Source organism: Sorex fumeus, unplaced genomic scaffold, assembly GCF_029834395.1.
Source record: "Sorex fumeus unplaced genomic scaffold, SorFum_2.1 ptg000044l, whole genome shotgun sequence".
Classification (NCBI taxonomy): domain Eukaryota; kingdom Metazoa; phylum Chordata; class Mammalia; order Eulipotyphla; family Soricidae; genus Sorex; species Sorex fumeus.
Genome location: NW_026606101.1, coordinates 10,129,050 through 10,366,345, shown reverse-complemented (window position 1 = coordinate 10,366,345; position 237,296 = coordinate 10,129,050). Strand labels below are relative to the sequence as shown.

General features: G+C 46.5%; 3 protein-coding genes across 6 annotated transcripts; 2 read left to right on the top strand and 1 right to left on the bottom strand.

Moving 5' to 3' along the window:
* The first annotated feature begins 25,684 nt into the window (after window positions 1-25,684).
* Window positions 25,685-134,326, top strand: PHF20 (PHD finger protein 20). Of its 4 annotated transcripts, XM_056121151.1 has the most exons (18): window positions 25,685-25,816; window positions 49,736-49,850; window positions 72,119-72,290; window positions 74,235-74,319; window positions 87,644-87,723; window positions 92,237-92,624; window positions 95,135-95,248; window positions 96,066-96,254; window positions 96,774-96,953; window positions 105,974-106,258; window positions 111,003-111,101; window positions 111,824-111,988; window positions 113,500-113,678; window positions 119,704-119,803; window positions 124,041-124,236; window positions 126,257-126,665; window positions 130,699-130,882; window positions 131,866-134,326. In XM_056121151.1, exons 2-18 carry the CDS (start codon window positions 49,768-49,770, stop codon window positions 132,006-132,008), a joined length of 3,051 nt encoding a protein of 1,016 aa, XP_055977126.1. In that variant the 5' UTR covers window positions 25,685-25,816; window positions 49,736-49,767; the 3' UTR covers window positions 132,009-134,326. The 4 variants fall into 4 exon arrangements, with proteins under 4 accessions (XP_055977126.1, XP_055977127.1, XP_055977129.1 ...); XM_056121152.1 differs by lacking the exon at window positions 95,135-95,248; XM_056121154.1 differs by lacking the exons at window positions 87,644-87,723; window positions 92,237-92,624.
* Window positions 134,327-136,981: 2,655 nt separating this feature from the next.
* Window positions 136,982-137,882, bottom strand: SCAND1 (SCAN domain containing 1). The gene has a single exon (XM_056121155.1). The coding sequence runs from the start codon at window positions 137,691-137,693 to the stop codon at window positions 137,199-137,201; it is 495 nt and encodes a 164-aa protein (XP_055977130.1). The 5' UTR covers window positions 137,694-137,882; the 3' UTR covers window positions 136,982-137,198.
* CNBD2 (cyclic nucleotide binding domain containing 2) lies at window positions 137,692-199,766 on the top strand. Its single transcript, XM_056121530.1, has 13 exons — window positions 137,692-138,228; window positions 144,985-145,137; window positions 159,632-159,769; window positions 160,035-160,088; window positions 160,424-160,587; window positions 165,094-165,250; window positions 166,587-166,738; window positions 167,620-167,758; window positions 176,441-176,555; window positions 183,533-183,707; window positions 186,081-186,201; window positions 190,598-190,764; window positions 199,451-199,766. Exons 1-13 carry the CDS (start codon window positions 137,692-137,694, stop codon window positions 199,764-199,766), a joined length of 2,388 nt encoding a protein of 795 aa, XP_055977505.1.
* The last annotated feature ends 37,530 nt before the right edge of the window (window positions 199,767-237,296 follow it).

Sequence of the window (237,296 nt, the reverse complement as noted above, 5' to 3'; positions counted from 1 at the left end):
TGGTGATAGCCGACGCCTCGTGGCGCTTCCTCGCAGCGAACTGGTTTTCCCCACAGAACGTACAGCCCCTTCCCCCCACCCCCACTTCTCCTCCCCCACCCTCCGGCCTTCCCCCCGCCCTCCATGTCTGTCAAGGTCGCCATTCGGCAACTGAGTGTGTTTGGCGATAAAATAAGACGTAAAGGGTCAGATACAGATTTTTTTTTCCGCCGTTGGTGAAGACGAAGTGAGAAAGCACGTAAGAGAAAGCGAGAAGAGTTGCTCCAGGGGGTGCGGGCCTGGGGTGCAGAATGAAAGTGAGATTTTTTTTTTTTCTGAGCGCTTTTAGAGCCACGGGGTTAGGCGCTGCCTCGTGGAATTTCAAAACCACCTTGGAAGTGGTGGAGGAAGGCGCAGAGAAGGTGGGAAAACAACGTATTTTCGCTTGGCAGAGGATCAGCTTTGTTTCCTTCCCGTCCCCTTCCCCTCCCCCCCCCCCAGCTCCTGTTCTGTGATCCGCCCTGGTGTCGCGCGGCCGGGCTGCTGTTGTTCCTCAAAAAGGCCCTCATTGCCCTGGCAGCTAATTTCCCCGTCCTTGATGACTCGCAGCCCCCTTTGAGTATGAATGCACTAGTTTTGCTTTTATTTATTTATTTTTTTCGGTCCGTACTGTGGGGAAAAAAAAAAAAGGAAGCAGAGGTCATGGACGAAACGTCTCTCCAAAATAGGAATGTTTGAAATCAGTGATACACATGACTATGGGGGTCCAGAGCAATAGTATAGCCTGTAGGGCGGTTGCCTTGCACGCAGTCAACCCTGATTCCCTCTCCGGCATATCCACGGGCCTCGGACCCACCAAGACTAATCTTTTAATACCGAGTCACCAATGGGTGTGCCCCCGCAACCCCCCACCCCGGGTGTGGGAGGTGGAGAGAAACACGGTTTAGAAGCAAAAATTGTATAGGGGTCTGGAGTGGATAGCACAGGCCTGGCATTTGTTAGGCTCTGGGTTCCACTCTTCGCTCACCTCCCTCCCCCAAATTATCCACATGTTACAAGTTTACCCTTGTAGACACAATTGAAATGACTGAGTACAGCTGCCTGGATGCTGCGACTGGGCAGAGCTAGAGTCCATTTCCTCCCTATGCAGCGGGTACTGCAATTCCCAAGCTAAAGTGCTCTGAAAAGACTAAACCCTTGTTTAGTCTTCCATATTTAGGAGATGCGCAGACAGTTGGATGCTTGAGTAAACAAGTGAAGGCCCCCGTATAGTGATGATGAAATGAGATTAACAAACTAACCTTTGCCTTCTCTTTTCCTTCTTTAAATTCCATTGTTGGCCTGGAATGTTGTTCAGCAGGCCAGCATCTGCCTTGCATGTGTGAGGCCAGAGTTGATCCTCGTACAGCAAAAGTAAAATAACAATGTAATAAATAAATTCCAGTGGTGTTACTTGTTAATTATATAATTAGCAAAGCATAGGTGTGGTCCTTATGTTTTCTCCTTTGTGCAGAATTTTCTTATTTGGGAATAGGCTTTAAGCTCCAAGTCACTTTTTAATTTTTTTTTGTATTATTATTACATTTAAACAATCAAAACTTGGTTTGGGGGACCCGGGAGCTAAATTGTGGGTCAGAGGGTCCAAGTAGTGCCTTTCCCAGCACTGCATACCCTCTCTCCAGAGCTTCTGGTCCAGCACTGAACCCTCCTGGGGTCCACCCTCTCAGGAAGTGGTCCTGAGACTCCTGAACACTACTTGGGAGACCCTCTTTTCCCTCCCCTCCAACAAGTTTATTTCTTTTGTTTTTCTGACTCTGCTCTTCCCTTTAACATACTCCCTATCATGTTCAGCTCAATCAGGACCACATGCTTGATAGTATACACCAATCATGGACCAATCATGTGTTTTGGCTTTAGACAACTTCCTTTTATTTATTTATTTTTATTTATTTATTTATTTTTGCTTTTTGGGTCACACCTGGCAATGCACAGGGGTTAGTCCTGGCTCATGCACTCAGGAATTACCCAGGTGGTGCCCAGGGGATCATATGGGATGCTGGGAATTGAACCCAGGTCGGCCGCATGCAAGGCAAACGCCCTACCCGCTGTGCTATCACTCCAGCCCCACAACTTCCTTTTATTTGTACCGGGGGTTTTTTGATCAGCTTTGTGCTTTGTGCCAGTAATTAAACCCTCAGGAGTTCTACGTACATTTCACATACTCCAGACTTAAGCTGCTATCTCCCTGACCACCGTTTTTAAAATGTATTTATTGAGGGAGCATTGCACTATAATTTATATTTCAGATGTGGTAAACAGGGGATCACACGTGCAACCCCTTTAGTCCTGATTTTAAAACTTCATGATTTTAAATCACCTTCACTGGCTGGAGAGATAGTACTACGGTTAAGTTGCTTTTTTTACTTGCCCACATACTCCACAGAGCATTGTTTGGTATCATCCCACCTCAAAAATCATCTTTATGGCCGGAGTGATAGTACAGTGGGTAGGGTGTTTGCCTTACACCCAGCCGACCTGAATTCGATTCCCCAGCATTCCATATGGTCCCCCGAGTACCGCCAGGACTAATTCCTGAGTGCAGAGCCAGGAGTAACTCCTGTGCATCACTGGGTGTGACCCAAAAAGCAAAAAACAAACAAAAAATCTATAAAGTTCTAAAGTTCAGTTAAATACAAGTGTTTTGGTGTTTTGTTTTATCTTTGGTAAGGGGTGGCGGTGTTTGCAATGGGTCATGCTTGTGATACTTGGGCCATGCAGTGCAAGGGATTGGAAGTTGGAAAACGCCTCCAACATGCAAAGTATGCTCTCAATAGCTTCCCAACCTTTTAAATCAAATTGAAAGATTAAAATTCTCACTCACTTACACAAATTAGTCCTAGAGCTGATAGATTGTACAGAGCTACATTAATGCACTTGGCTTGCTTGTGGATGACCAGGTTTGATTCCTGACTCTGCATATGGTCCCCTTATGTTGCTTTTATCTCAAAAACCCTAAGCCTCATAGGTCCCTAAGAATCACTCCTGGATGGGAATTTAGTTTAGTAGTAGAATACTCACTTGCTCTGTGTTTGAGTTCAGTCCCTCGCACCACACAGATACACACACACATCATCTTTCTCACATACAACAGATAGGGCATTTGCTTTGGACACGGCCAAGCAGGGATTAATCTCATCCTACATGGTCCCTCAAGCCTGCCTGGAATGATCCCTGAGTGCAAAACCTGGAGTAATCCCTGAGCACAGGCAGATATAGTGTCTCCCTCCCATACACATCCCATCCACTGCTTAAAAAAAAAAGTTTTGTAGCCCATGAGAGAGTGACTGGCAAATTCAAAACTAGGAAATTTTATTTATTTTTATTTATTTATTTTGCTTTTTGGGTCACACCCGGCAATGCACAGGGGTTACTCCTGGCTCTTCACTCAGGAATTACTCCTGGAGGTGCTCAGGGGAGCATATGGGATGCTGGGAATTGAACCTGGGTTGGCTGCGTGCAAGGCAAACGCCCTACCTGCTGTGCTATCACTCCAGCCCCAAAACCAGGAAATTTTATCACCCATTTTTTCCTAAGCTCAAATAGAATGAGCTTGATGTCTCCCCTCACTGCCCTGCTCCTCCTGGCATCAAGTGACTCATTGACATTATTTATATCAGCCATCATGAGAAAGAGCCATTATCTGCCTACAAATGATAATTTTTTTTTAAATTGAATCTTTGTGAGTTAGAGTTAAAAAGCTGTTCATGGCTGGGTTTCAATCCAGATGACACTTTTTTAAACTAGAATCTATCAAGTTCTCTCTTTTTTTTCATAATTTTTTAATTTTATAAAGTGTGTCAAATTCTCTTAAACAATACCATTTAAATACAATTAGAGGGCCAGAAGGAAAGTACAGAAGGTAAGGTGCTAAGGTGCTTCCCTGGTTCTATGCCCAGTTTTCTGCATACAGTCCCTTGCCTCCCACCAGGTATTACCCAAAAGCAAAAAATATACATAGGAAGTATTTTTTTCTTTTTCTTTTTTTTTTGAAAATATTCTTAACCTTAATATGAAAGTTTAGAGATTTCATCTGTATACTAAATCTGAGACTCCATGGATAAAAATATACATCTAAGAGACCGGTTTTATTATCTCAAAAAGAAAACAAGATTAACATCCCAGAAGAAAATTCTGATACTATCTCAGAGGACCACAGTTCCTTGCAAGCCCAGATATTTCTACCTGACCCAAAGACTCTTATGTAGTTTGGTTTCTCAACCTTTTCCTGACCATGGCCTCCATCCGCCCTTGTTTCCTTCCTGTCCACCTCCTGCTAGACCCCCATGTCTCTTTTTGTCTTGTGTCATTGTCCCCCATACATAATTTTCACTTCTATCACACTTGACATACCCTGAGGCCTAGAGGGGGGCACATGGTTCTCAGTTGAGAATTGTTGTCATCTAACTGATCGATTCAATTAATTTTCAAGCTACTGATGGGCACAGTGAGCCCTGTTCTTTCCCCAAGTCGTCATAAGTCTATTTCCTACAGATGGAACTAATTTTGCCACCCATAAGACTTTGGCTGATTTGGGTAGATGAGCTCATTCTCCAATTTAATCCAATTTAATACTTGATTATTGAATCAATCTACCTTTTTTTTAAAATTTTTTTTACTGAATCACTGTGAGGTACAGTTAGAGACATAAATTTTAATCCTTATGTTTCAGTCATACAATGATTTAGTATCCATCCCTCCACCAGTGCCCATTCTCCACCACCAATTTTCCCAGTATCCCAACACCCCAACATGTTTTGTATTTTGGGAGGGCCACATTTGGCTCAAAATGTGCACAGTCCCTGAGCTCATCTGGGAGTGACCCCCAGCACTGACCCAGAAGTGATTCTTGAACATACTCAGCTATGAATGGCTCCTGAGTGCCTCCAGATATGGCCCCAAACAAAAATACTTTGCAAATAAAATGTTAATATTGTATCATTTAAAATATAACAATAGGTCTAGGGAGATAGCTCAAGTGGATGCAAGACCCTGATTCAATTTCTCACACCATGTAGCTCCTTAGCATCAAGAAGGTGGTTGTGATCACCTCAAACTCATTTGGGTGTAGCCCCTATTTCCAAAGCATTATAGATAGATAGATAGATAGATAGATCTATAAATATATAACCCCCTTTTAGAGACTTAACAATGAAATATTCTATTTGCTGATTAATTTTTTTAATCTAAAAAATTGAGATATTTTAATATTGAACAGAACAACTTGGTTTTGATTTTGGCATTTGGGGTCATAACCAGTGATGCTCAGGGGTTACACCTGGTTCTGCATTCAGCAGTTACTCCTGGCAGTGCTCAGGGACCATATGGGATGCTGGTGATTGAGCCCGGGTCAACTGAGTGCAAGGCAAATTTCCTATCCACTCTACTATCACTCTGGCACCTGAACAGAACAGTTTGTGACTACAAAGTAAATCAAGGCTGGGGAGATGTCTTAAAGGCATGCAGGATCCATGCACAACATGGTTCCCCAATAAGTGTGACCCAAAGCCCGCCCTCCAAAATCTTCAAAGATGAATCTATCTGTCTCTGTCTGTCTGTCTGTCTGTCTGTCTGTCTGTCTCTGTCTCTCTCTCTCTCTTTATCGCTCTCTCTCCTGGTGGTTGAAGGCTTTCTCCTTGCTCCTCCAATGTAGATACCCGATTGTGCTCTGGGGGCCTTATGCAATTAGGGGATTAGGGATTCTTGCATGTCTTCAGGCAAGGCAAATGCTATAACCCATGTATATCTCTCTGTTCTAAAGAGTTTCTAATTAGAATGTACCTAAAAGAACAAAAGCCATGTTTAAAATTCTGGGGTTTTTGTTGTTGTTGGTGGTTTTTTTTTTCTTTTTGGGTCACACCTGGCGTTGCACAGGGGTTACTCCTGCCTCTGCACTTAGGAATTACCCCTGGCGGTGCTCAGGGGACCATATGGGATGCTGAGAATCGAACCTAGGTTGGCCGAGGTGCAAGGCAAACACCCTACCCACTGTGCTATTGCTCCAGCCCTAAAATTGTGTTTTAAGGTTTTACATGCGTTCAATGCCTTGAGCATCATAGTATCAATAAGAGCATACTTACATTGCACTTACAGTTTATAGTCACTTTCTATCCATTATCCTGTTTATTCCTTATAAATCTATTTGCTTGAATTAAATAAATTGATGTTATCACTCTGAAGGAAGTGATTACATAATTTTCTACTGTAGGCAGTTGACTGGTATAGGAAATCAGAGAAGTTAAGAATTTTTGGGGGGGTGTTGGAGTGATAGCACAGCGGGTAGGGTGTTTGCCTTGTATGCGGCCCGACCCGGGTTCAATTCCCAACATCCCATATGGTCCCCGGAGCACGGCCAGGAGTAATTCCTGAGTGCGTGAACCAGGAGTAATCCCTGTGCATCGCTGAGTGTGACCCAAAAAGCAAAAAAAAATAATTTAACATTTTCTTTAAAAAATTGTCAGTGTTGGGATAATATGCCCTCTACCTATTTTACATTTAAACATTATGCAGAATTTCTATCCATATACCTATCCCATCCATCCATGTAGCTTAATTTCATATGCTTTCCAAAGTAATTTACAGACTTCAGTATATTTCATCCTTAAATACTCTGATTAGCTGGAGAGATAATGCAGGAAGTTAGGTGTTTGTCTCGCATAAAACTGATCCAGTTTGATCCCTGGCACCACATATAGTCCCTCAAGAATAGCCAGAGGTGATCTCTGAGCACAGCCTGTAACAAGCCCTGAGCACTGCCAGGCAAGCCTGCCATTTATTGGGGAAAAAAGGGGAGGAAGGTAAGTGCCAGAGTGATAGTACAGAGGGTAGGGTTTTTATCTGCTTGCCTTGCCCAGTAATTTCTATGGTCCCCTGAGTACTGCCTTGAGTACAGAACCAGGAATAACCCTGAGTATCACTGGTTATAACCCAAAATCCCCCCAAAAAAAGGAAAAAAAGGAGGGCCTGGATAGATAGTACAGTGGGTAAAGTGCTTGCCTTGCGCACAGTTGACTTGGGTTCAAGCCCCAGCATCCCGTATAGTTCCCCAAGCTTTGCCAGGAGTAAATCCTAAGTGCAGATCCAGGACTAAGCCCTGAGTGTGGGTGTGCCCCTCCCAAAAGAAAAACTTAGGGGTGGCAGGTAGGACACTGGGAACAATGTTGGTGGAAAATGTGCGCTGGTGGAGGGATGGGTTCTTGAGCATTATGTGACTGAAACGTAATCATGCAAGTTTGTAACTGTATCTCAAGGTGATCCAATAAAACTTCTTTGAAAAAATTGTAAATAAATAGAAAGAAAGTAAAGAAAGAAAGGAAGGGAGGGAGGGAGGAGAAAGAGGAAATTCAATACCTGCTCTGCATTCTTCCTTTGCAATTGGTGGCCAGAATGTAGGTGCTCCCTAAGAGGAGAAAGTATGTTTGTCATGGAATTTGAACCAGAGTAGTAACTGCAGCCACTCGCTAGGCAAGTGGCTTAACCTTTATACTACTTTGCCACTAATGAAACTTCATAATTGTGTCACATAATTTACACATATTTTGGTGGTAATCACTGTAATCACTGTCCTCCCGTTGTTCATTGATTTGCTCGAGCGGGCCCAGTAACGTCTCCATTGGAGACTTTGTTGTTACTGTGTCTGGCATATCGAATATGTCACGGGGAGCTTGCCAGGCTCTGCCGTGCGGGCGAGATACTCTCGGCAGCTTGCCGGACTCTCCGAGAGGGGCGGAGGAATCGAACTCGGGTCGGCCATGTTGGCTGCGTGCAAGGCAAATGCCCTACCGCTGTGCTATCGCTCCAGCCCCCATGATATATGCATGTTTTATTTAAGATATTTTTATACATTGGGTTATCTGGGGAAGAGGGGCACGGACACACCTAGCAGTGCTTGGAGCTTACTTCTGACTGTGACCAAAGACTCACTTCAGGTGGTGCTTTTGGGGAAGGAATTGAACCAGCTGTGTGCAAATGAAACACCTTTACCCCTGTGGTATCCCTCCAGTTCTGATAGTGCATACACATAGGTATAACAGGTGTATGTGGTAGTGCGGATATATATTTCTGTAGATCTGTTATATACATAACTATATGGAGGTATACTTTTCTCCCAATCCTTTTTTTGGACTGCACCTGGTGGTGGTTGGGACAGCTTATAGCCCAGTGCTGGGACTGTGGCATTACTGTATATGTGTGTGTAGGGAGACCCATGTGGAATTAGGAATGAGTCTGGGTCTCTAGTATTATAAAGCATATGCACTAACTGTGTGAGCTATCTTTTCTGCCCTCATTTTGTCTTATTATTTATTTTTTATTTGGTGTCACTCCTAAAGTGCCCAAGCATTACTCACAACTTGGTGCTTGGGTGTTGCTCCTGACAGTTCTCAAAGGACCATGTGGTGCCAAGAATTGAACGAGGGGGCCAGAGCAATAGTACAGTGGGTAGGGCGTTTTCCTTGCACTCAGCAGACCTGGGTCCAATCCCCGGCATCCTATATGGTTCCCCCAAGCACTGCCAGGAGTAACCCCTGAGCATCACTGGGTGTGACCCCCCCAAAAAAAAGAATTGAATGAGGGTCTCCTACATACAAAGCATGAATTGTTTTACCTTATTAAAATAACTATCTTATTTATTTATTTTTATATTTATATTTTTAAAAAATATCTTATTGTTTTGGGGGGCAAACCAGGTGTGCACAGGGCTTACTCCTGGCTTTGCACTCAAAGATTACTCCTGGTAAGGCTAGGGGGATCATATACCAGGGATGGAAGCCAGGTCAGTGGCATATAAAGCAAGCACTCTATCTTCTGTACTATCTCCCAGACCCCAATTATTGTTTAATCATTGATTAACAGTACTACAGGTTATAACTTTATACCTTCAGGTATGTGTAAGATCTGTTCTACCCACCACCATAGCTATGTCATCACCCAGCCTCTCAGGTTTGCTCCCTTTTTCAGGGTTTGTGCTGATTGAAACAGGTCTATCAAGTTCTGTGGCATTCTTGCATCTATCAACAGAATGATTTGTTGATAACCAACAGGTATAAAAATTTTGCAAACATTTCTCAAGTTGTTGACTTACTTGGTGTTTGTAATCTTTTCATTTATTTTGATGACTTGTACACAGGTGATTTTTCTCTAGTGATATACAGTAGAGTTTTCCATTGATGGTTTGTGAAGCCCAGAAGATTTGAGAAAGCCTTATCTATGTTTTGCCATTTAACTTTTGTTTGTTTTTGTTTGGAGGCCTATAGTTAAGGGGACTGTGGGATACCAGGAATCAAACCCCAGATGCAAAGCATGCACTCCAGCTCACTGAGCCACCTCAGTAGGCCTCTATCTTATGCTACTTTAGAATTCTGTTCAAGAAATCTCAAAATGGGGGGTATGGTGCCGCCAGCAGGTCAATCTGTGCCTGTGAGGCAAGTGCATCAGCAGCCTGATGGCGCCTTCAGACTTCCAGATACTCCAAAATTGCTGCTGTGCCTTTGGCCAGACTCCAAAAACTTGAGGCAAAGTTTACCAACAAAGTAAATGGCCAAAAGTTAGGTATGTGGGAGACATACCCACAAACCACTTCCGGCTCAGCTATATAATTGGAGGCAAGGCCTCTCTAGTTCCTGATTGAAATGCTTAACGGCCATGATCCCAGAGACTCAGAGACTCTTGGGGGCTGGAGCAATAGCACAGCGGGTAGGGCATTTGCCTTGCATGCGGCCGACCTGGGTTCAATTCCCAGCATCCCTTATGGTCCCCTGAGCTCCGCCAGGGATAATTCCTGAACGCAGAGCCAGGAGTAACCCCTGTGCATGGTTGAGTGTGACGCCCCCCGCCCCAAAAAAAAGACAGATCTTGGAACCCAGCGGCTTTTGGCAGAGATGCGTCCGGTCCCCGCAATGGGATACCAGCGCCGGACTGCCCCAAGGGGGAAAAGGTGTTTCCCCTCTGCCTGCTCCCCCTTGGCGGCTCAGTGGCCACCATCTTCCAGAGGCCACTGGACAGTCAGGTTTTAACCCGCAGTGACAAGACATGCAGGGCCTCAGGGGATTGGGGTGAAGCCAACCCTTTCCTTACCACCCCAACGAGACCCCGAGTTGCCACCCATGAATGGCCTCTCTGGCTCCTGATTAAGCTGCTTAATGGCCATGATCCCAGAGATTCAGAAAAAAATCTCAGATCCCAGCAAGTTTTGGCAGAAATCCTTCCAGATTTAAATGTTAAAATTTCGGAATTCCGGGGCTGGAGCGATAGCACAGCGGGTAGGGTGTTTGCCTTGCACGCAGCCAACCAGGGTTTGATTCCCAGCATCCCATATGGTTCCCTGAGCACCGCCAGGAGTAATTCCTGAGTGCATGAGCCAGGAGTAACCCCTGTGCATCACCGGGTATGACCCAAAAAGCAAAAAAAAAAAAAAAAAAAAATTTGGAATTCCAAAATCATATGTTAATTATAATCAGCAATAGAAAACTGTCTACTGTTGTCTTTTTGGCATATCTGAGTGTTGGGGTAAAATCCCAAATAATAATGGTGGGTCTGGTGTCAAAATATTGAATGTAATCAAAGTAGAGAGAGAGTAATGTGGAAATCATCTGTCCCACAGTTAGGGGGAGGGGGTATAATGGGGGATATACTGGAGTTTTTGGTGGTGGAAAATGGGCACTGGTGAAGGGATGAGTGTTTCATTGTATGAACGAGACTTAAACCAGAAAGTTTCGTAACTGCTCTCACAGTGATTCAATAAATAAAATTTTAAAAACAGGAAAAAAATCTCAAAATGGCTCGGAAATGCATAATTTGTTTTACTTCCTCTCTAGAAAGTTAATCTTGGTGTTCCCCACCCTATTAAAGACTCCATAAAGCCCTCATAATTGCTCTTGTTAAAGAGGACTTTGTTGTTTTGTTTTGGGGTCACACCCAGCGATGCTCAGGGGCTACTCCTGGTTTCTGCATTAAGAAATCACTCCTAGCAGAGTTTGGGGTACCATATAGGATGCCGGGATCAAATCCACGTGGGTTGCATGCAAGGCAAGTGCCCTACCCACTCTACCATCACTCCATCCCCCTATTCAACTTCATTTCTTAGACATTTGCCTTCATGGCAAGAGTATCAGTGACTCTGAAGACAGTGACTATTCTCCTTTATCTTTATCCCCAGTCCCTCGAATCCTGCTTGGAATGTGTTGTTTGTTTAACAACTATTTGTTAAATTGTTTGGTGCTGTTTCAGAAACTATCACTAGAAAGCCCAATGAGGAAGAATGAAGGATTTTCTCAGAGAACATTTTGCAGTGACAATAAGGCATAGAGTGTGTTGTCACAAAGATAGGAATTCTGTATCATTTGAAAGCGGGCTGTGTGTGTTGAAGAGTCAAGAGATTCCATAGGAAAGATAGTGAAAAATCTACTCTGTGAAAAATCCTCTGTGCTTCACTAAGAACAGTAGCTCTGACATGCTAAAGTAGGCTCAGATCTGTGTAGAAGCCAATTGTTAAATATACAAGAATATTTTTCTGTTAAAAATACAGAATTCTTTATTAATTGCATGTTATATGTAGGCAAGGGGGCACACTAATCTTGTATTGTTCCAGGTGTAGTATATGTGCTGCAAGAATGGGCACAATACCCAGGACTTTTGTGAATGAATAGGTCTCCTCTTGGCAGTCTGCATCATGCATATGTCTACAATGCAACAGATCAGTTTTTCTTTGTTCGAAGGTAACCAGGTATTTGCAGGGTATTGAATTTTTGTTTTTGTTTTTGACCACATCCATTGATGCTCAGGGATTATTCCTGGCTCTGAACTCAGGAATCACTCCTGGTGGTGCTCAGGGGACCATATGGAATTCTGGGAATTGAACTCTGGGTCTGCCACATACAAGGCAATCACCTTACCAGCTGTACTATTGCTCTGGGCCCCAGTTTTTTTTTTGCGGGGGAGGGACATTATAGCAAAAAAACTTAAGGGTTAGCTCAGAGGGCTGGAGCGCATGCGTGGCATTTGGAGGCCCCAGGCTCAGTTTCCTTGTGGTCCCCAGCACTGCTAAACCAAGCAGCATTGGGTCTAGTATGGCTAGGAATAGCCTTTAGGTCTCTTAAGCACATCTTGGGGATACCTTTACAATTCTCTTATAAAGATTAAATGAGGGGCTTGAGAGAGTACAATGAATAGGGTGCTCTCTTGCAAATGACTCATAGGGTTCAATCTCCAGCGTTCCATATGGTCCCCTGAACCACGCCAGGATTGATTCCTGAGTGCTGAGCCCTTCACACTGCCAGATTTGGCCCACCAAAACAAAAATCCCTAAAATGTATGACCACTACAGTCAAGTATGTGTACGGCATCTGGTCATCCACCATCAACAATGAAAGAAAGGAATAAGAGTAAATAAATAGGGGCTAGAGCCATAGTATAGCAGGTAGGGCATTTGCCTTGCATGCGGTCAACCTGGGTTCGATCCCTGGCGTCCCATATGGGTTCCCTGAGCACCACCAGGAGTAATTTCTGAGTGCAGAGCTAGGAGTAACCCCAGAGCATCGCCGGATGTGACCCAAAAGCTAATAATATAATAATTTAAGAAATTAATAAAACTTTAAAAAAGATGGTGCTTGGTGCTGGAGAGAGAGGACAAGGTTTAAAGCTTACTTTCGGACTGGAGCAATAGCACAACGGGTAGGGCGTTTGTCTTGCATGCGGCCGACCCGGGTTCGATTCCCAGCATCCCACATGGTCTCCTGAGCACCGCCAGGAGTAACCCCTGAGCACCACCAGGTGTGACCCAAAAAGCAAATAAATAAAGTGTTTACTTTGTATGCAGACAATCCTACTTCAGTGTCCAGCACTGCCAGGAGTGATCCCTGGTCAGCAACACTGGGGGCCACCCAGGCTATATCCAGTGATACTAAGCATAGTGGTGTTGGCAGTGAACTCAGGACCCTGTGCCTAGAAGGGATGTGCTCTAGCCCTTTGAGCTATCTCTCTTGCTCTTGAAGTGTTTTGGAAGGAACACTTGTTGTTACTGTTGAAATGACAGTTCAAAGAAAACATTACAGAGAACTTTAAAAAAAAATCTTGAGTGTAGAGCGATCTATCTGAATAAGCTGAGTGTGTGGATGGTCCCCAGGCATCTCTGGGAGTGACCCTTAAGCACAGAGCAAGGAGTAGCTTCTAGCACTATGGAGTATGGCTCAAAGTAAAACAACAATGCTGGGGGGCCACCAGGACTAGACCTGATGATTCTAGAAACACCAGACAGTGCAAGGTCCCGATGAGGTCCTGGGCCTGCCAAGCATGCCCACCAGCCCTTTGGACGGTTTTCTCCCAGTCCTAGATTAGACTTTGAGGGCAGAGAGGTCAGCGTGTTAGTATAGTGGATAGGGCATTTGCCTTGCATGTGGCTGACCTGGGTTCAATCCCTGGTATCTCTTATGGTCCCCTGAGCCCTGCCAGGAGCAATCCCTGAGTGCAGTGCAGAGCCAAGAGAAAGCCCCAAGCACCACTGCAGAGAGACAGAAAAAAAAAACAAACCAAAATAAAAAGATCTAGAGTTGGAGAGCAGAGAAACTTGGGGAGTCTCCCCCAGAAATTTTTGTCTATTTTAGGATTAGCAACTATGAAGTCTAGTGTTAAATTCTGTATTTATTCTTAGTAATGTCACATTAGGGAAGCAGTTTATCTGGGACCTCTATTTGTGGGTGGGGGCGGGTCCCACACCACGGGCTTAGGGGCTTGCTCCTGGCTTTGTACTCAGGGAATACTTCTGGTGGGCTCAGGGGACCATATGGGGTGCTAGGGATCAAACCTGAGTCAGTTTCATGGAAGGCAACCGATTTAGCCACCGTTCTTTCTCTCTGGCCCAGGGGTCTCTATTTTTTTCTTGTTGCTATTTGTATTTTCGCTTTGGGCTGCACCCCACAGTGCTCAGGGCTTACTTACTCCCCATTCTATGCTCAGGGATCATTCCTGGTGGAAATCTGGGAACCAAAAGGGTGCCAGGGATCAAACTCCTGGTGGTTCAGCCTTATCCACTGTACTTTCTCTCTGGCCCATGGGCCTCTATTTCCTCTTGAAGAACTTTTCTTTCTTTTTTTTTTTTTTTTTTTGAAACAAATAGATTTTATTTGGAGGATTTTTGGTGTGGAGGGGGAGAGAGAGAGAGAGAGTAACATTAGACATGAAAGCATGAAAGTACACATCTCAAGAGGGGAGATGTGGGCGACACATGTGCTCGGGCACCACATGTGCTCGGCCACTTGGGCGCAAGCAGCACATGGGCTCGGGCAGCATATGCGCTTCCTCTTGAACTTTTCAAGGGTTATTATGACAAAGCATTTTATATAAACTTAGTATAGTGCCTAGTAAGCAGTAAATGTTCAATAAATATTGTAAGCATTATTATTTTTACCAAAATGATAAAGATTTGAAGTAGAATAGATGGAAAAGGAGTGAAGATGCAGCTAACCATTAGAACATGTTTTTTCTGCATGAGGACTTAGTTTTTATTCCTAGCCATCCTCCCCACCAAAAATTCCAAAACACAAAAACCAGTAGGAAGAGAGGTAAAGTTAAGATTTGGAAGGGTGTGTCTAAAAAAATTAATAAAATCTTTTTTGTTGTTATTCTTTTGGGGTGGACTGGAGTGATAGCACTGCGGGTAGGGCGTTTGCCTTGCACCCGAGTTCGATTCCTCTGCCTTCAATTCCTCTGCCCCTCTCGGAGAGCCCAGCAAGCTACCGAGAGTATCTCGCCCACACGGCAGAGCCTGTCAAGCTACCCCTGATGTATTCAATATGCCAAACACAAGTCTCACAATGTTACTGGGCCCGCTCGAGCAAATCAATAAACAACGGGAGGACAGTGACAGTGACAGTGATTCTTCTTGGGTCCCACCCAGTGTTGCTAAGGGTTTACTCCTGGCTCCATGCTCAGGATCACTCCTGGTGGAGCTTGGAGGACTATATATGGTACTGGAGATTGAACCATATATTGGGTCAGCCACATGCAAGGCAAGCACCCTATTTGCTGTACTATTGTTCCATCTCCAATTATTAAAATCTTTAGGAAATATAAGTATAACATTTGTTTAAGTCATACCCAGTGTTGCTCCAAATGCTATGTTGTCCCTCCCTGCCCCAGTTGTTCTGTGCCTGTGTTCCACACCTGTGGGAGTTGGTAACTGTTTCAGGTTCTGTGCCTGGAGGTTCTGTTCTTGCTCCTAACATAGCTCCTGGCATCATCCAGCACCAGAGATTGAATCTGAGCAATCACACATGCAAAGTATGCACTCAATTCATTGAATTGTATCTGGACTCTCACTTACAAAGCATGTGCTCTCACCCTTTGAGTGTCTTCCTTGGCACCACCCATCCCTACATAAAACTTTTTATGTTAAGAGCCACTGCTCTTATCCTAAGTTACTATAGGAGTTTAGAAGTTCTTTGGGACAAGAAGAATTCACACCAGGCAGATCCAGTTCTTCAGTATATTCAAAGATAACATCATTTGTTTTTCCCTTTGTCTTCCCATTGTTGCTATTTTTGTCATCAGAGGTCACACATTCTTGCTTTTGATGCTTACACACTTGGCTTCAGCACATCACACTTGGCTTCAGCACATCACTTACTCAGCTGTGGTGCTCATCAGGAGTCACACATTTTATTTATTTATTTATTTATTGTTTTGTGCCACACCCAGTGATGCTTAGGGCACTACTGACTTTCCAATCAGGAATCACTCCTGGCAGGTTTGAGGGACCATATGAGATACAGGGGATCAAACCCAGGTCAGCTGCATGTGAGGCAAGTGACCTACCTGCTATGTCATCATTCTGGCACCTTGGGTTGCACATTTTAGATAAGATGCTTATTCATGCTCGAGCAGGCCCAGTAACGTCTCCATTGGAGACTTTGTTGTTACTGTGTTTGGCATATCGAATACTCTCGGTAGCTTGCCGGGCTCTCCGAGAGGGGCGGAAGAATCGAACTCGGGTCGGCCATGTTGGCCGCTTGTAAGGCGAACGCCCTACCCGCTGTACTATCGCTCCAGCTTATTCATGGCTTACTCCTGGCTTTGTGCTCAGGGATTACTTCTGAAAGTGCTCATGGAACCATATGTACTGGGAATTTAAGTCATGTCAGCTGCATGCAAAACAAACACCTTACCCTCTATATTATCTCTCTGGCCCCTGCTTATTTTTTTTTTCAGAATTTGCTTTTGTTTTATTTACTTTTTAAAATATAGCACCCTGTTTTCATGTTTTTTTTTGGGGGGAGCTCACACCCAAGGATGCTCAGGGATTGCTCCTGGCTCTGCACTCAGGAATCACTACTGGCAGTGCTCGGGGCACCATATGGAATGCTGAGGATTTGAACTGGGTCAGCTGCATGCAAGGCAAATGCCCTACCTGCTGTACTATTGCTCTGGCCCATACCCTGTGTTTTTGTTGTTGTTATTTTCCTAAAGAAGGGCCAGTCCATTAACGAGGAAAACTGAAAAATGGGAATGCCCACATTTATATCTCCATCCCCTATCCTCATTCACCATGCTGTCTTTGCTTTGTATCTGCAGATCCTGATCTTTCAAAATCATTATCAGAGATTGTTGACTGAGTTTAGATAGTAGGGTAGACTTCTCCCAACACCCTTGGGTTTAAATTCAAATTCTAGGGCCAGAGCAACAATACAGTGGATAGTAGAATGGGTATGCCTTGCATATGGCCTACCTGGGTTTGATCCCTGATACTCCATAGAGTCCCCTAAGCACCACCAAGAGTGCAGAACCAGGAGTAATCCTTGAGCACTTAAGAGTGTAGTTCAAAAACACAAAACAAATAAATAAAACTTTAAATTCCAACTCAAAAAGGCAGCCAAAATAATTAATGTCTAGTTTAACCTCCTGGGAATTAGGTTCTCCCCATATGAAGTGAAAATAGAGAATAAATAGTGTTGTCATCTTTGATCAAAAGTCCTATTTTCAGGCCAGAGAGATAGTACAGCAGATAGGGCGTTTGCCTTGCACAGGCCAACCAGGTGTGATCCCTGGCATCCCATATGGTCTCCAGAGCACTGGCAGAAGTAATTCCTGAATGCAGAACCAGGAATAAGCTCTGAGCATTGCCAAAAAAGCCAAACATGCAAACAAACAAACAACAACAACAAAAAAAACCCAGAATGATTGGAATAAAATATAAAGGAACCTGTTTCTTCTTAGTTGTCAATCAAAGCCATTCTTTAATGTTGCTGTTTAGAGCCTGGATCAGGAGTCCAGATTGGACGTCAGATACTCTTCGAATCCTGAGGGAACTGTGGGCTGTCTTGGGTAAGATGAAGTCAAAGAGGTGACATTTGAAATGCAAGGAAGTGGGTAAGGGGGCTGGAGCTATAGCACAGAGGGTCAGGCGTTTGCCTTGCACGCAGTCGATCTGTGTTCGATTCCCAGCATCCCATATGGTCCCCTGAGCACTGCTAGGAGTAATTCCTGAGTGCATGAACCAGGAATAACCCCTGTGCATCGCTGGGTGTGACCCCTCCCCAAAAAAAAAAAGATAAAAGAAAAAAAGAATGTGGGCAAGGGAGAAAAAGGAGCACCTTTAGGTCTGTGAGCCAGCAGGGAGAAGTTCAGAGAAATGTAAGCTGTTGAGGCTGCAATTATCACATTCTTCATCATTTTCAAGCCCCCACCTCTTTTACTAACCTTAAAAGAACATAATTATGCTGATATACTCAATCATAGCTACATTTTGTCACATAGCTTGCTTTAACAGAAGTACGGGTTCCCTCCCCCATGGAATTCACAACCTGACACATGTGTTCTGCATCTCAGGCTGCCTCCTTTTTTTGAGTTTACTATTTACTGTTTATTCAATCACAGTTTATAACAATTAGAAACATTGTTAATTATTATCAGTTTGTGGGTTACTTATTACAACATTCTTTATATACATTAGAAACAAAATAAATGCTTGTTTTTGTCAACAGGGAACCAGGTCTGCCTTATGCAAGGCAAACACCTTAAGTTAGTCTTTGTTTCCATGTCCCTTTTCATTTCCATATACCCCATATAAAGGATATATCTATATCTATATAGATACATCATGGATGTATCTATACATCATGGATGGAGTATCTTTTTTTCTGTTTGTTTGTTTGTGTTTTGGGGGTCACACCCGGCAATGCACAGAGTTACTCCTGGCTCTGCACTCAGGAATTACCCATGGCAGTGCTCAGGGAACATATGGGATGCTGGGAATCAAACCCGGGTCGGCCGCATGCAAGGCACACGCCCTACCCGCTGTGCTATTGCTCCAGCCCCAGTATCATTTTTTATGTTGTTGAATTTACATTTTATGTAATGACGTACTTTTCACATATTAAGGTTATTTCTCCCTACACTAAAATCAGGATTGTAGGATAATGTTGGTTTGTCCTTTCTCCCTTGCCACAGGGAGCTTAGGTTTATTGGGTTAAACCCATCACAATGCTCTAGTCGCTCCCAATTCCTCTGTTTATCTATAAACTCTTCTCTGTGCTCTCCTCCCCAGCCAGTTAATCACCTTTTCCCTAATCAGATTCTGTAAGATCAGATCCTTTTAGGACATTGAACTTGAATTGTAAGTTAAATATTGCTTTTCTATGTCTTTTATAGAGTTTATCTTAAAGCAATGTCCTTTCTGTATGGACACAGGAAGACAGTTAATATTATGCTTTGTAACTTGGTAGTTGATTGACTTTGAATAATATTTACTCCTGGGCATCTTCCTTCTTGACTCAGTTGCCCTTAGTTCTTAGCACCCCAAAAGCAGGGTCCCGAAGAGGGACTGAATGGACCCAGGGCAAGTTGTGAGCTACCCTTGCATCAAAATGGGCCAGGCCAAAGCACCACGATACTCAACTATAAATTGAGGGCATGATCATGGACAAATGCTGTCATGATCCAAAAGTAAAGATGAGACTAGGACCCTGTTGGGGTTAGGAAGACTAACCTGGCCTGAGGACTGAGGAATATATAGTGAGATGTTCTCAGGAAGAACCAAACTTTAAGTTTATATCTCTTACTGTCCTCATACAGAATGATGTTGCTAGAAATATTAGAAGTAGATTTACTTCAACTGAGGAAAGAACACACCGTCGTTGGGATCCCACCATCTCCTAGTTATCTGGAGTAATCTCCTTAGATGAGATTTTATCCTTGAGTTAATCTGGAGTAGTGGTTTTACCCTTTTGTTAATTTGTTAATGTTCAACCCACCTTTGTGTCACCACCCTATGTGATTGCTGTATAAACTAAGACTAAGAGCGGAGGGGCAGAGTCAGATCCAGAGGCTGAAGGAGAATGCAGAGTGTGGGGCAAGGGGAAGCAAGAAGGAGACTGAAGGGGGCTCGGGCTCGAGAGAGAGAAGCAAAAGGGGAGTGGAGATTGGAATAAACTACAATTGATACCAACCAGCCTGGCCCTCGTTCCCTCCTTCACCTGCCCATCACCATCGACCTCCCTGGGGTGGGGGAAGCGGCCCGAGACTACTGAACGCAGGCAGCAAGAGAGATAGAGAGCTGCTGGCCTTTAGAAAACACATACAGGATCATTTTGGCAACAGAGGGATAGCATAGTTGTAAGTCACTTGCTTTGTATGAGGCCAAACTGGGTTCGATCCCTAGCACCCCATCTGTTCCCCTGAACATTGCCAGGAAGGAGTGCGGAGCCAAGAGTAACCCCTGAGCATTGCCAGGTGTTGCCTATAAAAACCAAACAAGATAAAATGAGGATCATTTTAATATAATCATTTAAATATATCTTTCTTTTTGGGTGACATCTGGCAGTGGTCAGGGGTTACTCCTAGCTCTGCACTGAGAAATTATTCCTGGCCGTACTTAGGGGACCATATGGGATGCCAGGAATCGAACTTGGATCAGCCTCATGCAGGGTCAGCCTCATACCCTACCCGCTGTACTATCACTCTGGCCCCTTAATATATCTTTTTGGAAAAAAAAATAGGGAGGGTCTTTCGGGCTGTGGGATAGAGATTGTCCTACCCTGAGGCTCTGGTCCTGACACCTGGGAGAGAAGTTGGGGGTTGGACTGGCTTCCTCCCTTTTCAATGAAGCTCCTGATGCTGGGGGAACAAAAACAGGGTGGGGGACCTGGATAATACAAACGTAGGGTGATTTCCTTGCATGCAGCCAACACAACTTTAATCTGCAGTGCTCCATAGGGTCCCTGAGCCCTATCAGGGATGATTGCTGAATGCAGAACCAGGATTAAGCTCTGAGCACCACCTGGCATAGTTTCACTAAAAATGAATAAATGAAACCAAGTTGGGGGTGAGGGAGTTAGACAGTAGGTTGGTGGTGAGTGTATATGCAGGAGACCCAGGTTGGATTCCTGGGGCCACATAGTTCCCTGAGCTATTACCAGGAGAGACTCCAGAGCATTGAGCCAGGAGTAGCTGTTGAGAACCGCAGGGTATGGCTCAAAAAACCCCAAAAGAGGGGCTGGAGCAATAGCACAGCGGGTAGGACATTTGCCTTGCATGCGGCCAACCCGGGTTCGATTCCCAGCATCCCATATGGTCCCCTGAGCACTGCCAGAGGTGATTCCTGAGTGCAGAGCCAGGAGTAACCCCTGTGCATCGCTAGGTGTGACCCAAAAAGAAAAACAAAACAAAACAAAAAACCGCAAAAGAAATAACATCCCAAATCCAAGACACAGGGTAAGGGTGAGGGAGATAGTTGAAAGAACTGAAGCACGGGGGACTGGCGCAATAGCACAGCGGGTAGAGTGTTTGCCTTGCATGCGGCAGACCCGGGTTCGATTCCCAGCATCCCATATGGTCCTCTGAGCACCGCCAGGAGTAATTTCTGAGTGCATAAGCCAGGAGTAACCCTGTGCATCGCTGGGTGTGACCCAAAAAAGAAAAAAAAAAAGAAAACAAAAAGAACTGAAGCACATGCGTTGCAAGCAGGAACCCCAGATTAAGAGCCAACACGGCAGGGCAGAGTGCTAGTGCAGTGGGTAGAGTGCTTGCTTTGCATTCAGCAGACCCAGGTTCGATATCCCCATATGATCCCCTTAGCTCCCTAGGAGTGACCTCTAAGTGCAGAAAGTGTCTTAACTCCTGCACTATATCTTTAGTCCCTAGAGACAGTTTAATAGTCCTCTTTATAACTTTCATTCTTAGTCCTCCAGGCTAACTCCACCCCTTTTTCTTTATCTCTGGGCTGGAGTGAGTTTCAATGCACACACACACACACACACACACACACACACACACACACTGAATTAGATTTGCTTAAATTATAGGAAATAGTGCTAGTACTGGGACTCCCAAGGGACAAATGAAAAACAAAACATAGTCTCTGCCCTTGAAGTGATTCATGTGGATTTTATTCATCTTTTTAGTGGCTTGAAACAGACACTGTTCATTTCTCCACTTTCTTTTGCTCTCAAAGTCTTGCAAAATGCCGGAAACACATTTGAACTCCTACTTAACTCTCCTCCCCCTCTTGGAGAACCCAGGCCCAGACTCCAGAGACTCAGCCCTGGCCAAGATTCTGCCTGCCCCGCTCTGGGCCTCTGGTGTCTGCCTTGTGGCGCTGCTTGGAGCTCTCAGATACTGCCCGAATGTGGTTTCTGGCTTCCTGAGTTCTCACATTCAGCCTTGTGCTGCAGATCAGACCTAGTTCCTGCTTTGGACTCTCACAGACTCACGTTTGCTTATATTCTGAGTACTCTGGAGTCTTTGGGTTTGAGTCACTGCTAGGGATTTGCTTTTCTGTGTTTTCTTTTCTCACTTGACAGAAGAAAGAAACGTCTTATTGCAAATGCCTTGGGGCTGTGTAAGGAGAGGCTATCACGGTTTTAAGGATAAGGATTGAGAAAGATCAGTTTCCTAATTGAATGTCTTGTCTCTCTTAGTTCTGCTTTTTATCCAAGGGAAATTTTCCTGTTCTGCGATCATGAGGGGTTGTACCTACTGCAAGCTTGCTGTGGTGTTTGCATCATTTAGCTCTGATGCACAGTGGGGGCTCACACATCAAGTGGTAGTCCTTGCATACTTTTGACCATGATGCTTGCCAAGGTCTACTCGACTTTTATTTTCATACATGCTTGCTGGGGGCTCACAGTCTTAGTTGAGGCACATGGTTATGGTTACAGTGTAGCTGAGTGCCCACAACACATCTCACTTGGTGCTGGAGAAATAGTACAGTGGGTAGGGCACTTGCCTTACCCACTTGGCTGACCCAAGTTTGTTCCCCAACACCCCATATGGTTCCCTGAACACCTGAGTGTGGATTAATTTCTGAGTACAGAGCTAGAAGTAACCCCTGATCATTGCGGGGTGTGGCCTAAATAAACAAACGAGAAAAAGAGATTAATTTGGAGAATGGGAAATTGTATAACTGTTATGTATGGTTAGCATGCACCTGATCTGGGTTTGATCCCCTGCACCACATGGTTCCCTGAGCATAGCCAGGTGCAGCCCTGGAGGTAGGTTCCTGAGCACCACTGGGGTGGCCCAGGTAATCTTGGCACCATGGGACCCTAAAAGCATCAGCTTCTCAGGCCCCTTCATTCAACTGGCCCGGTTGGTTGAGAATTACTGGTGCTCCAAATATATTTTATGGGGACTACTCAGAGGCCACCAGGGCTACACCTACTAATGTTATATGGGACACGTAGTGTTAGAGATCAAACTTGGGATCTTGTACATGATAGCAATATACTCAAGTATAGGATCTCTCTCTGGGGCCTTAACAAGTATTTTTTCAGCAGCCATTCGTTATGTATCAGTGTAAAAACCTGGGCTTTAGAGCTTTGCAAAACTTGACAAACTTTGCAAAACTCAAGTTCTGTCACTGGCAGAGGGTGTGCCCAATTCAGAATGTGGCAAGCCACATTTCTGTAAGTTTTTTAAAAGAAAGTATTTAACTCTATTCAGAGCTGTATCTCGTCCAGTTTTTCTGGCCAGCATCAGTCCTCTGCTCTTTTCCCATTTGTGGCATAAGTTTAGGGGCCGGCTGCTCTTTTTCTTCTCTGGACAACTGAACTAATCCGTGTGACTTGAGGTTGACCAATCAACAACAGCTCCTACCCAACACTGTCTCATGAGTGAGTGACTCAAAGCCAAAAGAATATGTGGATTGAATCCCAGCTGTGGTGTGTATTACTGCTGGCAGCAGCTGCGGCTTCCTTCTTGGTAAAATGACTTTTGTGCCCACTTGTTTTCCAGTCATATGCACCTGTCCCCTGAGGATGCTGTGAGCCCCCAATGTACTTGTACTGATTTTCTGCTTTGCTTGTCCTTGCAACAGTGTCAGTGCTTGTACTTGCAACTAAAAAGAATATCACCTGATAAATTATGGCAATTTCTTTAGCAGTCTGTGATCTTCTTGAGAGCAGGCCCTAAATTTTTGTTTTTTTTGGGCCACACCTGGCAGTACTCATTTCAGGTGGAGCTGAGGGGATCATATGGGATGCCACGGATTGATCCTGGGTTAGCTATGTACAAGGCAAGTGCCTTACCCACTGTACTATCTCTCCAGCCCTTAATCTTCTTTGGTAGATTTTCATTTATGTGTTACCAAAGAAAGCACAATTAATGCTTTTGTCTCTGGCTTCCCAGAAGCTCTTCTGAAGCACTGCCTTTACCTGACTCTGCTGAAGAAACACCCTCTTTAGTCTTCAACCCTGATTTGAAAAGCATGTCTTCTATGGACTTCGATCACTAGAGAATAATCTACAATTTTTTTAAATTCCTTTCTGATGGTGACAGCTCCCAAGCAGGATGACTTTATGCATAGTTTAGGGGACAATATAGTGCTGGGAATTGAATCCTGAGCCTCCACGTGCAAGGCATATACTCCAGCCCTTTGAGCTATCATCATTTTTTGGTTTGTTTTTGGGCCACAGGCAGTGACAGTGTTCAGGGCATGTTCCTGGCTCTGTGCTCATGGAGAGCTTGAGCAACCAGATAGGATGCTGGGGATGGAACCCAGGCAACTGCCCAACTCGCTGTACTATCGCTCTGGCTTGTAAGCTGTTAATAATTTTTTTCACTCCAAATATTCTCTTTTATTTTTCTTCTTTCAGCAGACACACATTGAGCTTCTATATTTGGCAAGTTTTATTTATTTTTATTTTTTATATTTGGCAAGTTTTAATTCAATAGATACAAACTATTCCCTAACTTTAATTTGAGAAACAAATGCAACCAAGAGAATGAGTGAAATAATTTGGCTCCATGCTGGTCTGTTGAAAATGAAGAACTGATAAGGTAAAGGTATGTCAGTATGTAGTGAAAAGGGGTCTCTGGGGGTCAGAACAGTGGTACCACTGTAATGTGCTTGCCTTGCACACAGACAACCTGAGTTCCATCCCTGGCACTCCATATGGTTTCCAGACTACTGTCAAGAGTCGGTCCTGAACATAGAGCCAGGAGTAACCCCTGAGCACCACCAGATGTAGACCCAAAATAAACAATGGGGAAAAAAAAAGGAAAAGAAAAAAAAAGGATCTTACTGAGTATATTAAAAATTGAAACCGACAGAATAACAGAGTCAGGTTTGCAAACAAGCAACAGCCTGATGGATGGATCTGCAGCTGGAAAGAGCTAGTAAAGAATCATATAAGCTGCTGAACTCTAAGAGAGCCTGGATGAAGAGAGAGATTTTTTGTTTCTTGTTTTTGAGCCACACCTGGTGCTCAGTACTTCTGGCTCTGCAAGTAGGAATTACTCCAGGTAATCCTGGGGGAGCATCTGGGATTCCAGAGATGGAACCAGGGTGTGCAAGGCAGGCACCCTAACCGTTGCATGCACTATAGCTCTAGCCCCCTGAAGAGAAAGATTTTAAATGGGGCTATGATAATTAGATTTACACTTTAAGAAGTGCAATATCTAGTTGTCCTTTCTCTCCAATGTAGAGTCGTTATTATTATCCTCTTAAGTGTTTAGCTCTTCTCCCCGACACTGACAAGGTCCCAGCTTGAGAAACGTTTCAGACCCTTCTGGGGTGGCTCCCATCTTCGACCTTGGTCCCCAGATGCACAGAATAGCTCCTCAGCAACTAGAATTCTTTCCTAGGAGTTAAGGAGGCAAAGTGGAGGAGCGAGTGAGTGCAAAGGCCCTGAGGCGGTTAGAAACCCGCCCGGTTGCAGGACTCAAAGCGACGGCGAAGGCGGGTGTGTGAGAAGGGGAGAGAGGCAGGTTAGGTCCTGGTTCTGAATAGCCGGGTAGAGAGGTTACAGTGCAGATCTCGATCTTAACCCGGAGAACCGTGGGGGAACGGCGACCCTCGAAGAGCTCCCACTGCCTCTGCGGGACGAATGGATGGGAGGCGGCGAGGAGAAGGGGGAGGGGGGCCGCCGTCGGGAGGTGAGAGACGCGACGGGGGCCCGTGACGCGAGGGTCGGCAGTGGCCCGGCGAGCCGCGAGCGCCTCCGCGGGGCACGGAGGAGGCGGAACGAGCAGGCCCGGGCGGCGGGCGGCGGGCGGCGGGCGGCCTCGGGGTGCGCGGCGGCCCCGCGCTCCGGGACCCCGGCGCCCGCTGGGTTCCCGCGCGTCAGCGCAGTGGGCGTGGCCCGCCCGCGTGGTCGCCAGGGTGACCGGGAGGGGCGGGCCCCGGGGGCGGGGCCGTTGGGGCGCTGCGTCACTCGGTGGTGGCGAGGGTGCGTGTGTGTGGGGAGGGCGCGGGGGAGACGCTGGGCGCGTCCCCGGGGTCACGTGGTGCGCAGCACGCAGAGTCCTTCTGTCGGTTGGTCCTGGAGCGGCGCCGCCGGAGCGGGGCTGTGAGGTGAGCTCGCGGCGAGGCGCCGCCGGCCGGCCGGGGCGCGGTGGGGTCGGCCCGCGCCACGCGCGCGCGCGCGCCGTGCGGGCGGGCGGGCGGGGACGGGGCCGGACGGCGCGGCCGCTCGGTGCCCCGCTCGGCCGCGCTCCCCGCCTGGCCCCGCTCGCCCGGCCGGGAGGGAGGCCCGGGGACCGCTGCCGAGAGCGTGGCGGGCGTGCGAGCGGGGCCCAATCCCCAGGGCCGCCCGCGGGAGTGGCGGCGGCGGCGGCCAATGGGCGCCGCCCGAGGGGCTGGGCCGCAGGGTGCGGGCCCGGGGCGCGGGGCTGGCCGGGTGGGGGGTGGGGGGGAGGCTCGGGCCGGAGCTGCGTGGTCGCGGGGAGCGCCCCCGCCCCCGCCCGCGCCCGCCGCGTCCTTTCCTCCCGGAATGCGTTTTCTTTTATTGACGCTTTTATTCTATTCCGAGGCGCACACCCCTTTCCTGGGCCCCCGACTGTGGGAGTGTCCTCTTTCTCTGTAGTTTTGAAAAATGTGGGAGGTGCCCCCGTTTGTTCGGTTCCAGCCCTGGGGTTGTGCCTCAGTTTCCAAGCCTCCCCCCGCCCCCCCAGACCTCCCGGAGTTGAGGTCCGTATCCCTTTTCGCCTCGCCTCCCAAGCTGGGCGGACACTCCCTTTTCGCACCTCCAATCTGAGCGCTCCCTTTCTGATTTGGGGGTTCACCTCAAGAACGTGTGCCTGAAATCTCAAACGAAAGTTCGGGGTTGCTTACGTCCATGGAAGAATCCTGCTTTCCAGACCCCAAATCTGACACCATGCTTTCTTGTTTTTTGTTTTGTTTTGTTGTTTTTTAATTCGTAGACCATTCCCTTTTTGTTGTCATTGATTTTTCTGTGTCCACCATCATAAAGTAGGGGTACAATTTCAGTTTCATTGACAAGAGAATTCACTCCCTTTTCCAATCACTGCGCTTGGGGTGCACCCTTTTCACGAGTGCCCCGGTTGAACTACTCTATTACTTGTGGCAGACCCATTTTTTATAACAGACTGTTTCTCTTTTGGGTGCATCGTTCTTGGGGTGCAGCTACTTTTTCTTTTGGGGTAAATTCCTGGCCCTACACTCAGGGATTATTCCTCGTGGGCTTGGGGGACCGTCCCTGGGATCAGGTGTGTGTATCCGTCGGTATGCCCACCGGTGTCCGTGTGTCTGTGTCTCGGGCTAGAACTCAGGGCCTCATTCACAGGAGGCACATGATGTCCCATTCAGATACTCCTTAAATTGAGCCTAGGTTGGCCTTTCAGAGCCGCCTTCTCCTTGAGGCGTGTACTGGAGTGATTCGTCTTTTGAGCCTCTCTGCTGCCCTCTTTGACATTTTCTTTCCTCCTGGTCGCACAGATCCCCTTAGGTGTTCCCTCTGTTCAATGGGCCATTTCCTCTTCTTTCCTCTGGTGAATGCTTATCTTCCTTTGACCCAGCACTTTCTCTGTTAGTCGTTTTCTTAGGGCACTTCCCGAGGGGGGCTTTTTAAAGCCTACCCTTTTGTTGGGTGTGGGGTGCATGTCAGGGAATCGAACCCCGCCCCTCATAGATGATCCTGTGCTCTGCCACTGAAGCAACTCTCTCTCAGCCTCTGCTTTTTATCTTCGTTATAGCTCAGTCTCCACTTTTATCTTTTGTCTTTCTGCTTTTTTTTTTCCTAACAGGAACTCTTGGCTTGTCTTATCCTGAGGCTCTTTTTTTCTTTTCGGGTTCTGACTCTCTTCTGATGATACTGCTTTGCTTGCTGAGTGGTGTAGAGATTTTTCCATTTCTTCCTTTGGCTGCTGGTGTGTTGGAAGTAGCCTCAAATTCACGCCTGCTTGACTATCTCCTCTGCCCTCCCCCCCCCCCCCAGCTGCCTACATTAGATTATTTATTTTGGTTTTGGGGTCACACCCAGTGTTTCAGGGCTTGCTTGGCTCTGTGCAGTGGGATCACTCCTGGCTATTCTTGGGGGACTGTGTGGGGTGCCAGGGATTGAGTTAGAAACTGAGAGAAAGATTGAATTAACTGCATGTAAGGCAAGCACCTTTAAACCTGTGTCCCTCCTGCTGTGCTGCTTACTGTAAGATTATTTAAAAAAATAATTGATTTTGGGCTTTTCTTTTGGGGGGGTTGTCACACCCACTGTTGCTCAGAGCTTATTCTTGGCTCTGTGTTCATTGATTACTCCTGGCAGGGCTTTACCGCCATACTGTCTCTCCAGCCCCACTATAAGATTCTGTTTGGATAGGTACTGTTTTTTTCCTGCTTTATTTCTATAATGGGAGAAAAAGAGGAATTCTTCTGGTCTTGTTTCTCTTCCTAAGTGCCCTCTCTATTCTTGCTTTCTTTCTTTTTTCTTTTTGGGTCACACCTGGCATGCACAGGGGTTAGTTACTCCTGGCTTTGCACTCAGGAATCACTCCTGGCGGTGCTCAGGGGTGTGGGATGCTGAGAATCGAACCCGGGTTGGCTGCGTGCAAGGCTAACACCCTACCCGCTGTGCTGCTGTGCTATCGATCCAGCCCCTCTTGCTTTCTTACCAAGGAAAAAAAAGGTCTTTTGGAGGAATCCCTTGGTCACTCTTTGTTTTTGCCCCTGCAGTGGAGGGCGTGTATAGGCGTAGAATGGAGATTTATCTCGCCCCTTTTTCTTCTCTCCTTGCTCAATTGATTCCACCTTAAAATCTCTCTGTATTTCCAGATCTGCCCAACTCTGACCAGATTAATTTCTCCACAGCTGGAATCCCTAGTGCTTATGGGATAACAGCCTCTCTGACCTGTCTTTCTCAGAGCAGTGCCTGAGTGTGCTGCAGCTGTGAGGCCTCAGTGAGGGAGTTTGGGTCTGAGAAAATGTACTGACAGGACAAGGAGAAAAATAACTGCATTTTCAGGCCCACATCCTCTGAATCTCATTTGGAGATTGGAGATTTGCCAAGCACCTGCTTCTTGGGATCCTGGGGGATTTAATGATGCTCCCAGGAACCTGTAGGAATTAATGAGGCTTCTGGAGAAGTGCTCTGAATTCAGTGTTAGAAATGGAATAAAATCTAAGCATTATGGTGTTTTCAAAAAAACGAAGCTGTTTTCTATTTCATGTGCTTGAAAGTCCTAGAGCTTTGTTGTGTTATTTCAGGAAGTGGCATAGATCCCGCATTTAGATTATGCTGTCTTTTTTTTTCCCTCTTACTTTCTATTTCCCCCCACCGTGGTGCTGGGGATTATACCCATAACTATACATGCAGTGTAGAAACTCTGTCACTGAGCTATAGTCTCAGCCCCCCGTGGTTGTTAGTAAATATTAAATTCACTGTATCACTGTCATTCCATTGTTCATCGATTCACTCGAGCGGGCGCCAGTAAGGTCTCCATTCGTCCCAGCTCTGAGACTTTAGCAGCCTCTCCTTACTCATCTTTTCCTACGTTGCCATTCTGGAGGCTCTTTCAGGATCAGGGGACTGAGATCCGTTATTTTATTAATTTAGTTAAGAAAATTTTTTTTTTTCTGAGATAGGGTCTGGGAGGAGATAGTTTAAATGGTAGAGTACATGCTATGCATGTGCAAAGTCCTGGGTTTGGCCTTTGGTACATGCTCCCAGTGCTGCTACTGAGTCTGGCCCTCTTGGTTCCCAGGTACTCTATAATGCTACGATAGTGAAAATACTTTGGAGGTTTGTTTGAGTAGTATGTAATATGGTATACAGATGGGGGCCAGAGTGAGAGTACAGCAGATAAGGTGCTTGCCTTGCATGCGGCTGACCCATGTTTGGTCCCCGGTATCCCGTATGATCCCCTGAGCACCCCCAGGAACAGTTCTTGAGTGCAGAGCTGGAAGTAACCCCAGTGCATTGCCAGGTGCGGCCCCAAAACAAAACAAACAACACCCCCTAAAAATATGATATACAGGAAGTGATAGATACTTAGCGTCTTTATTTTCCTATCCGTGTACTACAGTACAGTAACCCTCTTCGCCATTGGGCACTACACCAGGGCTTCTCAAACTTGAATGTATATGAAAATTATAAAAGAGAAGGAGGAGTGTGTGACTAAAGAGGTACTTGGTGTGATTCCCTCTGTCTCATGGAGGGGCCTGACTGGAAAGCTACATTTTTGGTTGCATTGTGATGCTGATGTTGTTCACCTACATATTGCTTAGTAAAGTTCTATAATCAAAGGCAAAGATTTCTCCTTGAAACATGGAAGGTGGTGGTTAGCCTTTTAGGCTAAGATATTCTCTATTTTCTCTTTATTCAGACACACGTCCCTTCAAATTTGCACATTGTCCTCCTCAGGACTATTCCTTAGACTTAATTGTGGTCATTATTTAGCTTTCAAAATCATGACTAAACTTCTGAGGTTTGATTTTTTTTTTTAAAATACCTATTTTGTACTGTGTTTCTGTGTATTTAAACATTCATGCTTTATTTATTTATTTAAAATTTTTATTAGTGAAACACCATGAGGTACAGTTGTAGACTTACAGATTTTTGTGCTTGGGTTTCAGTTATACAGTGATCAAGTACCCATCCCTCCACCAGTGCCCATTTTCCACCACCACAGGTTCCAGTATCCCTCCCACCCCCATCCCCCCATCCCACCCTGCCTCTGTGGCAGGGCATTCCCTTTTGTTCTCTCTCTCCTTTTGGGTGCTGTGGTTTGCAAAAGAGGCATTGAGTGGCAATCATGTTCGGTCTATAGTCTACTTTCAGCATGCTTCTCCCATCCTGGGAGGATCCTCCCAGCACCCTTTATTTGGTACTCCCTTCTCTATCTGAGCTCCCTTTTCCCCTTCATGCTTTATTTATACTTTAATATTTCATACTTTAATGTGAACTAAATTTTTAACATAGATTCATTCTCATAAATACTGCACAATTGATACAGTAATCAGTCTGCTTGTCTCCCTGATTTCTTCATCTGTCATCCTATCATAGGTATGAAGTCTGAGGTACCCATAGTCAGTATGCTCACAGGTCTTAGAGGGTTTTTCTGGCAGCTGGGAGCACCCATTGGTGCTCAAGGAGTATTCCAGGCTCCCTGCTTACGGTCAGTCCCAGTTATGCTTGGGAGACTAAGTGTTGGGGATCAAACCCTTGCCTTCTGCATGCAAAGCATGTGCTCCACCAATTGGACTGTCTCTCTGCCATGCAAATAGGTGTTTCTAAGACATTCTCCTTGGCTTTGTAAGTTCTGGAAATAGGACTGGAAAGTCAGATAAAGGATCTTTCATGGAAGTTCCTGATTTGTCTTTCTGGGAACTTCACAAAGTCAAATGCTGGTGGGAAGGTGATGACATTCTTTTTTCTTCCATAAACCGAGTTGTTCTGAGAAGCCACTTCTAGTTGTGCTCTGGGACCACACCAAACCCAGGGCTCCTGCTTGCAGAGCTTGTACACATTTGAATGTCTCTCTTCTTGCCCAGTAGATGACATTGTTTGTTTTTGCCTATGTGTCTGCAGTGCTCAGGGTTTATTTTGGCTCTGCACTCAGGGATCACTCTGGGCCCTCTCAGGGGGCATGTGGTACAGAGATTGCAGCCATGTCGCCATATACAAGGCAAGCATCCTGCCCGCTGTACTCCCTCTCCGACATTTTTAAAACATGGATTATGGCTTATGATGCTCTCCTTTTATACCCATGTGTCTATTTCCAAATCTCAGAAGGGTTTTTCCTTCCTATTTAGATGATCCTTAAGCCATCTGTACTTAATTTCCTGGCTGTTACCACCTATCGTGGCCTTTTTAAAGCATGATCCTACACGGGGCCTAATTCAAGACAAACCTGAATGACAAGACTATTTTGTGTTTCCATCCTCCCCCTACCCGTCCATCCGTCACATGAATGTCAGATCCTGTTCAGTAACGGATTTGCTCTGGATCTGGCACTGGTCCCAGCTCTTCCACTAACTATAAGACCCCATGCAAGTCACCGAATGCTACTGCGCTGCACTCTCTTCATTTGTACAGCTAGAGACTGATTCTTTCCAAGATCTGCCCTGCTCTGTCTTTTTTTCATTACCTTGTTTAGAAACTTAGTGTCTGTGGGAGTTGTAACAGATCTGATTTCCTTCACGTGCTCCAGTGGGCAGGCTGCCAATCATTCTCTTGTCCAAGTCACTTCTGCCATTGCCTCATTTCTAGCCAGGGCAATTAGCTAGCTTGTCCTCACACCCAACTCCAGCGTTCTTCTGCCTCCATGCCCTACCTAATCCAGTTTCATACTTTGTTTCATTCAAGTCTGTCTAAAATTTTCCAAGAAGTTTTCCATGAGTTCTCCATAGGTTTTTTTTTTTTCTCCTGCACGGCTAGAAGGGAAACTAGCTATCTCCATCTTTTTTTTTTTTCTTTTTGGGTCACACCGGGCAATGCAGAGGGGTTACTCCTGACTCTGCACTCAGGAATTACTCCTGGTGGTGCTCGGGGGACCACATGGGATGCTGGGAATAGAACGCGGGTTGGCCACATGCAAGATACAGCAGTGCTATCGCTCCAGCCCCCTGTTATCTTTGTTTCTTATCTGATCTCTATTTTAGAGGCCAGAGAGTAAATAAACAGACTTGTAGCACATGCTTTATATGTAGAAGGCTCAGGCTCAATCCCTTGCATTGCATATGGTCCTCCAAGAACTGCCAGGAATGGCCCTTGAACACCAAACTTGGGAGTGGCACATGAGCACTGTGCCAGGAGTAGCCCCTGAGCACTGCCAGTAGTGGCTCCAGAACAAAAACAACAATATTTTCCCAACTTTGGATCAGGGTAAACTCAAGTGGTAGAGCATATGCCTTGCAACCGTGAGATTCTGGGTTTGATCCCTAGCACCAAAGAAGAAAAATAAAAAACAAAACCAACTTTTCATGGTTTCTTTCTTTTTTTTTTTTTAATTTGGGGTAGCAAGGTAGAAAACATTAAATTTAAAGAAAACATTAATTTTGGGGCTGGAGCAATAGCACAGCGGGTAGGGCATTTGCCTTGCATGTGGCTGACCCGGGTTCGATTCCCAGCATCCCATATGGTCCCCTGGGCACTGCCATGGGTAATTCCTGAGTGCAGAACCAGGAGTAACCTCTGTGAATCGCCAGGTGGACCCAAAAAGCAAAAAAAAAAAAATAAAGAAAACATTAATTTTAAAACATTAAAATTAAAGGTGGAACTAGTTAGTTTGTCTTTGGAGATTGGGGAAAGTGAGATGTATTATTTTTCGGCCTCTTCCCTCAAGGTCTCTCAGATCTGTGATAATGAACTACCTGGGTGCTTGTTCTAACATTTGTTTACTTTTTAAAATAGTTTTTTGGGTGGTACTTGAAGGTTACTTCTGGGTTTGTGCTCAGCAGTCTCTCGATGCTGTTCTGGGGATCACGAGTGCTAGGGATCAAAACCTGAGCCTCCTACTTGCAAAGGGTATCCTCTCATCTATTGAACTATCTGGCTCTTGTTCTTGCATTTAAAGATTGTTTTAGAGGAGCCAGAGTGATAGTACAGCGGGTAGAGCAATTGCCATCCATTCACGGGCCGACCAGGGTTCAATCCCAGGCATCTCATATGGTTCCCCTGAGTACCACCAGGAGTAATTTCTGAATTCAGAGCTAGAACTAATCCCTGAGCACCATTAGATGTGACCTTCCCCCCCTCACATCCTCAAAAAAAGCCAAAAAAATTGTTCTAGAGCCTTTGTGGGCTCTAAATTGTTCATAAGCATGATTGGGTTTTCATTCATGTGACAAATGCCTCTCAAATATTGTTATAACATAGGCGCATTTTTAAAAAGGGTGGAGGAGTGGTAATACAGCAGGTGGTGCGTTTGCCTTGCATGCTTTCAATCTGGGTTCAATCCCAGGCATCTCATATGATCCTCCAAACTGCTAGGAAGGAGCCCTGAGTGCAGTGAGTGAGCCCTGAGCCCCAAAGTCCTATCTGAAATTTGAAAGTACCATTTAAAAATTACTTCCATGGGGAGAGGGGTTAAAAAAAATTAAAATACAGATGATGGATTTAAGAGATAGTAGAGTAGGTACAGTATTTGCATTTCATGTGGCCATCCTGGGGTTGTCTCCTGAACTCTGCTAAGAGTGATCGAGTGATCCCTCAGCTCAGGAGTAAGCCCTGAACGCAACTGGGTGTGGCTCCAAAACCAAATCACTTTCAACTCCCTTTCTCTTAGGAATCTAATCAGTTCCAACCCCCTAGAAAAGAAATTGTTTACCATGCCAGAGAGAACATACAGGAATTCAAGTGCCTGGAATTAAGGTGCTTGCCTTTGTACGTACACAGCTGAGCCCAGTTGGAGCCCCTAGTACTGCAAGAGTGGTCCCTGAGTACAGAGCCAGGAGTAAGCTCCGAGCTAGCCTGGTGTTACTCTTAGAACAAAAAACAAAAACACAAACACAGAGGAAATAGAGAAGAAGAAAAGGCAATTGGATCTTTCCAGGCCTGTCACCTAGAAACTTGGGAGCCTTGTGAAGCATGTTTCAGATGCCGTGTGGGAACAGTCATCATACAAACTTGGAATAGGTGTTTACTGGTGGCAAAGCAACAAAACAGAACAATTGCTTAGGACAGTAAGAATTCTCCATTTCAGAATGCCTGATTATCCTCAAAGGTGGTGAGGCTGTCTGGAAATCAGGATTGAGGTGAAAAAAGCCTCCTGGCTCCCCCTCATCTTTTCAGGAAGGGCAGGGGGAGGTTTACTTATTTAGTTTTTGGTGCTGGTGATTCAATTCATGGCCTCATCTTATGTGAGCCTTCTGCTTTACCACTGACTGAGCTACCCCATGGGACTATATTTTCTTTATTGTGGGAAGAGGGGGCACACCTGACTGTGCTCATAGCTGACTCCTGGCCCTTTGCTCAGGGATCACTCCTGGTGGGCTCAGGGGACCGTAGGGGGTGCAAGGGATCAAATCTTGCAAGGCAAATGCCCTACCTGCTGTAAATGTCTCCAGCCCTTCAGGCCCTATTTTTTTTGATAAAGCATTCTTCAAACCAAAATATACTTTGCCCATATCCCATGTTGCTGACTAATCTTACAATAACCTGTAGGAAGCTTGAAATTTCTATTTCTTGTTAAAAAAGGGTTTCATTTATTCATTTTTGGTCATGCTTGTGGTCAGGAACTGCTGGGTCAGGGTTCCCCCCTAATGGGGTGCTTGGGATCATATGTAGTGCTGGGGATAGAACCAGATCAGCCACGTGCAGGGCAAGTGCCTCACTCACTGTACTCTCTCTACAGTCTAGCCACCTCAGTTTATAATAATGGTTTGACAGCTTTGTTAGATGTTGGTTGGTCTAGGTCTCACAACTGAAATGCTTGCTTTGGGCCAAATAATCTAAGGAATGAGCTTGCAGAAATCCCATAACATTATAGAAGCAGTGTGAGTCATCAAGCATAAATAGGGCAGTGGTGATGAAAGAGAGGTAAAGTCTGAATCAGTAGTAGACTTTGGGGAAGGAGATTTAAAATTACAGTTTATCCCAGGACATAGGATCCTAGAATATAATTCTAGGATCTGTTTTTCTTTGGGGGCCCTACCTGGCAATGTTCAGGGTCATTTCTGGCAGTGCAGTGCTGGGAATTCAGCCCAAGGTCTAACACATGCAAGGCAGTTGCCATAGCACTGAGCTGCATCTCCTGCCTTGTAATTCTATGATTTTAGAGGGTTCCCATTTTAATTTTACTTATTAGGATATGTGGGGGGAGGGCACGGAGGGGTAGTGCCCTGCAGTGTTCAGGAGCTGCTCTTGGGTCTACACTTGTGGGTTGCTTGGGAGACTGCAGTGCTAGGGATCAAATCTGGACCTCCCACATGGGAAGTATTTGTATAGCCCCTGGAGCTATCTATCTCTCTGACTCAGTAGAAACCTAAATTTGTTTTGCTTTGTTTTTGCCACACCTGCTGGTGTGCTCAGAGCTTACTCCTGGCTCAGTGCTCAGATCATTTCTGATGGGCTTGGAGGAACCGTTTGGGTTGCTGAGGGTTGATCTCCGGTCTGCAAGTGCCTTGTCCACTGTGCTATTGCTGTACTATCGCTTCTGCCCCTGACCCTTAATTTAAAAAAAGTTTTTTTTTTTTTTAAAGCAAGACAGTTTTTATTGAATGAAACTTAGAATGATGTGAGAGGAGAGAAAGAGGGGGGATCTGTTCAAGAGAGAACACAGGCTGTTCCAGAATGGGAATAATCCGACAATCAGATGAGATAGGTGATCAAGGCAGAAGAGGGCTTGGAAAGCAAGTCTGGCCCTGATTTTTTTTTTTTTAATTAAATCACTGTGAGATACTTAGTTGCAAAGTTGTTCATGGTTGGCTTTCAGTCATACAATGTTCCAGCATCCTTCACTTCACCAGTGTACATTTCCTACCACCAATGTCCCCAGTTTCCCTCCTTACCCTTCTCTCTGCCCCCCGCCCTACCCCAGCACTTTTCTTCTCTCCCTTAATTTTTATTTTATTTATTTATTTATTTTATAATAAGGTAGGAGTACTGCTATTTATTCAGCCATTGATTAAGCTGATTGAATTGGGCATGAACTCCACTCCCTTAATTTTTATTTATTATTTATTTATTTATTTATTTTTTGCTTTTTGGGTCACACCCAGCGATGCTCAGCGGTTACTCCTGGCTCATGCACTCAGGAATTACTCCTGGCGGTGTTCGGGGACCATATGGGATGCTGGGAATCGAACCTGGATCGGCCATGTTGGCTGCGTGTAAGGCAAAGGCCCTACCCGCTGTGCTATTGCTCCAGCCCCTCCCTTAATTTTTAAAGGGGTCTCCATCCTGCATGGAAAGGTACATGAATAGGTGGCTTGACATGCCATCTTTGCTTTTTCTGTTTTGTTTTGTTTTGGTTTTTGGGTCTTTCCTGGCAGTGCTCATGGGTTTCTCCTGGCAGGCTCAGGGGACCCTAGAGGATGCTGGGGTTGAATCCAGGTTGGCAGGGTGCAAGGCAAAGTGAGTGCCCTTTCTGCTATGCTGTATTTCCTGTCCCATCTTTGTTTCTACAGGTTCACAGAGATTGACTTTCTAGGTTGTGAAAACTGGCTTAAAATTGTTTGCATTTTATTTTATTATTTTTTTCTTTTTTAATGTAGGAGTTTGGGACTGTACAGTTTGGGACTGGACCTGCCAGTAACTAGACAGTTACACCCACCAACTGCCGTGTAACTCCAACAACGGCCAGGATCCAGAGATTATCACACTCAGCGGCCGCGCTTATCTTATCATCTCATTCCTAATTCGGTCAAACTGGCAGGCTACCAAATGTAACATGCCCACACGGCAGAGTCTGGCAAACTCCCCGTGGTATACCCAATATGCCAAATACCAGTAACAATGATGGGTCTCATTCTCCTAACCCTGAAAAAGCCTTGAATATGGCACTTTAAAAAAAAAAAATCTCAGGGCTAGGACGAAGAAGACGTTACTGGCACCTGCTCGAGGCAATCGACGAACAACAGGGTGGTCGTGATCGTGATCGTGAATGTAGGAGTACTGCGGTTTTTTCAGCCACCGATTAGACTGATTGAATTGTGCATGAAATTGTTCACATTTTAGGGACTAATGGGATACTACAACTGGTAGGGTGCTTGCCTTGTCCTGTGTTCTATCTTTGGCATCCCATATGCTCCCCTGAGCACTGCCAGGAACAATTTCTGAGTGTCAGAGTCAGGAGTAGCCCCTGAGCATTGCCCGGTTCCCTCCCCCCCCAAAAAAAAACCAACCCCCCAAACAAAAAGCAACCCCCTCCAAAACTTTCTACATTGCAAGCTACTTACCATTTGTAGATCTCTGCTTCCTTACTTGGGTCATGTATCTGCCTCCCATGAATCATTGTGAATGTCAGAGTTACCCCTTCTTTCAGTTTCCTGTATAATGGGTACACAAAACCCTAATTTAAATAGGTGTGGATTGGTGGTGGGGCGCATACCTCACATATATGAGGACCTAGCTTCAATTCCTGATACTTCAGAATAAGAAAAAAAGAAAGAAAAGAAAATATAATTCAGTATTTGGTGAACTGTGAGGAGTTGAGTATATTTTACAATTATTTTATTCCTTTCATACATTGTTTATAAAATTCCTTCATGGACTTTGTTTCTATTTCATTACCAATATCATATGTAGTTTCTGGTAGTAAGAGTTATTTCTTGTTCTAGTCATTTTCAGATGTATCCTTTTTTTTTTTTTTCTTTTTGGGTCACATCCGGCGATGCACAGGGGTTACTCCTGGCTTTGCACTCAGGAATTACTCCTGGCAGTGCTCAAGGGACCATATGGGATGCTGGGAATTGAACCCAGGTCAGCCAGGTGTAAGGCAAATGCCCTATCCGCTGTACTATCGCTCCAGCCCTAGATGTATCATTTTTTTAAATTAATTTTTTTTTGTTTTTTTGGGGGCATACTTGACTGTGCTCAGGGCATACCCCTGGCTCTGAGCTCAGGGATTATTACTGGTGGTGCTTAGGGGAACCATATGGCATGCCAGGGATTGAACCTAGGTCAGCTGCATGAGAGACAGATGCCCTACTCTCTGTACTATAGCTTTGGCCCCATATAGAGCTTTTTAGCAGTACTTTCCTGAATATCGTTAGTGTACACAGCTGCTTTTCTTGTTTTAGGTTATACCTGGAGGTGCTTGTGACGTATTCTTGGCTCAGTACTCAGGGGACCATACAGTGCCAGGGATTGAACTCAGGCCTCCAGCATGCGAAGTTTATGCTCCAATCCTTTGAGCCATCTCCTCCTGCCCACCAAGCCCCCCCTTTATTTAACCCTTTGGTTTTGAAGCTACACCTTGCAGTGTTCAGTGCTTACTCCTGGCACTGTACTCAGGGATCACTCCTGGTGTGCTGGGGGACAATGATACGTGGTGCTGGGGATTGAACTCCAGTCAGCCATGTGCATGACAAGTGCCCTACCTGCTGTACTATCTCTCTGGCCCCCCAGTGCCTTGATTTTAAAAGCAGTATTAAGTAGAGAGGGTTTTGGATTTAGCATGTAAATATAAGTCATTTCCTGATATGAATAACAGAGGCCAGGAATAAAAGTTAATTTTTAAAGAAGAGGGTAATATTGACTGTTGAATAATTTGCTTATCTTTTAAAGTCAAAACACAGTGACGGGGTCATAATTCAGAAATATGTCTTTGGAGGACCCCCTCCACCTCCACATTGTTTCCTTTGTAGCCCATGACCCTGCACTTAGGGGAACACTGTAAGAAGAGCTTCTTCATCTCTTGCCCTTCCCATGGAGGGACCCGCGGAGACTCTCCATGGCTCCTTTGTTGTGGTGGGAGGGGCGTACTTGGCAGTACTAGGGTACTCATCGCCTTTATGGGGTACATTCAGAGATGTTGGGAACCGAGGTCATCTCCCCGGAGACCCCTGAGCCAAACTGTTGTTTTCTAGTGCCTCTCACCTCCTTTTGCCCTCTGTGAGTCATAACGGCAGTTTGTACATTTGCCTGCAGGCTGCACTTCTCTCCCCGTCTCAGTGCCTGGGAAGGCCTCTACGCTGCGCATGCGCTTTACTCATGAGCTTGCAGTCTATAAGGAGATGTGTGATCATCTCTCTGAATCCCACATCCCTCGACTGGGTGGTTTTGATCTCTTTCCTGTCTTTGTTTTCATTTTGTCAGTGAGAATGCTTGAGGGTTATCACATGTCATAAGCAACTGGTTTGCTTTGCATGCAGGAAACCCGGGCTCGATTCCCCAGCACCACAAACTTCCCTGAGCACCCCCGACAGTAATCCCCTAAACACAAAGCTTGGTGGACAGCACTAGATGTAGCCCATCTCCTGATCCCTCCCCCGCCACCTCCAACCCCAAAACCTTTAGCCACTGTAGAAGGGCATTGTTTGGTTGGGGGTCCTTAGAAGGAATTCAGTATCTCAGGGAAGATTGGCTTGAAATATCTCAGTGCATGCTGGTGGAAACTGAGTTCAACCCTGAAATAGGAACAGAAGCATCAGGTTATCTGAACAAAGGTACAAGGGGTTGGGAAGACAAAGACTAGGAGTTTGGGTTCAGAAAATTCTACTGCCACTTATTTGGTATCTACTTTGTGCTAGACAAAAAGGGCACTTGCACTTTTTTTTTAAAATTTAATCTTTATAACACCTTAGATACAGGCCTAATCTCCAATTCATGATTCAGGAAAGAGAACTCAAAGCTTAGCTCACAAGCATATAGGTGATAGTTTATTTGTTTTTTATTTTTGTTTTTTGTTTTGGCCTCAAAATCAGACAAATAAATACCATAATCCTCTGTGGTAATTGTAAGGATTAAATGACTAATGTATATAGGGTTAACCTTAATAACCATCTCTTGTATTTATTTTTGGGTTTTGGGTTGCGCCCAGAAATGCTCAGGGGTTACTTCTGGCTCTGCACGAAGGAATTTGTACTCCTGGCGGTATTCAGGGGAATGATGCCAGGCATCAAACCACGTGCCACGTGCAAGGCAAGCACCCTACCCACAGTACTATCTCCCTGGCCCATTATCATTTTAAATACTACTTTTTCCTGAAGGTCTATTTAAGTGTATTTTATTTCTACTCTTCTTATATAAGGTTAATGAGCTTCATCATTTTAGTAACTAGCATTTTAATTTAATTAACATGGCATTTGTTGAACTTTAGTTATCTTTTTTCCTAATGGAACTTACAGTATAAACATACTGTATTACTATTAATTTTTTAATTTTGTTTTGGGGCCACACCTGTCAGTGCTCAGGGTAGAGTCCTGGCTCTGTGCTCAGGGACCACCCCTGGCTGAACCTGGGGGATTGAGCCAGAGTTGGCTTCATGAAAGGTAAGCACCCTACCAGCTGTACTGTCTGTCTGGCCCTCTTATTTTTGGACTAACTCAGTGATGTTTAGGATTCACTCATGGCTCTATGCTCAAAGATCACTTTTGGTGGGGTTTGGGGTGCCATATGCTTTGCATGTGGCTGACCTGGGTTTAGTCCCCTGAGAACTGTCAGGAGTGATTCCTGAGCACAGAGCCAGGAGTAAGCCTTGAGAACTGCCAAGTGTGGCCCTAAAACAAAAATAGATTTTTCTTTTTCTTGAGAAGCGAAAAATTATTTCGCTTCCTATTTTCTTTATGATAGAGTTATATGAATATCATGCCACATACTTACTAGCTCTTTGTTTTATTTTCACCCTTAGTAATTTGCCAATTTCTTTTTTTTTTTGTGGAGGTGTCCCATACCTGGTGGTGCTCAGGGGCTTAATCCTATCTCTGTGCCCAGGGTCACATCTAGTTGGGTCAGGGACCATACGTGGGCTGGTCACGTGAAAGGCAAACACCATGCCTACTGTACTATTGTTTCAGCCCCTGATTTTGCCCATTTTATTTATTTATTTATTTTATTTTATTTTTGCTTTTTGGGTCACACCCGGTGATGCTCAGGGGTCACTCCTGGCTCAGCACTCAGGAATTATCCCTGGCGATGCTCAGGGGACCCTATGGGATGCTGGGAATCGAACCTGGGTTGACCGCTTGCATGGCAAATGCCCTACCTGCTATGCCATCACTCTAGCCCCTGATTTTGCCCATTTTAAAATGTTTTGTTTGACTTTTCTGTACTTTATTTGTGTACACTGTGTATTAGTAGAGGAAATTAGCTTTTGTCATAAAGTGTTAAAATATTCTTGTGGGCAGTGAAAGTGCCCTTTGAGTATTACGTAGTGCTCATTTAAGGCTTTCAGTATCACTGATGGGGTATTGACTATGAATTCTGTATTCAAGGAAATGAAGTGGGATCTGTCTTCTGTGTAGCAGTGGGCTAATTAACCATTGTAGGGAAATTGAAATGTAATGGAGTAATTTGAAGTCCTGCCATGGTGTTTAAAATGGAATCCTACATAAATACAGGTTACATCAGATTTTTTTCTTTTACTATTTTTTGGAGGTTTTAGTATATTATCTTCTCATTCTGGCAGTTGGAGCATTTTGGAAGGAAAACTGAGACCTTGAGATTGAGCAAATTAAAAGCGATAGAATCTTAGTTCTCTTTCATCTCAACAAAGTGGTTTACTCCTGGTTCATGCACTCAGGTATTACTCCTGGCGGTGCTTGGGGGACCATGTGGGATGCTGGGACTCGAACCCGGGTTGGCCGCGTGCAAGGCAAACACCCTACCTGCTGTGCTATCACTCCAGTCCCCCAACAAAGTGCTTCTGTGTTTGCAATAAGGAGAAGTAAAAATCAAGTTATTACATAATTTAAATATGTATTTATTAAAATTTTTTTAATCGAATCACCACGAGATACAGTTACAAAGCTGTTTATCATCAGATTTCAGTCATACAATGTTCCAACATCCATTCCTCCACCAGTGTATATTTCCAGTCACCAGTGTCCCCAGTTTTCCTCCTGCCATTCACCCCCCTCCCCCATGGCAGGCACTTTCCTTCTTTCTCTCTCTCTTTATTATGTAATTTTTTTTCAAATTCCTGTTTCTGTCTTCAACTCATTGTTAGTAGATGGCAAATTAAAATGAGATTTTCAGATAATATTCCTCTTTTCCTTCTTTCTCTTTGTTGGAACTCATTTATCTCTTCTCAGTATTTGTTTTTCTTCTTGGGTAGTCTGAAGGAGGCAGAGTCTGAGTTGAATTTCTCATTGCTAATTTCCAGCATAGTGCCTTACTCACTGATAGTTTGTCGAATAAATTTTATAAAATTTAGGCAGTCAAAAACTAAAATATGAGCTCTGTCAGTCTTGAGGAGTAGAGGAAAAATGAAAGTTATATTACCCCTGAATCTTTTTTTTTTTTTTAATTTTTAAATTTTTTTGCTTTTTGGGTCACATCCAGTGATGCACAGGGGTTACTCCTGGCTCTGTACTCAGGAGTTACTCCTGGTGGTGCTCAGGGGACCATATGGGATGCTGGGAATTGAACTCGGGTCGGCTACGTGCAAGGCAAACGTTCTGCCCGCTGTGCTATCACTCCAGCCCCTACCCTTGGAATCTTGAAGAGTAAAATATTCAACTAGTCAGAGTTACGAGACTGGCAAGTTGTAGTTTGTGATTAGGAATACCTGACAATTCAGCCTCTTGAAGAATTCGGGTTTTTTTTTTTTTTTTTTTTTTTTTTTTGCTTTTTGGGTCACAACCAGTGATGCTCAGGGGTTACTCCTGACTCTGCATTCAAGAATTACTCCTGGTGGTGCTCTGGGGACCATATGGGATGCTGGGAATTGAACTTGAGTCGGCCGTGTGCAAGGCAAACGCCCTACCTGCTGTTCTATTGCTCCAGCCCAGAATTTTTTTCTTGAACCTCTGGGAATAATTTACTTATTTTCATTTATTACTGAATTGTTTCTCTTGTATTTTAATGGGAGGTTGCTAGAGTGCCTGGGGTAAGTAGTGGAGTTGAAAGAATTAATTCAGTCATCAAGCTGATTTGGGGTTTGTCCTTGACCAATTTAAGCCAATTTAAGTCTAATTTCTTAGTCTGTGATAATAGATTACTCTTTATTTTGCAGTGTTAGGGATTGAACCCAGTGTCTTTACAGTGATAGTACAACTATTAATAGCTACTAATCATACAATCCTTTCTTCTCATCAGCACTGTTTATTTTTTTGTAGGGTGCCGGGGAGTGCTCATATCTGACAGTGCTCAGGGGACTACACTCAGTGGTGCTTAGGGGCCAAGTGATGCTGAGTGTCTCCTGTATGCAAAGCATATGCTCTAGTCTTTGAGCTCTCCTGGCTCCATCCCTGTGTTATTTAGGTAGATGACCTCATTTATCTTGATGTCTTCTAGTGGGTACAGTTAGCTTAACCAGCCCCATTTACAGAGAAGAAAGAAATTCACAATGGCTATAGACCGGAAGGTCTCACTTAATTATTTTCTATCGGTGTTTGGAAATTTGAACTTTAATTAGAAGACATAAAAGAAACTAGGTGTTTGGTGTCAGAGCAGTAGTACAGCGGGTAGGGCACTTGCCTTGTATGCGACCTGGGTTCAGTCCCCAGCATCTCCTATAGTCCCTCAAGCACCACCAGGAATGATTCCTGAGTGCAGAACCAGGAGTAAGCCCTGAGCCAGGCTAGGTGTGACCCCAAATAAAAATAAAACTCAGCTATCAACAACTTTGTAAATCACAGTTCTTTAATAAGTTTTTTTTTTTTCTCTTTTTGGGTCACACCCGGCAATGCACAGGGGTTATTCTTGACTCATGCACTCAGGAATTAATCCTGGTGGTGCTCAGGGGACCATATAGGATGCTGGGAATTGAACCCGGGTCGACTTTGTGCAAGGCAAATGCCCTACCCACTGTGCTATTGCTCCAGTCCCTAATAAATTTTTTTTTAAAAAATAAAACTATTTAATAAAAAAAATAAAAATAAAACTAAGTCCTTGGATACTGTTGTTTCATTTAATGTTGCTTTACTCTTTCTCATGAACTTTCTAATGAAATAGTGTTGCTAAGGAACTGCTTATGCAGGGCCTCATGAAAAAGCCCCAAATCCTTTTAGCTATAAGAGGTGGTGCTGGGGACTCAAGGCCAGCCTTACGACCTCTGTAAAAGGAGGCTCTGGCTCCCTGCTTCAGCTCTGACAAATAATAGAAGCTCATTGACTTTTCACTTCTATTCTGCCTTTTTTCCTCATTGGGTGTCAATTTTTTATATAATCCGGGAAGTCAATTTATAGAGAACATTACTTGGTATGCATGAAGTCTGAGATAAGATAATCGAGGTATGTCAGGGGAACCTTACTGAAGAGTTTTCTACTGATTGAATTATACTTATGCATTAGATTTTCCCTCCTTTTTCTGGAGAGTGTAAGATAAGCCAGTCAAACCTCTATACTCCCTTTCCTGGTATCTGGAGTTGGAGCACAGCTCCATAGCTTTTCTGTTAAGCTTAGCTTTCCTTGGTTACAGCTATAATCCTTCTTTGATTTGATTTTTGTGTGTGACCCAGTATTGGCCTTTCTGAATGGGCTGTCCAATTGATTGCTTATCCTTTACACTATTAATTGATGATCTGAATTTTTTGTGCCCTCCCCCCCCCACCTCCACACTCAGCGGGTATTCCTGACTGTGCTCAGGAGTCATCCCTGATGGTACTTGGAGGATATGTGGTGTCTGTCTAGGATGGAACCAGGTTCATCTGAAATGGTCGCATGCCAGGCCACTTGTTGTACCTCCTTTACCATCTCTCCAACCCTTTTATTTTTTTCTGAAAAAGAATTTTATAAATTCTGGAAAGTAAAAGAAAAAGCTCTTAGGGATCAGGAATTGAGCTCAGAGCCCTGTATATGTACCACACACTACCTACCCCTTGGAGCTGTCTCATTATTATTCTTTTGTTTTTCTTTTTTTCTTGTTTTTGGGCAACACCTGGCAGTGCTCAGGGCTTATTCCTGGCTCTGCCCAGGGATCACTCCTGGCAGTACTCAGGAGACCATATGGGTTGCCAAGGATTGAACATGGATCAGCCAGGTGTAAGGCAAGTACCCTACCCTCTTGTATTATCTCTCCAGGCCCTTACTTATTTTTTTTGGGGAGGGGGTCACTCGTAGTAATTGGGGGGAAAGCAACTCCGGAGTTGGTACTCAGGGTATGCTCCTTTGTTCTGGGAAACCGTGTGGTACGTTGAATCCAGGCTTCCTGCATTTATTGCTCGTGTTCTAACCCTTTGGTAAATCATCTGATTCCCAGTTAAAAAAATTGTTCTGTTGGGGAGGAGTTGTACTCCTGACTGTGCTCAGGGTTTACTACTGGCTCAGTGCTCAGTCACCATATGTGGTGCCTGGAATTAAATCTGGGTGGACCACAAACGAGGCAAGCACCCTCACTGCTGTTTTTTCTCTTTGGCTCCTGGGGTTATTTTTTTATTGTAGTGGGACCATGTCCCTGGGTAGATGTGGTGGTGGGGACTGCGCAGAGGGTCCTGAAGGCATACTTTCTGTTACTGCAGTCACATCCCAGCACACAGCCTTTTTATTTATTTATTTATTTATTTATTTTTAGCAGTGTGAAGAGTCCCGAGTTTTAAAAAAAATTTTATTAGTGAAACACCGTGAGGTACAGTTGTAGACTTACAAATTTTTGTGCTTGGGTTTCAGTTATACAATGATCGGGTACCCATCCCTCCACCAGTGCCCATTGTCCATCACCAGGTGATCCTAGTAGCCCTCCCACGCCCCCATCCCCTCCGTCCCACCTTGCCTCTGTGGCAGGGCATTCCCTTTTTACACAGTCTTTTTTTTTTTTTTTAATTTTTATTAGTGAGCCATCATGAGGTACAGTTGTAGACTTATAAATTTTTGTGCTTGGGTTTCAACTGCACAACAATGAAATACCCATCCCTCCACCAGTGCCCGTTTCCCACCACCACGGATCCCAGTATCCCTCCCACCCCACATTCCCCCCATCCCCCCTGCCTCTTTACACAGCCTTTTAAATTTATTTGTTTTTATTGAATCAACTTAGAACTAGGGGGCAAAGATATTATACATCAGGTAAGGTGCTTTTGTGTTCTACATGGGTCCAAACCCTGGCACCCCAGATGGTCTCCTGAGCCTGCCAGGAGTGATTCCTGATCACAGAGCCAGGAGTAAGCCCTGAACACTGCTGGGTGTGGGCCCAAAACCAAATGAAAAGAAAAAAAAAAGTTTAGGATCCAAGTGATAGTCTTAGAGGGTAAGTACTTGCCTTGTATGCGGCTGACCAGTATTTTATTCTGGCATTGCATATGTCGCCCACCCCTGCCTGGAGTGACCCCAGAGCACCTCAAGGTGTGGCCTCAAACAAGCGAACAAAAAAATATAAATATATTTTGGTTTTGGTGTCAAATCCATCAGGTCTTGAGCTCTACCCTTGCCTTAGTGTTTGGGGGTTGCTCCTGGAAGTGTGTAGGGGACCATGTAGTATTAGGGATCAAATTGAGGCCTCCTGCATGCAAAGTATATGCTTCATACTTTGCTAACGCTCTGCCCCCTCCCCCTCCTTAATTTTTTTTTTTTAATTGAATCACAGTGAGATACACAGTTCATGGTTGGGTTTCAGTTATGTGTGTGTGTGTTCCAACATCCATCCCTTCACCAGTGTACATTTCCTACCAACAGTGTTCCACTTTCTCTCTCCTGTGCTCTTCTCCACTTCCCTGCCTCTGTGGCAGGCACTTTCTCCCCCCTTTTTCATTTATTAAGCATAATTTTTTTGTTGTTTTATAGTGTAGAGGTTTAGTGTGAGCTTAGAGTGATTTTTTTTTTTCAGTTTCTGTTTCCGTGTTTGGGATCTAGAGTCTCCAATTTAGTGCTTGGGGGACCATGTGGTGCTGGGGATGAGCCTGGGACTCCAACATGCAGAGCTTAGGTACCACCCTGAGAACCTCTCCCTAGCCTTTCTTCATTCTGCCTTTTCATTTCAATTCCACAAGCAAATTCTTCCTAAAATGGAACTGTTTACTGATCAGGTATGGAGACCCACTTCTCTCTCTCTCTTTTTTTTTTTGGTGGGGTGGATGCATGTGTCCTGTAGGGAATTTGAACCAGATTTGAAGTCACAGCCACATGTAAGGTGAACATCTTAGCCTTGGCACTATCTCTCCTACTTCCTTTTTTTTTTAAAATTTAATTAAAATATTTTTGAATCACTGTGAGATACGGGTACAAAGTTGTTCATGACTGAGTCTCAGTCATACAATATTCCAACACCCAACCCCTGAACAGTGCATATTTCCCACCAATATCCCCAGTCTCCCTCCTGCGCCTCGCTCCCTCAGTCTGCCTCTATGACAGATACGTTTCTTTTCTTTTGTGCCCCACCCTCACCCCCTTTTTCCTTTTAGGCACTGTGGTTTGCTGCACTTTTACTGAAGGGTTATCGTCATAACGCTTTATGTAATCAGTTCTTGTTCAAAGTGGTTATTTCTAACCATCACTAGTGGTCCCTTTTGTGTCTGAACTTCCCTTCCTGCCCACCTTGTCCCTGTCCCATTTGTGGCAAACTTCTTATCTCGATGGACCAGTCCTCCTGGCCTTTGTTTATATTGGGTGTTACTCTCGTTCTTCTGTGCGGTTTTTTTTTTTCCTTTGGGCAGGGATTCTTTTTTTGGGTCACACTCGATTATGCTCAGGGGTTACTCCTGGCTCTGCACTCAGGAATTACTCTTGGCATTGCCCCGGGAACCATAGGGGATGCCAGAGATCGAACCCAGGTTGGCCACATGCGAGGCAAACCCCCATACCCACTGTACTATTGCTCTGGCCCTCTTCTGTAGTTTTTTTTAAACTTAAGTTTTGGAGGCATTTTGTACAAAGAGTGAAATTTTTTAAATATAAGTTTTTGGCAGTGCTCAGGGCTTCCTCCTGGCCATATGCCAAGGGTTAGCTCCTGATGGTGCTTGGAGGAGTGTGTGTTGCTGGACATCAGCCCCTGTTGCTGTGTTCCCCACAGGCACCTTCCCTGTTACTCTATTGCCCTGGCTCCCTTTTCAAAGCTTTAAAAACATTTTTAAGTTTTGGTTCTTCATGGCAGTGAAGACATCTGATATGAGGCAGACGTTGCCCGGGCAGTGCTGTGGCATTGCTTGTGTGTATTAGATGGCAATATCCTACGTTTTGGATAGTTTAGTCAGAGGAGCTGTGAATGTTCCTGCCCAAATGCCAAGACCTCAGAGGAACTACACTCTGTCCACTAATTTCAAAATAGAATTTTGTTTCGTTTGTTTTGGGACTCACCTGGCAGTGCTCAGGGCTTACTCCTGGCCCTGTGCTCGGGGATCGCTCCTGGCAGTGTTTGCAGGACCATATAAGGTGGGAGGGATGGAACTGAGGCTGGCTACATGCAAGGCAAGTGCCTCGCTGTACTATCACTCTGGCCCCAAAAGATAAATTTCATACATGGAGAAAATTTCAGCACCCTAAGACTTGATAAATACTTAGGAGGCCTGGGGATGTGGCTCAGTAGTTGAGAGCATGCCTTTCAGATTCTGGGTTTGATTTGGCACTGTAAAACCAACAAAAAACAGTTTTCTGGGAATGTAGCTTAGCTTTGAGAATCTCTGAGTTTGTTCCCCAGCACTGCAAACAAGAACAGTAACAACAAAACTGACAAAAAAAAATGGGGGACATAAATGATCACTAGGCTGAAAAAGAGGAAGAAAATATGATTAGGGCAATGAAAATAAGAAATATAAATAGATTTTTCTTTGGCTTTAACCTTCCAAAAGTTGGGTTCCTAAATCATTGTTTCCATTTTCTGTTGTTTTCCTGCTTTGTAGCACTTAAAATTCACAGCAGTTGTGAGTACAGGCCTGCAGTTATTTATCTATTTATTGGCTAACTTCCCCCCCCAATATTAACATAAATTTATTTATTTTATTTATTTAAAAAAATTTTTATTAATGAAACACCTTGAGGTACAGTTGTAGACTTACAAATTTTTGTGCTTGGGTTTCAGTTATACAATGATCAAGTACCTATCCCTCCACCAGTGCCCATTCTCCACCACCACTGATCCCAGTATCCCTCCCACCCACCACCCTGGCTAACTTTTTATCTTCGCCCAGGGGACTTGAGGCTTCACAGGTCCAGCAGACCTATGTTGCTTTGAATCTTGACTATTTTCCTAAATGATGGTTGCTGCAAGTAGCAGCATTTCTTCCTGAAAGCAATTGCTCCCTGGAATTCTGGGAAGCCCCTTAGAAGTGAGTGCGCAGTGTTCAGGGAATAACTCCTTAATTCCAGAGCTACCAGGAAGCTACATAATGGAGAGGGACGCAGTGGCGAGCACGTGTGTGAGAGGGTGGGAGCAGGAAGAGCACCGATAGCGTTTTCTGGAGCTTTGTGCTTTGAATAATGCCTGTTTGTCTCTTATGTGTAGTGAGTGATGCTAAACTCTGGGCACACTTCGCCTAAGTTTCATAAATATTTAATTGGCTTTTTCAGGAGAATAAAGACAGCCCCGTTGATGACTGAAAATGACAAAGCATCCACCTAACAGACGAGGAATCAGCTTTGAAGTGGGAGCCCAGTTGGAAGCCCGGGACCGATTAAAAAACTGGTACTTAATTCATTTTTTTTTCCCTGTGAATTAAATCCCTTCAGCTAAAGAACTTTTGGCAATGCTGGTAAAGAGGGGTAGCCTGGACTTGCCTGTTATTTTCCTGGTCTCTGACTCTTGAGAGGCAGGAGATGTTAGTCGAGTGTGGCGATCTTTCTCTTGGGTTTAGGGATCTTGTTGTAACCCCTGGTCATACTCGCTTCCTCTTTCTCTGTGTTCATCGGAAGGAGTTCCAGGGACATTAAGTCCATAGGGCTCTAGGGAAGGAATGAGTTAATAGTGGCAGCTCGCTGTCAGGAAGAAGAGTGGACAGAAAGGAAAGACAGGATGGAGGAAGAAAGAAGGGGGTTGGAGCAGAACAGCTGTGCGCTGTGATCGCGCCCTCCTGTTTCCTGAGTGTGTTGTGTGGTTGGAATTTAGTCATCGCGCTGCTGGGGCGTTTGGATTCCGAAGCTGAGGACTTGTGGTTCCCATTTTGTTTTTGGCTTGTGGCCTCTGGCTGGTAATTATTCGGCACTTAGCCCGTCAGTTCGATGCATAAATGTGGGTACTGGTAACTTCCACCCTTTTTCTGTGAATCGAATAATAGAATATGTGAATGGAGGCGGGGGTGGAGGTGGGTCTTATCAGCTGTAAAGTGATGGTTGTTGAGCACATCCTAGAGTTTGGTCCGTTTGTTAATGTTTTTGGTGATGGTGGGGGTTTCAGAATTCCAAGCTTTCTGCATTTTCAGAAGAAGAATTAGCCCTTTAGAGGGGTTATCTCTCAGTAGGCAGACCAGCTCCTTGGGTGTGGGAAGCGGAGTGGGGAAATAGCTAGGGGAGAAAATATTCTCTGTTGCCTTGAAGGGCTGGGGCGTATATCTAATTCTTTGATATAAGAATTAGACACTTTTAACACCTAGTTGTTTTTAGACTGCTTTATCTATAATTATTTACTTTCTTAGTACTTTCTTTTTAAGGCTGCTGAATAAGGGAAACAATTCTTTTTAAAGTTGGACAAAAATTAAGATACAAAGAAATCCTGCTAACCACACGAAGTAATCTGTGCATATTAGTATTAGCATTTTTTTATGGTCCCGTGGATTGAACTCAGTGTCTCATGATGCCAGGCATGTTGTCTACCACTGAGCCACGTTCTTGATCCAATCTTTTCTTAATATTAAGAAATAAGACATCAAACAGTCCTTAAAATTGTTTATTTGGTGGGGAGCTACCTAGTGGTGCTTGGGAACCTGGGGACCACTCCCAGCCCACAGCACAGATCACACTTTTTTGGTGCTTGGGCATAATAAAATATTTTAGATGTGGGTCCGGAGAGTAATACAGAGTGTATGGCCAGCCCTATCAATCCCTGGCAACCCAGCCTCAGGCCCTGCCATAATTGATACCTGAGTGCAGAGCCAGGAGTAAGCCCTGAGCACTTCTTTGGCCCCCAAACCCAAAAAAACAAACAAGCCAACCATTTTTTATGTAATGAAACTGCCTTTTCTGTCCTTACCAATTTAGTTCTCTCTTATTCCAGTTGTATTGCAGAAGTCTAGCTTTTTTCCCCCCGTTTGTTTATGGAATCTTTAATAGCATTTTGCTTTAAAATTTTAAATTTAAGAGCCAGAAATATATTACAGTGGGTGCTTGCCTTACACGAGAGCAATCTCTGGTCAATCCCTGGTGCCCCTACGGTCCTCCCTGAGTTTAGAGCCAGTAGTAAGCCTGGGCACTGCTGGGGGTGGCAGCGCTCTGAGCACTTTCTGTGTTTTTGTGGATGGTTCAGTGTTTAGTCATGACTGATTAAATCTTTGGTGCTCGTTGTCGAATTCCACTATCTCTAACCCTAACACTCCAAGCACTCTCTGTCTTTGGAGTCCTGGGGGTGGGACTGGACCTCCCAACTTATGGATTGATCATTGATTTGGTTTCCTGCCAACCATGAGTGCTTCTAGAAGTCATAACAAAAGACTTTATCTTTCTCCACCTTTTGGGAGTTTCAAATGTTTCAGAGCTGTGGGCCTGTTAAGTCTGAATCAAGATCAAAGAAATATTTATTATAAATAAAAATTACTATATAATGCATCATACTTAGCAATAATTTTGTAACCCCTACTATTTAGACCATATTTGAACTTTCCTCGCATCTTCTAATATCTTTTTTTCCAAACAGATTTAGCCAAGGTTTTTGTATTATTTTTTCGTGGGGTTTATTCCATAAACTTTTCCATTCCTATTTTTTTTCTTCTTTATGATGTTATTTAGGAAAATTTTAAACAGTGTTTTTGTAGAACATTCCACATTCTGGGAAGGTCGCATTGTTTTCTCGCTTGTGAGATTGACCAGATTCTTTAGTTAACTTTTGCTGTCAAGTAGAAATTTAAATCTGACTTCATTCTTAAGTTGTTCTGTAGAACATTGCAGTGGTAATTATGTGTGTTTTGTAATGTATTACTCAGGGGATACACAAAGCCACTTTGTCTCACTGTTTTTGTATTACACGAGTGGAGTATGACTCCTGTCTTTTTTTTTTTTTCTTTTTGGGTTACACCTGGCAATGCACAGGGGTCACTCTTGGCTCTACTTTCAGGAATTACGCCTGGCGGTGCTCAGGGGACCATATGGGATGCTGGGAATTGAACCCGGGTCAGCAGCGTGCAAGGCAAATGCCCTACCCATTGTGCTATTGCTCCAGCTCCTGACTCCTGTCTTGTCGTTTTATTTTAGAGGGTTCTTTGGGTCATACCCAGCTGTGCTCTTGATTCTGTGCTCAGGGTTGACTCCCTAGTGGTGCTCAGGGGACCATCTGTGTTACAGGGTATCAAACTTAGGTTGCCTATGTGCAGTCTCTTCGAATACCCTTCTGGCCCCAGTCTGACCATTTTCCCAGAGGTGTTCAGGGTTTACTCCTGGCTCTGTGCCACGGGACCTAGAGGGCTCCGGGAACTATATGGAGGACTAGGAATCAATTCAGACTGGCCACTTGCAAGGCAAGCTCTCTACCCACTGTACTATCTCTCCAGTACCACGTCTTACTATTTGAAAGTATATTTTCCTCTGCAAAAGTACTATATAATTGGTCGTGTCAATATCCTATTTTCACTCACCATTTGTTGAATGACTAACATCCATTGATACTCTTTGCTTAAATCAATAATATTAGACTGAGGAGGGGCAGTAGTGATTTTTTTTTTTTTTGGGAGGAGGGTGCATAGCAGGGGCACACCTGGCGGTGCTCTGGACTTACTCCTGGCTTTATATTTAGGGATCACTCCTGGCAGAACTCTGGGGACCATTTGGGCTTCTGGGATCTGGGTTGACTGTGTGCTAGGCAAGCTCCACCGTACACTGTACTATCACTCTGGCCTCTGAAAGGAAATTTTCATATTGTATTTATGCTATATCTCCATCCTTGGAACAGTGATTTTTCTACTTTTATCATTCTGTATTTATCAGACATTCTTCCATAAGAAGAGCTTTTCTCTCTCTCTCTCTCTCTCTCTCTCTCTCTCTCTCTCTCTCTCTGTGTCCCTCTCTCTCTTTTATTTTTCCCTCCTTTATTGCAGGATCACTAAGGACTAGCTTATTCAGTGTGGTATTATTGTCAGATTCTTTATTCTCTTTGATACTAAAATTATCACTAATTTGGCCGGTGGGAAGCCCTTTAAATCAGCTTCTTTGTTCTTTTGACACACTGTTATTAGTCCTTGAGCATTTTCTTGTTTTCTTGCACTACTTGAAACCCCAGATTTATTTCGCAGGTGTTCGCTCTAGACCTTGGAGTTAGTCATTTATTTTTCTAAGGAGATCTGGTTTCTTTCAGTATAGGAAGTGGTATTTGGAAATTAATCTCTGGGCATTGGCCATGTTACATGTCTGTAGAATCCCATGGTTTTTAGACCTTTTCAGTGGATAGAACAAAGAAAAAAACTTCTTAACTTGAATTTGGAGGCTGGAGCAGTAGTACAGTGGGCTGACCACGTGCAATTACACTGCCAGAAGTAATTCCTGAATGCAGAGCCAGAAGTAACCCCTGAGCACCGCTGGGTATAGCTTCCCAACAACAGCAAAAAACAAAACCAAGAAAACCTTGAATCTGTCAGATATTTCCAACTTAAATTGAACATGTTGGAATTTAAGTTTTTATCTTTTATTTTTTCTATTTTTTTTCTGGACCACACCTGCTGCCTTGCTTGGGGGCCATGCAGTGTCAGGTCAGCACTAGTGGTTGAACTCACCTTATATGGCAGGTAATATTACCCACTGAGACATCTCAAAGGCCCCAAGGAGGAGAAATTTAATAATGTGAAATTAGATAGCATTATGTGAAAGGACTTAGTTTGTCAGGCTCTCCACTGGCAGCTTCTCCAATATATATTCTTAACAACCTGTGTTGTTTGTTGTGTCAATTTTGTAAATACAAGGAAAGGTAGAGGCTCACAGCGGTGAAAATCTTTGTCCAAAATTTCAGACCTGGTGAGTGATAGAGCTGAGATTTGAACCCCTGTTGGCTGTGTAGAATAGCTATAACTTCTAGGTGATTCCTTTCTCTGGTGAGTTTTTTTTTTTTTTTAATTTAGGGCTTTTTAATATTTTCTGTTACAAAAGAAAATAAACCGTGAGAAGAATTATTTTTCAAAACCCGTGTGACAGTAGAAGTGTACATAGACACAAATGTCACCCAGAATGAGTGAGTGGCTTTCTCTAGATTAATTTCATGTTTATGTTAGGTCTTTGTCTTTGATTTATTTTGTCTATATAGCTTATACAGAAGTCCATGTTTATTCTCTAACCTTTGTATAACTCAGACATTTTACTAACTGCAATAGCAATGACATCTAACATTTATTAGAGGTATGATACTGACTCTTTTCATTGCATTTCATGGCCGAGCTCATTTAACTCCCAGTAGCAAGCCCACTGCAAATGAGACAAAATGACATTCCCAAGTTTGTAAATTCACTGGGAATCACTGTATGATGACAGTTTCTATGTGTCTTTTCAGGATTTATTTGTATGTCCTCTAGACCAGCTTTTCTTTCCTCCTTACCTCTCCCCTTCCCTTCCCTTTCCTTGTTTCTGGGCCACACCTGGTGGTGCTTAGGGCTTACTCCTGGCTTTGTGTTCAGGAATCACTCCTGGTGGTGCTCAGGGGACCTTATGGGATTCTGGGGATGGATCCTGGGTTAGTTGTATGTAAGGAAATGCCCTACCCACTGTGCTATCTTTTTGGCCCCTGCTTTTTTTTTTTTTTTAATGTAGGAGTATTGGTGTTTATTCAGCCTATGATTAGGCTGATTGAATTGGACATGAACTTCACTGCTTTTTTCTTTCTTTTTTTTTTGTGGGGGAGGAAAGTGGGGGGATGGGCAGGGTCACAGCCAGCAGTGCTCAGGGGTTACTCCTGGATCTGCACTAAAGACTTACTCTTGATGGTGCTCAGGGGCCATATAGAATACTGGGGATCAAACCCAAATTGGTCACATACAAAACAAATGCCCTGCTTGCTATACTATTGCTAGGGCCCCAACTTTCCTTAAATGACAAGATATACCATCTATAATAGAATTAGGATGTTAAGGTTTTAGAGAGGACAGTTTATGAAATACAAATTTAGGGGGCTAGAGAGAGAGTACAGCAGGTAGGGCATTTGCTTTGCACATGACCAACCCGGGTTCGATTCTTGCATTCCATATGGTCTCCCAAGCACTTCCAGGAGTAATTCCCGAGTGCAGATTCAGGATACCCCTGAGCATCGCCAGGTGTGGCTCAGAAACCAACCAACCAAAGAAACAGAACAAATTTATTTTTATGGAAAGCATTAGTTCTCAAAATTACCTTATAAGACTATGAAATATTGGTAAGAATCTGTTGTAAATTTAGATCTGTCACTTGGGGTACATTGTATATCATTTTCCTACTCTCATATATATGTATGTATGTATGTATATTTGTATGTTGAGGGTTGTCTGGGCCATACCCTGGTGCTGCTCCTGGGTCTGTGCTAGTGGTGCTCGTAGGTCTGTACTGTGCCAGGGGTCAAACCCAGGATCTCCAGCACATTGCTCTGTCTCCCCAGCCCTCCTTTTGTCTCTCTAGAGGGAGCACACATGCTTGCTCGCTCCCAGAGTGTGTAGGTGAACTGACTGCCCACCATGGATGTGTGAGGCAGCCTGGGGGGCTGAATGGAAGCTGCCTGTTCCGTGGCCATCTGCCTTCTGCCTGGTGTCTGTTTGGAGCTCACCATCTGCCCTTCACAGTAGGTCTGCTTTCCCTGTTATTGCTCTGAGCACAGTGGGCAAAAATCTCCTTCTGTCTATTGCTTTCTTCACTCTTTTTGTTTGTTTTCTTTTTATTTTGGGGCCACATCCGGTAGTGCCCAGGGCTTATTCCTGGTTCTTCACTCAGGGATCATTTCTGGTAGACTGGGGCCACCACCTGGGGTGCCAGAGATCTAACCTGGGTCAGCCATGTGCAAGGCACTCATCCTACTCTCTATACTATTGCTTTGGCCCAACACCATTACGTGCAGACCAGACACTTTCTTCACCTTGTGGCATGTTTTCATTTCTTTGTTTCCATTGTAGTTTATCTTGATCGCCTGATGCCTCTATATAGGATTTAAAATATCTGAGTTGGAGGTGGCGAAGTGATAGTACAGCAGTTAGGGTGTTTGCCTTGTACTTGGCTGACCCAGGTTGGGTCCCAGGCATCCCATAAGTTTCCTAGAGTAATTCCTGAGTGCAGAGCCAGGAGTAACCCCTTCACGTCTCTGGGTATGGCTTTAAAACAAAAAACAAAAATAAGTGAAAAAAATTTGTGTTAGGCTCGTGGGTAGGCCTTGCATATGGCCAAGCATGTTTGATTTCCAGCATCCTGTATTGTCCCCTGAGCCCAGGAGTGATCCCTGAGCACAGCTAGGAGTAAGCCCTGAGCACTGCTGGTGTGGCCCCCCAAAAAGCCAAAAAATAGACAAAATATATAATTCTTAATGAAAAAGAAAACAAATCAAATGAAATTCTGAAACTCCAGTGTTCTTTTCTTTTCTTTCTTTCTTCTTCTTTTTTTTTAAATCATGGGATGCTAGGGATCAAACCTGGGGCAGCTGTGTTTCCAAGACAAACACCTTACCCACTGCACTATCACTTGGTCCGTAAAGTTTTTGTTTTATATTTTGCTTTTGTTTTGGACTCATACATAGCAGCTTTCAGGACTTAGTCTTGACTCTGCTCAAGGTTCACTCCTGGCAGTGCTCGGGGAAACTTATGTTGTGCTGGGGATCAAATCCTGGTTGGGTGCATTCCAAAGAAGCATCTTACCCACTGCATTATCTCTCTCTGGCCTCAAATATAGAAAACCTTTGGACTTATATATGCTTGGAACAGAGTAAGTCACTCAATAAGTGTGAACCATTAGCAGTAGAATAAGCATTAGAATATATAATAAACTTCCCTTGATTAATGATTCTAAAAGTCCAGGCCAAATGCCTGTTGGTTCTAAACCTCTAGGTTATCCTTTCCCTGCCTCCCTTCCTTTCCTTCTCTTTTCTCTCCGTTTTTGGACTTATGCCTGGTGGTACTCAGTGGACCATGAAGTGCCAGGGATTGAATATGGGGTTCACAAGTCTATGTGCTCCTGCTCCTTAAGCTCTTCCCAGCCTTAAATTCCATCCATAATTGTTTTTGTTTGTTTTTTTGGGGAGTGCCTCATCTGGCAATGCTCAGGATTATTCCTGACTGGATACTCGGAATACTCCTGGGGAGTGTTCAGGGTATTGTCCATACCCTGGGACGTTGTCCATTCCATACGCTGGAATTTGAACCTGGGGGTGCTCTGCAAAAGGCAGCCCCAACCCAGCTTGCTGTACTTTCTCTCTAGCCCCTTGACTTTTCTATCATAAATTATTATTTTTCTTTATCCAAAGGAATTACATAATGCATGACTCATAGCAGAATGTAGAAAGTTCAGAAATCTAGGACTGGAGTGATAGCTCAGTGGGTAGGGTGTTTGCCTTGCACACGGCCAAACCAGGTTCAATTCCCGGCAACCCATATGGTTCCCCAAGCACTACCAGGAGTAATTCCTGAGTGCAGAGCCAGGAGTAACCCCTGAGCATCACTGGGTGTGACCCAAAAAGCAAAAAAAAAGAAAGAAAAAAGTGAAAGTTCAGAAATCAGTGGTAACTTTTAAAAAAATGCCAGCGGCTAGACAGATAGTACAGAGGTTACAGTGCTGACTCCAGGTTTGATCCTTGGCACCCCATATGGTCCCCTGAGCACAGAGCCAGGAGTCCTAAGCAAGGGCAGGTATGGCCCCAAATCCAATATATATGCATATATATGTATACATACACATATATGTGGTGTATTATACCTTTTTCTTTGCTTTTTGGGTCATACCCAGCGATGCACAGGGGTTACTCCTGGGTCATGCACTCAGGAATTACTCCTGGTCTTTCTCGGGGGACCATATGGGATGCTGGGAATAGAACCCAGGTCGGGCCGCGTGCAAGGCAAACGCCCTACCCGCTGTGCTATCAGTCCAGCCCCTATTATACTTCATTTATCCTCACAACGTATGCGGTTGCTCCTTGTATCTTTCTCATTTTAAACATGAGGAGAGTCACCAGGTGTTGCTCTAGTTGCCGGAGTTGCATCCAGGTAGTTTGGGGTTTGGAATCTAGGTAGTCTGGCTTTTGAGCATGACAGGGTATGACTTCAGCCCCATACTATGTCCTGTGCTGTGGAGCGAGAGTAGCCTCTGAATAATTGATATCACGAGGAGGTATTTACTTTCACCTACAAACCCCTGGGGGCGCATGATTAATTTACTGGGAATTTCAGAGGGCTGCAGGAAAGTGGCTTACTGCAGAGCATTCATTTGGTACAGGGGCGATCAGATCAGTCATGGCTCCTAGTCCTTAGAGGAGGTGGATAAGCCATAAAGCAAAAGTCCCCAAATGTATTTAATCTGCTTTTCTTTTTCAGAACAACAAAACCCAACTCCGTGCCCTCCTGAAAATTTACCTTCCGGAAATGAGCACAGTGCCTCCTGGTCATTCCCTAAGTTTTTACCACGGCTAGAGGGTGGTATCAGCCACTTTGGCACACAATACTATAGTATTTTTTGGTTTTTGAGCCACACCTTACTGTGCTCAGGGCTTCTTCCTGGCTCTGTGCTCAGAGATCACTCCTGGTGGGGCTCAGGGGACTAAGTTGATTCTAGTCTAATTTCAAGTTCTTTCATTTTGTTTGTTTATAGCTACAGTTTTTTACTTTCGTCCCTGTCTTACAGCCCAAAGATGGAAGGTGGTTGTCTGCATGTTGCTCTGTTACACCTGGAGGACACTAGAACACTGCCTCCCACAATTTCAGGCACAGCAGTCAAATTTGTTTGTTGCCCTTTGAAGGCCCAGCCCTGACAGAGTCTGGAAAGTGGCCAGAGAAGCACCCTTTCTCGCAGGGTGTGCATTTGCAGGGTCTAGTACAGGTACAGGTGTCCCCGCTGCACCCAGCGCCGCAGGAACTCTTGAGATTCATTTTGTAGTTTGCTATCAAGAGTGCTGGTCCACTTCCATGTTCGCATACATTGTTGTTTCTTTTCAGTTTTCATTTTTTTGTTTTTCTGGGTCACACAGGGCTTACCCCTGTGCTCAGGGATCAATCCTGGTGGGCTAGGGGACCATATGTATTGCTTGGGAATGAACACAGGTCAGCCTTGGGCAAGGGAAGTGCCCTGCATGCTGTACTGTTGCTTTGGCCTCATGTACACATGGCTATTAATAGTTACGTAACTGCCCCTTGTCTAGTTGGCCCAGTAGAAACAGAGGGAAGTGGTTCTCTTTTCTTTCTCTCTGCCTCTCTTTTCTTTCTGTAACATTTCTGTATTTCTGATGTTTGGGGGTGGCGGGGAGGAGACCAAACAGATTTCTGCCAAACACTGTCTGGCTGTTCTAATTTAAATGTGTGCGTGGTGTTGGACAGCTTACTTTTTCTCAGAAGCAATCTAAACTCAGAGCAGAAAACCTTCTTGGGACTTGAGGTCATATTCTATAGCTAAGCCAGTGTTGTTTCTCTCTGTTGGCCTGGGGTTTTCTCTGCCTCTTTGGGATGATTCCCTTTTGTTCAGGAATCCAAAAGGTCTTTGGAATTGATGAGAGTTTCTCTTCCTCTAATTTTTAAATTAAGTTAACATATTTTTGGACTCTACCTGACAATGCTCAGGGTTCCCTTCCCTCTTGGAGTGCTTGGGGATTGTCCTGGCTGTGTTTTGGGTACCAGGTGATCATGGGGGTCAAACCTGGGCTTCTGCATGCAGAGCATGGGCTCCAATCTATTGAGCAATATCTTCAGTTCTTCCTCTAATTTTTTTTTCTTAGAGGGGAGGGGATGAGACTGGTTTGATCACATCCATGATACTCAGGGGCTCCTCCTTGCTCTAGGGTCACTCCCAGTGTTTTAGGGGGAGTATGTATTACTGGGGATCAAACTAGGGTTGTTCCTCTAAATCTTTTCAAACTTTTCTTTTTCTTCTTTTTTTTTGCTTTTTGGGTCACACCTAGCAATGCTCAGGGGTTACTGCTGGCTCTGCACTCAGGAATCACTCCTGTCAGTGCTAGGGGGACCATATGGGATGCTGGGAATCGAACCCGGGTCAGCCATGTGCAAGGCAAACACCCTACCCGCTGTGCTTTCACTCCAGTCCCTCTTTTTGCTTTTTGAGTCATGCCTGGTGATGCTCAGGGCTTTACTCCTGGCTCTGTACTGGGGAATTACTCCCTGCGGTGCTTAGTGGACCATATGGGATTCCAGGGATTGAACCTGGGTGGGCTGCATGCAAGGCAAACACCCTATCCGCTGTATGTTCACTCTGGCCCCTTAAATTTTTTTTTGTACTATTATTCTTCACTACTTTCTGTGACTTCTTGATTGGATTAGTAACCAGTTATACCATTTGCTTAAATGTAGTAAGATCATCTTAGTAATTAATTAGTTCACTCTGTCTTTTCCAAGCTGATTTCTGTATAAACACACATTTAAAAATAATTTTTGGTCTTTAGAGGAGAGCAGTTTGTGACTAATTGAATTTATAATGATGACCCCACCCATATGCTTCCATTGTCACCAATCTGACAATTCTCACACTGAGATCCATTGATCTTTTTGGCCTCTACAATGTGGATAGCTTTGATTTATTCTCATGGTCACTTTGACTTGTACAAGTATTCCTGTTGCTATTTTGTGTTTCTCAGAATTCATAGTAACTTTGTTGTTTGTTGTTTCAGATCACATTGGGGCTACTCCAGGTTCCTATGCTGTTTCCAGTGATACTCTGAATTGGGTTTTTTGCTCAGGACTGTGTTTCCAGTATTCATTTTTCAAGAAACCATATGATGTTGGGAATTGAACCTGAGCCTCTTGCATGCAGAGCAAGAGTCAAACTTTGGTTTGTTTGCAAGCACTGAGTCTTGCATACACTGACTCCCACTTATTTATTTATTTATTTTGCCTTTTGGGCGATGCACAGGGGTTACTCCTGGCTCATGCACTCAGGAATCACTCCTGGCGGTGCTCGGGGGACTATATGGGATGCTGGGAATCGAACCTGGGTCGGCCGCAAGCAAGGCAAATGCCCTACCCGCTGTGCTATTGCTCCAGCCCGACTCCCACTTTTTCAAATAAATTAAATTTATTACTTAATTTTTGGCTTTTAGGCTCTATTTGACTGTCCTTAGGGCTTACTTCTGGCTCTGTGCTTAGGGATAACTTCTTTCGGGGCTCAGGACACCATATACAGTACCGTGAATATAACCCACATTCTCTGTCAAAAAAATTCATTGGTGATCTGGGTAAATGTCTTAGTGATAGAGTACTTACTTCACATATTTGAGTACCTGGGTTTGATCAAACACACTATAGCATTGTCACTGCCCTCCTATTGTTGTTCATCGATTTGTTCTAGCGGGCCCAGTAACATCTCCATTGTGAGACTTGTTGTTACTGTGTTTGTCATATTGAATACGTTATGGGTAGCTTGCCAGGCTTTGCTGTGTGGGCGAGATACTCTCGGTAGCTTGCCAGGTTCTCCGAGAGGGGCGGAGGAATGGAACCTGGCTCAGCTGCCCTACTGCTGTGCTATTGCTCTAGCCCACAAAAAATTAAAAAGTATGCTGGATGAGTAATTATGAAATGCCTTATATATACAGAACACAGGAGGAAATTCAAACATTTGGCAAGCACCTATCTTCACTTTTCAAGGTTCTGTTCAAATGCTAAGTCTTTCTTTTTTTTTGGTGTGGGATGGGATGGGGAGGGGAGGGCAGGGCAATTGGTTTGGGCCATGCCCAGCGATGCCCAGGGCTTACTCCTGGCTTTGCACTCCGGAGTTATTCTTAGTGGTGCTCGGGGGGCCATATGGGATCGAACCCAGGTTGGCTGTGTGCAAAGCAAATGTCTTACCCACCCACTCTGTTCCTCACTAAATGTATGGTTGTTTCCTACCCCTCTAGTACCTGGTGAAGGTTTATACTGAGCTAGGAGAGCAGTGGAGATAGTTAGGCTTACTGAAGAAGAGATTAGGAAGTGAATGGTGGATGATGTCGAGATTAGTCTCTTTTTTTGTTTTTTTGGGTCATACTCGGCAATGCTCAGGGGTTACTCCTGGCTCTACATGCAGGAATTACTCCTGACAGTGCTCTGAGGACCATATTGGATGCTGGGGATCAAACGCATGTTAGCCACGTGCAAGGCAAATGCCCTACCTGCTATACTACTGCTCTGGCCCCAAAGAGAAAAGTCTTTTCAGGTGCTTGGTGAGGGTGGGGTGGAGTGGGAGGTAGGAAGGAGCAATGAGAACTTAAGACTCAAGCCCAAGCTGGGTGATGGAGAGGCAGTGCCTTTCTTCTGTCAGGTCCAGCTATGGAGTGACAGCTCTAGTTTTACCCCTTTACTCCTTTAGAGACCAGGGGTTTTCTTTGTCTCTTTGTTTATGAAGAAGGATAGGGGAATCCCAGCGAGTCCACTAAAGATCTCTTTGGGCACTGGCCACCCTAGAAGCCCAAGTGTTGGTGTTTATTTTGTATCTGCAGCAGTGAGCAGTTTGTCTGTCTTATAGTACAAATGTAGGAATGTGTGTTGAATAATGGAACTAATAGGGCGTAGATTCTGTCCTCTAAAGTGCTTAGCAATCAAGTATTTGGTATTTTCCATTTTCAAATCCTATTTGTGACTTGAGTTTGAAATTGTTATTGTCTTGAGTTCTCTTCTCCAAAGGAAAACTATTGATTTTGAACTCTGAAACTCTAACTGATGGCCTTTTCAAGCTTTTACAAGCTTAGGCAAGAAAAAATTATATGCATGAAGATGGGTTGGAGGAATAATATAGAGGTTTGGACACTTTCCTTGCATGCAATCAAGTCCCAGTTTTGTCCTTGGCACTACGTATGATCCACTGAGTACATCCAGGTGTGACCCCCCAAAAAAAACAAAACAAAACAAAACAAAATTAAACCTCAGGACATGATAGAAAACTTTACTAGACTTAAGAAACCATAGAAATTATGAAAAGATAAAGTTAGATATTTTATGAAAAGTCCTCAGAGTTTCATTACTGTATCACTGTATCACTGTTATCCTGTTGTTCATCGATTTTCTCAAGCAGGCACCAGTAGCATCTCCATTTGTCCTAGCCCTGAGATGTTAGCAAGTGCCACATTGGAGGCTCTTTCAGGGTCAGGGGAATGAGACCCATCATTGTTACTGAGTTTTGGCATATCGAATACGCCACAGGGAGCTTGCCAGACTCCCCCGTGGGGGCAGGATACTCTCATATCCTTCCGGGTTCTCTGAAAGCAAGAACTAGACAATAAGAGGTCTTCTAGGAGCTTGGTTTTATAGTCTTTGGATCCTGGCCGTTGATGGGATTACCATTGGTGGGTGTAACGCCTAGCTACGGGAAGATGGGGGATCTGGGTGGAGTAGTCCCAGTCCTGATCTGAGCACCTTGGAGATCTCAGCCCCGGGTCCCTCACACCTGGGTTCCTTTTCCTGTTCCTTCATGCGTGAGACTCGTCCGAGCTTGTGGAGAGTGGTCTTAAGCATTTCATAGAAAATCAAATGAAACTTTCAGGTTCATTCTATAAGTTTAGCATAGTCTATTACTGAAACTGGGTAAGAAGATTCAGGAATAATCAGAATAATAATGAGATCCAGGAATAATAATAAAAGTAATGTTAAACAGATCCTTCGAACATGACAATACCAGGCTGGAGAGATAGGACAGTGGATAGAGTGCTTGCCTTGCACATAGCCTACCCAGTTCAATCCCCGTCATTTCTGATGGTCCCCCCGAGCACTGCCAGGAGATTCCTGAGTGCAGAGCCATGAGTGAGCCCGGGGCATTGTTGGGTGTAGCCCCATACCAATCCTGTAAAACAAAACAACATTGGAAACATTTTCATTAAATAAAAGGATGCTTTCTATCGTTGCTAATTTCCACCACCATTGAGAACCACTAATCCTTGTGATAACACATATAAAATAAGTAGCTGGTGTTAGCATGGACAGTGAGACTTTCGTTGGCATGCTTTGCATGAGGGAAACCCAAGTTTGACCCCTGGCACCACATGTATGGTCACATGAGCACTCTTGGGTGTAATTCTTACACCTCCCAAGCATGGAGTCAGAAGTAGCCTTCTTTGTACTGCGGGGAGTGACCTCCAAACCAGAAAAAAATAGATAAGTAAATAAACTCAAGCAAAAAAAAATTATATATACTTTACTCTATCCACTGCCTCCTGGTAACGCATGGTACTTGCTGACTTGTGGCTGCAGAGGGTGCTCCCCTTTTGTTGTGCTTACACATATGCTTTTCAGTTTACACAATTGAGCCTTTTATTGTGGGGTGGATGTCCCTGAGTGTGGTACAGCCAGAAATCATTTGCAGTCACAGACAGCAGAGCTGTCAGGATTGTACTTAAGACATGTTGCAGTGCTCAGGATTGAACTCAAGGCAAGTCTTTAATTTTTTGGCCATCTTCTCCCCCTTAATGTATATTCTTATTTTCCTATTTTGTTACCAGAAAAGATAATACTGGATATGTAGTATGTTGTAGCTTGCTTTCTGTTTGTTTGTTTATTTGTTTGTTTATTTATTTGCTTTTTGGGTCACACCCAGTGGTGCTCAGGGGTTTCTCCTGACTCTGCACTCAAGGAGTTACTCCTGGCTGTGCTTGGGAGACGATATGGGATGCCATGGATAGAATCTGGGTCAGCCGCATGCAAGGCATATTGAACTATCGCTCTGGCCCCTGTATCTTGCTTTTTAAAAAGTTTGTCTTGGGTTAGGGCTGTGGCTTAGCAGTAGAGCACTTACCTCACTTATTTTTTTTATTTTTTAAATTTTTTTATTTTTTGCTTTTTGGGTCACACCCGGCAATGCACAGGGGTTACTCCTGGCTCTGTACTCAGGAATTACCCCTGGCAGTGCTCAGGGGACCATATGGGATGCTGGGAATCGAACCCGGGTTGGCCGCATGCAAGGCAAATGCCCTACCCACTGTGCTATTGTTCCAACCCCACTTACCTCACTTATAAGAACCTGGATTTGATCTCTGGCACTGCAATTAGTCATGAATAAAACGCTGTTTCTTGGAACTATTTCTGTGTCAATTCATAGGGTGTGTTCTTTTCTTCTTTTTCTTTTTCAACTTTTAGGGGTACACCCGGCAATGTTCAGGGGTTACTCATGGCTCTGCACTCAGGAATCACTCCTGGCGGTGTTAAAGGGACCATATGGGATGCCAGTAATCGAACATGGGTCAGCTGCATGTAGGACATACGCCCTAGCCACCGTACTGTCAGACTATCAGTCTGGCCCTGAGTGTGTTCTTTTTATATAAGAAAAAGCTAGTTGAATATTACTCTTTATTTGTAGATGTGTATATAGCATATAAACATAACCATAATCTTATTTTCTCATTAAATATTTTTCAAAACTTTTTTCTTTTTTTTTTTGGATTTTTGGGTCACACCAGCGATGCTCAGGGGTTACTCCTGGCTCTGCAGTCAGGAATCACTCCTGGTGGTGCTCGGGGGACCATATGGGATGCCGGGGACCAAACCCAGGTTGTCCATGTGTAAAGCAAACTCCCTCCCCTCTGTAATATCTCTCTGGTCCCTTTTCAAAACTTTTTAAGTAATTTTACTTAATTATTATGTGACTAAATTATTGTAAAAATTCAAGCAATGGGCAAAATAAACAAATAAAAATCTCTCGGTCACTCCTAATTCCTTTTCTTTACCCAGACCTAGTTTTTGGAATTAGTTTGATGTTTAATATCTGCTTATGGGCGGGAGTGATAGTATGATAGCACAGGGAGAAGGGCATTTGCCTTGCATGCAGCCGATCCAGGTTCTATTCCCGGCATCCCATATGGTCCCCCAAGCATTGCCAGGAGTAATTTCTGAGTGCAGAGCCAGGAGTAACCCCTGAGCATCACTGGGTGTGACCCAAAAAGAAAAACAATAATAATAATAATAATATTCGCTCATTTTTGACATTTACATTAAAAATGTAAAGGGAATGGGAGGGGGGAGACCAAAAAATAAGAAACCCCAAAATTGAGAAATGTGACTGGGGTAGAGCTCAGTGGTAGAGCCCAGACCTCACATGTGTGAGGCCTAGAGTTTATGCCTTGGCACTTTGAAAAATCCAAACAATGAAAGTACAATTTAGTTTGGAAGTTAGAGTCTCATTAGTGACTGCTCATAATATTTTGGACCTGGAAACCCTCTCTTTCCTATTCTCTTGATGCAGATTTCTTCCACCTTTCTGGTTTTTTGTTAATTTTGCTGAATCAGCGTTTATGGTTGACCAAATATTTAAATTGAATCAAATAAAATGACATTTTATTTTGGGGGCATATCTTGGCTCTGCGCTCAAGGATCAAGGATCATTCGTGACGGGAGGTCCAGATGTGGTGCATGGTTTGACTGGGATCAACTACTGCAAAGCAGGTGCTTTACCAGCTGTGCTATCTCTTCAGTCCTTAATAACAATCTTTGTAGGTAAAATGCAGTTGCTTGTCAGCAGTTTAATGTGGTTCCACCTAATAGTTTGAAAACTTGATTGGCACATGTCTCACAGACAGGAGCCAGAACAGGTGTCTATAATACCTGCCAAGTCGTGTAATTGGCTGATCCAAATTACTTCCTTCACTTCTGTCAGAGGTGAGGCTGAGCTGGCTCTCAGGCCTCTGAGCCACCAAATCTTTTTTCTTTTGCTTTTTCAGGGTTTTTGACCATGTCTGGCTGTGCTCAGGCTTTGCTCCTGGCTCTGCGCTTAGTTTTCATTTACACCTGGCAGGACTTGGGGGACCATAAAGGATGTCGGGGATCAAACCCGGTTGGCCACGTGCAGGGCAAATACCCTACACAGTATACTGTCTCTCTGGTTCGAAGATCCCAAATCTTACTTGTTTCCCCTCCTCTCTACTCTGGGTTTCCTCATCCCTCATGTGGAACTTGCATCTTCATGGCCTTCCAGAGAAGTGGCTGATCTGCTTTCTTCTTAGAATGCCTTGCAGACCCTCGGTTTTTATTTGTAGTTGGAGAAAGTTTTTAGGTCTGCAGAAAGCAGATGTCTATTTCCCTAAGGTTTTTGAGCAAGGAAGGAGCTTTCAGTGAGCGGAGGGCCACAAGTACTGCAGGTATTGAGTGTGTGCAGTAGAGCTGTCCGCTTAGCAATTTTGGGTTAATTTTGCAATCTAGACTTTACAGACTTCAAAGGGACTGACCAGTAGTATACATTACAAAGAACTTAGGATTTGTCCTGAGGTTTCCCAACTTTTAATTTTACCAAATGATATTTAAGATGTATATCTATTTCTGTACCATTGGTAGTTAATACTTGCTCAGGATACAACATTCAAAACCTACAAAAGGCTATATATTGAATAAAATAAGTTTCATACTTCCTCTCCAGTTCCTTAACTATCCAGTTCCCTTCCCAAGAGGCAAACCGGGTTGCTTGATCATCCTTCCAGAGATAGCCCTCGCATTTAAAAACAGGTATGAATGTACTGACACTCTCCCCTCCCCCAGTCAATGGTGATACATTCAATACAGTTTGCATCTTTAGTTTTTTTTTTTCCTTTTTATATAGACCATTTTTTGGGGGGTGGGGATACCACATCTGATGGTGCTCAGGGGCCATTCTTGGCAGTGCTTGTGGCTCCATATGTGGATCCAGGGTTGTGGCCAGAGCTGCATGCTAAGCAAATCTTTTATTATCTGTCCTGCCCCCCCCCTTTTTTTTTTTTGCTTTTTGGGTCACACCCAGCAATGTACAAGGGTTACTCCTGGCTCATGCACTCAGGAATTACTCCTGGTGGTACTCGGGGGACCATAAAGGATGCTGGGAATCGAACCCAGGTCTGCTGCATGCAAGGCAAACACCCTACCTGCTGTGCTATCGCTCCAGCCCCCCACCTTTTTTTTTAAGAGCTCTTTTAAAATTAGTGATAGAATGCTGCCTCATTCTTTATAATGACTGCATGATATTACAGAAGTATTAAAAGCAAACATGTATTATTGTTTGGATTGGAAAAGCTTATTTAAGCACCAAAACATTAGAAGGAAAGCAATTATTATATATAGAAAATTAAGTGAATTTAGTTTTGTGAAAAGTTAATTCTGTACATTCGTGTAGAGACATATGTTTGTAAACTTGCTAGAGATAAGTAATTGAAGAACTTAAATCACTTATTTATTCACTTACTATTGTCACTTTTTATAGTGACATAATCACTTACCTATTTTTTATTATTAGAGATTAAAGCACTTAAAATTTTTTTCCAGTATTTTTTTTAAAGGAGTTTTGAACTTATTTCATTTTTTGCTTTTTGGGTCACACCTGGAAATGCTCAGGGGTTACTCCTGGCTCTGCACTCAGGAATTACTCCTGGTGGTGCTCGAGGGACCATATGGGATGCTGGGAATCGAACCTGGGTTGGCTGCATGCAAGACAAACGCCCTACCCACTGTGCTGTCACTCCAGCCCCAGTATTTTCATATTTTAAACCACACCTGGCTGTGCGATGTTGGGGATCAAACCCAGATTGACTGCTTACAAGGCAAACACCCTATCTCTAGATCACTTATTTATTTAAAGAGAAACTGGTGAAAGAAACAGGAGTGTGGTTGGGCTGAGTATTATTTAGATAATACCCTGTGGTACCTGAGTGAATGAACGAGAGGACAAGAGGCACCCAAAGGGGCTATCCAGGGGAACCCTCTGCTACTCGTGGTGTTAGACTACACAGTTAGCCAGCCTGCTCTGAAGGCACTGTGTATTTATAGCAGCCATATGTCTGTTGGGTTGGCGTAGGAAGAACTGTTTCAGGGTTACTTATTCTTTTTGTTAATTTATTTTTAACAATTCATCTTTGCACAGTACCATTAGGAACTTTGAAAAACAGCTTCTCAGGTCTCTGTGGAAAATACCACATGAAATGATGCAGATCTGAACTTGGAGAGCCATCGAAATCAGAATGGGTAGCTGGAATCAGAGCCTTGGAAATCTGACAGGACATGCGACCTTTGGGGAGAATAGGAGCAAATGAGTTTTCTGAATCTTCCCCCCCCTTGGGTTGGGTTGCACCCAGTGATGCATAGGGGTTACTTCTGGCTTTGAACTTTACTTCTGGCGATGCTCAGGGGACCGTATGGGATGCTGGGAATAATTGAACCTGGGTTGGCCATGTGCAAGGCAAATGCCCTCCCCATTGTTCTCTCGCCTCCCTGAACTGTTCTTAAATGCCCAGTGCGTGCAGCCTGCTATGATAGGTTAATGTCAGGCCAACTAGCAGAGAGGGTGCTAGCATGGATTGAAGGTGGCACGGCATACAGATTCCAGGAAGCAGACCTACTCATTTAAGTTACACATATTTATCAGGATAGCACATTTTGTATGAGGGACTGGATACAGGGAAGGAAGGAAGTGGCACAAATCCAGGTTATAGGGGGAAGATAAAGGAAGAGTCTAAGCCTCATTGTAGAGTAGAAATCTGATTAAAGCAAATATATTTAATTGTATATGTCTGTGATGCCAGAGATGAAACCACAGGCCTTATACATGCAAGACAGGTGCTCTCCCACTGAGCTATACCTTCAGCCTACAAACTCAGTTAGTTATCTGTTTATTTTTGTGGTGCCAGAGATCAAACCCAGGACCACATATGTGTAAGGCAAGTACTCTTATCACTGAGCTACATCCCTTATGTTTAGAAGTATATGTATTTCAGAGAACAAGTGCATAAGTTTTTCTTTACTTTCGGTCATTAATGCATTTTTGGAAGGAGCAACACATTTCTGTGTTTGAAAGATAAGTCTCCTTCATACCATTTCCCTTCCTTGTCCCTGATATCCTGTCACTCCTCGAATCAGGTTTACATACCAGAAAGAGAATTCTATTTGGATTACTCTAGCTACAAGAGGATTTAATATGAGCAATTAGGCACTTGAGAATTGTTGGAAGGGCTGGTCCTCCAGTTGGTGGGGTGCTGCCTTAATAGCAATTTGAAGAACCACTGATGGAGATCAGGACATCTCACTGCAGTGCTTTCTCCACTGCTCTTGTGCGACACTCAGGACGTCGTGCTAAACCTCTGGAGCTGCACGTGAGCAGAGGAGCAGCCCCAGAAGGCGATCAAGGTCCTACAGTCCTGGCTCCACTTCCTAAATTAGAACCTGCATTTAGCAAGACCCCCTGCTGCTTTGCAGAGCAGGGAACTGAGAGACCTGCACATGGGGCACCTATCTTCAGACCCGTGGTTCTTGGGTATGGTTCCCAGTCGTCAGGAAGTCTGGGAAACGACGTTAATGGTCTTCCTGACCCTCAGTCTGGGAAGGTGAAATGGCAGTTGAAGAACCTGTTAATGAACTTAACAGATTCCCACAACTAGCCTTTCTTAGTTTCTTGTTTTCTTGTTAGCTTTCTGTTATGTATGTTGTAGGCATCCATGAACATATAAGGTTTTTTATTTTTGCTGTGATTTTGGTCCACGTCTGGCTGTGCTCAGGGATCATTTCTGGTTGTGATGGGGTGGGGATAGGGCATGGGAACCATTGTGGTACTAAGGATCTAACCTTGGTTTGCCACATGCAAGGCAAGCGCCCTACCTACCCACTGTGCTGTCTCCCAGCCCCCATGTATTTTTTTTACAGTGTTTTGCATCTGACTGTTTTCACCTAAAAGTAAATCCTGGGAGAGGTTTTCATGCCATGACACAAAACCATCCTTTTTACAATTGAGTGGTAATCCACCATATGAATTATAAAATTGTAATTGAAACTGTCTTCAGTAGTGTGGGCTGGATGGTCATTTTAACTTATTCACATATGTAAAATATAACATAGTTGTTAAATAATTACTTCCTCCTTCCTTTGTATTAGGTCTTGTGTATTTGTTGTCTAACTTATTTACTTTTGGCTTTTTTCTTTTTTTTTTAATGGGGGGGAGGGGGAGTTGCCTGGCAATTCTCAGGGATTACTCCTGGCTCTGTACTCAGGAATTACTTTTGATGGTGCTCAGAGGACCATATGGGATGCTGGGGATCAAACCCCAGTTGGCCGCATGCAAGGCAAATGCCCTCCGCACTGTACTATTGCTTCAGCCCCATCTTGTTTAACTTTAGCTGTGACCCAGTGTGTTGAGTATTCTTCCTTCACTTTATATGTGAGAAATAAGGATCTGAAAGGTTAATTTAGCATTTATTTCTTTTTGTTTGTTTTTGAACCATACCTGCAAACGCCCTACCCAGTGTACTAATGTCTCCAACTCCTAATTTCATATTTAATAGATGAAGGAGTATATTGGTGGGGATTGGAACCCTAAGTCTGTTAGCCTTCAGAATTTGTGATTTGACAGTTACAAACAACCTTTAAATGGTAGGCTTTATTTAGTGCTTTGATAACTAACACCTTCGAGGAAAAGTTTTTTTGTTTGCTGTCTTGATTTTTGGTTGTTGTTGTTGTTTATTTTTTGGGCCACACCCAGCAGGGTGCAGGGCTGATTTCCTGGCTCTGTGCTCAGGGATCACTCTTGGCGGGGCTCACGGGCCTATATGGGATGTCAAGGATCGAACCCCGGTCAGCCATGTGCAAGGCAAATGCCCTCCTCCTATTTTATTGCTCAGGCCTGTGGGAAAAGGTTTGAAGGGCACAGTTTTTGTTTTTTCAGATAGATAGTAAATGCATTTCTCTGTCTTTTTTTCTGACTCAGGTATCCAGCTCACATAGAAGACATTGACTACGAAGAAGGAAAAGTACTCATCCATTTCAAGCGTTGGAACCATCGTTATGACGAGTGGTTCTGCTGGGATAGTCCTTATTTACGTCCATTAGAGAAAATACAACTACGGAAAGAGGGCTTACATGAAGATGAAGGATCTTCTGTGAGTAGCAGATCTGGAAGGTTCTGTAATAGGCTGGATCCTCCTTGACAGCTTTGTTCTGCCTTGGATGTCACATGCAAGACAGCCAGTTGCTTGGGCCTGTGGTTGAAACTGAGGTTTGCATGACTGCTGGAGTTCTGGAGGAATCCCAGATGTCATCGGTTTGGGATGCTCTTAGATCAGTGTTTTTCAATCTTTTTCAACCATACCCCCTTTCTGATCTTGTTTCCTTCCTTTGGCTCCCCTGTTCACTGGTTGGACTCCTAATCCACCCTCCCCTGCCAGCCCTGTAATGTGTTGCCTTTAATCTTGGAATATCCTGGGAGCCCATGAGTATAAGGCCTTTGGTTGAGAAACACTGTTTTTTTTTTTTTTTTTTAATCACATCCAGCGATGCTCAGGGGTTACTCCTGGATCTGAACTCAGAAATTACCCCTGGCGGTGCTCGGGGGGACCATACAGGATGCTGGGAATCGAACCTAGGTTGGCCATGTGCAAGGCAAACGCCCTACCTGCTGTGCTATCATTCCAGCCCCAGAGAAACACTATTTTAGATCAGTGGTCTTCAGTCAGCAATTCATGGTCTGTGCCAGCATGTAGAAAGGTTGAAAAATACTCCTTCAGATCATTAATAATGTCTTTTTATAAAGTAATCTTTTCATATGGTGCACCAGGCAAATTTTTCAATTTTCAAATTTTTGGGCCGTACCCAGTGGCTCACTCCTGGCTCTGCGCTCAGGGATCACTCCCAGCGGAGCTTAGGGAGCCATCTGGGGTGCTAGGGGTCAAACCCCAGGTTGGCTGCGTGCAAGACAAGTGTCCCGCTAGCTGAACTATTGCTCTAGCCCAGCATCAGGCTGTCTTTATATCAAGAACTTACAATTGATTAGACCGGACTCATTGGTTTGTTTTTGTTTTGATTTTGTTTGGGGGCCATGCCCAGCTGTGCTCAAGGTTGGATTTTTGTTTTCTAAGTTTCATCACTCGACCAGGAATTTTTACTGACTCAGAATAAAGACCTACTTCTGAGTTTTGAGTTTTTAAAGCCAGCATTGAGGCATTTATGAAAAACCTTTGGAGCAGACTCAGCCCTGACTTCTGTTTTTCATTTTTACCACCTGACCAGAGAAAGACCATGAACTCTTGAGAGCCTTTTTTGTTATGTTTTTCTTTTCCAATTTAGGATTGTTCACTGTTATCCATTTGGTTGCTCAATATCCACTTTTAAATATTAATTCAAGCTCTGTGTTGTGAAGACAGTATGAAATATTAAAGGTAATGGGTTTCCTTTGGCAAAAGTCCCTTTGAAAGCTTGGGTGTCATTAAGAGGAGGGAATGTTTCTTTCTCCCAGCTTGTGTGCTGGGATATTTGCTGGGAGGCCTGGGCTTTACTCATTTCTCAGAAGTGGCAGATGAGTCTCAGCACTTGGCTGCACTTGCTGGCTCTCCCTCGATGGGAAAGGTTTTTTTGTTTGTTTGTTTTAATTATTGTTAAATTACCAGGAATTACAGAGTTATAAAGATATTTATGGTTGAGTTTCAGGCATATATTGTTCCAGCACCAATCCCTTCATGAGTGCGATATTCCTGTGGATGGGAAAGTCTTGTTTCCAGATCTTTTGCCTTGAGCTCCAAAGCTGAGCACCAGGAAATGAGGGCTGGAGTGATGGGTATGGCACTTTCCTGGCATTCAGCTGATCTGGGTTCAGTCCTCGACATCTCATAAGGTCCCCTGAACTCCCTCCAGAGCACTGTCAGGAGTGACAGCAAGACAAAAAAAATGTTTTCCTTTGTAGCCCTCACCATTTCCCCTTCTTATGCTGCCCAATTCCTGCCCCTATTTTTAAGAATTCTAGTTCAATGTGTGTCTTACTGAATTAAATTGGTGATAGTCTCTTTTGTTTGTGTGTGTGTGTGTGTTTTTTTTTTTGTTTTGTTTTTTAGGAATTTCAGATAAATGAGCAGGTCCTTGCTTGCTGGTCTGATTGTCGTTTTTACCCAGCCAAAGTCACTGCTGTGAACAAGGATGGTAAGGCATTGAAATTGGGATTGTTTCCATTCATGGCTTGGGTGGGGAGTGGTGTCTTGAGCATTTGGTAATATATTTGCAATGTGTGTGAATTACCTAGGAATCCTCTCTTTAAGCTAACTGCCAGGTAGGGAGTTAGGAAAAGATTATTAATGGGGAGGAAGCTGGTTGAAAAGGGGGACTTTGATTTTTTAATTTTAATTTTTTTTTTTTAGTCTCAGTTACTGTTTTCTGAAACACAGTTAATCTGTCACTTGTCTGAGAAGTGTGCAGGCTCCTGCTGTCTAGGAAAGTCTAGTGGATGCACTCAGCCCCTCTGATTCCTTTTTTTGTGATAGTGGAAGGATCAGTTGAACATGTCTTTAAAATATGCTTTGTGGATGTGGGGAGAGAAGGGTGGTCTGTACTATAAGAGCTGCTAGTTGAAATTGTGGTGCTAGTATTTGGAGCATGGAGTTGAGATGCCTTTGCCAGTATTTTTGGAAATAGAAGGAGTCAGGACAGGAAATTTGACTCAACTGAGGTTAATTTTGCTAATCTAAGGGTAAGAGGAGCATTACCAAAATAAAAATATGTGTTCGTGGGCTGGAGCGATAACTTGCCTTGCACACTGCTGACTCTGATTTGAATCTTTGGCATCATATATGGTCCCCTGAGCACTGCCATGAGTGATCCCTGAGCATAGAGCCAAGCGTAAGCCCTAAGCACTGCAGGTGTGGCCTCCTCCAAAGTATGGGTAATAACGTCTTAATTCTCAGACAATAGACTCAAAGTCTAAGCAATCCTCATTTTAGCATTTTCTACCAAAATGATCATAGTTTGCTCAATATCTCTACACACTGTCTGGGACAGGTAGAACAGTTAGTGCAATTCTTAGGGGTGATCGTACACTAAGTTTTCATTTGATAAAATTATTTAAGTATTATGCAGCACTCTGCTGACCAAAAAGTTTTGTCTGACTGGGAAAGTGTCTCAGCAGCAAAATACTTGCTGTGCATGTGTGTGACCTCGAGTTGATCCCTGGCACTGAAATAAATAAATCTGCGAATGGGTCAAAAAATATTTTTTGATCTGAGACATGGTCATAAATGAACAATATCAGTACGCGATAGAACTTTGGATTTCTCTGAAGCTCTGTATCGCCTTCCTCTGACCCCACCCCACATAGCTAGACTATGGTTAATAGGGATGGAGGTTACTCGCAGACCAGCCCTCACTTTCCCTTACAACACACCCTTCTTCAGGGAGGTTGCTCATATGGTAGAGTACATGCCTGATATGTGTGAGGTTGATCTCAGACACTGCATGTCCCTCACCACTCTGCATGACCAAGGTGACACTAGTGGCCCCTCCAGTGGCCTCTGAGCACTGCCTGAAGTGACCCTTATTTTTAAAAAAAAACAATGTAAAACCCCACAGTTTTCTAGCCTCAAACCTCCAGAGGAAGATAAGCTCTGATTTTCCTATCTCTAGTAAATTTATGTTCATGATAAAATTTATGTTCTTTTCTTAGGAATGAATTACTTTAACCTAGAAAAGTCTTATTTTGAAGGAAAACTGAGATTTCCTTAAACTTTTGTTTCAGATACTTTTAGTAGAATAATTTTTCGTGGGGTGGGGGGGCAGCCATACTCACGGTGCTTGGGGGACCAAGTAGTGCCAGAGATTGTACCTGAGGCTCTGCATGCTAAGCTTGTACTCCAGCCCTTTGACATGTCTCTGGCCCTCCAAAATACAAAGACTCTTTTCAGTCTTCATTTCAAAATTAATTTTTCTGTTCACTGAATTTTAAACCATTTGATATGAAATACAGGTGTTCTTGATATACACAAATGTATTCCTGGAAAGTTGATTGTTTCATGCTAATCCAGCCATATACCCGCTCCAACCCTCAAATAATATAATCCGAGGTGTTCTACTTTGGGAAGAGAGCTGTCCTTTTGATTAGGGAAACGTTGAGTATTACAAGGGTAACTTGAAAGTAAGGAGGTGGCCTAGAACAGGCATTTTTCTTCTGTTCCAGTCATGTCCAAGAGCCAGTGAGGGTTGAAATGGGGAACAAGGAATTGTATTCTGACAGTGGCAAAGGAGGGGCAAATTGAGAGAGGAACTTGGAATCCTCTCCAAGGGAGATATCTCACAGGGGGTGGGGCAGTAAAGGATTAGGGTCCTGTTATTTGCATCTGGTATCTGTAGCATGAAGAACTTGAATATTCCCCTCACCCATACCCAAAGACCTAGTCCAGGGTGGGAGCAGGGTGGTGCAGATGAGATCTTTTATTGTTATTGGGCCAAACTTGGAGGTGTTCAGGGCTTAATCCTGGCTGTGCTCTGGGAACATATAGAGGGCTGGGGATTGAACCCCAGTCATCCATATGCAAATCAAGTGCTATAACTCTCTATACTGTCTGACCCCTCAAGCTGTTATGGGTAGTGGGTTTTTTGTTTGCTTTTTTTTTTTTTGCTTTTTGGGTGACACCTAGCAATGCTCAGGAATTACTCCTGGCTGTGCTCAGGGACCATGTGGGATGTTGGCAATCAACCTGAGTCAGCTGCGTGCAAAACAAAAGTCCTATCCACTGTACTGTCTTTCAGACTCCCCCCCCCCCCCAGTTGTTTTTAAAAAAATGTTTTCAGTGTATTTTCTCCATGAGTTCCAAATTATATGTGGGGAAAACTTAGCTAATGGTTGTTCTTGAAACAATCTTTTACAACCTTATTATATTGGCTCTGTAAGTTTCAGATTAGGTCTTGTGAATTTTAGTAATCAAAGGACATTGAGAATGAGTGAGAATTTCTGCTAAAATCTGCTCAAGTTCTTGACTTTCCCTTCTGATTATGCCTTACTAGTCTATTTTCATTTTATTTTTGGAGCTAGGTATCAAACCCAGGTCTTTATCCATCAAAGCATGCTCTCTGTCATGAAGTTATTACAGTTTACTAGTTTTATTTATATGGGCTGGAGCGATAGATAGCACAGCGGGTAGGGCATTTGCCTTGCACAGGGGTTATTTATTCCTGGCTCATGCACTCAGGAGTTACTCCTGGCGGTGCTCAGGAGACCATATGGGATGCTGGGAATCAAACCCGGGTCGGCCGCATGCAAAGCAAACACCCTAACCGCTGTGCTATTGCTCCAGCTCCTCTTTGGTATTTCTTATTAGTCCCCCCGGCCTCTTTTATTCTTTTTGGCCATTTCTAGTGGTACTCAGGGCTTACTCTTGGCTCTGCATTCAGGTATCACTCCTGCAGTGCTGACAGACTGTATGGGATGCTGGGGATCAAACCCAGGTCAGCCATGTGCAAGGCAAGTACACTACCCACTGTACTATCCCGTCTTATCAGTTCTTGAGAGTGATTGGAAGGGGCAGAAAGGAACGTCATAGGGGAGGAAAATCTTGAAATTTAGAGAAATTACCTGATTGGATATTTCCATGAGGTGAAGGAAAGCCTTTGTGGGAACTCTGATTTGTGCCTGTTTTTAAGGTAGAATGACTTTGAGCTGTCAGCCTTCAGTTAGATTTCATCTATGAAGGCACAGCTTCTAGTTTTTTCGTTGTAGATTCTAGAGCTTGCAAGATAAAGAGGGATAATGCTGGATTTGCTTGTTCCTCTTGTTCTTTTCTGCCCTGCCTCAGTTTCTTTTGTTTACGGGGCCACAGGGCTTAATTGGCTGTGACTAGAAGCTTTGCTAGCAAGCTGCCCCTTTGTTTCCTCTGAAAGTCATTTTGTATTCTTGGGGCTGCTAGAGGTATCTTGGTGATATGGCCTTAACTTCTGTCCAGAGAACTTGTAATTTCTTCCAAAGGTGAAATTACCCAGGTAGTTTGGAAGGCTTGTTCTGATATTCCCACCATGCCACTCATCAGAACCCTGGATTTCGGTGAGGTTGAGCATTGACTAAATAGGCCCGATGGGAGCTTTCTGGAAGGAAATAGTACTTAGATACCAGGAAAGTTATTTCCGTGTTATTTAATCCTTTTCACCGGGTTCTTTGGCCATGGCAATTTAGCATCAGTGCTAAGGGGGCTACACCCTATAGTCTTGTTACCCTCCTTAGAGCTTGGGGCTGGAATAAAGGAGGGGCTGCAGGAGAGACCCAGTGGACTGCAGTGCATACCTTTTTTATGCAGGAGCTCCTGGTTTCATACAGGGCCAGTGTTAACCCTCCTACACCAGCACTGAGCTGGAAGGAGCCCCATACTGTACCTGCCTGCCACCACCCCTCCCCTTCCCCATGTGTGCACAAAAGTAGGGAGAAGAGATTCTGCATTTCCCCTTCCCTGGGGGCTGCTCAGCTCCCTCCCTATTTTCTTACCCTGGAAGGCAGAGCAGCTTCTCTCGGGGCTTTGCTCCCTGCTGGGATTGCTCTGCTGTGTGAGACATTTTCTCTGGGGAAAGTGAAAGTACAACAAAATAAGGAAGTACTGCTTCCTGTTGACTTTGATTCTGGAACTGGAACAAGTAGAACAAGGTCCTGAAAAGTATGCATGTTCTTTTTGTTTGGGACAGGGGTTTGGGTCATACTTGTGGTACACAGGACTTACACTGGCTCTGTGCCCCGAGATATCACTTCTGGAGGTGCTTAGGGATTTCAACCCGGGTCAGCAGCACGCAAGGCAAATGGGGGCCTTACCCACTGTACTATCTCTAAAGTTCCAGTTATGCACATTCTTAAGTCATGTGACCCACCGTCCCAGTCCAGTCTTTCTGGGTTGGAGCCTGAATTTTGTGTTTGCAACAGGAAATTCTATGGACATTTCCTTGTTTCTTTCTTGCTAGAGTTGCGTGTTGAAGCAGTAACTCTTTTTTGCTTTCTTTATGCTGTAACTGATCCCAAATTTGTAGTGTGGGCTGTTAGGCATATATGAACAGTTTTGCACAGAGATAAAGGAATCCTTTTTTATAAAAAAAATTATTCAGTCCCCATGAGATATATAGTTCATGACAGAGTTTCAGTGGTACAGTGTTTGAACACCTATCATTTCACCATTATCCACTTCCCCAACGCCAGTGGCCCCAGTTTTCCTCCAGCCCCTTAGTCTTTCCATATGGCAAACCCTTTTCTTTTTTCTTTTTTCCTTTAGTCGCTGTGGTTTGCAATACTGTTTCTGGAAAAAGGGTATCATGCATATCACTTCTTTTCAGCACTCAGTTCTAGTCCAGAGTGATCACTTCCCACTATCATTGTCATAATGGTCCCTTCTCTGTCCTTAACTGCCTTCTCCCCCCCATTGTGGCAAGCTTCCTACTACAGATCATTGCTCCTGGGCTTCATTTCTATTGTCTGTGGGGATTATTTTAATGTTTCTTTATATCTTGCAAATGAGTGTGATCATCCAGTGTCCCTCTCCTTCTCACTCATTTCACTCAGCATAAAACCCGCCCATCCACATATCACTTTCATTTGATAAAGGAATCTTCAGTCCTCCTCCTCCTCTTCTCGCTTCATGAAGATGGTGCTTTTGGGGGTGGGGGGGCGGGGAACATGTGGTACTAAGATCGAATCTGCACTGCTGATTTTTTTTTCTTTTTGGGGTCACACCCAGCGATGCTCAGGGGTTACTCCTGGCTCATGCACTCAGGAATTACTCCTGGTGGTGCTCGGGGGACCATATGGGATGCTGGGAATCGAACCCAGGTCAGCTGTGTGTAAGGCAAATGCCCTATCGCTATGCTATCACTCCAGCCCCCGGAACGCCATATTTCATTTGCTTTTCCCATAATTGTGGAAAGGTTGTTACTGTTACTGCCCTGTGCCAGCCTCCTTTAGAAAATTAAGCTTGCAGGAGAAATTGCTCAAGCACTTACATAAAGAACACTTACATAAATGGCAGCTCTTACATAAATGGGAGACCTCAGAACTATTTTTAGGCCTTGTTTGTGGTGCTGGAGATCAAACCCAACAAACTCGCATGCAAGACAAGTGTTTTCTCTCTCAGTTCCATCCCCATTTCGAGATCTCATATCTACATGGTAGTTTGTGGGGCTCCCGTGTTCCCAAGCCGTGGTTCCCCTGGCACCGACTGCCTCTCAAGAGCAGGCTTCTCCTACAGGGGCAAAGTTAAGGCCAGCTGCTGGCCCCTGTGCGCGGGTGCCTGAGAGGGCCATCGAGGCTGTAGCAGGTCTGTTCTTTCTGGGCCCTGACACAGAGACAGGATCTGACTCTGGCTTGGTGTTTCCAACCCGCTGGCTGCCCTTGCTTTGGATGGTTAGAGCTGTTAGAAGAACACAAAGAGGCAGTCAGGCTGCTGGACAGGATATTTTTGTAAATTGTTAAGTCATGGAACCAAAACCCATTACGTAAAATTGCTAAGAAGACTCAGGAGGGGAAAGTTTGCCTGCCAAAGCGTGCAGATTCCTTTGCAGGCCGTCTGAGGGTCATGTATAGAAACTTCAGGAGTTTGAGAAACCATCTTAGAACACTTGGGGTCTCTCACCTTTGTCATTCTGGAATGAATTCTCCAATTCCTGGAGAGTGAGGTGAAAAAGACCCCTGGAGTACTAGTTCTGGTAGATTCTTCCTCTTTGGTTTTTGGGCCACACCAGGCTGTGCTCAGGGGATTGTACTCAGGCTTCCTGCATACAGACCTCAGCCTGTTGGCTGCACTAACTCTCTGGCCCAGTACAGTGGACTTTAAAACATACAGAAACCTGAAGACGTAGAGTGATAGGATCACTGTGTAGCAAGTGCTGGCGCAGACAGAGCTGGAGGCTCCCAGGCATTACTGGGAGTGGCCCCCAGGTTTAAAACTTGAAAAGCAGCAGAAACCTGCCCTATTCAGTGACCTGTGCGTCCTTTCCCCCTTAGTCTTAGAGAAGATAACTTGCTACATTGCCCAGCTACTGAATTCCTTACTTTCAGGAAGGTGAGGCCAGTAAGCTTTGTTTTATATGTCATAAATTTTATGGGCTTTGGGTTTTTTTTTTCTTTTTTCTTTTTGGGTCACACCCGGTGATGCACAGGGCTCACTCCTGGCTCATGCACTCAGGAATTACTCCTGGCGGTGCTCAGGGGACCATGTGGGATGCTGGGAATTGAACCTAGGTCGGCCGTGTGCAAGGCAAACGCCCTACCAGCTATGCTATTGCTCCAGCCCTGGACTTTGGATTTTTATTTCAGCACCACACCTGAAAATGTGTGAGGGTTTCCCTCCTGGGTCAGTGCTTAGGGCTTGCTCCTGGGTTTACTTGGGGACCAGAGGTGCTAGGAGTTGAACCCAAGTGTAAACCAGCTAGTTCTCTAGGCCAGGAAGAGGGCATCTTGTGTGAGTGGGTGGGGAGGGCGAGAATTGAGTCACACCCAAAAGTATTTGGGGATACTAGAGTCTGTGCTCAGGAGTCATCACTCCTAGTAGTGCTTGAAATGCCATTCGTAGTTCTAGGAGTCAAACTGGGGTCATCCACATGCAAGTCTACATCTTAACCCCTCTATCTCTGGGGCCTTATCCATCTGTCTGTCTGTCTGTCTGTCTGTCTGTCTGTCTGGGCCACCCCTGGTACTGTTCAGAACTTACTTCTGGCTCGGCTCTCAGGGATTACTCTTGGTGGGGCTCAGGGGGACTATATGTGGTGCTGGGGATTAAATTTAGGTCAGCTGCATGCAAGGTAAAGACCCATTGACTGGGGCAGTTCTTAAGGGAGCCTGAGGAAGGTGGCTTTTGGGCCAATGATGTCCTTATTTTCCAGTCATTTACTTGTGCTGGGTATTGTCTTTGGCCATTGAGAGACTCTGGTTAGTGACTGATGGGAAAATTCACTTGGAGGGCATTTTTTTAGTGATATATGAAAGCATTGAGAGTAGATTTAGGATTAAGAGTAGATTATTAGGGTGGACCTATGTTAAGTCTGTTCAATGTTCCTTGGAAGGGCCAGAGTTGGTTTGTTATTTTGGAGAATATTTATTCTGTGTACCTTTGGTCATAGTAAGGGTCATTTTTGAGAGTGGCCAGGTGCTCTGGGTCAGTGGCTTGAACTTTGAGGAACTTGCAGCAGTGAAAAAGATTGGTCAGATGCTCACATACTTGCTTGGATTCTGATCCTTATTCTGAGATCTCCTGTGAAACTGAGGCATGCTCCTTTACCTAAGGCTCCGTCTGAGCCTGTCAAAATAAGGAATTGACCTTACATAGCTGAAAATGTTAAGATTGTTTGATAGCATTCTATCATGTTGTCCTTATGGATATTTAAAATATTTGTAAAACGGGACAGTTTTCATTTTGGTGTAACTAATGTTGAACTTTTGTTGTTGACAAAATAATTGAAAATATAGGGTCACCTCAGAGATGCTCAGACTTTGTTTTTGAATACTATGCACAGGGCAATCAAGCAAGTCACACAAATTCTCTGATTTTCCAGTACATATTAAAGTTATGTATGGGGAGGCTGGATAGGTAGTATAGTGGATAGGGCGGTCGTCTTGCACATGGCCACCCTGGATTCAATCTCTGGCATCCCATATGGTCCCTGAGCACCACCAGGAGTGATTCCTGAGTGCAGAGCCAGGAGTAAGCCCTGAGCTACATCCGTGTGGCCAAAAATTAAAAAAAATTAAAAAAGAAAGAAAAGGGAAGTTATGTATGGGGCCGGAGTGATAGTATAGCAGATAGGTTGCTTGCCTTGCATGCAGCTGACCCAGTTTTGCTCCTCGGCATCACATAGTTCTCCTAGAGCACCACCAGGAGTAATTCCTGAGTGCAGAGCCAGATGTAACCTCTGGACATTGTCAGGTTTGGTATAATCTCCCCTGCCAAAAAGGGAAAAAAAAATGTTTTGTATGGGCAGTGGCTATTGCATTTGGTTTGCACGTCACTGACCTGGGTTCAATCCCGGGCATCCCATATGGTACCCTGAGGACCACCAGGAATAATTCCTGAATGCAGAGTCAGGAGTAATTCATTAACATTGTCGGGTTTGGTACAACAGCCATCACCCACTCCCCTGGCCCCCTTAAAAAAAAGGTTGTGTATGGGCAGTGGGTATTGCATTTGCTTTTGTACATGGCCAACCCAGGTTCAATCCCTCGCATTACATATGGTTCCCTCAAACCCTGCCAGGAGTGATTCGTGAGCACAGAGCCAGGAGTAAACTCTAAGGCCCTGCAAATGTGGACCCCAAAACAAAGAAGTAACAAAACGTTACGTATGGGGCCTGGCTCCAATGACAAGTGCATGTTTGGGAGCATCCCGTCAATACTGAGCCAGGAGTTGCCCTTGAGTACCGTTGGATGTGTCTGCAGCACCACCTGCTCCCCCCCCCAAAAGACCATTTTATTTATTTTCTACTGCTGTCTACTAAATTTTCATTAGTATTATGTCTTCGGGCTGGAGCAATAGCACAGCGGTAAGGCATTTGCCTTGCATGTGGCTAGCTCGGCCGAGCCAGGTTAAATTTCTTGGCCCCTCTCAGAGAGCCCAGCAAGCTACCAAGAGTATCTTCGCCTGCACGGCAAAGCCTGGCAAGCTACTCATGACATATTCAATATGCTAAACACAGTAACAAATTGTCGCAATGGAGACTTTACTGGGCCCGCTCGAGCAAATCGATTATGTCTTAAGAAGAACTAACTATAGGGGCCGGAGAGATAGTACTATGGGGAAGGGACTTGGTTTGAATCATTGATGCTGCATATAATCCCCTGAACACCTTCAGGAGAGATCCTTGAGTACTTCTGGGTATGACACCAAAAAACGGGGAAAAAAATGAAAAACACTTCAGACCTCGAGCTGGGAGATGGCTCAAGGGTCTGAAGCATGCATTTTACTTGTGAGAGCTCAGATTTGATCCCAGCACTACATGGTCCCTGGCACTTCTGGGAATGACCATGCCCCAACTCCCCTTGTAAGAAATGCCTTCACTCCTGAATAGCACTGCCAGGCGTGGTTTTCCGCCCCCCACTCCCCTCCCCGCAGATTTTCAGAATTGAATGTGATAGACACACTATGAGTGTATGTGTCCATACATGGTTGTTGCAAAATGTCAATTTGTAGAAAAAACAATATTGGGGCTGGGTAGAGAGCTGGAAGGATTCAGGGCACGCCTTGCCTGTGCAAGGGCTTGTTTGGTCTTTGCACTACTTGGTCCCCTGAGACCACTCCTTGTGATTCTGGAGACCCAGCTTTGCTGGGCTTGGAGCCCCAGTACTGTGGCCTTGCATCGCATTGCCTGGCTCAGGCATGAAAATCTCCAGCCTCGCTGGCAGGTGTTTCTGGAAGCAGCATCCTGGCCCCCTGAGCATTTCTTCAGAGCTCCTCTCAAAAATGTAGCACTGAAATGCCATAAAGTGAAGGGCAGTAAAGTGAAATATGATTGTACAGACATGGATGGCTTGTTTGAACACTTGATGTTTAAGATTTCACGAGAACTGAGTTCTCAGATCCCTTACTCTGATCCCTATGGTGGCTGGAGCTGTAAACCATGTTTGCTTGAACCAGGTGTGTTTTGAGCGCTATAGCATCACTTACCACTGCTCTTTCCGTTTGTCAGCACCCTCATAATAGAGATAGCATTGCCAGATCCCCATTCTGTCTTCAGTCACTGCTGAGCTGCCTTAAATAGTCTGATGCTTGCATGGTCTTATTAAGAATCATGTTCAGCCTTAGATTTGTTTTTCTTTTTATCATAACCCATCATCAATTTGTGGTGTGTGGTGGCAGAGATTAATTCAGTTGTTTTGTTTTCTTACCTGTGTCTATGCCTCCTTATTTCTATCTAGTTTGCTAGTCTCTTTATTTCTGTTTGTAACACTTGTGACTAACAGTCACTTCTGTTGTGTAATTACCAGGAGTCAACAGCAGAAAGTAATTACTAATTCTTCTGGGCTGTGGGTCTCGGACTTTAGTGTATACCAGAATCACCAGAAACATGTTTTTCTGTGTTCCATTTGCAGAGTTTTAGAGTAGGTACGTCTAGCGTGGAACTGGTAACTTAACATCTCTAACAGTTTCGTAGATGCTGCTGCTGCTGCCTCTGGTACTGTGGGGAATCATATTCTGAGAAACAATATTTCTGGAGTGAACCAGATGCTGAGTGGGAGAGAGAGTGGTGTGAGAAGTGAGGTCCCCGGCTGTGGAAGCTGAAGGTAGATCAAGTGGATGACTCAGTAGGCTCCAGGGGAGTTTGGGAGAAGTCAGAGTTGGGCCGAGTCTCCAGTACCAGCATGTCCTGAGGTTTACAGAACTATTATGGCCATTAACAGGATCACTGAGGGGCACATTCCAGGCAAGACAACACTGGGATAAAGATGTGGAGGTAGAAATGACCCAAGAAAATTTAAGTGGGACGCAAGTAGCTTGTAACTTTGAATTGCTAGGTATTGTATGCTGGTAATGAGGATTAGGGTGGGAAAATAATTAGGCCCGATTGCATTGCGCTTGAGACACTAGAGTGGTGACTAACCATTTATAAGGCTTTATATACGACTTGAAGAGAGGTCGGAGTGGGAGGGGAGAAGATGCGTTGGAATTGGAGAGTAGAGCTAGGGAGGTAGCTTCATCAATGGCTGTCTTGCCTGTGTGAGACCTTGAGTGTGATCCCTGGCACTGCATGGTCTGCCAAGCATCTCTGGGTGCAGCCCGGCCAGCCTCAAACACTGCTGGACTGAAGTAGTGCCCCTTCAGCAGACCCTAGCACTGAACCATGTAAGCCTGAACAAGTGGGCCAAGAATTCCTCAGAGCAGCCCCTGAGACTGCTGAGCGTCGCTTGGGAGGCCTCTCTTAAGGAAAACTTGGATGGCCAGTCATAGTCATAAGGGCTTAGTTTCTTTTTGCATTCTGCTCCTAGTCTACCAGATTTGCTTCTTTATTGTATTCTGCTCTTAGCCCTTTCTTTCATGAAGAGAGAAAGTAAAACTTACCATGAATGCTTACCGTGTTTACAGGGGATTAGAAGCATTACCCTGTGAAAAGAACTCTATCCCTTGTTCCCCAACAAAAAAGAAAATGGAAAGGACATGGCGGGGCTTTAGGATACAAAAGTTAAAGTTCTAATTTTGGTGCTAGTAAGGAGAGGTTTTTTTTAAAAAGACATTTTATCAGGGAATTATAAGAGAGAATAACGAGAAAATGTACATAGTGATTGTTGTTTTTTTTCTTTTTCTTGGAATAAAACGGATAACATTGCAGGTATTCCTTAATGTTTTGGCCATCTCTTTTTTAATATTGTGACATGAACATGGACATACTTCATATGGATTTTGAGAATAGTAAACCTAGCAAAAGTGTGATAATAGAGTAATTATGTTTCATTTATTTTCAAAACTTAGTTTAGGGACCAGAGCAATAATATAGTGGGTAAGGTGTTTTCCTTGTACACTGCTGACCCAGGTTTGATCCCTGGCACCCTATATGGTCCTCCATGCCCATCAGGAGTGATCCCTTAACATCACCGGGTATGGTTTAAAAACAAAGTTCATTTATTTTTAGTTTGGGGGCTACATATGGCAGTGCTGGGACTGTTCCTGCCTAGGGCTTGGGGGTTGCTCCCTCTGGTTGAGTGCAGTGCCCCGTGGTGCCAGGGATTAAACGCGACAGGAATCCCAAGAGCAAACAGAGGCTCAGCCCGTTAAGCTGTCTCCCTGACCCCAATAGTAATGATTTTTTATTATTTAGTTATTTTTCTATTTTGGGTCATACCCAGTAGTGCTGAAGGGTTTTTTCCAGCTCAGTACTTACTTGGGGGTCACTCCTGGCAGTGGGACCATATGGTGACAGGGATTGAACCTCAGCCATCACATTTCTTTAATTTTATTTTGGGTTTTGAGCCTTGCCTAGTGATGCTCAGGACTTAACTCCTGACTCTGTGCTCAGGGATCTTTCCTGGTAGGGCTGGTGGGGGGTGGGGGGGCAAAAGGAGTCCCAAGATCAAACTTAGTCAGCTGTGTGCAAGGCCAAACACTCTACCCTCTCTATTAGCTCTCCGTGCTCATCATTTAAGTTTAAAAAAGGTTGTTGCCCTTAGGCCCAGAAAATAGACTAAGTGATAAGAATGAATAATTCACTAATGAATATTCCTTCATCGTATTCTTAATTGTTCTGCTGCGCTTTGTTCTTGGTCTAAATTTGGTACAATTAAAATATTTAATGGAACACCATAAAATTGTTGATGACTTTGATCCATATAGGTAAAATCCAATATAATCTTTAGAGTAAGAAATGAAGGGATGCATTATTATCTTGTACATAAGTAAGACTGAATATGGTTCGTAAATAATTTGCTTCCCATAAGTTTGCCACTGTTTGGAGCTCTCTTGTGTTCATTCTTTAAAACGTTTTGTTGCTTTCTTTAAACTGCAAGTTAAAGTCATGATATCTTCTTGAATTTTAGGTACTTACACTGTGAAATTTTATGATGGAGTAGTTCAGACTGTCAAACATATTCATGTCAAACCTTTTTCCAAAGATCAGGTGAGAAATGTGGTTTTGTGCTTTGTGGTATGAAAAATGCTAATGGCTGTAGTTTTCTTTCTCTAATAAAGGATATGTATTTGTGTATGATGGCAAAGTGTTTATTTTTCCCATCTGACAGTTTTAGCAGTAAACAATATGCAGCTTGTGAGAAAATTTTTAAAAATTCCTGGGTTGGGGCAAATCTGGTAGTGTTCAGGACTTACTTTTGACTCTGTTCAGGGATCACTCCTGACAGGCTTGGAAAACCATATTCAACCGAGATTGGATTCAACCGGGTTGGCTGCTTGCAAGGCAAATGCCCTACCCACTGTGGCCCCAGAATTTAAAATTTGTTTTTGTCTCTCTCTGCTGTTTCTTTTCCACAGATTCTTCTTTTCAGAGTGGCAAATATTTGGACACCTGTTATCCTCAGTTCCTCATCTTTTGTCAAAAGTGTCTGGTTATTATTATTTATTATTTTTTATTTTGCGGGGGTGGGGGGACCACACCCAGTAGTACTCAGGACTTCCTCTTGGCTCTGCACTCTGTGATCACTCCTGGTGGTGCTTGGAGGACCATACGGGGTGCTGGGGATTGAACCCAGGTCAGCCATGTGCAAGGCTAGCGGCCTACCTGCTGTACTATCTCTCTGGACCTTGCATGCTTGTATCTTAACCCCTGTACTATTTCTTCAGCCTCTCATGTCTAATGTGATTTCTTAATGAATTAAGATCATGCAATTAAATTTCGATTTTTTTTTTTCATTTTGGGTCTTTGGCGGCACACAGTCATGTTCAGGGGCTACATCCAGCTCTGTGCTTAGGGGTCAGTCAATCCCCACAGTGCTTGGTATCAGAGATTGAACCCAGGCCTCCTACATGCAAAACATGCACTTAGTCTATTGAGTTAATCACTCTGGCCCCTAGATATTGTTGTTGTTATAATTGATATTATTAATTATTATTATTATTATTATTATTAGTTTCATGGCCACACCTGGCAGTGCTCAGGGCTTACTCCTGGCAGGCTTGAGGGACCATTTGGAGAGCCAGGGATCGAACTCTGGTCAACTACGTGCAAGGCAAGCACCTTCTCTACTATCTCTCTGGTCCCTGGATATTACTATTTTTTAAAAATTCTGATTAGGCTTGCTCTTTGATCCGTGTTCTCTCTTGAACACCTCTCTCGCTGCTTGTCTCTGTCTCTTTGCTTGCTTGTTTATTTGCTCTTTCAAGCTTGTGTTTTCTCTTGAACATGTATTCCTTTCTTTCGTCCCCCCTTGCATCTGTCTATGTAATTTTTGTTCAATAAAACTGTCTTGCTTCACTAAAAATAAATTATTTAAATTAAAAGTTTGATTGTTGCTTATTTTAGCAGTTGAGTCAATGAATCCAGTTTAATGAAAGATTAATGCATAACTACTCACGACTGTGGGTCAATATGCTGGAAATCTGTGTTTTGTCTTTCCTCCCCCCCTCTCCCCCCTCCCTCCCCTCCCTTCTTTTGTTAGCCACATTTGGCAGTGCCTGGGGGACAACTCCCAGCAGTGCTTGGGAAGACCATGTGGTACCAGGGATCAAACCTAGATTTCCTGCATGCAAAGCACCTGCTCAGCCTCTTATACTAGCTCTCCAGCTGTGTGTGTGTTCGTGTGTGTTACCAGGGATAAAACCAGGGCCTCATACATGCTGAGCAATATCACTGGCCCGCTTCGTGTCTTAGGATGATGAAATGTTTCTGCGTATCAGAGATTTGGTTAAATCCTTCTATACGTATACTTAACAATTTTAAAGAATCGTGACACATGCTATTCTAAAAGGTAGTCTCAAGAATATTGTTGCTTTTATTGGTTTTTCCTATTTGGAAAATTGACAAAATTATAAAACTTTAGTGTTGAAGATGATTTTTTTTTCTCTCTCTTCTGGTTTTTGAGCCACAGCCAGTTGTGTTCAGGGCTTGCTCCTGGCTTTTCGTTCAGGGATCATTCCTGGCAGACGCGGGGGATCAAATGGGGTGCCTGGGAATGAACCCCAGGTTGGCTGCATGCTGTGTTGTCACTCCAGCCCCACATGTTGAATATGTTTCATCAGATTATTTCCCCTCAGGCATTACACAGTACTGCAACATATCATATTTACCTTAAATTTGACAATTTTATAGTTTGTGGAGTAAGTTAGTACAGAGAATACATTAAAAATTTGTCCAGTATTGTCAGGTTGTGCTAGAACTCCACAATTGAAAGTCCAGGACTCCAGATAACAAATATTTGGCTCTTTACTCTGTTGCACTCAGCAAACTAATGACTTGCACTCATAGTGTTTTCAGCTTACAGATGGGCACCGCTCCCAGTTTGGATTTGTGCCACAGTTTTCAGTGCCCAGCTGCCGCTGAGTGTTCATCACTTCTCAGACCTGGCATATGGTTTAGCAAGACCTACTTATTTTTGTTTTTCCAGGAGGGCTTAGTGGTTTGGATTAATGATTTTCCAGATCACTTCAACCTTAATAGTAGAAGATTCTGGGACTGGAGAGATAGATCAGTGGGCTGGAGCACATGTTTCGCAGGCATAAGGCCCATATCCTATCTCTGACATGGTCCTCCAAGCACTGTCAAGGTTGAATTCCAGAATACTGAGCTAAAAGTAGCCCTTGAGCACCATGGCCCCCAATTCAAACAACTACCCTCCCCTTTTTTTAGATTTTATAAAGTTCAGTTACAAGCAAAACTTATAAACTATCACAATTTTTTTGTGTTTGTGTGTACCCTACCCAGTTCTGCTTAGGGCTTACTCCAGATTCTGCACCCAAGAATCACTCCTGGTGGGCTCAGGAGATCCCGGGGATCAAATCCATTTTGGCCACATGCAAGGCAAAGCCCCTCTCACTATTGCTCGGCCTTTGTCACAGACAAGTTTTAAAGGTTTTTGCTTTTTTTTTTTAAAAAAAAAATTAGAACAAGTTTTTCTGTAGAACTACACTGCCCTACATATTTTAATTTACATTTTAGAAACATTTATTTTTTTTTAAGCAGTAAAATCAATATTTGTAGAAAAATTGGAACATGAAAAACAGTACAAAGAAACAAAAGTGTATAATTCTGTCATTTAGGTACAATTGCTGTGAACATTTTGGTATGTGCTTTGTTAATGTTTTATGCGTGTGTGAGTGTGTATATGCGCGTGAATATATATATATATGTGTGTGTATATATATATATATGCCTTCAGAACTAGAGTAATGTGTATATTACTATTCTGTAACTTGCTTTTTTTTTTTTAACAAAACATTTCCCCCAGATTCCTTACTACTATACGAGAACATAGGTTTTAATGGCTTGTCATAGTTAAATTAAGCATATGTAATCCTGCCTTTGCAGTGAATTCTCTAGTAGTTATTAAGGTTATTTGTAAATATTGGTGCACAAGTCTGATTATCCTATTAGCAAATTTCATTTCTAGAAATTCATTCTAGTTCAGAAGTAGAAACTTTTAAGACTTTTGACCCAAATGCTCCACTTCCTTCTTTGCAATTTATATTTCTGCCAGCAGTTACCCTGGAGTGTTTGTTTTCTAACATGACAGTGTTCAGAAAATGTTGGCAAATTGAAGTACTTCTTTCTAAGCTTTACAATCCCACCACCAGTGTGAACTGAACTGCCCTCTGCCAGTGTCCCCAAGTTCCCTGCTCCCCATCACCAAGTGTTTAGACACTTATTTCTGCTTCTAGTAAAGATCTGTGTGCCTAGTGTGTGCTAGGTGCCAGGGAATGATAATGGTAATCCCCGCTCTACCCTTCAAGATGTAGAAGAGGGATATACTCACAGGTAAACTTAATTGTAGTTTTTGAAAGTCCAGAGCTTTCAGAGTCACCTTTATTATGAGACAGTTATAGTAGGATACAAGATATTTTTATGCTGAATTTTAAAGAAAGTATTATAGGAGAAAAGTAACCACAAAGTCATACTTCCTCCTGACGGACAAAAAAACCCCTAGGAACCCAGTGGCTCACTTTTTGGACCAAGAACTGCCTTAACCCTGAAGAGGAAGGCAGAGACCTTGTTACTGGCTTGGACACGCTTAATACCATAACTGTTTGGCTTCCAGTTATCATTTTGGGTTCTTCATTGTCAGATATGAGTATCCATGGGCAAAGCGAGCCAGGCCTCTGGTAGGCTCCTGTAGTCCTGCTCGGGATGAGGAGGACAGGGCATGACGCTTGTTCTAAAAGTGTCTTTGTCAGAAAATTGCTTTCTAGAAGTCCCTATGGGTAGATAATTATTTTTCAGTAATTAACTATAGTAAGGAAGAGTGCTCCCTGAAGGAACTGAAAATACTGTTTTCTTCTATAAACTTGTGTTGTTTTTTAAACCTCAGCCTGGGAGGATAATTTATTGCATTCAGTCATGTGACCTGGCATATATCTTCTTTTTATTTCTTTGTCTGTCTTCCTATGTTTTTTTTTTTTAAAGCCACTTGATTTTGTATTTGCAAGTAATCACAAAGTGTGTTTCATCACTATTTTACCCATTTTAGAATATTGTGGGTACTGCTAGGCCTAAAGAAACAGATCACAAAAGTCTTTCATCATCTCCTGATAAACGAGAGAAGTTTAAAGAGCAGAGAAAAGCCACGGTCAACGTGAAGAAGGACAAAGAGGACAAAGCTTTTAAAACAGAAAAGAGAACCAAGCAGCCTGAGAAAGAAGGAAAGTTAATCTGTTCTGAAAAGGGGAAGGTTTTGGAGAAAAACCTTCCCAAGAACGAGAAAGAAGATAAGGAGAACATTTCAGAAAATGACAGAGAATATTCTGGAGACGCTCAAGCGGATAAAAAACCGGAAAATGACATTGTGAAGAGTCCACAAGAAAACTTGAGGGAGCCAAAAAGAAAACGAGGCAGACCCCCTTCCATAGCTCCTACTGGTGAGTTTCCCGAGTGGGCTCTGCGATGGGCAATGCCAGAGTGGTTTCCTGTTGCCCTTGGTTCTCTCTAAGTCCTGTACTTCATTTCTTCATTTTTTGTGACTGACTGAAACGTCCTGTGACCTGAAAACCAGCTGTGTCTATGGAGCTAACATTTTAGGGAGGCGTGTATCCACATGGATAGATGGGAAACTGACAAAACACAGTGACTTCTAAAAAGTTTAAAATTATGTATTTTGCTTGGATTTGTGGCTCTCATTATATTTCTATTGGACAGCCCTGTCCTAAATTTATTGGCTTCCTCAACAGGGAGTGCATCAACCTCTGATGCCCTTGGCATTCATGATCAGTAAACAAATTGCCTTCTGAAGTGCATTGAGACTAATTATCAACCATGCAGGGGAAAACTGAGGAAATGACCTCTGGGATCAAACGAGGAGCCCCATTCGAGAGAATCTGGAGGTTTTGAGCCTCTGGGCAGTGTACAGTCTTAAATTTGGGGTGAGTGAGTGGCAGGCCTTTTCATGTAAGTGGGGAAAAAGGTACTTGTGCAAGAAGAGGTGGAACAAGTAATTGGCTGAATCTGATGTGCACTCATCTGAGTTTAGCAAAGAGTGTGTGTGGGAACTGATTGTTCTGGAACAGATTCCTGTTTAGCTGTTCACACTCTGGCTTATGCCCTCTGGAAAGTGTGGGCTGGGCTAGTTGCATTGGAATTTTCAGATTGTCCTATGAAGCTACATGCCTTCAGTCAAGTATAAAAGGGGGACGGGGCATTTCACTTATTACTTTCATTTGATCTGTGTGGGAGTTCATGCCAGATAGGGTCATTTCATTAAGTAGTAATTTCCTGGGTCGGGGAGATAGTTCACACAGGGTAGCACACAGACTTTGCATGCAGGAGGCCCAGGTTCGATCCCCAGTACCACATGGTCTCCTGAGCACTGCCAGGAGCAATCTCTGGGCACTGAGCTGAGAGTAACCCCTAAGCAATACTAGGTATGAACCTAGAAACAAAAATTGCAAAAGAAAATGAAAAATGTTTACTAACACTTGCCCAACACATTCGAGTCTGGAAATCAATCCAGATAGTTCTTACTGAACTATGAGTTTGGGAAACACTGGATTTCTGTAATAGTCTAACATATGGAATTATAAGTAAAAAAGGGCAAAGATCTCATATACTTCAAATTCCCATTAGAGTTTTCTTGAAGTAAATTCACTGACTATAGCTTTGTACTCTAAACAAAATGGATTGGAACAGGATCTGAGTGATTTTGGGAGGGTTGTTTGTATTTTTGTGTACTTTGGAATGTGTGTGATTTCCATGTTCCCACCACTTGAACAGAACAATGCTGGTGCTTTGGAAAGACTGAACACGAAGCGCCGAGGTGTCTGGCACTCTCGTCAGCATTGCCTTAGAGCGCAGCCCGTCTCTTGTTGGGCTTTTTGACCTGACTGGTCCGAAGCTCTTGGCCTTATTGAGCCTTCTCAGTCCCCTTCCATTCTTCTCCTTTCTCTTTCCCCTCCCACTTGCTTGTCTTCCTCCCTCTTCTTCTTTCTGCCCCCTTTTTTTCCCTTCTCTCCTCTCATTGTTCACAGATCTCTTCGTCCGGCCTTCTACCAGGCTTCCAGAATTCTTGTTGTTTTTCTTCTGCCTGCCTTTTGGAGTCTTATCTTTCCTGACTGTAGGAAAGTTTCTTAAGTGTAAGGTTTAAAAGTAAAGTGTGTCAAGTGTGAGTATACTGATCCAAGGGTTTAGTGTACTCTGCTTATATTATCGATGCACTGCTTATATTAGAGCTCGATTCACTAGGGATCAGCCCTTTCTGAATACTTGACAGACAGCATAGTCTATATTGAGATTCTTCTGATGGTATAATGATTGTTGTTGTTGTTGTTATTATTATTATTATTATTATTATAGGCTACACCTGATGGTGCTCGGTGCCAAGAATAAAAGCTGTGGCTCCTGCATGCAAAGCAAGCACTCCAGTCCTTTGAGCCATTTCCTCATCTCTGAAAATTATATTTAGTAGGATGTAGATGTTGATATTCTTTTTGGTCCCTCAAAACTAGGATGAATGCCGCGCTAACAATTTAGCATGGAGAACATAAACTAGTAATCAAACTGTTAGTCCCAGGGCCTGCATATTAGGATAAGCCAAGTTTTGGTGAAATTTGATGACAATGGAAATGACTTTTGTCTTGTTGCCTTCTTCTTTTAAAGTCCTGTTAGTCAGTCATGCTTGGGATAGAGTGTTTAAGAAGAAGGGTTGGGAAAAAAAGTCTATAACTAGAGGAGAGGCAAAGCAGAAAATAGGTCAGTCCACCAGTTGTCAGCATCTTCCATAAGGAAGTAATTTCACATTCTTTTTTCTTTTTAGCTCAAGGAAGAAGGCTCTTTGAAGGGTCTGTTTGCCTCTGTGTGTGTTTTACTTATGTTTAATGAGGGTTGGACAGTGAGAAATAACATATTTTCTGTGTGTGTGGTTTTATGTACATTGTAGCTGTGGATTCAAACTCTCAAACTTTGCAACCAATAACATTGGAATTGAGAAGACGGAAAATATCAAAAGGAAGTGAAGTCCCATTAAAACGTCCTCGACTTGACAAAAATTCATGTGAGTCTCCAGTGTGTGTGTATGTTTGTGTGTGTGTGTTGTGTGTGTTGTGTGTATGTGTGTGGGGGCTGGAACTTGACATCAGTTGGGTTAACCTCCCTGTATCTGTATTGTCCTCTCGTTTTGTAAACACTAAAGTTTGTTTTCAGTCACAGTCCATAATGCAGATGGATCAAACACACTGGAGTTTTGCTGGGAAAAAAAAAAATCCAAAGCACAAACTATTTTAATGTTAGGTTCTGGGTTATCATCTTCTACCAATAAACTACAGTTGGTTTGGATTTGGGTTTGAGTCAGAATTTAATAACTAAGGGTTGACTTTTATATGCTAAGTGACATTTTCAAAATACTGTTTATTGGCTTAAGGAAAGTACTCTCCTGGTGTGAAAAAGCATTAGTGTTGACTTGAAAGCTCTATAAACCTTATTAACTTTGGAAGTTAGTATCTAGACTCTTCTTACCCCAAAATAGTACTTATTCATCAAGATCAGGACATGACAACTTCCTTGTTAATGAGGGGGCATAACTTTGGTATATAGTTTCAGGCCATGGATGCTTGAGTAAGAAAAGTTCTGTCTTGTCAGAATGTACCTGTACTTAAAACTGTAAGCTGGGGTGGGTGGGGGTGACTTCGAGTAGGATGGGGGACAAAAAGCAACCAAAAAAAGAAAATCCTCAACCCGTTCCAGTAAAGTAGGAAAGGACATTTCCTTTTATCATTGATTTTAGAGGTCTCTCTATAAAGTCTTTTAAGAGCAAGCAATTCAGAAACTAGTTATTGCTTCTTATTGATCTCTTGCGTCTCAATTGTTTGCAGCCCAGGACAAGTCAAAAACCTTCCCTGAAAACACTGACAAAGATTTGTCGAGAAGACGGTCCTCCAGGCGGTCCACTAATGGGACCTCTGAGCTCCTGGAACCTGACTTAGTTGTATCAGATCTGTCTGGTACTACTCATACAGATCCCTTACAGAACTCATTGTCCAGTACCAAGGAATCTGAAGGAGGTGAGTCAGAGGTCTTTCAGAAATTGTCTTTTGAACGGGATGCTTACATAAGGTGAAAACCCAACTGAAATCTCTGTGTAACTGCCCGAGATGGCTGGATATCAGTCAAGTCATTGAGTAAATTGCAGTGTTTCTTCATATTCTTCTTCAAGAGAACAAGCTTTTGGTGCACATTTGCATTTGATCCCGTTTGTGCGCGCATAGTGTTGGCTTGGAGGCGCAGTGCTGGCCTGTCCCCTCTGCCTGCAGGTGCCATCCTGCTCCAATGCCTGGCCTTCCGTCCCCTCCCCTAGCTCAGCCTCCCTCCCCACTGTAGCTTCTAACTAGTGTCTGGTCAGGGGGCTGCTCACAGCCTGTATGTGTTGGAAACCATGTATCTTCACAGATGTCACAAGAGGATGGTTTCCTCCAAAAGGCCCCCGACTTTACTAGTGTGTTGTGGGACTTTGGAGGCCTCCGAGCACATAAATGTATACATACATTCCCTAAGCTTCTCTCCTTGCTGTTTCTTCCTCCTAGGTCATTTGAAATCTTCTTTGGAAGCTGGCCAGGTCTCATCTGCATTAACGTGCCACTCCGTGGGGGATGGAATAAGGTCTGCAGGCTTGGAATTGAACTGCAAGTCAATGGGAGAAAACACTATGAAAACAGAACCAGCGTCTCCCCTTGCTGAATTACAAGAGGTTTCTACCGTGGCAGGTTCATATTTAAAAATAACTAATTTTCTTCTGATACATACTTTTGCTTCTGCTTTCACTATAAACTTAAAATGGACTTTTCTTTGGCTTTTTTTTTAACCTATAAAAATATATTAATATACCCTTTTCTGATGTTAATAATTTGTCGGTTTTGGAGGGATAGAGAAATAATACCAAAGGATAGGGCACTTGCCTTGCACCGCCTGGGTCCAATCCCTGGTGCTCCATATAGTCCTTGAAATCACTCCAGGACTGATCCTTGAGCACAGAGTTAGAAGCAAATCCTGAGCACTGTTGGGAGTGGCCCAATAGCTCAATGGGGGCAGAGTGATATTATAGTAGGTAAGGTACTTGCATTGCATGGGCTGACACAGGTTCGATCCCTGGCACACATATTATTCTTCTGTGTCTGTCAGGACTGTTTCCTGAGTACAGAGTCAAGAGTATAAACCCTGAGCACCACCAGGTGTGGGCCCTTGCCAAAAAAGGCCATTGCACACCCCTGCCCGCCATTTGCTTTCCTTTATTAGTATGAGAAGGGATTTATCTTTTGTTTATTGCTTTAAAGAGTTAACCTTTTCATTGTCTCTCTTTGTCACATGTGGGACTAGAGAGATAGCACAAGGGTTAAAGCTTTTGTCTGGCATGTAGCTGGTCCTAAGTTGAAACCCAGCACCACATACAGGCCCTGAGTACTGCCAGTGTGCCTGCCTCCCCACCACCCCTGCCCCCGCCCCCAGTAAAGGTCACATGTCTGGTTTTGATCTTCATTATTTTTTCCTTTAAATTTTTATAGAAATTTAATTTCTAGATATTTTTAGTTTAGTTTTGTTTTGTTTTTGGGCCATACTCAGCAGCTTCTGAGGGTTATGTGTCAACTCAATGCTTGGAGCTCCCTTGTCACCAGTGCTCAGGAGACCATGCTATGCCAGCAGTGTAACTTGGGCCTCCTGCATGTAAATCATGCACTTTAGCCCTTTGAGCCATCTCCGTGGCCTTCTTTTACAGCATGTACAGTAATAACTTTCTCACTCAACCCTGTGTTACTTGTGTCTTACAGATTTGTTGTATTTTCATTTTCTTTTTTTTTCAGCCCTTCCCTCCAAAAGTTAGTTTAATTTAAAGGACTGGAGTAATCATACAAAGCGTAGGGTGCAGATACACTCTCACCTCTCCTGTTGGTAAACACACACATTTTCTTTGTGTGTGTGTGTGTGTGTGTGTGTGTGTGTGTGTGAAAGAGAAGAGAAAGAGAGAGAACGAGAGAATGAAAGAAAGAGAAGGATATATGCCCTTTGAGCACTCTCCTTGGCCCTAAACAGATTTATTGAGAACCTTTCCTCCCCTTCCCTTTCCTTTTTGTTTGTTGTTGTCACTGTTATGACATAACATGGGTCACACTTGTAATTGTGGTGCTCACACACACTTGGCTGTGTGCAGTGGAGACCACACAGCTGTGACACCAGGGATCCCAGTGGTGCAGTTGCAGGGATGCACCTGGTGTTGTGGGCAGTGCTAGGGATTTGGCAAGGGATGTGCTCTGCCGCTGAGTCCAACTCCTGGACCTACTGAACCTGTTTGGTCACTTTCATTTCTAGCCAGAGCCAACAGATGGCATTTGATGGCACTTTCATCATCTTGGAGGTCATATATGTGTTTACTCTTGGCCTTTATCCCTCTGGAGATGCTCATGTTTTCCTTTTTTTTTAAAAAAAAATTATATTTAGGACAGCATTTAAATATTAATCACTTAACTGATTTCAGACCCCTGGCACCACTGGGAGTGACCCCCCACAACAATTCAAAAAAAGTCTCCTGAATATGAATGTGATAGTATTTAAATATTTTCTAAGGTAAAATCACATCAGTTATTCCTTCAATTTCTTTTTTAATTTAATTTTTTTTGGTGGGGTCACACCCAGCATTGCTCAGGAATCACTCCTTCCTCTATACTCAGGAATTTTTCCTGATGGTGCTTAAGGAACCTTATAGGATGCTGAGAATCAAACCCGGATTGGCATTATGCAAGACAAATGTCCTATCAGCTATATTATCTCTTTGCCCTCAGTTTTTTTTATTCAGAAATGTAACATGGCAGAATTTATGGAATCCCAGCTGGTATGGACCTCTATGAACTTTTAGTCATGAGGAGAGAGCATTTTGTTAAATTCTGACTTGGGATGGGTGGGGGGGGGGGGGCAGTGGGAATCTTGGGCCACCCCGGGCAGTGCTCAGGGCCTGTTCCTAGCTCTCTGCTCAATGGTGACAGACCTCTGGCAGTGCTCAGGGGATCATATGTGGTGCTTGGGAATGAACCAGAGTGAATGCTCTCCAACCCTTTCAACTATCTCCCCCTCTTATAAGTACTGCTTTTTTGATGAATTTTAACAGCTATTCTCTGAATTAAGGCAGCTAAGATTCCTTTTTATATGCATGCATGTGTGTGTTTTTTGTTGTTACTGTTATGATCCTATTTATTTATTACTTTTTGAGCACTTAATTATTTTCTTTTTATTTTATTAAAAACATCACAGTGAGAGACACAGTTTCAAGGTTGTTCATGATTGGGTTTCAGTTATATAACATTCCAACACCCGTTCCTTCACCAGTGCACATTTCCCACCACCTATGTCCCCAGTTTCCCTCCTACCCCAAAGAACCCTGTTTTAAAAAGAAATTTAAGTCAGTTTACTTGGATAGCTGAGTTTTATTTCTGCTAGCACATGGTCCCCTAACCTGTACCTGGACTCCTGGGGTTCTCAAGCATTGCTGCATGTCACTCCAGTGACCTCCAAAGGCCATCAGCTTTGGCACCACTGGGAGTGATCCTGGGTCCTGAGTGCTGCCAGATGTGGTCTCTATAAGAATATTTTATAACGAGTCATCTTGATGGTACCTTCCTATGCATCTTGAAAACAGTGTGTGCTAGAAAAAATTAAACCAAGTGGTGCTCAGGGATTACTCCTGGCTCTGTGCTCAGGGATCACTTCTGGTGGGGCTTTGGGGATAACATGGAATGCTGGGGAACCAAGTTGGGTCTGTTGCATGTATTGCAAGTGCCCTGTTGTGCTCTCCCCAGATGATTAAAACCACGTTTTAAAAACAGTGGATATCATATAACCTCTCACAGAGCTTTCACACTCACAGGAGCATGCATGGCCTTCTAGTGTTCTGCACATAGTTCTTGTACGTGGACTGACACATATTCACTGGTGCTGAATAGATAGCTCAGTGGGCTGAGCACATACTTTGCATGCAGGAGGCCCAGTTTTGATCCCCAGCACTGCATGGTCCTCTTGGAAATGCCGGGAACAACCCTTGAGCACAGGGCCGAGAGAAGTCCCTGAGCATTGTTGGGCGTGGTCCAAGAAACAATTCACAATTCCAAAATATTACATATGTATGCAAATAGAGCTTTAGAAAGACAATAATGAAGTTGTGCTCTTAAATTAAGTGACTGTTTTTTCCCCACTTTTTGGGTCGCATCCACTGATGCACGGGGTTACTCCTGGCTCATGCACTCAGGAATTACTCCTGGCAGTGCTCAGGGGACCATGGGATGCTGGGAATTGAACCTGGGTTGGCCGCATGCAAGGCAAACGCCCTACCTGCTTTGCTATTGCTCCAGCCCCAGTTACTTTCCATTTTTCTGTAGTGTTTTTCTGTTCTGTCTCCTTTGATAGTTACATCTCATCAATTTCATTGTGTGCTTGTTTTACAATGTATGTTTCCCTTGCTGAAGGTCATGGAGGTTGTCTTTTCACTGTTTTCTGGACAAAGAGTCTATAGAACATGACAGGAAGGAGTGAATTAGCCAACGTTGCCACTTTCTAACGGCCAGTGATGTGGCCTGTGGCTCCTGTTTCCCATCTGAGTTCCTGATGTCACTTGAGGGCATGCTTGGTGCTTTATGAATCAAGTGAGGTGAACATGATCCCTGGGTTCCTGGGTCCTTGCCTCTGGGGAAGTTGTACAGTAAGTAATGCAAAAGTCCCCCCAGGTTCTCGAGGCCATTTCAAGTAGTTATAGGGCCAGGGGGATCAAAGAGAGTACCTGGATCATCTGACCTTTTGATTCCTTGTACGTCGTGATCTTCTGAGCACCCCTGCAAGCAAGCTATCAGCAGAGAGCCAGGAGTTGTCCATGAGCAGTGTGTGTCCCATGCCTCACTCCCCGGATCCCCAATAATAAACAGTGGTTTGTGCACTCTTAGGTGGATTCATTGAATGGGCAGGCCTGACAGCCTTGCTGCTGCAAGGGTTTCAAGTGATGTCAGTCCTGCGGGCAGGACTTTGGAATTCTATGATACGATGAGTTCATATTGGTTGATCTGAAAACAGAAAGATATTTTCTGTCCAGCACTTGTGTTCGTGGTATTTCTTTTGGAACCGGGGCTATGTTGAGCACAGGAAGATCCCTGAAAGATTGCTGGGAGAGGGGGTTGAGAGCTCATCCAGCAGGAATGCATTATGTAAGGAGGCAGGCCCAGAGGGTGGTGTCATTGGCAGAAGCAGGCTTCTTCAGGAGCCTGGCTGCTGTGGCTGCTTCGTGATTGCTGTCCTGAACCAGGAGCCAGTCTGGGGATTCCTAACCAGGGATAGACTCACTCTGAAACCTTAGTGTGAAGGCGGTTTGTGGGCAGCAAGAGAAGGAGCGGAGGCAGGGCCACAGCTAGTGCTGAGTAGAGAGGAGCTTAGCTGCTTGGAACACGCCGTAGGGGCCGCTCTGCCACCTTGTGGGATAAACAGGCAAGTGGGTTTTGGCCTCCTGGTACAGGGATTTGCCTGCTGACTTGGCAGAGCTGCTTTCTTCCCTTTTAGCTCTGCTCTCCAGGTATTTTTCCTGCATACATGTTTCTGTCCAGCACTTGTTTTAAGAAATTTATATTCTGAAATAATTCCACATGCAAAAAGCAGCAAACATAAAGAATTTCCAGATACTTCTGTCTCCACTTGTTAGCAACTTACCCAGTTTGCTTTATTGTTCTATTTAAAAGATTTGTAAATTTAATTTTTAACTTATGTCTCCTCTAGTGTTGCTGATGGTGCGATGATAGAGGTTGGGGTGGGGGCCTGGTAGGACAGAATCCAGAGGGGAAGGGATGAGGGACAGGGTGGCCTGAGCAGAGGCATGGACTGTGGGAACCAGAAGCAGTTCCTGGCTGTGGCAGTCGCAGGGACAGCTGCTGCAGACTAGTTGTGGGTTCCTGGGACATGAATTGGGAATAACTTTGGATGCCGGACAACACAGCTGGCCTGAATATCACCATGGAGATTGGGAGGCTTTAAGATCCAGTGCCTGTACAGTAAAATGAAACAAAGAAACAAAGACAGTGAAGAAGGCAGAACTGTGGTGGGATTCTTGAGCCTCACGGGGCAGCACCTGGGGGCTGCTCCCAGCCCAGAGTGTGGGGTGGTGTCAGGGATGAAACTCCTGCATCCAAATCATTCACTCAACCCTCCGAGCTATTCTTTCTAGCCCAGGACATTTATTTCTAAGCTAAGCTTCAGGAAATATAGTTTAAAAAGTGCAGGAGATTGTATCCTTACCGTTAAAAGGAAAACATGAAGCCTTGCCCATGAATATACAAGTTGGAGAGCTTCTGACCCTCCTCTGTGTAGCACGGCAGCTGAAGGCGTCACTGCTGTTTCCATGAGTGAGGAGCCGCTGCACGACTTGGCTGGACTGTGATCAAAGCTGCAGCCATGGGTTTCGACAGAGCTATGCTCTCCTCTGAAAACGTTGCCGAGGTGGGCACTACTTCTGTGCTGACGTGGGTGTGGGCCGCTCCCACTCCATGTGTGCTGTCTGCTGGGAGCACAGAGTTTTGCTGGCGTTCTCAGCTCCCTGTTGGTGGGCTTGTCTCCCACAGAGCAAATCACAGCGAACAACTTGTTCAGTCCCGCCAGCAAGGAGAGTGCCCACTCAGAGGATGGCTTTGACATTCTTTTTGGCTTTTTGAGCCACAAAAAGCCAAAGGTGGTGCTGAGGGGCTGTTTTTGGTGCTGTGCTCAGGAGTCAGTCTTGGTGGTGCTGGGAATTCAAACCAATGTCCCTTATGCATAGCAAGCACCTTAACCCCTGTACTTTCTCTCTGGGCCCCAGACTTCACATTCTTTTTTTTTTTTTTTTTGTAGTACTGCTATTTATTCAGCCACTGATTAGCTGATTGAATTGTGCATGAACTCCACCAGACTTCACATTTTTAAATACTGTTCATGATTGTGCTATACTGTTCACTTTGGCCTATCTAACGACAGGGTCTGCCCTCTGGGGGTACATAACTTACTACACACAGCTGTGGATATCAGAAGGCAGAAATCTTTAGGAGACATCTTAGAGTCTCCTAAAAGGGGTTGTGGGTTCTCATCAACCGTGTCAGAAAAAGTAAAGAAGTTACCATGACTAACAGCAAATTCAAATCCTCTGGACCATTTATTTTTCGGTATGTACTAATAAATGGTAAGGTAAAGGTAAAGGCCCTCCCGTTGATCGTCGATTTGCTCGAGCGGGCCCAGTAACGTCTCCATTGGAGACTTTGTTGTTACTGTGTCTGGCATATCCAATACTCTCAGTAGCTTGCCGGGCTCTCCGAGAGGGGTGGAGGAATCGAACTCAGGTTGGCCATGTTGGCCGCTTGTAAGGCGAACGCCCTACCCGCTGTGCTATCGCTCCAGCCCTAATAAATGATAAAACTTAATAAATGAAAAAGACTTGAGCAAAGTGTGACTTCAGGAACTTTGATCTGGAAGCTAAGGGAGAAGACATGTCTAAACTTTGCCCTGATTCCTCTGAACAAAAATCTCTTCAAGGAAGATTATAGAGCATTCAGTGATAATACCAGTAACTACTTGAAAATATCCACTTATATGCAGGCTGCTTTTCTGAAGTCAGAATAAATTCATTCTAGCAGTTTCTCCTATCCCAGAGATAATTTGATGAACCAGAGCGTTTATACCAGGTTTCCATGAGAATTTAATTTGCATAGGATTTGATTTAATTTGCATGCTTTCTGCTCTATTTCTCCTAATAATAAGTGCTTCCATCCTTTTTTTTTTTTTTAATTTCAGCTGGGGTGGGGAGCACACCTGACAATGCTCAGACCTTACTCTGGCAATGCTCAGGGACCATAAGGGATGCCAGGGATTGAACCCAGGTTGGTTGCATGCTAGGCAAGCACCTTACCCGCTATACTGTTGCTCCAGCCCCATAAGTGCTTCCATCTTGAGAGGACCACAATATCCCAAGAGTGGATGATGTCACTTAGCTGTTGATACCTCTGACCTATGTTCCAAATGGACAATCCTCCCACTGGGCATCCACCCCTGTGTGTGGAACTTGGGCTTCATGTGGTACAGCAGCCTTTTTGGTGACTGATAGCTTTCCTAGTTTCTTTTATTTGAAGGATTGGGGTGCCAGTGGTTGAACCCAGAGCCTGCTTCACGCAAAGCATGCCACCCCGCAACATCAGCCCAGTGCCTCTCAGTTTCTTTTTTTGTTTTGTTTTGTTTAACTTTTGGCTTTTTTGGCCATATCCCATGGTGTTCAGGGATTACTGCTCCTGACTCTGCACTCAAGAATTACTCCTGGTGGTGCTTGGGGGACGATATGGGATGCCAGATGAACCAGAATTGGCCACATACAAGGCAAATGCCCTGCCTGCTGTACTATCACGTTCTGCACCCCCTCCTCGCGTCCCGCTCTCACCCCACACCGCCTTAGTTTCTTTTTTCTTTTTAAATTTTTTTATTGACAGAATATTGTAGCCAGGAAGCATTTCTCTCCCTCAGTGCTGAATCAAAAAGTTTTCAGTGGGAGGGCTGGAGTGATAGGACAGCGGGTAGGGATTTGCCTTGCATGCGGCCAAACCATGTTCGATTACCAGCATCCCATATGGTCCCCCGAACACTGCCAGGAGTAGTCCCTGAGTGCATGAGCCAAGAATAACCCCTGTGCATCTCTGGGTTTGAACATAAAGAAAAAAAAATTGTCAGTGGGTTCAGTGTCTGTGTAGATGAAATTGAAGTAGTTCGGACAACTCGACCCAGAGTATAGAGGAAATGGGAACAGCAGTCTGAATACTATTTCAGAGGTGGTCCTGCTGGACATTTCTATCAACAGTGAGGATAAATATCCAAGAATATATATATCAGTTCACAGTAAAGAATTAGAAAGTTTTCTTGGATTAAAATTAGAACCAGGTCTTGATCCTGGAGAGAGTATACAGGGGTTAAGGTGGTTTGCCCTGTATATCACTGATATTCTCATTCAGACCTGGCTCTGCATGTGGTCCAAGTATTGCCAGTGATGGCCCCAGCCCACACCCCTGAAGGAAATACAAATGAAAAAATTAAAACCTGAGCCAGTAATGAACCACAGAACGAACAAAACGGAAAGCATGAGATCCAAACTACAATAACCAGACTTAAAAAATATACCTGCCAAGGAAGCAGGCTGGAGGCATGGGGAAGGGATTGGATAGGAGAGTAAATGAGGACATTGGTGGAGGGAAATTGACGCTGGTGATGAAATAGCCCTGGGAGAATTGTACACCTGAAACTCAACTAAGAGTAACTTTGTAAATCATGGCATCTAAATCAAAACAGACAGGACTGGGGACATAGGTCAGAGTGCTGGAGAATGTGCTTTGCGTGGGAGGCATGGGATTGATCCCTAGCATCACATGATTCCTGCCATGGAGCCAGGAGTAACCCTTAAGCACAATAACCTGTAGGGTATTACTGGGGTCCTGGCATTTATTTTTGGAATCTTGCCTTGTTCTTCTGTCAAGTCTGGAACCCTGAGAATTTGTATCACTTTTTTTTTAAAGGTGATATTTTCTTTCAAAGGCTGAATCACAGTTGAGTCTCTTGTTACTCATCCCAGAATCCCATTCATTGTCTCCAATCAGTTAAGCGTGGGGGGTAGTTGGCACTGTGAAGCCACTTTGTGGTGCTGTGTTTTAATGCATGTAATGTACAGCTTGGATAAACACGGGACATCTTTGTTTTTGCTTTTCAGTAACAAACACCCTTAAGAAAACAGATGATTTTGTGACATCAAAAACATCAACTGTCGACCTAGACCACAAATTTAGGTGCAAGGTGGTGGATTGTTTAAAATTTTTCCGTAAAGCCAAACTGTTGCACTATCACATGAAGTATTTCCACGGAATGGAGAAGTCCCCAGAACCTGAGGAGAGCACGGGAAAGAGGCATGTTCAGACCAGAGGCTCTTCCTCTTCAGCCTCAGACAAGGCCAGCCAGGAGAACCTGACGAGGAAGCGGGTCTCGGCCAGTTCCCCAAGTAAGTCACTTTGTTCTGTCTTGTATCTCTGTCTTGGGGGCTGTAGTCCTCAGATTGAAGTGCTTGCATTTGTGACACAGAAAACAGATGTCGGGGTTAGAGCAATAGCACAGCGGGTAGGCCGTTTGCCTGGCATGTGGCCAACCCAGGTTTGATTCCCAGCATCCCATATGGCCCCCCGTGCACCGCCAGGAGTAATTCCTGAGTGCATGAACCAGAAGTAAATCCTGAGCATTGCTGGGTATGACCCAAAAAAAGCAAAAAAAAACAACAACAAAAAAACCCCACAGATGTCAAGGTTGATCTGGTCCAGCTAACTCCCAAATGATTGAAAATGATGAATGATGGGTCAAAGGAGTATTCAGCAGTATGGCGTGCCAGCCTTTCTAAGCATAAGCATCACGGTCAAACCTCAGTGCCGCCAAGCACAGTTGTGACTGCCGTTTGAAGTCTCTGGCTTCAGCCAAGTCAGATGTATGTGACCACTGTGGCTTTCGGATGCTACTCCCAGTGGGTAGCGTAGTCAGCAAGTGTGATCCCTGGTGAGCGCCATGAGTAGGAAGTGTGCTGATTCTGCTACTAAAGGACTGTGATCCCAGGAGAGAATTGTGTATGATATCCGTGGCTCAGGCCTGGTGAGCACCAGCATGGATGTGACCCCTGGTCATTGCAGAAACTCCAGCAAACAGAAGGGTGGGGAAAAGTAAGACAGACTGACAATCATGGTGGAGCTGGGGCTTCCTGGAGAATCAGAAATGCCAAATGTGCACTCTTCCTCAGCCTCCTGCAGCCCGAGTTACTGTGGAAAAGTCACATAACCTGGGAAAGCCCTGTTACTCCCAGTCAAGCCAACGGAGCTCTCTTGGAAGCTAGCCAGAGATCTCATGGCTTATTTTTTCTGAAAGAAAAAGTATGTGTGTGTGTGTGTGTGTGTGTGTGTGTGTGTGTGTGTGTGTATCTATACAAAGTATATGTAAAAGTAAAGTAAAAGTAAAGGCCCTCCCGTTGATCATCGATTTGCTCGAGCGGGCCCAGTAACGTCTCCATTGGAGACTTTGTTGTTACTGTGTTTGGCATATCGAATACGTCGCGGGGAGCTTGCCAGGCTCTGCCGAGCGGGCGAGATATGTATATACATGTATATGTATGAAAAGTGTGTGTATGTATGAAAAGTGCACGCATGCGTGCGCACATATGCTTAGGGGGACAAGAGAGATAGTATAGCAGGTAAAGTGTTTGCCTTGCATGCAGCTCACCCTTCTTTCCTTCAGAGCTCTGTGCCGGGGATGGGGTACAGTGCTGGGGTATCATGTGGTGCCAAGGAGGATTGAACCTGCAAAACGTGTCTCAGAGCATGTGGAGGTATCTCTTTAGCTCAGAAAAGTATATATATATATATATATATATATATATATTTTGGTTTTTGAGCCATACTGGCAGTGCTCAGGGCTGGAGTGATAGCACAGCAGGTAGGGCATTTGCCTTGCCATGGCCGACTCGGTTCAATTCCTCCGTCCCTCTCAGAGAGCCCAGCAAGCTACTAAGAGTATCCCGCCCGCACGGCAGAGCCTGGCAAGTGGCAAGCTCCCTGTGGTGTATTTGATATGCCAAAAACAGTAACAACAGGAGACGTTACTGGTGCCCCCTCGAGCAAATCAATAACCAGGAGGACAGTGCTACAGTGCTACCGGCAGAGCTCAGGACTTACCTCTGATTCTGTGCTCAGGGATCACTCCTGGTGACTTGGGGGACATTTGAGTGCCAGAGATCAAACCAGGTTCAGTTGCTTGCAAGGCAAGTGCCCTACCCACTGTTATTGCTCAGGCCCTATGCCCCAAAAATTCTTAATAAAATTAGCATCTGTCTCAGGCACAGATCTTCCTGCCTTTCTTCCTTTCTCTCTCCCTTCCTCTCTTCTTCCCTCCCTCTCTCTCTCCTTCACTCTCTCCTCCCTTTACTCAGGGCTTATTTCTGGCTCTGTGCTCAGGGACCACTCCTAGAGGTGCTCAGGAGTGGAACCCAAGAGAAGGCTAAGTGCAAGGCAGACGTCTGAATATCAGTACTCTCTCTCCAGCCAGAGATAGGAGCTCTAAAATGAGCCAATTTTGAATGAACTGCAAAGCCTATAAACAAATTTTTGCCATTTTGGCATAAATCAGAAACCTATATGAGGGACAAGAGCGTAGTACAGCAGTTAGGAGCTTACCTTGCATGCAACAGACATGGGTTTGATCCCTGGCATCCTATAAGGTCCTCCGAGCCTGTCAGCACTTCTGGATGTGTGGCCGTGGAGAGAGAGAGAAAGCGAAGGAGGAGAGGGAGAGGTAGAAGGAGTGGGGGGAGAAGGGAGAAGAAAGGGGAAGGTGTGAGAGAGGTTTTTTTTTTAAAGGATTTTAATTTTTTTTTTTTTTATTGCTGCCTACCATTTTTTCTTTTTTTAATGTGCAAATTCTGCTGTGGGTGTGCTTGCCAGGCTGGCAGGCATGGAAAATTACAGAATGCTTTAGGGGAAACAGAATGGCCTTTTACAAATTCTGAGGTACTTGTCAGACCATGGTGCATGGACCGTTAGCCCTGTCTCCCCAACCGTTCCTATATGAGTTCAGGTGCAAGGCAGGTCGTTCTTGTCATTGTTTTGGTTTTGGCCACACTCAGCAGTACTCAGAGCCTATTCCTGGCTCTGTGCTTAGGGATCACTCCTGGCGAGGCTCGGGGACTGAACCGAGCTTGGCTGCATGCAAAGCAGGGGACAGCAGGTTTGTTGAGTCATGAAGGAACACATCCCTGCTGGGCCTCACATCCGGTGGCCACTGACTCCCCAAGGTGATTCCACCACTGTCTCCTAGGACTGTTGTATGACACGACCAGCGACGAGCAGTCACGAGACTCCTCTTGTGACTTCAGCTTGCAGTGTTCCAGATGGGAAATTGAAATTCTGGTGGTCACTGCAGTGCCTCTGCTGCCAACCTGGGGCCCGTAGACATGTTGCTTCTCGAGAAGTCAGAGCAAACCTTGCAGGATACTCAGAAAACCCCACAGCCGCCATTCTCCAGAGTGCACCCCTGTCCCAGGCTTCTCCCCGTAGCTCTCCCAGCAGTCTCCTATTTCCTCAGGGTTTTGCTGGGTATTTGACTAATCGGATCAAAGATTTGTAAGATCAAGGGCTGAAGAGGTAGCCCCTGGAGAGGAGCAGATGCCAAATAAACTTGAAACCCCCATCTTTTTTTTCCAGTTGTGCCACACCTGGTGATGTTCAGGGGTTGCTCCTGGCTCTGTTCTCAGGAATCACTCCTGGCGGTGCTCCGGGGACCATGTGGGATGCTGGGGATAGAACCCGGGTCAGCCAGGCCAGCCGTGTGCAGGGGAAGCGACCTGTCCACTGTATGATTACTGGGGCTCCCAAACCCCCAAGTTGGATCGCTGGCATCTCATGGCTCCCACAGCCTTTGTGGCCTCAGATCACCACTGGGTGTTGCTCTCGTGACCCACAGCACCTGTGTACCACCAGTCTAAGTATTATCTTGGAGTGGCTCCTGAGACCCTGGCACCTGGGAGCAGCCCCTGAAATAAAAGATTTGAAAGACAGCGTACTTAGTAGCTCACCTAATGCTGCTCACTCCAAAGTTGCTCAGCCTGTTTCACTTTCACTTTCTGTCTCTCAGAAAGCCTGTATCTTTAGGGGTGGCTTTTCACAGTTGGGGGTGGGGAGCTGCTCTGCTGGGGAGATCTTTCAAGCTAACCCTCTGGCAGCAGGTGGTCTGTGTGAACTTGACATTATGGCTTCAGTGGAAAATGAAAGATAATGGTCATATTTTTGCTGTTTGAGAATAGCTGCCTTTGTGCTGAGTGCTCTCGTTATGGCAGGTGAGAATTTGACTTCTAGCAGGTTTCTCCAAGAGATTTCTAGAGCTTCTCCAGAGGTTTGAAAATTGCGTTGAGGGTCCAGAGAGATAGTGTAGCGGGTCAGGTGCTTGTCTTGCTCATAGCCAACCTTGGCATCCCCTGAGCACCACCAAGAGTGATCCCTGCACATAGAGCCAGGAGTCAGCCCTGAACACTGCTGGGTGTGGCTCCCCTAATTTTAGCTGTTGCAGTTCAGGCTGAATCTTAGCTCCTTGGGGATCTGATCTCTCTGCAGATCGAACTTCCTGCTGTAGGACTGGCCCTGACAGACACCAGCTCTTTTTTTTTGTGGGAGAAAAGCACATAAACAGATAAAGCGAAAGGGCTCAGTTCTCTGTCATCTTGTGGGAACCAGATTCAGTTTTTGTCTTGAGAGTGAAAGCAGGGATGATAGGAGAAGATGCTGTTTGAATTTGGCCGTGAAGGGCGTGGGCAGGGGCTGTTGGTCCACAAAGCAGAGGCGTGGGAATAAGCCTCAGGACAAGCATCTAGGGCAGCAGATTGTCCGAGCATGTTAAAAACAAAAACCAAACAAGGATCAAGGAGATAGTACAGGGGTTAGGGTGCATGCTTTGCCTGTGTCATTTTGAGCCCCACCAGAGTGATCCCTGACCGAATGCCATTTTGAGCCCCACCAGAGTGATCCCTGACCGGTGAACCAGGAGTAAGCCCTCAGCACCTATGGGTATGGCTCCAAAACAAAAACAGACAACAAACAAAAACCCCTCAAAACCCCAAAAGAAAAAGAAAGAAAAATTTTTTTAAAAAATAAAAGAATACACATGCTGGTTTTGAAAATAGTGTTGGAATGCCAATACTTAAGACTCATTTTTAATTCCAGCTGCAAAGGACAAGGAAAAAAACAAAGAGAAGAAATTCAAAGAATTTGTGAGAGTGAAGCCAAAGAAGAAAAAGAAAAAGAAAAAGAAAACCAAACCTGGTAATTTTCTGAGTTTCCTCTGGGTTCCCTTAGCCTGGGGCTGGGGTGGGGGTGGGGGAGCTGCTTTCTCAAAACCCAGCTCTGTCACTGGGCCTGTGTGGGCACTTTAGGGAAGGGCCCCACTCACCCAGGCTGCACTGGCAGGTTTGCACCCCTCTTGCCTCGAGCTTGCCACCTTGGCCGACAGGCGAGCCTGTCAGCACCCAGTGCATGGCAAAGCTGTATGGCAAAGGCACCTCTGTGCATGCACGACTCTTGGCACACAGCTCTGAGCATGTTTCTGAGTTACCGTGAAGAGGCAGCTTTTGGTTTTGAGGCTCTAGGGGAGAGGTTGGAAACCTTCATCCCTAAATTTATCCATCGTACCAGTCTGCAGTTAAAATGCCCCCAGACCTTTGAGCTCTTAGGAATAGCAGAGCTCTTTTTTTTGAATTGAATATCCATGAGATAGACCATTACAAAGCTGTTCAGAATTGGGTTTCAGTCATACAATGATCCAGCACCCATCCCTCCACCAGTGTACATTTCCCACCACCAATGTCCCCTATTTCCCCACCACCATTTCCCAATTCCCCAGACCCCACCTTCAGCCTCTCTCTGTCGTGGGCACTTTCTTTCTTAGGAATAGCAGCACCTTTGGCTGGGTGGGATTGATTCTGGAATGCTCTGATAATCAGTGTCTGAGGCTGCAAATGCCATCCTCATCTGTTTTTCTGCCCTAGATTGTCCCTGCAGTGAGGAGATCAGTGACACCTCCCAGGAACCTTCCCCACCCACGACCTTTGCTGCCACCAGGTGTGCATCCACACATAAGCCTGGGACACATATGAGCCCACAGCTCCATGGCTCCGACTCCGGAAACCACAGAGGGAAGGGGAAGGTGTCGGGTAAGAAGATTCTCCGCTTGCTGGGTCCCTGGGCAGCAGGACTGTGTGAGCTGTAGTAGGGGTGTGGCTGCTGTAATCTCCCCGGGCCCTTTGCAGCCAGAAGCTGGGGGTTTTGGTGTTTATGTGTAGGGGTTTGGAATTCAGATATGTGAAACATGTGCTCTGCTATTGAGCTGCACCCTGCACCTAGATTGCTGTATTTTCCAGTTTTGGTTTGTTTTGCGGGTTTTCCTCGGAGGTGCTCAGGGCTTTCTCCTGTAACTCAGGGAGCACTTGTGGCAGCACTCAGGGCACTGTACGGAGTGCTGGGGATTGGACCCAGGTAGGCTACTTGCCAGGAAAGTGCCCTACCTGCTGGGCTATCTCTCTGATGTCAAATTATTCTTTTTTTTTTTTTTACTAGAGTCATCTCCCAGTGATGATCAGGGTGTTGTGAGGGTCAGATTGACAGTGCTCAGGCGCTGTGAGGCCCACACTTGGCATTGCTCAGAAGCCAGGTGGTATTGAGAGTGTAAGCCACATGCTTCACTCGTGTACTATCTTTTCAACCCCTGTTATTTTTTTTTAAATTAAGTATTACATCCAGTAAAACAGCTGTTAGCTGCACCATCACTGCCTCTGCAGGCTCTCTGACTTTAGACTTAGTTGATTGCCTCGTTGGTTGAGGAAATGTACCTGGGCCATTAGGAAAGAGGCTCTGTTTGGTGCATGGGGGGCTGTAGCTTCTCTGACAACAAGCTGTGGCTGAGAGCCACTACTCACATTGCTCCTTGCTTGTTGTGTTATAAGGAAGTAGGGGGCCCTGCACTGTCGGGCAGGTTCTCTTAGGTGGTACTTGGTGGCACCCCAGGAGGAGATGGGCCCTATTTCCCCACTCTGTGATGGATCACAGAAGCATGGAGCCATGAGGTCTGTTCCACTCTCCACCATCTAGAGTTGAGGGGCAGGGAATAGTCGAGCCCATTCCTAGCCTGGAGCGATAGCACAGCGGTAGGGCGTTTGCCTTGCACGCAGCCAACATGGCCGACCTGAATTCGATTCCTCCGCCCCTCTCGGAGAGCCCGGCAAGCTACCGAGAGTATCTTGCCCGCACGGCAGAGCCTGGCAAGCTCCCCGTGACGTATTTGATATGCCAGACACAGTAACAACAAAGTCTCCAATGGAGACGTTACTGGGCCCGCTCGAGCAAATCGACGAACAACGGGAGGGCCTTTACCTTTTACCTTTATTCCTAGCCTGAACTACCTGGGCATGACAGGTGCATCAGTGAAGGCATCCAAGTAGTGCTGGCTGTGGCCTGGAGGTCTGGTGATCCGGGTAGTTCCTGCCTCTGCAGGGCCAGAACAGCACTACATCCTGGGGCCCCCTGCAGTAGAACCATTGGCTCAGGTGACTGCAAATTGCTGAGGGGGCCCTGGGCTACCTGACTATTGGGAGGCCCCCAAGTAAACAAGATTAATATTTTTGATGATGATTTCTAATGGTGACTCTTGTTTCTCCTTTCCTCTCAGAGGAGGATAATCTGAGCATGTCTTCTTCTGAAAGCTTTCTCTGGAGTGATGAGGAGTATGGCCCAGACATTGATGTAACCACCAATCCGGATGAGGAACTGGATGCAGACGAGCGCTACGATTTTGAAGTGGTGCGTTGCATCTGCGAGATCCAGGAAGAAAATGACTTCATGATTCAGGTGGGTGCGGCTTCCAGGACACAGGGCTAGGGAAGTGCATAAGAGTCCCAGGAGGGGCTTTTCAGGGATTACACTTTGAGGCCAGCAGAAAAGCAAGTCCTTGGAGATGCCTTGAAAGGTGGCCGTTGGCAGAGGCAGACAGAGTGTTGCCTCTGCTTCTGCCACTTCCAAATTGCAGACTGGTGTGAGCAGCCCGTAGTCAGAATGGGACAGGGCTGGAGGGACAGTTGTGTGTATCACTCCTACTGTTCGGGGCATGGGGGCCAGCGATAGGCAGTAAGGAGAGGGATGCCAGGGCCACAGGTGCCACTTTAATCTCTGGCTCCAGGGCTCCTCATGGAGGTACATTTCCTTTTCCTTTTCTTCTAGTTCTTAGATTCCACTCTAAGGTACTTGGGAGCTCCTCCCAGTTCTGCTCAGGGCATTATATGATGCTGGAGATCGAATCTGGGCCTCCTACATACAACATGTGCTCTAAGCTCATTAACTATCTTGAAGGGAAGTTTTCTTCAGAGCCTAAAGGATTCGTTTCAGCTTGCTCTTCACGGCTATGTTCTCCATGGAACATATAGCTCACTTGTCTCTTCTTGTCTCTCAGCCTGTGTTTTCTACTCTGGGGACACTCGCATTCTCTCTTGAATACTCACTTCCGCTCTCTTTCCCTTCACATCTTTTTAAGTTTCATTCAGTAAAGCTACCTTTGCTTGAGGTTAGAATCCATCAACATGTATCTTGTTTGCTTCTCTCTATGTTTAAAGAGACAAGCAGGAGACTTGCTTATCTCCACTCTGGAGGAGCGTGTTCTCTCTCTCTCTCTCTCTCTCTCTCTCTCTCTCTCTCACACACACACACACACACACACACACACGTGCTACCTTGTTTCACTTAAAAAAAAATAAACTGTTTCTTATTCTTTATTTCTCTGCCTTTGTGCACTGTCACCACTGTATAATTCTCACACTTTGTTTTTGCATAATACTAGCATGATTTATTATTTTGATATTATTATATAATACCAAAAAAGAGTTCACATAATCATTGCATTCCACTTTGTTGCGAAAACTTTTGGCATAAAATTTACAATGATTTTACCCACAGTACCTTCTGGCCCAATATGAACTTTTTATATTTTGTATTAGAAGTGGGAATGTGAAAAATTGCAAATATTTGTACCTACTTTAAGGTTCAATTCCTCCGTCCCTCTCAGAGAGCTACCAAGAGTATCCCGCCGCACGGCAGAGCCTGGCAAGCTCCCTGTGGCATATTCCACACGCGAAAAACAGTAACAAGAAGTCTCACAATGGAGAAGTTACTGGTGTCCGCTTGAGCAAATCAATGAATGGGAGAACAGTGCTACAGTGCAGTGCTACTTTATTATTTTCTGTCCATTGACTTGTTTTATAGATTTTTTTTGGTTTGTTTTTATAAGGTTAAATAATCAAATGTTAATCACTTGAATCACTTAAGTTGTAACAGTTGCTCCTTAACTGAAAGTTTGTAAACATTTATTTAAAAAAAAAAGTTGTGCAAGTAGTTTATGGTAGTTTCCTCTAGTACTTTTATTTTTTTTGCTTTTTGGGTCACACCCAGTGATGCACAAGGGGTTACTCCTGGTTCATGCACTCAGGAATTACTCTGGAGGTGCTCGGGGGGCCATATGGGATACTGGGAATTGAACCCGAACCCAGGTCAGCCACGTGCAAGGCAAACGCCCCACCCCCTGTGCTATTGCTCCAGCCACTCCTCTAGTACTTTTGAAGTTTTTATTATATTTTTAAACCATGTGAATGCTACATCTACCTGGAATTTACCCTTGTTTATGGCGAGGGCTAAGACTATTCAACTTATACTATGCTCCATACTTCCTTGGAAATGCCACCTTTCCATATGCTATTTTGATATGATTTGCTTGTTATATTCTCTTTTCCATTGAGCCATGCATATACTTTTTTGTTTTATTTTATGTTGGGTTCACACCTGGTGGTGCCCAGGGCTTATTCTTGGCTCTGGACTCAGGGATCACTCCTTGTGGGACTGGGGATTATAGCTGGTGCTGGGGACTAAACCTGGTTTAGCTGCGTGCAAGGTAAGCACCCTACCTGCTGTACTGTGTCTTCTGCCTGAGCTACATAGCTATATAGCTAGATAGATATAGATATATTTGTCCTTTTATAATTCCAATTATTATACTTTTCTTTCTGTTCTTTTTTCTGGGGGTGGTTCCCTGCTGGCATTGTGCAGGGGTCTGGCCATATAGTGCTGGATTGAACATGTGTTCCCTCTGCAGGGTGAGTGCACTCTCCCTTTAATCTAGTTTCATGGCCCCTTTTATTAGTTTTTTGACAGATTTTTTGGTTATATTTTTATTTTTTAATTTTTAGTTTGGGGTTTATATTTTTAGATTTAGCTTCTATCTTTAGTGATGAATCTATTCTTTTATTGGTACTGCATTTATTTATTATGTTTATGTTTGCAGTGCTGGGGATCAAACCCCGGACCTCGAATATTCAAGGCAAGTTCTGTAATGATGTAACTCCCAGCTCCTTAGTGTGTTCTTTGTTTCTGGGTCACACCCAGTGGTGCTCAGGTTTTACTTCTGACCCTGTACTCAGATCACTCCTGGTAGGCTTTGGGGACCATATTGGGTGTCAGAATTTGAACCCAGGCCGGGCTACATGCAAGGCAAATGCCCTGCCCATTTATCGTGCTATTGTTCCAGCCCAGTGTATTTATTTTTAACCCAAAGAGAATTACATCTTTCTGATGATGTCTCTTGCTGTCCAGAAACAGGATACCCTTTACCCCTGATTAAAGTTTCCCTGTGCTTCAAATGACATTTAAAGTTTTTCTTCAGAGAGATTCTGCATGTTCTATTTCTAGATATTCTTAATTTTATCCTAAAACAGTCTTAGAGTTCATCAGTCTTTTTCATTATTATTTTAATTTATTTATGGTTTTGTTTTGGGGCCACACCCAGTGGTGCTCAGGATTTAGTCCTGACTGTGCTCAGGAATCACTTTTTTTTTTCCCCTCACTTTTTGGGTCACACCTGGCGATGCACAGGGGTTACTCCTGGCTCATGCACTCGGGAATTACTCCTGGTGGTGCTCAGGGGACCATATGGGATGCTGGGAATTGAACCCAGGTCGGTCGCATGCAAGGCAAACCTGCTGTGCTGTCCCTCCAGCCCCTTAGGAATCATTCCTGGTGGATCTGGGGGACCATGTGAGGTACCAGATTTGCCTCATGCAAGGCAAGCGCCTCAGCCCCTATAGTGTCACTTATCTCTCTCGTTTACTTTAAAATTTAAATTTTTAAATATTAGTAATGTACTTTCATTAAAAATTATTTTGAATTTTTTAGAGTAAGTTGTATTTGAATCGATTTTGCTGTATCTTAGTTCTTAAGACATAATGTTATGGGTGAGACTGATTTGTCTCTTACTGTTGTTAAGTGGCCATGGGTCCGAGCTCAGCTGCCAGCTGGGACACACAGAGACAGGATAGAATTTTCAAGGCTTTATTCACACACCAGAACACAATCATAAAAGGGACTCCACACTGAGGGCTCTCATACAAGGGATTCCGTGCTGAGGGTTCACAAGCCTAAGGGACTTGGAACCCCAGTTGCCCTCCTCGAGAGGCTCTTAAGCCCTATTGCCCTCCTGCTACGTGCCTTGTCCACCCCTGCCTGTCTGGGTGCCCCCTGCCAGGTGCATTCTCACAGCCCTGAGCCAGTAAGCAGAGGGTACAGAAGTGAAATGGAGCGGTTAACACATCTTTTTACTCACTTGAGTCATCCTTGTTATCTGTGGTCAGATTTCTGGGCATTTATGTTTATGCCCTTGGAGTCTGGAATGTTTTCTTACTAGATTGTAAGCTCATGACCCTAAGGCGCAAAATGGAGTCTGGCTTTCCAAAATGGAGGCGCTGTGGTCCTGTTTCTCTCGGTTATGTCCTTTCAACTATTATTTTCTTTTCTTCTGCTAACCGTCTTTGTTGCTCTGTACCCTCTACCTCCACCTGAGTTTCCTCATCTGTGAAGTCCAGGTTCGAGATTCATCTTACCCTGTAGCCTCCTGTTCTGCTTTGTGTGCTCCTGGTGATTCTGGTTGTAATTGGCTTCCTGGGATTTATTTGTGCCCACGATGTCCTGTTGATGTTGGGTCCTCACTGACCCCAAGAGGCTGAGGACCGTCTGAGGTCTGGACTTGCTACCCTTGTTCTGGATTGGTCGCTCCTCTGCAGACCTTGTCTGAGCTCATTATCCATAGTCCAGGGCCATCCATCTGCGCAGGTAGTTCATTGCTCAGGGCCATGGTTGGGAACTCCTGGGAATGTCCCTATCTCGGCTTTGGCATCTGCTTTTCCTCTCCGTACCCTCTGCGGCCCTCTTGGCCCTTTGGCTCACTCTCCTGAGGTCCTTCCACCGCCCCCAGAGCTCCCTTCATTGTCTGCTCCTTCCTTTCCCCCACTCCTCTTCCCCTTCTCTCTTCAGCTTGTGGAAACTAGAAGCTTTAAGAACTGGATTTTTTTGAGAGATAGTTCAGGAGGTCAGGTGCTTGTCTTGTACCCCACAAACCTCCTTTCGATCCCTGGCATCACCACATGCCACACAAAATTAGGTTTGCCATCAGCCAAATTTGGGTTCTTGGCTTCTGACCCTAGCTCTGTCTGACTTCAGCTATGTTTCTCAGCCATTGCCCATGGGGAAGTCCAGGGAGACCTCAATGGAAAATGGCACAAGTGGAGCACCACAACGTAAAACTCGGGGGTCAAGGAAGGATTTCAGGCTGGAAGGGGACCACTGTTCAGAAAGGCTGGGAAGTTAGTGTGGCCTGCCACACACAGCCACTCCAGGAGGCACTGAAGTGACTCGCTTGACCACTCCCAGATACAACAAGCTTTTAATATAGAAAGCTTTGCCTTGGGCCCTGGCATGGGATGGAGCCTTTGGTACATGACCCATTGTTTTCCCCAAACAGCCCCCAAAGGCAGATAGGAAAAGTATTTCATTTTGCATATGGGAAAACAGGTCCAGGGAGAAGTGGCCTTTGCAAGTCCCACAGCTGAGCCAGGACCCGGACTCAGGTGTGTGTCAGTCCAGCTAGCTTGGCTCTGAGGACTTGAGCAAGTCTTTCTCCTTAAAATCTAATCAGGAAGATGAAAGCCTTTAGAAATGGGAGTGAAAGCAGGCTTTTTTTATTTTTCTTTTCCTGAGGCAGTGGGGGAGTACTACTTTTGTGTTTTCTGGTTTTGGGCCTTCACTCAGCTGTGTGCTCAGGGGCTACTCCTGGCTCTGTATTCACGAATCATACCTGGCAAGCTTGGGAGACCACATGGGGTTCCAGGAATCTCACCCAGGTCTGCCATGTGCAGGGCAAGTGCTCTACCCACTGTACACTCACTCCGGTCCCTCAAAATGCACTGTTAATTTAGCAGTTTATCCGGGCTTTCCAGTCCAGTGGCCACTGTCCTCATTAGCTAAAGCACTTAACCTGTGGTTAGTGGGACCACTTTTTTTGTTGTTGTTGTTTTGGGGTCAAGCTCAGGGGCTATTGCATGTTTGGTTCTGGAGGGACCGTGCAGTTTTGGAGAACAATGCATGTGCACAGCTCATTCAGCTAGCCCAGCCCTCATTTTAAAATTTAATTTTATTTTTTGTATGGTTTGGGGCCACACTTGATGGTGCTCAGGACCACTTCCACCTCTGCGCTTGAGGGACTTCACAGTGCTGACTGTCAAACCCAGGCCTTCTATATACAAAACACATGCTCAGCCCATTGAACCATCTTGCCAGCCCGTGGGTAGGATCTGAGCTTTAACTTGAGGGTTAAACGTGGAGGAGACCCATGGCTGGAATATTGGGCAGTGCAGGTTTCCTGGGAGGTTCCTCTCAGCTCCCCCAGAAGTGGGCTCTTTCCCTCCCTTCCCTCCCGCGACCTGCTTCCCTGCACACATAGGTCTTAGATTTGGATTCTGGATAACTCCTGAGTTTAATTTTCTTGCTGCTTTCATTCTCACAGTGTGAAGAGTGCCAGTGCTGGCAGCATGGGGTCTGCATGGGATTACTGGAAGAAAATGTGCCTGAGAAATACACCTGCTATATTTGCCAAGACCCTCCAGGTAGAGATTTCTGGAGTCAGTGATATGCACAGTGTGTAGCCTTTCCTTAGACAGCTGGCCAGACGCAGCAGGAGCCTGCGCCATGTGAGATGCCCTTCCTGAGCGCCAGCCCGACTCCTGCTCCCTCCCCCGCTGCTGCTGCTGTGTGAAGAGCTTCACTGTGTGAAGAGATTCTCAGCCGTTGCCTACCTGCACACTGCCTCGGGCCCATGGGCTGACAGTGGAAGACTACTGGCCTACTGGAATTTTCCCTTCGTTGGTGCTGAAAATCTGATAATAGGAAATCTACCCTCTTAAGTCTTTAGGTTTACAGTACAGCACTGTTAACTATATGCACACTGTCCTATATACCACAGGTTTTTAAATGTCATCATATTGCAAGACAGATTTTATAAAAACTACAGAATGTTTTGCAGATTTGGGTGTCAGGCTGTATAGAGGCCCTGCTAATGATCTTAGGTCCTGTTTTAGAAAGTGTTTTCTTTTTCTTTTAGAGTTCCTGAGCAATAGTACAATGGGTAGGGCATTGTCCCCGGCATCCCATATGGTCCCCTGAGCACTACCAGGAGTAATTCCTGAGTGCAGAGCCAGGATGACCCCTGAGAATATATATGGATTGCTCAGGGGTCACATATATGTGTATACACTCACACACACAAATATATATATATATATCTCCTCACCAGGCTGTTTTCACTCGGGGTGCCCCAGAGGGAGGCAGGTGAGAGCCCTCCCCACCCCAAGGGACCCAGCCCCGGCAGCCAGCCTCCAACCTCCACTACCCAACCACCGCCACGCTCCAGGCCACTTTCCACACGGTCAGGCCGAGCCTCACATATGAGTGAACATATTCCTGGACACATCATAAGACACTCCCTACCCATTTTCCATAATTACCACACCATATATGATAGAAAATACACACACACACACACACACACACACACACACACACACACACACACTTCTTGGAGAGCCTGGCAAGCTACCGAGAGTATCCCTCCCACATGGCAGACTGGCACGCTCCCCATGGCATATTTGATATGCCAAAAACAGTAATACGGGCTGGAGCAATAGCACAGCGGGTAAGGCGCTTGCCTTGCACGTGGCTGACCCGGGTTCGATTCCCAGCATCCCATATGGTCCCCTGAGCACCGCCAGGAGTAATTCCTGAGTGCAGAGCCAGGTGTGACCAAAAAGCAAAAAAAAAAAAAAAAAAAACCACAGTAATAATAATAATGGGTCTCATTCCCCTAACCCTGAAAGAGCCTCCAATATGTTGGGAAAGATGAGTAAAGAGAGGCTGCTAAAATGTCAGGGCTGGGATGAATGGAGACGTTACTGACGCCTGCTCAAGTAAATCGAAGAACAATGGGATAACAGTGATACAGTGATATATATATATATATATATATATATATATATATATATATATATATTTCTGATGGGCCTGTGGGCTCAGCCCTTGACTTTCCAGAGCTGTTGCAGGATTTGAAAACTGCCTTCTCCCCCTAGTGGCATCTCTCCCTCATTGCTCCATTGCCTGTGGGGAGAAAAAGGAAAGGTTGGGTTTTGTGGATCCTGTCTGCCTGCCAGAACAGTGAACCGGTACCTTAGTGGGATCAGTTGGGAGGTTCACTGTCACATTGCAGGCTAGCTCCTCTTTTGAGTGCCCCTTTCCAGAAATCTCACATGGATTCTATTTGTTCTTGCTGTCAATGGGGTCTTTCCATGTCTTTCTTCATTCCTATAGATTTCTCTCTTGGGTTTCAGCACTGTGATCCCCTTAGTGCTAGGTATTCCATGAGAGCCTCGCTTTTATTACCTTTTATTCCTGTGAGGTGAGCCTGGTAGGAATGTAGGAATGTCCCTTTTTTTTTTCCTCTGAGAAAGAAATTGATGCTCAGTGTATCAGTGGCTTTCCTAACCTCATAATGCAAACTGGATAGATTTTCTTTTCTATTCTTTTCTTTTTTGCACCACACCCAGCATCGCTTAGAGCTTACTCCTGGCTTTGTGCTCAGGGATTGAACCCAGGTCAGTTGCTTGCAAGCACATGTTACTCTACCATCTCTCTAACTCTCATAAAGCAAATTGGAAGGAGAACTCACTTATGGAGTCAAATCTCTTGATAATACTGGCAGTCTAGGGAAGAACTGGTCGCCACAATCTATTTCCAATAAGTAGGTTCCCCATGTAGCCTGAAACCTCTGTTGTGACGCATGTCACTTGTAGATGAGTCCATAGGTAGAGAGGAATCTAATTGTCATAAGGAAAGAATGTTGGAAGATTAGTCCGTGAGTCATAGAATAGTCTGGAGTGGCAGGATCTCAGAGACGAGTTAGCACAGCCCCAGCATTTGATAAATACAGGTGTAGCATTCTCAGATCAGCCTGCCAAGTAGTGTTAAGAATTAGTGTTTCTGACTTGTTTTGTTTTGGTCTGGAACCACACCTGGCAAAAATCAGGTGTTCATCCTGGCTCTGTGCTCAGGAATTATTCCTGGTGGTGCTTGGAGGACTATATGGGATGCCAGGGATTGAACCCTGTCAGCTGCATGCAAGGCAAACACCATCACTCAGGGCCCCATCTCTGGCCTTTGTTTTGTAAAACAAGGGGCACTCTGGATCTCTTCCAGGCCCCTCCTGCCAGCGCCTTCCAGCACACACCAGTGTGTGATCCCCAGGGCTCCTCAGGGCTTTGTCTTGCTGCTCCCTCTAGTTCTCTCTTCATAGATATCAAGCAAATCTCTCTCATCAATTCCTATGCACTTTCTGAACATTTATAACCAATTTCCAATATTGAATAGCTTTCTCCTTAATTAAATACTCATCATCACTTTTCAAGACTGTTTTTCTCTGCAGCATCTTGGCCCAAAAGTTTAACTAACAGATGTTACTTTTAGGGGCCAGAGTGATATAGAGTGCTAGGGCACATGCCTTACACACAGCCAACTTTGGTCCCCTTCCTGGCACCTGTTATCATTCCCTAAGTCCTGCCAGGCGTGATCTCTGAGTGCCGGGAGTGAGTCCTAAGCACAGCCAAGTATGGCCCCAAAACAGACAATAAAATAATACAGTTAAGATAAACTTTAAGGTAGCTTTGTTGTTGTTGTTGTTTGTTTGTTTTTGGGCCACAGGGAGCATTCCTGGTTTCCTTTGGGGCCATTGGGATTCTGGGATGAAATCCTTATTGGTATCTTACAAGGCATGTGCCTTACCTGCTATACTATCTCTATCTCTCTGCCCCCTACCCCAACCAAAATTACTTCTTATTAAGATACCATGATTTACAAAGTTATTTATAGTATAGTTCCAGGTATACAATGTTCTGACACCAATCCTACCACCAGTAGCAATTCAGCCCCCCTCCACCCTCAAGGTGTCTTTAACAAAATCAAGACTTATATGTGATTTTGTAAAGCCAGAAGAACAGTCTGATTAGGGATTCTTTGGGTTGTGTTAGGTTTTTAAAAAAGCAGAGAAAGCTGTTCACTGGTCTTGGAGAGCAGAAAACCCAGGCAGGTCTCGTGCCTGTGTGTTCCAGCTCTCCTCATAGGTCCTTGTAATGATCAAGGCCTCTGAGGTCTTTGACTCGTCTGTCATTGTAATAGAGCCCGAGAAGGAAAGGATCAGTTCATGTGTCTAGTTAGGGGGTCGGTTGGTGGTAGTTGGAGGGTAACTTGTAGCTTTATCCCCACTTTTGATGAATCTCAAGACCTCAAGGACTGGCAATGTGGCTTAGGAGTAAAACAGTTGCCATGCACGTGAAAGGTCCTGGGTTCAACCCCTGATGCCTCAACAAAATAAAAGAAACCCATCTCCAAACTCTTTTTACTAGACAGTGATAATCAACCCTCAACAAAAGGACTCCTTCTCTTTTTGATTTTTAATGGGGTTAGGGCCAGAAAAGTTGCCAAAATAGGTTCAAGAACTTCATTTTTTCTTCCTGCAAAGTCATCGAATAGGAGACAGGAGATGCTACTTGAATTTAAAGAGATAATTTAAAGCTATTCCTGCTTCATGTTGGAGATGAGGGACTTTCCATACCCTGCAGCCCTTCTGTATTCCAAACACCAAGTAGAGAAACCAGCCTATTGTGGGTGCCAGGTCAATGGCGATTGGACAGATGAATACATTCCATTCGTTTATGGGTGTGAGGGATTATTGTGCAGCGGTGAAACCGTCCGTTTCCCTTCAGACCATGTATTCTCAACCCTCTCCTGTCTCTGCATTAGGTCAGAGACCCGGCTTCAAGTACTGGTATGACAAGGAGTGGTTGAGCAGGGGCCATATGCACGGCTTGGCGTTTTTAGAAGAGAACTACTCCCACCAGAATGCCAAGAAGATTGTAGCCACCCACCAGCTTCTCGGCGATGTGCAGAGAGTGATCGAGGTCCTGCATGGCCTGCAGCTCAAGATGAGCATCTTGCAGTAAGTGTGGCCCCTGCAGCTCTGGAGCAGGCCTGACTTCCGCACAATCTGGGGCAGAGGAAGTGAAGCCGGGGCTGTGTGCCCCGCTCACACTCAATAGGGGGGCAGAGGTGGGTGGCTCGATACAGGGCTTGGGGCAGCGGAGAGGAGGTAGAGCTATCATTGGTTGGTTGGTTGGTTTTGTTTTGGGGCCACACCTGGCAGTAATCAGGACTTACGCCTGTCTCTGTGCCCCGGGAACGCTCCTGGTGGGGTTCATGGGACTGTATATGGTTCCATGGGATTCAAACTTAGGTCAGCCACGTGCAGAGCAAGCACCTATGCTATCGGTGCAACCTCACCCCTGCCTGCTCCAGTGCCAGACCAGCTCTCATTGGTTTTCCTGCTGAGGTGAACCAAATCAAGTGTCAGCCATGGATCAGAGGGTGTCAGAGACTGTTCCTTAGATTTTTTGTAAAATTGGAAAATTTAACCCAGTATTGTCCAAATAAATCTCTTTAATAAAATGTCAGAAAGCTAGATGGGAAGGAAGTGGTCCTTGAGAAAAACTTCAGTGGATGCTCCTTCTGGTAAAGTTGGCTACATTTATCTTTTGTGGATTCTGTTAGGTGATGTTGTGTTTCTTTAGATCTTTCATCTTCTAAATTGTGTGTGTGTGTGTGTGTGTGTGTGTGCGCGCACGCACGCGCACACACATGCGCACTTAGTGACTACTCCGGGCTCTGTGCTTGAATGTTGTTCCCAGTGATGTTCATGGGACAATGCAGTGCTGAGAATTGAGCCTGGGTCTCCCACATGAGAAATATCTTTCTTGCTCCTAGATCGTTCATCTTTATGTTTCTTTATGTTTCTCAGGGGAACACAGAGGTAGGGACGGCTGAGTGACTGCACCCAGCTTGGGACAGCCACGGGGTAAAGGTCCCACAGCCACCTGCAGTCCTACCTGTCTGTGCCCGCACAAATGGCCCATTTTCGTGGCCTCTTGCTTGGCAAACAGTTTGTAGCCAGATGCCCAGAGTGGAGCCGTTCTCCCTAGTGAACAGATCACATTACATAGCTTGTATTATAATTAATTGTAACAAAAAGACACAGAAGGCCTGGGAGATAGCTCAAAGAGTTGATGCACAGGTTTTACATGTGAAAGGTCAGATTCAGTCCCCAGCATTGGGTCCGCCAAGCAAAACTGAAACAACTCCAGAGCAGTGAGCAGAGAGTAGCCTCAGCACCACCAGGCGTGAGCCCCAAAAGAAAAAGAACAGACAACAAAAAACCGGAAACACAGGATAGAAACTATCAGAGCTCCACTCTAAGAGTAGTTGTCTGTGAAGTTAGTTTTAGTTTCATAAATGGAAGTGATATAAAATGTATTTCTTACTGTGAATGAAATACATATATTTAGAAGTCACTACTTTAGATAAAGTTCACCTTTCAACTCTCTCTCCTCACCATCCATAACTTCCCTTATAACCGATGCTCATCAAACAGAAGGGGAGAGGGGGTTGGAGCCATAGTACAGCAGGGAAGGTGGCAGCCTTGCATGTGGCTGACCAGATTCGATCCCTGGCATCACACATAGTTCCCCAAGCCCGCCAGTGAGGAGTAAACCATGAGTACTGCTGAGTGAGTATCCCTGAGTGAGGAGTAAACCATGAGTACTGCTGGTTTGGCGCCAAGATGAAAGAGGGAGGGAATGAGGGAAGGAAACAGGGAAGGAAGGAAGGGAGGGAGGGAGAGAGGATGGAGCTGAAGGAACCAGTGGGTTTGTGTATGGTCATTGGTGACCAAAGCTCAAAGCTGGGCAGGCAGTGCCCTCCAAGGCTTTCTGGAAGCATTCCAAGACAGCTGCGAGGCACATTAGTTCACTGAGATGTTTAGAGATGCCAGAGGCCTTTTCAATCATCACCAGGTATGGGACCCAAAAGAAAGAAGAACAAAAGAAGAAGTGTGTGTGCTGGGGGCGGTGGGGCTTGCGGAGTCCCCGCAGTGGTTCCACAGCCTCTTCCTGTTGCGTTCCCAACAGGAGCAGAGAACATCCCGATCTGCAGTTCTGGTGCCAGCCTTGGAAACAGAACTCAGGGGAGGTGTGCTCTCACTCAAAGCACCTCCACGGCCTGGAAGCCAAGTGCCCGGAGGAGGCCCCGAGCTATCGGACTTTGAACGGAGGGCTGGCGGAGAAGCCCCTGGGCCTGGCCCTGCCACGCTCCGTGGAGGAGTCGTACATCACCAGTGAGCACTGCTACCAGAAGCCGCGCGCCTACTACCCCGCTGTGGAGCAGAAGCTGGTGGTGGAGACCCGGGGTGCGTCCCTGGACCAGGCGGTTAGCCCCCTCCATGAGAATGGGGACGACTCCCTCTCCCCACGCCTCGGCTGGCCTCTTGACCAAGACCGGACTCGAGGGGACAGCGAGTCCAAACCCGGCTCTCCCAAGGTAGGCGGCTCTCTCGTGCCTCACGCAGTGCTCCTAGCTGCTCCTCCTGGGGGCTGGCGGCCTGTGGGAGATAGCTACTAAAGCCACATGGATTTAAGTTTGTTTATCAGAGTTTTTCTTAGTGCTAACGTGGGTGTAAAGCCAGGCAAGCCCCTTGTAAACAAAGATTATTGGTTCTAGGAAACACCCACAAAATAACAATCAATATGGTTGGGAGGGGTTGGAGCGATAGCACAGTGGTAGGGCATTTGCCTTGTACGCAGCCAACATGGCCGACCCGAGTTCGATTCCTCCGCCCCTCTCGGAGAGTCCGGCAAGCTACCGAGAGTATCTTGCCCGCATGGCAAAGCCTGGCAAGCTCCCCATGACGTATTCGATATACCAAACACAGTAACAACAAAGTCTCCAATGGAGACGTTACTGGGCCCGCTCGAGCAAATCGAACCGATGAACGGAGGACAGTGATGGTTGGGAGGAGAAAGGAGTAGCCAGGACTGTTGGTTGCTGCTTAACCAGCAGAAAGACCTGAGGTGGAGAGAGAGCACAGCGGATAGGACGCTTGCTGGGTGTGGACCCCAAACAATAACAACTTAGGGCTGAGGCGATAGCACAGCAGATAGGGTGTTTGCCTTGCATGCGGCCAATCCAGGTTCGATTCCCAGCATCCCATGGTCCCCTGAGCAGTGCCCAGAGTAATTCCTGAGTGCAGAGCCAGGAGTGACCCCTGAGCATCGCCAGGTGTGACCCAAAAAGAAAAAAGTAACAACCAAAAAGAAAAGTGGAACTGAGTTAGGAAAATGAATTTTTCCTTGAATTTTATAATTGTCCCTTGGTCCTTGTTAACCTGAGGCAAGAATGTGGCTTTATTCCGACTCTCCAATTCCCCGTCCTGATTGGACAACAGCCCTTCATTGCCCAGTGCTCGCTACCCTTAGGGGGTTATTATTCAGGCCACTGCCTTATGGAGCCCCCTTATGCCATTCTCCTTGCCTCGGTGTCTCCTGCTAGTCCTCAGTTATCGTTGAGGCGCCATGAGATTCAAGAACTCCACCCTTGTTCTTCCTTTTCCCATGGAACATACCCTGTGGGTTGTTGGTGGCAGCATTATGATTGTATTACATTACATTGCTTCCTGATGCACAGAGGGAGCCTCTGAAATAGAAGCCCCGTGGCCTGTAGCTCGTCCATACAGTGCTGAGCGAGACTGGGAATGACAGATCCAATTTCTAGACAGACACAGCCACCTGCTGTATAATGTCTTTGTTTTGTTTTTGTGTGCCAACCCCCAGAAGTGCTCACAACTTTCTCTTGACTTTGCTCAAGAGTTACTCCTAGCAGTGGTCAAGGAACCATCTGCAGTGCTGGGGAATAAACTGGGTCAGCTACTGGGTCTTTTCGAGACGAAACACTGTGCCCGTGTAGTGTTCTCTGAGCAGGTGACTTCTCCTCCTGGAAGTGCTCCTCCCCACTTCTCGACAGTGGTTGTGTCCAGTTCAGCCAAGTGACCGTGCAGTGTGCTGCGGAGGCTCTCAGCACATTGCCTTGCACGTAGTCCTAAATAAATATTAGCTTGAATCAGTTTGTTTTAGGGGCCATACGTGGCAGTGCTCAGAGCTTACTTTTAGCTCTCTGCTCAGGGGGTCTCTCTTGGCATAGCATAAGGGGCTATATGGGGTGCGGGAGTGGAACCCAGGTCTGCTGTGAGCAAGGCAAGTATCCTCAGCGTTGCACTGTCTGTGGCCCTAGAATCGGTTTCATTTCAGCTGCGTGAAAGGTGGAGGTCACAGGCCCAGGAAAGGGTTACGACCTTACTGCGAGGTCAGCCACCTAATAGTGCATCTGGCCATTAACAGAAAACCAGGAAACTGAAAACCAGGCCAGGCAGCCAGAGTAAAGATGCCCTTTCATCAATGGCAAGCTGGCTAAGCTGGCTCGGTGTGTTCCTGTCAACCTTACATTTTTTCATCCTCAGCAACCTCTCAGGGTTGAGGAGGGGCCAGAGAGATAGTGCAGGAGGTAAGGCATTTGCCTTGCCAGAGGCCAACCCAGGTTCAGTCCCCAGCACCACATAATGATCTGAACACTCCCAGGAGTCACTCCTGAGCACAGAGCCAGGAACAGCCACCGAGTACTACTAGGGGTGCCCCCCCACCCCCAAGCCCAAGGTAAGAAAAGTAAATGAATAAAGTAAGGACCAGAGAAACAATAGCTCAAGGGGTGAAGGCATGTCATGGACTGGGGGGGGGGGGGGGGGAGGGCCTGAGGGTTCGGTCCTCAGCATCTCATGGTCTCCACGGCACTGTCAGGAGCAATCCTCAGTACCATTCCACATGGTCCCAAACCAGGGAAGAGTATAAAGGATCTTTAAAGTAGATTTACTGGAGGCTGGTGCAGTAGTACACCAGGAAAGGCCTTGTTCCTGGCTGACCCAGGTTCGATCCCCGGTACCCCATATGGTCCCCTGAGCCCCATCAGGACTGATCCCTGAGGTCAGAGCCAGGAGTGAGCCCTGAGCACCACTGGGTATGACCCATCATTCCACATGGTCCCAAACCAGGGAAGAGTATAAAGGATCTTTAAAGTAGATTTACTGGAGGCTGGTGCAGTAGTACACCAGGAAAGGCCTTGTTCCTGGCTGACCCAGGTTCGATCCCCGGTACCCCATATGGTCCCCTGAGCCCCATCAGGATTGATCCCTGAGGTCAGAGCCAGGAGTGAGCCCTGAGCACCACTGGGTATGACCCATAAACAAAGCAAAATAAAAATTAACTTGGGCCAGAGCAGATAGGGCACTTACCTTATGCTCAACCGACCCAGGTTCAATCCTCGGCACCCTGTATGATCACCTGAACACCACCACCAGTTGTGGCCCAAGGATCGAAAAAATAATACTAGGGGCCAGAGTCTAGTAGCACTGCACTGTAGCACTGTCCTCCCATTGTTCATCAATTTGCTCGAGCGGGCCCAGTAATGTCTCACAATAAATTGTGAGACTTGTTGTTACTGTTTTTGGCATACTGAATACATCACGGGGAGCTTGCCAGGCTTTGCTGTGCAGGTGAGATACTCTTGGTAGCTTGCCGGGCTCTCTGAGAGGGGTGGAGGAATCGAACCTGGCCTGGCCGGGCCGGCTGCACACAAGGCAAATGCTCTACTGTTGTGCTATCGCTCAAGCCCCCAGCCCCCAGAGTCTAGTATTATTTATAATACTAGTGGCCAGAGACTGTAGCAGGGAGGGTTTTTACCTTGCATGCAACCAACTAGGGTTCAATCCCTGGCATCCCATATAGTTCCCTGAGCACTGCCAGGAGTAGTTCCTGAATGCAGAGCTAGGAGTAACCCCCGAACATCATAAGGTATGACCCAAAAAAAGCCCCCCTCAAAAAAAAAAACCACCTTTTTACTGTCTCTCTGGCCCACATTTAGCAAGATTGAAGCATTTTCTCCAGCCCACATTTAGCAAGATTGAAGAATTTTGAGCTAATGTTTAAAACTAGTTTGGGGACTAAGGAGATAGCTCAAAATGGTATGCCTAGCATATGTGCAGATCAGAGTTTGACACCTGGCACTACATAAACATATTAAGTCCCTCCCCCAAGCACTATCAAGTATGTACAACGCTAATGCCCCTCAGCACTACTGTGTGTGCCCTAGTGCCCCCAAGCACTGTATTCCCATCTCGAGCCTGGAACTCTTCTGCCTCTATTGCCAGGCCAGGCATCACTGGGTGTGGCCCCTGCCCAAAATAACTCATTTGTGTAACTCGCACCTGCTAAGCATTAGACTCTGGAAACGGTGCTGTGAAGCTGATTATAGCCCCCAGCACTGGGCCGCTCAGCCCACAGTCAGGTGGTTGCATTGGACCTACAGGTGCGTCTCCCCCAGTGCTGGGAGAGGAGGAGGAGCGAGAAGTCAGGGACCTGGAGAGTTGGAACTGAAGCTATTTCTTCCCGATGCCGGCACACACTGACCTGTTGGAGCAAGTTTGGGGAATTGTCCATGCCTCCTAACTGAAATGCTGTTGCCTCCCCAGGTGAGGGACTACACCTCCAAGAAGGCCCTCCCGGAGGAAGCCCCTGCCCGGAAACTGCTGGACAGAGGTGGGGAGGGGCTGCGGAGCTCCCAGCACCAATGGCAGTTCAACCTGCTGACCCATGTGGAATCGCTTCAGGATGAAGTTACGCACAGGATGGACTCCATCGAGAAGGAGCTGGATGGTAGGCACCTTCCCCGCCCCAGCACGATGGCAGCACTGGGCGCCCGCTGAGAGTTTGCTTTGCACACCTCCCTCCCCAGCAGTGACTGGGAGTAGCCCCTGAACGATGTCCCCCAAAACCTAAAACCAAAACATCCTTGCCCACACTCTGCTCTCTCCTGTACCTGCCTCTGTCAGCTGTCTCAGAGCCTGTTAATAATGGCCATCAGAGAATTTTTTTCGCAGGGAGGGGTGACTGACAGTATCTCTCTCCTCGTGCTCTCTGTTGGAACTGACCTTGGCCTTCTCTCCATTTGTTCGCCCCCGGTGCCTTCTTCTAAAGAATTTAATTTTGGTTTTTTTTTGTTTGTTTGTTTTGTTTTGCCTTTTTTGGGTCACACCCGGTGATGCACAGGAGTTACTCCTGGCTCATGCACTCAGGAATTGCTCCTGGCGGTGCTCAGGGGACTATATGGGATGCTAGGAATCAAACCCGGATCGGCTGTGTACAAGGCAGACATCCTACCTCTGTGCTATCTCTCCAGCCCCTATGAAGACCTTTAAAAACAGATGATCTCATGTCCCTTGCAATTCTTGATTTTCTTAACAGCAGGCTTTCTGCTTTCCACATAGGAAAGCCTTGTGAAGTTGAACAGGAGCACAGAGAAAGGTGCTCCGTTCGACCTTTCTAAGCCCTGGAGCTCTCAGTAGTCACTCGCTAGCTGTGCATGACTGAATAGAATTTAAGTTCACTTCCTCTATTGCACTACCTGCATTTCAAGTGCTATATGCTCAGTGGCTGCTGTTGTTGCAGAAAGTCCTGCTGGACTCTGCTTCTTGGAAGTGGATGGGCAGGCTTTGTGCTCGGAGGCGCGATGAGAGGGTGGGGAGTTGAGATCGCCTGAAACGGTCATCCCGGTTCAGGAGCCAGGTGGGTGAGTGGCGGGAACTCTCTTGGTGGTCTTGCAAGTGTTGCGACTCACCAGGTTTCTCTCTCCTGCCTAGTGTTGGAGAGCTGGCTGGACTACACCGGGGAGCTGGAACCCCCAGAGCCCCTGGCTCGGCTGCCACAGCTCAAGCATTGCATCAAGCAGCTGCTGACGGACCTGGGCAAGGTGCAGCAGATTGCACTCTGCTGCTCAACATGAGACGCGCCCCCCTCAGATTCCCCCACCCCCGTGCTGGTGGGGGGCACAATCCTGGAGCACCTGCAGGAGGAGCTTCACATATTTAAATAAAACCTAGCATGCCGAATGCACGAGACACCAACTGACTTCAGAGATCTGGGCAGGGGATGAGTTGGACGTTGGACAGAGAGGCCGCTGGCTGCCGGACAGGCGAGCACTCTGATCGCAAAGCCAACCCCGAAGGCCGCAGAGAGACTGGTAGGACCCTCCTCTTCTGCACACACCCCTGAATGGAGAGTGGATCTTTTTGCACAGACTTCACTTGAAATCGTGCCACTGATGACAAATGGAATGAGAGCCAAAAAATGTCGTTGGAAGCAGTCATGGGTTCAGCTTGCAGATTATTTCATGGACCTGCCTGTCCATGGTGGAGCACACACCAAGTCTTTGGTTTCTACCTGGTGTGGGTTTGGCAGCAAGCACCCGTTCCTCTCGCCAGCCCGCGGGCAGCCTGCGGCTTCATTCTCCGCGGGCCACCCTGTCTTCTCCGGAGGATTCCTTCACTTTGCATGTCATGGTACTGGGGATAAGGTCTCTAGGCTTTCAACCCAGAATTGGCTGGGTTTTTGGTTTTGTTTTTTCGGGTTTTTTTTTTTCTTTTTTTGGTAGTCAAGCCCTTGCCACCTGTGGAGGGACGAGAATTTCACTGTACCAAGCATCTAGGAGGAATTCCTAACTGAGGCAGGCAGGGTCTGGTACCCGAAGACACATTTTCTACCCACCCTGTGACAGTCTCCTGGTTCTATTTAATGTCCAAAAATGGTTTCCCAAATTTTTGAACTCTTTCACTGTAAAGATTTGTTATAAGAATGTGGTTTGGGGAATTACCTTATTTTATATTGTAAACCAGATTATACGTGTACCGCTTCCTCCTTCCCCGAAGGCTGTGTATGTTCAGTAGTTGCATTTTCAGAATGGTTTAACTGTCCTTTAACATCTTAAATTGTCCTATTTGTATTATTTTGTGAGAACAAGGTGATTATGCTGCTTAATGTCAAGGTATAACCTCTTTGTACCTTTTGAGACAATATTTGCTACTCTTGCAGGTTTTACTGTTCGTGTGTAATTGCTATATTGTTTTTTACCTTACTAGGCGGAGTCCAAGAAAATGTCCTATACTTTGAGGCGTGACCTGTTTCATCATTTAGTATTCCTACCATTAAAGGCAAAAATCAAAGCACAGTTGTCCATTAACACTTACAGTGGGTTTATAGATCTGTAATATTATAAGTTGCAAATATTTACTATGTAAACGTCAAGTAGTTAATAGCCCAGTAGTGATGACAGGAACTCCAGAAACCTTTGGAATGAATGGTGAGGCTTTAAGGCTCAGGTCAGTGTGGTCAAGACGTCTCTACCAAGATCTGTTTCAGGGAATGTTCTGTCTAGTGATTTGTTCACCATTTGATACACTATGAATTTAGGACGTTATCCTGCTGTAGCTTATCCAAAGGGACTCCATGTGGCTGTAACATGTGATGAAGCTGTCACAATTCCTCTACAAAAGGCTGTTTCCTGTTGCTAACAGAGGTGTTTCTGGTGTCGGAAGAAACCCTTAAGGAGTGTGGCATCTATACTTGGTATTAATCAGCAGACAGCCACATTAAAAAAATTGTGACACTTGTTTGAAAAGCAGAGAAAATGGGATGGTTTTCTCTAGCCACAACTATGAGGTGTGATAACTGTTGTAATATAGATTGTTATAGATTATCAATTTTTTCTGTTCTGAAAATACATTTGAATAACACATCTTGGGAAGTCAAACCTGTCAAACCTCTTTTTTTTGGCGGTGTTGGAGATGGAACCCAGCGTCTCACACATGCAAAATGCGTGCTCTACCAGTGAGCTACATCCCCTGCCCCTGGAAGCTATAACTTTAAGATTTTCACTTTATCCCCCGCTCTGGAAGCTGTAACTTTAAGATTTTTCACTTTTATGTCTTTTTCCAAGATGGAAGCAGAAGTGCTTTGCCAAGTGGCCATCATTGGATTTATTGTTTAAGTTTTGTAAAGGAAATAATCCCATTTCACTCATTGGGACTTCTGTCCTTAGGGAAACAGGGAAGACTTCAAGTTCTGATAACCTCAATGTGCTTGCCTAATTTAAAGCCATGTTGAGGGGCTCCATCCCCAATTCCTAGGTCAAGTTGAATTAATCCCAAGTTGGAGCACTGGAAAACTGTTATTTGAATATTACTGTTACCCTTTAGAAATATGTACACTACCTAAGTTTTCTTTTGAGAAAAACTATCCCTCTATAAAACATTGCCTTGACAAAAAGTTTTGGTTTGAGTCATCATTGTAAGTGATGGTGGGCCTTTGCTGAGTCAGCACTGTGGATATGTATCTGTTTACGCATCATTAGGACAGGACAGAAGCGCTACATAGAGAAATGTTGCTTTGGAGCAATATTTGCTAAAATGCAAACTTCTGTATTTGGAAAAAATAAAACAGGGTTTTATTGCTAAGTTTTTGAGCATGCATTACTTACTTTTCCATAAATATTGTCTTCTAAAGAAGCCTTTAATGCTTTTAGTAGCCAAAGGTTCCCAGATTTATTTTGCCTATCATCCTCTTTCCAGGAAAAAGGAAGAAGCCTCAGTTGCACTTAAGGTCTCATGAAACTACTATCACCACCCCCGCTCAGCCGATGCTGTGTCTCCTGAGGGGTTGAGAGGAGAAGGGGGGCCATATGCTCACTTTGGTAAACACTGGTCCTGGTCTTAGTATTTATCTCCTGAAGAGAGGCAGATGCAAACTCAAAGATTCTAAATCCAGGTTGACGCTGTTTTGCCAGGCCCAGCTTCATTCTCCGAGCACCACTGAAGTGAGCAGTTCCTCCCCTGCCACCTCCCACAGTGAGCTACATGTGGACTCCCAAAAGATACCAAATTCTCTTTTTTTTTTTGCTTTTTGGGTCACACCTGGCTATGCACAGGGGTTACTCCCGGCTCTTCAGAAATTATTCCTGGCGATGCTTGGGGGACCACAAAGGGTACCGGGGATCAAACCCCGGTCAGTCGCGTGCAACGCAAATGTCTTACCTTCTATACTATCGTTCTGGCTCCACTTTTTTTTTTTTTTTTTTGGAATGGGGCCACACTGGGCAGTGCTCATGGGTATTTCTTGGTGGGCTCTGTGGACCATATCAGGTGCCAGGGATTGAGCCCAGGTCAACCGTGTTGTGGTAAGCATCTTACTCACTGTACTCTCCCTCCAGCCCCTAAAAAAGGATACTGAATTCTAAGGAAGTGTGCAATACTTTAAACTCATTTTATTATCTTTAATAAAGCTGACAAAGTTTTAGTTTTACTTTAATAAAGCAAGGTGCCTCATACCAGTCTCTAACCCAGGCTGGCTCATTCCCTGTGGTAAGAGCTTATTTGCTGCATTGTTAAACCAAGTGCAAGGAAGGAGGTTTCTCCTTTATATAAAGGAGATGGCACTCACTGCTGTCAGGGACCTCTGATTCAGCAAGTAATACTTCGGGCAGAATTTTCCTCTAAAGAGGTTACGATTAAGGCCTTATCTTGGCTGACCCCAGTTCCATCCCTGGCAAAACATGGTTCCACAAAGAGACCCTGAACAAAAAGCCAAGAGTAGCTCCAGAGCACTGCCAGGTGTGCCTGCAGCACTTGCCTGGCAAGTGATTGATCCAGGTTTGATCCCTGACATCCCATATGGTCCCCCGAGCACTGCCAGAGGTAATTCCTGATTGCAGAGGGAGGAGTAATTCCTGAGCATGGCCAGGTGTAGCCCAAAAACAAACACAAAAATCAAATACAAAAATTAAGGGAAGGCTGGGAGATGTTCAAATACACAAGGTGAGGGTTGGATCCGTTTCTGCTGAGTAGGTCCTCTGACCTTCCAAGCCAGGATTAGCCCCGGAGCACTGTAAAGAGTGACAAAAAAAAAAAAAAAACATGGTTTGGGCCACACCAGGCAATGCTCAGGGGTCACTCCTGGCATGGCTTGGAGGATCATATGGGGTAATAGGGATTGAACGCAGTACTCTCCAGTCCCAAATATATATGTAGCACCGTAGAACTGCTCCCATCGTTTGTCGATTTGCTCGAGCGGGCACCAGTAACGTCTCCATTGTGAGACTTCGTTACTGTTTTTGGCATATCGAGTAAGCCATGGGGAGCTTGTGGGCAGGATACTCTCAGTAGCTTGCCAGGCTGAGAGGGACGGAGGGATCGAACCTCAGGCGGCTCTGTGCAAGGCAAATGCCCTACCCACTGTGCTATCGCTCCAGCCCACATATATATATATATATATATACCCATCATGCATACACACATATATATGAGGGAAGGCATGTGAGAATAAAGTAAGTATCTTCTATGGCCCCCTGAGCCCATCGGGAGTTATCCCTGAGCTCAGAGACAAGATTCAAGTCCTGAACACCACTGGGTATGACTCAAAGGCCAAAAAAATAAGTAGCTCCAGCAACGTAAGTGATCAATTTCTTTACACCCATTCTACTTAAATCCTTCTAGTGGCCTAACATAGCAGGGAGGTGAGTCTTGAAAAAAAAACAAGCAATTCATAAGCAACTGTCCAAATAAAGGACCTGCATTAAACATGTCTGACTAAAGCTTTCTCCATGGACCTTTCGGGTGCTGCGTCCAGCGACGGGCTGCTGTAGCAGAGGGCAGTCAAGTCCAAGAACCGGCTCTTTGCCTGCTCCAACCACCCACCCCAGCCAGACTTCTGTCTCTCCGGGCAGAACAAAGAGCTTCTGCTGAGAGGGAGGTCGGAGTAAATTTAAAAGCAAGGCTACTGGGACCCTCAGGTACCCACGGTCCGGCTACACAAAGGAAATCGGGTCCCAGGGGGCGAGGAGGAGAAACAGTGCCCGGAAGTGGCGGCGTCACAGGCCCAGCCAACACCGAATCCCACAGAAGCCAACGAAAGCCAAGCGCATAGGAAACAGGTTTGTTTGTTTAATTCTCATCCACTCCGAACCGTTTCGCCATCGGGCCGGAAAGCGCAACTAGAAACGGGCTCGGGCAATAAGTGGGGCGAGGACAGTCACGGGTCTGCGGCAGGGGCACGGCGCCGCGCGGGAGGTGCCCCCAACTCAGCGTCCCCCGGTCCCCGCGGCGCGACCCCCGCGCCGGAGGCTGCAGCTCGCCGGCCCCGCCGCTCAGCCGGTGATGCGCACGTCGGTGCGGCGACGCGGCCGCCGGGCCCGCGCCGCCTCGGGCAGGATGGCGAGCAGCTGCTCCTGCACCAGCATCTCCACGATCTGCTCCTTGGTGCGGATGTCGGGCCGCAGCCACTGGCGGGAGAGCTCCCGCAGCTGCCGGAACGCCTCCCGCGGCCCCGCCGCGTCCTGGTAGCGGAACTGGCGGAAGCGCTGGCGGAACGTCTCGGGCCCGAGGCGGGAGGCGGCGGGGCTCTGCGGCCTCTGCGGGCTCGGCTGGGGGCTCGGCGCGGCCCCGACGGCTGCGGCTGCGGCCGCGGCGGGAGGCGTCGGGACGGCTTCGGGCGGCGCGGCGCTGGGGCTGGGCGGCTCGGGGGCGGCCGGCGCGCCCTCAGGGTCCCGTTCCGGGCGTGGGCCGGGCCCGGCGGCGCCTTCCGGGGCCCGGGGCGGCGGCGAAGGCGGCGGCGACGGGGGGCTGCCGGGGGTCGTTGCCATGACTCCGACTCCCACCGCCACTCTTTGTGCACGGGCTGCCGACTCGGCGCTGCGTCAGCCCCGGGCCGGGCTGCGGCGGGAGCTGACGCGGGAAGGCGCAGTCGCGCGACCCCGACGGATGGACGCGGAGCGGGAGCGGCCCGAGCTGCGGCCGAGCTTCCGCGCAGCGCCCCGGCCGGCCGGAAGCGGAAGTCGGCACGGCTCCCGCAAGGACCGCCCGGAGCTCGCGGCCTCGGAATCGCGGTCCGGGCGGGTGTTCCGGCGACCGCGGTCCGGGGGGCGGGATTCCAGGCCCGGGTCCCTGGGGCCGGAGTTGCGGCCGGCCCAGCTCCGCCGGCAGACGTCCAGGACTTTTCTAACAGTCCCGGAATCCACCGAAGGGGTCGGGGAGCAGGAGCCGAAGTCCTGGCTGCTTCGCCGGAGGCATCCCGCGACCCCGTCTGTGCAGAAGAGTGTGCGGGATCGTGATCGTTCTCCAGCCCCTGGACTCCTCAAGTTCCAGAAGATTATGCACGACTGGGCCAAGAAGGAATCCGTAGGGGCCTTTTTCCCTTTTCCTTTTTTTTCCCCCTTTTGTTCACGAGCGGGGCATCGAACTCTGGGTCTCCCTCTTGCAGTTGGTGTTGCACATCCTGAACCAGATCCGCGCCCCTCGAGGGGGTCCTTAGCAGCCCCGGCGAGCTTCAATGGGAATGAGGATGAGGGCGAGCGAGGGGTCGCGGGGCCTCGGGGGCCCAGTGTGGAGGGAGCAGGACTTGGCAAGTCCTCGCCTTCGTCCAAAAGCGAGACCAACAGTGCTGTTAAGAGACCCGTGAGGAAAACTTTGCCCAAGCCTCTATCACGATCACTGTTGGTCTGTCCTTTGGAATCAAGGACCCAGTGACTGTGTGTGTTTGAAGCGGCCAACAATCAGTTTTATTTATTTATTTTGCTTTTTGGGTCACACCCGGTGATGCACAGGGGTTACTCTTGGCTTTGCACTCAGGAATTACTCCTGGCGGTGCTTGGGGGACCATATGGGATGCTGGGAATCGAACCGGGTCGGCCGCGTGCAAGGCAAATGCCCTACCCGCTGTACTGTACTATCGCTCCAGCCCCAACGATCAGTTTTAGACAAGGAAACTGCCCTTGCTCCAAAGGCTAAGGACATCCTAAAGACACCTTCCCGCAAAAGCCCGACCATGACTGCATTGTTTAGGTTTGCAGATAGATAGCTGGATAGACAGGGCGTCCATCAGGGAACCAGCCCAGAAGGAATTTTATTCTTTCTGGCGTCCACTAGTTTATAATCCACCTTTTCTTTCCCTTGGAACCACTCCCCACCCCACCCCCGAAGTCCCCACCTCTCCCACACCTCTACCACCAACACCACCAACGCCCAGACCCCGCCCCGCCCCGCCCCTGTCTATGATCTAAGCAAGACAGTGCTTTTGAGGACCAGACTTCGTCATCTTTTAGCACTAAAGGCACGCCCAGGGTGACCATGAGCCATTAGATTGATTGCAGACATGCTCTACTGTATCTTCATATTTTATGTTGGAATGATATTTCACATCTGTTGTTTCAAACAGAATGGAACTTCATTCAGTAGTGCTTTTTCATTATTTGTTGTTCCGCTTGTGTGAGGGCTCCTAGCTCCCAGCTGCAGCCCACTGAGCTCAGGCTCCAGCCTGCTTGTTACTTTTTAAGTGAGTAGCACCAAAAGCAAACCACTTTTGTGTGAGGTATGTTATACTTCTGTCTGCAGCTCTGCCATCTATTGGAAGTGGTGCTTTGGTGGAATCCACACGCAAGGTTTCATCCGAATAGCCCTGAGTTATCCAGAAGATTAAGCAAAGCCCATGGAAAGAAAAGTTCCTTTTATTTTTAAACAAAAGTCACTGTCACTGTCCTCCCGTTGTTCATCGATTTGCTCCAGTGGGCACCAGTAACATCTCACAACAAATTGTGAGACTTGTTACTGTTTTTGGCATGTCAAATACGTCACGGGTAGCTTGCCAGGCTTTGCCGTGCAGGAGATGCTCTCAGTAGCTTGCTGGGCTCTCCGAGAGGGTTGGAGGAATCAAACCCGGGTCTGCCACGTGCAACGCAAACACCCTACCTCCTGTGCTATCGCTAAACAATATTAAAAGTTTGAATTTATGTCATACATATGGGGACAAAGTGTGTCTGCCCTCCACTAGAGTCCGTATGGTATGGTGCTAGTTAGTGGTATTAAAATAGCACTTTGTCGAACCTGCTTTGTCTACAGCAGATAGGGTGCTTGCCTTGCATGTGACTGCCCCTTGTTTGATCCCAATCCCTGGCACCCCATATTTTCCCCTAAGCTCTCCCAGGAATGATACCTGAGCACAGAGGCAGGAGTAAGCATTGCGGGGTGTGGCCCCCAAACCAAAAAGTAAATAAAAAGCATATTGTGCTCACTGGGTAATTGTTTGCTATCTGACTCCATTTTTCTAATCTCCTAGATATTTGTTTAATAGAACTTAGCTCAAAGAATTCTGTTATGAGAAAAACAGGTCAAAGCATGTTAAAGCATGTCACTGCCAACACTTTGGTTAATGACCTTATTGCTCCACAGCTGACTCAGACATGGCTTTTGTATCGCCACCTTTGAGAAAAGGAAACTAATGCCCAGAGAGATGCCCCCACCTGGTGCCTTTGTGTGTATCACCATTGTGGTTTCGTTGAGCTCAACCCACTGAATAATCACCAGAACTTGGCCCTTGTAATTAACCTTGCCTCTTAATAGACATGTTCCTGAAAGGATGTGATTGGGTTCTCATAGAACAATTTCTGCAGCCGAGGCCAGAGATGGCTCAATGGGCTTCAGTCATGCATTGCATGTGGGGAGCCCCTGCACTGGGAGTGACCCCTGAACATCACTAGGTGTGACCTCAGTAAAACCACCAACACCCAAAAGACCAAATTCCTCAGCTTGAAAATTAAAAGGCAGAACAAAAATAAAATCTTTTTTTTTTCTTTTTGGGTCACACCCAGCGATTCTCAGGGGTTACTCCTGGCTTTGCACTCAGGAATTACTCCTGGCGGGGGACCACATGGATGCTGGGAATTGAACCCGGGTTGGCCGTGTACAAGGTAAACGTCCTACCCGCTGTACTATTGATTCATTCCCGCAAAAAATCATTTTTAATGTCTGTAAATTGCACATGGAAATTGTGAGATTTCACACGCAGATCTGGGATTTCAGCTTTCTTGAAAGAGTGGAAAAGTTGGTTGCACGGGGCCCACTCATATTTCTACAAGTTTACAGTCAGCTGGAACTGAGCCACACCATCTTCGGGTACACCCCACACTCTGTCCTAGTTGGCCTCAGTCCCTACCACCCCCTAAAACACAATCTGTTTGCATTTACTATTGCTGGGGGTGGTTCTTTGCTTCAAGCTAATATTTTTTCTTGTAAGAGAAGAGAGAAAACAAGGGTAGAGGGAGTGGTGTACTAGAGTTTGTTATTCCTGCTAACTTAAAATTTGGATTTCCTCTGCTTGGCCTTCTGGCCGAGTTAAGTTTGCTTCCTTGAGTGAAGCATGTGGCAACAGGCCGTCAGCATCCCAGACTCACCCCCAAATCAGGTGTAAGAACAAGGCCGCGTGGAAAGCCGCAAGGAAGAGGAGCTCTTGTTTTTTCTGGGGGATCAAACAGGGGTCAACCACATATAAGGCCAGCTCCTAGCCCCTGCATTGTCTTTTCAGCTCTTTCATTGTTTCTGCTCGGCTTCTGGGCCACACCTGAAAGTGCTTGCTCCACATGGTGCTCAGAGAACCAGACCAATGAGGCGCTAGGGATGGAACCAGTCCTGCATGCAAAGCAAAGCATATTTCCTAAATTAAAATATTCCCTAAAAATAGATAAATCAGGGAATGGTTAAGACCTCAGGCCTGGAGGCCAGAGCGATAGTACATTGGGTAGGGCATTTGCCTTGCACGCGACTGATCCCGGTTCTATCCCTGACATCTCATGTGATCCCGCAAGCACCACGAGGAAGGATTCCTGAGTGCAAAGCCAGGAGTGACCCCTAAGCATCGCTGGATGTGACCCAAAAAACCAATACCAAATAAACAGAAGTCCAGGGGTTGAGTGATAATACAGTGGATAGGGTGTTTGCCTTGCACATGGTTGACCCACATTAGATCCCTGGCATCCCATATGGTCCTACGAACACTGCCAGCAATATTTCCTGAATGCAGAGCCAGGAGTAAGCCCTAAGCATCGTTAGGTATGACCCAAAAAGCCAAAAAATAAAAGACTCCAGATTATTATTACCATCCCTGTTAGTATTTGGATTAATAGAAGTGGCAGGAGAAATATTAGAACTCTTTTAGTATTGAGAAATGGTAGGATGGAGACCTTGCAGATTAAATCTGTTCAGTGATTCAGTTTTTCTAGCCCCTCCCCCATTTTTGGTGGTGGTGGGGGAATTGTTTGCTTTGGGGCCATACCCAGTGATTCTTAGCAGTTACTCCTGACTCTGTGCTCAGGAATTACTCCTGCCAGGGATCGAATTGAACCTGGGCTGGCCAAGTGCAATGCAAATGCCCTATCTGCTGTACTATTGCTTTGGCCCCTCCAGATTAACTTTTTGTTGTTGTTTTTGATTTGAACCACACCCACCAATGTTCAGGGGTTACTCAGGAATTACTCTTGATGGTGCTCAGAGGGCCATATCAGATTCTGGGATCAAACCCAGGTCTGCAGCATGCAAGACAAACATCCTACCCTCTGTTCCATCCATCCCCTCTTACTACCCAGTTCCTAGTGTGTGTTAACTTTACACTAAACCTATGAATTATTCTAACCTCCAGACTTTTTTTGAGGGTCATACCTGGCAACACTCAGGGGTAACTTCTGACTCTGCAATCAGGAATCACTCCTGGCTGTGCTTGGGGAGTCACGGGGATCCCTGGTGATCCAACCCGGGTTAGCCATGTGCAAGGCCAGTGCCCTACCTGCTGTAGTATTTTTCCAGCCCCTCCACACTTTTGTTTGTTTTTTTCCCATTTGTAATAAGGCATTTATTTTTGTTAAACTCCAGACTCTTAACTAAGCTTAGCAGAATCTGAAGAGAATAGGGATATACTTGTAAATGTGTTACTTCCAGACAGCCTTGAACCCACCCAGAAATGACAGGAATGGCAGGTAAAGTTTAAGATAGAGGTGGGGGAGGGCACAGCAAAGCTGTTGGTGCTGGGAGCTAGTCCAAACTCTGTGCTGGGGATGAGGGTGCTGGCGGTGCTTCCATGGTGTTTAGGGGACCGTGTGCTGGTGGATGTCGAACTGGGGTCACCTGCATACAAAGTAGGTGAATTAACTCCAGTGCTATCTCTCCAAGCCCAAGATGTATTTTTTTTTGTTTTTGTTTTTTGGGTCACACCTGGCAATGCACAGGGATTATTCCTGGCTCTGCCCTCAGGAATTACTCCTGGCAGCGCTCAGGGGACCATATGGGATGCCGGGAATTGAACTCACGTCGGCAGTGTGCAAGGCAAACGCCCTTCCCACTGTGCTATTGCTCCAGCCCCAAGATGTATTTTTTTTAAATATGTATTCTGTTCTGAATTTTGCAGGATAGAAAATCAAAATTCCAAGAGACAAAGGAATTTGCCAGAGACAATTTTTTGGTAAGTAGTTTTAGGAGGACAAAATTCTTTAACTTCCAGACCAGTGTTTTGGTTTTTGTTTTGTTTTGTTTTGTTTTTTGCTTTTTGGGATACACCCGGCGATGGGCAGGGGTTATTCCTGGCTTTGCATTCAGGAATGACTCCTGGTGGTCCTCGGGATCATATGGGATGCCGGGGATTGGACCCAGGTTGACTGTATGCAAGGAAAATGCCCTCTCCACTGTGCTATCACTCCAGCTCTCAGACCAGTGTTCTTATCTTACCTGCAGAGAAGCAAAACTTGCCAGCCCCCAAACATGTATGTCTCCATACACATGTGGACTGTTTCATAGGCCAGACTCTGAGAGCTGGGTTTCCGATGGTGTCCTTTAGGAATTATTTACATGTAGAAAGAAATATTTATTTGTAAGACTATATCCCTGGAGGTGCCTGAAGATCCCACCTGTCAGTGGTAAAACAGCATTTTATTTCGAATTTTATTATTTATTTAATTTGATTTTGAGGCCACACCTGACAGTACTTAGGGCTTACTCCTGGCTCTGTGCTCAGAGATCATTCAGGGGCTCAGGGGACCATATGAGGTACTGGGGATCAAACCCGAGTCAGCTGCATGCAAGGCAAACGCCCTGCCTGCTGTACTATTGCTCACGCCCCAAGACAGCATTTTTTTGGTGGGAGTGGGGCACACCTAGCGATGTTCAGAGGTTCCTCCTGGCTCTGAACTCAGCAGTTACTCCTGGCGGTATTTGTGGGACCATAAAAAATGCTGGGGCTCGAACCTGGGTCGGTTCATGCAAAGCAAATGCCCTACGTGCTGTGTGTGAGGTGTGGTGTGAAGGATTACGTACGACTGTTTCTTCAGCCCCCCTAGAAAGCATTTAAAAAATATATATAATAATCTTAACCAGGCAGCAACTTAAAAATCTTCATGATATGAGCTGGAGTACAGCAGGTAGGGTGCTTGCCTTGCACAGTGACTGACCTGGGTTCAATCCCAGGCATCACCTATGGCCCCCAGAGCACAGCCAGGAGTTATTACTGAGCTGGGACCAAGAGTAACCTCTGGACATTACCAGGTGTGACCCCAAAACAAAACAAAGACCCCTGAGCTTACTAGGAGTGAACCTTGAGTGCAGAGTCAGGAATAAGCCCTGACCACCCCTTGGTATTTTGTTTTAGGGCCACACCCAGCAAGGCTCAGGGTTACTCCTGGCTCTGTTGTGCTACCACTAGGGCCCCTGCATGACCTTTATACCTTTACAAAACCCTCTCAGGTAATACCCCATCTGACTCTCCCTGCCCTCCCCACCAACATCTTTGGTCTTCAAGTACAATTAATTAAAGGGAGAAATTTAAGCCCATTTGGGGAGTTGCTCAGTTTTGGATTTTTTTTGGATTGTTTTTTGGTTTGGGGGCCACACTTGTCAGTGCTCAGGGTTTGCTCCTGGCTCTGTGCCAGGAGTCACCCCTAGCAGAACTTGGGACCACATGAAGTACCAGGGATCAAACTCCAGTTGGCCATTTGCAAGACAGGCACCTGTCCACTGTAGTCAGTTGCTCGGTTTTTACTGGCCCCTTTCATGTGTAGAGGTATACGTTTTATTATTAAGCCTTTTCTTGTGGTGTCTAATGTGAATTTGGTTATTTGCCAGTCTCCAAGCATCGAGCCTGGAAGAGAAAATGAATCTCCTGTGCGGCAGTATGGTTATTACAAAAAGACAATTACTTTGTCTGGACACATCTTATACCTGAAAGGCCAGCCTGAAAGGAAACTTAGCGCCTTCTATAGAAAACTGACCAAGAAGGTAAAAACATTTACTGTGGGGTCTGGGTGAAGTAAGAGGTACTGGTGAAGCGTTTTCCTCTCTCTACATTTACGTTTGAGATGAAAAAATATGAATAGAGTGAACTCTGGGTATCACTGCTCTTAGTTTTAAATATTCTTGGTTTTGTTTCTTTGGCAGGGAGCAGGGAGGCCTTGGGCTACACCCAGCAGTGCTCAGGGCCTATTTCTGGCTCTATGCTCAGGAATGACCCTGGGCCGGTCACAGGGTATAGTGTGAGAGCGATCGAACCAGGGTCGGCCACGTGCAACTCTGGAGCCTTAAGGCTTACCCCCTGTACTATTTCTCTGGCCCTATTCTTATTTTGTTTGGGGACAACACCAAACAGTCTTTAGATCTTATTGCGTTCAAGCAAGCTCGGGGTACTATATGGGATGCCACGGATTGAATCCAGGTCCACCCTCTCCACTGTACTAACACTCCAGCCCCTGTTCTTTTTTGTTTTTTCCTTTTGGCTTTAGGACCACACCCAGTGGTGGAAGTTCCTGGCAGGGCTCAGAGAAGGTGCCAGGGACTAAACCCAGTTCTGCTGCATATAAGACAAGTCCCCTACTCACTGAACTATCTCTCCAGCCCTGTTTTCTTATTCTCTCTCTCTCTCTCTTTTTTTTTTTTTTTTCGGTGGTGGTGGTGGTGGTGGTGGGGCATACCCAATTGATGCTCAGGGCTGATTCCTGTCTCTGTATTCAGAGATCATGCCTGGCAGTGCTCAGGGTACCATAAGGGACACTAGGGATCAAACCCAGGTTAGCCACATACAAGGTAAGTGCCCTACTCACTATACTTACTATCTCCTAGTTCCTCATTTTCCTATTATGAAGGGGCTTTCTTTCTTTCTTTTCTTTTCTTTTTCTTTTTTTTTTTTTTTTGAGTCACACCCGACAATGCACAGGGGTTACTCCTGGCTCATGCACTCAGGAATTACTCCTAGTGGTGCTCGGGGAACCATATGGGATTCTGGGCATTGAACCTGCGTTGGCTACATGCAAGGAAAATTCCTTACCCCACATAGTACTGTCTCTCCAGTCCTATGCTCAGGGTTTATTCCTGGCTCTGCACTCAGGGAGTACTCATGGTGAGCTCATGGCCATATAGGATACCGGGAATTGAACCCAGGTTAACTGCATGCAAGGCAAGCACCCTACCTGCTCTGCTATTGCTATGGCCTCTAGTATGATCATTCCTGATTGAAGTTTTCTCCTGTTTTCACCTGCCTTGTTTGAATCCTCTTCCAGTTTTCAATATCTGAAGTTCTCATCAGGGAGGTCAGAGAGTGTGTGTTCCTGGGAATATTCCTGGGCTTTTGACTTTGTCCATGAATCCTATTTCTTCACTAGGTCTGATGTGGTATGAAGACGAAGCGTGAAGTTCTGGTTCTGTGCACTGCTGTGTATGGAGGGGATGATGTTCTGAAACAAAAGCAAAAAATCTATTAGCATTGTCATCCTAGAAGAAGCATAGCAACAGCTGGAAAAGAGGGGCTTTACTGAACGAAACGGAGTAAGAAGCCTGGTCTTGAGAAAGAGAGAGAGAGAGACAGAGAGAGAGAGAGGAGGGAGGACATATAATCTAGTAGTGTCAGGAAACTCGTGCATATTCATGAAGGAGAATGTGGAGCATGCGTATTTGAGGAACATACTTGATCACTTGATACCCCATTACTCATTGATTTACTCGAGCGGGTGCCAGTAACATCTCCATTCATCCCTGTTGTGTGCTAGCGTAGCCCAATGGCATCTGCTCATTCTAGGAACATGCAGAGCCTCAAACCGATCATTCAGAGTCTTGACGAAGAAGTCTGACCATCTTGTAGGTGGGCGTCCACGCGATCTTTTGATGTCCCATGAAATCCAGTCAGTAATGGCTCTAGTCCAGTGGTCGTCTCTAAACCTCATTACACGTCCAGCCCATCTGACTTTTGATGCCTTGGCAAATGAGACAGCGTCCCTGATTCTTGAGCATTGACGGAGATCAGAACTCCAGATTCTATCTCTCATTTGAGTGAAGCATGATACTCCAAGCATAGCTCTTTCGATTCCTCTTTGAGAGACCTGAATAGCGTTCTCATTCTGCTTTCATAGGGCCCAGGTCTCTGAGGCATATGTTAATGCAGGAATAACAGTGGAATCGAAGAGATGTGCTCGGAGCTGGAGGTTCTTTGTCCTCTTAGTTATTTCTTCAATGCTCTTGAAGGCATTCCAAGCCGCTCTCTTCCTCCTGCGTAACTCAGGTGCCAGGTCATTTATCATGTTGATTTCTCGACCTAGGTATATATAACTGTTGCATTTGGAGATGGTGGTTCCGTTGAGAGTGAATGGAACATCAAGAACAAGACTGTTTCTCATGAACATTGTCTTTGTGAGATTCAGTTGTAATCCGACCTTTCCACACTCACGGTCGAAGTCAGTTAGCATTTGTGCTGCTTGGCTGATGTTTGGTGTTATTAGAACCATGTCATCAGCAAAGCAGAGGTGGTATAGTTGCCGACCATCTATCTTCACTCCCATTCCTTCCCATTCCAGTCATCGCATGATGTTCTCGAGGGTGGCACTGAAGAGTTTTGGTGAAATGGTATCACCCTGCCGAACCCCTCTCTTGACATGGATGGTTACTTCTTTGTAGAATGGTGAGATCCTGGTAGTGAATCCGTAATAGAGCTCACGGAGGATCCTGATGTATTGAGTTTGTACGCCCTGATTGGCTAGGGCTTTGATGACCGCTTCCGTCTCAACAGAATCCAAGGCCTTCTTTAAATCAATGAACGTTAGACAGAGCGGCATCTTGAACTCCCGAGAAACCTCAATGAGCTTGGTATAGTGTAGATATGGTTGATGGTGCTGAATCCTTTTCGGAACCTGACTTGTTCGCATGGTTGTCCTTCATCTAGTGTTCTGCCAGTTCTATTCAGGATGACTCGAGCGAACAGTTTGTAGATGACAGACAATAGGCAGATTGGGCAGTAGTTGCCAATGTCGTGGATATCTCCCTTCTTGTATAGTAATACAGTCCTGCTGGTTTTCCATTGAGATGGAACCTTGCATTCAGACAGGTAGCGTGTGAAGAGCCGAGCCAGTGTATTGATGAGTACTGACAGTAAGTTCTTCAGGTGTTCAGGTCTGACCTTGTCTGGGCCAGGTGCTCTTTGTATCTTTACCGACGAAATGGCATGTTGGATTTCGAAAGGGAGAACATTGGGAACGACATATCCAGCCTGCGGAATTTGGTATGTGAGCAAGTGGACGTGGCTATTAAAGAGGAACATTACAATAAACATAAACCTCATGTGTACAGAAAATGGTGATGACCTGACATGGGTGTATGATTTTTAGTGTAGAAGCTGGAAGTCAAGAGGGATTCTTTTGTGCAGTCTTCACTGGCCTATAAAGCCCTGCTAGGGCTGGAGTCCTTGTCTGTACAAGTGTTCTTAAAATTCCTCTTTGACTCCTCAGAGCTAATAGAATGCCATGGGGCAGCTTCTCCCAGAGAGAATTGGCATACCCTCCAACTATCTACCTTAGGCTAGTTTGGTTTGGCATTTTCTCTTTTCGGGAGAGCAGGAACATACTCATTGGTGCTCAGGGCTTACTCCTGGCTCTGTGCTCATGAATTATTCCTGGCAGGACTTGAGGGACCATATGCAGTAAGGGTATCGAACCTGGGTTGACCACATTCAAGGTAAGTAGCTCCACAATGTACTATTTGTCTGGCCCCTGTTTTAGCTTTTTCTAATTCCAGAGAGTACTTCTAAATTTTTGGAGTGCTCTGGGGTTTGGTAAAGAGAAGGGATTAAGTTAGACACATGCGCGCGCGCGCACACACACACACACACACACACACACACACACACACACAGAGGGACCAGAACGATACTATAATGGGTCGGGTGCAGGTTTGAACCCTGATGTCCCATATGGTCCCCTGAGTACCACCAGGAGTGATTTCAACTGGACCTTAGAGATCACGCCTTCCTCTTCCTCCTCTGTTGAAAAGTTATTCTAACGACTAATTTCCTGGGACAGGGAACTAAGATAAAAAAGAAAGATTCTAAGACAGAAACTTAAGTAAACTTGGGAGAAAAGTTAAAATAGTCAAGAGATGTACCAGACAATAGAAAAAATGAGGAAAAGAAGACAATCTCTGGTGCTCTCAACCTTCACAAGCCCCTTTCCTTACCCCACACAGCTCCTTCCTCTACCCCGTGTCTCTGAATTTGAACTTGAAGCAAGGGGTAGAGTTAGCGTGAGCCTGGTATGTTGGGAAGGACCTGTGAGATTCCAGCTCACCAGTTCCAGAATATCCAAGCTATGTGTATCTGGGACGGAACATAAAAGGCAAGTGCCTGAACCCGTTGGGCTGTCCCTCTGGTCCTCCCATTATGTATTTAAATACTGTTGGACAACTGTTCCTTGGTTCATTTATCTTTAAAAAGGCATGTACAACGGGGAGGGCATTTGCCTTGCATGTGGCCAACCTGGGTTTGATCCTCGGCATCCCATGTGGTCCCCCAAGCATCACCAGTAGTAATTTCTGGTTATCTGCCCTGAGCCTCGGTGGGTGTGGCCCCCCAAAAATAACAATAATAACAATGACAAGTCTCTTAAGATTTATAACACTTAGATATTCTCATAAGAATAAAAATCTTTTTTTTCTTTTTGTGTCACACCCAGCGATGCACAGGGGTTATTCCTGTCTCTGCACTCAGGAATTACTCCTGGCAGTGCACAGGAGACCATATGGGATGCTGGGAATCGAACCTGGGTGGGCTGCATGCAAGGCAAACGCCCGACCCACTGTGCTATTGCTCCAGCCCAAGAATAAAAATCTTAATGTAAGGTGATGAATGATATTTTGGCAATCACTTCATAGTTGATACATATATAGTAGACCATGTGTGGCACATCTTAAGCTGATTTAAATTTAGTATAGTCTTATACATTAATTACATGTCAATAAATAAGATACATAGCCATATATAAAAACCAGAGAGACCGGGGGCTAGAGAGACATTACAGCAAGTAGGGCACTTGCCTTTTTTTTTTCTTTTTGAGTCACACCCGGCGATGCACAGGTGTTACTGGCTCTGCATTCAGGAATTACTCCTGGCGGTGCTCAGGGAACCATATGGGATGCTGGGAATTGAACCTGGGTCGGCCACATACAATGCAAACACCTTACCCGCTATGCTATTGCTCCAGCCCCGCACTTGCCTTTTATGTGGCTGATCTGTGTTCAATCCCCAGCACCACATAAGATCCCCCAAACCCTTCCAGAAGTGATTGCTGAGTGCAGAGCCATGAGTAAACCCTCAGCATTGCCATGTGTGGCCCCCGACTCCTAAGAAGAAACAATAAGAAGAAACCCGTGTGGATATGTGTTATGTATGTATTTGTTATTATTGTTTTGGGGCCACACCTGGTGGCACTTGGTGGCTGTTCCTGGTTGCTAAGTTGTTGCTCCCTAGAAGTGCTCGGGGGACCATCTGGTACGGGGGATTGAACCCAGGCATTCCGCATGCAAAGCATGCACTCGAGCCCCCAGGCCTGTCAGTTCTTGCCCTGGTGCAGAAACCCCTGCATTAGGTACCTCGCATCTCTCTCTAAATCTTCAGCCTTGTTGCCTGTATTATTTCCTGGCTCCTTTTTAACTACTCACCTCCAGTGTCTTCTCTTGCTTCTGGCACACCTATCTTAGCTAGTAAAGCTAGCTAAATTTTTTAAAGCCTTAGGACTGCCCTATGACCCTGGCAGGACCCTTCCAGCCTAGCTGCAGGTTTGGTTTTTCTGAAATGACTCTAACATATAAGATGTTTTTAATGATTTTTTTAATTTAATCATGAATCACCATGAGATAGTTAGAAAACTTTCATTTTTGAGTTTCAGTCATACAACGATCGAACACCCATCCCTCCACCAGTGCACATTTTCCACCACTAATATCCCCACTATCCCCTTCATCTCAACCCTTCCCCGCCTCTATAGCAGACAATTTCCCCCATATTTTATAAGATTTTTTTAAAAAAACACTTCTTTCCTCAGCTACACCAGTGCTGTTTCCTCCAGCTGTTTTGTCATCTCTTCTTTGAACTATGGCATCTTTGCTTTGATCTCATTTTAAATTTCATTAAGCCCTTTGAGTTCTCTCTTGTTCATGCTTATCATCTGTTTTGTGTTAATTAAAAATTTTTTTTTCCAGTGAGAAATCCTTTCATCTCCTATTTGTTTTTTCCTTTCCCTGCAGCCCTTTCTAATCTTTTTTTTGGGGGGTGGTGGTGGTAATGTATTTATATAGGCCTAGAACTATTAATTTTGATTTTGGGGTTGGTTTTATTCCCTTGCTTGAGTGCTGGGGATCTACTCAGGGCCTTGTGTGCGCGAAGCATGCTCTCTACCTCTCAGCCAATCCCCAGCTCCTGGTACTGTTTATTTTTGGCTCTCACTTCCCCTTAAATGCACTAAGTTCTTCCTGGGTCCATATGTTTTAGTTATGCATAGAGAAGGGCTTTGGGTAAAATGTCAGCCTGTAAGAACTTTCCGGTATGTGGGGGAACAGTTTGTGAGTTGGATTTGTGTGTGGAGTCTAGTCTTTGCTGCTTCTCGTCTCTCCAGGGCAGTGAAGTTGGCATATGTCTGTCTTACTTCTTGATGAGTTACATGCCTGCTTCTCCTTGGTGCCAGTGACACCAGGGAAGCTCTGAGCCAGCCCTTACCTTATGTTACCACATGATCGCCACACAATTTTTTCAGTCCAAAAATTGGCATATAACCTTTGATTCTGTAACCCTCATATGGTGTACTTCTCTTGTCATAGACTTAAAAGGTAAAGAACATCAATGTGTTCCCTGGTGTCATCTGGATGCACATCTGCTCTCTGTACTGCGGTGCACAGGCGCTGTAACCCTGTAACCCTTACAGCGTTACACCCTGAAGTGTAACCCTATAAGGACTGTTTATGCCACCTCTACTTGTGGGTGGTGAGCAGTGATCACCAGTGGATGCTGGGAATACCAAGCGCCTGCCCTGAGAACCTTTATGAACTACCTTTGAAGTGCCTCACCCAGCAGCCACGAAGGAAAGGGAAAAGGGAGAGGCAGCACTTTCAGAACAATAGTTTTTTTTCTGTTTTTGGACCACACCTGGTGGAGCTCAGGGATCAGTCCTGGCAGTGCTCAGGGAACCATAATCAGTGCTGGGGATCTGACCAGGGTTGGCCACATGTAAGGCAAATGCCCTACCCACTGTTCTCTCTCCAGCCCCATTATGTGCCACTTTTGCTGATGGCCGCAGAAAGCGTTTTTCGCCCCCACCATATTGTGAACCCATATAAACGGAAACCACAGCTCTTGACCTTTGTGCTTGCTTGTACATTTATGCTTTTTACATAGCCAGGTTCTGTAAACATCTGTTGTACAACTTCTGTTTTAGAAGAAGCCTAGTCAGGACTAGAGCTATTAGCCCTCTCTTGCGTGTCCAGTCTTGATTTTGCCACAAAGATGAGAGAGCCCAAAAAGTACAGAAAGGATCAGAGAGAGAACAGAGAGTAGAGTGCTTGCTTACCTCACATGTGTCTGACCAAGTTTGGTCTCCAGCACTGCGAAAGATCCCCTGAGCCCTGCCAGGAGTGATCCAAATGCAGTGCAGCACCTTCAACACACCAGGTGTGACCCCCACCCCTCAAAAAAAAAGTATAGAAAGTAGTTTATTAGCGCACTCAGTTTATTAGAGACTCAAGAATCTGCGTCAGGGGCCTGAGAGATATGCTTTGCATGCAGGAAACCTGGGTTCTATCCCTGGTACCACATGATCCCTTGTTTATGGCCAGAACCCAGGTGCAGAGCCAGGAAGAGCCTCCAACTACTGCCAAGCATGGCCAACTCAGACCAAACAGTAAGAACCAGAACAACCAGAATGCAGAGCTGGGCAAAGAGTCCAGTTAGCTGGAGAGCAGGCTAACACCAGGTTTGATCCCCAACAGCATATAGTCTCCTTTGCACTGTCAGTAGCAACTCCAAGTGCTGAGCTGGGAGTAAGTCCTGAACACCACCAGGTGTGGCCCCAAACAAAGCAAAAGTAAAGCGAAAAGATCAGGTACAGGTATAAACCAGCAAGCTGTGCTATTTCTAAGACAGAGAAGAAGCGTGCTGGGACTAAGAGAGAAGTATTGTGTCCACACACGCTTCTTGATGCTTTGGGTGTGGAAATAGCATAAATCAGCAAGGAGCAGGACATGTATGGGATTCCAGAGAAGAGGGAGATTTGAGGGGTAGCGATTCTCAGATTTGAATAATTTTTGATTGCTTGCTATGACAATTGTAAACTGTCATGGTACAGGTGATTTCTATAGTGTCAGTGTATTTTGATGAGAGGATAGGAAGTTGGGTGTTGTCAGTTGCCTTATTTTTTCAAATGTGGGTGTCTAGAATTGACCAGTTTCCCAGCCCCTGTTGGCTTTTTTTTTTCTTTCTAGAATCCTCCATTGTTTCATAGGAGGTTCTGAGAGCAGATTTTCTCCAAGGTGAGGATGTGAGCCGTTGTTGGCACGTGAAGTGAGGAGAGAGAAACTCTTACAGAAGGAATCTATTTGTTTTCCAATATAATTGGATTCTCAGGGGGCAAGGATTTGTGGTCATGCCCCCGAAAAACAAAGCAGTGATTCGTCCCTTGGCCACCTCAGTAACCACATGGAAAAATAAGCTGATTCATTCCTGGAAGCTCAGGAAGGCAAAACTGGTGAGGAGCGAGAGTCCGGGGAGGGAGAGGCAGGTGTGGGAGGGTGAATGTGACCCCTGAACCTTTTGTTTGGGGTGTTGGGCCACACCTGGAAATGCTCAGGTATTATTCCTGGCTCTGCACTCAGGAATTACTCCTGGCAGTGCTCGGGGGACCATATGAGGTGCCGGATATCGAATCCAGGAAGGCCACATGCAAGGTAAACACCCTCCCTCTGTACCTATGGCTCCAGCCCCTGCCTGAGCCCTTGAGCTCAGTGCAGGAGAGACTTCACACTGGGCTCCTGAGCCTTGCGGCTTGACCTGTTACTTCTTCGACACTGGGCAAGTCCCAGGCTCCACTCAGCCTGCGTGTCCTGCTCGTCCCCCACTTGCTGCTGTTTTGAGACCAACAGGACGAGATCTGGAAGCAGTGGGAGAACAAGTGGCTGAACCCTGGGCTCTGGAGACTTTCCGGAAGCAAACCCCTGTCTCTGAGCAGGGGACTGGGTTTAGTTGTGGCACCTGTTTCCTCCTCTGTTGAGGGTGAAGATGAGATAGTAGCTCCCGCCTAGATAGGCATTGACTAGGAAATAAGCTGATCCATATAAAGGGCTTAGGTTAGTTCCTGACAATAGCAGATTGTATTCAGTATTCATTTTGTTAAAGCCTTTCTAGGGCTAGGGAGGTAGCACAGCAGTGAAGATTCTTGCCTTGCATAAGGCATACCTGGGTTGGACCCCCAACACCACATATGTTCCCCTTTATTTGGGGCAGGAGGGCTGTTTGAGGCCACACTGGCAGTGCTCAGGGGCAGGAGGGCTGTTTGAGGCCACGCTGGCAGTGCTCAGGGGCTATTCCTTTTTTTTTTTTTTTTAGTTTTATTGAATTACCATTAGATAGTTACAAGCTTTCATGTTTGGGTTACAATCACACAATAATCAAACACCCATTTCTCCACCAGTGTACATTCCCCACCACCAATATCCCCAGTATACCCCCCCCTTTCCCACCCTTCCCCTGCCTCCATGGTAGACAATATTCCCCATACTCTCTCTCCTTTTGGGCATTATTGTTTGCAGTGCAGAAACCGAGAAGTTATCATGTTTGGTCCATTATCTACTTTCAGCACACATCTCCCACCCCGACCAGTTCCTCCAGCCATCATTTTCTTAATGATCCCTTCTCTATTCCAGCTGCCTTCTCCCCTTTGCCCATGAGGCAGGTTTCCAGCTATGGAGCAATCTTCCTGGCCCTTGTATCTACTATCCTTAGGTGTCAGCCTCATGTTATGTTGTTTTATACTCCACAAATGAGTGCAGTCCTTCTATGTCTGTCCCTCTCTTTCTGACTCATTTCACTTAGCACGATACTCTTGGTACTCTTCATGTCTATCCATTTATAAGCAAATTTCATGACTTCATCTCTCCTAACAGCTGCATAGTATTCCATTGTGTAGATGTACCAAAGTTTCTTTAACCAGTCATCTGTTCTAGGGCACTTGGATTGTTTCCAGATTTTGGCTATTGTGAACAGTGCTGCAATGAACATATAGGTACACATGTCATTTCTACTGTGCTTTTTTGCATCCTTGGGATATATTCCCAGAAGTGGTATTGCAGGGTTATATGGAAGCTCAATTTCTAGTTTTTGAAGGACTGTCCATATTGTTTTCCAGAAAGGCTGGACTAGTGGGCATTCCCACCAACAGTGAAAGAGCATCTCAGGGGCTATTCCTGTCGCAGTGTTCAGTATTAACAGCAGGCAGTACTCAGGACCATATACAATGCCAAGGATCACACTGGGCTCAACAGCATGCAAGTCAAGTGCCTTGACTTCTGTATTATCTGTCTGAAGTTAATGAAAAAATATTTTGTATTGTTCTTTGTTGTTGTTGTTTTTGCTTTTTGGGTCACACCCAGCGATACTCATACTCAGGGGTTATTCCTGGCTCTGCACTCAGGAATTAATTCTGGTGGTGCTCAGGGGACCATATAGGATGCCGGGGATCGAACACACGTCGGTTGTGTGCAAGGCAAATGCCCTACCAGCTGTACTGTCACTCCGGTCCCACATTCTTCCTATTTGTACTTCAAACATTTATTCTATATATATTTCATATATCAATAAGCAACTATAGTATATGGCACTGTGTTTTATTCTTCTCAATTTTAGGACCACTCCTAGTTGTGGCTCAGGGCTTACTCCTGGCTCTGTGCTCAGGGTACTGGCTGGGTTCGGGGGATCATCTGGGGGTGCTGGGGATCTAATCAGGGTGGGCAATGTGCAAGGCAAGCACCCTATCCTCTGTACTATCTCTTTGACACATGATACTTTTTTTTTTTTGGCTTTTTAGGGTTATACCCAGCGATGCTCAGGGTTTACTCCTGGCTTTGCACTCAGGAATCACTCCTGGCAGTGCTGGGGGACCATATGGGATGCCGGGGATCAAACCCGGGTTGGCCACATGCAAGGCAAACACCCTACCCGCTCTACTATCGCTCCGGCCCCCATGGTACTTTTTTTTTTAAATGGAAGATTGGGAATATAGCTCAGAGATGTATGAGGCTCTGGGTTTGATCCCCAACACTGCCCAGATTCAGAAGTCTAACACATGGTACAGTTGTGGCGATGGCTTAGCTTTTCCCTTGGGCATGCATCCTCTCTAGCCTGTTCAACCCTGTGACAGTCCCAGGCTAATACCCATTCTTCCAGCTGTTCTCACCTTGTCACAGCTAGGATGTGCTGGGCTCATCTCCATGACCTCTCTATGAGCATGTGGGTTTCTCTAAAGTACACACACAGCACATACAAGTCCTTGAATGCAATAAACATCCTCCACTTTGAGAAAAAAAATTGGGACAGGAATAATAGTACAGTGAGTAGGGCACTTGCCTCTCACACAGCTGACGCAGGTGTGATCCCCATCATCCCAAAGGGTTCCCTGAGCACCACCAGAGGTGATTCCTGAGTGCAGAGCCAGGAGTAAGTCCTGAGCACTGCTGGGTGTGGCCCCAAAACAAAAACTAGACTTTTTTTTTGCTTCCCAAGTAGTGCTCAGGAGACTTAGGGTAACTCAAAGGATCCGTGGCCAACCAGGCTGACAGACCAGTGTTGTGCCCAAGGAGGTGGTACTACTTCCAGCCTGTGCAGGCCAGGGTCATCAGGGCCACCAGCGCGACCAGGGCCATCCTCAACCCCTTTTAATTTTTCCAAATCCCTTACTAACATAGTTGTGCGGTATTTCCAATTTTCCCAATGAGGTAAGTAGAAAACAGTGTTTATTCCCTTACTTTTCCTATCATTATTAGCAGTTAAACATTTTCTCATTCATTTTAAGGATTTTGGTTTTCCCTTTGGGTTACCAATCATATACTTTTGCTCATTTTTCTATGGTGCTATTTTTTATTTTAGAATTTTGTTTTATTAAGAAATTCTGCTCGAGCGGGCCCAGTAACGTCTCCATTGGAGACTTTGTTGTTACTGTGTCTGGCATATGGAATACTCTCGGTAGCTTGCCAGGCTCTCCGAGAGGGGCGGAGGAATCGAACTCGGGTCGGCCATGTTGGCCGCGTGTAAGGTGAATGCCCTACCCGCTGTGCTGGGGGCTGGAGTGATAGCACAGCCGGTAGGGCTTTGCCCTGCACGAGTCTGACCCTAGTTCAATTCCCAGCATCTCTTATGGTCCCCCGAGCACCACCAGGAGTCATTCCTGAGTGCATGAGCCAGGAGTAACCCCTGTGCATCACCAGGTGTGACCCAAAAGGAAAAAGAAATTCTGAATAATCTTTGTCATTCTGCTTGGCAATCTACATTGAATCTATTCATGACAGATATGTCCTTCCAGTTTCCAGTTTGTCTCTTCATTTTTTAATAACCAGAATCGTTATTTGCTTTTGAGTCATCCCCAATATTGCTTAGGGGCAAGTCCCTGCTCAGTGCTTGGGGGTTGCTCCTGGGGGGGGCCTGGGGAACTGGGCAGTGCTCGGGACACCCCTGGGCTTCCAACACGCAGAGACTGGGCTCCAGCGCACTGCACTAGCTACTCACCCCAGAATTGAATTCTTTTTCTTCTTTTTATTGAACCACAGTGAAATATGCATCATTTACGAAGTTGTTCATGATTGGGTTTCAGCATCTGTTCTTAGATAATTTAATTCTTAAAGGTGTTGATTTTGCATTATAAAAGATTTCAGACATAAAAACTGAAACTTATGACATGCCCTTAGATCTAGCAATCAGTATTCTGTCATTTTGGCTTTTTGTATTGGTCCATATAAGGTTTTCGGTTTGGGACCTCACCTCGAAGTTCTCAGGGATTATTCCTGACTCTGTTCCTAGGGATTACTGCTGCACGCCTTATAACACTTAAAAAATAAATAAATAAAAGCTTAACTACATTATCATAGCATAAAACTAATCCTTATTTTAAAATATAATAGCTGGTCATACTCAATTTTCATATTTGTCCCTAAGTATCTTTTCAACTTGTCAGTTTGCATCAGAATGCAAGCAAAGTTCATAGTTTGCATTTGTTTGAACGTCTCTTGAATCTCATTCTAGAAAGAGCTACACATGTTGCTTTGGGGGGCGGGGTGGGAGACTACACCAGGGGGTGACTGGTCAGGAATTCCTCTCCGCTCTGCACTCAGGAGTTACTCCTGGCCATGTTTGTGTCTGGGGACTATATGAGGTGCCAGGGATCAAACTTGGGTCAGCCATGTGCAAGGTAAATGCCCTACTCCTCTAGCCCCACACACCTTGCTGTTTTCCTCAAGAAACATGCCTTTTCTTTAAGAAATGTTTAATCTTTATTGTACAATTGAAACCCAAGCACAAAAATTTGTAAATCTACAACTGTACCTCATGGTGTTTCACTAACAAAAATTTTAAAAAATGTAAATGATGGAGAATGAGCATTGGTGGAGGGATGGGTACTGGATCATTGTATAACTGAAACCCAAGCACAGAAATTTGTAAGTCTACAACTGTACCTCATGGTGTTTCACTAATAAAAATAAAAAAAAAATTTAGGCACCACGTCTGACAATACCATTGATTATAGAATTTCACGCATACAACATCCCAACACCACACCCCACATCAGAGTGTCCTCTTCTCCCCACCATTGTCTCCGTGTTCCCCCCTCCCCACTCCAAACGCTCCCCAAAGAAATGGACATTTTGAAGAAATTGAGTCCATGCCTGGTGGGTTGTTGTCTTTTGGCATTGAGCTGCTTCCTTATCCCTGTTTACTTGGCACATAGAACACTGATTACCCTTTCTCCACGTTCCTCTTGACCATGTGCACGGACCGGGCATGTGTTTAGAGGCCAGGAAAAGACCAAGAACCTTCCCCAGCGCTTGGCTCCTCCCTGCCATCCCAGCCTGCACTGTGACCTCTGCCTGCCTCAGCAGAGCTCCAGGCTGAGGCCCTGGTATCTCTCCTCACCCCTCACTGTCCCTAAGGCCTGTATACTCCAGGCATGGCATTAGGCTAGTAGTAGTTCTGGACAACATGCAGATGTAGTAGTTGCCAATTTCTGTGGTAGTTGCCAGTTTCCAGCCAACTTCAAGGGAACCAGCATGATTTCAAAAAGCTTTAGCAACTTTCCTGAGCTCGGAAGCCAGCCTCACCTTCTGTCACCTTTTATCTCCGTGTCTATCCGCCGTGTTCCACTTGTCCCCTCTCGCGCGTACTGTAGGCTCCAGAGAGCAGATGCTTCCCACTGATTTTTATTTATCTCCCCAGGGCCTGTACCAGCTCGTCACAGATATCATCGTCATGATCCGAGTGTGTAAAATGTTCCGCCAAGGCTTAGGGGGGTTTCGGGAATACCAGATCATTGAGACTACACAGCGAAGTCAGCCTATTTTCTCTTTCTGGGATGTAAGTATCAAAGCCTGTGAAGGTCTTAGGAGCGTTTAATAAGTGGCCAGAGCAAAGTTCGGCAAGTAGGGAATTTGCCTCTCATGCTGCGGACCTGGGTTTGATCCCCAGCATTCCTTATGGTCCCCTGTGCCCACCAGTAGTAATTTCTGAGTGCAGAGCCAGGAGTAAGCCCAGAGCATCACCAGGTGTGCCCCAAAACAAAAACATAAAACGCGAGGTACAGCTTTGCTGATTCTCAAACCCGCCCCCAACTTTATTTCAGAAAAAGAAGGAAGGCCGGATCCACTTTGATACCATGGACTTCCTTGCAGAGGAGGTACAACTGCTGGGGGATTTTCTTCCTGCATCCACGCCAGGAGGAATCACTGGGCTGGGCGGCAGGACAGGTCAAGAAGAGCCAAGGAGGAGGTCCGGGGAAGGCATCCTGGCTTGCAGCAGAGGGAGAGCACAGGCCTGCCTCTTGTCTTCATCTGTGGAATGAGGGGACAGCTGGGCTATGCTCCGGGCTATGAGATGGTGTGGGCAGGCAGGTGCCTTGGAGTGGGTGTGACCACCATGTCCCCTGAGCCGGATAATGGAAGGCGGGCTCCCAGGAGCCTCCCCTGGGGAGATGTCGCTGTCCTGGGGATCACTCCCGCTCTTTGCCTCCAGGGCCACTTTCCGCCTAAAGCCATTCAGATCATGATGAAGAGGCCCTCGTGGAGGACACATCAAGAGGTCCAGTCCCTCTGCAGCATCCTGCAGAACCTGGACAGCTTCCGCAACTACTCGGAGAAGCTGCAGCTGTTGCTGGCCAAGATCATGCGATTTGAACGGTCAGTGGGCACAGCCGGGTGGGGATTGGGCAGGAGATAGAAGGGCTGGGTGGGGTGGAGCGGGGCGGGGCGGGGCGAGGCAGGAGGGGCGGGGCGGGGTGGGACGGGGCGGACACGGGCTTCCGAGGGCCACAAGGTTTCTCCCTGGCGCTTCTGGACAGGGAGTCCAGTGTGGAGGAGCTGCCTGGTGTGGAGAAGCTCTGGCAGGAAATCAGCCGAGCCGCTCCCATCCCTTTTCTGTGAGGAACCTGAGATGAAGTTCCGCCTCCTGCGCAGAGCCATAGCACAGCTGGTAGGGCGATTGCCTTGCACACGACCCCCATGGGTTTGATCGCCGGCATCCCATACGGTCCCCTGAGCACCGCTAGGAGTAATTCCTGAGTACAGAGCCAGGAGTAACCCCTGAGCATCGCCGGGTGTGACCCAAAAAGCCAATAAATAAACAAACTCCAAAAAACAAAAAGAAACGAAGGAAGAAAAGCGATCCAGGGACAGGGATGTTAGGACATTCGCCTCGCTCGTGGCTAATCCAGGCTAAATTGCTGGCCCCCCTTTTGGCCCCTTGAGCACCACCAGGAGTGATTTCTGAGTGCAGAGTCAGTAAAGAGCGCTGAGCACTTCCAGGTATGGCCCCAAATCAAAAAAGATAAAGTGATTCGTTTTAGGACAACTGGAGGCCACACCCAGCTCTGCTTGGGATAGCTCGCTGTCCAGCTTACTACTCAGGAATCACTCCCAGCAGTGCCCAGGGGATCTTGTGGGAAAGGGGACTGAACATGGGACTCCCGCATATGAAACATGTGTCTCAGCCTTTTGAGCTATTTCCCCATCCTCCCCCCCCCACACACACAATTTTATTATTTTAACTCAGCTGCTCTCCTGCTATAGTTTTCCTCTGCTGAAAATATGATTCCAGGTCCAGAATGTAGCTCAAAGGGCTGGAGCACAGGTTTGGATGTGGGAGGCTCAGGTTCAATCCCTGGTACCTCATGGTCCCCAAGCACTGCTGCTCCTTCCCCTAACTTATCCCCCTCACCCCTGCCTCAGTGCCAAACTTCCTACTGAAGACCAGTTCTGCTCTTTGTTTCTGTTGCCATTTGATTCGTGATGTATTGAATATGCCAAACACAGTAACAACAAGTCTCAGGATGGAGATGTTCCTGGGCCCGCTCGAGCAAATCAGCAAATCGATGAACAATGGCAGGACAGTGCTACAGTACCATTTGATTCGAAACTTCTTTCCATTCCGCATATGAGAGAGATCATTCTGAGTCTGTTCCTCTCCCTCTGGCAGATTTCACTCAATTTGATACTCTCCAGATCCATCCACGTTGCAGCAAATTGTATGACTTTATCTTTTCTTAAGGCTAAGTAGCATTTCATTGTGTATATGTAGCATAGTTTCTTTATCCGGCCATCTGTTCATGGACATTTGGGTTGTTTCCATATTTTGGTTATTATATACAGTGTTGCATTGAACATCCGTGTGCAGATGTCTTTTCTGATCTGTGCTTTTGGTCCTTTGGGACTATTAATAAGAGTGGAATTGCTGGGAGCTCAATTCCTACATTTTTGAGGAATGTCCACTTTTTCCCCCAAAAAGGCTGGATCAGTGGACATTCCCACCAGTGGTGAAAGAGAGTCCCTTTTCCCCCACATCCTTGCCAACTTTGGTTTTTGTTATTTTTGATGAGTGCCAGTCTCTGTAGTGTGAGGTGATATATCATTGTTGTTTTAATTTGCATTTCCCTGGTGATTGGTGATAAAGTAAAAAGTAAAAGTAAAGGCCCTCCCGTTGATCATCAATTTGCTCGAGCGGGCCCAGTAACATCTCCACTGGAGACTTTGTTGTTACGTGTTTGGCATATCGAGTACGTCACGGGGAGCTTGCCGGGCTCTGCTGTGCGGGTGAGATACTCTCGGTAGCTTGCCAGGCTCTCCGAGAGGGGCGGAGGAATCGAACTCGGGTGGGCCATGTTGGCTGCGTGCAAGGCAAACGCCCTACCGCTGTGCTAGAGCTCCAGTGGCGCAATTGGTTAGCGCGCGGTACTTATATGGCAGTACGTGATTGGTGATATAGAGAAATTTTTCAGATGCTTTTTGGCTATTTGTATTTCTTCTTTTTTGAAGAAGTTCCTGTTCATCTTTTCTTCCCAGTTTTGGTTAGGGTTGGATTTTTTTTTTTTTGAGTCTCCCAGTGCTTTATATATCTTGGAAAGTAACCCTTTGTTGGATAAGTGGTGTGAAAGTAATTTCTCTCAGTCTGTGGGTGTCTTTGTGTTCTAGTCCTTATTTGCTTTGAAGCTTTGGAGTTTAATGTATTTCTATTTGTCTGTCTTTGCTTCTACTTGCTGGTCAGTGATATTTCATCCTTAAAGATGCCTCTACCTTCAATATCATGGAGAGTTCTGCCTATATTTTCCTCTCTGTAACCTATGGATTCAAGTCTGATATGTAGGTCTTTAATCCATTTTGATTTGATATGTGTACATGGCATTAGAAAGGGATCTGAGCTCTCGCTCTCCTTTTTTTTTTTTTTGGCACCACTTGTTGCAGAGGCTTTCCTTACTCCACTTCCTAGTTTTTACTCCTTTATCAGAGATTAACTGACCATATACCTGAAGGTTTGTCTCTGGCTTTACAATTTTCATTCATTGATCTGAGGGGTCTGCCTTTATTCTAGCTTGATGCTGCTTTGATCACTACTGCTTTTTAGTATAGTTTGAAGTTGGGAAAGTGATACCTCCTGTCTTTTTTCCTCCCAGGATTGCTTTTTGTCAGGGGTTGTGTGTGTGTGTGTGTGTGTGTGTGTGTGTGTGTGTGTGTTTGGCTTCATGTAAATTTCAGGAGTGTTTGATCTATTTCTTTGAAAAATGTCATGGATAGCCTTATAGGGACTGCACTGAATTTGTAATACTCTGGGGAGTATTGCCATTTTGACAATGTTAATCTTCCTGACCCAAGAGCAGGGAATGTGTTTTCATTTTCTTGTGTCCTCTTTTATTTCTTGAAGTAGTGTTTTGTAACTTTCTTTGTATAGGTCTTCCACCTCTTAAGTTAAGCCAATTCCTAGGTACTTGATTTGCTGAAGTTTCTTCTTTCTTAAAGGAGCATTCCATGGGGATAGGGCATCAGGTGCAGAATAAAGTCACGTAGGAAAAGAATTGTGGAGACAGTATGCTCTGGATTGAAGCCTCAAATTCACCTGGAGAGACCTCAGGCAAGCAACTTCCTTCTCAGAGCCTCAGTCTCCCCATCAGGGAAATGACAATAAATAACGCATTTGACAGGGTTTAGCAAAGACCCCGCCATATGGTTAAAGACTGCTGGTTTGTTGATTATTTCTGGACCAGGAAGGAGCAGAGGACATCAGGGAATGCATCAAGGGTTTGTTTATAGGAACGTCCTGGAGCGTTTCTCCAGGTTAGCTCTGCTCAGCGTCACCAGGACCCAGCGTTGTTCTGTCCGCCTGCCTGCCTGTCACTTGCCTTTTCCTTCACATCCATCTCCTCAGCCAGACTTTTCTCTCACAGGACCAGGGGGTCTGCCATAGCTTGGAATATTGGTCTTTCCTTTCTCACCCCTCAGGTCAGAGCCTTGGGGCTTCTCCTTTCTGACTTCTCATAACTCATCAATGGACCATTGATGTATCAGTTATCTGAGTCAAGAAAGGGGTTCTTTGGGGCTGGAGAGATAGTAGAGCAGGTAAGACACTTGCCTTGCTTGTAGCTGGTCCAGGTCCAGACGCCAGCATCGCATAGGCCCCCACCAGGAGTGATCCCTGAGCGCAGAACCAGGAATAAGCCCTGAGCACTGCTGGTATAGTCCAAAAACCCAAAATCAAAACCAAAAAAATCCCCACGGGCATGAGTGATTGTTCAACAGGCCTAATGCACCCCCTCGTACGGTAGAGGTACAGGGTTTTTCCCTGGCACCATGTGGTCTTCCGGTCACTGCCAGGAAGTACCCCCAAGTCCCAGGCACAGAGTGGGAGGAGCCCCCAGACACTTCCCAGTGTAGCCCAAAACCAAACAGAAATTTCAAGTTTGCTCTGCATCTGAGCATCTCTTCCCTACGTGTTCTGTCAGCTCAGCGCACCTCTGGGAGATCGTAATAAGATGAATCATCTGTTTTCCCAAGCTCACTCAGGCACATGTTATCGACTGAGGCTCTGAGAGGGGGTCCGCACTGCCCTGCAATGCAGCTGGGGGGAGAATGAGGATCTGAATGAGAACTCTAAAGCCAGAGCTAAAAAAAAAAAAAGTTAGCAGCATTTGTTATGCTCCTCTGCAGGCTGACCAGGCATGGTGCTCGGGAAGCTTCCGTCTAATGAAAGCAGGGGACTGAGAATTAGTCACGGGGTCGTCGGATGTGATGGGGCTGGCAGTCCCCTGGTTCTGGCTGGCCCTCAGCAGTGCTTCCGTGCTCCGGACCCAAGAGCTCACGTCTGCAGATCCCCGTCTGGACCCCATTGCTCCTGGGTCACCAGCTCTGGTCTTATTCCAGGTTTGGCCGCAGGCGTGTGATCATCAGGAAGGGGCAGAAGACCAACTGCTTTTACTTCATCTACCTGGGCACAGTGGCAGTGACTGAGGACGAGGATGGCAGCAGCGCCTTCCTGGACCCCCACCCGAAACTGCTGTACAAGGGCGACTGTTTTGGAGTGAGAGTGGGATGGGGCTTCCTGGGACAGGGCTGGGGTGAGCTGGATGGATACCCTCAGGCCCAGTCCTGCCTTGTTCTCTGTGCAGGGCCCTTCCCTGTGGGGAGGGGAGGGGTAGGCCCTGGGGATGGCTGCAGCAAGCTCTTTACATGTGGTGCTTAAGGGGGAGGGTCCCTGGCCCCAGCTTCTCAGACTGTGAGTCACATTTCCCCAGATGCAATCACTAGACTTAAAAAATTTTAAGTTGCTTTGGGGCTGGAGCTACAGGACAGTGGGGTAGGGCTTTTGCCTTGTACATGGTTGACCCGGGTTTGATTCCCCGCATCCCATATGGTTCCCTGAGCACCGCCAGGAGTAATTTCTGAGTGCAAAGCCAGGAGTAACCCCTGTACATTGCCAGGTGTGACCCCCAAAAAACAATAAATAAATAAATTTTAAGTTGCTTTGCTTTATTCTCAGTGTTTGATTTGTAGACTTTTTTTTTTTTTTATATAACCCTCGAGGTAAGGTAAAGGCCCTCCCGTTGATCGTCGATTTGCTCGAGCGGGCCCAGTAACGTCTCCATTGGAGACTTTGTTGTTACTGTGTCTGGCATATCGAATACTCTCGGTAGCTTGCTGGGCTCTCCGAGAGGGGCAGAGGAATCGAACTCGGGTCGGCCATGTTGGCCGCGTGTAAGGCGAACGCCCTACCCGCTGTGCTATCGCTCCAGCCCCCTCGGGGCCACCGAGAGTATCTCGCCCACACGGCAGAGCCTGGCAAACTACCTGTGATGTATTCGATATGCCAAACACAGTAACAACAAAGTCTCCAATGGAGATGTTACTGGGCCCCCTCGAGCAAATCGATGAACAATGGGAGGACAGTGATGACAGATGGGGCTGTGTAAAAATTTTCTTAGGCAGAGGCCAGAGCGATAGCAGAGTGGGGAGAGTGTTTGCCTTGCACGAGGCTGACCCGGGTTTAATCCCCAGCATCCTATATGGTTCCCTGAGCACCACCAGGAGTAATTCCTGAGTGCCAGCCAGGGGTAAGCCCTGAGCATCGCTGGGTGTGACTCAGAAAGCCAAAAAAAGAATTTTCTCCCTCTCAGGCAGAGAAGGGCATTGAGGGAGGTTTAGAGCAGCCCTGCCCGGCCAGGTGCAGTGGCTCCTTCCGCTCCCTCACCTCCGCCTTGAGCAAGTCTTGCCTTTTTTCCTAGAAGAAGCAGATCAGGAGGGAAGGGGGTGGCCCTACAGAGGAGAAAAGGAGTGAAGCCCCCCTTGTACCTGCAGTCTGGGAGAGGTAGAAGGGACTGCGGTGGCCTCTCATTGCCTTGGACCCTGTCCCCCCACAGGAAGTAGGCTTACTCAACACGTCCTTAAAGAAGGCCACTGTGGTCTGCATGGAGGAGACGGAGTTCCTGGTGGTTGACAGAGAGGACTTCTTTGCGAACGAACTGGATAAGGAAGTGCAGAAGGATGCTCAGAATCGGTTTGATTTTTTTAGGTAATTTCCTGTCAGTCAGCATCTCCTATATGTGTGTATGCGCGTGCGCGTGCGCGTGCGTGTGTGTGTGTGTGTGTGTGTCTGTGCATAAGTGCACACGCGCATGTGCACGCACGAGTTTGTATGGGATATGAGGGGTGGGGTTTGTGTGGGGGTGGAGCTTGGAGGTGTGGAGTTTGCTATATATGTGTGGGGTGTGATGTGTGTGTGTATGGTGCTGTATGATGTGTGTATGGCATGGTGTGTGTGTGGGGTTTAGGGTGTGGTATGTGTGTCTGTGGTGTGTGTGGGTGTGTGTGTGTATGGTTGTGCTGGGCCCTCTGTCCGATGCCATAGCTAAGCTCACAGCCAACCCTCTGATGTCCTTTCCTTTCTCACACTCTCCCCTATTTCTCTGGGGGAGCAGGCCCAGAGCAGTGGCGTGCCAGGGCCTGCACTGTCCCATCCTTCACCTACCTGGGCTACAGAATATAGACCCCCCAACACACACACCCTGCCAACCTGGTAGTAGCTTTCCTGTTCCTTGTTCCACTGACAGATAGAACACATGTCAGGGGAGTAGCCGAGGGTGTGTTTTATTCTAAGTGAGAAGTGAGGAACTTGGGGTCTGGAAGATGCTGCCATAGGAAGACCCCCCCACCCCAGGCTGCCGTCCTGTCCTGCGGGATCCTTTTCCCATGCTCCTACCTTCTGTTTCATCTCCCAGATGAGATCCAGCACCTTGGACGGGGTCGGGGTCGGGGATGGTCCTGGGCTGCCTTTGAACATGTATCTCCTGCAGACATATGGAGGGGTGCTGGCAGTGGGCTTGGGGGCTGCTCTTGGCAGGCTCGGGATGGTGCCATGCTCAGCCCTTTGGGCTCTGACGACTCTCCCCGCAGGTCAATGGACCTGTTTTACTCGTGGCCAGAAGAGAAGCTCTGGCAGCTCGTGTCCGTGGGGAAGCTGGAGAAGTTCTCCTATGGGCAGCTGATCTCAGCGGACTTTCGAGAATCAGGCTTCGTCATGTTTGTCTGCAAGGTGAGAGGGGAGGGGGCAGCTGGGCAGAGCTGCCTGTTGGTGTCTTGTGCCCAGAAAGACCATCTGCGGCCAGGGCTGTGCGACAGCTCCCACTTCCAGGTCATGAAAAGCAGAGGGTCCCCATGCATGGGGAGAGAAATCACTCTGGGATTAGAAACAGGCCTGGGGGGAGGGGCCCATGCTTATTTCTATGTAGGTACATATTTGAGTTACCTGTCTGGCATGCATACAGGTGGCTCATGTGAAGTGGGAAGAGGGCAGTCTCCTGCCCTCCCCAATCCCCATCTCGGTCACCCAGGAAGTGCCTGGAGGGTTGGTACTGATCCAGTCTGCCACAGGCATCCACCCGGCACAGACTCAGATGGGAGTTGTGTCCCAGCAGACCTGCTCGGTGGCTGCTAGACTGCCAGACTGCTCCGAGCTGTGCTCCATCCACATGCTGCTGGAACAAATCCCCCCGTCCTCTCCCCCCACCTCCCCACCCCAGTCCTTGGTACCCAGGGAGCTGCTCTTTGCAGGAGTGGAAAGGTCCTTTGCCTCTGTAACTAGGTTTGTCACCTTCCCTTGCAGAAAAGAATTTCAGAAAGGAGATAAATAGTAAAGGAAGACACTTTCATTTTGAAATGAAATGAGAGAGGGGGGGAAAGAGAGAGGGAGGGAGAGAGGGAGGAGAGAGAGGGAGAGAGAGGGAGAAAGAGAGAGAGAGAGAGAGAGAGAGATGTGTTCAGGCTTCTCCAGGCAGAGGAGAGCTGGGTACACACCCCAAGTTGAAAACTTGAGATGCTGGGCCAAAGGACAGATGAAGTCATGTGATTTGCTGTTACGTGGACGGTTCTGGAGAGTATCATGCTAAGTAAAGTCAGTCAGAGAGGGCGGGACAGATTCAGAATGATCTCCTGGATGTGGGATAGAAAGAAGCTCCGTAAGGGAACAGCGAAGGCCCAAAGGCAACAAAACCAAGAGCAGGAGAACTGTCTTCAGTAGGAAGCTTGGCACTGGAGCAGGGGTGAGGGAGATAAATTAGGGATGGGAGCACTAGGACAACGCGGGAGGGAAATGGGGAGGGGACTCAGAAAAGCCTACCGAGGCAGGCTGGGGGGCGAGAGAGGAGCAGAGGACACTGGTGGAGGGAAGTGGATGTGGTGAAGGGATTGGTGTTAGAACACTGTGTGCCTGAAACTTAATAATGAATAGCTGGAAAAAGGCAAAAGGAAAAAAAGAAAACAAGATGCAGGTGACCCCCGAGCAGAGATGCCAGTGGCCCCAAAGAAGAGGGGTGTGGGCTGCTTGTCTCTGCAAAGTTAGTTTTGTAGGGTTTTCCTAAGCTCCCCCCCCCCCCGCAAAGTCTGTTGCTAGGGTGTTGTCATGGGTGAGAGTTTAGAACTATTGGCGGTCTTTTTGTCTTTTTCTTTTTTTGGTGGGGTGTAGGGGGGGCAGACCACACCCGGCTGTGCTCAGAGCTTACTCCTGGCAGTGCTGGGGACCTTCTAAGGTGCCTGGGATACATGTGATCTCTCTGCAGCCCGTTCTTCCCCTCTGGTCACAGCCATTGATCCTGGGGCTGAGACTCTCCTCTCTGCAGGCCAGTGGCTCTGCATTCCAGAGGCCCCCAGGGCTTTGGGCCACTGATTCTGTTTTAAGAGGCAGTGGCTCTGTCTACCGCTCATCACTGGCCCATCCTGGCTGCCCGTCTGCTGTGGGTGGAACCCAGGCCGCACACTCACAAGACAGGACCGCTGGTATTGAGCCCTCTTGAATGCTTTTCTTTTTTTTTCATCTTTATCTTTTTTTTTTTTTTTTTTTTTGCTGGTGTGTGTGTGTGTGTGTGTGTATGTGTGTGTCCCCATGTCTCTCCTGGGCAGTGTCCAACATGCTGAGTAGCGGCTCTGGGCAAGTTTTGGCCAACATGTGAGGGTCTAAGAGAGTAGTGGTGCTTGGGGACCACATGGTGCCTGGGTGTCCCAAGTCGGGGCATGTGCAAGGCATGGACTTCATCCCTGAACTTTCTCTCCAGCCTAAGCTCTTAAATCTTAAGGATTCCAGAGTACTTCTTAAAATTAATATTTTTATCCCCCCCCCCACACACACGCACATAAAAGAAAAATATAAGGGAATGGACAGGAAGCTCAGTGAGTTGGAATGCATGTTACATGCAGGAAACTCAGGCTGCATCCACAATACTAATGTGATCCCCAGAGCACTGCTGGGCATGGCCCCCAGGGCTGGCTCAAAATCCCATTTATTTGTTTATTTATTTATTTATTGTCTTGGAGTTACACTCAGAGATACTCAGGACTTTCTCCTGGCTCTGTACTCAGGGATCACTCCTGGCAGGGCTCAGGGGACCCTATGGGGTGCCAGGAATCGAATCTGGGATGGTCACATGCAAGGTACTATCTCTCCAACCTCCATTTGGGCGGTGGGGGGGACACAGCGTCACCTGATGGTACTCAGGGCCTATTCCTGGCTATGTGCTTAAGAGTCACTCCTGGTGGTGCTTGAGACATGTGTGATGCCAGGATTGAACCTGGGTCATCTGCATGCAAGGCAATCTCTGGATCAGCCCTTCCTGCCCTGCTTTTTTTTGATGTGCACCAGTGATCAGACCTAGGGACTTACCTACAAAAGTAAGTTCTCTGAGCCACAACCTGCTCTGCTCTGAAGCTCTTTTTTCTTTCTTTCTTTCTTTCTTTCTTTCTTTCTTTCTTTCTTCCTTCCTTCCTTCCTTCTTTCCTTCCTTTTCTTTCTTTCTTTCTTCTCTCTCTTTCCTTCTTTCTCTTCCTTCTTTCCTTCCTTCCTTTCTTTTTCTTTGTGTGTGGGGGCACAGCTGGTGATACACAGGGCTTTCTTCTGGCTCTGGGCTCAGGGATAACTCCTGGTGGGGCTCGGGGACCATATGGGGTTCCAAGAATCGGTTGAGTTGGCCATGTCCAAGGCAAATTCCTTACCCGCTGTACTAGCACTCTGGCCCCTGCAGCAGCTCTCTCCTGCAGGTACAAAGGCCTGTGTATAGTTCTTCTTCCCCTCCTCCTCCCCATCCCCCTCCTCCTTCCCATTCCCTTTCCCTACCTCTCCCCCACCCCCTTTCCCTTCTCCTCCTCCTTCTTGTGGCATACTATGCATTCTTCTGCACTTTGCAGTTTTAATATTTCTCCTGGAGCCAGAGCAATAGTACAACAAGTAAGGGGTTTCCTTGCATGCAGCAAACCAAGGTTTGATCTCCAGCATCCCATATGGTACCCTGAGCACTCACTGCTAGTGTGATTCCTGAGTGCAGAGCCAGGAGTAAGCCCTGAGATTGCTGGGTATGGCCCCCAAACCACCACCAACAACAATAAGGTAAAGGCCCTCCCGTTGATCGTCGATTTGCTCCAGCGGGCCCAGTAACGTCTCCATTGGAGACTTTGTTGTTACTGTGTCTGGCATATCGAATACTCTTGGTAGCTTGCCGGGCTCTCCGAGAGGGGCGGAGGAATCGAACTCGGGTCGGCCATGTTGGCCGCTTGTAAGGCGAACGCCCTACCCACTGTGCTATCGCTCCAGCCCAACAACAATAATAACAACAAAACCCAAGAATAGTTCTTGATCATTTCATGTCAGTATACAGAGAGCTCATTTATTTGTTTTTATGACCGATGTCATATTTAACCAGTTCCCTCACTGATATTTACATTGTTTAAATCTTTTGTTCCTTGGAATGGTGCTTTAATTAATAACCACGTACAGAGCACCATTTCATCGTAAGTCTCCACCATAGCTCTATTAGGAAGATGAACGATTCCCCAGACCTGAGTACCACTGCTCTGCTGAGCCGAAGCACTGAACATCCAGCCTGCACAAGTGGGTTGAATATCACTGGGTGTGGCCCCAACACTTCCCCACCACCTCCAGAATTACTTGGGAGGCCCCTCAAAATTAAAAAAAATAGTATGGAATATTTAATTATTATTATGAACCATAACATATTCTTTACTGTGTGTAAAATGTTCTAGCATGACTGTATCCCAGAGAGCCAGTTAATGTCCCAGCCCTGGGATCGTCTTTTCCTAATTCCCCTGAACCGGGAAGAGAGCAGTGTCACTAACACAATAATGAGGGTGCTGCAGGCTGCTGCCTCCTGGGATTTGAGGGGTTCTGAAGAAACAGATCCTGGAACGGGTCCAGTCAGGGTCCAGATGTGGCTGCTTCTGCCACGGTCAGAAAGCTGCTTCCCGGCCACGCTTGCAGGCAGAGTAGCAGGATGTGCCCCCCTAACCTCGCCTACCCAGGAGCTGTGACCAGCGAGTCTTGGCAACATCCAGAGCCGTAGCCCAAGGGAACCTGGAAAATGTAGCTTCTAGGGAAGGGGACTTAGATCCCCCAAATCCCCCAGGAGTCTGGGGAGGAGGGTGAGGGCCCTGGCAAGTGCAGAGTCAGCTTTGGAGCAGCTGGAGACATTCACATGAGCAGAGGTGGGCGGGCCCAGAGTGCAGGCACTTCCAGATCTGCCTCTTTCCCAAGAGCTTGCTGTCTCTTACCTGAAAATGTGGGGCAGTCAGCTCCAAAGCCAGCCAGGTGAGAGTTGGGTTGGGGAGGAAGGGCAAGTTCAAGACTTCCCTGGAAGGGGGACCGGAGCAATAGTACAGCAGGTAGGGCATTTGCCTTGCACACGGCCGACCCTGGTTCGATTCCCAGCATTCCATATGGCCCCCTGAGCACCACCAGGAGTAATTCCTGAGTGCAGAGCTAGGAGTAACCCCTGTGCATCGCCGAGTGTGACCCAAAAAGAAAAGAAAGGAAAAAAAAAGAAAAAAGACTTCCTGGAAGGGACACCCGTGACTATATCCTGCCCAGCAGAAATGAGGAATGACACAGAAGCCGGGTTAGCTTCCATTAGCCCGTCCTTGTTAATATGTTAATATCTGTCCTCTAGACCAGTGGGCTGCAGGGCAGCAGCTGCTGGATGACCTGGAATTCATGACAAGAGACACCCTCAGGCCTACCCCAAAGCTGTCGAATACAAAATTCTGTGAGGGCCGGGCTCTGTGTGCTGTGCTGTGTGTGTGTGTGTGTGTGTGTGTGTGTGTGTGTGTGTGTGTGTGTCCCGAGCTTCCTTTGTGGGGGCACCGAGGGAAGTGCTCAGTGGCTGCTTCCTAATACTTCCTGATACATGCGAAGCAAGAGCCCTAATCCCTGTGCTTTCTCTCGTGCGTTGTCATGGTGTTCTAATGCCAGGGTGTTCAAAGCGCATGCTGAGAAAAAAACACTGCACCAAGTAAAGCAGATCGTTGTAATAACTATTATTTTAGACAAGCTAATTTGTAGCGTGAAGGTTGTCCATCAGAGTTCTGTGTCTCGGGCCTGGAAACCCTGGTGCAGCCACTCTAGGCAGAGGTGAAGAGCACCTGCCCTGCCAATTGCTCTGTCCTCATTTTCAGTCCCAAGAGCGGGCTCTTGGGCGTCCACACCCTCGGCTCTGGACGCCTGCATTTCATGCCTATTACCACTAGAGGGCACAAGCAGTAGCGGGTGCTGGGGTGTCTGGGGCCTTGGAGGATGGGATTAGCTTCCTGCTGAGAACGTCAGCAGAGCCGGTAATCAAGACATTTTGAGCAGTTAATCATTTGAGGAGCACATGAGAAATTTTTTTCTCTACAGCTATAGATGCAGTTAAAGATTTTCCAAGAGGAGACTGCTTGCCTGTATTCCTCTGGCACCTGCAGTTCCTGCTTGATAAACGTTTGTTGAATGAGTATTGACGAAAGATGAAGCACAAGGCCTGGAATATGATAGGGATTATTACATGTTTCATCCATCCCTCTTCCTCTTCAGTAATCATCTGTTTTGAATCTGAAAGGTTCTTGATAAGAAAGGGTAAGGTTTTAGGGGCTGGAGTGGTAGTACAGCGGGGAGGGCGCTTGCCTTGCACGAGACAGATCCGAGTTCAACCTCGGCAACCCATATGGTCTCCTGAGCACCACCAGGAGTGATTCCTGAGTGCAGAATCAGGAGTAACCCCTGAGCATCGCCGGATGAGACCCCAAAACAACAGGAAGGAAGGGAAGGAGGAGGGGAGGGAAGGAAGGATTTAGGTCAGAAAAATAGCTTAAAGAGCTAAGCCCATGTTTTGCATAGAGGAAGCCTGGGTTTGATCCCTGACACTATTAATGGTCCCCTGAGGACAGATATCCTGAGCACTGCTGGGAGCAACCCCTAAGCAGAGCCAGGAGTAGCCACCAGCACCACAGGGGGGTGGGGGAGGAGGGATAAACCCCAAGACAAGATAAAAGGGGTAAAGATTTTTTTATTATTTTTAAAAATTTTTGAGCTACATGTGGCAGTGCTCAGGGCTTATTTCTGGCTCTATGCTCAGAGATCACTCCTAGAGGTCTCAAGGAATGCCCGGGATCGAATCTAGGTCAGCCGTGTGCAAGGCAAGTGCCTCACTGTACTATCTCTCCGGCCCAAAGAGAGTAAGACCTTACAAATAAGAACTTTCCACTTGTCAGATTAGGAAAAAAGGAAAGACTTGTCCAGACACAGTTGTCAGCGTTGCACCAAGCAGGCGCTGTTGGAGAGAGGATAAACTGACATTACTGGAGGGTAGTGTGACAGTGTTCTAAAACTTAAAACATGCCTACCGTTAAGAATTAGTCCCAGGGAGATAACCAAATAGAGTATTGGGGCTGGTCTCCAGATTATGCTGCAGTTATCAGCAACCTCACATCCCAAAGGGATCAACGCACAAAGATTTATTTCTCCCTCTCACTGCTTGATCCTGAAAGGTCAGTGGGGATCTTGCTCCAGAGGCACCCAAGGGACCCAAACCCTGGAGACTGTCTTGTCCCAGCACAATCAATAGCACAGGAAAGGCAGACTTGAGCTCAGCAGTGGCTTTTGAAGTTTCCACCCCGTGTATCACGGATCATTTTGCCCAGGAAACTCGCCCCAGTAAGAGGTCCATGTTTAATTCAAAGGATGGAAAAATACAGTTCCGCCGTGTGCCTGGGGGAAAATCAGGAGTATCTGGGCACTGCCTGCCTGACCACCCTCGGCAGGAGATGCATGGACAAGATTATCAATTAAAGTCTGCTGCAAGCCATAGGAACCTAATAGAGCGGCTTAATGAATAGTAATTTATTTTTCTCATGCAAGAGAGTCTAAAATTAAGCCAGTCAGGGTGAAGAGCTGTCCTAGGAGGTCTAAGAACTCAGGCACTCGGGTTCTTACTGGCTTCCAGCTTCGCCCTCGCCATCCACATTTGTGGCAGTCCTGGTGGGCTGCTCGCCCCGGGCCCATCCTGGCATCTGATTTGCAGTCTGGCAGAGGGAAAGGGGAAGGGCAGCCGGGCACCCAGCCCCTCTGCTTTCCTGCCATTCTTAAGACCTGCCCGCTGCCACTCCCACCGCAAAGCGTTAGGGATGGGGTGAGGCAGAGGGTTCAAACTGGGAGTTTGTTTTGCTGTCCTGAAAATCTGACTTATGTGTAAAATGGCTAAGTATTCATTTTCAAAACCTTAAAAATCCTTTATCAAAATAAATTAGAAAACCTAGATGAAATAAAACATCGGTGGGGGGGGGGGCGCAGATCAGAAACTGCCAAACTTTATTCTAGACTAGAAAAATAAATAGAAATAGAAAGCCCCAGAGGCAGCGCAGACTGTCGCCACACATGTGGGAGTCCCAGTGTTCAGCCATGGTTCCCTGAGCACCGCAAGGAGCAACTTCCAGTCGGGCAAGGAGTAAGCCCTGAGCTCTGCTGGGTGGGGCAACACCCTCCCCCCCCCCCAAAAAAAGGGAAAGAAACCTACGAGCTCAGTGTGTAATAAAGAAAGTGAATTCACTGTTAATTACCTTCCCACAGAGAAAAGCACAGATTTTCATCCTGTCCTCGAAGATTTCATTGGCAAATCCTACCAAACATTCTAAAAAGAAATCATATCAACCCTACATAAAAGAGTGATAGTACAGTCCCAGTTTTATCCCCGGTATCCCATACCCTGAGCCCGCCAGGAGTGATCCTTGAGTGCAGATCCAGTAGTAACCCCTAAGCACAGCTGGGTGTGGCCCACAAACCAAAAAAACAAACAAACAAACAAACTGAAAAAGAATCCTAGGGGGAAAACTATACAAAGGTGATAATACAAGAAAAAGAAATCTGCAATTATCAGTCATGAATATAGATATAAAAGTTAACAGTATTGGGGCTGGAGCAATAGCACAGCGGGTAGGGCGTTTGCCTTACACGCGGCCGACCCGGGTTCGATTTCCAGCATCCCATATGGTCCCCCGAGGACCGCCAGAAGTGATTCCTGAGTACAAAGCCAGGAGTAACCCTTGAGCATCGCCAGGTGTGACCCCAAAAAGAAAAAAAAAGTTAACTGTATTATTAGCGAAATTAACTGAAAAGAAAAATGGAGGGAGAATCATGTGATGCTATGGGTTGTATCTGGGGCTGAGTGGAATTCTGGCCTCTCACATGCCAATGTGCCCCCGTCCCCTGAGCTCTCACTCCTGTCCGTGGTTCTCAAGGCTCAGAGTTGAATGTTTTTAAATAAACATAGAACAATTTCACTGAAAAGAGATCACCTGAAAATCCCATTTGCATTCAGCAGCGTAAAAATAAGTGGGGCACGACGCTGAGCATCTCTTTAAGCTCCGTGTGGAGGCCCGGTGCTAACCCTTTTCTGCTCGCTGTGTCCAGGGCACCTGTGAAGTCCTGCGCCTGGTGGAACTCTCCAACTCCATCTTCTATTACAAATGGATCTGGCAGCAGCTGCATCTCCTAGACGACCACTCCCTGAAGGCTCACTTAATGGGTAAGCCAGCGGCCTCCCGTGGCCACTTCCTGGCCCACAGAGTCTGGGAGAGTGAGGGCTAGACAGGCCTCGCGGGGTGTCAGCATGGCCTTCCGGCTCCGGGCCTCACCCACGTGGCCCAAGGGTTAGGCTCCAGCTGGCCTCCTGGCCTTCAGCCCGGCTAGGGCTCCCCCCACCTCCTCCTCCTCGCCTCAGGCCTCCCAATGGCTCAGGCTTTCTCAAAACCCCCTGCCCCCACTTCACCCTCCTTTTTTTCCGCCCAGCTGCACTTTGATTTGAGACTAAACATCCCTTCCCCAGACAAAACTGATTCTCATGCTAGCTCTTCTATGGCCCAGGGTACCCCACTGAGGTTCCTTTTTTTTTCCCCCCCTCTCCCATTGAGAACATGCACGTCTTCCTTGCTCTGAGCTTGGATGGTGAGAAACCCATTGTAAACGGGAAGCGAACTGCTTTTATACCTAAACTCCATTTACTACAAACACCTGCCCCGAAGGTCTCTGGTTGGCCACTTTACACTGCGGGCTGAGTTGTGGGCAAAACAATCCAGCCCCAAACTCAGTCACTGCCTGGCACCTGGAGAATCTTTTTTTTCTGGGGTCTGGGGTGGTGAAGGCCTTGAGGCTCAGGGGCCACAACCAGCTGTGCACCAAGGCCAGAAACATGAGAATTCAAGGACAGTTTAGACGGAATTGATATTTCTTGATACCACTGTAAAATGGCAAAATCCCGAAGTGGGGCTGTCGTATGTGGGGGTGTCAGTGACTGAGTGGGTCTCAGAACAGTCCCGCTGAGGGTTTTGTGACTGGGATATAGCTCAGTGGTAGAGTACATGCCTCAAAGTTTTGAGGGCCTGGACTTGATTCCCAGCACCACAAAAAGAAAAATAAAAAAATTCAGAATGGGCTGAGGAATGGTTTCATGGTCAAACTACCCATCAGGCTTTGTGCTCAATATCCTGGTGGCCCCCACTCCCACCAAGTACAGTCCCCAGGGCTCCCCCCGACCCCCAGAGCGGGATCTCCAGCATGCAGCCAGGTGTGTGTGAGTGCCATAAGCTGGAAAAAATGGGGACCTCCTTCTAATAAGCAATGCGGCCTGGAGTGTGGCCCCGAGTGGGCACGTGTGGGCATCCCAGCATTCTTGGGAGCACCACCACTGAATGAATGTGACCCCGGGAGCACCTCCGTGAGTGTGAGCCCCACCACCAGCCGTGCACAGTTAAGAGGGGGAGCATGAGAAGGAAGAATCCAGGGGACCAGAGGGATAGTACAACGGGGAGGGAGTTTTCCTTGCAGGTGTCTGACCCAGGTTGGGTCCCCCGTATTCCATATGGTCCCCTAAGCCCATCAGGAGTGATCCCTGAGTACAGAGGCCTGAGAACAGCCAGGTGTGACCCAAAAACCAAAAGAAAAAAAAAGAAATCTTGCATTTCCCGCAACAAGTAACTCTAGCTCGGGAAGCAACTCCGGGGGCAAGTGGACAAACTTTGAGTAGCCGAGTGGGGTCTGGCCTCGTCGCAGGCAGTGAGCTGTGCGCACACTCACCAGGGCCTTCTCCAAAGGCTCCACTCCTGCTCCCTGCAGTCACTTATTTCCTGTTGCTTTCTGATTGGAGGCTGAGGGCTGGACACAGCTGTTCAGCTTATTGTCCCGTCCTCACAGTTGCCCTTCTAGAAAGTCCAGCCGTATTGTCCAATGAGGAAACAGGCTCTAAGAGTCAAATCACTTGTCTCAGGGTGCTGGGGCCACTGAACAGTAATATAAGACTTCCCACTGGGGATTCTTTAGCAGTTTTTCTTTTTCTATTTTTTTATTGTCTTTTTCTTGGTGAGGGAAACCTCCCCAGTGGTGTTGGGGGCCACCAGGGCTATAGCTAGCAGGGGTTGGGAGTCCATACGATGCTGGGACTTTCACCCAGTACCTTGTGCGTGCCAGGCAGGCGTTCCTCTGCCCCAGAGCTGGGCTTCTCAGCGCGCTCTCCCCTCTTCCTGTCTCCAGCCTTCCGCCTCTGTCATTTCATGTTACTGAGCGTGGTCAGGGGGTTCTTTGAGACTGGCCGGGTGCTGGACTGGCTGGGTCCTGCATCCTGCCAGTCCTCCAACCATTCACAGTGCTTGTACCAAGCACCTCCCTGCCCTTGGCCCTTATTCCATACATAACTCTCTTGTAATTAAAACACAATTTTTTTTTCTGCTCCCTGTTTCTGTCCGTAAGGGGTTTTCTCCCAGTGGTGGTGGGGGAGCGTCTCAGGCCTGGTGCACGTGCCCCTGGGATTGTATTCAGGCATGTGGGGGGGGGGGGCGGTGCTGGGATCCCACTTGCAGAGTCAAGGCAGATGCTCCATCGCTGTCGTCTCCTGCCTGCCCGCCCTGAGGTCTGTCTTACTGTTTGAGTCGAGAACACTAGCCCTCATCAGACACTCATAGTGATCTTCACGGGTCTTGTGGTTCTGTTTGTGTTTCGTCACCCACCTGGCAATGCTCAGGGGTTACTGCTGACTCTGCACTCAGGAATAACTCCAGGCAGTGCTCAGGGGACCATATGCGGTGCCGTGGATTGAACTCAGGTCCACTGAATACAAGGCAAACATCTTATCCACTGTACTGCTGCCACTATGGCCCCTTTCCCCCCACCCCACTTCTCTCCTTTTTTTTCTCTTTTATTTCCTTTCTCTCTCTCTCTCTCTCTCTCTCTCTCTCTCTCTTTCTCTCTTTCTCGTGTGTGTGTGTGTGTGTGTGTGTGTGTGTGTGTAAATTCGCTTATTGACTAAGACACAAGGTCAAGTTCCCCCCCAGTCCTCCCTCTCCCCTATAGAGCCCAACAACAAAAGAATTGATAAGCATTCTTTTTTTTTTCTTTTTGGGTCGCACCCAGCCATGCACAGGGGTTACACCAGGATCTGTACTCAGGAATCACTCCTGGCAGTGCTGGGGGACCCTATGGGATGCTGGGAATCGAACCCGGGTTGGCTGGATGCAATGCAAATGCCCTACCTGCTGTGCTATCACTCCAGCTCCTTGATAAGCATTTTTAGGGTGACGTTCCCCCCACCGCAATTCTCTCCAGAGCCCTCTGCTTAAGAACACAGACACATCTGGAGTAGGCAAGGACAGACACTCAGGGAATCTCTGACCAGAAAACGAGTTCTGAGTGTGTGTGCTTCCCGTGCCCCTTGTATGACACCAGCTGACATTGAAAAGACAGATTGAGGCCGAGGAGCACGGGGAACACAGGGTTCCAGAATGAGGAGTGTGTGGCAGGGTAAGCGGACTAGACAATGTGGACAATGTGGTACCCGGCTGTGTCCCACCACCCCCGAAACTCGTCTCTCAGCCTCCCTTGCACGGAGGGGTAACCGCTGCCACTCTCCCCTGAGCTCTGACTGAGCCATTCCCGAGCTCTTGTACCTTATGGTGGGGCTGCATCCAGTTGCGCCCCCGACTCTACAGAAAAGGACTCTCCTGAAGAGACTGGACCTGTCTCCACTGTGACTTTCTGTCTGGCACATTTCAAGCTTGACTGAATTAGGGGGCAGCAGAGATTTCCCTGCATGCCTTTAAAAAAAAAAAAAAACGTTTTTTTTTTTTTTCATTTTGGGGGCCACTCCTGGTAGGACTCTTGGTTCTGTGCTCCAGCATCACTCCCAGTAGTGCTCAGGGGACCATGCAGTGCTGGGGATCAAACCCTGACCCCTCACCTGCAAAGCAAGTGCTCAGCTTAGCTTGTCTCAGCTGGTGCTGATAGACCTGCCTGCACCGCTCCCTCCTTGGAGAGGATCATCCAGGCTCTTCCCCTCCTCAGAGATGCAGCCAGCCCTCCTGAGATCAGAACCGAGCCCACCCGTGGGGATAGTCCAGCAGGGAGGGCACTTGCCTTGCAGACAGCAGATCCGGGTTCCATCACCAGCATCCCATATGGTCCCTTGAGTCCTGCCAGTGAGCCAGTCTCTGAACAGAGGGCCAGGAGTAAGTCCTGAACACCACCTGGTTGGCCAAATACAAAAAAGGACTGAGAGGGCTGCAGAGGGGAAGGGAGACGAGGCTGCATCTGTGCAGAGCGAGAGTCTCATTTCCCATTTGGGTGACTTTGGCGAGCCTGAAAGTCTCAGGGCCTGGTTTCTGCCTACTTTCTAGTGTTGTAACAAGGCTCAGGAACCAAACTACTCAGCCTTATCTGCTTTGGGACCATACCACGTGCTGCTCGGGCTACTCCTGGCTAGGTGCTCAGGGGGTGGGGGGGTGGGGGGCGTGTCTCCAGGTGCTGTCGGGAGAACTATGTAGTGCTGGGGATCGAACCTGGATCTCCTGTATGTGAAGCACGTGTTCCACTCTCTCATCTAACAAAAGCTTTTGTTAGATGGTATGAGAACATTGTTTAATCTGGAGCTAATTTTGCTTCATTCGTGAGACACACCAAGTTTGAGTACCCGTGGGGCCCGTCACTCAAGCTGTTTGTCACAGTCATTTTACACTAGCACCAAGCCTAGTGCTCTGTGCTTGCAGGACCGCTACACCATACCTACCACCGGAGCACAAAGACTCCTTTGTTGTGCTGTTGTGTTGTTTTATTTTCCCTTAAGGGGAGCTCCCAAGCAGTACTCAGGAGGTCTGGGCCCCCTACTCGTGATTCTCGACAAATGGGTGAGCACTTGAATGCCAACGTTCAAAGATGTTGGGTCCAGATCAGCAGTACAGTGGATAAGATGCTTGCCTTGCCCGCAGTTGACCTGATACAGTCCCTGACACCCCACATGGTCCCCCAAGCTAACCAGGAGTGATCCCTGAGCACAAAGGCAGGAGTAAGCCCTGAGCACTACTGGGTGTGACTCCAAAACAATAACAAAGTCTCATGGATGCTGCTCAGGCAGTGGTGCTCAGGGCTCTCCAGGGCCATACCCAACAGTGCTCAGGGCTGCAGGGATGCCCCTGGCCATGCCTGGGGCCAATGCCCCTGCCCCTGTGCTGTGTTTTATTCTAGTTAATGGAAAAGAAAGCTATTTCTGGTCCTCGGTGAACTCTGATGATTTATCCCTCGAATTGTTTTAGGTAGTTCTTTCACCAGCTTTGGGTAGCATATTATCTATATTATCTCTTACTATAAACAAATCATCCCCAAATCTTGTGACTTTAATAGTTCCACTCCCCGAGGTGCGCACTTCTGCCACCGAGCCTGCACATGGCACACTCAGTGGAGGTGCACAGGTCACGGTTGTGGCGTTGTTGGGGGCTGCTGTGTGCTCACTCGAGCTCACACTTCCTGGCTGTGGGGATCACATGTGAGCTAGTCATAATGCTCCCGGAGGCTGCCTGTGTGTGCGTGTGTGCACGCGCGCGCACACACACACACACACCACACACACACACTCTCTCTCTCTCTCTCTCACACACACACACACACACACACACACACACACACACACTTTGTTTTTCTTATTTGGTTTAGGGGACATACATACCCAGCAGTGCTCAGGACTTACTCCTGGCTCTGCACTTAGGGGGTGCTCGGGAGACCATATGAGGTGTTGGGATCCCAATATGATCAAAGCCAGGTTGACTGCGTGCAAGGTAATCACCCTTCCCTGCTGCGCTATCTCTCAGGCCCCTGTTTTTCTGTTTTGAGCTATGTCAAGTGGTGCTTGAGCTATTCCCAGGACTCGGGACTCTGGCTTCGCTTCTAGATGTGGTAGGGGGGGACCATGTGGTGCCAGAATTGAAGTCGGAGGTCCTGCAGACAAAGCAGGTGCCCCAGCTCTTTGGCCATCTCCTTGTCCCCATCCCAGGCCTGGTTGTGTTGGGGCTGAGCCCTCTTGTGAGCAGGATAGCTGCCCCGATCTGCTCGGCCTGTGCGGGATACGGGGGCTGTGACGTGGCCGCAGGCTCGTGAGGCAGGCACATTCCTCCCGGCCTCTGCTATTCACTTCCTCTTTTGTGTCAGATCATATGTTCTGGCCATGGGCTTGCATTGACATTTGTCTGGGTGGAGTAGAGGTAAAAGATGTGGCTCAGGGCCCGAGCGATAGCATAGCAGGAAAGGCGTTTGCCTTGCATGTGGCCAACCCAGGTCTGATCCTTGGCATCCTGCATGGTCCCCTGAACCATCCAGGAGTGATCCCTAAGCACTGCTGAGTGTGGCAAACTTTCCAGAAACAATACAGGAAGCCACAGAGTTTTTCTTTTCTGTTTCTGCTTAGGGGCAAGGGAGGCTTACAAATGGTGCTCAGAAAGGGTGTTGGGAGGATCCTCCCAGGATGGGAGAAGCATGCTAAAAGTAGACTATAGACCAAACATGATTGCCACTCAATGCCTCTCTTGCAAACCACAACACCCAAAAGGAGACAGAGGCAGGGTGGGATGGGGGGATAGGGGGTGGGAGGGATACTGGGACCCGTGATGGTGGAAAATGGGCACTGGTGGAGGGATGGGTGTTTGATCATTGTACAGTTGAAACCCAAGCACAAAAATTTGTAAATCTTCAACTGTACCTCATGGTGTTTCACTAACAAAAATTTTTTAAAAAATGTAAATGATGGAGAAAGGGCACTGGTGGAGGGATGGGTACTGGATCACTGTATAACTGAAACCCAAGCACAAAAATTTGTAAGTCTACAACTGTACCTCATGGTGTTTCACTAATAAAAATTAAAAACAAACAAACAAATGGTGCTCAGGGGACCCAGGAGCCATTCCTGGTGATTCCCAAATACCCAGGCCATGGTTCAGTACTGCTGAAGCCCAGGGAGACCGCAGCTCACCCCAGTGCTTGGGGCCACACTCAGGAGTTCTGGGATCAGACTCAGGTCAGCCACATGCGGGGCATGTGCCTTAGCCCCTGGGCTCTCCCCCAGCCCCTTCTGTTTTCCTTCTGTCCCCCTTGGTCCAGACCGGTGAGGCAGGTGACCACGAGGGGCTTTCAGCCAACCCTGATTCTGGCAAGCCCCTTTCCTCTCCCCATCCTCTCCTCTCCTCCCCTCTGCAGAGCCTTCTCCTGAGGAAAGATTCAGGCAGTTCCAGATCAAATCCTTCCCACACCAGGACTACAGCCCCCTGAAACTCCTGCATCTGCAGAACTCCAGGAAGTCCCAGAAGTTCAGCCTCAGTGAAATTAATACCAAGGCGAACACCCTCCCGAGGAAGCTGGGCCCAAAGGTCAAGTAAGCGTCAGCCCTGACAGAGAGGGGCATGGCTTCTGATGAGAGGAGGGGTGGGTTCATAGGGTAGATTGTGAGGGGGCCCGGGCAAAGGGAAGGGCAGGCCCAGGTCACCCCTCATGGTTGGGGTGTGGCTTTGGCTCCAACATCACATATGCCCCCCATATTCGGGGGTCTCTCCTGAGCAATGAGGAATAGCTCCTGAGCACTGCCAGGTGTGGCCACCTTCCCACCCACATGTCTGAATATTTAACAAGTGCTTAGGGGATCCTAACCCGGGTCCAGAACTGCATTATCCAATCCGATCCCCTCCCCCCCAATAATACTACCAGGCTAGTGTGAATCCTCGCTCCTGGCTTTCTGGAGAGAAAACCAAGGTCCAGAGACACCAAGTGCATACTTGAGGGGCTACAGGCGGGAAGTGGCAGAGGTAGGATTTGAACCTGAGGAACCCATGGTGCCCATTCTGGGTATCCTGTTCCATGGTTACCCGAAGAGCTAGGGGCTGCGCCCAGCAGGCGGCCTTCACTATAGCCGGGAGCCCCAGTGACTGAGAAGCAGACAGGAAACTTGGGGTGCGCTGGAGGATAAAGGGGCTCAAGGCAGGTCTGAGGGTGTGGAGCTGATAGCGGCCTCTCCCGCACTAAGATAGCATCTCCTGCTCTGTGTGCGTGTGGGGGCTGCTGCCTGCCAGCCCTCTGCCCTCCCTGTGTGACAGGACCCCATGAATTCTGAGGTGTCAGATCCCCTTATGGTGCTCCCTTCAGAGATCCACTGCTTGAAATCCCAATGCCAGTTCCTCCAGAGGGAACTGGGAGCCAACAAGGCCCTTCCTTCCCTCCCTCCATCCTTCCCTCCTTCCATCCTTCCCTCTTTCCTTCCTTCCTTCCTTCCTTCCTTCCTTCCTTCCTTCCTTCCTTCCTTCCCTCCTTCCCTCCTTCCCTCCTTCCCTCCTTCCCTCCTTCCTTCCTTCCTTCCTTCCTTCCTTCCTTCCTTCCTTCCTTCTTCCCTTCCTCCCTCCCTCCATCCTTCCTCTCCCCCATCTTTCCTTCCGTCCTTTACACCTCTTGGTGCTCAGGGCTCCCAGCTCAGTAATTGTGGGTCACTCCTGGCAATATTGGGGGGATCATGCAGTCCTGGGGATCAAACCTGGGGATCTTCCATGCAAAGTCTGTGCTCCAGCCTGTTGCTTCATCTCTGAGCCCATTTTCTGCTGTCACAAAGGGAGGAGGGACCGAGTGGGCCCAGAGTGCATAGTAAAGGCCTTGCTGGACATGGTGGGAGAGGCAGCCGACTCACGTGGCAGTGAGTTCTGCTGTTCTCTCTGCTTCTGAGACAGAGCACAGCCCGCCTCTGCCTCCTGCCCCGCCTGACCAGGGACAGAACCTCAGGGTCCTGTGCAAAAGTAGCTCCAGGGAGCAAAGTACAAGTCCCCAGGTCACCCCAGGAAACACGTCTGCATAAATATGCAGATAATTCATCTTTGGGGGCTGGAGCCATTGTACAGTGGCCAAAGTGCTTACCCTACACACAGCCAACCCAGGTTTATTCGCAGGCACCTCATATGGTCTGCCCAGCACTGCCAGGAGTGCTCTGAGTACAGCACCAGGAGCAACCCCTGAGCATCGCTGGGTATCGTCCCCAAACAAAAAAATTAATCTCTTTTTATCAGAAAGCGGAGCCCAGCTTCTACTGTACCAAAGTTTATTTGATCTTTTTTTGCCATTATGGGAGACACACCCAGCCATGCTAGAGCTAATGGGGCATGTGGTGCTAGGGTTCAAATCCAGGGCTTCACGCGTGTGCAATGCCCCCTGGCCAGACCTCCTCAGCCCTCTGTCGTAGCAGTCTACTCCCAGCATCCCCAGCTGCTCCCACCTGAATTCTCCTTCCTGGGGCCTGAAGCTGAAGCGGGAATAGCCCCCAGACTTAAAGGACTTGAGGCTGCTCCTCTCACCACCTCTTCCCACCCCCCCCCCCGCCCTCCAGTGAGCCCTAATTCTTTTTCATTTTTGCAAAGCAAGATAGTTTTTATTGAATCTTACAAAGGATGTGAGGGGAGAGAAAAAGAGATATGTGTGTTCGAAGAGAACACAGGCTTTTCCAGGGTGGGATAAGCAAAGAAACATACAGACAAGCGAGCGAGATATGTGTTCAAGGAAGAAGGTAGGCTTGAAGAGCCAAGAGAACCCTAGTTCTTGGCATTGTAACTCTCTTTCTCAGGACCCTAATCCTGGGTTCTCACCTCCCAAGCTTCACAAAGGACTTGTTCATATGCTAATTATCGAGGGGGAAATGCTGGTTATCCAGGGCCGCTGTGAACTGGCTGTGTTCCAAATGAATGCTTTTAACACAGTGTGAAATTTCAAATTTCAGCTCCAGGACTTATCAACCTCTCAACTACCCAATGATCAATACCAAACACGGTGAAATTCCCAAGGAGGCTGCGGTGGGGGCCTACCTCAGCATACGCACTGTGGAGCAGGGAGAGACCATTGTGAGTATGCAGTCAGCCTGGCTCCCAGGGCGCTGTCACCAGTGGCCAGGGGCGTGCGGTCACAGTAGGAAAGGCCAGAAAAGTCCATTCATAGTTTTTTTGTTTTGGCCACACAGCCAGCGGTGCTCAGGGGTGACTTTCAGTGGGGCTCAGGGGACCATATAGGGTATCGGGGATCAAACCTGGTCAACATGTGCATGGCAAAAGCTTTACACACTGTGATATATCTCTGGCCCCAAGTCCACTCATATTTGATCATCTTAAGGGATATTTGTAAAACATTTAATTATTTATTTTCATTTTTGGGCCACACCCGTTGATGCTCAAGGATTACTCCCGGCTCTGAGCCTGAGCTCAGGAATTACTTCTGGTGGTTCTTGGGGGAGTGAGATTGGGCGGGGGGGACCATATGGGATGCTGGAATTGAACCCAAGTCAGTGGCATGCAAGGCAAATGCCCTACCTGCTGTTCTATTGCTCCGGACCCATGTAAAACATTTTAGATATGATAATGGTATTGTAGCCATGTTTTTGATGTGGTTTGATTTGGAGGTGCTCAGGATCATGGGGTGCAAGGCATCAAATCTGGGGCTCTTGGGGTTCCTGCAAATGTGTTTTTACCCCAGGCCACTGGGGCCAACTCTCCAGCCCTATGGTAAGAGTCCTTATATTTTGGAGCTATGTATGAAAGTATTTTACTGATAAAATTAAATGACATCTGGGACTTGCTTTAAAATAGTCCATGACCAAGCAAGGCTGGAGCCCTCTCACTATACTCATTCAGCATTGTGGTGGAGATACTCACTAGAGCACTGATAGAAGAAAAGGAGAAAGAGCCAGAGATCGTTCAGGGGTTAAGATGCTTGCTTTGCATGCTGCTGATCTGAGTTCAATCCCCAGCATCACATATGGTCCCCCAAGCGCCACCAGAAGAGTGGTCCCTGGCCATAGAGGAAGCCCTGAGCACTGCCAGGTGTGTTCCAAAAATGGAAAAAATAAAAAATTTTAAAAGTATGTCGAGTTTGGGAAGGAAGAAGTAAGGCTGGGGCCGGAAAGATCATACTGAGGGTAGGGCACTTGCCCTGTTCACAGCTAACCTGCGTTCGATCCCCAGCATTCCACATAGTCCCCTGAATCCACCAGGATTGACTCCTGAGCACAGAGTCAGGAGTAATCCCTGCAAACGGCTGAGTGTGGCCCCCAAACAAACATAAAGCTCCAATCAAAGAAATAAAGTTGTCTTTGATTGCAAATGACATGTTGGTGTCTAGACACCTTCAAAGAGTTAAAAGAAAATGACTCCTGAAGTTTACAGTGAACTTTCTAAGTGATAGAATCCAGTATAAGAAGAGCTGTGTAATGGGTACCGGAGCTGGGTGATGAGTACTGGACATGGGTGATAGGTACTGGAGCTGTGGAATGGGTACTGGGGCTGGTTGATGAGTACTGGAGCTGTGTAAAAGGTACTGGAGCTGGGTGATAGGTACTGGATCTGTGTGAAAGGTTCTGGAGCTGGGTGGCTGATTGAGCAGCATCAGGAGAACATAAGGTTGAAGCATACAAAACATACTGCCCCGAGTAACAGAGTTCACGTCTTGCATGTGAAAGATCCTGTACTTGATCCCTTTGCATCGTGTTGTCCCCAAACACCACCTGGTCCCTCTCCTCTCTGCACACCTCTAGGGGTGACCTGCTCCACCTGGGGACTCCCAGTGCTTTGAGTGTGTCCTTGTAATCCCTGTTGCCAGCCACCCCACCCCAGGTGGGCCCTGTCTGTTCCTGTCTACACTTCCTGCTGTTCCACACTCCCCGTTCTCCCTGTGTGCCGGAGGGCCTGCCCAGCTCCTAGGGGTCTCTTCCTGTTGGTGGGTCAAACATGCTTCCGGCAACTTTATTTCTTTGTGGGCCATACCCCGTGGTGCCAAGGAGGGCTACCCCCAGTTTAGTGTGTGGGGGTCACTCCTGGTGATGCTTAGGGAACGGTGGGGTGCTGGTATCCAACCCAGGCCTCCTGCATGCAAAGCATGTGCCCAGACTCTTGAGCTATCTCTCCTTTCCTCAGTGCCCTTCCACCACTAAGAACAAAAGAGCCTTTTGGGGGTGTGTGTGGGTGCCAGGGCTGGATCCCAGGGCCTCACACAGGCCAGCCCCCGCCCTACCCTAGGCCGGTTCTTTGTAGGGTGCTCTTTGGTCTCATCCAGGCTTTCGTGCCACCTCTCTGGAGCCAGCCCCAGTGCCAGGGTGCTGGGAACACCTGCTTTACTTGCGTCTTCACGGGACGCCACCTCCGGCTCTCCTGCTGGCGGCTCGCTGCCGTTTGTCTCTGCTTCAGAGCAGGGGTGCTCCTGATGGAACGCAGGAAGGGAGGAAGCGTCGGAGCTGCTTGGCACCCCAGGCACAATGTAGGCACCGGAGCTGCCCAGGGTTGTGGATGGTGACTGGAGCTGGTGGCCTTGTGGGTGGCATGGGAGCAGGCTCTATGGGCCTGGCAGGGCCAGGACAGTACCAGCCCAGAGTCTGGAAAACCTCAAGAGGCCTGGCCGGGACCTCGGGCTGTCTTGTGTGATGGTCCTTGGGCCCAGCCAAGTGAAAGCCCCCCCACAGAGAGGCACGTATACATGATGCCCGTGGGCCACCCCGTCTAGAGGTGTGCCTTTGGGGAAATTTTGTTCTCCTCGCTTTCACGCCCTGGTTTGCACTGGGGCGGTAATAGAGGTGACCGAAGCTGCCTACCGGCAGACAATCGTTTCCTCACCCGTGGGAGCAGAGCTTGGAGCTGGGCCAGCCACAGACATAGCAGAGGTGGAGCAGGAATCGGCAGGTGGAGGGAAGCAGCCTCACAGGACAGCAGGGTGGAGGGGGACAGGCAGGCTGAAACCCCAGAGGTCGTCCAGGTGGGGCAAGACCACAGGAAAAAGACAGATGGCTAGGCAGGAGTTCTTGGATTCTGCATCCCAGTCCTAGCTCTGGGGCTCCACCCTTCAAACCTATGCCTTTATCAGAAAACCCACTCACCTGCCCCTCAGGGGACCCCGCCCATCTGCCCATCAGTGGGCCCACTCACCTGCCCATCAGGGAGCCCGTCCACCTGCCCATCAGGGAGCCCGTCCACCTGCCTATCAGGGGGCACAGCTCACCTGCCCATCAGGGGGCCCGCCCACCTGCCCATCAGGGAACACACTCACTTGCCCATCAGGGAGCACAGCTCACCCGCCCATCAGGGAGCACAGCTCACCTGCCCAGAGAGCACTCACCTAGCCCAGCTGCTGCCTCTAACATTCTGGCTCCCCTGAGCGTTCACCCCAAAGGTGGTTCCTAAGCCCATGTCAGGCCCCAAACCCCGCATGAGGCACCAGTGTGAGGCATGTCAGCTAACATTCCTGCCCTCCTTGGACTTCGGCTCTGCTCCGGGGATCAAATACTAAACAGATACTTGAGCAGACACGCAGGAACTTGCAAACTGTTGCTAGGAATGGAGTAGCAGATGGAGTGAGGGTGAATGGAAGAGCACGTGGGGGTGGGGGGGTGTTGTCAAGGAAGGCAGCTCCCGGGAGCTGAGATGGAGACCAGAATGACGGAAAAGATGAGTCCTGGTCCCTCCAAGAGAAGCATGCTCCTGATAAAAGTGACGCGTGAAGACCTGGCGGGGACATCAAGAACCATGGTTCAGGCATAGTAGGGAACAGAGTTGGTTCCAGAGAGAACCAGGCAAGGCTGATGGTGCCCAGGGCGGGCCAAGAGAAGTTTGATTTTGTTCCGGGTACTTTGGGAAGCTATGCGAAGGGGGTCAGCAGAGAAGGGATCTGTCTGGCCAGAGTGAGCAGGGACCCAAGGCGGTGAGAGCATCCCATCTGCTCCCAGTCAGCCCCAAATGTGCATCTGTGTTCGAATCCTGCAGCCTGGGTAAGTCACTTCACCCCTTGGTGCCTCTCTTTCCCTTTCCTCAAGGCATATGACTTTAAACATAGACTCTGGGGCTGAGCAGCTGCCAGGGGCCCACATCTTTGGGAAACGCTGAGCGGAGGCTGCAGGCTGGGCAGAGTCAGGCCTTTGGAGCAAAGGACTGTGGAAGGGAGGTGCAGCGGGGTGTGGTGCTGGAGGGACGGGGCCGACTGCGTTTCCCCCTTTCTGTCATGTTGCTAGGGATAGAAAATGGTCTTTCTAGACATACAAAAGAGTTGAGATTGGAGCAGGGGACTTGGAATATACTGTCCTGCAAGAAGCCATTGTTCTTGAGTGCCTGGTGGCCAGGCAGCTCCTGGACAGTGCAGAGGACCCACAGGACTCTCATCTGTGCTGGGGCATAGAACTCAGCGGCAGACGTGGCATCTTTATCTGGTGAAACGCGGGCAAGAACGCGCGGTCTCAGCTCTGGCTTCATACGCTTTCTTCTGCAGGGACTTCACCAGATGCTCCTGCCCGAGAGCCAGCAGGACGTCAGGCCCCTGATCCTCGTGAGCCTGGGAGTTGAGCTGATTCGGATGAGCAAAGATCAGTTTTACAAAATGTTCAGTGAGAAAGAGTTGAGGAAAAAGCTGTTGAGGTACCAGATCCAGTACCCCAGGTCAGTGCTAACGGGGATGAGTCCACCAGACCAAACCACTGTTAATCAAAAGAGTACTTTGGGGGCTGGAGAGGGTGCTTGCCTTGCATACAGCCAATTGGCGTTCAATCCCATAGGGCTCCTGAGCCCAGCCAGGTGTGACCCCTGAATACAGAGGCAGGTGTAGCCCAAAATCAAAAACCAAAATCAAAGAAGAAAAAAATTCAATTAAATTTTTTAATCCATCCCACTTCCCTCGCCTTTGTCATTGTTGGTGTTGGTGGGTAACAGTCAGTCGCACAAGAGGTTGTACTCCTCACGCGTTTATTTGTGCTCACGGGGTCACCTCACTGTTGGAGGTGCTCACACACAGTTGGCTGCAGTGTGGCCAGAAATGGCTTGTTTAGCTAGGAGTCACAGAGATCAGAGCTGCCAGTGTCGTGCTGGGCATGTGTGCCAACTCTGAGAGCTGAATTTGTGACTGTGTGCTTGTAAGGAAGTTATGGGCCACTTTGCTGTTTCTCCTATTTCGTTTGTTATTTTAATGTGAAAAATAAAAAAGATAATCCCTAATTCTGACAAGTGAAATGAAGTTGCTAATATATATGATATATTAGGAATATATCATATATATTAGCAATATATCAGATAGCAATATATCAGTTCTTTTGGTTATACTTTTAGTATTCTGTTTCAAGGCCCATAAATTGTTTTTACCCTCTGAAGCAATGGTCCGCCTATGACTTTATATAAAATTATGGGGGGTTCTCAAGCAGTAAAGTACTGGTCTTGCATGTGTGAAGGCCTAGAAGAACCCAGACCTATGACCACTGTTGGACGTGGCCCTCACAGCAATTTGAAAAATGATACAAGCGCACGATGCATCATCATTATTATTATTACCATTTGTATTTGGGCTATACCTGGCTTTGCTCAGGGCTTACTCAAGCTCTGTGCTCAGGGATCAATCACTCCTAGAGATGCTCAGGGGACCATATGTGGTGTCAGCGATGCCAACCTCAGGTTTGCTGCTTGCCAGGAAAGCACCTGAGCACTGCTGGGTATGGCCCAGCCCCGACCCCCCAAATAACAACAACAAAAAAGAGAATTTCTGCTTCTAGTTATATATTCTGCTCATGTTTGTTTCCATAAGGAGTATGCATTGCTTTTATAATTAGTAACAAAAGATATGCTTTAAAAAATGGTCAGTCTAGTAACATTCCAAGTGGATTTTTTTCTTATGTCAGTTTTTGATAATGATGATAAATTGCTTTTTATTTTTTATTTTTTTTGTTTTGGGGCCATACCTGAGTGTGCCTTACTCTCAGTTCTGGGCTCAGGGTTCACTCATGGTGGGCTGGGAGACCAACTGGGTGTCATGGACCAGACAATATTGTAACAAACTGTGTGATTTGGCTATCACCTTCCTTCAACTCCACTGAATCCTTCTCAAAGACAGAGCTGGTTTTTACCTCTAGAGTCTGTCCATGCTCAGCTCACTAAAAGTTGAACAAATTAATAAAGCATTGTTTTTTTTAGAAATCTGAAAAATACTAAACAAGAAAGCGAGGTGGGCCAGAGTGATAGTGCAGGGGACAGGGCATTTGCCTTGCACATGGCCAACCAAGGTTCAATCCGCGGCATCCCATAAGGTCCTGGAAGTTCTCCAGGAGTGATTCCTGAGCATAGAGCCAGAAGGAACCTCTGAGCATCACCAGGTGTGACAAAAAAAAAAAATCTAAAAAGAAATAATAAAAATAGCAATAATGTGAGGGGCCTGAGGAATAGTGCAAGGATTAGGCACTTCCTTTGCATGTGGCTGATCCCAGTTCAATCCCTGGAACTTCATGGTCCCTCAAGCATGGTCAAGCGTGAACCTTGGGCCTGGAGTGATAGTACAACGGGTAGGGTGTTTGCCTTGCATGCAGCTTACCTGGGTTTGATCCCAGGCTTCCCATATGGTCCCCTGAGCACCACCATGAGTAATTCCTGAGCACAGAACCAGGACTAAGCCCTGAGCATTGCTGGGTCTGATACAAAAAAGCAAAAAAGGGAGTGAACCTCAAGTACTACTGTGTAACCCAAATTCACCTCCCGATAAAATAAATAAAAGGGTGAAAACCAGAGCCATTTATATTCTCCCAACAATCCCAACTACTCTTTCATGTCTTGTCTTTTAGTTTAGTTTTTTTTTTTTGTTAACTGCATGGATATGTGTCATTTATCATGCATTTATCATTCAGGCACACAAAGTTTCACAACGAGGATGGTACTAATTATAGAATATTGCATCCTCCCTGCTTTTTCTTTACTCTGATGCTATTATAATCAGACACAGTCTTGCTGGCAGGGATGGAAGTGATTCCAGTAGTGATGCGCTAGGATGAGATATTGGCTGTCCAAAGTATGAAATGCAGCTGCTGCAGAAGATTCACAGGGTGGTCTCTGGCGGTCAAGGGTTGGCATGTTAGTTTTGGCAGTTATGGATTTTAGTGTGAACTAGGAAAATGATATGACTAGCTTACTAAACCCAGGATTTGGCGAATGCTACTGCTTACAAGGGCCACAGTAAAGTTCTTAAAGCTTAAGAAAAATCATCAATGGGGCTGGAGAGATAGCACAGCGGGTAGGGCGTTTGCCTTTCACGTGGCCAACCCAGGTTCGATTCCCAGCATCCCATATGGTCCCCTGAGCACCGCCAGGAGTAACCCCTGTGCATCACCAGGTATGACCCAAAAAGCAAAAAAGAAAGAAAAATCATCATTGACTGGAGCGATCGTACAGCAGGTAGGGTATGGGTACCTGAGCCCTGCTAGAAGTGATCTCTGAGCTGAGAGCTGTGAGTAAACCCTGAGCACTGCAGGGTGTGGCCAAAAAAAAAACCCAAAACAGAGAGAGAGAGAGAGAGAGAGAGAGAGAGAGAGAGAGAGATTTAAAATCAACAAATTAAAGAAGAGCTGTTATGTATATGCAATTCCAGTTGGAGCAGTTTTGAGTTTTTTTTAATTGCTTTTGGGGCTGCACCCAGAAGCACTTGGAGGATGCTCCTGGCAGTGTTCCAGGGAAGATATGGTGCTGGGAATCAAACTGGGTCTCGTGCAAGTAAGCATGCACCCAGTTCTGTCTTATCTGGAGCAGTTTTGTAAGAAAGAAAACACAAACCAAGTTGGGGAAACACTTGGTGATTCCTGCTTGTTCCAAGAAGCCCTGGTGCTGGATCCCTGAGTATAAGCAAGACAGAAGAAATGGCTCAGCTTCTCCCAGAACACGGGACAAGGGGATCCATTAGCATTTGCTGAGTTGGAATTCAGGAGCAGTCTGCGTAGACTTGCAGTGGCAGATGTGCAGCTCTTGGCTTCTGTGCTATGCAGTCAGCACTTGGCTGCGATCATCTAGACTGCTGACGGACGGATCCAGTCTTCCTCATTAATGGAGGAACTCATGGTGTTTAAGACTGCTAAAGCAGGCAGAAAGCACATCTATTTTTTAAAATTTAACTTTTTTTTTATAAAGTAGTTCACATGTTTGATTACATTTAATATTGAACACCAACCCCACTCCCATTACACCTTCCCACCATCAGATTTTGGATGTTTCCAAGCAGGACCCCAACCCTTGCCCCAAAGCAGAACCAAAATAATTTATTTTGTGTTGTTTATTATGAATAAGTTGCTGAAAGTGCTTTAAAAAAACTTTCCTTAGAGGAGAGTGTGTGAAGATTGTTGTAATTCATCCAGGGGCCATTTAACCCTTATATATGAGATGACTAATATGTTGTTAAGGTTGAGCATTGTGTGCTTATATATATATGTGTGTATATATATATTTGTAAAAATATATTTCCCTCTAAGATTGGTTGCCTTCTACTTCAAACCCCATCAAATGTGGTATGCTACTCTTGGAGTATGAGTGGTGTTCTGCGGATTAACTTGTGGGTGAGGCTTGACCCAAGCATGTGGAAAACGGCTGTGAGCATGGTGACAGTTGAGTTCTGGAGGTTTTTGGCAGCCAGGGCTGGGTCCTTGGGGTGGGGAGGGGCCTCACCCGCCCCCCTCTGGATGCCTCTAATGTGGCAGCCTGGTGCGGGGTCCAACGGCATGGTTATGGCATGTCATTTTATGCTCTCTCCCCCAAAAGCACATCTATTATCTGGTTCAAATTCTCCATGTGTTAGGACCCGAAAGCAGGATATGACCAAGAGATCTGTCCCGTAAATGGCAGGCAGATAACGTGGCGCCAGTGCCACTAGAAAATCTGCAGGGTGGAGCAGATGGGGAAGTCACAGGGAAGGGAAACCCTCAAGGGCCCAGGGGAAGCCTGAAGTGGCAGGTGCAGTTTGTCCTTTGGGGCTAAACTGCCCACGGCAGTAAGGGGAGGGGCTTCTGGGCATCCTGGGATGAGGTTTGTAGTCCAAAATGATGGGTGGAAACTTCCAGTTCAACTGAGGCAGGGGGTTGGAATGGAAACACCTGCATGAAGTTGAGGCCTTTACAGAATACCTCTAAAGGAAAAAGCAGCCTAGGAATCAAGTCCATTCACATCAGGATGGGGGATAGAGAATCTTGTCTTTCTCTTTTGGGGGTGCTGTGGGCCAGCAGTGCTCAGGAACCATTCCTGGGGGTGTTCAGGCAACCATGTGGTACCCCATAAATCAAACCTGAGTCTCCCACTTGCAAAGCATGAACACCAGGCACTTGAACCATCTCCCTGGCTCCCAAGAAATGTTTATGAGAATTAAATGAGTGTGGGACTGGAGAGGTAGCACAGTGGGGGAGGGTGCTCGCCTTGCATGCAGCTGACCAGGGTTCAATCTCCGGCATCCCATTATGATCGTCCAAGCCCCGCCAGGTGTGATCCCTGAACACAGAGCCAGGAGTAAGTACAGAGCATTGCCGGGTGTGGCCCACAAACTAAAAATAGAAAGTTCTTGGCACATGGAAAATACTAAGTCAGCATTAGAAATCACTGCTGTGAATTTATTAAGCTTGGAATTTGTAGTCAAAAAACTTGGTTACTGAGACTGTCCCCGGATGTTCTGGCTCCCAAGAGGCTTGTTGAATTTTGTGGTATATTCAACCACAAAATTCAATGGCAGGAACAGATAACGTCTGTTATCTCTCCCCACAACCCCTGGGTGGGGGGCCAGCCAATTCTGACCTTCCCACTTGGCGTCATTGAATTGGAAAAAAGCATCCATAAATGTGTCTCAGGAAGGGGCTGGTCTGAGCAGACTCGCATGCCATGAACACCCAAGGATTGCTGCTCGCACCTGTTCTGACTCTGGGTGTTTTATTAAGTTGATTCCTGCGTCCTGGTCAGTAAAGTCTAGCCAGAGGAATGTGCTTACTGGTTAATAACTTACCTTCTTGGGTGCGGGCACAGGCCCTTCCCTGGTATGATCTCAGATCATTCGTCCAGTTCTTCCTCCCTCCATGCCCCCCAGGAGCACTGCAGGGCTAGGCCACTAAGACCAGTCCAACCAGACTCTTCTCACATTCCATGTAAGTGGAGCAAAGCAATACATGATCTTCAGTGATTGACCTCTTCCTATGATGTTTTCAGGGTTCACTGTGTTATAGTTGTGTCAGCGTTTACTCCTGACTCTGCACTCAGGGATCACTCCTGGCACTCCTTGGAGTGCAAGAAATAGAACCCAGATTGACCGCATGTAAGGCAAGTGCCCTACCCACTGTACTATTAATCTGGCCCCCCACCCCACTGTTTTTTCTGGTGTCAGAAATTGAACCCAGGGCCTCACCTCTGTAAGACAAGTGCTATATCTATGGGCCACCTCCTCAGGCCCTTCACTCCTTTCTTAGTAATAAAAGTTTATTTCACATATATGTGACACTTGGTCCACTGTTTCCACTTTGAGGCAATTATGAGTAGTGTTATGATGAACATCCTTATACAGTAAGTCCTCAATTAATAACATTGATAGGTTCTTAGAAAAGATTACGTTTTTAAAGGACCTAAAATTGATTTTTTTCCTATAGGCTAATTGATATTAACAAAAATTAAATACCTTGGGCCGGAGCGATACTACAGCAGGTAGGGTGTTTGCCTTGTACATGGCTGACCCGGGTTCAATCCCTAGCATCCCACGTGGTCCTCTGAGCACCACCAGGAGTAATTCCTGAGAGCAGAGCCAGGAGTAACCCCTGAGCATCGCCAGGTGTCACCAAAACAAACAAACATTAAGTTCCTAATTCACTAAAAAATCACCAGACCTCTAAATAAAGGCTCAAGGCAGGGGAGATGGTTCAGAGGACCAGCATGAGCTTCACATGCAGGAGGTTCTGTCAATCCCTGGCACCTTGCGGTCCCTAAGCACCTGACTGCCTGGTGTGATCCCCAAAATAAAAAGTAAAGATCACAAGCACTTCTTTTTTTGTTTGTTTTGGTTTTAGTGCTGCACCCAGTGGTGCTCAGGGCCAGCTCTTGCTCAGGAGTCACTCCCGGCGGGCTTGGGGACCATATAGGGTTCCAGGAACTGAACCAGGGCCAGCCCTTCCTGCTGCATTATCATTCCAGCTCCAAGACCAGAAACACATCTAATATCAAACAATGATTCACTTTATTCACTTGTAGCCTACTTATTGTAGTTCCAGGCTGGGGATGGCCAGAGCCTACCCCAGAAGCTTAGAGCCCGAGGTGGGAACCAGCCCAGACAGGAAGCCCTCCGAGCCTAGTGCTCACACATCTCACAGACGAGGGCCGCTTTGGGTGGAAACCAGACACCCAAAGAAGAACTCTAGGATGAGGGGAGAACATGCCACCAGCACTCAGACCCACCAGGAATTGATTTTCTTTTTTTTAAATAGAGGTCATTCCTGGTGCTCAGGGGATCATGTAGTTCTGGGAATAGAACCCAGGGCCTTGCACATGCTCTTAAGCCATCTCCCTAACCTAAGAGTTTGTATTGTTTTGTTTGGGGGCCCTACCCTGGAGTGCTCAGGGATCACGCCTGGCAGGGCTTAGTGGACCAGATGCAGTGCCTGGAATCAAACTCCAGTCAGCCACATGCAAGACAAGAACCTTATGGTCCTCACTAGTGTGTGTGTGTGTGTGTGTGTGTGTGTGTGTGTGTTTGTCTTGCAGCCTGCTGTGCTCAGAGTTTACTCCTGGCCCTGTGCTCAGGGTCACTTCTGGCTGTGTACAAGGCACACACCCTACCCCCCTGCATTATTGCTTCATTCCCCCCATGATTTTATTTTTTAATAGCAAAGTGTTGCCAACTGAAATGACACTTAAGGATCTGCTATGCAATATCTGGACTCAGGATCTCACTTCTCTAAATGAAGTTTCTGGTCACAGTTCTCTGTTTAATCTTTGGAGGAAGGAGAAGCCCCCCTGTTTCCAAGTGGCCGCCCCAGTTCACCTTGACCTTCCTTCCAGCACTGTCCGGGTGCCATCATGCTAGTATCTCTGTTCCCTTGGCCAGACATCTTGGTCACAGCCATTCTAACTGATGCTGTAAGTGACATCACTGTAGCTTTGACTTGTATTTCCTATTACTCACATACGTCACCTAGGCTTTTTGGTTGCCAGATTACAAGAAATGAAAGAGTGAAATTGATTTTAATGGCTCAAAGGTTAAGTACCTGCCTGAACCCCTAGCACTGTACACACGTATTTGTATATGTATACATGTATATATACAGATAGATTCTTCTTTTTTCTTGAAGATAATTCTTTTTATTTTATTTTATTTTATTTGCTTTTCATGTCACACCCAGAGAGGCTCAGGGGTTACTTCTGGCTCTGCACTTAGGGATTGCTTCTGGCAGTGCTCAGGGGACCATATGGTATACCGGGGATTGAACACAAGTGGGTCTCGTGCAAGGCAAATGCCCTCCCCACTGTACTAGGGCTCCAGCCCCTTAAAGATAATTCTTGGGCCTGGGAGATAACTACAGAAAGGGAAAAAATACTTCAACATGTTTTGCCTGAAGGGTCTCTGAATACTGCCCAGAACAGTAGCATGTGAGCATCCCAAGTGTAGCCCCTAAACCAAAAATATATTTATATGTGTTTCTTGTTCATTTGTTTTGTTTTGTTTTGGGGACACATTCAGCTGTGCCAAGGCCGTCTCCAGCTATACTCAGGGATCACTCCTGGTGGGCCGGGACACCAAGGTTATTGTCTGGGATAAGCTTGGGTTGGCTGTATGTAAGGCTAGTGACCTTCGTCCTTTCAACAAATTAGCATTATATTTGTTGAATGAGATATTCTACTGTCTCTTTGTTTGTTTCGTTTGGGACTACACTTGGCAACGCTCAAGGGTTACTCCTGGCTCTGCACTCAGGAATCACTCCTGGCCGTGCTCAGGGGACCATCTGGGATGTTGGAGATAGAATCTGGGTCAGCCACGTGCAAGGCAAGTGCCCTGCCTGCTGTACTATCTCTCCAGCCCCTCTTTTTTTTTTAAAGTCTTGAAATCTGGCATGTCCAGATTTGGCACTCAGACCCATCTCTGATTGAATACTGTCCACGCTCAGCAGCCCATTTGGTTTCTGACCACACGTACGAGGGGCCCAGGTCTAGGAGAAGAGAGCTGTGGCATGACTGGGCAGAGAGAAGTCTGGGAAAGGCCTGAGCGGGGAGGGGAATAGCACTCATTTAGGGCTTGAAAATAGTGGCAAGAATAGGAAGGGGCCAGCGGGGAGCTGACACAGGAACCCTGGTATCTGTGCCTTTCCTTCAGCGATGATGAGATTTGCCAGAAGTTCCTCATGGAGAACAGCTGGAATGTCTTCAGGAAGGACCTGATCCGTCTGCTGGTGTCCTCTCCTAAGTGTCGGCCATTCACCCCGAAGGCCCCTAAGAAGAAAGGGGCCTTCAACCCCAGGTCTGTGTTCCTGGATTTGGGTAGCATGAACAAGACAGACCATCGGTACCCCATTTTTGTGGCACCCCAGAAATTGCTCCCCCCTTTGAGAATTGTCCAAGCCATCACAGGACCCCGGTATAAGATCCAAGACGTGCTGCCTCAGTATAAGAGTGCGGGCGTCCTTATTTAGATGGAATAAAGGATGTTGTGTTGATGACTCTGTCTCCTGACTCGCCACCGTGGGGGGCCGGAAGCTGAGCCCTAGGCTGGTGGAGCTTAGGAGCAGCCCCTGGGTCTCTCCCTCCCTTGGCACTTGTGGACTGAATGAATGGGCAGGTTCACTGCTGGGAATGGTCTGGGCTGTCCGATCTGATGTGGGAGGAGGCAGGTGGGGCTCAGACCCAGGTGGGCAAGACACACTTGCAAACTCCAGTGTCTTCTGAGGTCAGTGGGTCATCAGAGGGACAGTAGCATGGGGCTGGCAGGATCTCGGGGAGACACTGGGATGGCAGGGACAGGGCCAAGCTCCCAGCCCTGTAGAACAGCTGTTCCTTCACCCCAGTCAGCTGGTTCCATGCCAAGAAACATTGCAGATGCCAAACAGGCTTCTGCAAGAGAACCAAGAAATCCAGTATTTTAGATGATTCCTACTGGTTTTCACATGTGAACAACTAATTCCAATTGTTTTTGAAATGTGGTGTGAAGCAAACAAAACACATCCGTGGGCTGTGTTGGGCCTACAGGCTGCGAGCCTGCCAGTGCTCGTCAGGCACCTCTGTCAGACTCAGAGGGCGGCGTCAGGGACCACAGTGAGGCGCGGCTTCAAGAAGTGCAAGGAACCAGGGAGGCAGATGGACAGCCTGACAGGGGAGGCATCCTGGGCCAAGGATGACTCACAGTCTGAGGGAGGAGCGATGGGTATGGCTTAAATTTAGTGTTTATGTGTGTGTGTGTGTGTGTGGGGTGCGCTCCTGAGTTTTGGGTACCTTGTCTGTCATGCTGTGCCCAGACTCCTGTTCCTGGCTCCAGTCAGCCTCAGATTCTGCACTGAATCATCTTTTGTCTCTGGGAAACCTTGTGGCTTCTCTCCGACAGACAAGAGGCGAGTGATTGATCCCTCAATGGGCTGGGCACACACTGCCTGTAGGAGCCCTGGGTGCCATCCCTCCCACCACCAGGAGTGACCCCTATACACTATCCTTAGGGGCCTAGGAGTCCCCCTGACAGTCACCTGGTCTGGGGTTACAAGAGAGATGGGACCCAGCCACAGATTCCCCCCATCACCCTATACACACGCATTCACCCTGCATAGACTGGGCAGGGAGCAAAGGTGGAGAAACCCAAGCACAGAACTGGGTATTGGGGGGCTCTGGAGAAACTGGCTCGCTCTTCTCTCTTTCTCTCTCTCTCTCTCTCTCTCTCTCTCTCTCTCTCTCTCCTCTCAAGATAGTTTTGTTTGTTTGCTTGTTTTTTGTTTTTGTGGTGGATGAAGGTGGAGGAGGGTCACACCTAGCTGTACTCCTGAGGGTTACTCCTGACTGCAGCCAGGAATTACGTCTGGTAGGGCTCTGGGGACCATATGGGATGCCAAGGATGGAACCTAGGTTAGCACAGGTTCCTATCCGCTATACTATCACTCCAGCTAGTTTTTGTTTGTTTTATATTTTTTAAATTTTATTATTATTCTGGAGCGATAGCACAGCGGTAGGGCGTTCGCCTTACAAGCGGCCAACATGGCCGACCCGAGTTCGATTCCTCTGCCCCTCTCGGAGAGCCCGGCAAGCTACCGAGAGTACTCGATATGTCAGACACAGTAACAACAAAGTCTCCAATGGAGACGTTACTGGGCCCGCTTGAGCAAATCGATGATCAACGGGAGGGCCTTTACCTTTACCTTTTACCTTTATTTTCTTTTTTTTCTTATTTATTTATTTATTTATTTTTTTGCTTTTTGGGCCACACCCAGCGATGCTCATGGGTTACTCCTGGTTCTGCTCTCAGGAATTACTCCTGGTAGTGCTTGGGGGACCATATGGGATGCCGGGGATCGAACTTGGGTTGGCAGTGAGCAAGGCAAATGCCCTCCCTGCTGTACTATCTCTCCAGCCCCAAGATAGTTTTTATTGAAAGCAATTTACTGAGAAAGATGTGAGGGGAGAGAGGGATATGTGTTCAAGAGAGAAGAGGGGCTGAAAGAGCAAGCCCCGCTGTTCCTATCTCACGGGTCCCATTGAGTCCTTCCCCTGCACCTCAATTTCTTGTGGCAACAGAGTGAGCTGGACACGTCCAATGGTTTCCTCCAGCAGGAATCAGGTAGAGCTTGAGAAGTATATTCGGCATGCCAATGTGTGTTTACTTGTTTTCAGCTGGGGGCCGCACCCCACGGTGTTCAGGGATACTCCTGACCGAGTGCTCAGAGATGGTCTCTGGTAGTTGTGTGAGGACCATGTGGTGCCAGGGATCAAACTCAGGCCTCCCTCATGCTAAGCCTGACTCCAGAACAATGCAACGTGAAGCAAAAACATTTTTAAATGAAGCGAAGCAAAGCATGTACCCTGCTCTCTGAGCGCTCTCCCCAGCCCAGAACTGTAGTTGTTTTGTTGTTATTGAATCTAATTTTATTTTGTTATTTTTTATTGGAGGGGGCGGAGGTTGAGCCATACCTGGTGGTGCTCAAGGATCACTTCTGGCGGTTTGAACAGGGCGCCATATGTGATGCTAAGGATTGGACTGGATTCAGCAGTGTGTGTGACAAGGGTTAATTCCTGCTCTATCTCTCGGGCCGCCAATCTTTGAATTTTAAAGGAAACTGTTTCCATGTTCCATAAGGAGAAGTGGCCGCACCTTCTCTCCAGTGCAGGTTATGGCCAGGAAAGGTTTGAGGACAGCACCTTAACCAGCCCAGAGGGCCTGAGTCCGCATGCTGAGATCCCGGGAGGGTCAGCTGTGACCTTCTGGGCATGTGCTGGGTTCATTTTGTTTAAATTCTAAAACCTGAATTTGTGCTTCTGGCTCAGGACCTGTGTGTGCTGAGGGTGTGGCTTCGGCCCAGGCACCCATGTGTTCCTTTACTCAAAGTGGATTTATGAAGCCTGGACTCCGCAGCATGTCCCCACGTGACTCGGAGGCTTTTCTCCTGCCGTCTCTTCTCAATTCTCAACTTGTGGCCACAAGTCGGCCAGCTCTGGAAGGGCCAGTGACAAATGTGATGGATGTTTTGGCTTGTGTGGGATGTAGGGTCTTTGTTGGGACAACTCAGCTGTGTGTAGGAAACGATGGCTGACAGGTGTGGCTCTGTGCTAGTGAAACTGACTTTGCAACAGGTGTTGGGCCGACGGGCTGGTGGACAGAGCGTGCAGGCCACTGCCCTCAGCCCGAGGGAGCCTAGGAAGCTTCCCTAGACGTGAACTGCCCTGGGAAAGGACGGTCACTTGTGAAAGAGTATTTCCTCTATGGGTGGCATCTTGCTGGGCATTGTATCCTGGGGCTGGATGACCTTAAAATCCCATTATCCCATTCCAGCTCTACCGCTGAGGTGGTTGTTGAGTATTAAAAGAGATGGTGTGGGGACCGGAGTGATAGTACAGCAGGTAGGGTGCTTGCCTTGCAGATGGTGACCCAAGTTTGATGCTGGCACCTTGTATTGTCCCCCAGCCCCCACCCAGAGTGATCCTTTAGGCAGGGCCAGGAGTGTACATAGCCAGGCATGGCCAAATCCCGCCCCCCCAAAATAAACTAAGTGATTACTGATTTGTTTTGTTTCTGAACCACATCCAGCGATGCTCAGGGGTTACTCCTGGTTCTGCACTCAGGAATTACTCCTGGTGCTGCTCAGGGGACCATATGCGATGCTGGAGACCATACCCAGGTCAGTCACTAGCAAGGCAAGTGCCCTGCCCACTGTACTATCGCTCAAGATGGTTGGAGCCACACCTGGCAGTACACTGGAGCTACTCTTGGCTTTTTGCTGAGGGTCACTTTTCCATGGGACCATGCTTTACTCTGACTCCAGCCCCTGATTTTTAAAAATTATCCATGAGCTCCTTGATAGCCAGGGTGAGAAGGAAAAATGCTTTTTCACTGAAAATGGACAAGAGGATGGAGAAAATATGAATGTTTGTATTGAGCATCAATCAGGATAATTCTAAAACCTGAATTTGTGCTCCCGGTAGCCACAGCAAAAGAGAAATACTGCCTCTCGTGGTCTGAAAGGAGAGGGGTCTGTTCTGTTCTGTTCTGTTCTGCTCTGTTCCGGGGAGATTTTCTTCCCCACCCAGGTTGGAAAGCTGTGTCCTCGCGCTCTGATTCGACTACTGCTCCCTCTTGGAGGGTCTGTTTCTAGCCTACCTGAGACCTCGGGATCTCAGGCCCTTTCAGGCTCCACACACATGTCAAGACTGGGGGCTGCAGGGAGGGTGTCCCCCAAGTGTGTCCCTTATTAATGACTCACCACATAAAGAGGCAGTGGATTCATGGCTTCCAGCCCTCATCACAGTGATCATATATGACCCTGACAGTTAGACCCTGACAGTTTGAAACCAAGACCATGCTTTCCTCTGAGGAGAGCACGTTTTATCTTGAAACACACTGTCAGCAAGTCTCTCCTCCTCTACAAACTCACAGTGCCCTTTAAACGCCCCTTCTCTTGTACTACGGAAGTGGCGGTGAAGACCCGCTCTCGGCCTTCCTAGAAGCCACCTCCCATGAAGCCCCAGCTGTCCCTGTCCTGATTCTGCTGCCAACCCAGAGTAGGAGGATTGGGGCTGCGAGATGGAGGTTTGGATTCGGGAAGCACTGCCCCCGACCAGCTGTGGGACATTGGACAGATGACTTCCTGTTGCCTAGGTTTCCATGTCTGAAATATGGAAATAATAAAATCAGCTGATGATCATGAAGATCCACTTACATATTCTGGGTAAAACATCAGAGTTGGAGTTTGACTTGCAGAAAGCAGCCACTGCTTAACTCCGGCACCATGTCCGAGGGAAGACCAGAGGCCCCGGAGACATAGTAGGTACGTGAGACCACAGCACCGGAGGGCCAGCCCATCCCCAAAGACGAAGCTGAAGAGTCTTGTGTAGGGGCATTTCTCATTTCCACAGAACAGAGCCGTTGGGTATTTGCACATAAGACACTCTCCAGTTAGTCCTTTTGGGCTGGCACCTTGCTCGGTTCTTGTGTCAACCTTGGTAGCTCCTGATTTTTTTTTTGAAATGAAAAATGAAAATTTCTTTATTGAATCACTGTGGGAAAAGTTACAGAGCTTTCGGGTTTAGGTCTCAGTCATGTAAGTATCAAACACATTTCCCTTTACCAATACTTATTTTTAACCGTGAACCCCAATAGTACCCCACCTCCCACCCCTCCAAATTCCTGTGAGGCAGATGAGTTCTAGTTAATACTCTATCTACTTTGACTAGATGATACATTGTTTCGACAGAAGATACACAATTATTGTTTAGAGTTTACGACCCCCCCCCCCCCAATCAGATATGCTGAAACAGTGTTGTGAAAAGATTTGCTTTCTACAGCTTGGTTTAAAATAAAATGATGTCGTGAGGCCGCGGTAGCGGCCGCGAGGTTTTGGATTTCTGCTGTTTCACTTATTAACCCTGGAAGTAATTCTATTAAAAGTTAGATAGTTAAGAGATTGGTTTCTGTGCCCTGGAGTCGTGGCCGTGCCGGAGAGCCGCTCGTGGGGGGCAGCTGGCGACCTCGGTGGGGCGTGGGGGACGGCCCACAAAGCCCCCCTTCCCATGAGGTCCCCGCCGCTCCCGCCGAGCCCGGCTCAAACCTGCTGTCCACAAGGCTCCCGTGCGGACGCCATCTTTCTTTCCAGAGAGGAGCGGGCGGGCCGGTCAACGCCCTTTCCCTTCCGGGCAGGCTTGGTGGCGCGGTTTAACACATAGTCCATTTGCTTTTCTGCTCCAAGCGGCTGGTTCTCTGTGCTAAGTCCTTGTGCCTCTGGGGCCGTAGCCGTGCCGGAGAGCCGCTCGTGGGGGGCAGCCGGTGACCTCGGTCGGGCGTGAAGGACGGCCCAGAACGCCCCCCTTCCCATGAGGCCCCCGGGTAGCTCCTGATTACAGCCCACAGGGCTCAGCCATCACTTTGGGAGCCCTGGGATCTATTGGCTGGCCGCTGCTTTCACCTCCAACTCCCTTGACCCAGAGCTGGTTTCCTGTTCTCCAATTTCCAGTTCCCGCCATTCAAGAGGGTGTTGGAACTCTGGCATTAGATAAGGCATGTTGGAGCTGGTAGAACGGAATTGAAAATTTTAGGCGAATCCACCCAACAGATAATGTTGTGGGTCCAGGTTTGGAGATACAATACCAAAGCAAACACGATCCTAGGCAGCAGTGAGCTGACATTCTGGATCGGTGGTGAAAGGCACATGTGTTCGTCCATGCACATACGCGTGTGCACACACACGTGAGAACACAATGCACAGGAGATACTGAGGAGCTAGAGGAATGGAGGAGGTAGAGATAACTGCAAAGGACAATCAGGAAAGGCTTGTTAGAGGATGTGATGTTTAGGGAGTTAGGGAAGCAGGAAGGAGCCATTCAGATACAGAATGGGGATGGGGTAAGATTCAGGACAGAGTATGGGCAGCAGGTGTGGCTAGAATGGAGAGAAAGGAAAATAAACAGACAGACAGATGAGGGGAAAGGCCTGGAGCCCAGCTCATGACTGTGAAGGGAGCCTTTGTAAGGTTCTTAACAGAGGAAAAGTAGGATCTCACTATAGACTTGGGAGGTGAGCATGAAAGCGGTATGTGTGTGCGCGTGAGTGCGTGTGTGCGTGCGTGCGTGTGTGTGTGTGTGTGTGTGTGTGTGTGTGTGTGTGTGTGTGTAGGGGGCTTAGGCAGTGGAATAGTCCAAGTAAGTAAGAGATTAAAATGGCTGTAATGGAGGGAGGGTGAAGGCTGGCCCTGAACACGCTTTGGTGGTAAACAGAGAGGGGAGAATGCCTCTAGGGCAGGGGAGTGCCCATCAACTGAGAGCCAGGGCTGTGGGAGAAGCACTGTCAAGGGAAATAGCAGGAGTGTGTGTTCATTTTGTTTAAATTTTCATTTTGTGGGGCACTCCAGGCAATGTCGGGGGGTGCTATTACTGGCTCTGTGCTAGGAGGTTGCTCCTGGCAGTGCCCAGGGATTTTGTGGTACCAGGGATCAAACTCAGGCTCATGCATGTACTCCATGGCTCAGCAGAGTGAGTGAAGGCTCTCCTCCCCCCCACCCAAGGGGGTTCTATAAACAGTCCCGAGAATAAAGCGTTTAAGTGGCATGGGAAACAGGGAAATCAGTACCTGGCACTCTTTTATGGGAGGAGGGGACGGTTTGGGTCACATCCAAGTGTGCTCAGGGCTTCCTCCTGGCTCTGCAATCAGGGATCACTCTTGGTGGGCTTGAGGGACCATATGGGGTACCAGAGATAGAACCTGGGTTGTCTACATGCAAGACAGGTGTCCTACCCACAGTGTTGTCACTCCAGCCTCGTTCCTGGCACTCTTATCGCTATCCCCATTTTTAGCAAGAGATGATTGAAACGGAGGATTAAGTAACTCCCCCACATTCCCACTGCTGATTTGGGAGAAGAGCCAGGACTTACCCCGCGTCTGTTTGGCTCCAGATCTGCCTTTTTACACATCCTCAGCCTCCCCTCGCTCTGTCACTGAAGTTACACGCTGATGCTGTCATATACTTCTTCCTCATTCTTAGGAGCCAACCCTGTCCCCTGCTTGAGACTAGGGCTGTCAGGGAGAGGAGAGACCTGCTTTGGCTGCTGAGGTGGGCGGCAGCTCATACGCTGGTCATCTCTTTGAACATTACTGCGAGAGCCAGGACACTTCAGTCCCCTTAGACCGCCTCACCAGAAGATCACTCCAAACTGCACAGATATCAGGCCAATCCTAAAACATGTTCTAAAACTATAGGCATGGCCAGAGAGACAGTTTAGTGCAAAAGGCATTGGTCTTGCACACAACTGACCCAGTTCAATCCCTGGCCCTGACCAGGAGTCATCCCTGAGCTCAGAACCAGGAGTAAACCCTGAGCACAGGTTTCCTTCCTTCCTTCTCCATCCATGCTGAGGGATAATTCCTAATGGCACTCAGGGACCATGTATGGTGCTAGGAATCAAACCAAGTTTGGTCCCATATAAGACAAGTGCCTTAACCCCTGTACTGTCCAACCCAGGTTTTCTTTTCAAGGCTAAATTATATTCCAGTGCATGTATATATAACAGCTTATTTATCCATTTATCCACTGAGGAACATTTGGTGCCCAGCTGTGGAAACAAAATTAACTTCCAATAGGGAGAGTCATTTGACTCTGAAGAGAGAAGCCAGGAGACTGTAGTAGAGAATCACCGAGGGGTCTCAGCATGAGAAGGAGACAGGGCTTTGGTCCTAGGAGTCACACAGCTCACCTTGTCCTGGGCTGGCCATTCCTCACCAAAAGAATATCTTAATTTAGTTCCCAAATAGCAATAGATTTATTTTGGTAAGAGCATTGACACTAAAACCCGTGGAGGCATGTCAAGAGCTCCTTTGTTGTACTGAGATTAATGACTGTGATTTCATGAGTGTTTTGTTGATTACACTCTGGAATATGGTCACCATTGGTTACAGGCTTATGATAGCTTTGCTTACAAAGCAAATGAGCTCCCTCCTGCATATCTGGGCTGCTTCCACCTCCTGGCTCTTGTGAATAGTGCTGAGTGAACAAGGGGATGGAAATATCTCTTGGAGACCTTGCTTTTTTTTTTTTTAAATTTTAATCAATATTCTGAAGTGGAGCATAATGTAGTTCTCGTCTGATTTTTTTTGGGGGGGTAGGGGGGAGGAGGAGTGGTCACATCTGGCAGTGCTCAGGGCTTGCTCCTGGCTCTGTGTTCAGGAATTGCTCCTGGCAGGGCTCATGGGACCATATGGGATGCCGGGGATTGAACTCAGGTTTGCTTCACACAAGCCAAGTGCCCTCCCCACTGCACTATCTCTCCAGCCCCTCATTTATTTGAGAACTGTCACTCTGTTCTCCATCACAGTGGTCCCATTTTGTGTTCCTACTAACACACCCCACAGGTTCTAATTTGTCCACCTCTTTGTCAAAAGCTGTTACTCTGATTTTCATTCGTAGTCATTCTAACTGGAGTGATAGCACAGCAGTAGGGCGTTTGCCTTGCACGCAGCCAACATGGCCAACCCAAGTTTGATTCCTCCGCTCCTCTCGGAGAGCCCGGCAAACTACCGAGAGTATCTCGCCCGCACGGCAGAGCCTGGCAAGCTACCCGTGACGTATTCGATATGCCAAACACAGTAACAACAAAGTCTCCAATGGAGACGTTACTGGGCCCGCTCGAGCAAATCGATGAACTACGGGAGGACAGTGACAGTGACAGTCATCCTAACAGGTGTGAGGTGCTATCATGTCATGCTTTTAAGTTCTATTTCCCTAATTGTATCTTTTAGGGAAAAATTGCCCATCAAGTTCTTGCTTCATTTTTGTTGTTTTTGTTTGGGGGGGCACACCCAGCAATGCTCAGGGGTTACTCCTGGCTCTGCACTCAGGAATTACTCCTGACCATGCCTAGGGCACCATATGGGATTCCAGGGATAGAACCCAGGTCAGCCACGTGCAAGACAAACACCCTACCTATTGTACTATTGCTCTCACCCCCATTCTTTTTTTTTTTTTTTTTTTTTTTTTTTTTTTATTTATTTATTTATTGAATCACTGTGGGAAAGGTTACAAAGCTTTCAGGTTTATGTCTCAGTCATGCAAATATCAAACACATTTCCCTTTACCAATACTTATTTTTACCATGAAGAACCCCAATAAAACCCCACCCCCCACCCCTCCCCGTCCCTGTGAGGCAGATGCATTCTAGTTAACACTCTATCTGCTTTGATTAGATTCATTGTTTCAATAAAAGATTCACCACTATTATTTAGAGTTTACTCCCCCCCCCCCCAAATCAGACATGCTGAAAAAGCATTATGAAGTGATTTGCTTTCTACGGCTGGGTTCAAGAATTAAATGTTGGTTTTGGATTTCTGCTCTTTTACCTATTGACCCTGGAAGTATTTCTACTGAAAGTCAGATAGTTAAGAGATTGGTTTCTGTGTTCTGGAGTTCTGGCCGTGCTGGAGAGCCGCTCGCGGGGGGCAACCGGTGGCCTCGGTAGGGCGTGAAGGGCGGAGCGAAACGCCCCCCTTCCCCTGAGGTTTTAGTCGCCCCCACACTCCCGGCTCATACCTGCTGTCCACAAGGCTCCCATGTGGCCGCCATCTTTCTTTCCAGAGAGGAGAGGGCGAATGGGGCAACACCCTTTCCCCTCCGGCAGACTTGATGGCCTGGATCAATGCATAGTCCATTCACTTTTCTGCTCCAAGCTGCTGGGTTCTGCATTAAGTCCTTGTGCTTCTGGGGCCGTGGCCATGCTGGAGAGCCGCTCGCGGGGGGCAACTGGTGACCTCGGTAGGGCGTGAAGGACGGACCAGAACGCCCCCCTTCCCATGAGGTTTTAGTCGCCCCCACACCCCCGCTCATACCTGCTGTCCACAAGGCTCCCATGTGGCCGCCATCTTTCTTTCCAGAGGGAGGAGGGCGGAAGGGAGCAACACCCTTTCCCCTCTGGGCAGAAATGATTGCCTGGATTAACGCATAGTCCTTTCACTTTTGTGCTCCAAGCTGCTGGGTTCTGCATTAGGTCATTGTGCTTCTGGGGCTGTGGCCGTGCTGGAGAGCCGCTCGTGGGGGCAACTGGTGGCCTTGGTAGGGCATGAAGGGCAGACCGAAACGCCCCCCTTCCCATGAGGTTTTAGTCGCCCCCACACTCCCGGCTCATACCTGCTGTACACAAGGCTCCCATGTGGCCGCCATCTTTCTTTCCAGAGAGGAGAGGGCGAATGGGGCAACACCCTTTCCCCTCCGGCAGACTCGATGGCCTGGATCAATGCATAGTCCGTTCACTTTTCTGCTCCAAGCTGCTGGGTTCTGCATTAAGCCCTTGTGCTTCTGGGGCTGTGGCCGTGCTGGAGAGCCGCTCGTGGGGGGCAACTGGTGACCTCGGTAGGGCGTGAAGGACGGACCGGAACGCCCCCCTTCCCATGATCACCCCCATTCTTTTTTAAAAAATTTTTATTAGTGACAAACCAAGAGGTACAGTTGTAGACTTACACATTTTTGTGCTTGGGTTTCAATTATACAATGATTAAGTACCCATCCCTCCACCAGTGCCCATTTTCCACCACCACGGATCCCAGTATACCTCCTACCCTCACCCCCACCCCCATCCCACCCTGCCTCTATGGCAGGGCATTCCCTTTAGTTCTCTCTCTCCTTTTGGGTGCTGTGGTTTGCAAAAGAGGCATTGAGTGGCAATCATGTTCAGTCTATAGTCTACTTTCAGCATGCTTCTCCCATCCTGGGAGGATCCTCCCAATACCCTTTATTTGGTGCTCCCTTCTCTATCTGAGCTGCCTTTTCCCCTAGCACATGTGACTGGCCTCCAAACCATAGAGTAAACCTCCTGGTACTTATCTCGGCTATTCTTGGGTGTTAGTCTCCTGTTTTGTTACTTTATGTTCACCCCCATTCTTGGCTCAGTTTTTGATCAGGTTGATTTTTTTCAGTTGTCATTTATGTATATTACCCTCTTATCAGATATATTATTTTCAAATGTTTTCTCCCATTCCATATGCTGTCTTTTCTATTATTCTCTGTTGATAGTTTTGTGAGAAGGTACTTTGAAGCCATAGCCCCTTTTCTTTTTAAAAAAATATTTTTATCAAAAACACCGTGATTCAATGGAGTACTATGTAGCTGTTAGAAAAGATGAAGTCATGAAATTTACATACAAGTGGTACTACATGGAAAGTATCATGTTAAGCGAAATGACACAGAAAGAGAGGGATAGACATAGAAAGATTGCATTCATCTGGGGGACATAAAGTAACAAAATAGGAAACTAACACCCAAGAATGGCTGAGATTAGGAGGTTTACTCCATGGCTTGGAGGCCAGCCACACAAGCTAGGGGAAAAGGGAGCTCAGCTATTGAAGGGAGCACCAAATAAAGGTGTTGGGAGGATCCTCCCAGGATGGGAGAAGCATGCTGAAAGTAGACTATAGACGAAACATGATTGTCACCCATTGCCTCTTTTGCAAACCACAACACCCAATAAGAGAGAGAGAACAAAAGGGAATGCCCTGCCACAGAGGCAGGGTGGATGGGGGGGGATGGGGGGTGGGAGGGATACTGGGATCCGTGGTGGTGGGAAATGGGCACTGGTGGAGGGATGGGTATTTGATCATTGTATAATTGAAACCCAAGTACAAAAATTTGTAAGTCTACAACTGTACCTCATGATATCTCACTAGTAAAAATTTTAAAAAAAGAAAAATAAATAAATAAAAACACCGTGATTTACAAAGTTGTTCATTATACAGTTATTTCAGGCATTTAGTGTTCCAACACCACCAGTGTGACCTTCCCTCCCCCAGTGCCCCTGTTTTCCCTCCCAAACCCAAACTGCCCCTTAGGCACATACATTACTTTAATTGCTTATTCCAACAAAAACTTAAAAAGTGGCAAAAAGAAATGATCAGGAAATAAATCAGAACCAATTTGTGATTGCTATATGATTTTAATCTCTGTAAATAAGAAAACAAAACGTTTAATACAATATAATAAAATGCTTATTCTCGGGGCTGGAGCAATAGCACAGCGGGTAGGGCGTTTGCCTTGCACGCAGCCAACATGGCCGACCCAGGTTCGATTCCCAGCATCCCATATGGTCCCCTGAGCACCGCCGGGTGTGACCCAAAAAGAAAAAAAAATGCCTATTCTCATTTACATAAGTACTTACAACTCTGGAATCTAAAATTGTATTAAATTTTGTTTTATATCATATACCATATGATGGGCTGGAGCAATAGCACAGCGGCTAAGGCGTTTTCCTTGCACACAGCCAACATGGCCGACCCAAGTTCGATACCTCTTGGAGAGCCTGGCAAGCCACCGAGAGTATCTCGCCCGCACGGCAAAGCCTGGCAAGCTCCCCGTGACGTATTCGATATGCCAAACACAGTAACAAGTCTCACAATGTTACTGGGCTCGCTGGAGCAAATCGATAAACAACGGGAGGACAGTGACAGTGACAGTGACCATATGATACCATATATGGTATAAAGGGAGTATACGATATCCCTTTTCTTATTGTTTATACTTTTTTGCTTTTTGTGTCGTACCCAGCGATGCTTAGGGGTTATTCCTGGCTTTGCACTCAGGAATTACTCCTGGCGGTGCTTGGGGGACCATATAGGATGCCGGGGATCAAACCCGGGTTGGCCACGTGCAAGGCAAATGCCCTACCCACTATACTATTGTTCTGGCCCCCATATCCCTTTTCTTAGCAAAGTTGAATTGATCCCTTCATATCAGCATTGAACTCATGGCTTCCTTTTCTGAGTGGACTGATTGGGACACACCCAGTGGTATTCAAGAGTGGTACTCCTGGTCTGAGCTAAAGCACCTCTCCTGTCAGTGCTTGGGAGACCATACGTGTTACCTAATCATGGTTTCTTATTTTATTAAACATGATATGTTATCATTCTATATTTTGGTGCACATATTGTCACAGATTGATCAATAAAAGTAAATTCGAGCTGGCTTCTTTCCTTTAGACATTTCTCCAACATTCTCTGAGCATTGTCTTATTTTTCTGTCATAACAGAATATTCCACGGACAGTCTTGTACTTTCCATGCTATAACCCTGGAATTAGCCAGCTCCCCAGGGGCCCTTGTTGTACATTAGAAGTTTTTGGCTCTGCCTCTGCAGGGTGAGGGTATAGCTCTGAAAGGCCCGCGTTTCTGGTGCAGCATACCTCATCACTAGTGGGAGGAAAGCGCTCCTTTCTGGACGAGGAGGCTGAGGCCCAGATGGGATCAGCTGCTCAGTGTTCTCCAGTTAGAGAGCTGGGCCTAAGCCGAGGCCTCTGGCTCCCTGCCTAGTTCTTCTCCTTTGGCAACACAAATTGCTGGTTATGAGGTATGATCGCAGCAGGGCCTGTCCCATCTGCACTTCACTTGCCTCTTCCACTGAATATTAGCTTCACTCTAGGAGTCCAGAACTACTTTTCTTTTAGCTCTTTATGAACCCAACTCTCCTCCCCCTTTAACCTCTCTCCGGCCCCAGCTCCCCAGAGGTCCTTTGAGTGAATCCTGCTAAAACTTGCAGAGGCTCTGCGTAGGCTTTTATCTCCAACTCTAGTGAGTTTGGGGCTTACAAACATCACTGATGGACCTGGTGCACCCCTGGCCTCTCTGACAGGGCCAGGGATTTGTGGTAAATCCTAAAGCCATCACAGTTGGCTCACACCTGTCTCATAGAAGCATCAATAGCGTGCTTGAACATTTTCCTAGTGATAGACAAAATGGACAATGTGTTCTGGGACTTCTGCCTACCTCCACCAGCTCCTATTCCCCCCTCCCCCCCCCCCCCGCCCAGTCTGTGCCAACATCAAGGAAACAAAAGAAATGCTATCTTCCCATATTTGAAGGCCAGTGTTTTTCTTTCCTCCCTCTTCTTAAGAATTGAAACCACGTACAGTTGAACCCAGAATCATCCCTGGCAGGGTTCAGGACTCAGGGTGTGAGGGATTTAACCCAGGTTGGCCGTGTGCAAGGCAAATGCCCTACCTTTTGACATCTCCCCACCATTCTCTGAGCACTGTCTTATTTTCTGTCATAACAATATTCCCAGGACAGTCTTGTACTTGAACATACTACCATCCATAATTAAATTAGCCAGCTCCCCAGCCCCTATTCTATTGCTTATTTCTGGTTCTGTTCTCAGGGGATCATATGTGGAATAAGGGATCGAGCTAGGGTCAACAGTATGCAAGGCAAGTATCAACCTATATACTCTTCTGCACTTTGAGACTCAATTTTGAGTTAGGTAATCACAGGTGAATTTGCTAAGTGGAAAAAAAATGTAGAAAAAACTTAATGGAATTATTTGTGTAAAGTTGGAATCACAAAGCTACATTGAAGAGCAGTGGAGGTGGGAGGTGGGGTGGAGTGGAGGATCCACTGAGGGAGGAGGCATCCTTAAGCCTGAGATATAGCAGAGCCCAGTGAGGGTGTGGACACTACCCAGCCATGGAACAGGCTTACTCAACAGGCAAAGGAGACATTATGCAAGTTTTTAAAATATTTATTATTTTTTTTGGGAAGTTAACATGTGAATAGGAAACGGAAAAAAGAAGCAAAGAACAGTCATCCACAATTACACGCAGTTATGTCTGACATGTCCTTCTAGGTCCTGTTTACCTACACAACTAATCATCCATTATGTTATTAGATCATATGTGTATGTATCATGCTTCTTTATATACCATGAATATTTACCATTTCAAAGTCCCAAAGCTATAGAGTATTTGGTAAACAAAAATACACAACACCAACTGGAAGGAAAAAATTTAATCCAGCCTTTCTTGGCAATGAAAATTTCTTAAAAGACAAAAATGGCAGCAAGGCCTCTAGATAAAGATATTGGCATAGTTACAATTAAAATACTGCATTCCCTGTAATGTTCAAGTGAAAATGAGATAAAGCAACCCAGCAACAAAGTATAAGCTTCTAAGAGAATTATCACTCATTCTAGTAAAATGTTAGTAAGGAAGCCTAGTGCTAATGAAGTACCAACACTGTGTTTCTGCACGCAGCCAGAGACGCATCAAACCAACCAGCAACATCCAGTGTGACCAGAACAGCCCCTTCCTCTGCCCGTCATTTTCCCCTGTACTGCCAACCTCAGAAACAAGATCTGATGTTTTATTATTCAGAGATGGTTTAACAAGATTATGTTCAAGAACCTCCCTTTCTATCAGTTACAACAGGTATATACAAATTGGGTTAATTCACTAAGTTCTACTTTTTATCATACATTGTCACCTCAGGACACCTAAAAGCTTAGATGTTGCAAAGTAATCAATGAACCTTGTCCACAAATAAACACGGGTATACAAAAGTACACATCTAGACCTACAGTTATAATCTAGACTGTCTTCTAGCTGAGCTACTATCAGAGCCCTTCCCTTCACCCTTCCTCTTCTTTCTTCACCATTTCAGTGACCAAGTACAGGACACATCTTGCTCCAAGAGGTGGATTAATAGACTCCCAGAAGACAGTCCTTCCTAAAAACTAAAAATTATATAGGAATTGTTTACTAATATTACTTTTTAAAATATACTGTATTAGGACTTATTTTATAGCCATGTTAGCTAAAATGCATATATAAAACAAAAGATAATCTGAACGTGCCTATAGGATTCATGGGAACAGAAGCCTTCCCTGCAAACCCTTGCCCAATAGTCAGCATTCCCTTCATCAGTTCCTTTCCCAGATACAACCATTCCTATGAATTCTTTTTTAAAAGGTTCGTTTCTACTTTTAATGTTGTACACTTTCAAACATCTATGATTAAATGTTTCAAACAAGGATTTGTTTTGTCCTTTGTCCACTACAATCTGAGTGCCTTCTACATAAAAACATTCTAGCCTAGGATTTTTTTTTTAAAAGACTTAAAAAAATTTTTTGGGGGGTGAGGGGGACAGGGGTTTGGGCCCCACCCGGCTGTGCTCAGGGCTTCCTCTTGGCTCTGCACTCGGCAATCACGCCTGGTGGGCTCGGAGGTAAGTGGGAATCAAAACCAGGTTGGCCACATGCAAGGCAAGCACCAACCTGTTGTGCTGTTGCTCCAGCTCCTCTAGCCTAGGATTTTGCCTCTTCTCATCGCTGTCAACCCAGTGGACAGACTGGGTTGGCAAAATGACTCTAATGTCAACTGGATATTAACAGTTTTACTCCCTCAAATTGCCTTCAGAAGGCTTTCCTAAGAATTTCAACGAAGTGTACACAATGGACTTGTTTACTAACTCTACTTTTACACTGGCAACCTCTTTCACATCTAGAAAGACTAGATGTTTGCAATGAGGACATTTGTCCTTTATATACAGTATATACACGGCTAACTAAAGCAAAAGACAGACCTAAGGGACAATGGCTAATCTCGCCTAACTAAAAACATGAGCCTAAAAGCCCTTTGTGCTTCCCTCCTCCCTCTCTGAACCAGTACAAATGTGAACTGCTCAGAAGCAGGTGGATCATTCTGGTCATTCCATTTCCAAAAGACTACCTCTAATGTGTTTTAACAAAAAACTATCTACAGAATGTGTTAATTTCACTACCTCTACTTTTAACATACTTTGTGCACTTCTAAACATCTAGAAAGACTAGATGTTTCAAATAAGGACTTAGTTTGTCCACTATATACATAGTAGTGTTGAATAAACCACACACATGTAACAATGGTTGTATCTCAAAGCCTCTTCACTGTTGTCTAGAACCCTTCATTTCCCCCAATTCTTCCTCTCCACCACCAACCCCTGGTGAGGATAAGTGCAATTTCATTCCCTAAAAGGTCCTTTTCTCTCTTTTAAAAGGTCTTTTTTCTTGAAGACAGCTTTTGATGAATTTTAACACCAAGTTACAAAGGTGTTGGTTTACTAACTCTACTTTTGTCATACATTGGCAACCTCTTTAATATCTGGAGAGTAAGTATTTAAAAAATCAGGACCCATTTGTCCAGTACATATATATACACTATATACAGTAAAGTTATAGATGAAATACAATGTAACATATATTAGGGCAGCAGGTAAGCTGAAAATAAGCAGAGAATTTCTACTCAGCAATCTGTTCCCCCCCACCTCCCTCAACCCAGAAAGTATCCTGTTTGAAGAGGTGGTTTAAAGATTGCATTTCTAAGGAGATTTCCCACCAACTTTTTGTTTACAAGAAGCACTATCCTACTTTTAACTACATTCAGCTCTTAGCTAGGTATCTAGACAAACTAGATATTTAAGAACTTGTCCACAATGCACTATTAAAGCAAACTGCACACATAACAATGGTTATATTTTGAGGTATCTTCTAAATATGACCATTCTGGCCTTAACTTTTCCCTTATTCTTCTCTCCACCAATCCAACTTAATGGACAAGTACAGGAAATGTATGTTTAGAGAACTAATTTATACCCAAAAATCTTTTATAGAAAGCCTTCCTGTAACAGTCAACAGATTTAAAGGTGCTAATTTTACTCTTGCCATACATTGGCAACTTTTAAAATCCAAAGCAGAAGTCCCCAAACTTAATTTGGCCTACCACCACCTTTTCAGGGGGGGAAAAAAATCACTCAGTACCCTCTGGGAAACAAAGGACCCACCCCGCACCCCCAATTGCACGTAAGGCTACTACTGCCCCCCATCCCTCCCAGTGGCCCCTAGGCGGCAGTATCGCCCACTTTGAGAATCATTTTGAGCTAGAGACTACATGTTGCAAAAATTCTGCCCCTTATAAACAGAGCAAAAGAAAATGCGCGTAACAAAAATGATTGTCTTAAAAAATGTCTTTGTATGCACAAACACACTAGCACATCACCTTTTGCAATTCCTTCCCTTCCACCTCCTCAAACCACTTAGCAGGCAAGTACACTGTGCACCGAGGTGATTAACAGCCCCACTCCCAGGACAGAATTTCCCACTAGTTTGAGTAAAAATGGTATTTTACAGCGTGTATTTCACTACCTCTACATTTAACATACGTTGGGCACTTCTAAACATCTAGATGGACTAGATGTTTCAAACAGGACTTGAATCTGTCCACTATATACACAGCAGTTTTGAACCAACTGCACACATGTAACCGAATCTGAGTGTCTTGGAAATATGAACCTTCTAGCCTAACACCACCCTTCCCCCATCTCTCCCTCTTCCAACCCCCAAATGCTCACATTTCAAAAGACAATCCTTCCCCTAAAATTTTGCAGAAAATGCACAGATACTCTTGGTTATACACTGGTAACCTGTTAACAACCTTTATAACCTATAAAGATTAGATGTGATTAGCTTCGCGCTCACTGTCCGTTATATACTCTAAATACAGCAATATGAAACAAAAAAGCGAACACAACGAACAATTACCCTGACTCACTATAACCACACTGGCAAAGAACTCTCTGCCTGCCCCCTCCTGCCTCACCCAGAGCACCAAGTGCGTGGCTCAAAGAGGCGCTTTGCCACCTCCCCCACCCACCCCTCCCATGAAAAAAAATTTTTTTTCTAATTTACAAAGCATTTTTACAACTACTACTTTAAACATACATCAGGCACTTTAGAACATCTAGAAAGATTAGCTATTTCAGAAAAGTACTTAACATTGCCAATCGGGCACACAACAGTGGGGAATAAAATGCAGACACAAAGCAATGGTTATAATAGAAAAATGTCTTCTAAATTTGACCAGTCCAGCATGGATGGGCCTTTCTTCTCTTCCAGGTCTTCAGCTCCCGGGTCTCTCGCTGGCAAACAAAGGTGTCCGGGAGTCGCTCCTGATTTTTGCTTCCAGAGGTGGTAACAATCCCTTTTCAAAAAGTCATTTCCAGAAGACATTTTTTTTCCTTTTGTTTCTGTCTTTAAGCAAATGAGCATTTTTACATGTTGCTTTCTAACTTCTATCTATCATACGTCGGCAACCTCTTCACGCCTAGATCTAAAGATGTAGCAAAAAAAATTTTTTTGTTGTGTTTTTTTGTTTTTTTAAAAAAAAGGTTGGGGGTTAAGTTGAGAGCAGCTTTATCATATTATGTACACAGGCCTTCGCTTGGCGGCCAAGGAAAAAAAAACATCTTCCCAAAAGGCTGTTGGGCACTTTAGGTCGAGAAACCATTTTCTCTCTCCGGCGAGCATCTATTCGTCGAACGAAGATCGGGCGCCCGATGGGCCGGGGGAACCGATCCATCGATCCATCGGCGCGGCGTCGATCGGGTTCCGCTCACCTTGAGGGGCCCCTTCGGGCCTTGGTCGGTCGTGGTCGGGACGAGGCGCGGCCTCGCCCGGGGAGGGGACGGGGCGCTGGGCCCGGGTCCCGGATCTGCGCGGCTTCATGGCTCAAAGAGGTGGCGGGGCGGGCCTCGGCGCCGCCCGGCCTCGGTGGGCCTCGGTGGCCCTGGTGGGCCTCAGGGGCCTCAAAGGGGGGGCGGGGGGGGCCTCAGGGGCCTCTGCGGCGTTCGGCCATCTGCAGGCGGCCGGTGGGCGCTCGCCCGGGCCGGGCCACACGGCTGGGCCTGGCCAGCCCTGGCGGGCGGCGGCCGCCGCCATCGGCTAACGAGGAGGCGCCGGGGACGGGCGATCGCTGCGGGCCGGCGGCCCCAAACGGACACAGTCCAGGTCCCTTCAGTCCCGAGTCCGCTCCCGCCCCCGGGCCCTCCAGCTCGGCCCCCGGCCCGAGGCCCGAGGGCCTGGAAGGCCCGGGGACGCAGGCCGCGACGCGCTCTCCTCTGCCGCCTCTGCCGGAACTGACTTGGCAGTTCTCTTCGCCAGCGAGAGCGGGGCGGGCGGCGCCGGAAGTGTCCCCGCGCAGCACCCGCGCGCCAAGGTTCCGGGACTGCAACGTTCCGGGGCGGGCGCGAGCGGGGAAGCGGGAGGGGGACGTTACGTGGGCGCCCCGGGCCGGCCCTCCGGGTCTGGCCGCTCTCCCTTAGGCTTCTCCGCGTTCACTCGTTCACTTATTTATTGACGATCGCATACTGGGTGCCACGTAAATGCGGGGGGAAATGCATCAGGGAAGAAAGATAGAAGCTGAGAATATCTGCCTTTTGGAAATTTGTAGTCTAGTAGGGCAAAAACAAGCATCAAAAAAAAAAAAAACCCTGCATACAAGAGCCATTCCTGAAGGTGCTATAGAAAAATTAAAAATAAAAAGAGAGGATAAGTGTGGGTGTGGTCTATTTTACCTGGAAGCTTTTTTTTTTTTCTTTTTGGATCATACCCGGGGATGCCAGGGGTTACTCCTGGCTCTGCACTCAGGAATTACTCCTGGTGGTGCTCGGGGGACCATATGGGATGGTAGGAATCGAACCCAGATCCACTGTGTGCAAGCAAATGCCATACCCGCTGTGCTATCGCTCCAGCCCCTGGAAACTTTTTAAAAAATTTAAATTTATTTGTGGTTGGTGGGGGGGCATCCCTGACTTGTTGGGGGGCTATTTCTGGCTGTGTACTCGGGGATCATTCCTGGCCGGCTTGGAGCACCATATGTGTTACTAGGGACTGAACTTGGGTAAGGCAAACGCCTTGTCCCCTCCAGCCCCGGACCCGGTAACTTTTCATTAGTCATGAGCCAGATTTAGGAATGTCTGGGGTCCCAGCTTCCTGCTGGTGTTGGTGCCCTGACCCTGGGTTCTTCCAAAACATGTAAGAGGCTGGAACAGAGTGAGCAGTCAAGAGTATTAGGAGTCAGAACAGACCATGTAATGTGAATAAGGAAAAAGGGAATTTTCCCTTATTTTCTGAGTGAAATGTGAGTCAGCAGAGGGTTTCAGAACTGCAACCAGGAGTGAGATGAGGAGGCAAGGGCCTAAGCAGGGAGAGCTACATGCAGTAGACTTTTGCAGTTAACTAGGTGAAATAGAAGGTAGTTTGTACAGGGTGATAATGGCAGTGGAGGGGGGAGGGTGAAAGGGGCTGGATTCAGGATAAATAAATATACCACAGTTCTGCTGTCAGATTTAATGTAAAAAAGAGGAGCCAAGGATTACTTTAAGATTCTTGGCCTGGGGAAATGGAATAGCCCACTAACTGAGATAGAAGAAGCTTTAGGAAAAGAGAGTTTGGTAGTGGGGGGGGGGGGGTGTGGAAGGATGGAATATCAGGAGTTTCAGTGTTGGACATGCTATGTTTGAGATGTCTGATATCCAGGGGAGGTGGTAGGTAAGCTGTTGAATTTGTAAGCCTGGCATTCTGAATAGAGTCTTAGTTGGAGATTACATACTTTGAAGTCATCAACAAATAAATGCCCTTAAAGCTATGAGGCTGCATGAGAGAACCAAGTGATATGTGATGGATAAGGTCTCCATCTAACTGAAAGTCTTCTGCATAGCAAAAGGAGCAGTGACTAAAATAAAAGGACGCATATTAAATGGGAGAAAATATTCACATATTATATGCCTGACATGGGCCAACAGTCAGGTGTTTCTTATATATAGCATTCACAAAACATAATAAATGACACCATCAAAAATAAAGGGCGGGGGCTGGAGTGGTAGCACAGCGGGTAGGGCATTTGTCTTGCACGCGGACGACCCCGGTTCGATTCCCAGCATCCCATATGATCCCCTGAGCACCACCAGGAGTAATTCCTGAGTGCAGAGCCAGGAGTAACTCCTGAACATTGCCAGGTGTGACCTAAAAATAAACAAATAAAGGACCGGAGCAATAGTACAGCGGGTACGGTGTTTGCCTTGCATGCAGCCAACCTGGATTTGATCCCTGGCATCCCATATAGTCTCCCAGCACTTCCAGGAGTAATTCCTGAGTGCAGAGGCAAGAGTAACCCCTGAGAATCGCTGGGTATAACAAAAAAAATGAAATAAACTTTTTAAAAAAGGGGAGAAAAGAGCTGAACAGATCAACATGCAGATGGCTAACAGGCACATGAAAAAGTGTTCATCATCACTGATTATCAGGGAAATGAAAGTCACAATGACAATCAGAGAGCACCTCACATAAGTGAGTGAGAATGGCCCATATCAGAAAGATTAGACACAGGCCTCATAGCTTTAAAGGAGATGCAGAGAAAAAGGAGCACTATCTCACTGCTGTTCGGACTATAAACTTGTTCAGCCTCTTTGGAAAACAGTTTGGAGATTTCTCCAAAATTTGAAAATAGAACTACATGTGATGCAATAATTCCTCTCCTTGGTGTCTATACCAAGAACACAAACATGCTAATTTGCAAAGATATATAAACACCTATGTGCACTGCAGCACTATTTATAGTAGCCAAGATCTAGAAAGAATCCAATTTTAATTTTATTTTTTAAATTTTATTTTATGAAAGAACTGCAGTTTATAAAGTTATTCATAGTTGAGTTTTAGACAAATAATATTCCAACACGGATTCCACCACCAATGTCAACTTCCCTCCTCCGATGTTCCCAGGTTCCCTCTCCTATCCCCTGCCCCAATTGCCAATTTGCCATCTTGACGGGCACATTTTTAAAATCTGGTTGTTGGGGTCTCATGATTTCAGTATTGTTGACTGAGTTTGTAGTTTGGATATATTTTGTTGTTGTTGTTTTTGGTGTCACACCCAGTGGTGTTCAGGACTTACTCCTAGGTCAGGGATCACTCCTGGATGGGCACAGGGGGCCATATGGGATGCCAGGGATCGAATCCTGGTTGGTCATATGCAAGGCAAGTGCCCTGCCTGCTGTATGATCCCTCCAGCCCTGGTTGGGATATTTAGCCCTATCATTCCTTAACACTTCCGATGTATCTGAACCTTGCCTCTTGCCCCTGTAGCTTCTCATCAGTCTCTTCTCAGCATCCCTTCCACTCAATTTCTTAGAAAGAACCAAATTAATCAACAACTAGATGAGTGGATAAGAAAATTGTGGTCTATATGCACAATGGAATACTATTCAGCTATTAAAAAAAGATATAATCTTGCATTTTGCCACAACTTGGATGGAACTGAAGGGTGTTGTGTTAAACAAAATAAATTAGAAAGAGGGGCCGGAGCAATAGTACAATGGGTAGGGTGTTTGCCTCTCCCAGACTGACTCGGTTGATCCTCAGCATCCCATATGGTCCTCCAAGTACCCCCAGGAGTAATTCATGAGTGCAGAGCGAGGAGTAACCCCTGAGCATTACCGGGTGGGACCCCAAAATCAAAATAAGTAAATAAGTTAGAAAGAGAAAGATGACCTCACTCCTATATGGTAGATGAAGAAACAAAGGAAGGGAATCAAAATGAAATGAAACCAATGAAAACGAACACTGAGACTCTAATAAAAGACAGAATTTACCAATCATTTGGTAGAGGGGACTCAATGCAGAATGGGGAGGAATAGGTCGACAGAAAGGGACTTAGGGTCAGTGATGGCTAAGTGGTGGTGTTATATAGTGATATTGTATGCCTAGATATGAATATTAACACTATTATAAACCATGTTATCTCAATAATTACGGTCACGGTCCTCTCGTTATTCATCGATTTGCTCGAGCGGGCCCAGTAACATCTCCATTTTGAGACTTGTTGTTACTGTGTTTGGCATATTGAATACATCACAGGTAGCTTGCCAGGTTCTGCCGGGCGGGCGAGAGACTTGCCGGGCTCTCCGAGAGGGGCGGAGGAATCGAACTCTGGTCGGCCATATTGGCTGCGTGCAAGGCAAACGCCCTACCGCTGTGCTATCGCTCCAGCCCATCTCAATAATAATAATAATAATAATAATAATAATAATAATAAAAGCTTGCCATGATGGGAAGCCTCTAGGTGGAGTGCCTGACACCACCCCCCCCACCCCCAGTTCCCTCCATGCTAAGGAAAGCAGTTATTCCGGAGATCAAAGGATGATGGTAATCACAGCAAACACGGCAAACACACATACATCCTGTCTGCTACTTGATAGCTCTACTTGTTTCAACAGTCTCTTAAACTCCTCTTATGCAAAATGAAATTCTTGATATCTCCCCAGAGCCTGCTTCTCCCCAGTTCAGTAAATGGTCGTATCATCCATCCAGTTCCCAAATAATAATCTAGTTATCTTCCTTGATTGCTCTCTTTCTCTGCCTCTCCATTCTGCAACAATCACAAGTCCAGTCTTTCTCCTAAATGTATTTCAAGTTAGCTAATTTCCTGTATTGTTCACTACTGCAGCTTGTAGTTACATGAAGCTATTTAAATTTCAAATAATTTGACACAGAATTAAGAATTCACTTCCTCGTTATACTGGCGACATTCCAAATGTTCAGTCGCCACCGTGTCTCCCCCGTAACAGATACAGAACATTTTCACCATTCCAGAAAGCCCTAGGACAGCACTGATCTGAAGACTGGCCCAAATCAGCAACATCGTTACATGACTCGACTTGCCTCTTAATTACTCAGTTTTTACTACTCTACCTTCTAATAACGCCCTCAACCTGCAGAAGGCAGTTAGCTCTTAATAAGAAATCACATCTCAGTACTCCCTTGTTTAAGCCTTCCGTGGCTTTTCATGGCTCTTTGAATAAAACCCATAACCCCTTACCATGGCCCACTGCCCTGACTCAGCCATACTATCTCCTTGCTATTCCTCCACCTTCTTAACTCTTCTCTACTACAGGACCTTTATACGTGCTTTTCCCTTCGAGTCTTTACACATGCTTTTCCCTCTGCCTGAAAGGCTGTTCACCTGATTCTTTGCGAGGCTATGTTTCTTTCATCCTGTAGATCTCACCTACTTCCACCATTGTTTCTTTAAAGGACCTTGGACTTGCCTGACTCAAAAAAGGTCTCTCCCAGTTAATACCACAGCAACCCTAATTATTACCTTTATTCACCAGATTGTCTCATTATTTTTATAGGGGTTACATCCAGTGGTGCTGACAGGAGGAGTGGGGTGTTCATGTGGTACTGGAGATCAAATTCAGGGTCTGAGAGTACTAGGTATATGCTCTACCACTTGAGTTGTATTCTTTGGCTCAGTATCTCATTGTTTTATTAATAATGCTGAACATTTCTATGTAATTCTTGCATGCAAGGTGCCATACAAAGGATTTGATTTTATGGGCTTCGTCTTATTTGTTCATTTACTAGTTTCATTTCTTCTTGCTTTCCTCTATAGCTCCAACACCCAGTACAATTCCTGACATATAGTATACATTAAGAATTATTAAACAGCTCATATGCTGCCCGAGCCCATGTGCTGCTTGCGCCCATGTGGTCCAGCACATGTGGTGCAGCCCATGTGATGCCCGAGCTCATGTGTTGCCTGCCTCTCCCCTCTTGAAATGTATACTTTCATGCTTTCGTGTCTAATGCTAGGATGTGTGTAGGGGCTCTCTCCTCACTTGGAGAAGCCCATGTTCTTTCTCAAGTGTGTTTCTCTCTCTCTCTCTCTCTCTCTCTCTCTCTCTCTCTCTCTCTCTCTCTCTCTCTCACACACACACACACACACACACACTTTCCCCCTCCACACCTTAAAAACTCCCTAAATAAAGTATTTTAAAAAAAGAATTATTAAACAGATGAGTATGCTTATTGAGCATCTACTATGGCCCAGGCTCTTTCACAGATATTGTTTCATTTAATTTGCACTGTGAGCCTATGGTTTAGGGATTATTAGTGTTTCTTTTATAGACTAGAGACCTTGTCTAGTTCACAGCAAGAAGTAACATTCAAACCCAGTCTCTGACTCCAGCTCTCCAGGAAGGCACTTCAGGGGATTTGGAAACCTGAGCACACATTAGCTTGCAGCCACCCTCAGCCCAGAAAGGAAAGGAAAGACTGTTTTCTCCAAGGCCTCTTTATTTTGCATCCAACTGGAGGTTGGTGCTGGGGGCTAGAAACTGGGCGGGGGGAGGAGTGAGGGTCGATGCTTAGCTGAGAACCCATTCAAGGACTGGAGCACTGCGCAGGGTTTGCAGAATGAGGGGAGCTCAGTGTTCTGATTCAGTCTGAGCAACCCCAGAGATTCCAGACAAGATGCTGAGCCTGGGGCACACCCAGTGTGACAGCAGAGTCTACTGTGCCTCTCTGCCTGTCTCAGATCAAGGATGAGACAAGGGGGGAAAGGCAAAAATAACGAGACTTCTTGGCACTTCTCCTCGGGAAACATCACATGTCAGGCTTGTGACACGGAGTGGTGTTTGTCAGGCCAAAGGCTCCAAGCTCATTAGCAGGGATGGTGCTGAGCAGCAGGCCGCCCACGCTGCTCGCTGGGGAAGCAAACGCTGCTGCAGCGTCTCCATCCCTCTGGGCCTGGGCACACAAGCACACTTACACCCCCAGCCACATCAACACACACCTGCACGGGGCTGCGCTGTTGGCAGCAGGGTCCTGGTATGGATTGTGTATGTATGAGGTGTCCCAAAGGCCTCAGACTCATGCTCATTATTGTTTAGCTTTCATTTGCAACCTGGTAGTAGCCTAGAACTGAGTTTCTTTACTTTTTTGTTTGTTTTTGACCCACCTGGAAGCACTCAGGGATTACTTTTGGCTGTGTACTCAGGGATCACTGGGGAGGGGGGGTGGTACGGGGCGCCATATGGGGTGCTAGGGATCAAATTTGGGTTGGCTGAATACAAGACAAGCATCCTAACTGCTGTACTATCTCTCCCCTCGTTCTCTTTTTTTTTTTTTGTTTTCAGGACACACCTGGAAGTGCTCATGGGCTACTACTCCTGGCTTAGTGCTTAGGTGGCCATGAGATGCCCAGGCCTCCTGTGTGCAAAGGAGTTTGTTTTTTTTTGAGGGGGGGAGGTGCGGGGGTTTGTTTGTTTGGGGACCACACCCAGATGTGCTCAGGGTTTAGCTCCTGGTTTTGCACTCAGGGATCACTCAGAAGGGCTTGGGGGAATGTGGGGAATTCCTACGTACATATGGGGTGATTGTGCAAGGTAAACGCCCTACCTGCTGTACTATTGTTCCAACCCCCACCTGCCTATAGTTTCTTAAACTTGAATAATTCCCAAATTGTTCCCTATCTGTATATCACCAATACCAGTTTTTTCTTTAATACCTTTCTATAAATTGACTCATAGCGCAACTATCAGTCCCTTATCCTGGCCCTCATCAGTTTTTATAAAATCACCGATTGACATGCTGGTTAAATGTTTTCCTAATGTCAACTAATGTAAATAGATAATTTTAAAAAATGTTCATCTGAGCTCTATTTGACATCATCCTGGGACCAAGATATAAAATAATCGGTGTCAAAGAAACATGTGAAAAAGTTTCCAGTGGCCAAAACTGGATCAATGACCAATATAATAGGTAATTAAAATGTAGCCTACGGTGTAAATTAGATACCCATGATTCTGCAGTCAGATAAATAAAGGATTGAGTTTGTAGGACTGCAAGGAGGCTCAAAGGACTGGTGCATGCTCTGCACGTGAGGCCCAGGGTCGATTCCATGCACTACCCGGTTTTCCTCACACGACTTGAGGAGGGAATGCTGCTCCAGAAGTAACCCTTGAGCACTGCCACATATGTTTCCCCCTTCTCCCCATCACCCCCTCCCCACCCACAAATAAAAGCAACAATAAGAAAACAAATGGAATAAGTAGAGGAGATGAGACAGATTTGCCTCTGGGAGAAAGTTAAACCATTTATTGTCCTGCCTGTAGATATGGAACTAAACCCTCCTCCCCACCCCCACCCCAGTGTGGGCTGTATTCAGTGACTAGTTTCCAAAAACTACTGAGATTGGAGATACAAGGATCTACTGCCAGGAGAAACTTGCAACACTGCCTTGGTTCCTGTGGCTTGGTGTTCTGAGAAAGGCACATCACCTCTGTGAATACTCACACATCATTCTAACGAGAGAAAAGTTAAAGAAACTCAGAAAAAGGCAATTTTATGCCCATAGAAGAGCTGACCAGGTTAAGTCATGAACATCAACAAAAGACTTGAAACTGTCCCACATGACAGGGGATTAGGAGAAATGGTGACTAAAAGTCATTTTGAATGGGAACCTGGGATAGGAAATGGAGAAAATAGAGATTAGGGAAAAGCTAGCAAAATTCAAATGAAGTATCGAGTTAACGGAATACACCAAGGTTGATTTTTTCAGTGTAAGAAGTGCTCCTTAGTAAGGTAAGTTTTTTTTCTTTTTAAAAGAAAACTGGAACTGGGGAGATCATATAGGTGTTAAGGCACTTGTCTTGTATGCAGGTCCAAAGCCTGGCACCATCTTTTTGAGTACTACTGGGAGCCACCCCTGAGCATAGGGCTAAGGAGTAACCCCCAAAGCACTTCTGGTTATGGTCCATATGACCCCCTTCAAAATAAGGGAAACTAGGGGCCAGGATTATATTATGTTTGTGCTTACAAGGAGCGAGGAGTTTTATACAATTGGTTCAGAGCATAAATTCTGACATGCAGATTTGTATATTTGTTTCCTGTGATCCCAAATCAAATGCCCACAATTGTAGCTTAAAACAATAGAAATTCAGCTTCTCATTGTCCGGGAGGCCAGAAGTTCAATATTAGTTTTCCTGGGCTGAAATTAAGGTGTTGACAAGGCCACACTCCCTCCAGAGGCTCTGGGAAAGAATTTGACCTTGCCTCTTCCAGCTTCAGGTGGTTGCCAGCATTCCTTGGCCTTCAGCCACATAGCACTGTAAAGCTTTTCCTCCCTGGTTGCATCGCCTCCTCCAGTTCTCTGTCTACTCTTCTGCCTCTCGTTTGAATAAAGTGTGACATTCAGTGCCTACTTGGATAATCCCGAATGAGCTCATCATTGCAAAATCCTTATCTTAATCACATCTGCAAATATCCTTTTCTTAAATAAACCAATATCTACAGGTTCCATAGTTTTGTTCAATGTCTGTGGGTGCTACTGTTCAACCTACTACAGCTTGTGTGAAACTTAGAGCTCATGGAGTATCAATAAGCCTTCTCTAAAAAAGCAATGGGTGGGAGAGAGAGTACAGATGATAAGGTACTTGTTTTGAATGTGGTAACTAGAACCTGGGGGTGTGCCCCCCCAAAGAAATTAAATTTAAATTACAAAACTATACTTATCTTTTAACTGGTTATCTGGGTCCCACCTGGAATATCTTTTTTTTTTCCACCTGGAATATCTTGATGTGAACTTTTCATCACCAAACCACACTTGCAAAATAATTGGTGCAAGAGACTAGCTGAAGAAATTCCCCAACCCTAGGCTACTCTTCCAGCCTGGGTTTCCCCTGAACATGTATCTTGCTTGCTTGTCTTTATGGTTTTTTTGCTCGCTCTTTTCCACTCTCGAGAAACCTGTGTTCTCTCTTGAACACATATTTCCCATCCTTCTCTCCTCTCACATTCTTGTTTTCTTTTTGGCAATACCGGGCAGTGCTCAGGAGTTGCTCCTGGCTCTGCACTGAGGAATCTCTTCTTTTTTAAAAAAAAATTATTGTTTTGACTATTAGTTTTGTAACGTTGTTCACAATAATTATTACATTCAGTATTCCAACAAGAGGGATCTCTTCTGATGGTGCACAGGGGGACCGTATGGGATGCTGAGAATTGAACCTGGGTCAGCTGCATGCAAGGAAAGTGCCCTACTCACTGTACTATCATTTCGGCCCCATCCTCTTACATCTTTGAAAGGAAGTTTTGTTCAATAAAAACTACCTGGCTTCACATACACACACACAAAAAAAATATCCAGTATAACTGTCTAAATCTGGCTCCAACACACACAACCTTATGACTTTGGGAAACTCAAGGAATGACTGCTTGAATTTCCTGTTCTGTCAAGGGACACCCATGAGGGCCACAAAACCCTGCCTAAGAGGAAGGACAGAAGGCCTAGAAGGTGTCAATGGGCGGCAGATATTCAATCTTCTCTTCCTTCTTCTTCACTACAAGAGGGTGTGTGACAGCTCACAGAATATTTCCTACATATAAAAACATGCTTGGGCTGGTGAAATAGTACAGTGCGTAGGGTGCTTGCTTTGCAAGTGACTGAACTCGGTTTAATTCCCAGCACTCTATGTGGTCCCCCAAGCATTGCTAGGAGTGACCCCTGTGCACAGAGCCAGGAATAAACCCTCAACATCTCTGGGTGTGGCCCAAGATGATATCCAAAACATGTTTGATCCTCTGTGAGATAAAGCCCTGTTTTCCTTCTCATTGTACAGATGGGGCAGGAGACTTGAAGTTCACTGACTTAGCTAACAACTGCCTGCTTCAAAGGACTGGAGATGGCAGGTGTCTGGGAATCCAGTGGGCAGTGCCCCCTCCCAGTGGGTGAGGTTGGCTAACCGGGTTCCTTGACTCCTTTTCTTGAATTTCATTATCTTTACCATTACTCTGGGAATCCACAATGTTTCCTTTGGTTTTAGCCACATGCCGCAGTGCTCAGGCATCACTCCTGGCTCTGTACTCAGGAATCACTCCTTGCAGGGTTTAGGAAACCATATGGAGTGCTAGGGATTGAACCCAGATTGACCACATTCAAGGCAAGCTTCCTACCTGCTGGACTATCACTCTAGCCACCATGATATATGTTTTACTCCTGGCTCACATTGTTTGAATTTGATCAAAATCTGAAGGACAAAAGCCATCTGAAGGAGCTTCTCAGAGACACTTTTCTTGTCCTCTTGGCTCTGGGGCTTCTGAAGTTTAGGCCTCCCCTGCTAAGATCCCAGAACACAAATGCTAACTAAGTGCTTCCTGGTTAGGTCAGTCTCCTGGCAGCAGATTCTAATCTTCACACTGCAAAGCTCAGCTGAGGGCTGGGTGACCTGAAGCAGAAGAGAGGACCTGCTGAAGGGAGTTCCTTCCTGAGAGACTCTGATTCTTGCCTTAGAGGCTGCAGAGAGAGTCGGGTGGTGGTCTGAGGCCCAGGAGCCAGTCAGGGGTTAGGGTTTCCGGGTTCCAACCCTGGCTTCCCCCATAGTGCAGCCCTCAGCGCCTGGGCAATTTACCAAAGCCTTTTGTTCTCTGGCTTTTGCCTATCTAAGAAGGAAATTATTTGCAGAATCTCAAAGGAAAATTAGGAGACTCATATGAATTACTGTACAAGAAGCCTGTACGGCAGGGCTTGGTCTGTCCAAGCACAGGCACTCTGGGAAACCTGTCCTCACAGGGACTGTCGCCTTCTCCGTCCCCTCGGCCTAGAGAAACTGCATTTCTCAGGAGGGGCTGTGCAGGGTCACTGTGAGGATGTTCAACTAGAGGAGGCTCTAAGGTCTCGGCCACTATTTTCCAGCGTGGCCTGGCTTTTGTCATTGCCTGTGGCCCAGTCATCCCCCTCAGCACACGGGGCTCACAGAACAGCCGAGCCTGCAGCAGGGAATCCACCGCCGCGCGGACCCCCACGTCGTGCCAAGACAGGGCTGAGACCTCGGGTCCCCCGCCCCCCCACCCGGGCAGGCACCCGGAGGCGGCGCGCGCCGAAGGAGCCGCGCGGCTGCCATGGCAACGCCCGGGGGCTGCTGGGAGGGGGCGGGGCCGCCGCGGGCCGGGATGAGGCTCCGCCCCCAGCGCCGGCCGCGCGCGCCGCGGGAGCCCGGCTTCCCCGGCTGCAGTGTGCGGCTGCTTTCCCGCGTCGCCTGACCCGCAGCTTCTCCCAGGCCCACCGGGTCTGACTGACCGGACGCCATCTTCCCCTGACGACTGGAGGCTGACACGCTGTGTCTGACTGAACACAATTTCGGGGGGCGGGGCGGGCAGACCCAGACCACGTGATCCTTATCCCTAGACTGTCACCCCCCGCCGCGGCTGACTGACCGCCCCCGGCGTGAGCCTGTCCCAGTGGGTCTAACTGCCTCTGACTGGCCTGAGTCCAGGGGTGCGCGATGGGCTCCCGCGGGCTGGCTGGCCTGGGACGGGACCGACGCGGCGTGTCAGCCCACAAGCGCCGGGTGCTGAGGGGGGCACTGAGCCTCGGGGTCCGCCCACAGCTCGCCGCCCACCCTGCTGAGTGAGACCTGCGCCGTGTCGGGAAGGTGGGGCCACCGCCGCCCCGTCAGGCTGTGCCCAGGCTCGGGGGCGACCCTGGTGGCTGGTCTCGGAGTCTGAGGGCTGAAGGCTCGGAAGTGCGGGCCTCCCTCCCGGGCGCTAAAGGTGGCCCACAGGCCCTGTGTGACACACCTGCCCGGGGCCGTCATGGCTGCCCTCCTGCTCTCGAGCCGGGAGCGGCGTGATTGCCCACGCTGGGCAGAATGACTGGAAAGCCAGGCGTTACTCTCTGACTAATGACATCTGTCACTCCTGCGGCGCCAACAGGTGGTACCTGAGGCTCAGAGCCCTGGGTCTGGCCACGTCAGGTAGTGGCCTCACAGGGTGTGTGTGCTTCGAAGGCAGCACCCTCTGGGCCCCTCAGGGAAAGGCACTCAGGACAGTCTCAAGGGTGAGGCAGCAGGAGAGGGAAGGGCCAAGCCGAAGGGAAGAAGAAGCCAGGATCCGTGAGGCCCCTGAGTCCCGGGATCTGCTTCGGGAATAATCAGCACCTGAAGAATGAGGGTGGTGGGAGGGCGCCCCTGGCCCAGAATGCCACCCGAAGAAGATGCCACCCTAAGATGTCTGTGGGACATTTCCATGGGACTTACTTGCAAAGCATGCTCCTAGTCTGTTGTGCAATATTATTTTATCAGTGTTACTATTTATCAATATTATTTTTATACTACTTTATCAACATTATTATTATATTTTCTTTGGGAGGTCACACTGATGGTGCTCAGGACTTAGGTACTCCCGGCTGTGCTTGCTGAACCAACCATATGTGGTGTTGAGGATAAAGCCTGAGTCAGCACATGCAAGGCAGGTGACTTATCGTGCTATCTCACTGCCCAATATTATTATTATGATTTTATATGAATTTATTCACTCATCCCTCAAGTTTTTTGTGTGGAAGCCATATCTGGTAATGCTCAGGGCTTACCCCTGACTCTGTGCTCGGGATCACTTTTGGGGATGCTCAGGGGATCATATGGGGTGACAGGGATCAAACCTAGGTTGGCTGTGTGCAAGGTAAATGCCCTACCAGCTGTACTATCTCTGGTTACCAGTATTATTTTTAAGGGCATCATAACTTCACAAATACCTTACCTAATGTCATTGACTTAAAGACTGTGCTATTCATTTGGTATGCTTTTGATCATATTTATTGCAATTATTTGCAATATTTTAACATCATATCCTCTTTTTCCTAAATACTAAGTATTGTTCTTGCATCTAATTTTTGTTCAGAGACACAATTTCATATCTCATTTAATGTACTGTATACCACTGGCAAGAGAATGTATTTCTCTGTAAACAACATCTATACATGCCATTTGGCATATATATTCTCCCTTTCCTTTCTCCTCTCTCCTGGGTGTGCTATGATTTATAGTTATTGCTCTTAATAAACGAGAGCATTGGACTAGCTTACCTCCATCGAGTTCTAGCATTCTAAGATGTTTTCTCTCCATTAATAATGGACTCCTGACTTCCTCATTGATTTCATTATAAGCCAAGGGAGAAATAGGAGGAAATAAAAAGCTCTGCTCCCAAGGGCACTGTCATAGTCAACTTGGGCTGCTATAACAAAATATAAGACAGAGAGAAGTTAAACAATAGCCATTTATTTCTCAGAGTTATGCAGATTGTAACGTCCAAGATCAAGCTATTGGCCTTCAAACAGCCATCTTCTCATTGTGTTCTTACATGATGGACACTGATCACATCATGGGATTCCCTACCTTTTTCTTTTTCCTTGGGTGCTCAGGGCTTGTTCCTGCCTCTGCGCTCTGGTGTCACTTCTTGTGGGCTCGAGGGACCATTTGGAGGGCTGGGGATTGTTTTTGAGTTTTGTTTTTGTTTTTTTGCTTTCTGGGTTACATCCAGCAATTTCAGGGGTTACTCCTGGCTCTGCACTCAGGAATTACTTCTGGAGGTGTTGGGTGACCATATGGGATGCCAGGGATTAAAACCAGGTCTGCCACTTGCATGGCAAATGACCTATCCAATGTACTATTGCTCCTGCCCCAAGGAGGGCTGAAGATTGAACCTGGGTGAGCCACATTCAAGGCAAGTAAGTGCTCTACCACTGTACTATCACCCCAGCCCCAAGAAACCCCCACATTCATAACTCCCTTTACATCAGAACATCTGCTAAAGTCTCCACTTCTAAATACCATCACATTGGAGTTTGGGACTTCAGCATATGAATTTGAGGGGCATGCAAGATTCAGTTTATAGCAGTCTTCCAAGATGAAGCTGGATCTCAGTAAGTGGGGATGGAAGGAAGTGATAAATTGCATAGAGCACCAGTAATTAATTTACTTGTTTATTCATTCACCTAACAAGTATTGGAGTATTATGACCCAGGGTGCTGTACTGGTCTTTCACCCTGCCCTTATCACTTAATCACTTAACTTCCCGTTAGTTGTCGATTTGCTCGAGCGGGCGCTAGTAACGTCTCCATTTGTCCCTGTCGCGTGCTAGTGTAGCCCAATGGCATCTGTTCGCACCCTGCCCTTATAGAGCTTAGATTTATGGGTCTCAGGAAGCCTTTTCTATGCCCCTCACTTCTGGCCCTATCAAGGCCAGGTGCTGAATAACAACTGATTTCGAACTACCTGCTAACTGACAATAGGAGAGCTAGTACAGTGCAGTAATTAACAAACTTGTTAGAAATGCAACTTACCAGGCTTTATGATCACTGAACTGAATCAGAAATTCTTTTTTGTTTGGGGTACACATCCAGCAGTGTTCAGGAGGGAAGGAGGGAGGAAAGAAGAAAGGATAGAAGGAAGGAAGAATGGGTCTTGAGGTACAATGATCTGCTTTAATTAGCCCTCCAGGTGAAGCTGAGGCATGCAGAAGTTTAAGATTCCCACTAGTTACTAGAGGAATCATTGTGTTGGCACGGATGTCAGGCTGTTCAATTATAATCTCAACTCTACTACAGAAGAGTGATGTGACTGAAATCTGTGCTTGGATTTTCCCATTTTCAAAGTAAGTATAATTCTGATTTCTTTGAACTGTTGTTCTGAGTATTAAATCACATAAAGAACTTAGTACATAATTTCAGTGCTAAGAATGTATCCTATAGACCTATTCAAGCATTTGCTGAATGATATATTCAGGATATTCATTGATGCATTCTTTATAATAGAAAATAAACACCCTAAATATCTATCCTTAGGGGAGTTTAATAAATCATGGGCCTGCATACAAAGAATGAGGCAGCTATTTATATACTCATATGAAAAGACCTTCAGAATTTCCAAGTTAAAAAACACAGTATAAAATTGGGTTCCTAGTCTGTCCCCTTTTGTATAAAGAAAAAGAATCTCATATATGCATAGATTATGTCTGAAAGGATACTCAAAAATCTGGCAACAATGGGAGAAGAAATGAATGGCTGAAAATTGAGAAGACAAAATGATGTTTTGCTATTAATACATCCTTTTATGACTTAAAATTTGCCATATGTATGTGCATTCCTTATACTAAAATGTGAAATTTTCGTCAGGGGAGGGCCGTGAGATAATTAAAATGGTAGAGTATCTCTAATATGTGTGATGCCTAAAGTTTGACCCCTGTCATCACATGCCGTCCATCACAATACTACTGGAAGTGGCCCCTAATAGAGTTAGAGCCAAAGAGATAGTCTGCAAGGTTGGAGCACATGCTTTGTATGCTGGAGTCTTGGAATCAATCCCTAGACTGGCAGCTTCTGGTCCCTTAAGTCCTTCCAGCAGCAAACACTGAGCACTCAGCAGGGAATAATCCCTGAAAACCACTGGGTGTGGTGCCCAAAATAAAAACAAAATAATAAAGTAGAAGAGGAAAATGTACATAGTATAGTGCCTGGAAACTTCAGAGGTGATGGTGATGGCTATTCCACTGCTCAGTGGATGATTCATAGTAGAAATACAACCCAGTTACAGTTTCTGTCTCCTACCTTCATTCTGTGTAGTCCATGTTTCTTCAAAATAGAACCTTGTTTTAGAAACAAAAGGGTTTCAAGGTTCTATGATGTAATCCTCAATTAAATTACCATAAATTCAGAAATGATTGAGGCAGTATTGATTTATAAGACTGTATTTTAGGGGTTCAATTTAATGCCTTTTCAAAATATGTGTTATTATATCACACTCATCTCTTTTATTTTTTAAATATTCATAAAATTTTATTTTATACGTGGATCTCATTATGGTAATAATCATGTCTGGCCCAACTTCTTTTTCCATTAATAAACTTAAAAACACGTTTGTGCAAATACATTTTGGAGTTTATATAAAATAGATAAGGCCACAATATGTAAAATTATTCTTATCCCTCTACACTTTATATAAACACTGTGGTTTACAAAGTTGTTCATGATGGGGGACTGGAGCAATAGCACAGCAGGTAGGGCACTTGCCTTGCAACCCGGGTTCAATTCCCAGCATCTCATATGGTTCCCCTAAGCACTGCCAGGGGTAATTCCTGAGTGCAGAGCCAGGAGTAACCCTTGTGCATTGCCAGGTGTGACCAAAAAAAAAGAGTTATTCATGATGATTTGTTACAGGCATTTAATATTCCAACATTAATCTTACTACCACTGTCACATTCCCTCCACCACTGTCTCCAATTTTCCTTACCACCCCTCATGCTTGCCCCTGTAGCAGACCCTCAATAATTTATTTTATATTGCTTTCAACTCCCCTTATTGCCTCTCCCTCTCCTAACCTTTTCTCTCTGGTCAGTATTATAGGGTTTGTTTTCATTTGATTTGTCTATTCCCTTGAATTATTTCCTTATATTCACATATCAGTAATATCACTTGGTATTTGTCCTTTTGATGTATTTTGTCATGATATCTTTCAGTTCCATCCATATTGTCACAAAAACCAAGAGTACAGGGGCTGAAGAGATAATATAGCACTTGTCTTGCATGTGGCCTACCTGGGTTTGATCCCTGAGCTCAGAACCAGGAGTAAACCCTTAGCATTGCCAGTAGTGGTCCACAAACAAACAAATAAACAAAAACCAAAAGAAATGAAACCACTTTTTTTTTCTTATGACTGAGTAGTATTCCACAGTGTTTATATAACAAAACTTAGTTTTTCTGTTTTTGTTGTTGTTGTTGTTGTTGTTTGAAGCAATGATTTAGGGGTCTACTCCTACCTCTCTG

Excerpts from the sequence above, each read along its gene's own strand:
- PHF20 (XM_056121151.1), top strand. The coding sequence starts at position 49,768 with ATGACAAAGCATCCACCTAACAGACGAGGAATCAGCTTTGAAGTGGGA. Across the intron at positions 72,291-74,234 it reads ATGAAGATGAAGGATCTTCT|GAATTTCAGATAAATGAGCA; the intron begins GTGAGTAGCAGA and ends TTTGTTTTTTAG. Across the intron at positions 111,102-111,823 it reads GAAAAAGAAAACCAAACCTG|ATTGTCCCTGCAGTGAGGAG; the intron begins GTAATTTTCTGA and ends TTTCTGCCCTAG.
- CNBD2 (XM_056121530.1), top strand. The coding sequence starts at position 137,692 with ATGACTCCGACTCCCACCGCCACTCTTTGTGCACGGGCTGCCGACTCG. Across the intron at positions 160,089-160,423 it reads TGGACTTCCTTGCAGAGGAG|GGCCACTTTCCGCCTAAAGC; the intron begins GTACAACTGCTG and ends CTTTGCCTCCAG. Across the intron at positions 183,708-186,080 it reads AAGCTGGGCCCAAAGGTCAA|CTCCAGGACTTATCAACCTC; the intron begins GTAAGCGTCAGC and ends TTCAAATTTCAG.
- SCAND1 (XM_056121155.1), bottom strand. The coding sequence starts at position 137,693 with ATGGCAACGACCCCCGGCAGCCCCCCGTCGCCGCCGCCTTCGCCGCCG.